The sequence below is a fragment of the Moschus berezovskii genome, chromosome 19 (genome assembly GCF_049115385.1).
Source record: "Moschus berezovskii isolate FMDL1 chromosome 19, NW_MosBer_1.0, whole genome shotgun sequence".
Classification (NCBI taxonomy): Eukaryota; Metazoa; Chordata; class Mammalia; order Artiodactyla; family Moschidae; genus Moschus; species Moschus berezovskii.
Genome location: NC_142478.1, coordinates 10325168 through 10613525, shown reverse-complemented (window position 1 = coordinate 10613525; position 288358 = coordinate 10325168). Strand labels below are relative to the sequence as shown.

The window sequence follows — 288358 nt, the reverse complement described above, 5'->3', positions numbered from 1 at the left end:
CCAGCCTGCCTGACATCAGACTGTGCTCTTTCTACCAGACACAATTCCTCTAGCTCTGGTTCATGTCTGGTAGCCATGGAGGAACTGCCCTCCAGGACTTTTTGAACCCTTAATGAAATGAGATCCAAAAGGAACTACATGGATGGAATAGAATGGAACAGTTTGAGGCAGACCGAAGCTCCTGCCAGGGACTTATCTTTTTTTAAAGGATACAAGAGCTTCAGAAATAAGAGGACCTCAAAGACTGATATTCTTTAGAAGTTAGAGCTTCTCAAAGGTGAGCTGAAGGTCTGAGCTGTTTTGTTTTTTTTTCCCCTGAGGACATTTACTAATTCTGGATGCAATTTGGGGTTTGGACTATGTGAAGGCACTGCCATGGGCAGAGAAAATGGCAAACTGTAGGCAGTGCTCAAGGGTTGGAATGACAAAAATTGGAGAATTCCAGAGCCTCAGATATACAGAGTTTAACCATCCAAGACTTAACTAAATTCTGAAGTTTCATGAGGCAATAACTTAAAAACCTCTATCTAAAATCTCCTATAAGCAGAGCTGATTTTCCTGGTGTCTCTTGGTGTTGAGAAAACAAAAACTTGCCCAACTCTGAGTTAAAGCCCTGGAGGGCCATTTCCCAGGAAAGGGGGCAATCAGAGGGGGACGGAATCTTACTATCTTCATAAGCTGGGGCTGCCATAACAGAACACCATAGACGGGGTGAGTTAAACAAAAGAAATTTATGTCTCACAGTTCAAGAGATGGGGAAATTCAAGATCAAAGGTGACGACCGAATCATTTTTAGGTGAGGGCTCTCTCAGCTGCCTTTTAGCATGTTCTCACATGAAGGACAAAGAGAAAGATCTCTCTCTTCCTCTTCTTATAAGCCCACAGTCCTCTGGGATTAGGGTCCCACCCTCAAGACCTTGCATGCATGCTAATTGCTTCAGTCATGTCCGATTCCGTGAGACCTCAGGGATTGTAGTCCACCAAGCTCCTCTGTCCATGGGATTCTCCAGACAAAGATACGGGAGTAGGTTGCCATTTCCCACTCCGGTGAATCTTCCCCACCCAGGGATCAAACCCACATCTCTAATGTCTCCTGCTTTGGCAGGTGGGTTCTTTACCACTAGCGCCACCTGGGAAGCACCAAAGTGGAAGTGTTAGTCACTCCGTTATTTAACATTAATTACTTCTTAAAGACCCTATCTCCAACTATTGTCACGTTGGGGGTTAAGGCTTCAACATATGAATATTGGGATGACAATTCAGCCTATCAGTTCAGTTCAGTTCAGTCGTTCAGTTGTGTCCGACTCGTTGCGACCCCATGGATCACAGCACGCCAGGCCTCCCTGTCCATCACCAACTCCCAGAGTTCAGTCAAACTCACCTCCATCAAGTCGGTGATACCATCCAGCCATCTCATTCTCTGTCGTCCCCTTCTCCTTCCGCCCCTGATCCTTCCCAGCATTAGACTCTTTTCCAATGAGTCAACTCGTCGCATGAGGTGGCCAAAGTATTGGAGTTTCAGCTTTAGCATCAGTCCTTCCAATGAACACCCAGAACTGATCTCCTTTAGAATGAACTGGTTGGATCTCCTTGCAGTCCAAGGGACTCTAAGAGTCTTCTCCAGCACCACAGTTCAAAAGCATCAATTCTTCGGCAATCAGCTTTCTTCACAGTCCAACTCTCACATCCATACATGACCACGGGAAAAACCATAGCCTTGACTAGATGGACCTTTGTTGGCAAAGTAAGGTCTCTGCTTTTTAATATACTATCTAGGTTGGTCATAACTTTCCTTCCAAGGAGTAAGCATCTTTTAATTTCATGGCTGTAATCAGCATCTGCAGTGATTTTGGAGCCCCAAATGATAAAGTCTGACACTGTTTCCACTATTTCCCCATCTATTTCCCATGAAGTGATGGGACCAGATGCCATGATCTTTGCTTTCTGAATGTTGAGCCAACCTTTTCACTCTCCTCTTTCACTTTCATCAAGAGGCTTTTGAGTTCCTCTTCACTTTCTGCCATAAGGGTGGTGTCATCTGCATATCTGAGGTTATTGATATTTCTCCTGGTAATCTTGATTCCAGCTTGTTCTTCTTCCAGCCCAACGTTTCTCATGATGTACTCTGCATAGAAGTTAAATAAGCAGGGTGACAATATACAGCCTTGACGTACTCCTTTTCCTATTTGGAACCAGTCTGTTGGTCCATGTCCAGTTCTAGCTGTTGCTTCCTGACCTACATACAGGTTTCTCAAGAGGCAGGTCAGGTGGTCTGGTATTCCCATCTCTTTCAGAATGTTCCACAGTTTATTGTGATCCATACAGTCAAAGGCTTTGGCATAGTCAATGAAGCAGAAATAGATGTTTTTCTGGAACTCTCTTGCTTTCTCCATGATCCAGCAGATGTTGGCAATTTGATCTATCAAAAAGGAATCTGGCCTCAACATACCTAAATGTGGTAAAGTAAATTAAACAGAATCTCCTAACAGTATTATGCTAAAGGTTGCAGCCTACAGTTTATGTAAATATAGACTCTGTGTGGAATATCTACAAAACAGTATTGAATGCATTTTTTTCCTCTTTGTTGAACCTGTTACCTCAAACTATAGCTGTCTGAAAATAAAACCTAAGCAGTGAGAAGTGAGTAATAAACTTTCATAACAACTGATTCTATATTATCACATTCTTTTCAATGCTGACACATTATACAGGGTGGTTAATTAGCTCTTCCTGCAGAATAGGTGTTGGCTCAATGTGAGATTTCTGGGATGATCATTTGTGATATAATTTACTGATTTATTGAAAATAGTTTATTCAGAGTATGAGTCCTTTTCATCAGACAACTCTTTGAGGTTTTATTCCTTCATTTGTTCTTAGAAAAATGCGTCAATGCCTTAATATTGTAAGCAAAAGCATAAAGCAAAAGCAAGGACTCTTAGCTGATTCTCAAGTAGTGCTGGAGTCAAGGGTGTTTCTTCCTAATTTGGAGTCAGCCAAGTTCAGACTCCAGACACAGGGAAAATGCAGAACAGGACTATCAGTCTTCTTTGTTCAAAACAGATGACTCTGTAAGTATTTGCCTAGTTAAAAATAACAGCATTCTTTCCCCAAGTCATCAGCTGAACAGTCTAGCCTGCTCATATTTTTTTAACCCAGTCAGGGGAATTAAGGTCAAAAGGCTATGTACTCAGAATTAAGTTTTTTTCATCACAGATTATACTTAAAAATTTGTCTACCATTGATATTTTTTCCTACTTCTCATTGTGAAAAATGTAATGAATTTACCTTTGGTTGCCATTGAACTGCTTCTCTTTCACCAGTTTTTCGTGTTAACAGAAAAGTCAATTAGTTTTTACCAAAGTGTTATTTAATTTTCTTTAGGAAGTTTCTGGTACTTCCAATAACAACAGTCTTGCTTGAATAATTCCACCTCTTGATGGCTATTTGCTGTGCTGTATATCAGTTGAATAGCGCTGATGTTTTCTATTGTTTCATTTGTATAATTTCATCCCCAAATAGATATATCCTTGTATTTGATTCAGAAAGAAACTTGTCATATTCTCTCTTACTTTTCTTTTTTTTTTCCACTTTCTCATACCTACTCATTATTTCATCTTGAGAATTTAATGCAAGAGTTGGTGTTCGGTCGCTAAGTTGTGTCCGACACTTTGCAACCCCATGGACTGCAGCACACCAGGCTTTCTTGTCCTTCACTATCTCCCAGAGTTTGCTGAAATTCATGTCCTTTGAGTCAGTGATACTATCTAACAATATATTTTGAATTTTAGGATAACATTTCAGTGGAATGTCCCAGACTGTTCTATCTCCTCCCCATTAATCTATGCTCTGCCCTGCCCCCAGCACAAAGAAAGAAACCATCCAGAGGAAAATAAAGTTGTATGAACTTGTAAAGTAAATGTCAAAGCTCTCTCTTTTAAAATGCAAGTATAATTTATTGCTATTATAAAGAAGTGACAGTGAAAGAGTAGTTGATAACATGAATTTGGCTATTAGCATACAGTGAGCATTGAGGAATAGTTATATTCCAGCTGAGACTATTTCAGAGCCTTCAGGAAGCCTGCATGTGTTTTTTATTTTAATAATTCATTAGCTACTCTGGGTTAATCAAATGTTGAGCTATCCAGTGCTGCTTTTCAGATCTTCTGGAAAGAAAATGCTATGTTGCTGTACAATCCGTGTCCTCTGTGGGGTTCCTATCACTTCTCATCTTAATGCCCAGGAGAAGGGGTACAAAACCCAGCACCGGATGATATATATCAATGTGGCTCCTGGTCCCATTGATAAAGATCACGCAGTTGGCACAGCGTATTGCTGATTGTGACCTCAGCAGTTTTGCTCAGTATGGGTCTTGGCTACCTGAGATCATCTTTCTCCTCTGAGGGTTTCACAGTAACCAGCAAAAAAGCAATGGAAGGCTATAAACTTGGTCAAAGGCACATGGAGCCACGGGGTGCTCTGAGGGTCACTGAAGGGCAAGTATGCTCTGTGCCCCCTCTGTCCCCCCTCCCCTGTGATCACTGACGGTGAACTGAGGCATGCTTCCTCTAATGATTCCCCATAGGAGGATTTTTTTCATCGAGTTCATGCCCTTGACCTTCAGATCAGGCAATGAAATTAAAATGTTCAAGAGCAGAAAAGCTAGAAAAGTTTATGCTTCTCTAAATAGCCACGACATGGCATCCAGGGTGTGATTTCTAAGCTAATATTGCTAACATAGAATTTTTTAATATCTTATTCACTACACGAATTTTTAATTAGGACATAGAGGTGTGATGACCCTCCATCCAGGCAAGAACACAGTCAGCCTTTTCAACTTTCAGTAGAATGTGAAGCTTGCCTTGTGTATCTTCCTTCAAACAATAACATGTGGTATTTGCACTCTGGGATTTTTGCCAGAATTTAACTTGAACAGGCTGCTCTGCAGCTTCTGTCAAAAAGCAACAGAGAGAAGCAATATTTAAGGAAGATAGTTTATCCAGCCATCTCGTTAGGTATTCTAAACTATCTTCTTTATCCAAATAATCTCCAGAAAGCTGTTTACTTCAACTGCATAGACTTTGACCCTTGAAGAACTATCTTCACTGAATTTTCAATTTATTGTTATACACTTGGTAATTGTTAAAGGTTGACTTAAGAAATACCCACCTGAAAAACATTTTCAGCAACCTGATATGAAGAAAAGAAGAACTAGATGGTATTAGAAGTTAAGAGTTAGGGGACATTGCTTTGAGGCTTGCTTGTACCTCCATGTTAGTTGGGTGATATCTCAAAAGCTCAGTTTTCTTGTATTAATAAGGGACATACATTAATGATTAAAGTACCTCTATGGTAATGTAAAGGTACTTCCCTGGTGGCTCAGAGGTTAAAGCGTCTGCCTGCAATGCAGGAGACCCGGGGTCAATTCCTGGGTTGGGAAGATCCCCTGGAGAAGGAAATGGCAACCCACTCCAGTATTCTTGCCTGGAGAATCTCATGGACGGAGGAGCCTGGTGGGCTACAGTCCACGGGGTCACAAAGAGTCGGACACGACTGAGTGACTTCACTTTATGATAACACAGAGGTCTGACACAAGAGTAGATGTTTAAAGATGAATCTGTATCTTGTATGAAAAGTGTTGCTATTATCCAAATAAGAAACTACCACTAAGAAAATATTCATTCTTTTAGGAAATCATCCCAGTGGCTATAGTGGTAAAGAACCCACCTGCCAGTGCAAGAAACATGATGAGAGGGGATTCAGTCCCTGGGTTGGGAAGATCCCTTGCAGGAGGGTACAGTAACCAACTCTAGTATTCTTGCCTAGAGAATTCCAAGGACAGAGAAGCCTGGTGGGCTGCAGCCCATGAGGTCACAAGGAGTCAGACACAACTAAAGTGACTCAGCACAAGTGCTGATACTTTTTAAGTTGACCTGTCTTTATACTTAGAAGTGTCTCTTAATAGTAGGCTTCCCTGTGGCTCAGATCGGAGAAGGCAATGGCAAGCCACTCCAGTACTCTTGCCTAGAAAATCCCATGAATGAAGGAGCCTGGTAGGCTGCAGTCCGTGGGGTTGCTAAGGGTCGGACTCGACTGAGCGACTTCACTTTCACTTTTCACACATTGGAGAAGGAAATGGCAACCCACTCCAGTGTTCTTGCCTGGAGAATCCCAGGGACAGGGGAGCCTGGTGGGCTTCCGTCTCTGGGGTCACACAGGGTCGGACACGACTGAAGTGACTTAGCAGCAGCAGCAGCAGCTGTGGCTCAGATGGTAAAGACTCTCCTGCAATGCAGGAACCCTGGGTCGGGAAGATCCCCTGGAGAAGGAAATGGCAACCCACTCCAGTAATCTTGCCTGGAGAATTCCATGAACAGAGGATCCTGGAGGGCTACAGCCCATGTTGTGGCAAAGAGCTGAGCATGACTGAGCAACTGTCACTCACTCATACTTCATTTTAAAAGATAAAGCAAAGAATCCAGTCCATGGCTCTTTAGACTTGGCCAACAGAAAGGGTATAGCCAAATTTAATGCCTAAAAGTGATGTTTATCTAACTGTTTTTCATTGTTCCACGTGGTCATCTTCATTTTCTGTTTCCTAATCACCCTGTCAAAGCTTTGAAGGCTCAGGAAATACTCAGCTAGATTTTCACTTGATTTTGTCAGTTCCCTGTGTTTTTCCTCACGGTGATTCTTCTATACCTGCAAACACTAATCCCCCACCAGTCTCAAAAAATGATCTGAAGTCTGTACTGGATTCTTGAGGCCAGAACAAGGGTCCATAACTAGGTGGTCTAAAACAACATAAATGGGATCTTCCCTGGTTAAGATTCCTGGGCTTTCTCTCCTGAAGGCCTAAGTTAGAGGCCTACAGCACCCCCCTCAGCCCCCCGCCCCAGGGAACTACGATCCCACAAGCCGCTTTGCATAGCCAAAGAAAAACAAAAAACAATCATAATGAAACAAGAGAAATGTATTCTCTCGCAGTCTGGAAGGGGACATCCACGATCAAGGGGCCAGCAAGGCCTTGCTCCTCTGGGAAGAGTCCCTCCCCGCCTTCTCCCAGCACCTGATGGTGCCTGGCAATCCTTGGCATCCTACAGCTGGCAGCTGCATCACTCCCCACTCTGCCTCTGCCATCACATGGTGTTTCTACTCACCTTGTAAGGCCACTAGCTGTCAGGGATTAGGGCCACCTTATTGACCTCATCTTAACCTGATGACATCTACAAAGACCCTATTTCCAAACTAGGTCACTCTAACAGGTATCAAGAGTTCAGATTTCAATAAATCTTTTGGTGAGGACACAGTCCAACTCAGAGCAACTTCCTGCTTCTCAAAAAAAAAAAAAAAAAAAACCCTGATACACTGTTTCTAAAATATGTGCACAATTATCCATCGTGACTCTAAGTCTTCTCTACTTCCCCGCAGTATCCAAAGTCCTCTCCTCCTTTTCACCTGCTCTCTGGGTCCCCTCTCCTCCCCTGCTTCACCAATTAGCCCCTCTCTCAATCACTGTCTCAGAAATTCACTTCTCCTCTAGAATTTCTTTGCTTTATTCTGCAAATATATCCAAGCTTTCCCATCTATTAAAACATCTTTATTTTGAATCTGTTTGCCATGTTGAATCTGCTTTCGCCATAACTGTTACACTCCTTCCCTTTGGGATCCGAGTTTATGGAAAACTTATCAAACCTATAAAACACCCTCTCTGCATGCCTACCACATGTGCTCATTTCACAGGGAATTGCTGAATGAAAAGGCACAGTCTATCCCTGGCACTGGGGTTGCAGCTGTGAGCCAGATAAATGTAGCCCCTGATTTCATGAAGAGAAAACAGACACCAAATAATACCTACTCTTCTCATGAAGGAGAGGATCCAGGGCTGTGAGAGCATGGTGAGGGAGGCCAGATGAGACTGAGGATGTGGGGTATTCCCTGAAGAAGGAGCATAACTTAATACAGAAAGAATTCCCTACACAACGGGGGAAGAGGCAGGCTGGGGCAGCGGTGGGGTGCAGGTGGGGAGGGGAGAGTCCAGCCTCAGGGATGAGTGGATGTGAAGATGGTAAGAGAGAGAGAAATGTGCATCTTTCAAGAAACTAGAAGAGGGCCAGTGTGACTTTAGAGACTCAGGCGAAAATGGTACAAACCTGTGTTGATGGGACACACAATGGATGAATCATGAGGGTCTTTGGGCCTATTGAGAATTTGAAACTTACTCTTAGGAAAGTGAGGTGGGGGGAGGCTTTAGATAGGGATGTGATCTGACAGGTTTTCTTTTAAAAGGATCAGTCTGGCTGTGGGTGCAGCATAAATTGGAGGAAACAGGACAGATAGGAAAGAACAGTTCAGATATCATTATAAGAGTTCAGCTGAGAGACTCTTCACTCTGCGGTGACAAATCAAGACACATCCTGGCTGAACCCAGGTCTCCAGGTAAACAGTTGGAGAGATGGTTGTGTCATCACTGAAAGAGAAAACATTTATTTCATCAAGAAAACAATGAGTTCCTGGTGGCTTAGAGGGTAAAACGTCTGCCCACAACGCGGGAGATCCGGGTTCGATCCCTGGGTCAGGAAGATCCCCTGGAGAAGGAAATGGCAACCCACTCTGGTACTCTTGCCTGGAGAATCCCATGGATGGAGGAGCCTGGTAGACTACAGTCCAGGTGTCACAAAGAGTCAGACACGACTGAGCAATTTCACTTTCCAATTAGAATATGTTGACTTTGAGGTACCCATGAGACTTCCAAGTCAAAATAATAAGTAGACAATCCTCAACGTTAGTCCAATGGCCAATAACAAACCCATTGCTGAGTCCATTTCACTGGTCAGCTCATTGGACTTCTCTGAAGCATTTGAAGCTGTAGGTCATTCCTTCCTTGAAGCAAGAGATCTTCATCTTTGATTTCTACTAGAACACTGTCCTGTTTTTTTTTTTCCTTCTCCGGCTTATCTCCCTCTGTCTAACTTTAAAATATTTGAGATTTTCAGAGCTATTGCCTCCCCCTTATCTCTTCTGGTTTACATTCTCTCTATGCCAACTATCTCTCCATTCTGCCATTGCAAGAGTTTCAAAGAGGATCTTGAATTAATAAATTCCAAATCTGTTTCACCAGCCCCAACTTCCCTCAAGATGTATGTCTGAGCTTCTTCTACCTATATTTTCCACAAATAGTTCAGTGTCAATAAGCTCAACTCCAATTATTGTCTACCCTCGATTTCACTAGGTCATTTCTTCCCCCAAATATTCTTCCTCATTGAATAGTATTGAGAGATGTGTGAGAAGAATGAGGAGTTGTCAGCAAAGTTCAATCCATTTCTTCTCAGTCCTTACAATTCCACCCAGGGAGCTCTTCTCCCATTCCTCCACAGACATACCTGTCACATGGACTATGGCAACCATGGTCTAACTTGAGGACCAGCAAACATTTTCTTTTTATTTTTGCCAAAGTATAGTTGATTTACAATGTTTTAGATGTAGAGCAAAGTGATTCAGTTATATATATATATATACGTATATGTATACACACACACACACATTCTTTTTCAGATTCTTTTCCATTATAGGTTATTCTTGTTGTTCAGTCTCCCAGTTGTGTCTGACTCTTTGCGACCCCATGGACACACCAGGCCTCCCTGTCCTTCACCATCTCCTGCAGTTTGCCCAAGTTCATGTCCGTTGCATCGGTGATGCCATCCAGCCATCTCATCCCATGACGCCCTCTTCTCCTGCCCTCAATCTTTCCCAGCATCAGGGGCTTTTCCAATGAGTTGTCTGTTTACATCAGATGACTAAGATACTGGAGCTTCAGTTTCAGTGTCAGTCCTTCTAGTGAACATTCAGGGATGATTTCCCTTAAGATTGACTCGTTTAATCTCCTTGCTGTCCAAGGGACTCTCAGGAGTCTTCTCCAGCACCATGGTTCAAAGTCATCAGTTCTTTGATGTCCTGCCTTCTTTACGGTCCAGCTCTCACAACCGTCCGTGACCACTGGGAAGCCTTGACTATACGAACCTTTGTTGGCGTGGTAATGTCTCTGCTTTTCAATACACTGTCTAGGTTTGTCATCGCTTTCCTGACAAGAAGCTATCATCTTCTGATTTCATGGCTGCAGTCACCATCTGCAGTGATTTTGGAGCCCAAGAAGAGGAAATGTCACCACTTCCACCTTTGCCCCTTCTATTTGCCATGAAATAATGAGACCAGTTGCCATGATCTTAGTTTTTTTTAATATTTAGCCTTAAGTCGGCTCTTTCACTCTCCTCCTTCACCCTCATCAAGAGGCTCTTTGGTTCCTCTTCGCTTTCTGCCATTAGAGTGGTATCACCTGCATATCTGAGGTTGTTTGATGTTTCTCTGCATATCTTGATTCCAGCTTGTAACTCATCCAGCCCAGCATTTCTCATAATGCACTCAACATATAGATTAAACATACAGGGTGACAGCAGACAGCCCTGTCATATTCCTTTCTTGATCCTGAACCAATCAGATGTTCCAAACAGGGTTCTGAGTGTTGCTTCTTGACCTGAATACAGGTTTCTCAGGAGAGAGGTAAGATAGTCTGGTATTCCCATCTTTCTCAGAGCTTTCCACAGTTTGTCATGATCCACGCAGTCAAAGGTTTTAGTATAGTTGATGAAACAGACATTGATCCTTTTCTGAAATTCCCTTGCTTTCTCTATAATCCAGTGAATGTTGGCAGTTTGATCTCTAGTTCCTCTTCCTTTTCTAAACCCAGCTTGGCCACCTGGAAGTTCTTGGTTCACGTAATCTTGAAGCCTAGCATGCAAGATTTTAAGCATGACCTCACTAGCATGGGAGATGAGTGCAATTGTCCAGCTGTTAGCACAATCTTTGGTATTACCCTTCTTGGGAATTGGGATGAGGACTGATCTTTTCCAGTCCTGTGGCCACTGCTGAGTCTTCCAGATTTGCTGATACAGTGAATGCAAAACCTTGATGGTGTCCTCCTTTAGGTACTTGAATGGTTCTGCTGGAATTCCATTGCGTCCTCTAGCTTTCCTAGTAGCAGTGCTGCCTAAGGCCCACTTGACTTCACACTCCAGAACATCTGGCTGTGGGTGACTGACCACACCATCGCAGTAATCTGGTTCATTAAGATCGTTTTTAAATACAGTTCCACCAGGTCTTCTTTCCATCCCTTCTTGATCTCTTCAGCATCTACTCGGTCTCTACCATTTTTATCCGTTGTTCTGCCCATCTTTGGGCAGAATGCTCCCTTGATGTTTCCAATTTTCCTGGAGAGCTTTCTAGTCTTTACCCTTTTGTTGTTTCCTTCTATTATTAAGCACTGTTCAATGAAGAAGGCCTTCTTGTCTCTCTGTGCTATTCTTAGTGAAAGTGAAAGTAAAGATGCTCAGTTGTGTCTAACTGTGGAATTTTCCAGACAAGAGTACTGGAGTGGGTTGCCATTTTCTTCTCCAAGGGGATCTTTCTGACCCAGGGATCAAACCTGGGTCTCCAGCATTGTGGGCAGATACTTTTACTGTCTGAGCCTCCAGGGAAGGCCCTGGTGGGCTTTGAAACTCTGCGTTTAATTGGATGTTCATTTCCCTCTCTTCCTTGCTTTTCACTTCTCTTCATTCATCCACTATTTGTAAAGTCTCCTCAGATAACCACTTTGCCTTCATGCTTTTCTTTTTCTTTGGGATGGCTTGTTCATCCCCTCTTGTCCCATATTACCACCTCAGTCCATAGTTCTTCAGACACAATGTTAACTAGATCTAGTTCCTTGAATCTATTCATTACCTCTACTGTGAATTCATATGGGATTTGATTTAAATCATACCTGGCTAACCTAGTGTTTTTCCTGGTTTTCTTTAGTTTAAGACTGAATTTTGCTATGAGAAGCTGATGATCTGAGCCACAGTCAGCTCCAGGTCTTGCTTTTGCTGACCATCTACAGCTTCTCCGTCTTCGGCTTGAAGAATGTAATCAGTTTGATTTCAGTATTGACCATCTGGTGATATCCATGTGTAAAGTCTTCTCTGTGTTGTTGAAAAGGGTGTTTACTATGACTAGCACGTTCTCTTGGCAGAACTAAGTTAGCCTTTGTCCTGCTTTATTTTGTTCTCCAAGGTTTGCCTGTTACTCCAGGTAGATTTTTACTTCCTACTTTTCCATCCCAATCCCCAATGATGAATAGAACTCCTTTTTTAGGTTCTAGTCTAAGAGATCTTCATAGAACTGATCAGTTTCTTCAGCAACAGTGGTAGGGGCATAGACTCGGATTACTGTGATGATGAATAACTTGCCTTGGAATCGAGATCATTCTGTCATTTTTGAGGTTGCACCCGGGTACTGTATTTTGGACTCTTCTGTTGATTATGAGGGCTACTCTGTTTCTTCCATGGGATTCTTGCCCACAATAGTAGATATAGTGGTCATCTGAATTAATTTCACTCATTCCCGTCCATTTCAGTTTGCTGATTCCTAGGATGTCAGTGTGTACTCTCATCATCTCCTGCTTGACCACATCCAATTTTCCTTAATTCATGGACCTAACGTTCCATGTTAGGCCCTGTCTTATGTTATTACGAGGTATTCGTGATGCCTCCCTGTGCTCTACAGCAGATCCTGTTTGTTCGTCTATTTCATATATAGGGTCTATCCCTCCCGCCTTTCTTCTGTGGCAACCATTAGTTTGTTTTCTCTGTCTGAGTCTATTTCTGTTTTGTAAATAAGTTTATTTGCATCTTTTTTTTTAGATTCTACGTATAAATGATACCATATAATATTTTTCTTTCTCTGACTTACTTCACTTCATATGATAATCTCCAGGTCCATCCATGTCACTGCGAATGGCATTATGTCATCTTTTATGGTTGAATAATAATATATATAGTATATTCATATTATATTATATTCATGTATATATATATATACACACACACACACAACATCTTCTTTATCCACTCTTTTCTGATGAACATTTAGGTTGCTTCCACTTCCGGGCTACTGTAAATACTGTTGCTATGAACATTGGGTGCGTGTATCTTTTCACATTATAAGTTTTCATCTTTTCTGGATGTGTGCCCAAGAGTGGGATTTCCGAATCATATGGTAACTCTATCTTTAGTTTTTTAAGGAGCCCAGCAGATATTTTCTGTAGGGGGTGAGAGAGCAAGCATTTTAGGCTTCGCAGGCTATGTGGCTCCTGCGGCTGCCTGTCCACCCCACTGCTACAGTCCAGAGGCAGCCGCGGACAGTGTGCAAATGAAGGGACCTGGCTGTGAGCCAGTAAGACTTAGGAATTTGAATTTATTTTTTTCCGGAGGAAAAAAAGACGCCTTCAGAATCACACCGACTGATAATATCACAAATGGCCCCTGTCGCTGTCCCTACAAATTTATTTTAAAAATAGAATGTGTATGCTAGTCATCAGGGAAATGCAAACAGAAGCCACGTGGGATATCACCTGATTCCTGTCAGAGTGGCTCTCACCAGAAAGACAGGAAATAGCGAGTGTTGGAGAGGACGTGGTGACAAAGGAACCACCCTGCGCTGATGACGGAAATGTGAATGTGCAGCCGCTCTGGAAAACGGTGTGAAGGTTCCTCAAGAACGAAAAACAGAATTACCACACAAACCAGCAACGGCACCCTTGGGCACCTGTCCAGAGAAAACCCAAATACTGATTAGAGAAGATACATTCACCTTATGTTCATTGCCGAGTTATTTACACTAGCCAAGATATGGGAGCAACCGAAGTCTGTCAGACAATGAACGGATAAAGATGTGGCATACGGACGCAGATATGTGTGCACATAACTGAATACTACTCAGCCAAAACAAGGACTGAAATCTTACCCTGTGCAACAGTGCAGAGGCACCTAGAGGGTACTGTGCTAAGTCAGACAGAGAGAGACGAATTGTGCATGATTTCACTTATATGTGGAATCTAAAAAGGCCAAAGCCATGAATAGACATAGTCAAAATACAGAGAATTAAAAGGTGGTTACCAGAGGGAAAGTGGCCTGGGAGGGAAGAGAGAAATAAGTGAGGGAGATTAAAAGGTACAAACTTCTAGCTGCAAAATAAATGAGTCACAGGTATGAAACATACAGTGTGAGGAATATAGTCAGTAATTACGCTGTGGCGACAGATGGTAACTAGACTTATCATGACGATCATTTGGAAGTGCATAGAAATACCGGATCACTATGTTATGCAACCAGAACTAACATAGTGTTGCAGGTCAATTATACTTCAAAAACAGACTCATAAAAAGAGAGACCAGATTTGCGGTTACCAGAGGTGGGGTGGAGGGAAGGTTGGATGAAGGCAGTCAGTAAGTATGAACTTCCAGTTACAAGATAAATAAGTACTGAAGATACAACGTACAGCATGATAAATATAATTAACCCTGCCATATGTTTTGAAGTGTGGTGCTGGAGAAGACTCTTAAGAGTCCCTTGGACAGCAAGGAAATCAGACCAGTCAATCCTAAAGGAAATCAACCCTAAATATTCGTTGAAAGGACTGATGCTGAAGCTGAAGGTCCCATATGTTGGCTACCTGGTGTGAAAAGCCGACTCATCAGAAAAGACCCTGATGCTGAGAAAGATTGAGGCCAGGGATGAGAAGGGGTTGACAGAGGATGAGATGGTTAATAGCATCACTGACTCAGTGGACATGAATTTGAGCAAATTCCAGTAGGTAGAGAAAGACAGAGGAGCCTGGCATGCTGCCGTCCATGAGGTTGCAAAGAGGCGGACACGACTTAGTGACTGAATGACAACAAATGTTTTATATATACGCATTTGTATATATTGTATATATTGATGCTAAAGCTGAAACTGCAATACTTTGGCCACCTCATGCGACGAGTTGACTCACTGGAAAAGACTCCGATGCTGGGAGGGATTGGGGGTGGGAGGAGACAGGGACGACAGAGAATGAGATGGCTGGATGGCATCACCAACTCTGTGGACGAGTTTGAGTGAACTCCGGGAGTTGGTGATGGACAGGGAGGCCTGGCGTGCTGTGATTCATGGGGTCGCGGAGAGCTGGACACGACTGAGCGACTGAACTGAACTGAACTGAACTGAATTTGTATATATATATGTATATATGCACATATATATGAGTAAAATCCTGAATTCTTATCACAAGAAAAAAATTTAATTCGTCACAAGAAATTTTTTAATTCTGTACCAATATAATATGAATGTTCCCTAAACTTATTGTTATAATCATGTCATCGTGTATAAGTTGAATTATTATGCTGTACATTTTAACCATTAGACCCAGGGCCAATTGGAGATCAGAGCTGGGATGCAATTCTTAAGAGTAAAAAAGATCTGGCTAAATTTCTATATCCCATTAAATTATAGTTCAATAAAACTGGATGAAAAAAAATAGAATGTGTGGAAAAGGAAAAGATCCAGGGTTATTATTTTCAATTTTCAATTATTTGTAGTAAAAAGCTTTAATTTTTTTCATAAGAAAAGCTTTCTCTTGATGCACATATGAAGTTCCTACTGGCCTTTTATAGGAGACATGTGCCTGCGCTGACATGTGATTTTTTCCATATTAGTTCACATATCATGAAGTACTCTTCTTTTCCCCACATAATAATATAAAAGCCATTCTTAGCTCTCAGGCAGTACCAAAACAGGTGGCAGGCAGGTCTGGCCCATAAGTCTTGGGTCTCTCTGCCTCCACATGGCAGCCAGAGACGACTCTAAACACAAGTCTGAACACATGTAAGTCCACTTTCTCAACATTTTCTCATGTCGCCTTTGCACTAACTAGACTGAAATGCAAGGCTCTTCCACCAGGTGGCCCCAAACTTATTTTCTAAGCTCACTTCTTACAACCATTCTCCCCCACACAATGTTCCCCGGCTCCAGACAGACTAAAGCCCTGGCTCTTCCCAAGCCTCGGATGCTCTCGCGCCTCTTGCCCTGGCATCGTAACCTGAGGCAGCTTGACCATGCTCAGCTCAGGTGCTCCTGGTGGACAGTGTCCGCCCCAGAAAAGATTCCAAGTAGGTCCACTGCTCTCCCACAACTCAGCTACCTGGTTACAATGAAAGCGAGTCTCTGACCATGTTCTTCCACAGCTCTTACTAGGAAGCAGGCATAAAACAGAGAAATCGTGTGTTTAACCTGAGCTGCACTGAAGTGTGAGATCTTCGTCTACATTCAGTTCAGTTCAGTTCAGTTCAGTCGCTCAGTCGTGTCCGACTCTTTGCGACCCCATGAATCACAGCACGCCAGGCCTCCCTGTCCATCACCAACTCCCGGAGTTCACTCAAACTCACGTCCATCAAGTCGGTGATGCCATCCAGCCATCTCATCCTCTGTCGTCCCCTTCTCCTCCTGCCCCCAATCCCTCCCAGCATCAGAATCTTTTCCAGTGAGTCAACTCGTCGCATGAGGTGGCCAAAATATGGGAGTTTCAGTTTTAGCATCAGTCCCTCCAATGAACATCCAGGATTGATCTCCTTTAGAATGGACTGGTTGGATCTCCTTGCAGTCCAAGGGACTCTCAAGAGTCTTCTCCAGCACCACAGTTCAAAAGCATCAATTCTTCAGTGATCATCTTAATCCTGGTAGCCAGATTCAACTATCCACTCAGATTCTGGCAACCAAGGATCAGGGAATAAACCATTAAACCCAGGAACAACTGGCGATCAGAGCTGGGGTACAATTCTTAAGAGTAAAAAAGATCTTGCTAAATTTCTATATTCTATTCATGCAAAGTAGGAATGTCTCCAAAGTATACTCTCAGGCCACATACACTGAATGCCAGTAATCTGACCACTGAAGGAACATTTCTAATATCCTTTATGTTAAATAAGTAGCCACTAATTTTATATATAGTAACTGAATAACTCTATTTATGTATATAGTTATATATATAGTTACAAATGTAAACTGTATGCATAGTATATGTATACATATATACAAACACGTATGTATAGTGTATATGTAACTATATAATATGTATTATAATAAATATATAACATAATATATATAATCCCATATATATGGGATTATTGAGTTACTATATATGAAATTAGTGGCTACTTATTTAGCATAAAGGATATTATATGTCTCCTGTAGTGATGATCAGGGATAAAAATATTGAAGCCTTGCAGTAGCTTCCTCTCAAGAACAGTCTCATGATTAAATGGCAGTGTACGCACCCTGGGTGTGTACGTAATCCAAACTACATCGACTGAGGACTCCTCAAAGTGTAGCTTTAACTAATAAATATTACACACATAATAACAAATGACATTTCCTCTTCCTGGAATAGTCTTTTTTCTTTGCCTAGAGAAAGCCTATTTATCCTTTAAAACTCAGTTAAAAGATTGCCTGTTGTAATTCCCACCAACATACAGGTATCCCCTATGGCGGTGTTAGCTTAATCGTTTGGTAGATGAGGAAACTGAGGTTCAGGTAGCTAAGCGGTCAGCCCAGGTTAGGATTCAAGCCCAGGACAGTCATGCTGAATCCTGTGAGTAAACTGGTGGGGACATGGTGGGAAGAAAGACCTGACGACAGAGAATGAGATGGCTGGATGGCATCACTGACTTGATGGACATGAGTTTGAGTGAACTCTGGGAGTTGGTGATGGACAGGGAGGCCTGGCATGCTGTGATTCATGGGGTCCAAAAGAATTGGTCATGACTGAGCAACTGAACTGAAGTTAAATTCAACCCTACCTTAAGAATCTGTGCTATCTTTTGTGTAAACATGTGCTTGAAGATGATAGGTGGTTTCGTTGCTAAGTCATGTCTGATCTTTGTGACCCCATGGACTGTGACCCCATGCCAGGCTCCTTTGTCCATAGGATTTTCCAGGCAAGCATACTGGAGTGGGTTGCTGTTTCCTTCTCCAGGGTATCTTTCTGACCCAGGGACTGAACCCAGGTCTCCTGCACTGCAGGCAGATTCTTTACTGACTGAGCTACCAGGGAAGCCCTGAAGATGACTGAACTGGGATTAAAGAAACTAGAGAATTCCAAGAAACAAAAGTATTGAAATACCTGCCTCAGAGATGTGATTTTATTGCACAGGTTTGAGATGAACTAGCACTGTTTTATGTGGGGTTTTTTTTGGTCAGGTATATACCAAAGCCCAATAAAGTCCTTTCTCTGCAATAATCAAGATGCCTGGGTCTCTCACCACCTAAAATAAATGCATTTATGATGTATACCAAGTAGACTAGCATGTAATGTATGTGTGTCCAGTCGCTCAGTCGCGTCTGACTCTTTGCAACCCCGTGGACTGTAGCCCGCCAGGCTCCTCTTCCCATGGAATTTCCAAGGCAAGAATACTGGACTGAGTTGTCATTTCCTTCTCCAGGGTAGGATATAATGGGTGTCTGATATATATGGAATAATGAGCTACATGACTTAGCATTCATTTCACGGTCTAACTTAATTCCAGGCTCCCCAGACATAGGTTCTATCTAACACTCTCACAGAAACAATTTCTTTGATATACCTCTTCTCATATGGCTAAGGTAATGTGAAGATCTCCTTTTAGAATTCACTTTGTTTATTATTGAGCCCTCAAAGGCACTGAGGAACAATGTAATTTTCCCACACAAGGCATCTTTTAGGAGCAGATAACTCATACACATGGTTATTTAAATTCCTCAGACACACCCAGTGTAAGACAGAGACAGTATGAGAAACTCACAAAAGTCTATTTAGTCATCTGGGAAAGATGACTCAAGGCAGCTATAAACTGTCAATCTTTCCAGCCGGGATAGTAGCATAATCCAGCTTCCCCTATGGCAGAAGATGCAGGGCACTGGTATTTAAAGTCAGTCTTTCCAGCTCACAGACACGTCCAGGGACATGTGAACTCATCAAAAGACAGCAGAGCTCCTTACACAGTGGCTCCTTTAAGGATTTGGTATTATCCTTGTAAGAGGCTCACCATAGAGGCATTTGATCAATACCACATAAGAGACATGATACAGAGGAGGTTGTAGACCTTCTTGACGCTGCTGATAGCAGCAGTGATTTCCTTGTTGGCCTTATGGTCTACAGATGACCCAGGTTTTAATCTGTAAGCACTTGAGAATTCAATGTCCTCTCACACGTTGTGTCAGCACTGCTCTAACTCATCAGGAGGGCAGAGTAATAAGAAACAGCCTACTTTCATCATTATGCATCATCTTTGACTCACTCAGAAACCAGCAGTAACTTGATGATGGATGATGCCCTCCTACCAGAAATTTAATAACATAGAGGGTCTTTGTTGAGTACGTGACAAAGGGCCACCTTTTGGAGGGGAAGGGGGTAAATGTTAGAAACTAAATAATTTTGGGTATTTGAAAGATTTTATTATTGTTTCTTTTGAGAAAGAGTCTTATGGGTTTTTCATGTCCTTTCTTGAGTAGGAAGAAGGCATTTTTACTGTTGCCTGAGAAGCACATTCCCTTTCATCTCTTTACCGAAAGGAAAACTTTCTGAGTTCATCTTCAGATGATATTCATCCTTGTTTATTTCACAAACAAAATTAGAACTAATTATTAGAATTCTTGAATCTGAAATCTGATTTTAAAACACACACATGGAATATCCCAGGTACAACAGAAATCTCTGGGATTTGACTCCAAAATCACTTTGTTGAATAATTTGTTTAGCTTCGGTGGCCTTGTTGATAAGCTCTAAAGGTTAAGTTTGCAAAGGCCTCTACCTCAGGGAGTACAGAGGACAAAATTTGTTGAGAGCAGCCTCTACTTAGGGGCACTTCTTAAGTGCCTTACAGCTCTCCAGGCTTGTGAAACTGGATGGGAGACATGCCCGTATGTGGAGGATCTTATCTTGACCTGACACTGAACTGTTCTGTACTTCGGTTTCTCCCTATATGAAAATGGAGGTAATAATACCATGCCTGTAAAATGCTTAGAACAATTCCTGGCACATACTAAGTGCTCAATAAACAATGGTTGCTAAATTTTTTTTCTTACCTTCAAGTGAGGTGAGGGAATAGTTCACCAAAAGTGATCTTACTGGATCCCTCTACTTCTTTTTTTAAATTTCCCATTTCTGTGCAGTATACTGACATCTTCCTGTCATTTAAGAAATTCTCAAAACTAGGAGGCACTGGAAGATAACACAGTTTACAAAATGAAACAATGATATCCTAACCAGTTCAATCATCAGAATGACTGATGGTATTGAAAAGCCATGTCTCCAGTTATCTCAGGGGGTTATTTTGACAGCTCTGTTCTATAATTTAAGTGAAACAGGAGTAGGGATGGACTGTGGTGTACCTTGAAATTCACACATGCAGATTGCCAAGGGCAGAGTATATTTCTCTTATTGGTTCTCTATTTGGTTTACTTCTGGGGAAAAATGGAAATTTCTAGGTTATCAAACACAGAAAATAAGCCAATTAACATCAAAATCTTCAATATGCTCCCTAGATAGTCTTTCACATTTTTCAAAAGTAATGCATATTTAGTGTGGAATTTAAAATTTTTTTCTATATCAAAAGGAAAATAAAATTCTCTTGATTCAATCACACAGAGATAAATCACTATTAATATATTTATATATATAATTCCAGTCTTCATACCCCACCCTGTGTATGTGCAAATATAAGTAAAATTTGGATTACTCATGACATCCCATTTGAAAATATACTCTTTTTACTTAATGCGTCATGAGTCTTTTCCCATTCAAAGAGAGTGTCATAAATAGAAAAATCTTCTGGGAAAGAAATAAGCGGAGATCCTGGCAAACAGGCCATAGGTGTGGGGATCTTCTCACAGGACTGGAAGGAATGGTCAGATGAAGGCAGGACACTGTCCAAGATGAACAGAGATATGGACTAGGATTGCAAGATATACAAGGTCAGATATCAGGAAATATTACAAGGACCAATAGCTGAAACTGGAATACAAGGTAGAGATTGGCAAATTGGAATAAAGAAAAAACACACAGAGTACAGTTATTAGACTTGGGACTCGTGACTTGATTGCCCTGGTGCTTAGACATCACTGAGGTGGGCAAGCAGGTCAGACTGACAGATTCCACACTGCAGTACCGGGTCGACTTTGGGATGGAGGCACTTAGGAGAAGAATGCGCTACTTCTTCCTACAGAGGAAAAAGTAACAATTCCGATATATGCTTAGAGATCTCTATTATCCTTAACAAAGTCAGGCCATGACAACAGCAGCTTGCTGACCTCTAGATTACAGTTACAGTGGCAAGAACTTGAAACCAAAAGTTCGAAGGCAGCCCTCAACTTCAGTCACTCAGCCTTTCCTAAGATACTATGTGCTTCTAATCCCTTGTGTTAAATCCTTTCTGTTGACTTCTGGTCTCCACTTTGACGTGTAAAGAGCTTGAATGCTGTCACTCTGTGCTCACAGGAAGAATAAACTGAAAACCAGCAACCCTTCTTAGATCCACCAGGGAATAAAATCGTGGGGCAAACTGTTGCCTCCAAAACTAGAAAAGCAGGCAATACAGAGAATTAGAGCTTACTAGGACCAGAAGCCCACACAGGGGTCACTATGAAGCCCGCCATGAGCTGGAGCTCATGTTAGTCAGAACACTGAGGCTGTTATTGAGGATCTGCTGGAGGCTCAGCATAGACTAGTTTGAGAGTTAGAAAGTCCAAGGAGGCCCGGTCTTGAGGAAAGTGACTCCCACACTTTCCTAAGCTTTACCTCCAGGTGCCCCACAAGGTTTCTACTGTGAAAATCAGAGAAGAGTCTGCTAGTTCTTCCCACAGAGGGAGAAGTAATCATTTTGAAATATGCCTAGAGATCTCCATCACCCTTAACAAAGTCTTCCCTCAAAAGAAATTGTGTCAGGGACTTCCCTGGAAGTCCAGTGGTTAAGACACCACAGTTCCATGACAGGAGGCACAGGTTCAACCCCTGTTCAGGGAACTAAGATCCCACCTGCTGCACAGCCAAATAATAATAATAATTAAAAAATTACAACTTGTTTTATGAAACAGTAATGGACTGGGGTTTTCCCAAACCCTAACCTGGGGAAGGGGGATACCCATCCTGTCTCACTTAAGGCAAGGGAGAAAACACTGAGAAGCACACTTGAAGGTCATAGGCCAAGGACACAGGTTCACTCAAAGGCAGACTAATCACAGGACGGTAGAAGGTTTCCCTCCCTCGGCACCTCACCAACACCCACGAGATGCCGGTGAAAAATGCAGGAAATGATAACTGAAAGAACTGTAAGCCTCAGACCCTATTTAAGGAATCTGTAGGAAAACCTAAAGACAGTAGGACAGACAAAAACAAGGACTAGGGGACATTTCAGCCTCTGACAGTGTAATAACTCCAGCAAATAGTAAATCCAGCTTCACTTTTAGTCTAAGTAACATAAAAGCTCACACCAAAGGCCTATAATGTATATGTATATTGAAGCACCATGATGTACATTTTAAATATGTTTAATTTTATTTTTCCATTGTACCTCAATAAAGCTCAAAATTATTTTGAGGTTCTATTTAACTCATTTCCTTTTACCCAATGCATCACCATGTTCATGTTCAGCTTTAAAAAAAAAAATTTACAAGCCATGACAAAGTGAATAAAACACAGCCTAAAGAGACAAAACAAACATTAGAACCAAACTCAGATATGGCAGAGATTTTGGAATTATCAGACCAGTAATTTTAAATAGTCGTGATTAATATGCTAAGGATTTTAATTTTAAAAGTAGACAAATACAAAAGCAGATGGGTAATATAAAACAGAGATGGAGACTCTAGGAAAGAATTTAAAGAAAATTCTAGAAATAAAATAATATCAATACAGAAATAAAAAATGCCTTAATGGGTTCATAAATAGATGGGACATGGCCAAGGAAAAATTAGCAAACTTTAAGAAATGTCAATAGAAACTTCTAAAACTGAATCCAAAAATAAAAAATAATGAAAAAGACAAAACAGAATATCTAAGAATCATGGAACATCTGCAAAAGATATGCATAATAGGAATAACAAAAGGAGAAGAAAGAGAGAAAGATAGAGAAGAAATTGTTGAAGTTAATGGCTCAGACGTTTCCACACTTAATGACAGACACACAACCGCAGATCCAGAAACCTCATTAAAAATGAGCAGGATAAATATCAAAAAATCTTCACCTTATATCTCATAGTTAAAATGCATAAAAATCAAAACCCTTTCTATTTGAAACCACCAAAGTCATTTGTTTCCTTTACTGAACACTGGCTGTGTGATGTTCTTACTAAACCTCCTAAGCCTCTGTCTCTTATATAAAATGAGGTAATAATATCTAAGAGCTGTTATGAGAATTAAATTTGATATTGCAGCTAAAGTACTTACCAAAGTGATAGATCTATTTATCTATCCTAAGTATGTGATAGTTATAATCATCATTATTACAGATGATAAGGCACTAGCTCAGGAAGTCTTCATTTTTCTGTTGGCAAAAACCTGGTTCTGGCCTGAGCCAAGCCTCACGAGGAGCTACATGACCCCAGGTGTGAGGTGAACAGTTTCCTGGGCAGAAAGCCAGACAGAGCATTCTATTAACCTCCTTAATTCTCAGGAACATGCTCTCTGCTTACCTCTCCAGGGTGCTTGCCACTTCTTTGCCAACTTCCTGCACCATATGGCCCAATCCTGTGCCACATGGCTTCCATTCTTCCTAATTCATAATATCACAAGTTCCTTTAACTATATTGAAGGATCTTTCTGAAATGGTCCTTGCACTCTTGGAATCTTTCCTATTTACTAACTCCATATTTTCATCTTTCATTTTTGCTATTCTTAACTTTTCAACTCATCAAAGTTTATACAGTAATAACATCAACATTTCCCCACGTAGGTAGAATAGTATTTGGAACATAGGACATTTTATCCACCACAGAGACGTTCTCATGCCTATAATTAAGATATTCAGATCTGATATTTCACACTGGAAGGGCACAGTGATACCCTGAATCATTCCTGGAGCCCAACATAGCTCATGTTGCTGGAAGTTGTATACAAAGATATAATCTAATTGCCAAGAGAACGGAAAGAGGATTCTAGTCTTCATTTGTGCTCTTGAACAGCATTTGAAGAAACTGGGACTCAGAATGCATCCCAACATTCCCACATCTTCTTTGCTCCCCAGTTTTTGCATATGCCACAGTTATTCCCGAGCTTTTTGCTCAGATATATGACCCAGCAATCCCACTCCTGGGCATACACACTGAGATAACCAGAATTGAAAGAGACACGTGTACCCCAATGTTCAATAGCTAGGACATGGAAGCAACCTAGAAGTCCATCAGCAGATGAATGGATAAGGATGTTGTGGTACATATATAAAATGGAATATTATTCAGCTATAAAAAGGAATGCATTTGAGTCAGTTCTAATGAGGTGGATGAACTTGGAGCCTATTACACAGAGTGAAGTAAGTCATAAAGATAAAGACTGAATATTAATGCATATAAATGGAATTTAGAAAGATGGTACTGACAAGCCTACATGCAGGCAGCAAAGGAGACACAGACATAAAGAACAGACTTTTGGAGTCTGTGGGAGAAGGTGAGCGTGGGATGATTTGAGAGAATAGCATTGAAACATGTATATTCACATATGTTAAATAGATCACCAGTGCAAGGTTGATGCATGAAGCAGGGCACCCAAAGCCTGTGCTCAGGGACAACCCAGAGGAATAGGTTGGGGAGGAAGGTGGAAGGGAGATTCAGGATGGGGGGGAACAAATGTATACCTGTGGCTGATTCATGTTGATGTATGGCAAAAACCATCACAATATTGTAATTATGGAGAATGGCATTGAAACATGTATATTATCATATGTGAAATGAATCGCCAGTTCAGGGTCGATGAATGTTACAGGATGCTCGGGGCTGGTGTGCGGGAATGACCCAGAGGGAGGATAGGGGAGGAGGGAGGTGGGAGGGGGGTTCGGGAGGGGGAACTCATGTACACCCGGGGTGGATTCATGTCAATGTATGGCAAAACCAACCAATATAATATTGTAAAATAATTAGCCTCCAATAAAAATAAAAATTAAAAAAAAATGCACTTCAGAAAACTTCTCCCAGGCTATCCAGTTTCAGTTATGCATCTTTTTTTTTCTGTTTCCTATTGCCCCTTTATTATGTGGGTTGAACTAACCTCTGACTTAAACAAGCTTCCCCATCCCCAACTCATTTCTCCTGATCCTACTTTACAAAACATTCTAAGACCCAGTTGAAAATAAAGCCATGAAACATCTGAATTGTTCTTGGATTGCAAAAAAAGAAAGAAACTAAATAGTCAGAGACAAAGCACACTCACATGCAGCCCAGTCTCAGCCCCACCACGGACTGTTGGCATTCCTTCTTGCGGCTGCAGATTGAGCGCCCTCTCATCCGTCTCCTACGTTCGCTGTGGAGCGGCTTCTGCTCTGGGTCTCTGCCAACTTGTAACACAGCGCAGCAAGAGATCTTCCTCCAACCCTGGCCACTTTCTCCGCCCGCCACAGCCCAGGGCCCATCCAGCTCTATCCCCTCCTCCTGCTCTCCTCTCGAGCCTGCCCTGACATTTAGTGGCTTTAGAAAAATAAAACTACTTTCCGAACAGGAAAAATGAGGCCCCTGAAGTACCTTTCCAGAGTCCCTAAAAATGAAGAGGTTATTAATGACCCCTTCCTCTACTCCTCCACCACCAGAAATGTTATGCAACTCTTTTGGGGAACGGAAAAGGAAGAAGTTAGATGACTTGGATATCATTCTGCATCCAACCGTCCTTATCTCTACTTCTAGAGTCTGCCTTTGATGAAACAGCCAAGCGCTACTTCCCTGAAAAGAGTGGGTGATCATCTATCTCCCCAATGAACAGATGATTTTGTACAAAACTCATTTGTTAATATGGCATTGATGCTGTGAGTCCATGGAAGGTGGCAGTAGGGAACAAGAAAGGGACTTTTAATTTCATTAATTATTTCAAGCATATAAAAGATATAGAATAAATATGAGGGCTTCCCAGGTAGCTTAGCAGTAAAGAATCCACCTGCAATGCAGGAGATACAGGAGATTTAGGTTTGATCCCTGGGTGGAGAAGATACCCTGAAGTAGGAAATGGCACCCCACTCCAGTACTCTTGCCTGGAAAATTCCATGGACAGAGGAACCTGGAAGGATGCAAATAGACACAATTTAGAGACTGAGCAAGCTCACAGAGTAAATATAAAGAGCAACCTTACATCAACTATCCAGGTTTCACAAATCTGAACATTTTGCTCTATTTGCTTCAAAGCTCTTTTTCTATTCACACTTACAGGTACAGTTAAAGCCTCCCCATGGTTCTGTTCCCCTTGTTATTACCCAGAGGTGAACATGATCCTGAATTACCCGAGGGCACTTTTATTTGTCTCCTACATTAGACTATAAATTCATCAAGGGCAAAATCCATACCTTGTTTGAAGTGAAAACAACTGTCTGTTGGCTTTATAGCCAGCTAGGGAAAAGCAGGAGGTCATTCCCTCATCAAAGTCCTACCTCTCCCCAATAATTCTGGACATATCCAAAGGGGTGATTCACAGGTACTCACAAAGCAGTTTGTCAGGTGCAGTAAGCATTACAATAATAACAATGGCTGCTGCTGCTGCTAAGTCACTTCAGTCATGTCCGACTCTGTGTGACCCCATAGACGGCAGCCCACCAGGCTCCCCTGTCCCTGGGATTCTCCAGGCAAGAACATTGGAGTGGGTTGCCATTTCCTTCTCCAATGTGTGAAAGTGAAAAGTGAAAGTGAAGTCGCTCAGTCATGTCTGACTCGTAGCAACCCCATGGACTGCAGCCTACCAGGCTCCTCCGTCCATGGGATTTTCTAGGCAAGAGTACTGGAGTGGCTTGCCATTGCCTTCTCCGAATAACAATGGCAACATTTATTAAATGCTGCTGAGTGCTTACTCTGCTGAACATTTTGATAACCACTTTACATGTAAGATTTTTCACCCTAACAATTGCCTATGAAAACAGTTGTTCTTGTTTTATTTTTTTAATTTATTTTAATTGAAGGTTAATTACTTTACAATATTGTGGTGGTTTTTTGCCATACAACGATATGAATCAGCCACAGGTGCACATGTGTACCCCTGTCCCGAAACCCTCTCCCACCTCTCTCCCCATCCCATCCCTCTGGGTTGTCCCAGTGCACTGGCTTTGAGGGCCCTGCTTCATGCATCAAACTTGGACTGGTCATCTGTTTCACTTATGGTAATATACATGTTTCAGTGCTATTCTTCCAAATCATCCCACCCTCACCTTCTCCCTCAGAGAGTTACAAAGACTTTTCTTAGTAAAGAAAAGTCTGTTCTTTACATCTGTCTCTCTTTTGCTGTCTTACATATAGGGTTGTCATAACCATCTTTCTAAATTCCATATGTATGCATTAATATACTGTTTTGGTGTTTTTCTTTCTGACTAACTTCACTCTGTATAATAGGCTCCAGTTTCATCCACCTCATTAGAACTGACTCAAATGTGTTCTTTTTTTATAGCAGAGTGATATTCCATTGTGTATATGTACTACAACTTTCTTATCCATTCATCTGCCAATGGACATCTAGGTTGCTTCCCTGTCCTGGCTACTATAAACAGTGCTGCAATGAACATTGGAGTACATGTGTCTCTTTCAATTCTGGTTTCCTCGGTGTGTATGCCCAATAGTGGAATTGCTGGGTCGTATGGCAGTTCTATTTCCAGTTTTTTAAGGAATCTCCACACTGTTCTCCATAGTGGTTTATGGAGTTTGCATTCCCACTGACAGTGTAAGAGGGTTCCCTTTCCTCCACACCCTCCCCAGCATGTACTGTTTGTAGACTTTTTGATGTAGACATTCTGACTGGCATGAGATGGTACCTCATTGTGGTTTTGATTTGCATTTCTCTGATAATGAGTGATGTTGAGCATCTTTTCATGTGTTTGTTAGCCATCTGTATGTCTTATTTGGAGAAATGTCTGTTTAGTTCTTTGACCCATTTTTTGATTGGGTTGTTTGTTTTTCTGGTATTGAGCTGCTTATATATTTTGGAGATTAATTCTTTGTCAGTTGCTTTGTTTTCTATTATTTTCTCCCATTCTGAAGGCTGACTTTTCACCTTGCTTATAGTTTCCTTTGTTGTGCAGAAGCTTTTAAGTTTAATTAGGTCCCTTTTGTTTATTTTTGCTTTTACTTCCATTATTCTGGGAGGTGGGTCATAGAGGATCTTGCTGTGAATTATGTCAGAGAGTGTTCTGCCTATGTTTTCCTCTAGGAGTTTTATAGTTTCTGGTCTTACCTTTAGATCTTTAATCCATTTTGAGTTTATTTTTGTGTATGGTGTTAGTAGTTTCATTCTTTTACAGGTGGTCGACCAGTTTTCCTAGCACCACTCATTAAAGAAATTGTCTTTTCTCTGTTGTATATTTTTGCCTCCTTTGTCAAAGATAAGGTATCCATAGGTGTGTGGATTCATCTCTGAGCTTTCTATTTTGTTCCACTGATCTATGTTTCTGTCTTTGTGCCAGTACCATACTGTCTTGATGACTGTAGCTTTGTAGTAGAGTCTGAAGTCAGGTAGGTTGATTCTTCCAGGTCCATTCTTCTTTCTCAAGATTTCTTTGCCTATTCGAGGTTTTATTGTGTTTCCATACAAATTGTGAAATTATTTGTTCTAATTCTGTAAAAAATACTGTTGATAGCTTGATACAGATTGCATTGAATCTATAAATTACTTTGGGTCATATACTCATTTTCACTAGATCGATTCTTCTGATCCATGAACATGATATATTTCTCCATATATTTGTGTCATATTTTATTTCTTTCATCAGTGTTTTATAGTTTTCTATAATAGGTCTTTTGTTTCTTTAGGTAAAATTATTCCTAAGTATTTTATTCTTTTCATTGCAATGGTGAATGGGATTGTTTCCTTGATTTCTCTTTCTGTTTTCTCATTGTTTGTGTATAGGAATACAAGGGATTTCTGTGTATTAATTTTATATCCTGAAACTTTACTATTTATTGATTGGCTCTAGTAATTTTCTGGTGGTGTCTTTAGGGTTTTCTGTGTAGAGGATCATGTCATCTGCAAACAGTGAGAGTTTTACTTCTTCTTTTCCAATCTCAATTCCTTTTATTTCTTTTTCTTCTCTGATTGCTGTGGCTAAGACTTCCAAAACAATGGTGAATAGTAGTGGTGAGAATGGGCACCCTTGTCTTGTTCCTGACTTTAGAGGAAATGCTTTCAATTTTTCACTATTGAGGATAATGTTTGCTGTGGGTTTATTGTAGATGGCTTTTATTATGTTGAGTAATGTCCTTCTATGCCTGCTTTCTGGAGAGTTTTTATTATAAATGGGTGTTGAATTTTGTCAAAGGCTTTCTCTGCATCTATTGAGATAATCATATGTCTTTTATCTTTCAATTTGTTAGTACAGTATATCACATTGATTTGTGAATATTGAAGAATCATTGCATCCCTGGGATAAAGCTCACTTGGTCACAATATATGATCTTTTTGGTATGCTGTTGGATTCTGTTTACTAGAATTTTGTTGAGGATTTTTGCATCTATATTCATCAGTGATATTTTTTGTGGCATCTTTGTCTGGTTTTGGTATTAGGATTATGGTGGCCTCACAGAATGAGTTTGGGAGTTTACCTTCCTCTGCAATTTTCGGAAAGAGTTTGAGTAGGATAGGTGTTGCTGCTGCTAAGTCGCTTCAGTCATGTCTGCTCTGTGCGACTCCATAGACAGAAGCCCACCAGGCTCCCCCATCCCTGAGATTCTCCAGTCAAGAACACCGGAGTGGGTTGCCATTTCCCAGGTGTTAGCTGTTCCCTAAATTTTTGGTAGAATTCACCTGTGAAACCATCTGGTCCTGGGCTTTTGTTTGTTGGAAGATTTTTGATAACAGTTTCTATTTCTGATGGGTCTGTTAAGATTTTTCTATTTCTTCCTGGTTCAGTTTTGGAAGGTTATACATTTCTAAGAATTCATCCATTTCTTCCAAGTTGTTCATTTTATTGGCATATAGTTGCTGATAGTAGTCTCTTATGATCCTTTGTATTTCTGTGTTTTCTGTTGTGATTTCTCCATTTTCATTTCTAATTTTATTGATTTGATTTTTCTCCCTTTTTTTCTTGATGAATCTAGCTAATGGTTTGTCTATTTTATTTATCTTCTCAAAGAACCAGCTTTTAGTTTTGTTCATTTTTACTATAGTCTCATTTGTTTCTTTTTCATTTATTTCTGTCCTGATTTTTATTTCTTTCCTTCTACTAACTTTGGGGTTCTTCAATTTTTCTTTTTCTAGTAGCTTTAGCTGTAAAGTTAGGTTATTTATTTGCTGTTTCTCTTGTTTCTTGAGGTAAGCTTGTATTGCTATGAACCTTCCTCTTAGCACTGCTTTGACTGAATCCCATAGGTTTTGGGTTGTTGCGTTTTCATTTTCATTTGTTTCTATGCATATTTTGATTTCCTTTTTGATTTCTTCCATGATCTGTTGGTTATTCAGAAGCATGTTTTTAGCCTCCATATGTTTGTATTTTTAATAGTTTTTTTCCTGTAGTTGACATCTAATCTTACTGCATTGTGGTCAGAAAAGATGCTTGAAATGATTTCAATTTTTTTGAATTTACCAAGGCTAGATGTATGGCCCAGGATGTGACCTATCCTGGAGAAGGTCCCACACGCACTTGAGAAAAAGGTGAAATCCATTCTTTTGGGGTGAAATGTCCTATAGAGATCTATTAGGTCTAACGGGTCCATTGTATCATGTAAAGCTTGTGTTTCCTTGCTAATTTTCTGTTCGGTTGATTTATCCATAGGTGTGAGTAGGGTATTAAAGTCTCCCACTATTATTGTGTTACTGTTAATTTTCCCTTTCATACTTGTTAGCATCTGCCTTACATATTGAGGTGCTCCTATGATGGTGCATATGTATTTATAATTGTTATATCTTCTTCTTGGATTGATCTTTTTGATCATTATGTAGTGTCCTTCTTAGTCTCTTTTCAGTCTTTATATCAAAGTCTATTTTATCTGATATGAGTATTGCTACTTCTGCTTTCTTTTGGTCTCCATTTGCATGAAATATCTTTTTCCAGTCCTTCACTTTCAGTCTGTATGTGTCCCTTGTTTTGAGGTGGCTCTCTTGTAGACAGCATATATCGGGGTCTTGATTTTGTATCCACTCAGCCAGTTGTTCTTATTTTAGAGACAAGAAAATGGCTTCTAGAGATGAAACACATCGCAGTTTCCAGTGAGAATGCTTGAACCCAAATAGCTGACTCCTGGATCCTTCCTCATACTTCTTCCTTCAGCTCTGTTCTTCCACCAGCTCCAATTCCCAACCCACTTGTCTGAGTTCACTTGTAAAGCCATGTGGAGATAGCTCAGCAGTTCCCTGGTCTCTCATGAGACCATCACCACCCCTGTCGCCAGTGTTTGTCAGATGTTCACAAGCAGAGCAGAAGGGCATCAGGGTGGGATTCTTCCTGTATCAGGCTGATCATCTTGAGAGATTGGTGCCCAAAGAGAAAATCTCCAATTAGATTTAAAATTAAATGGCCATGAAAAACTGCCCTATGATTTTTGGAGTCTTAAGTCAGAACTATTTCAAAAGCAGGAAGGGTGTGATTTTGACCAAGATAAGGTAAACCCATGTGTCTTTCCCACTGATTAAACGTAAAGCTCTGGACAGGATGTAAAAAGAAACTACTTAAATACTTTTAAAAGTCAATAACAGCAGAACCAATTATTAGATTGGAAAAGAACTAATCCCAGTGAACAACAAAACAATAAGAGCAAATTTTTCAAGGCATTCTACATCCATCTCAAGTTGACTTTCTCTAACCCAGTGTTAGATTCTAAAGTGTTTTTGAAATGGACTTGAGACCCATAAGTGAGGCAACGAATCAGTTTAGTCAATCAAATGAATGTTGATCAGCATCACTTAAATAGAATAGAATATATCAGCAAATTTTGCAAAATTTTGGTTTGGAAAGCCACTGCACTGACTGGTAGAGCAGAAAAGGGATGGTCAACTATGCATGCATGATAGGACATCTGTCACATCGGGGGTTCCACAGAAGAGTCCCACAGGAAGAAGGCAGCTTTCTCGCTCACCTAATGAATGATGGCTCCAGAGAAACACAGAGATTACAAAAAAAAAAACTAAGAGTCAGGTTTGGAATTTGAAATTTTCTTGTGGATGGAAAAGATATTTTCCTCAAATCCATTGATGTCTCATCTAAACATGTAAAACTTCCTGGAGTTTTTCTTAGAAATCACAAATATAACAGCAATAGTTTTCAAGTCTCCCTACTTTCACTAATAAGTAGTTCCACTCTTCAACCAACTCTTGATTGTATAAACTGCCCAACTCCATTCTGAAAGAGAGAGATGTTATCTTTTCAAAGTTAGAAACCAAAATCAAGACAAGCCATTTTGGAACTTTCTCCATGTATAGTGCATGCATGCTAAGTCACTTCAGTTGTGTCCAGCTCTTTGCAACCCTATGGACTGTAGCCCAGCAGGCTCCTCTGTCCATGGGATTTTCTAGGCAAGAATATTGAAGTGGGTTGCCATTTCCTCCTCCAGGGGATCTTCCCAACCCAGGGATCAAACCCATGTCTCTTGCATATCCTGCATTGGCAGGTGGATTCTTTACCATTAGCACCACCTGGGAAGCCTCCTCCATGTATAGAGTTGTGTGCAGTTTAACAAACATTTATTGAGGGCCAACTCTACAAGTTACCATGGAGGACAAAGATAAAATTAATATGATAAATTTTCTATTAGAAAGCATGTAGCTAAATTTTTTTGGGGAAAAAGGGGGGGTTATGCATGGTTTCAATTCAAGTCAATTAAGAAAGATTTACTTTGACTTTAAATTTTTTTATGTTTATATGTAGGTGAAGCTCAATGCAAAATTTAAGTGGGGAAAACTCCTAGAACTAAGTAGAATAATCCTACTGAATAAACATGTATACAAACCAAAACACTTACTCAGTGTTACATTTAGAGTTTTATTCATCAAAACATGCAGTGTTTTCACCTGGTGACATACAGGGTGCATTCACTTTTGCTCACTTCAAATAGCCCAGGGTTTCAAATAGGCTTCCCTGGTGGCTCAGATGGTAAAGAATTTCCCACAGTGCAGGAGAACTGGGTTAGATCCCTGGGTAGGGATGTCCCCTACAGGAGGAAATGGCAACCCACTCCAGTATTCTTGCCTGGAGAATCCCCATGGACAGAGCCTGATGGGCGACAGACAGTACATGAGGTCACAGTCAGACATGATTGAGCAGCTAACACGTTCACTTTCAAGTAGAAAAGCACTTGGAGATTCGACTATCTCTGGCATTTCACTTTCTCATAAAGTATAGTAGCCCATGGAGGCCACACTGGCTTGCACCCTCAGAAGTTCCACGTGAAAGGCTTGAACTGCCATCTTTTGGTTTAATGAAAAAATTACCCTGAATGACCAAAACAATATAAGATAAACTTGTGTCATTTAATATCCCTGAGTAGTGACTAAGCTAAAAGTGAAAGAAGAAACACTCAACTCACTGCTTTAAGGGCGATAAGCATTAATTAATTACAGGAATATGATGATATTTCTACCTCAGGCTACCTGAAATTAATTCCAACCTCCTTGGTTCAGTTCAGTTCAGTTCAGTCGCTCAGTCGTGTCTGACTCTTTGCGACCCCATGAATCACAGGATGCCACGCCTCCCTGTCCATCACCAACTCCCAGAGTTCACTCAAACTCATATTTGAGGTTATTGATATTTCTCCCAGCAATCTTGATTCCAGCTTGTGCTTCTTCCAGCCCAGCGTTCCTCATGATGTACTCTGCATAGAAGTTAAATAAGCAGGGTGACAATATACAACCTTGACGTACTCCTTTTCCTATTTGGAACCAGTCTCTTGCTCCATGTCCAATTCTAACTGTTGCTTCCTGACCTGCATACAGGTTTCTCAAGAGGCAGTTCAGGTGGTCTGGTTTCCCATCTCTTTCAGAATGTTCCACAGTTTATTGTGATCCACACAGTCAAAGGCTTTGGCATAGTCAATGAAGCAGAAATAGATGTCTTTCTGGAACTCTCTTGCTTTCTCCATGATCCAGCGGATGTTGGCAATTTGATCTCTGGTGCCTCTGCGTTTTCTAAAACCTGCTTGAACATCTGGAAGTCCACGGTTCACATACTGCTGAAGCCTGGCTTGGAGAATTTTGGGCATGACTTTACTAGCGTGTGAGGTGAGTGCAATTGTGCGGTAGTTTGAACCTTCTTTGGCATTGCCTTTCTTTGGGATTGGAATGAAGACTGACCTTTTCCAGTCCTGTGGCCACTGCTGGGTTTTCCAAATTTGCTGGCATATTGAGTGCAGCACTTTCACAGCATCATCTTTCAGGATTTGAAATAGCTCAACTGGAATTCCATCACCTCCACTAGCTTTGTTCATAGTGATGCTTTCTAAGGCCCACTTGACTTCACATTCCAAGATGTCTGGCTCTAGGTGAGTGATCAGCAGTACTTAACTCCTTTATGTCTTAATTCCAAATTCACAAGATCTTGTTATGAAGAGTAGCTAAGATAACCCATGTAAAGCTCTTAGCACTGGGCTTAACACACCTTAAGAGTTTATGAAGGTTACCCTTCAGTATAATTATTGGTAATACTATTCTGTTTCCTGAAAGTTCTTGCTAGCTAGATACTATCTGGTTTCCTGAGGTAATACCATGCTTTTAAAATATCTATATATATAATGTGGGGGAGGGGAAAACAGCCTACGTCTTAAACTTTTTTTTAATGATGGTTTTGTCATTTCTTTTGCTGAAACCCAGTGTTCAGGATGGCCTAATTTTGGAAGCAAATGAACTTAACATTTATTTTCATCACAATTAGAATGATTTGTTCTGCCCTTTCTGTAGGCAGAAACTTAAATCCAAATGAGATTCTGAAGTGGAAAATAACATTCACAACTAAGTGCTGTCACAGCTTGTGCCAGATGCCACTCTTAGTTTTTAGTGCATTAATTTCAGCATCAGTGTATCCTAATACTAGTTGACACCACAAAGATTAAAGTGTATTGAATCTTGTTTCTTCTCACTTCTAGTCCCTCCCTGCACAATTTGTTCGGTTCCAGGACCTGTTCCCTGTTACCAGCAGGTTTATGAATTTATCTGCCTGCCTATCTACACCCAAGACTAAATTCTCTTTTTAGACAGAAAGTGTTTAGGTAGCCTCCTGTTCAGTATCAGATTTCAATTTCCTTACCAGAAAAGTGGACACGGTAATAGTGTCTTCTTAGCAATGAGTCTTTAAGAATTTTCCACAGTTTGTTGTGATCCACACAGTCAAAGGCTTTGGCACAGTCAAAGGCTCCGGGAGTTGGTGATGGACAGGGAAGCCTGGCGTGCTGCAGTCCATGGGGTCGCAAAGAGTCAGACATGACTGAGGGACTGAACTGAACTGAGAACAGAGTCTAGGGCTTCCCAGGTAGCTCTAGTGGTAAAGAACTCGCCTGCCAATGCAGGAGAGATAAGAGTCGTGGGTTCAATCCCTGCTTTGGGAAGATCCCTGGAGGAGGGCATGGCAACCCATTCCAGTACTCCTGACTGGAGCATCCCAAGGACAAAGCAGCCTAGTGGGCTTACAGTCCATAGGGTCACACAGAGTCAGACATGGCCGAAGCAACTTAGCATGCAGGCACAGCACAGAGTCTAGCCCACAGAAAGAGTTTAATAGTAATTTGTTGTTGTTCACTCACTAAGTTGTATCTGACTCTGTGGTCCTGTGGACCATATAGCCTGCCAGGTTCCTCTGTCCATGGGATTTCCCAGGCTAGAATATTGGAGTGGGTTGCCAGTTCCTTCTTCATTAATAGGAATTATTATTAGCTCTCATGAGTTTTGTTATTATTATTTTTAACAAGCTCTATCTTCATATTTTATGTTTTTTCTAAAAGACTGTAATTAGACTCTGGCTTCTTATTTTCCCTTCTGCGGTTTCCGAAATCACCCAACTAGGCAGCTGCCCACTAAGCCTAAGCTTACAGCTTGGCCCAAATTAGTCCTTAGAGGACTGAGACAAAGTCTTCTTTTCTTTTTTGCTCACTGCAGAAGCTAGTGCAGATGTTAACGAAGATTTTAAAATCTTCATCCAAAGTCACAGAATAATTTTTAAGAAGTTGCTTTTTTCTTTTCTTATATATATTTTTAAAAATCGTGATAAAATAATGTAGATTCTCCATTGGGAAAATGAAAGAGAGAGAAAGCATGAAAATCAGAGTCAATTAAAGAGGAAATGTAAAAGCTTTTGGCCCTAGATTAAGGATGTAAGTAAGGAGAAAAAAAAAAACCTTAAACCGAGAAGGTTCCCAGGGTAATAATTTCCTTGTGCTCAGTGACTCTGAAAGCACTGTAATTGTTACTTGAGAACAATTCACGACTTTAAGGTTTGTTTTGGAAATGTGTAACAAATACAAACCAACAATTGATGCTTCCAAGTTCAAATGAAAGAAATTTTTGAATCCTTACCAATATTTGCTCAAAATCTATGATATTGAGAAAATATTTGCTTTAATAATGCAGCTGCCCACTTAGAGTGTATAAGGAAGCCAAAATGTTTTTAAGTTAAGAGGTTCTTCTGCCAAAACCATTTAGGATCACAAACCTAGACTAATAGATTCTGAGGCCAGATCCTACTGTTCTATGGCCACAAACACTTGGAACCCGTGTCACACAAGGGAAAAACAGTAGACCGTCCACAGTAAAGTTCAGCTCTTTGTTTCCCACCATAGCTTCCTGCTGGCAGCCACTATGTTATTCTGCCACTGTAGGGAGACCCAGCAGATTTGCAAAGTCACTCAAATCAACCATTTCCTTGCCAAGCATAGTGGTTAAGACATTAGGCCTCAGTGTATATCCTGGCTCAGGTATTTACTAGACCTGTGGCTTTACACGAATCACCTCTCAGCATAGTTCATTCATTCAGTAAAAGTTTTTGAACACCTATGATGTGCCAGGCACTATATTAACATGGAGGGTGCAATCAATGGGGTGTACAAGCAAGCATTATATTTGAGGCAGACTCCATAGGTGGGCTAACCAGTACCCACTGTCAACTCTCTCCACTGCTTCTGCTCCACCTTGAGCTGCATGGCCACACTTAACTTCCTTGAGCCATTTCTCTCATCAGTAAAATAGCTGGGTTGGTCTGTATTTCCCCTATGATCTGATCTAGTTCCATGATTATATCTGCCTGAACTCTGGGTGTTACTAGTCAAGTTTCTACCTTGTGCAAGTGCTAAACACAGCTGGGCTAGAGAGGGAAGATAAAACATGCTAGCAGGTGAGGGCCACAAAACCTGTAAGAGACATCAGCTGTTGCCTTCATAGCATGTCCATGGCACAACCACAAGTGGTCTTGACCCCAAATATCCCCCCTACCAAGGCATCCATGAGTGGTGGGGCCCAGAACCTGGGATATCACAGCATGTTCTTCCCAACACCCAGCAATCATATACCAGTTAAAAAAAAAAGGTTAAAACAAATATTAAGGGCCAAAAGAGATCACAACAAAGTGAGATGTCATCTGTCCTAAGGAAGGAAGCAGGGCTGCTGCTGCTGCTAAGTCACTTCAGTCGTGTCCGACTCTGTGTGATCCCATAGACGGAAGCCCACCAGGCTCCCCTTTCCCTGGGATTCTCCAGGCAAGAACACTGGAGTGGGTTGCCATTTCCTTCTCCAATGTGTGAAAGTGAAAGTGAAGTCGGTCAGTCGTGTCCGACCCTTAGCGACCCCATGGACTGCAGCCTACCAGACTCCTCCATCCATGGGATTTTCTAGGCAAGAGTACTGGAGTGGCTTGCCATTGCCTTCTCCAAGGAAGAAGGGCAGGTTGCTATAATTTCCTAGTAATGAACTGCACGTAATACTTACAGCATGTCTGTGGTAAAGAAAATTTGCTACTCAAGGAGTAGATTTTGCTCTGTGACTGTGGTTGTTTTGTATAGTTTTGGTTATCCTGTTGTATTCTCTAAGCCTAGGTTACACCTGGGTGGTGGATCAGTTCTCTCTTTAAAAAAAAAAAAAATTATGTATTTATTTGACTGTGCCACATTTCAGTCACAGCATGTGAGGTGTTTAGTTGCAGACTCTTAGTTGCAGCATGTGGGATCTATTTTCCAGACCAGGGGTCGAATCCAGGCCTCCTGCACTGGGAATGCAAAGTCTTAGTCTCTGGCCCGCCAGGGAAGTCCATGTCCAGTTCCCTCTTGAAGGGTGCTGGAACTCCTGCTGTCATACAGGGTAGAAGACAGACCCTGAAGAGGACTCAGCAACTGGAGAGCAGGCCTTAAGAGGCAAGAAGCATTTGCTCTCTTGTTTTCCTTTTCTTGACCTATACTTTGATGAGTAAACATAGGTAAAAACAGTCCTCCCAGTAGTGGGAATTAAGAAAGTCTTTGAAATGGGATTTAGGAAGGAGGTTGTGTAGGCAGAATTGGAGCTAGGGGAAAAGGATCCATAATTTGCTCACATTATCCAGATTCGTATTGCTCTGGTTTTAGTTTCCTTTTTATTATTCCCTAGCTTTGGGGTAAATTTATACTTAAGTTTAGCCTCTTTTCTACTAAAGGGTACGATAAGAAGATGAAGATGTGAAGAGACGGCTTATTTCTCATTTAGGATTTTATCAGAAGAACAAAACAACTAGAAGGTATATAATCGTAAGGGATTTGTTATAGGGATTTGACCGTAGGTAATTATAGGATCTGCTTAAGCAGTCTGGGTGAAGCTGTTGGCCCTGCATCTGGTGCTGGGTCCTAAAGTAGCCAGGGCAGGAAGTTAGGGAAAGAAGATGGATGTGAATCAGAGAGAACAAAGACAAACCAGAATACCAGAGACAAACCAGAGCCCATATTTCTCTTCCTGCCTCTAAACCTGCCATGTTGATGATGCAGTGTCCTGCAGGAGAAGCTGGTGCCCTTCATCGCAGATCTAAATACATACATGGTCCAAGAGTCAGAGAAGCTGCGGGAAGACCTGAAGGGAACTGAAGGGGCTGTAGGCTGGGTTGCACACCCAACCAGCAAAAATGAGCTGAAAGATAAACAGTCACATACACAAGCAACAATACCTGGTGCCTCTCAATTGACTTTCCAGACATAAAAAGAATATGGCTGCTTCCTCACCTTCCAAATCTCATGAAAATTGTTTTTTGTGGCCTCATAACTCAAACATGTGCAAGGAAGGGGTACCTGGGAAATGTAATTCTAGCTTAGGTAGCCTGACAAAATACAAATCCACCAAAATTCTTGTTTCCACACTTGTACCTGATTATTAAATAAGGGGGAAGTTCTAAAGCCCTCATGGTGGAAAGAGTAATCACCTAGTGGTTCAAAGAGTACAGTCCAAGAGCTAAGGCAGCATGATCTAGCTGTCCCTACTGTACTAGAAATTCCACCTACAGTGCCAACTCACTAACTTGTAGTGTGGAAGGGAGTCTATTCTTGTACAAGTGCATGAATCACAGATATTCTTCAGTGTGAACTAATAGAACCATCTCCTTAAATTTTCTTCTTTCTCCTACATCCCCGCTTCATTGTCCGTATGCCTGTGAACTTCTGGGTCTGGGACTTCCTTCCTGGTTCACTACACCCGAAGGAAGACTCTTACTCCACCAACCTAACCATGTACACATTTAACATTCCTACCAGTTTTGAAACTATATCTCATGTTTATGATAAAAAATATATTTTCAATAAATAAGAATACGAAAATTAACGATTAAAGGACTTTTGCTTCTGGTTAGAATGTAGAAAGTTTCAAATCACTGCTGCTGCTGCTGCTAAGTCGCTTCAGTCGTGTCCAACTCTGTGCGACCCCACAGACGGAAGCCCGCCAGGCTCCCCCGTCCCTGGGATTCTCCAGGCAAGAACAGTGGACCCTCCACCAAATAAGAACAAGCTAAAAAAATGAAAGTAAATGATAGTAAAAACTATTAAAAGGTAGTACATTATCTGACATAAGATCGAAGTATCAAATCATAGCTGAAACAATAAAAAAGCTGAATAATGAACCTAAATGAACTAAAGGAAACTTAAATTATAAATTCCAACATGGAACTCTTTTTAAGAGAGGAAAGACACATGCCTGCTTTTATCCCTGGCAGAACAATGGCCTGTGGAATAAATCTGCTATTGACAAAGGTAAGGAAAAACCAGCCCAACTTTGAACACATGTGGGATGATTTGTGTGGCTGGGCCATATAGCAGAGAAAGATCACAAGATGCTCACTGATTTGCACATCCCAAGACATACCAATAAGAAAATACTGATCATTTGCTCTAAACATTTGAACCAAAACTAAATTGAACTACTGAAAGCTCCTGCAAGTCTAGAAATGCGTCAATTACAGGTTAGCGTGGCTTTCTCTTTCTGTACTTCCTTCCTCAACCCAGCAGCTCAAGGAAAGAACAGACACATCTCTATGGATTAAGTATTACTTACTTCCACCTCTACTATTTTTTACACATGTTGGTCATGAGAAAAATATTTCAAAGCTATGCAGAGGAGTAATGTGTAACCTAAATTCAACAGTAGAAACTCACCCAGAGATAATATGATTTTGAAATTAACACAAAGTACTTTAAAATAACTGTGATAAGTTTGTTAAGAATATATGAAAAAGGTTACAAAGAACAAAATGAAAAGTCTACAAATGAAAACTACAAAATAAAAAATGAATTCATTCCATGAGATTCACAGAAGACTAGACAACTCATAAGAAAGTAAAACTGAAGATAAATGGCTAGAAATTATTCAAACTGAAACAAAACACAGGGACAATGACCAAAAATGAGCAGAGCATGTGAAACCTATAGAACAACATTGAATATTCTAACATATAAAGGAAAAGAGCCCTGAATATTCATTGGAAGGACTGATACTGAAGCTGAAGCTCCAATACCTTGGCCACCTGATGCAAAGAGAAGACTCATTGGAAAAGACCCCGATGCTGGGAAAGATTGAAGGCAGGAGGAAAGATTGAAGACAGAGGATGAGGTGGTTGGACGGCATCACTGACTCAATGGACATGAGGTTGAGCAAACTCTGGGAGATGGTGAAGGACAGGGAAGCCTGGCGTGCTGCAGTCCACGGGGTAGCGAAGAGTCGGACACAACTGAGCAACTGAACAGCTGCTGCTGCTGCTGCTGCTAAGTCACTTCAGTCGTGTCCGACTCTGTGTGAACTGAACAGCAACCAATATGAAATTAAAGTTACACGAGAGGAGGAAATGAGAAAATGGGGTAAAAGAAAGACACGAGGAGAAAATATTTGATAAATTTCTAAAGTTGATGAGAGACTTTAAACCCCCTACTCAAGAAATTCAGCAAACTCCAAGCAGAGTAAACACAAAGAAAAAAATCTAGATGCATCATAAAGTGCTGAACACCAAAGATGAAGAATCATACAAGCAAACAAATACATTGAGGGGAATAATATTGAAAATGAATCTGATGTCTTATTAGAAAGGCTGAAAGCTAAAAGACAGTAAAAGAGCATGTCAACCTAGAATTCCATTCCCACTAAAAAGATCTTTCACACTAAAGATAAACATATTAATATATTTGGACAGACAAAGCTGAGATAATTTCTTTCCAAGAGATGTGTGCTATAAAAACTATGAAAATAAGTTCTTTAAGCTGACAGGAGATGATGCCAGATGAAAGCCCAGAACTACAGAAAGGAGAGATGAGCACTAGAAAAAAGATAAATATGTGAGAAAAATAATTTTAATTTTTTTGAGAAGATGATTGTTTAAAGCAAAAATATTGGCAATGTATTATATGTGTATGGAGAAAAAAACAAGGCAATAAGGTCATAAGTGTGGAAGAAGGGTGACTAGAATTGTACTATTAAATTGTGTCTGTGAAACTCAGTGGAAAAGGAACATCCTCACAAAGAACTGGAACAATCCAGATATACATATGGGGGAAAAAATTGAACCTAGACCCCTACTTTTTTCTATGTTTAAAAAATTAACCTAAGGTGAATTATAGATTTAAATACAAAACTCAGAACCATAATGATTCTGGGAAAAAAATAGGAAAATAATGTCATTCCTAAGATTTCCTAGGATACCAGGAATATTAACCATAAAAGAAAAAATGATAACTTGGACTTCATAAAAATTAAAAGTTGCTGCTCATCAGAAGACACTATTAAGCAAATGAACAGGACAGATACAATCTGTGAGGTTGTATCCACAATGTGACAAAGGACTTGTATTCAGAATTATAGAGAATTCCTACAAATCAATAAGAAAATACAAATAGCTCAAAAATAACAAAGCATTTGAATAACACTTCAAAAGGAAGAGTCATGACAAGCAAGCAAATGCAGTTACTCAGTATCATTAGTCATCAGGGAAATGCAAATTAAAACCACAGTTTCATACCTACTAAATGGTTGATATCAGAATGACCAGTGTTGCATTACTATTAAGGATGTGACAACCATTTTGGAAAACTGACAGTTCCTTCTACCTATACATAAACCTATCCTATAACCAAATAATTCCACTTGTAGGTGTTTACCCAAGAGAATCTATAACTATGTCCACAGGGGGAAAGATATACTTATTACTAGAGAATTAATAGGAGCCCTATTCTTAGTAGTTGAAAACGTGAAATAGGGGCTTCCCTGGTGGTCTAGTGGTTAAGAATCTGCCTTGCAATGCAGAAGATGTGGGTTTGATCCCTGGTCAGGGAACTAAGATCCCACATGCCACAGAGCAATTAAACCTACACACCATAATTACTGAGCCTGAATGCTCCAGAGCCCATAGGTCACAGCTAGAGAGAGTCCATATGCCTCAACAAAAGATCCCACAAGATGCAACTAAGATTCAATGCAGCCAAATTAATTAATTATTTTTTTAAAAGAACTGTTGGTCACCAAATTAAATCTTTTTCACAAAATAACTTGAAATAATTAAAATGTCCATCAACAGGGGATGGAATACTATACAGGAATAAAAAGGAACAAACTACTGATAAATCAACAACACAGATGCGTTTGATAAACATAAAGTTAAGTGAATGAAGCCAGACACAAAAGAATATCTATGACTCCATGATTTCAGTTATAAGGAGTGCAAGCCCGTGGTAACTAACCCATCTGTGGTAATAGACATCAGATATGGTTGCCTGGAGCAGAAAGGATTGACTGGAAAGGACAAGAGACCATATTCTGGGGTGATGGAAATATATTCTAGGTCTTAAGTTGGGTTGTGTTACATGGGTGTATACAGTTTTCAAAACTCATCAAACTATACACTTAGTATCTGTGCATTTTGTTTTATTTTTAAAGAACAGATTTTTCCCCCTTTTGAAAAACACCCTGGCTTGGCTGGTCATTGCTGAGGTGCACAGTCTCCTCATTTGGCACATGGGCTTTTCCTAGTTGCAGCACAGGCTCCAGTCGCCCTGTGGCGTGTGTGATCTGAGTTTCCAGACCAGGGACTGAGCCCACATCCCCTGCATTGAAGAATCCCCTGCAGATTCTTAAGCACTGGACCACCAGGAAAGTCCTTATCTGTGCATTTTATTGTGTAAGCTATCTCAACAAAAAATGTAAAAATTAAAATATATATATTGAAACTATAAGAAGTAACCTTACCACTGATCATTCTAACCCACCTGTACAATAGTAAGCAAGTATTCAGTTCTGAGCTTCCCCAAAACTAACAAAAGGTCTGTATTTTACCTGAGAGAATAAGTTTTTGACATATAAAGGCTTGTTGGCTTCTCCTGTGGTTCAGTGGTAAAGAATCCGCCTGCACTTCAGGAGATACACAGGAGACATGGGTTCAATCCCTGGGTTGGGAAGATCTCCTGGAGAAGAAAATGGCAACCCACTGCAGTATTCTTGCCTGGAGAATCCCATGGACAGAGGAGACTTCCTCCAATCTATTCCTGTAACTTACAATAGGAGATATTAAAAAACAAATATGACAGTGACTTCCTACTGTATGTGTGCATGTTTAGTCACTCAGTCGTGTCCAACTCTTTGCGACCCCATGGACTGTAGCCCACCAGGCTCCTCTGTCCATGGGATTTTCCAGGCAAGTATACAGGAGTGGGTAGCCATTCCCTTCTCCAGGGGGTCTTCCCAACCCAGGGATCAAACCCTAGTCTCCTGCACTGCAGGCAATTCTATTGATTACAAATCAAATATAAACTCTGTTTTAGTGTGGCATTTAAGATATTGTATAGCTTCACTCTACTTACCTCTCTAGTCTCATTTGCTGCTACTCCTTGCTTCGTACCTTAAAGGCTGCTAATACCCAACTGTTAAAGTAGCCTTGCACACTCTGTGTTGTGTAAAATCCCCATGTCTGGCTCCTACTCTTCCCTGTGCTCAAAATTGCCTTTTTAACCTGTCTTATCTTCAGTATCTTACTCATCCTTTTCAGACTTAGCTCAGGTGTCATCTTTTTAGCATATGTTCCTTGAACCATCACTTTCCCACTGTACCCAGTATACACTTAGCCTTAGGCTATTTTAAGTGCTTCAACAAATATGTCTTGAGTGTCTATGCACCAAGCACTGTCTTAACCCTTGGAATACATCAGTTAACTTATCGAACCACCTTAACATCAGGTAAATTTGTTAATTTGTTTCGTCCAGCTAAATTCCAGAAAGCCAAGCCATGCTTTTCCAAGTTTGTGCCCACCAGCCACTATGCTGGGCACATGGTAACTGTTCACCAAATGATGGAACAGGACACAAGATGGCTATGTGCTGATTAGTAGGAAGGGGAAAGACTGAGTCTCGAGAACTGTCTGTGAAGCCCCAGCCTCAGGGGAAGCCCTCAGCCGTGGGTAGCGGCAGTGTAGCTGAGGGCCACAGGGAGGACCAGACTTCACTGACTACACAGTGTTCCCTAGATCTGCCCCTGTGGGAAGCAGCCAGGAATAATTTCAAGACCACATACACGCTGAGCTTTGAGTGGTGCCAGATCCCCGCTGACATCCCACCGAGGGTGTTTGATTGCTGCCCTGCATCCCACACCAGATGTCTTTGGATGGCAGTCTACTTTCTCTCACCCTGGGGTGGCCAGAGGGGAAGTTGGATTAGAGGTAGGTGGGCAATAAGGTGAAGGTTTAAAAAATTATATGCTATGACTGATTCCCTAAGATGATATATGAGGTGTGATTATAAAGTAATGAGAGATATTTTCATGTGTGACTTGTCTTATGTTTTCATCACACCTCATATATGGAATGTGTGTCATTTTATACAATGTTTGAAAATTACCACAACCTAGGGGATTTGGCAGGAAATGTTGAATTGTTATTGAGGGCTCTTTTGCTAGGAAACTGTACCCTGGTTTCTCCTCAGAGAATGCATGCAATTACAAGACTATGAAGACTCTTTTCCTTTGAGAATATGTAGTTCTAGGCACGTCACTTAAGAGAGAAGCGCTGTATTTATAAAGTTGTGATCGTTTAAACACTTTTCAGCCCTGTAACGACTGGTATAAACTACCTAGCAATGATGATAAAAATGAAACTTTTGTGAATATATAATAGACACATACGTGGAGTTAAAGAGAAAGGCTATTAATTAAAATTATGAAAGTGACAATAGTAAAGGATTTCTATACTAAACAACTGTCATACTTCTTTCAAGCACTTGCCTTTATTATCTAAAGGTCTTTTAATGGAATTCAGGTGTGTATTTGACAGACATAAAAACACTAACATTGAAACATATAGATAGCATTTTAAAAAGCAGAGACATGACTTTGCCAACAAAGGTCCGTCTGCTCAAAGTTATGAGTTTTCCAGTAGTCGTGTATGGATGTGAGAGTTGGACTCTAAATAAAGCTCAGTGCTGAAGAATTGATGCTTTTGAACTGTGGTGTTGGAGAGTCCCTTGGACTGCAAGGAGATCCAAGCAGTACATCCTAAAAGAAATCAATCCTGAATATTCATTGGAAGGACTGATGCTGAAGCTGAAACTTTAATACTTTGGCCACCTGATTTGACAATTGACTCATTTGAAAAGACCCTGATGCTGGGAAAGATTGAAGGCAGGAGGAGAAAGGAAAAACAGAGGATGAGATGGTTGGATGGCATCACTGACTCAATGGACGTGAGTTTGAGTAAGCTCTGGGAGTTGGTGATGGACAGGAAGACCTGGTGAGCTGCAGTACATGGGGTTGCAAATAGTTGGACACGACTGAGTGACTGAACTGAATAGTTGATTCACAACGTTGTGTTAATTTTGAGTGTACAGAAGACTTAGTTATATGTATTCAGACTTTATATATATACATTATATATTCTTTTTCATTATAGGCTATTATTAGATATTGAATATGGACTTTTAAAAACAGTTCTTGTTGTAGCTAAAAGAATACTTATAACTGACTTCACAAGAGAATAACCATATTTTAAGAACCTAAGATTTGAAGTTTAAGATGTCAAATGCAAAAAAATAAAAGGAAATAAGAAGAAAAGTAGCCAATTATGAGATTGGTAGTAATTGGATTCTGTCTTTGGTCACATGGAAATAAATCCGTGATTATCAATATTAGATCTTGAGGGACAAATATGGCCAATCCAACATAAGAAGTAAAAACGTCAGCAGAAGCCAGAGTTGCACACAGCAGATTATAAAAAGGGAAATTTAAAGAGCCATTTTATCTGGAGTGTGTAATTTTCAAAATGACTTAGAGCAGTAGTTCTCAAACTTTATGGCTCATAGAAATCACCAGGAATGCAAATTTCTCATTAGTGGTAGAACAGGAATCTGCATTTTATTCTGATGTAGGGGGGTCTTCTGATCATGTTTTTAAAGTAGCATATAGAAAGTAGGAATTCTTATATAATTGAGAAGTTTTCATTATGACTTTCCTACATAATTTAATATGGCTTCCAGGTGGCACAGTAGTAAAGAATCTGCCTGCTAAGCAGGAGATGCAAGAGAGACAGATTTGATCCCGGGGTCAGGATGATCCCCTGGAGAAGGAAGTGGCAACCACTCCAGTATTCTTGCCCAGAAAATCCCATGGACAGAGGACCCTGGCGGGCTACAGCTCACAAGGTCTCAGAGTCAGATATGACTGAGCTGGGTTGCAAAGAGTCACATACAACTGAGCAACTGGGCACATAATTTAATAGTGATAAGACTCAGATTTTAAAAATTTAGCAAAACTTACACTTGGGAAATAAATTCATTTAAAAATATTTCCCCTAGGTTTAATTATTCGAGGGGTCTGTATCCTTAGGGTATCTAAGAGAATGCAATGAGAAGTTGATTTTCTCTAGACTATCACTGGAGAGGGCAATGGCAACCCACTCCAGTGTTCTTGCCTGGAGAATCCCAGGGACGACGGAGCCTGGTGGGCTGCCGTCTATGGGGTCGCACAGAGTCGGACACGACTGAAGCGAGTTAGCAGCAGCAGCAGCAGCAGACTATGATTAATGACTTGAAAATCAAAAAGAAATAGGAGAAATAACAGAATATAAAATTTACGGTTTAATTTTCAAAGTTACGGGTTTAATTTTCAAGATAGATCAGTGTTGCCAGAGGGTGATGATGTGATGTGGAAACCAGGTTGGAGGCATTCATATTCGCATGCGTCTAATTTGAGTATGCAAATACAGACTTCTCACTGAGAAGCCCTTTTGCAAATTTTGCCCAGAATTGCAAATGAGAGCTCAGAATGTACTACTCCCACAGCCTCCAAAGGGTCCCAAGCTGAGCAGATCCCATCTGCCCGGGGATTCTACCACTTGTAAAAGCAGCAGCTGCTGCTTCTCTGGTGTATGTTGGTGTGAAACTCCCAAGCGAAATAAAAGATTGACATCTGGGCTTAATTTCACTTCAATAGAAACTTTATCATGCTATGTTTGTCATGATTCCAAGAGGGATTTTTAAAATAATTAATGAGAAAGATACATTTCTCAAAACTCCCAGTTGAGTTCTCACACATGTTTTATTACAAAGATGTCTGTCACAGAAAAACAGGATCGTATTACTTACACTATTATAAAAGGAAGTTGATAAATAAGGTACCAAGCAATTGTGTCTTATTTGCTTCAGCAAATATAGAGAAAAGAGCTAAATTTTATTCCAGTTTATCTGTGATATTTCCACATAGTAGGAGCTGTGCAAGCAAGGTTTTAAAATCATTGGAAATTAAAAAAAATAAAATAAAATAAAATCATTGGAAATATATTTATGAAAATTATACAAGGGAGATGGCTTCCTTTCCAGTGCCATTAAGAGAGAGGGGAAGGGAGGAACGCAAGTCAGATTATATTGTTGCTATGACACAGGACATACAGATCAGAGAAGGGGCAAAGAGGAGAGTGGACCCTCTTACCTGGAGAAGATGGAAAATTCTCCCTAGAAAGGTGAGCTGAGACATCTAAAAAAATGTTTAGACCAGGAGGATAAGTGTACCATGGAGGACGTCCTGGGAACCTCATGGGAATCTGAGGAGTGCCAGCAATTTGATGGGGTACAAGGGGGAGCAGATAAATGTCAAAACTGGAGAGGCAGACAGGAACAGGGCTGGCGGTTCAGGAGCTCTGTCTCCATGGGAGTTACATCAGAACCGCGAGGCTAGGTCTCCTGCATCAGGGCCTTTTAACAGATCCATAAATGATGATTATATGTGTTGCCAAGATTGATAACTACAGCTCCAATGCGTTAACATACATGTGGCATGTGAATATTCCACATTTTCACGTGGGGCTTAGTGTCATATATGTAAAATACTAAAACTTGAACATTTCTTTAACTTACTGCTGCAAATAAATAATACATTATTTTCATTGTAGTTAGGATAACCTATGTGGGAGGGATTTGAGAAAGGAGATGGAGGTCCAGGCAGGAAGCTATTCCAGTAGTTCTGGTGATAAGCGTGAAGCCAGGCAATATCCGAGGGGATAAACAGGAGGAATGGAAATAAGACTAGGAAGGAGACCTGAGGGACAAGACTTGATCACAGATGCAGGTGTGAAGCGGAGAATTCAAGGGTGACTCTAAGGTCTCTGGTCTGGATGGCCTATGGACAAATTTAGCATGAATATCCCCACTTGAAATATTCAGATTTTACCAATTCCATCCAAACCAGCAGGAATACCACGTTTTCCATGTGTTCCCTGCTATTCCTGATAACAGTCTTTCTTCTTCTGCCCCTCCTTTGAAACTTACCGTATTTCTCTGTGGTGCTTATCTTTTCTAACCATTTGCTGACATGATGCGGACATGAGTCTGCGCAGTGAGTGTGCTACTCAGTCCTTTCTAACCACGTGCAAGACCTTACAGCTCTGTACGGTGAGTAAGTGATATTATGCCTACTGTGCCTCCTAGAAGTTTCTGCCTTGAGATGCAGCTCCAAAGCCAGTGTTTTGCTTTGTTAAATTATTTATTAGAATCCTGTGGACTCTACTTAGGAACAAGTTCAGGGAAACTTAATGGTCCAAGATCGTGGGCCTGGACAAGGAGTCCCATTTTTTCTTTCAGAAATTATCAAGCCATAGACAACAGGAACTTAAATAAGCTGCCCTGAGCAGCTTGTGGGATCTTAGTTCCCTGACCAGGAATTGAACCTGGGCCCTCAGCAGTGAACGTGCTGAGTCCTAATCACTGGACTTCCAGGAAATTCCCCAAAGCTAGTATTCTTAACCCTATTGTGGGCCCTGTTGGCACTCTAGAGGCAAACTGATCAAGCTAGGGATCTCTTTCAGAATGATATTTTTTAATGCAAAGAGATAAAATACACAGATTTACAAGAGAAACCAATCACACTGAGATGTGGCTGTCAAAACAACTTTGAAAAACAAATATGTAATATACTACTATGTGCTTTTTATTAGTGTATTAAGTTCAAAAATACATCAAAATATAAACAAATTAAAAATAAATTTATCTGTAAAGACGTATCAGTGGGAAGTCTGTTGTTGCTAGATTGAATAAGGACATTAATCTCTGAAGAGGGCTTTGAAAAGGCTATAGGCATGTCTTGTTGGATAAACAGCTTATGTCAATTTTTTCTTATTGTTACAGACATTGAGACTGCTGATTTGTAAATGTAAATCCTTGTAAATAGTTTAAAGCTTTTAGAGCTACTTTACAAGACAAGAATAGTTTCTGTCGAGGAACACCTCAACTCTCCAGGGTTTTTTGAATTAAACTCCAACTGAAGTCTTTTTTTTTTTTTTTAAGCTAAGACTAATAAATTCCCCTTTGGCTAGCTCATCATCTTAATATACTTTATAGCAAAAAGAAAAAAGAGTAAGAGTTCATGTTTCAATTTTGATGTCATCAATGTAAAATAACTGGTAGAACTTTCTGAACTATTTCCAGATGTTTGCAAATTTGTCTTTTCACAGAAACTGACAGAGACTTTTGCATCTCATCTTCCTGAGGTAAAGCATCCACTCCAGCAGTGACAGCAAGATTTCCAAGAGTATCCATTTAGGCGACAGTAGAATTTGTGCACTCTGTTCAAAAGGCCTTGCCGCCTTACAGAGAGTGAAGAATTCTTATTTAAACTGTCTAGTTTCGCAAACATTTAAGAACTAATTCCTCATATTGATCAACAAAAAATTATAGGTGGCTAATAGGCAACCCACTCCAGTATTCTTGCCTGGAGAATCCCATGGACAGAGGAACCTTGCTTGCGGGCTAAAGTCCATGGGGTTGAAAGAGTCGGACGCGACTGAGTGACTTTCACTACTTCACTACATCACTAATCTTGTAAAGCAGCAAAACTGTCTGGGCTGGAGGTCTAGGACTACATTATTTGTTTGATGAAAGTATAGAGCTGACCAATAGCTGGCCAGCAATACTGCACACTATCTTTAAACATGAAGACTGTGGTCCGTGTGATCTAATTCAGAAATAACAATGAATAGTGATATTTTGCAAATCTGCAATAGCTATAGATATGAAAATATCTGTAGATTTTCTTGATAATGAACTCACAAGAGAAATAACACCACTGTGGTTTGTCATCTATATTCATAATTGAAGGGTAATTAGAATTAGATATATTAAGGGCGTATTATTTTCCTCTCCAAGTTCATAGACTCCCTCACATTCTGATTTCAATCCATAGAACTCCTGTTCTAAAGGTAAACCTGAGATTTCTGGTTTACTTCTGAAATTACAAAGGAAAAATAGCAAATGTAAACCTCCAAGGTTCAGTTCAGTTCAGTTGCTCAGTCATATCCGACTCTTTGTGACCCCATGAACTGCAGAGCGCCAGGCCTCCCTGTCCATCATCAGCTTCCAGACCTTACTCAAACTCATGTCCATTGAATTGGTGATGCCATCCAACCATCTCATCCTCTGTTGTCCCCGTCTCCTCCCACCTTCAATCGTTCCCAACACCAGGGTCTTTTCTGAGGAGTCAGTTATTTTCATCAGGTGGCCAAAGTATTGGAGTTTCAACTTCAGCATCAGTCCTTTCAATGAACATTCAGGACTAATTTCCTTTAGGATGGACTGGTTGGATCTCCTTACAGTCCAAGGGACTCAAGGGTCTTCTTCAACACCACAGTTCAAAAGTATCAGTTCTTTGGTGCTCAGCTTTCTTTATAGTCCAACTCTCACATCCATACATGACTACTGGAAAAACCGTAGCCTTGACTAGACAGACCTTTGTTGACAAAGTAATGTCTCTGCTTTTTAATATGCTGTCTAGGTTGGTCACAGCTTTTCTTCTAAGGAGCAAGCATCTTTTAATTTCATGACTGCAGTCACCATCTGCAGTGACTTTTGGAGCCCCAAAATAAAGTCTCTCACTGTTTCCATTGCTTCCCCATCTATTTGCCATGAAGTGATGGGACCAGATGCCATGATCTTAGTTTTCTGAATGTTGAGTTTTAAGTCAACTTTTTCACTCTCCTCATAAAATCTCACTGTTCAAAACACCTTTTGTGGGGGAGCTGGGGGAAGTATATTAATAATTACACCAGAACAAAAGTCTCCAAACAAGATTCTCCTGTTGTTCAGTTGCTGCTGCTGCTGCTGCTGCTGCTAAGTCACTTCAGTCGTGTCCGACTCTGTGTGACCCCATAGACGGAAGCCCACCAGGCTCCCCTTTCCCTGGGATTCTCCAGGCAAGAACACTGGAGTGGGTTGCCATTTCCTTCTCCAATGTGTGAAAGTGAAAAGTGAAAGTGAAGTCGCTTAGTCGTGTCCGACCCTTAGCGACCCCATGGACTACAGCCTACCAGGCTCCTCCATCCATGGGATTTTCTAGGCAATAGTACTGGAGTGGCTTGCCATTGCCTTCTCCGTGTTCAGTTGCTAGGTTGTGTCAACTCTTTGCAACCCCATGGACCACAGCCCATCAGGCTTCCCTGTCCTTCAGTATCTCCCAGAATTTGCTCAAATTCATGTGCATTGAATCAGTGATGCCATCCAGCCATCTAATGCTCTGTCACCCCCCTATTCTTCCTGCCCTCAATCTTTCCCAGTATCAATTCTTTTCCAATGAGTCAAATCTTCACATCAAGTGGTCAAAGTATTGGAGCATCAGGCAAACCAAAATATTTGGCTATGCTGTAGAAAGGAGATTAGCATGGAAAATATAAATTGCAGAAATCAAAAGTGGCTTTATTTTTACAGAGGTTCAATTCTCCCCTTTTACAAAGAATCACAGAATCTGAGGGAATTAGTGATTTCAGTCCATTAACAGGTTAAGCTTTTTGCTTCTATCTTACCACATATAATAAGCCATAGCCATCAATAATATAATTTACTTGTATATGTGAAGATGATCTAAACAAAGGTTTTTGACACGATGCAAAATTTGCTTTGGTCTAACACCCACTTTCTACTAAAAATTTATCCTAGCTTGGGAAAATTATCTTAACATGCAAGTCTAAATTATTATTTAAAGTATTTAAAAGATGATCTTTTTAGTCAATTATTGTGTCATTGCCTGTTGTAATCCATGAGCTTATGATACTTCATAGGTTTCCCTGGTGGCTCAGATGATAAAGAATCTGCCTGTAATGCAGCAGACCTGGGTTTGATCCCTGGGTTGGAAAAAGCCCCTGGAGAAGGGAATGGCAACCCCGACCAGTATTCTTGCCTGGAGAATTCCAAGGACAGAGGAGCCTGGTGAGATATAGTCCATGGGGTCACAAAGAGTCTGACACGACTTAGTGACTAACACTTTCTCTTTCACTATGGTACTTTATGAGCTCCTTGTATAATACAAGAAAAGGAGAATAGGCACCAACATGGTTGACCATTTGCCTGTCACTCAGTACTCAAGGGCTTGAGTGAGCAAGGTTATTGGAGATTCTGAACTTGACGTTTTCCCTGCAAGCTCACCAGGCTGTAGAGTCCTAGTGCCCTAGAGACACAGATGCAGGGGAGAGTTTGCAATCTCTGCAAGTCTTCCTAAGAGTCAAAGGAAGATATTTTTTCAGAGAAAAATCTCAAAAGTGGAAGTCACAGGTTTTTCTTTGCAGAGGCACAAAATTGAATGAAGGAGAGAAACTGGGAATGAAAATGAGAAAGCACTCCTTTAGAGGTCTACATGCACCAGTATTTAAGGTATCACCTCATTTAGTAGTAAGCCTGTAAAAGTGCCATTGTTCCTGTTTTAAGGTTGAGGGATTTATTAACAGAAGAATGAATTAACTTTTTGGAGGTCACAACGTTAGGAAGTGCCAAAGTTAAGTTTTGAACCTTAAACTTGATCTTTCAGTCCAGAGCACTCTCTGCTCCTCACTGAAACCTCAGCTCAGTTGGAGAGATCAAGGACAGCACCATAACTGTGATCCCTTCTTGCCCCTGGAATGTTAAGTCCATCTTCTCCTGAATCCAAGATCTAAGGATGGTAGGGAGAGAGGTAGGAAGGCCTGAGTCCCTGGGAGAAGAAATTCAGGTCCTTTGGGGGTATGGGTCAGGAAGGTGTTTCTTAGAAGAATAAAGTTGATATTAAGGTTAAGTCTCTTCTGTTACAAATGTTGTTGGTCTATAAAAGCAAGAAGTTTTTTTCAAATCTCAAGGAAGATTTTTCACAGCCCAGTGCAATTGTCACTATCACACAACACACTCATTGGGCTTTCAACCAAGTCAATTATGACTTGCATTCATCATAATGCCAATACAGATTCATTGCAACATGTGTGGAAAACATGGCTTGAAATATTGTTTCATCAATCTTTTTCCCTGTCTACTGTCCATCCCATAATTTTAGGCCTGAGCTACGTAACTGGAGCTGTTTCTGATTAGCAAAATTAGCCTCCACTCCCCTTCGTGTTAACATGTAACACGCTTGAAGATAAGACTGATTGCCCTCTTTGAGTAAAGAGCTTTCAACAGAAATCACGGTTAATTGAAGAAGTTTCCCTTGAAATACAAAATACAAGGGGGGGAAACAATAATGAAAAATTATCAGAAATTTAAAATTTTATCTTGAAGGCAGCTTAAATTTAAGAGCAGTTGTATTCATCTACTATATTTTTCTGTCAAAATACTCCACAAATGTAAATAAGATTATGAAATTTTAAAAAATGAAGATGAGATTTCATTCATCCTTTCATTCATTCAATGATTTTTTTTTTAGCACCAACAATTTTTCACCCATCAACAATGTGTTAGGCATTGAAAATACACAAGTGAGCAAAACAGACACGGTACCTGCCCTCATGGAGATCACAGACTAGTAAGAAACACAAAACTTTTAAAAAAGTACTCAGAGGATTAAGGAATCCTCAGTTCTCTGGCAGTCGAAGACTATGCAGACAGACTCAGGGTATGCAAAAGAGCGAGAGATTTTAAGTCAAAAGACTCAAGTTTTTGCCTCAATTCTACCACTATCTCCAAAAACACATTACTTAAAACTCTTTGATAGAAATAATAGAAACCAGCTCATATCATTTTAGGCAAAACCCAGTTTATTATAAACATATGTAGCGTGAGTAATATTTCTGAACATGTAAATATTACCAGTTTTTCTCAAAACTTCTATTTCCTCTCTACCCACTCCCGAGTTTCCAAGTTTTTGTGATGAGTAATAAAGATTAGGAGAGGAAAGGACAGGAGGGGGAGGAAGGGAGTGAGAACAATGAGGCATAAATCCACACATGCTGAAATGTTACAGAGCTTTTTGTTTGTTATGTGAGTAGTTTCAAAATAGGCCTGAGGAGCCAGGAATCAGGCGAAAGTGGTTTTTTAAAAAGATGTTCTTATAAAAAACATTGTGAATTGTCCACAAGAGACCCAAGACAAGATTGGAATTCAAGTTATTTTTTTGCATTCTGTTTCATGATTCTTGCCGACACTGGATCAAGCAAGAGTCCTCCTTTCACCAGAGTTCTGTTCCAAGGGCTCTCTACTTCACTCAAGCATCACATCCCAATAAAAATGACAAGTGTCTTCTGTCGTCTGTTCAGCTTCTGCTCCAAGCTCTATGTCAGATACAAGCTATCCTGGGGACCCGAGGCAGATGAACAGCCTGAATCAGAGCCCACAAATGTCCTCCCGCCTCCCTTCACCCCTCTCCCCTTACTTTAACCCTCCTCTTCCTGCTTCACTATTTATGATAGAAGAACCACACCGCAGATCCCCGAGGGACAGACAACTTCATTTTTGGTCACCCTTCCAAACCGTCTTAGAAGGATGTCTGACTGAGCCGGTTTGAGTCAGATGGCCACTCCTGATCCAAACACTATGGGAAGGGCTTTTACTTCTGTGAGTCTTCAGGTCTCTAGAACAAGCTGTTGGTTTTGTCCCCTCTGTGTTTTTATTTGCTTGGCTATAAGACGAAAATAATTTTAATTCTCCAGTTTTAGCCCAGATTGCTGTATTTTTTTTTTTAATTTAAAACTCTTATTTATTTTAAAAGACTCTTTTAAAAATGTGGACCATTTTTAAAGTCTTATTGACTCTGTTACAATATTGCTTCTGCTGTTTTATGATCTGGTTTTTGGCCATGAGGCATGTGGAATCTTAGCTCCCCAACCAGGGATTGAGCCTGCATCCCCTGCATTGGAAGGCAAGTTTTAAACACTGGACTGCCAGGGAAGTCCCACTGATTACTGTGATTTTTAAATGAGCAAATGTAGATTAAAGTGACCTAGTAACTGTAGAGTTCTCTTTAAATAGAACTTTAAAGTTATTATTTATATTAAAATATTTGAAAGCAATGTGTATAATCACAAGTAATACTGTACTGATGCCTGCTCTGCACCTATTCTCAAGCAATCCTTTTGGCTTAAGAGTAAATGTGTCTGCTTCCATGTTCAGATGACAGGATCCCCATTCAATGTGTGTACATGCATATTCAGTCCCTCAGTCGTGTCTGATTCTTTGCAATCCCATGTACTCTAGCCCGCCAGGCTCCTCTGTCCATGGAATTCTCCAGGCAAGAATATTGGAGTGGGTTGCCATTTCCTTCTCCAGGGGATCTTCCCCACCCAGGAATCAAACCAGCAGTCCTGATTATTCTTTTGGGATCACAGCCCCTCAGAGGCAGTGGTAGGAGCTAGGAAACCTCTTCCACAAAAACACTCCTGCATTCCTAAATGCAACATTTTGTGTATGATTTCCAGGGCTCCATAAACCTGCTGAAGCCCTATCTCTAGCTAAAGATGCAGGGAGCACCCTCAGAGGCTTAGTAATCTGCTTCTCCCCTCTCCACTGACACGAAAGGGAAGTCACCTTCAATAGACTTCACTATCAGAGCTGAGTAAGAGCAGGATTTCATCAGAGGGAGAGAGGGGAAAAAAAACTATATCCTCTCAAAAGGTTACAAACTCCACTTTTATCTCTCCAAAAACTATTTCCTTTTCAATTTATCAAACAGTAAGCATTCCCCCTTGTGTCATTATGGAATGAGAATTAATGTATTACTATTTCTGTCCTGTTGATTTTCTTTAGTAGAAATTTTTAATTCTTAAGGTTATCATGAATTAAATAAAATATTATCAGGTTCTACTATAAGACAACAAAATTCTGAAAATATATTTTATATAACATCAGCTATATATAGACAAATGAGAGGTTAACATGTCCACTCAATTTGCATTTAAATATGAATTTCTAGTCACTTTTGGCCTCACTATGTCTGAACAGTATTCTAATTAAACTCAAAACTTGATTATTTATTCTACTAATTGTTTGACCCACTAATAAGGTAAGTGGGTAAATCTGATGAGCATAAACATGCAACCTAGATAATCCACTTTTTATAGGTAGATATTCAGCTTGAGGTATGTGGAAATTATCACATCTACCAACAGAGAGCTGAAGTTGTTTCAATAGATAAGGACAAACTATCAAGTCATATTTGCTATTGATCATCATGCGCCATCTAATATACTAAATCAGGTGGACATCTACCTAAGTCATGTGGAACTCTCGCCAGCATCTAGAGTCTCCCAAAGAAGATATAAATCGGGATGACTCCTGGAGTGAATTAACCTGGATAAGGCTTTTGAGCCCCTTCAGTGCCCTGTTGCACTCCTTTGCTAAATCATACCTGAGTTTGCTTTCATTAAACCTGAATTAAAAACCTAGTTATGGCATTCACCAGCTGCCTGACCTTGAGCAAGTGACTTGGCTTCTCTGCACCAAAAATTTCACAGCCATAGAGTGGGGATGACTCGAAGGGTTATTGTGAGGACAAGATAAGAAAATGTGTGTACCCCACGCAATGCATGGCACATAGTAACTATGAAATAAATGATAGATTGTCAGTGCTAGCAAGTTTACAAAAATAGTGGCTGAATTTGGCAATTGTCCTTCCATGCTGTAGACATTACCCACATTCCAAAGACATGCATGGTTAAACTCTAGTCTTATAAAATTACAAAATTAATATTCCAATTAAAAAGCGGGAACAATGCTGAAAAAAAGTTATTTTTTATTTGACATTCACATTGTCCCAGCTTATCTTAGCAATGGGTCTTATGACCCAGAAGCTGATTTTATCATTCAAATGTATCTTTGTGATTTTTTCTATATATTTTACTGATTTATTATAGTTTTAAGTAATTTATCTTTCTGTACATAATCCATATAGACTTAAAAATCCATATTCAAATTACCATGGTATGTGTCACTTGCCTGTAAACTTTTTAAATGAACACTAAATACTTATTTATTACAATACTTAAGAAACTAAACATACTAGATATTTGCTGGCATTTTTAACTCTTACTTTGGTCTACCTGGCATCTGAACCCCCATGTGACTTTTTGTGGGAAGCACCACTCACTCCAGAAGTCTAAAAAGGCCAGATTGCTTCTTTCCCAGCCTCCCTTGCAGCTAGGAGATGAGCCCATAAGGTAGGTCAACCCACTACTCCATCACAGATTTTGAATAGGCATGCGTGACATCAGGAGGGAGGGCAGGGGAGCAGAGAATCTTTTTGGCTAAATCTACTCAGCCTCCAAGAGTGGCGAGCGCAGGGGGGACATCCAGCACTTGCCAGCAAGGGCTACAGTGCCCCTGGCAGACTGATTCCATGGCACGGCGGTATCTGTGGTCCTATGTGCTGCCCTTCACTCTGCCTATCGTCCAAGCCTGACTTCCCACCCATCCACAGCACACTTAGACACTGATTGCCTTCCTGCATCTCCTTTTCTGTGTCCTACTCTGGGGGATCTTCCTGACCCAGGGGTTGAACCCGTGTCTCCTGCCTTGCAGGTGGATTCTTTACCACTGAGCCATCTGGGAAGCCCCTGAATCTCCTTTTCTGCTTAAATCATCCATTTATCTTGCTCAAACCCAAGAACACGGACTAATACACTAAATCTAAATCCAGAAACAAAAATTCAAATGGCATTTCATAAGAGGTATCTTAAATAACTCTGGAACTTTTTCCAAAGAATACATCAGAGTATCTAGTAACTACTCAGTGAATCATCTGACTTAAAAACAAGCAAACAAAACAGCTATTGACCTCATGTCTATCTCCAACCCACCACCATTTCTCTTCAATTCTGTGTTAATTAGGAATAGATTTGGTTAACCCAAGAGGGGGAAAGATAATGGTTTAGACATGCAAATATTTCTTCTTTCACATTAAAGATGTGCAGAAGTAGACAATCCACGGAGTCATCAGAGACCAGACTCTATCACCTTTCCCACTACACTGGATTTGGATATCACACTGTCAATTACTTGGAGAAGGCGATGGCACCCCACTCCAGTACTCTTGCCTGGAAAATCCCATGGACTGAGGAGCCTGGTAGGCTGCAGTCCATGGGGTCGCTAAGAGTCGGATACGACTGAGCGACTTCACTTTCACTTTTGACTTTCCTGCACTGGAGAAGGAAATGGCAACCCACTCCAGTGTTCTTGCCTGGAGAATCCCAGGGTCAGGGGAGCCTGGTGGGCTGCTGTCTATGGGGTCACACAGAGTCGGACACGACTGAAGCGACTTAGCAGCAGCAGCAGCAGCTCTCAATTACTTCATGGCTCAGGACGGCTGCTCTTGAGGTATAAGTCATCAGATCCCACATTCCAGGCAGCAGGAAAAAGGCAAAGTGGTGCTCCTCCCAGGTGAATTGCTTCCTTTTTAATTATAATTTTTAAATTTTATTTTTAATTGGAAGATGACTGCTTTACAATGTTGTGTTGGTTTCTGCTATGCCACAATATGAATCAGCTGAATTTCTTCCTTTTAAGAAGCTTGCCTAGAAATACTATGTCAAGAACCTAGTCCTGGGACTGTACTTCCATCCACAGCTACCGGGGAGGCTGGAAAATGAAGTCTTTATTCCAGGTAGCAAAGATGAGGTAAAGAGATGCTGCTTCTAAAGCAGAAGGGGAAGATGAGTGTGAAGAAGGCAGATAGTGTCTCGGCCACACCTTGACAGCAAAACTTGTCCCCCAAGTAAAAGTAGTTTACAGTCATGCTCCTGCCACTGTCTGTCCCTCAGGATGCTCCCTCCTCCACCACCCTGCAACTGCTCTTGTCAAAGTCACCAGCTTCCAGTTGCCACAGCTCATGAGATGTTCCCATCTTTTCAGCTTTTAACTTCTGAACAGCATGCGGCACCATGTCCCGCTTTCTCCTCTTGCTCTCCACCACCCGTTCACTTTTCCTGGTGTCCCTGCTCCTTCAGCGGCTAGTTCTTCTCAGCCTTCTTTGCTGGCTCCTCCCCCCTGCCCTCCTCTTTGACCGCACACCGCCTCCAGGACAGTGTGTACAATCCCAAGCTTTAAATACTGTCTCTATTCTGATGACCCCTAAAACTGTATCCCTGCCCTGATCTCCTCTCTAAGTTCCATAATTATTTCGAGCGGTATCTACTCCACATCCACAAGATGCATAGCATTTTTGGCATGTCCAGCGTGGCATTCCTATTTCTAAAAACAAATAGTGACTGCTCCTCAGATTCTGTAAATGAATGATCATCTGCATGCTGTGCTGTGCTTAGTCACTCAGGCGTGTCTGACTCATTGTGACCCCATGGACTGTAGCCCACTACTCCTCTGTCCATGGGATTCTCCAGGCAAGAATACTGGAGTGGGTTGCCCTGCCCTCCTCCAGGGGATCGTCCCAACCCAGGGATCAAACCCAGGTCTCCTGCATTGCAGGTGGGTTCTTTACCTGCTGAGCTACCAGGGAAGCCCAATCATCTACATGGAATTGCTCAAACCGAAATACCACTCACTAGTCCCTGATTCTGGGCCTTCTTTTACACCCACACATTCAGTTCATAAATAGAGGGTTGCTGACTAGCACCACTTCTAAGACATGTTCTAAACCTGCCCACTTCTCTCCAGCTCCCTTGCTGCCCCCACAGTGCAAAGTTCAGAACCAGTGTCATTTCTCATGAGGACTGCAGAACTAGCTACCTAACTGACTTACCTGCTGTCATACTCCCTCATCCCACTGTTTAAAATATGACAACTGAAAAACCATTTAATAGCTTCCACTGTTACTAAGAATCAAGTCGAACGGCCCACGAGGCTCTTGGCGGTGTGGACCCCGCCTGCCTGTGTGTCTGCAGCTCATCCTTCCCTCTCCCTCTCCAGCAACACTGCCCACACTGGGCCTCCTTCTCTCCCTTCCACACATCAGGCTCATTTTCATTTCAGACCTCCTGCATTTGCCGTTGCCTCTATCTGTAGTGTTATTCCTGCTGAGATCATCTGGTCGGGCCCATTGCCCATTCAGGTATGCCAACGCCACCTGCTCAGACATCCCTCACCCCCCATCTAACACTCTGCTACCCTCACCCAGAGGGTCTGCTTTCACGCGGGTGCTTTTCTTAGAAGTGGGGTATGGTTGCTTTACACTCCTGTTAGTTTCTGCTGAACAATGAAGGAAATCAGCTGTATATATACATATATGCCTTCCCCCTGAGCCTCCCTCCCACCCTCACCCCCATCTCCCCTGTTTAGGTCATCTCAGAGCACTGAGCTGGGCTCCCTGTGCTTTATCCTGCAGCTCCCCACTAGCTAGCTTACACGTGGTAGTGTATATGGGTCAATTCCACTCTCCCACTTCGAGGAGGTATCTTTTAGAAAGTGACTTTTAAGCTGATATTGCAAATAAGTAGTTTGTCCAAAGAAGAGGGTAGAGAAGAGCATCCCAAGCAGGAGGAAGAGCACAGGCAAAGGCCCTGTGGGAGGACCAAGTTTAGCCAAGGACAGGGCAGTGCAGTGCGGAGGGACAGAAGCATGTGGGGCTAGGTCTGAGTGTCAAGGCTGGAGCCACATGGTGTAGGGTTTTATAGACTACAGTAAGGGCTCTGATCTTTCTAAGAGTAACGAGAAGCCATTACTGAATCTTAAGATAGTTCAGGGAGTAGATGAAATGAAAATTAGGAAGCAAGGCAGCTTCACTGGATTCTGGGTTAGAATTAACTGCCACATGGAAAGTGAAACCATCCAATCCCTTTTTCTTTCACTTGACGTCATACTTCAAGCTAATTGCCATAACATAGACAATGATCCAAAGGTCTCAGTACCATCAGATCTGCAATCTAAGGGAAATAATATCATTGGACTGCTTTAATTTGACCTCCCTCTATTGAGTTCTGGTTGGAACCTGGTCTTCTGAGATTCGGATATAATGATTTCAAGTTACCCAACCCACATGGTCCAGTCCCCTTCCAAGGTGACCGCAGATTCTGAGGGACTTCAGTTTGCCTGGTTACTGTGGCCCAGGGAGTTATTCCAGACACATCCTGTACTTTTCCTGCTGGATCCTAGACTCGGGCTCACCTAGCTTCCTCCCTTCCTCTCTCTCTCCTTCCCACACCCTGTTCTCCTCTGCCTCCCCTTCTTCTTTCTAAAAGCTTTTTATTGACATATAGTTGATTTCCAATGTTAATTCTTCCATAATTCAATGTTAATTTCTTCTATACAGCAAAATATACACATTCTTTTTAATATTCTTTTCCATATGGTTTATCACAGGATATTGGATGTCATTCTCTGTACCTACAGCAGGGCCTTGTTGTTTATGCATTTTATGTGTAATATCTCTCCCCTCCCCCTTTTCTGCTCATTTTCTTCTTCTTCTCTCTCTCTCGCATTCTCGCTCTTACTCTCCTGAAAGCCATGAGTTCATCCTGACACCTCCAATTAATTTCAACCCAACACTGCAGGGCTCCTTCTTGTTTCTCTCTTTCCCTGTTGGTTACCCCCTCTTCTTACCATGAAAACCTTGATCCCCGTCCTCCTCAATATACTGACCTATTTGCTCATGCCAAGAATACGCTGACAGTTGTTTCAGAGCTGCTAAACCATACCACTGAGAAAACACGTATTCTGTATTGTGTTGAATAAAGACACTGTGGTTCAGAACGCTTAAGTGATTTCCTTGAGAGACTAGAAAGCAGCAGAGCTGACATTGTCCTTCTATTCTTCTGATGTCTTCTTCCATGTCCTTCCCACCATTTCTGTTTTTTTAAGACATGAAACAAAATAATGACTCTAAATATTTTTTCTCTACTTATAATTCAGCAGCCACACACTTTTCAAACAGTACTCAAGGTATCAGAAACATCAGGAAGTATAGATGTTGCCAGTTTTGACTAGAGAATTTTCCATTTTTTCTATACTTTTCATGAGGCAAACATTGAAACACAGAAGCAACTTAAGAAATATAATTTTTAATGCGTATTTTTTGAAAAATTAGCACATGAGATCAGTGAGTTAATTCTAATTAGATGGAAACAGATTTTTGTGAGTTTATTTTGATTCCTGTGAGTTTTTTCTACACCCTCCACCCACTCACACCACAGAGAAGTGAGCTAAGCAGAAAGATGAAAATTACCCCCTTCCTTAGATGGGTGGGGTGTTTCTTTGCTAGAGAATCACAGGGTTAAGATTTTAACATTTGATGAAATAATGCTACTTTCAGCAATGTGGATGTACCTAGAGATGATCAGTCTAAGTGAAGTAAGTCAGAGAAACACAAATATCATATGATATCATTATATATGGAATCTAGAAAATGATGCAAATGGACTTATTTACCAAACAGAAATAGACTCACAGATGAAGAAAACAAACCTATGGAGGACTTACCTGGTGGCCCAGAGGTGAAGAACCCACCTTGCAGTGCAGCAGATGCAAGCTGAATCCCTGGTGGGGGATCCCACAAGCTGTGGAGCAACTGAGCCCTTGAGATGCAACTCCTGAGCCCACACATTCTGGAGCCTGCATCACAACCAGAGAGTCCATGCATCGTAAGGAAAGATCCTGCATGATGCAAAGGAGATCTGCACGCTGCAACCAGGACCCAAGGCAGCCAAATCAATAAGTGAATGTTCTTTAAAAAAGAAAATAAACTTATGGTTACCAAAGGGGAGGGGGAGGAGGGGTAAATTACTAGTAGGAGCTTGGGATTAGCAGATGCAGACTACTGTATAAAAAATAGTAGTCCTAATAAGGACCTGCTGTGGCTTCCCTGCGGCTCATCTGGTAAAGAATCTGCTTGCAGTGCGGGAGACCTGGGTTCAATCCCTGGGTTGGGAAGATCCCCTGGAGAAGGGACAGGCTACTCACTCCAGTACTCTTGGGCTTCCCTTGTGGCTCAGCTGGTAAAGAACACACCTGCAGTGTGGGAGACCTGGGTTTGATCCCTGGGTTGGGAAGATCCCCTGGAGAAAGGAAAGGCTACCCACTCCAGTATTCTGGCCTGGAGAATTCCATGGACTGTATAGTCCATGGGATCACAAAGAACAGACACGACTGAGCGACTTTCACTTCACTTCATGTATTCACAGCACAGGGAACTATATTCAACATCAAAGACCCTGATGCTGAGAAAGATTGAGGGCAAGAGGAGAAGGGGGTTGACAGAGGATGAGATGGTTGGATGGCGTCACTGACTCAATGGACATAAGTTTGAGCAAACTCCAGGAGATAGTGAAGGACAGGAAGGCCTGGCATGCTGCAGTCCATGGGTTGCAAACAGTTGGACACAATTTAGTGACTGAACTGAACTGAATAACCTATAATGAAAAAGAATATGAAAAAGAAAAAAATATATATATGTATAAATGAATCACTTTGTAATGCAGCATATTCTAACACAACATTGTAAATCAATTGTATGTGCATTAAAAAAAAGATTTGAGGTTGTACATAATTTTTTTTAATATAATTTCAGGTTGCAATCACTGAAGTCACCTTTGTGGGGCTCCTAGAAAGGATATTGATGGCAGAGTCCACATATCACTAGTCAGGCTTAGGTCTCAGAGTATAAATAGACTAACTGAAAATAGCAGGAGTTTTTGTTTTCCCTTGAACAATAATACCTAGGTAAGAAGCATTGTAATTAGAACGTATACAATAATTACAGATGTGCTGAAAAGGCATGGGTGTTATGCTCCTCAAAATCTATTATTTCATGGTCTTTGAAGCAACCATTATGATACCATGATGTTGAAGCTGTAATTAGAAGATAAGTCATACCAACACATTTTTTGCAAAACAAAGTGAAAAATCTTACCCTTTTCTTCTTTGGGGGAAGAAATAAGAAGTTTTTACCCAAAGTGTTAAACATTAAGAAGTATTGAGAATAAATAGGAAAAGCAACTCTATCTATCTCATGCTGTGGGTCCCTGGAGGGCAGTTCTGCTGACTTTCTCTTCCTAGGACAGCCTGAAGCCACTCGGGAAAAGATGCAACAGAGTATGAGATTAAACAGGGGAAGTTAATGTGCCACCACTGATTACTGCTTTGAAACAAAGCCATTGTCCTTGAGGCCTTATTGTAAAAGGGGTTTTTAAGTGGATTCTCAAGGAATGTAGTTTTTGTCCCCGAAACCTGTAGAAAAAACCCAGAATACTGTGGTCTGCCATGGGTGGTGAGATGTAGTGATGCGGTGGAACGTTATTGCGTCCAGGGACACTGGGATGTGCTTTGGGGCCCGAGTGTCAGCCCCTCACTGGCCCCATCCTGTCTTTGTGTGCCACGTGGCTGCTGTGCTCAATGGATAATGCACAGATCTGTCACATGAATCCCATACTCCACAGAGCAATGAGATTAGGTTCAGGGAGTGATTTGAGAGTCGGGGTGGAGCTAGAGAGAAAGCACGAATTACTGGGTCCATTTTTAAGTTGAAGAAGTCAGGGGGCACCTGTGTTTTGCGTACATAAATGTAATCTTGACAACTGCCTGGTGACCATCAATTTCCCCACTTGGCACATAAGGAAATAAAACTTGCTGACATGGCTTGGCAAGTGTCATGCTTCTGATGCTAGAAAGGAACCCATTTACTTGTTATACTCCAAATCCTTACTCCACATCATACTGGGAATAAAATTTGTTTCTGGCCAATGGCAATCAGGGCCTCCCTGATAGTTCAGTTCATAAAGAATCTGCCTGCAATGAGGAGACCCCGGTTCGACTCCTGGGTCGGGAAGATCCACTGGAGAAGGAATAGGCTACCCACTCCAGTATTCTTGGGTATCTGCCTGCAATGTGGGAGACCTGGGTTGGATCCCTGGGTTGGGAAGATCCCCAGGAGAAGGGAAAGGCTACCCACTCCGGTATTCTGGTCTGCAGAATTCCATGAACTATATAGTCCATGGAGTCCCCAAGAGTCGGACACAAACTGAGCAACTTTCACTTTCAATGGCAATCAGGTGGTCATCAACAAATACAGAAACACTCCTCTCACCAAGGAATGAAAACACTGCATTTTTCCCAGGCTAGACTGACAGAAGAACTGCATATCTGACTGACTGTGCTCCACATGTGAGTACAAACGAGTGTGTTCGGCCCAGGCTACGCATACCCCCAATTCCCTCCCCTCCTTGCTCCATGAGGAGCCCCAACCACTGCCTCTTGTGTCCCGTCTCCCAGAGCTCTTCCAGAGTACGCTTGAGGGAGAGTCGGGCTGGGACACAGCCTACATTGAGCCTGTGATGGCAGACCTACCGCAGCCCTGGTACCCAGGCCTCGTCTGCCAGGATGCACAGAAGTTCTGCCTCTGGCAAAGTATCCCAGCTATGTAATCTGCCTTCCCAGCGGGGTCGTGTAATTCTGCCAGTATGTGTTAGAAGAGAAAGTCAAACTGATTCATTCAAAGGAAACTTATGATAAGGGTCTGCTTTTCTCTTCTAGGCATTGTTTTAGAACCTGGGGCATCTATGGTGAAGCAGTTCTCAAGAAGCTCTTCTTCTCTGGGGGACATCGGGTGATCTGACTTGGACCCGTGCTTTTTGTCTCTGCGGCACATTGCCAATTCCAATAACCCACCTAATATTACATGTATTTCTTTTCACGAATTTTTAATTTTATATTCGATTATAGTTAATTTGCAACACTGTGTTAGTTTCAAGTGAACGGCAAAGTGATTCACCAAGAATACTGGAGCGGGTTGCCATGCCTTCCTCCAGGGGATCTTCCTGACAAGGATCGAACCTGCGTCTCTTATCTCCTGCATTGGCAGGTGGGTTCTTCACCACTAGCGCCACCTGGGAAACTAGCTTTATACATATACATACACATATATAAGTTCTTTTTCAAATTCTTTTCCCCTTTAGGTTATTACGAACACTGAGCACGGTTCCTGGTGCTATACAGTAGCTCCTTGTGTGCCCGAGCGTGCTCAGTCACTCGTGTCCGACTCTCTGCGAACCTATGAACTGTAGCCCACTTGGCTCTGCTGTCCATGCAATTCTCCAGGCAAGCATACTGGAGTGGGTTGCCCTTTCCTTCTCCAGGGGATTTTCCCGAGCCAGGGATCGAACCCACGTCTCCAGCATCTAATGCACTAGCAGGTGGATTCTTGACCACTGTGCCACCCGGGAAACTAGCTTTATACATACACGTATATAAGTTCTTTCTCCAGTTCTTTTCCGCTTTGGGTTATTTCAGATCACTGATCACGGTTCCTTGTGCCATACAGTAGCTCCTTGTGTGCGCGTGCATGCGCAGTCACTAAGTTGTGTCTGACTCTTTGAGATCCTATGAACTGGCTCTGCCATCCATGGAATTCTCAAGGCAGGAAAACTGGAGTGGGTTGCCATTTCCTTCTCCAGAGGATCTTCCCGACCCAGGGATTGAAACCACATCTCCTGCATCTTAATGCACTGGCAGGTGGATTCTTTACCACTCTGCCACCTGGGAAGCCCACAATAGGTCCTTGATGGTTATCTATTTTAAATACAGTAGTGTGTATATTTCAATCCTAGACTCCCAATTTATCCCTCCCAGTCACCTTTCCCCTTTGGTAACCATACATTTGTTTCCTGTGAGTCTGTTTCTGTTTTGTAAGTAAGTTCATTTGTGTCTTTTTTTTTTTTTTAAGATTCTGTATATAAGCAATCTCATATATCTGTCTTTCTGTCTTTGACTTACTTCCATATCTTCTAATTCTCATTGCAATGTTTTGTAAGAAAGGAGAAAGGAAATACATAGATTCAGTATATTAATAACAAAAACATCCCCAAATGCTGAAACTCCAAGTTCTACTATTATCCCTAAATAATATAGGAGGGTGTATTGGGTGTGATTCAGTGCAGGAAACAGAGACCACTTTTCATACTTCAAACAAAAAAGGATCTAACACATGAAATTAGGGGCTGATGAAATGCTTGGAAGAGTTTGGTCTCTAGAAATCAATCACAGAACCATTCCTTAGAACTGACTCACTGGAAGCTATTTCTCTGAGACTAGCATTTGAACAACTGAGTTCAAGAACATACAGTCATAACTGTAGTGACGAAATTAGGAAGTGGAAATGAAGAAGCTGAACGTGACATACAGCTTCCTGTCCACAACAACTCCTCTGAATACACAGAAAGCTAGATAATGAAATTGGTAACATCACTAGCAGAAAACGTCATATCCCATGACCTTGTTTGCCAATGGAATAAGGCAAAAGTCAAGAAAATGGCCTGTTCTTCACTTCTGCAAGCTGGAGGAAACCACCATAGGAAATGAAATTTTCAGCATTCCAAACCCTACAATAGAGAAAAACATACTAGAAGAATGATCAAATAAAAATCGAATTAGCCAGTCCACCATGCCCACCACACAGAAGGAAAGACTGAGCTTAGCACGTTGAATGATCGCTATGGGATTACCAGGTGAGTCGCATCTCCAACCCAGTGCCTAGTACAGCATCCTACACCTATTAGACGCTCACCAAAAATTTAATAAGTGAAAGAATGAGTCCATGAATGAATGCACTGTGGATGTCACAAAAATGAACTGTAATGGTGGCTTTTTTCTTTTAGTCTCGTTTTAAAAAATTATTGCTAAATGATGTAGTGATAGTTGTTTGTTCACTTATTTCAAATTCAAATTAAAATATTCTTAACTGTCTCATTTCCCTTTTGTGTCTGTCTAAGCAGCTTTTAGAAAGCTCAGGAAGTAAAGTTTTAAAAATAGAAGAAATCTAGATTTTTTTTTCTCCTTTCTTTTGTTGGACAATGAGTTTCCCTTTCAAACTTTTGTGGTTATTATTGCTAAATGTTTCCTCCAAGAAGAAGTCTTCCTATTTGGTTTATTTTTAGAAAGTCAAAAGAGAACTTCTAAGCAATGGCTTTTTATTTAGGCCAGGATAGCAGCAACGTTGAGTAGATTATAAGAATACAGCCCTGCAGTTGGTCAACCTCTGATTCTCTTTGTTCCACATTAAACAGCATTTTTCAAGACTGCTTTTTATTCTCTTTCCCTATAGCGTATAGACAATCAAATCCATTTACCCCTAACACAAATTCATCCAGACATCTCCTTGTTTAAATCGGAACTAATCAAGACTGGCACTAAGTTGTACAAACTCTTATCACAGAATGTTGGGCCCAAAAGAAGTTTTAAGAGTCACACCGTGCTACTCTCTACCTTGTAGGTGAACCTCTGGTTTGTAGCTGAGCAAACTGACATACAGTGAGGTTGAAGATTCCCCTGTATCTCCAGCCTCTTCTCCTTGCTTTGGTAACATTCTCTCCATACATTTGTCCATCTAGTAAATAGTCAATGAACTTGACACACAAAGCACTGTGGGAGGACTTGAATGGAGATGCTGGGATGTTTCCAGCCACACACCTCAAGATTACATCTAATGAGCCACACACAAATCCAACCACATGGGACAGTGATCCACCTGCCAAAGTGACATGCATTTTCATGATTGCTCATCCCTTACCTGCAATTTCCCCCACAAGACCCAACCCCCCCTCTCTTCATGTCAAAATCTGACATATTCTTCAAAGCCCCAGTTAGTTAGTTTCTACCATGGTCTGAGTGTCTGTGTCCCCTCAAAATTCATCTGTTGAAATCTTGGTGCCCAAAGTGAGAGTATCAGCAGCTGGGACATTTGGAAGGTGGTTAGATCATGAGGATGGAGCCCTTATGATATGATGAAAAAGTGACCCTACAAAACTCCCTAGCTCCTTCTGGGAGGATCCAAAGACAAGTCTGCAGCCTGCAAGAGTGGCCTCACTGACCATGCCGGCATGCTGATCTCAGACTTCCAGCCTCCAGAACTGTGAGCAACACATCTCTGTTGTTTCATAAGTGACCCAGTCCGTGGGGTTTTGATACAACCGCCAGAAGAGACTAAGACAATTACCAAACCAAGACCTTCTCAAATCCTGCAGTCATAATTGATTACTATGTTTTATGAATTGCCAAGAAGTTTCTTTTGCTCTTCTGTTATGTCTCGGCTGCTTTCTGGCGGGTAGATGTTATATCAATGGACACATACCATTTTGTCATGGTTCCAGCACTATGTTGAACTAAGACAACATGGAAGCCCACTAGCTGTAAGCCCTTAGCACACTGGATTAGAAAATAACATGACAGAAAAAGTTTTTAAAGTTAATTTTTAACTGAAGGAAAGGGAACACTCCAGTTGCCGGGAACTGAAAGCCAGAGTAAGAAATGCCAGAACTGGGGGTGCAGCAACTTTGAGAAGCTGATGGAGACAGTGGTATTGATTTGGGAAGTCCAGGGTTTCCGTGGGGCTTCCCTGGTGGCTCAGATGGTTAAGAATCCTCCTGCAATGCAAGAGACCCAGGTTCAATCCCTGGGTTGGGAAGATCCCCTGGAGCAGGAAATGGCAGACCACTCCAATACTTTTGCCTGGAGAATCCCATGGACAGAGAAGACTGGTGGGCTACAGTCCATGGGGTTGCAGAGAGTTGGATGTGATTGAGCATACATACACACACACACACAGTGATATTGCAGGGAACCTCAAGCTTAGAAATTGTCACGGTCCTGGGCCTGTGTTGCCTCCAGGACACCAGGAGGATGTTACTATTAAACTCTGCTACCCTCGCAGCATGGGACAGGCACAGACAGAAATGAGCCTCACTGCAGCGCATTTGCAATAAAAATCGACGTGTAGTGTATCGGAAATAACCAGAGATATAATAAACAGGAGGTTTTTTACTCTCAAAATTTAGTATACAGATAAACAAAGAAACCAAAGTCCACTTGTTTAAAATTTTGAAAATCTGAAAGGCGTTGAAAAAAATAAACAAATGGTATGTGTGCATGCTAAGTCACTTGTTGTGTCTGACTCTGTGTGACTCTATGGACTGTAGCCCACCAGGCTCCTCTGTCCATGGAATTCTCCAGGAAAGACTACTAGAGTGGGCTGCCATGCCCTCCGCCAGGGGATCTTCCCAACCCAGGGATCGAACCCACGTCTCATTCTCCTGCATTGGCAGGTAGGTTCTTTACCACTAGTGCCCTCTATTAAGCCCCAAACAAATAAATGGCAATTCACTACAAAAGAAAAGGCAAAAATTTAAAACAACAAATAGAACATCTGGAACTAAATCCCCATAAAACTGAGATCCCTTACAGAGTTAATGATTTATCTCTCTCTCTCCAAATCTTTATTTTCTTTCTGTCACCTCTGAGCTCAGTCCTGTGCTAACTGAACACCAGAATCAGATGACTGAGATTGGTGTTATTGATAACACTGTTAATGTTCTAAAATTGTGAGGTATCACCATCAAACGTACAAGCTCAGGTTGTTTCTCCCGGGCAAGATGAGATAACAGATCTCCGAGTGACAGATCACCTGGACAAAAAATCGTAAACCAGAGACAGCCTAACTCCCAAAACTATGATTAAGATATGTCACAAGATGATGATTAGCCCTAGTTTCTTTGTTCTTCCCCTTTAAAAATACCCCCTAACTCAAAGACCAAGTTGGAGTGGATCTGAGGCTTGTCTCCCCCTCCCTTGCTTGGCATCCTGCAATAAATCCTTTGTTGCAAACTCCCACTGTCAGAGTTTGGCTTTCTGATCCGCAGACACAGAATCCTTGCTTGGTTACACACCTAGATGAATGGTCATTTAAATTTACCACTGGACAAATGGTCTGAGCAGCAGATTAGAGTCAGCTGAAGAAGGGATTAGTAAACTTGAAGGTAGATTTGAACACATTTTCCTCACTGTAGGACAGATTAAGAAATAGAAAATATGAAAAGGCACAGAGAAAAAAATGTAAAGGTACAACTTAACATCTAATAGGAATTCCAGAATGAGAGAACAGACAGGATATGGGAGATAAAATATTTGGAGAGATAATGGCTAGTTGACTATATCAATAACCTCAGATATGAAGATGACACCACTTACGGCAGAAAGTAAAGAAGAACTAAAGAGCCTCTTGATGAAAGTAAAAGAGGAGAGTGAAACAGTTGGCTTAAAGCTCAACTTCAGAAAACTAAGATCATGGCATCCAGTCCCACCATTTCATGGCAAATAGATGGGGAAGCAGTGGAAACAGTGACAGACTTTATTTTTTGGCCTCCAAAATCCCTGCAGATGGTGACTGCAGCCATGAAATTAAAAGACGCTTACTCCTTGGAAGGAAAGTTATGACCAACCTCGACAGCATATTAAAAAGCAGAGACATTACTTTGCCAACAAAGGTCCATCTAGTCAAGGCTATGGTTTTTCCAGTAGTCAGGTATGGATATGAGAGTTGGACTATAAAGAAAGTTGAGCACTGAAGAACTGATGCTTTTGAACTGTGGTGTTGGAGAAGACTCTTGAGAGTCCCTTGGACTGCAAGGAGATCCAACCAGTCCATCCTAAAGGAGATCAGTCCTGAATGTTCATTGGAAGGACTGATGTTGAAGCTCCAATACTTTGGCCACCTGATGCAAAGAATTGACTCATTTGAAAAGACCCTGATGCTGGGAAAGATTGAAGGTGGGAGGAGAAGGGGATGACAGAGGATGAGATGGTTGGATGGCATCAGCAACTCAATGGACATGAGTTTGAGTAAACTCCAGGAGTTGGTGATGGACAGGGAGGCCTGGCGTGCTTCAGTCCATGGGGTTGCAAACAGTCGGACATGACTAAGTGACTGAACTGAACTGAATGGCTAGTTGATAAAATCAGTTGATAAAAGATATATTTCTTCTTTTACTGGATAACTGCTTTGGGGCACAAACTAATTATTCATATTTATATTCTTCAGTTCAGTTCAGTTCAGTCGCTCAGTCATGTCTGACTCTTTGCAACCCCATGAATCACAGCATGCCAGGCCTCCCTGTCCTTAGAGCATTGTAAAAAAAGTGTTAGCTGCTCAGTCGTGTCTGACTCTTTGCAACTCCATGGACTGTAGCCTGCCAGGCTCCTCTAGTCCATAGAATTCTCAGAGAGCATTGTAAGAACTCTTAAAATATAGATTTAATTAGTATAATGTAAGTTACAGATATAAATAAAGGAAAAATATTAAAATAAGATGTGAGAGAAATACAAAGGAAGTGCTACTGATGAATTTATAGCAAGAAATTGCTTACATCTGGGATTATTAAAGAAGAATTCAGGGAAGAAGGAAAGGAGAACACTTTGACAGGTAGGAAGGAGGGGTTGGTCATTCCCAACAAAGAGGATGATCTAACAAAGGCACAGAGGTATTGATTTCATAAGGCGCAGAGTGGGAAAAGGCAAAAGGCATTCAATAAAAGGCAAGTAGTCCATTCTGGTTAAATCAAGGACTAGTCGTGGGAGAGCAAGAAAATAGAGCCAGATGATATAGGCCTTGAATGTCAGGTTAAATATTTCGGACTAGTGGAGGAAGAAAAACTACTTCAAGTAACTGGCTGATGGAGGTGTTTCAACAATGGGGTGACAAGCTCAGAACCGTTGTTTAGGATGATTGATCCAACCACTAATTACACACAGTATGAACTAGAGGGAAGATATAGGAGCCAGGAAAGTCAATTGATTTATGTGTCACAAAGGACGCTGGCTAGTGACAGAAAATGCAACTCTACCTGACTGGAGCAAATAAGTTTTACTAGATCATGTAACCAAAATGTGCAGGGTAGATCTGGTCAGTTGTGTCTTTACTCATTGTTCCATAATAAAGAGTTGAGGGGCTTCCCTGGTAATCCAGTGGTTAAGACTCTGGGCTTCTACTGCACAGGCTGTGTGTTTGCTCCCTGGTTGGAGAACTAAGATCCCACATTCTACACAGCATAGCCAAGAAATTTTTTTAAAAAATTAATAAAAAAAGAATGTGGCCTCTGTCCTTGGATACTGGGAAGTAACCTATAATTCACTGGAACTTCCTAAGTAATAGGAATATTTTTGTCACTCATAATGGACACTGATAGTTTATGCTAATGCTGTGACTCACTCTGGGTCCCTAATTTATACTAAGGTGATGACTCATGAGGGTTGGGGAGCTGAGCCAGGTGATATCAGCCTGATCTCCACAGAGGGGAGAGGGCCTGGAGATGGAGTTTAAATGTATGACTAATGGTTCCATCAATCATACCTACAGTGAAATTCTAGTAAAACACAAGACAACGAAGCTTGAGAAAGCATCCCTAGCTAACAACATTCTGCACATATTGTTATGCATAGATGTGTCCCAACTCTGCAGAGAGTGGACGTGGAAGCTTTGCACTTGAGAGCCTCCTAGACCTCCCCCTCCCTTCTTATGGCTGGACCCAATCTGCATTCTTTTGGCTACAACAAGACTATCACTGTAAGTCTAGTGCTTTCCCGAGTTCTATGGCTCATTCCAGTGAATTATGAAAACTGAGGAGGTATTGTGTCCTCTGTAGCCAGTTAATCAGAAAAGTGGGTGGCCTGGGAGCACCTGAGCTCACTGCTGCTGATGGAAGTGAAGGCAGCTTTATGCAGGACTATGCTCTCAACTTGTGAAGGCTGGCTGAATTCTGGGCCACTAGTGTCAGAAGTCATTGCATCCAGCAGTGCAAAGACCCTGAAGTGGGATCACGCTTGGCACACTTGAGAAACAGCAGAGGGGCCCAGGCGGCTAAGGTGAGTGGTGGTTCAAGTGATATATAGATGAGTCGGATTGGTAGCCAGTCAGCTCACAAAAGCACTGGAGAGCTTTTAAAAGAAACCAGTGTCAGGGATCTATCCAAGGTGGATCCAATCAGTTTCTCTTGGGGGTGGGTACAGGCATCTGTAGCTTTATAACTTCTTCAAGAGATATAGGCCTGATGTAGGCCCTTGCTGGCCATAATGTCAGGACATTAGCTATTGTTCTGAGCGTAAGGGGAAGTTGATGATGCCTACTGAGCAGAGTGACACAATCCGTCTTATGGTTTTAAAGGACTCACTCTGGTTGCTGTATGAAGAATACTCTGAAGTGGGACAAACTGGAGGCAGGAGGTCAGGTGAGAGATGAAGCTGGCTTAGAATAGGATATTTCTGTAACTGGCAGAGAGAAATGGTTCTATCCAGATGAATTTTGAAGGAAGGCAATTTGCTTATGAGTTAGATGTGCGGTTTGAGAGAAAGGACTCATAGATGAGCACATGATTTTTTGTTTTTGTCTTCTTTGGGGCCTAAGCAACAGAATAAAAGGTAGTGCTAATCACTGGGGCCAAGAGAATGTGGTCAGCTGGCCAGGACTGACTCTCACGCGCATCCCTAAAGCAAGAGTAAAGTCAGTCTTGCCTGAAACACATATACTGAGACCATAAGAGAGTATTCCACCAGAGCAAAAATCAGGGCATGCCATCAGAGGCAGGGGGAAGAGATGCTGGGTGAGCCAAGAACAACAGCTCATTAGAGGCCTGTTGATTAGTTTCTGGAGGACACAGTGAGTAAAATACGCTACAAGGAAAAAAAAAAAAAATAGCTCCTCCCTTTCCCTTCCCAAACGATTCAGTCCTAAAGCAGTTGGGTGACCAAGAGGGTAGTCATGGTGGACCAGAACAGGGTGTCTGACCCCAAGCAGGGCGAGGAACGAATTCTGATCAGGAGGCGCCAGTGGCAGCCCGGCATGGTTGCTGGAATCTGGGAGGGGTGAGAAAGTCAGCACACAGGAAGACTGACCTGCAGGGAGTGTCAGAGCCTAATCAGGATGAGGAGACTCTGCACAGGAGGACGACCCAGTGGGGAGCATCCAAGTAGGATAAGGAAAGTGCCCGTGTGTGACGTGGCCCAACACAGGGTCCTGGGGTCTGTCGGGTGAGGAGGACTTCTGTGTGGAGAAGGGGCTTCAGCGTGAACTGACAGTTTTCAAGATACTGTGTGTATACATGTATTTCCTAGTTCTGTCCACTAAAAAGCCCAAGAGCAGATGAAACCCAGTGACAGTAAACACACCTATTACCTCAATCTTGGCTCCTAATTAGCATTATTTATCAAGTTCAGTTCAGTCGCTCAATTGTGTCTGACTCTTTTTGACCCCATGGACTGCAGCACACCAGGCCTCCCTGTCCATCACCAGCTCCTGGAGTTTACTCAAACTCATGTCCATTGAGTCGGTGATGCCAGCCTCTGTTGTCCCCTTTTCCTCCTGCCTTCAATCTTTCCCAGCATCAGAGTCTTTTCAAAAGAGTCAGTTCTTCGCATCAGGTGGGCAAAGTATTGGAGTTTCAGCTTCAGCATCAGTAAAGGAAGAAAAATAACTGATTCATGGCTAGGACAGAGAAAGCACAACACAAGTCCAAAACTTACAACCAAAAGTAAGTACTAGAAAATGATGGGGACTGCAAAAGGGCATAGACGTCAGCTTGAATGCATTGACCAAACTGGGGATGACTTAAGCATTAACATAAATAATGATAGTAATTGACTAAAATAGGATACCGTGAGTCAAAAGTGATAAATGAATAGATTGAAAGCTTGAGGAATATAATGATAGTCACATAACTTACAAAATGTCTTCTGACAGTACTGGCTAATTACAGGAAATACAATGAAACACTTACTAATTACAAGGGGAAAAAAAGAGTAAACTTACATTGAAGAAGCCTGATAAGTATCACTTAATTAGATGATCAAAGGGAACTCATTGGTAATGAGACAAATTGAAATTGACCTCCCCCGCCCCAGTATGATACAAAAGTGCACAGCATCACTACTCTGATATTCCTGCCAAAGATACATAACTTTAATCCTGAAGAAGAATCAGACAAACCCAACTGAGGGACTCCTCAAAATCACTGGCTGATAATCTTCAAAAGGGCTTCCCTCCTGGTTCAGTGTTAAAAATCCTCCTGCCAATGCAGTGGATGCGGGTTTGATCCCTGGGTTAGGAAGATCCTCCAGAGAAGGAAATGGCAACCAGTATTCTTGCCTGGGAAATCCGATGGACAGAGGAGCCTGGCAGACTATAGTCCATGGGGTCACAAAGAGTCAGACATGACTTAGCGATTAAACAGCATGCTCAGTTACCAGGTCATGTCTGATCCCTCCACCAGGCTTCTCTGCCATTTCCTTTTCTGGGGGATCTTCCTGACCCAGAGATGGAACCTGCACCTCCTGTGTTGGCAGAAAGATTCTTTACCACTGAACCACCTGGGAAGCTCCTCTAAACAACATAATCTTCAAAAGTGTCACTCAAGGTCATGGAGGTCTAGGAAAGACTCAGGAACCATTCTAGTTGAAACAGACTAAAGAAACAAGACAGAGAAGCACATAGGGATTCTGAATTGGATTCTTTCACTTAAAGTGACATTATTAGGGCATCTGGAAAATTTGAATGGGTTCTGAGGATTAGGTGGTAGAAATGTATCAGTGTTAAATTCCTGACTTTGATAGTTGTATCATTGGCTGTGTAGGAGAATGTTTCTAGTTTCAAAAAAATACACAGTAAATTATCTAGGGATGATGAGACATCATGTTGGCAACTTAATCTCAAATGATTCAGGAAAAAACTGCTTTGTACTGAATTTGCACTTTTTTCTGTCAGTCTGAGGTTCATAATTTAAAAAAACAACAACAGACAAATCAAAAAAAGAAAAACAGAAAACTTGAGGTACAGACTGTTCTGGTATGTCAAGAGTCTTTCCAGCCCTATGGACTGTAGCCCGTCAGGCTACAGTCCATGGTATTCTCCAGGTAAGAATACTGGAGTGGGTAGCCATCCCCTTCTCAAGAGGATCTTCCCAACCCAGGGGTTGAACCCTGGCCTCCCACATTGCAGGCAGATTCTTTACCATATGACCCACCACGGAAGCCCCATAACTAATAGTTCAGTTGCCCAGTCATGTCTGATTCTTTGCGACCCCATGGACTGCAGCATGCCATGCACCCCTGTCCATCACCAACTCCCGGAGTTTACTCAAACTCATGAACATTGAGTCGCTGATGCCATCCAACCATCTCATCCTCTGTCGGCCCCTTCTCCTCCCACCTTCAATCTTTCCCAGCATCAGGGTCTTTTCAAATGAGTCAATTCTTTGCATCAGGAGGCGAAAGTATTGGAGTTTCAACTTCAACATCAGTCCTTCCAATGAACACCCAGGACTGATCTCCTTTAGGATGCACTGGTTGGATCCTTGCAGCCCAAGGAACTCTCAAAAGTCTTCTCCAACACCACAGTTCAAAAGCATCAATTCTTCAGCGCTCAGCTTTCTTTATAGTCCAACTCTCAGATCCATGAAAAACCATAGCCTTGACTAGACAGACCTTTGTTGGCAAAATAATGTCTCTGCTTTTTAATATGCATTACTGCAAGGAGATCCAACCAGTCCATTCTAAAGGAGATCAATCCTGGATGTTCATTGGAGGGACTGATGCTAAAGCTGAAACTGCAATACTTTGGCCACCTCATGCGACGAGTTGACTCACTGGAAAAGACTCTGATGCTGGGAAAGGTTGGGGGCGCGAGGAGAAGGGGACGACGGAGAATGAGATGGCTGGATGGCATCACCGACTCTGTGGACATGAGTTTGAGTGTACTCCGGGAGTTGGTGATGGACAGGGAGGCCTGGCGTGCTGTATTTCATGGGGTCGCGGAGAGTCGGACATGACTGAGCGACTGAACTGAACTGAACTGATAGGTTGGTCATAACTTTTCCTCCAAGAAGTAAGCGTCTTCTAATTTCATGGCTCCAGTCACCATCTGAAGTAATTTTAGAATGCCCAAAAATAAAGTCAGTCACTGTATCCCCTCTTTCCCCATCTATTTGCCATGAATAACTAATAGAGGAAAACATAATTTTAGAGCTGACTGATACCATTTAGTCTGTGACCCAATCCAGAATTTTTAAATCATTCATTTGCTTTATAAATAATTATTAGTAATTCTTTAAGGCTTTCTTAAATTATTATAATAGATTTTTCTGATATTGAATGTGGATGCATTTCTTTAAAAGTATTTTTAATATGAACACCCAGGAGATCAGTCCTGGGTGTTCATTGGAAGGACTGATGTTAAAGTTGAAACTCCAATACTTTGGCCTCCTGATGCAAATATGTACATTTTTTAGACATAATGCTGGTTGCATACATAACAGACTATAGTATAGTGTAAACATAACTTTTGTGTGCACTGGGAAAAGAAATTTGTATGACTCACTGTGATATTTGCTTTATTCCAGTGGTCTGGAATCAAACTATAAATATCTCTGAGGCATGTCTGTACTATTGTAGTAATAATAATAAACAGTAACTATAATTAATCATAATACTGAAAGAAATGTAATTTTACATTGCTACCAAACTATTAAAAATGAATATATCAGTTACATTAAAATATATATTATTGGGCAATCATATGCATGTACCTCTTCACCTTAATGTTTTATATATACATATATAAAACATACACACACACACCTACACATACAAACAAGTGAACAAACACAGATACATGTGCATATATAACAAATAATTTGTATGACCAGTGAATCATGATCAAGAGCAGTTACTTCAGATAGGACTCTGGAAAGTATCAAGGAAAAGCTATTTTTTAAAACTAAATGCACAGCCAAGTGAGTATAGATTTACTAACAGGGACTGATCAAGTCTGAATAGTATCATTATTTCTGTATATAAGATAAATATATTGTTTTAATATTCAAATACTTCAAATATGTATATGTGGTATAAAACATTTGACCTAAAATAACCAGCTAATTTCCATTACAAACCTACCATAGGCATAAAGATCATTAATGTTTAACCATAAACTCCTAAAGAGACCTGCTTGTGATTAATGAATTTTGAAAGCCTAAAATGAACATCTTCTACAGTTAGCATACCCTGGAGTCAATTTCTATTTCTGCAGCTTAATCTTTCCTATTTCGTTGTCTGTAATCTGTTTCTTTAACTAGGTCATAACTGCTTATCAGTCATTATGAAAGCTTTATTATCCTTTAAGTACTCGTGGCCATCATTATTTTAATCTCATATATAGAATGACGGAACACAGTTTGTCATATTCAGTATTAATATAAACATGAAAGGTGCTATCAAGAGGAGGAAACCACTATCATGATTGATTTTAAGACAAACAATAATTCTTCTGAATTTTAAATGAATCAAAAAGCCTACATTCAAAGAGCAAATTTTATATTGGGTTGGAGAAGTTTGATTCTTCAGAAACGAACTGAGAATACTATAGTCCTTCCCCATGGTCTTCCACTTTTGATATTCAGTTCAGTTCAGTTCAGTCGCTCAGTCGTGTCCGACTCTCCGCGACCCCATGAAGCACGCCAGGCCTCCCTGTCCATCACTAACTCCCAGAGTTCACTCAAACTCATGTCCACAGAGTCGGTGATGCGATATTACTAAATACCAAATATTTAAATAATTGTTGAAAATCACTGACTGGATCTCCATCCCTTTATCTGAAAGCAGGGATACTAGTTAAGTGCCTAGACTGTCTTCCTAGGGGGATTTAAGACAAAAAAGTTCAAATTTCTAAAAAGAGTTACTTTATAATTTTAATGTTTCCATTATTTTCACTTTAACAGTTATTGTGGATGGTATTGGTTTAGTTCCTAAATTGTGTCTGACTCTTTGGTGACCCCATGAGCTGTAGCCCTCTGAGGACCAGGCTCCTCTGTCCATGGGATTCTTCAAGCAAGAATACTGGACTGGGTTACCATTTCCTTCTCCAAGGAAGCTTCCCCATCCAGGGATAGAACCTGGGTCTCCTGCACTGCAAGAAGATTCTTTACTGACTGAAAAATGACAAAATAACTGAGTATAATTTGAATACAGAGAATTTACTTGAAAAATGGGAGTCTTTGACTAGACACTGTGGAAATGAAATGGACCAGTAGAACTATTAGAAGAACTATTAAACCACAGTTTTCTTATAAAGAAACAAACCTCCCACACATTTGTGTTCTATAAGCATTTCAAACATGCATATCTGAATTTTTCTTTCATTCATCTGATATTTTCATTAAAAAGTTAAACTGGACATTTTTGAAAGACTTAACCAATTTTCTAAACCTGAAAGTGTAGTTTTAATCATTCTCTCATCTATATTTGCAAAGTCATTTATTTGTGAATTGCTACAAGCATCATGGCTGCAAAGGACAGTAAAGCTCTCAAGGGGAAACAAAAATGAGAGAACAGTTTGAGTCTTTTTTCCAGTCATGGTGCAGGTTATACAGTGGGGTACGGAGTCTCTGAACCTCTGGGCTTTATACACTTTCTCATTAAAGTGTGACAAAAAACACTAAGTTTATCATCATTAACGATTATTAAATAAAAAATAATGCTCTTTCAAAAATTCAAGTTCAGAGTCACCCGGCCTTTTCACTGAAAATAGTTGCTTCATCACTTTTGCTTCTGGAAGAAATGCTTGGCACACAGGGAACAGAAATGAAAACATGAGACAGCAGAAAGTCTTGGCACAGTGTGGTCTAAAAGGCTCGCAAGCACCTTTATGTAATAAATAATGGAGTGGCTGGAAAACTGCCTCTGAAAGCACAAGGTTCTGGCCAAAAGTGAGGAGTAGCCAATGCATTTGAGAAGTGAAGCAGCGTGGAGCAAACCCAGGAGATGTTCAGGGTGAGTTTCTCAGGTAAAGCTTCACACGGAAGTATGGAATAAATAAATCTCATTTAAACAAATCATGCCACATAAAAATTAGTATTGTATTTCTTAATCAATGTGGAAATGGGGGCAGGGGGCAGGAGTTACCACTTGGCTAAAGACAGCTCTAAAATTCTATTGCTCTTATGTGAAATCTGAAGAGAAGTGTCGAGAACAATCACCTTTCCTTCCAGCCTGGTTGAATTTTTCTGCCCCAAGTGGTTTTTCAGATGATCCATTTTGGATAGCATCAGGAAAAGTTTCACGTGCCCTGGGTACTTTGTGATTTAAAAATATTATATACCAAGAACAGAAAGGAGTTCTTTCTAACCCTGCAAAAAATAAATGCAGAAGAGATATTGGATTGAAATTCTTGGATCCTCTGTAGCTTAGAGATGAATTTTTCTTTCTTTCTTTTTTTTTTTTAGGCGTAAAACAACAAGAATTTATCCTCTCTTCTCTCATGGTCCTAGGGGCCAGAAGTCCAGGAACAAAGTGTCATAGGACCACTTCCCCCTGAGGTTCTATGAGGGGCCCTTCCTGCCTCTTCAGTTCTGATGGGCTGACACTGCTTGGCTGGGGCCGCATGCCCCTGCCGTCTCCTGGCGGGCATCCGTCTTCACATGAGCTTCTCCTTGCGTGTCTGTGTCTCTTCTTATAAGGCATCTCACGTGAGATTCAAGGCCCACCCTACTCCAGTATGACCTCATCTTAACTACTTACACCTGCAAAGGCATTATTTCTAAATAAGGTCGCCTTCTTTTTCATTTGTTTTTGTTTTGTCTTCCACTGGGATATAGTTGCTTTACAATGTTGTGTTTGTTTCTGCTGTACAACAAAGTGACTCAGCTATACGTGTATGTATATACCCTCCCTGAGGAACCATTTTTAAGTACTCTGCACAACAATTTTTATTCAGATAAATGTTTGACTAAGAGGGGTTCCCTGAAAGCTGTTGGTAAAGAATCTGGCTGCAATGCAGGAGACCCCAGTTCAATTCCTGGATGGGGAAGATCCGCTGGCGAAGGGATAGGCTACCCATGCCAGTATTCTTGGACTTCCTTGTGGCTCAGCTAGAAGGAATCTGCCTGCAATGCAGGAGGCCTGGGTTCGATCCCTGGGTTGGGAAGATCCCCTGGAGAAAGGAAAGGCTACCCACTCCAGTATTCTGTCCTGGAGAATTCCACGGACTGTAAAGTCAATGGGGTTGCAAAGAGTAGGACACGACTGAGTGATTCACTTTCACTTGGAAGGATGAATGATTAGCAAATCAGATAGTGTTTCTTAGTTAGAAAAAAGGAGGGGTTTCGTAGTAAAGAAAGGGTATATCTTACTCTGCAAATTCTGCAGCCCCTTGAAAGAGGAGTATTTGCTTTATAAATTTTAAATCACAAAGTAATCAAATTAATAGTTGCCTATCTAGTACCCCTACATTTTGTTTTCATTAGAATTATAATGCTGAAACTAATTTTTCGCACCCCAAAAAATCTTTAAATTTGGGCCAGCTGGGTCTTGATATAAGCCATATTCACTAAGCAAATATCTTACGAAAAGTGATCACATCTTAATTCTTCTATGAAGATCAGGGATAAAATTCTTCAAACAGATTAATGTAAAAAGCAGGCACAAAATGAATTTTTACATTAGGAATCAGCTTCAGAAATATTAATACTTCTCTTCTCACCTCAACCCTCTTGAAAAGCCATCATCTTTGTCAACTTAGGGATAGAGCCTTAGGGAATAATGTTAAAATACTGGCATATTACATCATTGTACTCACTGTTTAAGAAGGGTGAAGTCTTTCATTAGGAATACTTGAGTGGGAACATGTGTTTGTGTCCTAAAGCTTGACTGACTGAACCTGTGCTGCCAGCCTGCATGATGACTCCAGTGAGTTCCTGGTAGTCATAGCCCTATATAGTCTTCTCCCACATTAAATGGGGCTGACCTTTATAACATCATTTCATTTGCAGAATGACCATGTATACCTCCAGCCTACATCATGAAACACATCTGGCTTTCACCAAAATGCAGTTCTTGGGTGCAGTTTCAAAAACGACAGAATGATCTCTGTTTGTTTCCAAGGTAAACCATTCAATATCACAGTAATCCAAGTCTATGCCCCAACCAGTAATGCTGAAGAAGCTGAAGTTGAATGGTTCTATGAAGACCTACAAGACCTTCTAGAACTAACACTCCAAAAAGATACCCTTTCATTATAGGGGACTGGAATGCAAAAGTAGGAAATCAAGAGATACAGGCAAATTTGGTCTTGGAGCACAGAATGAAGCAGGGCAAAGGCTAATAGAGTTTTGCCAAGAGAACATACTGGTCACAGCAAATACCCTCTTCCAACAACGCAAGAGAAGACTCTACACATGGACGTCACCAGATGGTCAACACCGAAATCAGATTGATTATATTCTTTGCAGCCAAAGATGGAGAAGCTCTATACAGTCAGCAAAAACAAGACTGGGAGCTGAGTGTGGCTCAGATCATGAACTCCTTGTTGCAAAAGGAGAAAGAAGAAAGTACGGAAACCCATTAAACCATCCAAGTATGACCTAAATCAAATCCCCTACAATTATGCAGTGGAAGTGACAAATAGATTCAAGGGATTAGATCTGATAAGAGTGCCTGAAGAATTATGGATGGAGGTTCATGACACTGTACAGGAGGCAGTGATCAAGAACATCCCCAAGAAAAAGAAATGCAAAAAGGCAAAATGGTTGTCTGAGGAGGCCTTACAAATAGCTGAGAAAAGAAGAGAAGATAAAGGTAAAGAAGAGAAGGTAATATATACCCATCTGAATGCAGAGTTTCAAAGAATAGCAAGGAGAGAAAGCCTTCCTCAGTGATCAGTGCAAAGAAATAGAGGAAAACAATAGAATGGGAAAGACTAGAGATCTCTTCAAGAAAATGAGAAATACCAAGGGAACATTTCATGCAAAGATGAGCTCAATAAAGGACAGAAATGGTATGGACCCAACAGAAGCAGAAGATATTAAGAGGTGGCAAGAATACACAGAAGAATTATACAGAAAAGGGTCTTCATGACCCAGATAACTACAATGGTGTGATTACTCACTTGGAGCCAGATATCCTGGAATGTGAAGTCAAGTAGGCCTTAGGAAGCATCACTATGAACATAGCTAGTGGAGGTGATGGAATTCCAGTTGAGCTATTTCAAATCTTAAAAGATGATGCTGTGAAAGTGCTGCACTCAATATACCAGCAAATTTCGAAAACTCAGCAGTGGCCACAGAACTGAAAAAGGTCAGTTTTCATTCCAGTTCCAAAGAAGGGCAATGTGAAAGACTGTTCAAACTACCTCACAATTGCACTCATCTCACACGCTAGCAAAGTAATGCTCAAAATTCTCAAAGCCAGGTTTCAACAGTATGTGAACCATGAACTTTCAGATGTTCAAGCAGGATTTAGAAAAGGCAGAAGAACCAGAGATCAAATCGCCAACATCTGTTGGATTATCGAAAAAGCAAGAGAGTTCCAGAAGAATGTCTATTTCTGCTTTATTGACTATGCCAAAGCCTTTGACTGTGTGGATCACAACAAATTGTGGAAAATTCTTAAAGAGATGGACATGCCAGACTACCTTACCTACCTCCTGAGAAATCTGTATACAGGTCAAGAAGCAACAGATAAAACTGAACAAGGAATAACAGACTGGTTCCAAATCGGGAAAGGAGTACGTCAAGGCTGTATATTGTCACCCAGCTTATTTAACTTACATGCAAATGCTGGGCTGGAAGAAGCACAAACTGGAATCAAGATTGCTGGGAGAAATATCAGTAACCTCAGATATGCAGATGACACCACCCTTATGGCAGAAAGCGAAGAAGAACTAAAGAGCCTCTTGATGAAAGTGAAAGAGGAAAGTGGAAAAAGTTGGCTTAAAACTCAACATTCAGAAAACTACGATCATGGCATCTGGTCCCATCACTTCATGGCAAATACATGGGGAAACAGTGGAAACAGTGACAAACTTTATTGCCTTGGATTCCAAAATTAATACAGATGGTGACTGCAGCCATGGAATTAAAAGATGCTTGCTCCTTGAAAGAAAAGCTATAACCAAACTTCTGCTGCTGTTGCTGCTGCTAAGTTGCTTCAGTCTTATCAGACTCTGTGCGACCCCATAGACAGCAGCCGACCAGGCTCCGCCATCCCTGGGATTCTCCAGGCAAGAACACTGGAGTAGGTTGCCATTTCCTTCTCCAATGTGTGAAAGTGAAAAGTGAAAGTGAAGTCGCTCAGTCGTGTCGGACTAGTAGGGACCCCATGAACTGCAGCCCACCAGGCTCCTCTGTCCATGCGATTTTCTAGGCAAGAGTACTGGAGTTGCTTGCCATTGCCTTTTCTGAAAAAAAGCTGAGTGCTGAAGAATTTATTGCTTTTGAACTGTGGTGTTGGAGAAGACTCTTGAGAGTCCCTTGGACTGCAAGGAGATCCAAACAGTCCATCCTAAAGGAGATCAGTCCTGGGTGTTCATTGGAAGGACTGATGTTGAAGCTGAAACTCCGATACTTTGGCCACCTGATGTGAAGAATTGACTCCTTAGAAAAGACCCTGATGCTGGGAAAGATTGAAGGCAGGAGAAGGGGACAACAGAGTATGAGATGGTTGGATGGCATCACTGATTTGATGGACTTGAGTTTGAGCAAGCTCTGAGCTTTGGTGATGGACAGGGAAGCCTGGAGAACTGCAGTCCATGGGGTCACAATGAGTTGGACACAAATGAGTGACTGAACTAAACTGAATAACAAAACAAATGAACCACCCATTTAAAACCATTTACATAGTTGAAAGGCTCTGCAGTTGTTATTGCTTAAGGAGGACTTATCTCAAGAAATTTGGCATTTAGGTTCTTGTTTCTCACAGTGTTGTACCAAGACTAGCAGTGCTGGCATTATTGGGGCTTCCCAGGTGGCTCAGTGGTAAAGACTCCTCCTGCCAATGCAGGAGATGCAGGTTCAATCCCTGGGTCAGGAAGATCCTCTGGAGTAGGAAGTGGCAACCCACTCTAGTATTCTTGCCTGGAGAATTCCATGGACAGAAAAGCCTTGTGAGCTACAGTTTGTGGGGCTGCAAGGAGTGGGCTACAGTCCGTGGGGCTGCAAGGAGTCCGACAGAACTGGACAACTGAGCATGCAGGAGCAGACATGTATGAAAACTTATCAGAAATACAGAATCTCAACTTTCACCAAAGATCTACTGACTCAGAATCGACCTTTTATGAGATTTCCCCCACTAGGTGTAAGTACATCAAAGTTTGAGAATCAACACTGATCTGTTTGAATCTTAATGTTACAGCCTATCTTTGGAAACCCTGGCTGTCCCTTATACGTAGTTCTAAAAACTACTGTTTGGGAAGCCCACCTCCAGAAATTCTGATTTAATTGGCTTGGGTTGAAGTCTGTTATGGCCATGGACCTAATTTCACATGCCCACATGTGTCCTGAGCTTGTCTTGGGGGAACTATGGGGCTCTGAGCAAGAAAGAAGCTTCTGGGGCACTGCATGCCAGTTCAACTTCACAGCTATTGAGAAACTCCATCATATTTTCTGCCTTTTCTTATTCATGCTCCTTCAGGACTTAATTCATTCCAAGAAAAGCTTCCATGTTCTAACCTTACAGGTGGTTTGGATTTGCTATCTAGGGCCACTCAGAGAACCAGGTGCCGAACAACCTAAGGCCTCAGGGTAATTTACCCACCTGTCAGATTAGCACCAAATTTCGTTTCATCTTTTCCTAATGGTGAAATGGAAGTAACGAATATTTCTCTCAAGCCTTTGGAAAATATGCTTTTACTGTTGACCAGGCACTACTAAATTAAGATTTCCAGTATGACAGGTGCTTACAAATAATAGACTTATTACTTAACAAGAAGCTCAAATTGATAATAAGTATCATTTAGATGCAGGTGGTGGGGGTCGGGGATTGTCTGTTTATTAATGCATCCCTAGTGACAGAGACAATGCCTGGAACGTTGCATGCTTTAATACATGTTTGTTAATTAAATTCCTCAAGAAACAATAACGTCTGACCTTTCATTCATTCAAAGTTACCGAACGTACCGTGTTAGCGAACCTGCAACAGAAAGTGTTTTATCAAAGGATTTTTAAATAAAGCTCCAGATTTCCTCTGAAAAATAAATTGTGTGCCCCAATCCAATGCCATGTTTCAGGTGCCCTAGTTTGACCTCGGCTCCTCATTTGGAGGCTGGCTAAGGGATGTGATCCCTGCCCTTGAATCTCCTTCCTTTGTAGTTTTTTTGACCTGCGCGGTTCCGTTTCCCAGGCGGAGGAGCGCGCGCCGCGGCTGCGCCCATCAGCGCGCGGCGCCGGGTTGCGGCTGTCAGGCGGGCGGGGCCGCCTGGGACGCGGGAGGATCGCTTCCCCGGCGCCGCGGAGCCTCGGCGCCCCCACGTGCGGCCCCTCCTCCCGGCCCCCCGCCCTCCCCCTGGGGTTCGGCACTCCCTGGGGAGCAGGGAGCCCCCTCCGGCGCTGCAGCGGGCGGGCCAGGCGGAGTGGTGGGGCCCGGGGGCGGATGCCGATGGGTGGGCCGGGCCAGCCGGCCGCGGGGGCTGCGGGCTGCGCTGTTTCGCGCTAGGGCCGGGCTCTGCGCGGGACGAGCCTCCGCGCGGTGCTCGCGGGCGGGGCCGGGGCGAGCGAGGCGGCGGCGGCGGCGCTGCTCCCCGGGCCTCGGGCTCCCACGCTCGCGGCCCCTCCCTCCCTGCGTTCCCCCGGGCTCCCGGCAGCGGCGGGCGGAGGAGCTTTGTGTGCGCCCGCTGGCCGGGGGCGAGCCTCGGGCGGCCCGGCTTGGCGGCGGCCGGCGGGCTCCGGGGCGGGAGCGGTGAGGCGTGACCGGGCGGAGGGGGGCGTGGGGCTCCCGGCGGCGGGAGGGGCCGAGCGAAGCGCGCCGGCCAGTGGGCCGGGCGGCTCGGCGCTGCGGCCGCTTTCAGGGGGCGCGGGCCTGCGCGGCTCCACCTGCGCGGAGCGGGCGGGATGCCCGGGCCAGGTGCCCCGGCGCGCTGAGGCTCTCCCGCCGCCCGACGCTCTCGAGCCAGTTCTCGCCTGGACCTCGGGCTGCCTGGAGCCTCCGGCCGGGACGCGCTGGGCCGGGCGCCCCCCGGAGCCGCCGCGATGGCCGGCACCAGGAGTATCGAGCTGGAGCACTTCGAGGAACGGGACAAAAGGCCGCGGCCGGGGTCGCGGCGAGGAGCGCCCAGCTCCTCCGCCGGCAGCAGCAGCTCGGGCCCCAGAGGGAACGGGCTCATCCCCAGCCCGGCGCACAGCGCCCACTGCAGCTTCTACCGCACGCGGACGCTGCAGGCCCTGAGCTCGGAGAAGAAGGCCAAGAAGGCGCGCTTCTACCGGAATGGGGACCGCTACTTCAAGGGCCTGGTGTTTGCCATCTCCAGCGACCGCTTCCGGTCCTTCGACGCGCTGCTCATGGAGCTCACCCGCTCCCTGTCGGACAACGTGAACCTGCCCCAGGGCGTCCGCACCATCTACACCATCGACGGCAGCCGGAAGGTCACCAGCCTGGACGAGCTGCTGGAAGGTAGGCGGGGAGGGCCGGGCGCGGCAGGTGCGGCCCCGGGCGGCAGGTGCACCCGCTGGGGAGCCTGCGGCGGGGCGCAGGGGCTGTGATTCTCGGCGGCCGCGGGGACTGTATGGTTCTCTCTGCTGTTCCACAGGCTCTGTGTGTGGGGCGTGCTTTCACAGACACTCGGGCCTTCCTAAGAGACAAGTGTTTAAAAAAAAAAAAGTAAGAAATGCTAACGGGCTTTGTGACATCTCTCAAGATGGGTGAACTTATTTTTGCTATTTGCTCTTTTGAAGTGCTCCATCATTGACTCTCCCGTGAGGATCTGGGTAACCCTCTAGCTCATAAGCTGTCTGTCCATCCCCCTGTGTGGAGCTCAGTACGGGCACCTGTGGTGTTTCGGCTTTCAGGACTGGGTTTGCTCAGAAGCTGTGTTTGTGAAACACTGTAGGTTGCCTTTCCTGGTGTGCCTTGCAGCAGAAGTTCCATGAGGTCAGAAGAGGTGATGGGAGACTGTGGTTCTCAACCTTGGTTGCATCTTGGATCACTGGGAACTTTAAGAAGTAAGGGTGCCTGGGCCCTCTTCCCAGGTATTTGGATGTAAATTGGTTTGGGGTGTGGTCTGACCGTCTGGAGTTTTAAAAGCTCTCCTCAGGTGATTTGAATGTGCTACTGAGGTTGAGAAGGGCTGTGATAAGGGTTTTCCACGATTGGTTGGTAATGAGGTGCTTCAAGGTTAATCTCGCCTAGTTAGGGAGGTAGAGGCCACAGAATCAGCAATTGAAGCCTGTTACAAATTAGGACTAGAGTGTCAACCATGTTGGACCCAAGACTGTTTGGCCTTATGTTGGGTCATCCTTGAATTCCTGTGGTATTTAGGCTTCTTTCGCTTCAGGGAGAGAAATTGTCACTAGTAGTTAAGAACCTATATCCAGAATGAAACACGACCCATAAACTTCAGAACCCAAGTATGTGCTGACTGTGTTTATATACAGCCTGCTCTCATGCATCTTTTTTATAATTTAATTTTTAAACTTTTGGCTGCGCTCTGCAGCATGTGGGATCTAGTCCCCAGACCAGGATTCGAACCCACACCCCCTGCAAGAAGTGAAAAATCTTAAGCAGATCTCCAGGGAAAGCCCCTCATGCATCTTAGTGCAAATAGCGTGCACTGCTCTCGTAGTCATCCATATATTGGCTTGGTAGGAGAAGGGAACTGAACTTGAAGCCAACTATTTTTCTTATAGTAACTCATCATATTGTTGTGCTCTGAAGGAATTATGTCCATTTTATGCATGGGGAAACTTAAGCAACATGCCTTGTCATACAGGACATGCGGTATATGTCTGTTCACCTGCAATTCACTTTGTAAAATTTATATTGAAGGATAATTGCTTTACAATATTGTGGTGGTTTCTGCCATACATCAACATCAGTCAACCACAAGTATACATGTGCCCCCTCCCTTTTGAACCTCCCTCCTATCTCCCACCCCTCTAGGTTGTCAGAGAGCACTGAGTTGAGTTTAATAAACACGTGTAGCCACACTGTGGGGTCCTTCAAGTGGTTGGGTTTCTGTTTACTCACTATGTTAGGGAAGGTTTTCCCTGCCCTGGGCTAGATGAGGACTCAGCCAAAACGTGTGTGTGTGTGTGTGTGTGTGTGTGTGTGTTCACAAATTCTCCTGCACATTTGAGTGTTTTGGTTTTAAAGGCTACCTGAGATGATGACAACCAGCAGAGTATTAGAATGAAGATACATTGTTAAAAAGGGTTTTATTGTTTTATCCTGTTGCAAACTTAAAAGTAACATTTGCCTAGATACTTCAAAACTGAGTAACAAATTTTCTGATTGACCCAAGGCTAGGCTAGTGGCCCCATGGAAGGGTGGAGGCAATGCCTTTTGCTTCAATATTCATTACTCACATGCCCTTGGGAAACTGTGCCTAGTGTGGTCTGAGAAGGGACAGTAGTTTTACTATCCTTCTCTGAAATAATTGTAACAGTGTTGGCTGCATGAAATGAATGTGATCCGAAGATGACTATCGTCTAGGGGAGATGGTCAGCGTTTCCATTATGCGTATTAATTGAGAGCACATATTGTGTACTGAGTTTGTCATTGCTCTAGTGGTCCATGGTCCACTGAGTCTAATCTCAAACTGTAAACTGAAGATTGATAAAGATCCTTCTAATCGTTTGTTCACTGATTTCTAACCATAAGTATACGGAGTCCAAATTACACCACAATATGAAAAGTGATAGAACACAAATATTTGCAACAGAAGTGTTGCCCTAGGATAGCCAATTGCCCACTTGTTTCAAATGTAATAAAATTATATATTTTTAAATGTAGTAAAATCACTGCAAATGAAATTTTAAGCACTTCTTTTGTCATAGTGGCATTCTCTTTGACAATAGATCTCTGAGTCTTGAATTTCCCACAGAATGAGTGGAATACCCTGTTTCAAGGCAGTTTTTAAGAAAGACCCATCGATGCTTAATACCAGCCATTCAGTAATTAAAATAGTTTCAGCATTTAGTTAAAATTGTGTACTCAAATGTTCAGTTTTATCATGCAGAAGGACTAATCAGCTGTGAAGTTACTTGCATCAGTATCACCCATGTCGTTAAAATTGACTATTAGTTCATCATTTTTAATAAAGATTTTCTGATAGTATATTTTTACATCATTATGTTTAGCTGTTCTCTCCTCTGCCTCTTCCATTCCATGAAATTTGTAGTTTAGGAGATACTGTTTTTCCTAAAATGTTTTTTCAAAAATATTTGCAGTGAAGAATAGAAAATGATAACTCAAGATGGCTGGGCATGAATGCTCATTCAGAGCCTCAAGCTCACTGAACTCAGATGACAAAAGAAATTTGCATGTCCCAGATTTTTTCTTCTGCCCTTGAGAGCCTCTGGAGACTAAAACATGTTCAGGTGTAGGCTGGTCCTCACTGCACCAACCAGCAGGCACCTTGAAAGTGAAAGTCACTCAGTCGTGTCCAAGTCTTTGCGACCTCCATGGCCATGGACTATATAGTACATGGAATTATCTAGGCCAGAATACTGGAGTGGGTAGCCTTTCCCTTCTCCAGGGTATCTTCCCAACCCAGGGATCAAACCCAGGTCTTCCGCATTGTGGGTGGATTCTTTACTGGCTGAGCGACAAGGGAAACCCAAGAATACTGAAGTGGGTAGCCTATCCCTTCTTCAGAGGATCTTCCCAACCCAGGAATCGAACTGGGGTCTCCTGCATTGCAGGCAGATTCTTTACCAACTGAACTATCAGGGAAGCCCAGCCTAATGGTTTAACTCCCCCTTGCTGCATTAATTTCAACGAGTTGGTGCTATGCATCCCTATAATCCTATTTAGTCCATATAACTGGATAGGGATCTTCTCTCAAAGGACTGTGAGTCATAGCAGTCAGTGTTGGGAAACACAGCTTGAACTATCTGAAGCCATGAGCTCGCCACCTGTGTCACAGCTCTGATAAGTAACTGAGGATGTCTGGCCTACGCGTTCCTAGGTTCTCAGGACTCTTGGTCTCAGTGTTGCTTCTTGGGTGTTCTCTTTTTCAGAGCTTGAGCTGTAATTATTTTGATGTTCCAAGGACAGATGCCCAAGGACAGTGGAAAGAATGCATGACCAAGTTGATGTCCCTAGGTTCTGCTGACTGTGGATTTTAAAAAAATTCACCTCCATTCATGGCCTCAATGTCCCGTAGAATGAAAGGTTGGCAGATGCCCTAAGTTAGATCCCGTCTGATCTGAAATATATACCCTTTCCCTGCCTAAGTGGTTATTTATTGTGTGATGGTCTGGGGTGCCTTCCCTTACCCATAAACAATCTTCTAGAGAATTGACAAGGCAGAAAATGCCTACACTACAAGGAGTGGGTATGTGGCTCTGATAAATTGTTTGCAAGGAGCCTAAATAGTTGCTGCCTATGTCTGCCTCTTTCATTACAAAGTAATGTGTCACTTTATATCATTTATACCTTTTCCCCTCAGTCAACAGTGAATAAGCTGCTTCCATTAAGCTGTCTTAAATTAGCTTGAATTTGAGAAAAATTAAATTCTAAAAGAAACCAAGCATTTGAAACTTCTGAGGTTTTCCTGCTGCACCTAGTTTATTGAACCTCTGGTTATTCAGTCTATTTGGTTATTCAATCTCTTTGAAGGTGTTGGATCAAAATATAGTGACAGTTACTTTTGAGTAAAAATGAGTCTCCCATAAGATCTCACATTATAGGTTTTATCCCCCTTGAAAGGTAGACTTTCCTGCTAATAATAGAACCTGAGCTCTTGGAACTTGTTATGGTGAAAGCAGCATAAACCCATGAGTTACAGGATATTTGTGTGCGTGCGTACTCAGTCCTGTCCCACTCCTGTGGCTCATGGACTGTAGCCCTCCGGGGTCCTCTGACCATGGGGTTCCCCAGGCGAGAATACTGGACTGTTTTCAGAGGATAATCTCAACCCAGAGAGCAGACCTGCATCTCTTGCGTCTCCTGCATCTGCAGGGACATTCTTTACTCCTGAGCTACCTGTGAGTCCCCGGTAAGATACTTGCACATGGTGAAAAGCAGGGCACGTTTATATTCAGCAAGTATGACGACTGGACATAATAGTTAACATCGGATCTTTACTCTGCAAAACCTTGTCTACCTGGGAGACTCCTGTCTCCTTCAAGACCCTCTTGAAATATCATCTTTCTGTGAACTCATCCCACGTCTCAGGGTCATTGGTCTCAAAGTGTTGTTGATTGAGAGGATAGTTGTTTTCCAGGGTGTTGGGGGTGCAGTTTTTCCCTCACGGTGCTCACGTTCTAGAGGGGGTTTCACCAGTGGCTCCATGGTAAAGAATCCACCTGCCAGTTCGGGAGACACGGGTTCCATCCCTGGTCCAGGAAGATCCCACATGCTGTGCCGGACCAACTGAGCCCGTGTTCCAAGAGAAGCCACTGCAATAAATAGCCCAGAAAATGACTTTCCCTCTAAGTCTCTTGATTGTCAAGAGAGAATTCAAACTATGAATTAAGTTTGAATAAGGTTCTGTATATTTGTGAAAATGTGTGTTTTGGAAAATTGGATTGTATTTCCGATGAATCAGAGATGCCCTGCTGACTCATAATGGTGAAGACAGTGTACTCTTCTGCAGTACTTGCTTCTATAAATCTGATTTTTTTTTCTTCATCTCATTTCCTCAAAACAGGGGAACTCAGGTCTGCTATAATGCAGCTGCATAGGAAGCTCTTTCCAGGGGCAAAGGGAAGAGAAATTTTCATTTGAAGTATAAAGAATTCTAGAATGAATTCTAAGATGAAAGGAAATACTTGGCAGAACATTTGTGAGATGAGGTTCTGACACAGTGATACGCTGCTACTTAAGAGAAGATCATTATTTCTTGTGGTTTTAAACTGTGGAAATTGATGTTTTTATGGCTCTGTGTACAAAGTAAAGGGAACTAGAATCCTTGAGCAGCGATTGTCACACTGCCTTCTTCATCATAGAGAGGCCAGGGAGTTTCTGAGCATCTGTACTGCCTGGCTGGGTCTCTGCTTCTCATCCCCACCAGCCTCTGCTCCTACCACTGCTGTTTTTTCTCTTTTCTATTGATGAAGTAAACCGTTGCCCTGAGGATGAGGGATCCTTTTCTTAAGATGACTGCGATTTTTTGGATGTTTTGCATGCGGTCGTTGTGTGAGATGCAGGGATTGTGTGAGATACTCTGTGTGTTTTTATTTCACCCTTGTAATCCTAGTGGCATATGGCTGCATTGTCTTACCCATTTTGCAGCTAGGGAGGTTGAAGTCAGAGGACAGAGAAATTCTCCCCTGGCACCGGTCAGAGGACGTGGGCTGGACCCTGGGTTCTTCCTCCTCAGCCTTTGAGCATCTGAATTCTTTACCTGCTGTGTTCTACCAGCTGTGAGATGGGGTCCCTCCTGCCCCCTGACGTTTGCATAGGCGAGGCATCAGCATCTAGAGCTGTGTCGCTGCTGCAGCCAGACCCTCTAGTCATTTGTATTTGGAAAAAAAAAAAAAGAGTGCAGTAATTCATCAGTCACTGTAGATGTAAAGACAGTTTTAGGATCTCCTGTGTATAGTTCCTAAAATGAACCATATATTGACCTGTACACCTGCACAGTAAAGTCTGTATATTCAAATTCTGCAGGGTACCTTCCTTGGCTTCAGCTTCCTCGTCTGCAAAATGAGGAAGGTTAGTCATTGCTAAGAAGTCTTCTTGCTTAAAGTTCAGTGATCTTGAGAAATGCTTCTGGAAGTGGGAAAGAGAAATGATCTGTCTGCCTCCATGTCTCTCTTTAAAAATTGGCCAGGTTTTGTGTTTGAATGTGGTTACCCAGGTTCAGATGGAGTTCTTAGACTCTCCAGTAACCTCTAGGAGGTTCTTCTCCATAGAATGTTTTCTGGAAAGAGGAAATTACAAACCCATTGGGGGTTGGGACCATGGTCATCTTGTTCATTCCTTTGTCCTATCAATAAATACTTCTGGCACATGATGTTTTATTTATTTTACCTTTGTGCCATATAGAAGATCATTTTGATAGATGATAATAAGTGGGTATTGGTGTTTAAAAAATCTTTCTTAGTTAAGACAACCAGCTGAACATTTGGCTAGATTTGCAGAGGTGGACTTAGTTCATGTCACCGGCAAATATTCCTTGTCTCTTGTCTCAGTTTTGAAATAAGATTTTACTCAAGGCAAAAGGATGCAGTATATTTATATGTTAACAACTTGTCAATTTCACTAGTGTCTGAGATGCCCGACGTGACTTTTCTCTCTGAAAATCTTTCATAATCAAATTCTTATACCTTTATTTTGAATGTGTGTGTTAAATCCCAGAACTATTCTAAGCCCCCTACTATTTTCAGCATCTGCTTTGAGTTAGTTCTCTAACATAGCAAAGACTTAGTTTTGTTCATCTTTTCATATTCTCATTTTAAGCATTGTATTTAGAGAATTTATTTCATATATAGTTTAGATATGATGTGCATTGTACTATAGTTTTAAAATTCTATGTGTTGGGACTTCCGTGGTGGCTCAGATGGTAAAGAATCTGCCTGCAATGCAGGAGACCTGGGTTCAATCCCTGGGTCAGGAAGATCCCCTGGAGAAGGAAATGACAAATCTACTCCAGTATTCTTGCTTGGAGAATTCCGTGGGCAGAGGAGCCTAGTGGGTTACAGTCCATGGGGTTGCAAAGAGTTGGACATGACTGAGCAACTAATGCTTTTCATTCTTTTATCCATTAGAAGATGCAATGATTTCCATTCTAATTCAGGCTCTTTGATCCTGTTTGCCATATCTCCTGCAGCCTAAACCACTAGACTGGCCATATTGTAATCTGTCAGAAGCTACTACTTTGAGACAAAGGAATGGGAAAATATTGATTTGAGAGATCAACTTTGGTACTTTGGATTATAACATTTACTAACATCTCAACATAAATGGTCTACAGTTGTGACCTACTATGTTTTTTGTTTATCCATTGGTTAAATTACGATCACTGGCAGCCAAAATATATCACAGTAGAAGTTTTAAAATTCTCACTGATTTGTTTCCTCCTTCACTGTATATGTTTTACAAGTTTCAGATTACTTTGTGAATTTTTTGTTGTTGTTTAGTCACTGAGTTGCTCTTTACAGCATCGGGCTTTGCTTCTATGATCAGTCGCATCCACTGTTGCATAGAAACCTGAAATGTTAGATCCATGAATCAAGGCAAATTGGAAGTAGTCAAACAGGAGATGGCAAGAGTGAACATCGACATTTTAGGAATCAGAAAACTAAAATGGACTGGAATGGGAGAATTTCACTCAGATGACCATTATATCTACTACTGTGGGCAGGAATCCCTGAAAAGAAATGGAGTAGCCATCACGGTCAACAAAAGGTCCAAAATGCAGTACTTGGATGCAGTCTCAAAAACGACAGAATGATCTCTGTTTCCAAGGCAAACCATTAAATATTACAGTAATCCAAGCCTATGCCTAACCAGTAACGTGGAAGAAGCTGAAGTTGAACACTTCTATGAAGACCTACAAGACCTTCTAGAACTGAAACCCAAAAAAGATGTCCTTTTGGTTATAGGGGACTGGAATGCAAAAGGAGGAAGTCAAGACACACATGGAGTAACAGGCAAATTTCACCTTAGAATACAGAATGAAGCTGGGCAAAGGCAAATAGAGTTTTGCCAAGAGAACGCACTGGTCATAGCAAACACCCTCTTCCAAAAACACAAGAGAAGACTCTACACATGGACATCACCAGATGGTCAACACCGAAACCACATTGATAATGTTCTTTGTAGTCAAAGATGGAGAAGCTCTATACAGTCAACAAAAACAAGACCAGGAACTGACTGTGGCTCAGATTATTGCAAAATTCAGACTTAAATTGAAGAAAGTAGGGAAAACCACTAGACCATTCAGGTATGACCTAAATTGAATCCCTTATGATTATACAGTGGAAGTGAGAAATAGATTCAAGGGATTTAGATCTGATAGATAGAGTGCCTACTGAACTATGGATGGAGATTCATGACATTGTACAGGAGACAGGGATCAAGACCATCCCTAAGGGAAAAAAATGCAAAAAAGCAAAATGGCTGTCTGAGGAGGCCTTACAAATAGCTGTGAAAAGAAAAGTGAAAAGCAAAGGAGAAAAGGAAAGATATACCTGTTTGAATGCAGAGTTCCAAAGAATAGCAAGGAGAGATAAGAAGGCCTTCGTCAGTGATCAGTGCAAAGAAATAGAGGAAAACAATAGAATGGGAAAGACTAGAGATCTCTTCAAATTAGAGATACTAAGGGCACAATAAAGGACAGAAATGATATGAACCTAACAGAAGAAGATATTAAGAAGAGGTGGCAAGAATACACAGAAGAACTATACAAAAACGATCTTCACAAGTCAGATCAGATAGTCACAATGGTGTGATCACTTACCTAGAGCCAGATATCCTGGAATGCAAAGTCAAGTGGGCCTTAGGAAGCATCACTACGAACAAAGTTAGGCAGAGATGGAATTCCAGTTGAGCTATTTCAAATCCTAAAAAATGATGCTGTGAAAGTGCTGCACTCAATATGCCAACAAATTTGGAAAACTCAGCAGTGGCCACAGGACTGGAAAAGGTCAGTTTTCATTCCAGTCCCAAAGAAAGGCAGTGCCAAAGAATGCCCAAACTGCCACACAATTGCACTCATCTCACATGCTAGTAAAGTAATGCTCAAAATTCTCCAAGTCAGGCTTCAACAATAAATGAACTGTGAATTTCCAGATGTTCAAGCTGGTTTTAGAAAAGGCAGAGGCACCAGAGATCAGATTGCCAACATCCATTGGATTATCAAAAAAGCAAGAGAGTTCCAGAAAGATATCTATTTCTGCTTTATTGACTATGCCAAAGCCTTTGACTGTGTGGATCTCCACAAACTGTGGAAAATCCTGAAAGAGATGGGAATACCAGACCACCTGACCTGCCTCGAGAAATCTGTATGTGGGTCAGGAAGCAGCACTTAGAACTGGACATGGAACAACAGACTGGTTCCAAATTAGGAAAGGAGTACGTCAAAGCTGTATACTGTCACCCTGCTTATTTAACTTATATGCAGAGTACATCATGAGAAACGCTGGGCTGGATGAAGCACAAGCTGGAATCAAGATTGCTGGGAGAAATATCAGTAACCTCAGATATGAAGATGATACCACCCTTATGGCAGAAAGTGAAGAAGAACTAAAGAGCCTCTTGATGAAAGTGAAAGAGGAGAGTGAAAAAGTTGGCTTAAAGCTCAACATTCAGAAAACTAAGGTTGTGACATCTTGTCCCATCACTTCATGGCAAATAGATGGGGAAGCAGTGGAAACAGTGACAGACTTTATTAATTTGGGCTCCAACATCACTGCAGATGGTGACTGCAGCCATGAAATTAAAAGATGCTTACTCCCTGGAAGGAAAGTTATGACCAACCTAGACAGCATATTAAAAAGCAGAGACATTACTTTGCCAACAAAGGTCCATGTAGTCAAGGCTATGGTTTTTCCAACAGTCATGTATGGATGTGAGAGTTGGACTATAAAGAAAGCAGAGCACCAAAGAATTGATGCTTTTGAACTGTGGTGTTGGAGAAGACTCTTGAGAGTCCCTTGGACCACAAGGAGATCCAACCAGTGCATCTTAAAGGAGATCAGTCCTGGGTGTTCATTGGAAGGACTGATGTTGAAGTGAAACTCCAATACTTGGACCACCTCATGCAAAGAGTTGACTCACTGGAAAAGACCCTGATGCTGGGAAAGATTGAAGTCAGGAGGTGAAGGGACGACAGGATGAGATGATTGGATGGCATCTCGACTCAGTGGACGTGAGTTTGAGTGAACTCCGGAAGGTGGTGATGGACAGGGAGGCCTGGCGTGCTGCAGTCCGTGGGGTCGCGGAGTCGGACACGGCTGAGCAGCTGAGCTGACTGGGTCAGTGAGCGGTGTCCATCTCTCTTGTGGTTGTGTGGACTGCAGCCGCCAGGCCCCTCTGCCCATGGGATCCCAGCAAGAGTACTGGAGTGGTTTGCCATTTCCTTCTCCAGGGGATCTTTTTGTCGCAGGGATGGAGCTGGTGTCCAGCATTGCAGGCAGGTTCTTTACCGCTGAGCCCCGGGGATGCCCTTGCTAATTTTGGTTTAATAGCTATAATTATTTCTGAAAGACAGTGATGGGTTTTCTCTTCCCCAGTATCCTTGCTCATTATCTCTGTTTCTTTACTTTACAGCATTTTTATCTCATCTGTTAAGGAATCAGGAAAAGAAAAAGGGAGTTACAGAAACTTGATGAAGGCTGTCTTCATCAAGTCTTGGAGAAAGACTCTTCTTAGTTTAGTGATTAAGGCCAATAGCTAGAAAGTTTCACTTGAACCTTGTCTGTGAAATACTTCGCAGAGTTCTAGCATGCTGTGGCTCTTTGATTATGGGAGTGCTCCTCAGCATCTCAAACAAAAATGTGTGTCCTTGTAACTTCCCCCTATAACTCTCGAGCTACCATTTGGAGCCGTAAGACTTCATATGGGACTAAATGGCAGCCCTTTACACATCTTATGAGAGTGGTCATGCTTTCCTTTGCTGCACATCCCCAAAATGTAAGCACTTTTTTATTTTTTGACAAACATCTGGTTTCTTTATCTTTTAACCACTTGACTGAATTTCTTTTGAGCTGTCTTCGCTATCAATCTCTTGCTTAAACCTGGAGCCAAGTCTTCCTCTAAGATCAGTAGTGAAATTTAAAGGTGGACTGGGGAAACTCTGTTGAGGATAGTTTACCTCTACTCAAATGATGAGCCAATTGAAGGACTGGCCCTGTGTCCATTATGCCCCAGTTCACTTACAGATATTGTTAGATGGGCAGAAATTTTTCACATTTATGTTGTGACTGCATGGGTCTCAGTTGTGGCGTGCAGACTCCTCTTTAGTTCTGACACCTGGACTCAGCAGTTGCGGTCCATGAGCTTAGCTATCCCACGGCATGTGGGATCTTAATTTCCTAACCAGGGATTGAACCCATGTCCCCTGCATTGGAAGGTGGATTTTTAACCACTGGGACTCCAGGGAGGTCCCCTAGATGGGCACATTTTGGTTTGAAGATCTCTTTCTCAGTATCCTTAAAATGGCAGCATTTCTCAAACTGCTTGCAGTGTTGGGATAATTAAAATTGAAAAACAATGTAAAAACCTAGCAGCCAAGTTGCAGAAACCCAGCACTGCCTTAGTTATTTTAAACACACTGTCACTTAAATATTTATTAAGGTAGATGTACCTGTGCATACAGGTCTTAGACACCAGTACAACTAGACAAACAAATTGATAACCTAAAAATCCACAAAACTATATAATAAAAATGCAAAATAGCGACGTAAAGCTCCAGATACTATTTGCTCAAACTAAATTGTTATTCCCAGTGTGATCGTGGTGCTGAACACGGATCAGGCTTAGAGTGCTGACTTTCAGAATGCCGTGTGATGAGTCTGTTTTGCACCACTAAAGAACCTTCATTCTCACAGGGTAAAACTGTGTCCTCTGGCCTTAACTCTCTGTGCATATGTCTTGTACGTAGAGTAAGTCCTCTTCCTCCTCTTTACCTCCCAGCGGAATTGCACGACATGATGCCAGAAGTGTGGAGGCTGTGGGCACAGAGTGGCCTGGCAGCGCTTGCTTTAGAAGTAAACATTCAGTGGAGGGTATCACAGGCTGTACCCCTGGATGTCACTTTAGAAGGTTGTCTTCAGCCATTTGCCTTCAGATGTGCTGAAGGAGCGCTGGTCTTGGAGGTGAAAGATCTCCTTTTGTGTCCTCAGCCCTGTCCTGCAGGAAAGACTATTATATTCATTTTGTGAAGGTGGCAGCAATGGTCCAGCATCCAGGTGACAGCAGTGAGTTTTGTGTCACTCTTCCAGTTCACCTAAGTTTAAATTCTGGATGTTGTATGGTTCGGATAGAAAACCCAATTAAGCTGTTTGCTGTGACAGGGTAGCAAGTCAGTCTTACTGTTCTTACTCTGTATTTTTCTTAACCAGCTTTGGTGTGGTTTAGATGGAGATACTCACGTTATTTCTGAGGAGGGCATGGCAACCCACTCCAGTATTCTTGCCTGGAGAATCCCCACGGACAGAGGAGCCTGTGGGGCCACGGTCCGTGACTGAGTGACTAAACACAGCACAGCACGCACTTTATTACCCACCCAGTAGGACAGTCGCTCAAATGTTGTACTTGATTAAGGGCGTTAACTCATCTTATAGATGCAACATACCCAAGTTTATTTTTCTTGGTTACATTCCTTTAGATGTAATTTTTTCCCTCAAGTTTGGAAGTTGGGAAAGAATTTAGGTTTTTAAGATTTTTTGGTGATATTGGACCTAAAGTGTCAGCCAGAGTTGTTTTTCTTTCCTCCTCTTTGTTATCGTATTTAAATCTGTGTGTGGGGAGGAGGGGGGAGGTTTTCTTTAAGCTTGATGAGTCCTTGCACTTTAGACTTGTAAACAAGGTTTCTTTTTCATCATGAAGTTCATTGCTTGCTTCTACTCCCAGAGTTAAGTATAGTCTTAGTGTCCAAGTTTTGTGTATCTGAGTTTCTGCCATGAACATCAAATAGTTTGTAAATATAGCTAATTAATGCTGTTAGACAGTTAATGTAAATATTTTAACAGAGGTGGATAGGTGACTTTCATAGTAACCGGTAGGGCTAAAACACAGTGTTGTGGAACCTCCAGCTGTGAATTTGCATTTAGCTATTTACAGTTTCTAACAGTAAGTGGCTCAGTGGTAAAGAATCTTCTTGCCAATGCAGGAGACATGGGTTTGATCCCTGGGTCAGGAAGATCCCCTGGAGAAGGAACTGGCAACCCACTCCAGTATTCTTACCTGGGAAATCCTTTGGACAGGGGAGCCTGGTGGACCACACAGTCCATAGGGTCGCAAAGGAGTCAGACCCGACTTAGCAACTAAACAACAGACTACAATAAGTTGACGTTTTAAATGTTGAGTTACTATAATTTAGCTATTAAAATATATGTCATGTATAATTCACACAAAAACACATATGCACACGTTTCATTGATTGGAAGACACATTTATTGGGGGCCTCCCTGATGGTTCAAACGGTGAAGAATCTGCCTGCAATGCAGGAGACACAGGTTCGATCCCTGTGTTGGGAAGATCCCCTGGAGAAGGAAATGGCAACCCCTGCAGTATTCTTGCCTGGAGAATTCCATGGACAGAGGAGCCTGGTGGGCTATAGTCCATAGGGTCTCAAAGAGTCAGACATTTCTGAGCAACTAACACTTTCACTTACGTTTATTGGACTAAAAACATGTCATGGTCTGAAATGAAAAAATTTCGGTAGATGCTAGGCAGCCCTCCCTGCCTGCTTGATTTCCTCTGTGCCCTAGGTTGCCCTCTGAGGGGCTTTCGTGACCTGAGAGTGTCTTGGACCACACATGACATCCTTCAGGAGCCTGGCCCAAGCCTTTCATGGTCATTATGTCGACACCTACACTGTGCAAATGTTTAACCTAGAAGCAATGCAAATCCAAACCGTGAGCTGTGCAGGTTTGCTCTGGAAATACGCATCTTCGTCATGACTTTGACAAATGTGTTTTGGGTGCCTCCTATGTACCAGGTTGGGGGCGGGAGGAGAAGGGGATGACGGAGAATGAGATGGCTGGATGGCATCACCGACTCTGTGGACATGAGTTTGAGTGAACTCCAGGAGTTGGTGATGGACAGGGAGGCCTGGCGTGCTGTGATTCATGGGGTTGCAAAGAGTCGGACACGACTGAGCGACTGAACTGAACTGAACTGATGTACCAGGTGCTGGGCTAGGAGTGGGGAACATGAAGAAGGGAGTGTCAGTGTTTTCAGGGAGCTTTCAGTCCGGCAGTGGCTTCTAACCAGATTGTGTTCAAAGTCAGCTGTGAAATGAGGAAGCCTTTCTCACATACTCCGGTCACACGCTCCAGTGTTTCCGGTTCAGATGGACTGTGGTGAGGCCTGGGTATCTGGGTTCTACAATAAAACCATCACACACACAAGAAATTCTCCCCTGAGGACCAGCAGAAGAGACAGATAAAGAATAAATGATTATGAGAGGTTAGCACAGTGTAGACTCCAGATACAGTAAGTACACCGAAGAGCGACATAATTTAAAAAATTTTGAAACTTATCTATAGAAAATTCATAAAATGTACATGTATAGCCCAGTGAGTTATTACGAAGTGAACACCTTTGTGACTCCTGTCAAGAAATAGAGTACTGGGAGTTCCCTGGCTGTCTAGTGATTAGGACTCTGTGCTTTCACTGCCAGGGCCCTGGTTCAGCCCCTCGTTGGGAAACTAAGACCCTGCAAGATGCATGGAGTGAAAAGAAAACTCAGGAGGATGTTGCCAGCATCTGAGAAGGGCTCCCTGTGCCCCTTCCTAGTTGCTGCGCTTCCCAAGTTTCAGTAGTCCGACGCCTGCTTTTCTCTGTGCTTTTACCTCTAATGAGGGCACCTCTTCTCAGTATAGTTCAGTTTTATTTGTTTTGAGTTTAAAGAAATTAAATCCTACTGCAGTCTATTCTTTTTTCATCTTTTGCTCACTGTTTGTAAAATTCATCCAAACTGTATGTAGTTTGTTTGTTCATTTCGTCACTGCATAGTAGTACATTATATGATCACACCAATGTCTATTCTCTTGCTGGACATGTGGGCTCATTGTCATCTTTGACTACTGAGCAACACTTCTGTAAACACATATGTGTGTGTGTAAACTCTGGTGCCCATATACACCAGTTTCTTTTTTAATTTATTTTAATTGGAGGCTAATTACTTTACAATATTGTAGTGTTTTTTTGCCATACATTGACATGAATCAGCCATGGGTGTGCATGTGTCCCCCATCCTGAATCCCCCTCCCACCTCCCTCCCCATCCCATCCCTCTGGGTCATCCCAGTGCACCAGCCCCGAGCATCCTGTATCATGCATCAAACCTGGACTGGAGATCCGTTCCACATATGATAATATACATGTTTCAATGCCATTCTCAGAAATCATCTCACCCTCTCCCTCTCCCACAGAGTCCAAAAGACTGTTCTATACACCTGTCTCTTTTGCTGTCTCGCATACGGGGTTACCGTTACCATCTTTCTAAATTCCATATATATGCATCAGTATACTGTATTGGTGTTCTTCTTTCTTACCTACTTCACTCTGTATAACAGGCTCCAGTTTCATCCACCTCATCAGAACTGATTCTTTCTAGTGGCTGCCATATACTCTGGTTTCTTCAGGGAATCTTCCTGGGGTGGAAACCTGTATGATGTGTACATTGTCAGCTTACCTATCACTAGGTAATGCCCACCTGTTTTTCCTCAGTGATTGAACCAGTTTAAAGTACATGGAAGTTCCAACAATATGTCAAAATTCCTATTGCTTTGCCTCCTTGCCAGGGGTGATGAATCTTGACTGGTCAGTAAAAAAAAAAAAAAAAAAGGTAAGGAGAGAGGAAGAGGAAGGCTGTTTCAGGTGTATGAGTGAGAATGAGAAAGAGGGTGCGGTGAGTTTGGGAGGAAAGTGCGTGCACCCTGGTGTGACAGCACCTTGGGAGCCTGGGTGGGAGTGGCGGGAGGTGAACGGAAGCGTGTGACATGCTGGGGAGTTGGGCCTTTGTTCTAATGCAGCAGTATAGGTGAAAGATATCAGATCTACATTTTAAAAGCTTGCTGTGGCAGCTCTGTGGAGGGTGAGCTGGTGAGGCCTGCCACTAACCCCTCTAATCCAGGGAGACCTGAGAGAGGGCAGGGTTGGAGGGGTGGGCTTCCGGGATACTTAGGCCACTGTCAACAGTTTGGCTGATTCTGCTGAATGTGGGCAAAGAGGGAAGAGAGGCAGGAGTCTGGCTTTTTGCCTGGGTGACTGTGTAAGTGGTGTTGCATTAGGTTGGTGGATTCCAGAAGTGAAGCGTTTGAAGTCGAGTGGCGGTGCTGAGGAGTGAAGTTAGCTTCAGACATGGCATTCGGGATAACCACACTTACCTGGTAGAGATGCTTTGTAAGTGGCCTGAACTCGAGGGGGCTGGACTGGAGATGTCCACAGCGTCCAGGTGGTTGTTGAAGCCATTTGCGGTAGATGCAGCTGCTCGCAGCGTCTGAGGAGGATGGGGTAGATGGAGGGTGGGAAGGGAATCTGACAAACAGACCGAGGAGGAGCACCAAAGAAGTGGGGTAGGCTGGAAGAAATTAGGTCGTGGAAGCCGAGGAAGAAAAGGGTTTGCAGGAGACAACTCGAGACTGGTGTCCAGCGCCCTCAGAAGACATCAAGTGACATTACAATATGTGCTTTGCTTGTGGCAGGAGAGAAGTGCTTGGGGTTAGGGTGTGTCAGCCGGCGAGGGGGGGTGGTGCGCAGGAAGCAGAGGTGATGCTGCAGGGGCGTAGGAGCAAAATGTGGGAGGAAGTGGGGAAGGCAGCTGAGTACTGTCCAGCTGGGCGCTGTGTGTGTTAGTTGCTCAGTCGTGTCCAACTCTTTGCAACCCCATGGACTGTAGCCCACCAGGCTCCTCTGTCCATGGGATTCTCCAGGCCAGAATACTGGAGTGGGTTGCCATTCCCTTCTCCAGGGGATCTTTCCAACCCGGGGATCGAACCCAGGTCTTCTGCACTGCAGACAGATCCTTTACCGTCTGAGCCGCCAGGGAGTGAATGGAACCATCAGGTGGAGTGGGACGGGGAATCAAGACGGGGAGGATTTGTGTGTGGTAAGGTCAGAGACCCTTGAGTGTAATCCTGTGTGAACAAAGGAGAATGTGCTGATCTGAAACCTCAGCATGAGGGGCGGACAGGATCCAGATGTTGGGCGAGGGGCTTAGCATTGAATGGGGGAGAGTGCCCTCATCACTGAGAATGGCAAGGAGGTGAGAGAACTGGCCAGATTGAAGCGTGCCTGTAAGAGATGGAGGTGTTCAGAGAAGCAGGGTTCGGGAAGGTCCTAGCTTCTTGCCTCTTAAAGAGGAGGCAGCTCATTTGGTTAAGTAGGGATGAAAGTTAATGGTTACAGGTATGCAGGTTACATTACACAGCTGTTGACGGTCGGTCTGTCAGCCTGCTCGGTGTGAAGTTATCGGGAGCATCTCTGAACAGATGCCAGTGGTAGGAAGCCACAGCCATGCCTCTGGAGAGAGTCAGAAGGCAGAAATCTTTCTATTCCGCACGGTGCTTGAAGACAGGGTGATGTGTAACCACCTCCTGCTTCTATCCATCCTTCTACACAGAAAACGAATCCTTTAAAAAAAAAAAAGGTTCATTGAGGTACGGTCGACTAACAATGTTCGTTTTAGGCATGAAACGTAGTGATTGAGCACTTTCACAGATTACACACCGTACAATATTATTGTAAAATGTCGGTTACATGCCTTGTGGTGTATCTCACAGTCCTGTGACTGACTGACTTTCTAACTGGTGGTTTGTAACTGTTAATCCTCTTCACCTGTCTTGTCACTTTCCCAACTCCTCTCCCCTCTGATGACCGCTGGTTTGCTCCTGTATACGAATCCTCTTCTATATAGTATTCTTGTGATGATAATTTATAACATGATTTCCCACCAGTGTGTTATGGTCAAAGAACTGTTTTTAGAGATGGAATATGTCTGAGTGTGTTTGCGTGTGTCTCTTCAGCTAAAGACCACCAAGAGCGTACCCAGAGTTGAGCTGAGTTTCCCACTTGTGGCAGCAAGCCGGAGTGGACCCCACAGGACACCTCAGGGCAGCTCAGGAGGAGGCGTGACAGCCGTCAGAGAAAGTGGGCTTTGGGAGGATAATTTCAGGGAGGTTCTAAGGAAGCAGGGACTCATTCTGTATTGGGTGTTGTCAGAAGGACAGTTCTGTGACTCAGTGTCTTACTAGGTGTTATAGTGAGGGCAGACTAGACTGAGGAGCAAGCTGGAGTTGGTGAAGAAGTGGCAGTCACTGAGCCTTGCTTTGTGTCACTGTCACCTCAGTGGCTTCATCTGATACAGATATTCTGTGAAGTGATACCCACAGAGGAGCACAGGTTGGACCCTCTCAGACCAGACCCTGAGATCTCGCTGTGACTGTCAGATCAATTCTGACCATCCTCAGGGATGGCTTTACCTTTGATATATCCATGTATGATATTTAGGTGTATACATAACACATTTATAACTTTCATTTTAAATGAGATGTTTATTCCTTGTTTTGGTGAGTGTGTAATATTTCTTGGTACAAGTTTAAAAGATTCTCTGATGAGTTAGGGGAACAAGGTCGTGAGGAAAGAAGCGCCCGGTTTGCAGCCACCGTTTCTTCTGCCTTCAGTCGCTGCATCTTTCGCAGAGCTTCCACCAGCGCTGTGCTGGGACAGAGCATCCAGAGATTCACATCCTCTGGGGTCCATAGGAGCCACTGTAAGGACGGTGCAGGGAAGAGTATACTTTCAGTGGAAAGTATAGTGGAGATTTCTAGCTGTGATGACTTGGTTCTTTGGGTTTGGATTTGCTATACCTTTCTTAATAGTAAGACATCAACCACTTAAAAAATAATCAATGAGACAGATAGGAAGAGGAGCATATTAAGAGGTGGAATCTCTTAAAAGCATCAAACTCTTGAACTCAGCATCCTAGATATGTTTGTGAATAAACTTATGGCATAAATCCTTAATGCCTCTTCTCTGGAATATGAAAGTGAAACTAAAGTTGCTCAGTTGTGTCCAACTGTTTGCAACCCTGTGGTATGCAGCCTGCCAGGCTCCTCTGTCCATGGGATTCTCCAGGCAAGAATACTGGAGTGGGTTGCCATTTCCTTCTCCAGGGGATCTTCCCAACCCAGGGATTGAACCTCTGTCTCCCGCACTGTGGGCAGAATCTATACTGTCAGAGCTACCAGGATGATAATTGAGCTTATTGTGTGCTCAATAAATGTGCTTATTACATTTTATTTGGCTAATATTGCATTATTACTTTCTTTATTAAATATGTGATTTAAAAGAAAACAAATTCTCTCACAATGTAGCATTTTATCCATATACCAGGGTTCATTACTTGAGGATATACTTTTTCAGCTGTGTCATTAGCATAAAATGCACTGCCACTTGGAAAACTTGTTTTCTCTCTGGAGAATGTGTAGGAAACAGAAGATTCTTTCACTGACCCGGGGGCAAGTAGGTGGTGATGCGGGCAGAGAGGAGGGATATTTTTAGGAATATTTAGAAGGTTAATAGGACATTGTACAACAGTGATGCTCCAATAAACTCCTTTTCTTGGTGTTTGTTTATTTCGGTTGTAAGGAGTCTTGGTTGCTGTGCACAGGCTTCCTCTAGTTGCGAGCAGCGGGGGCTACTCTCTAGCTGTGATGAGCGGCTTCTCATTGTGGTGGCTCCCCTGTTGCAGAGCATAGGCTCTAAGGCAGCGGGCTCAGCAGTTGCGGCCCTTGGGCTCCAGAGTGCTGGCTCAGTAGCTGTGGTGCATGGACTTAGCTGCCGTGTGGCGTTTGGGATCTTCCCGGACTAGGGATAGAACCGGTGTCCCTTGCATTGCAGGGCAGATTCTTAACCACTGGAGCACCAGGGAAGTCCAAAATCTTTTTTTAAGAGAGAAATATTTAGAAGATAAAGCAGATGGAACTTGATATCAGAATATAGTTTGTAGGGAAAACCGTAAGGGTGAGGATGATGCCTAGGTCTCTGGCTGAGGAGTTGCATAGGAAGTGATGTTCCTCACCAGGATGGGGAAAAAGGGAGAAGTGACACATTGGCAGGGGGTAACATATTTTAAACAGAAATCCCCACAGAAGCATAAATCTGGTTGTTGGAAGACTGATTGCTTCTATTCAATCTTGTAGTTGCCTGGTGTCTAAAGAAGCATAAAATTTTATTGTTTAATAGCAGGAACTGTAACTGCCTTAGGAACCAAAGTTTGTAAGTGCTTTTGTCCATATATTCTGTCCCTGTAGGCAGATCTGTGTAAATGACAGAATTGTAGTCAGGAGATTGATGGAGGGGAACCAGGGGAGGTAGCTGAGGCATCTCAGTGGCTACTTTGTCAAGGTGTGACATCTGTATATAGGGATTTCTGTGTCCAGAATACAGAAACTCAGGGCCGACCTCAAAATCACGTCTTGAAACTTTGTGCTGAAACATTGAGTGCCGAGGATGCCGAGGTGTGTTTGCTGTCACAGGGGCACCTGTCATGTGAGCAGGCCCTCCATGTTAATGGTGCGGGGAAAGTCTGGGCTGAACAGAAGGGTGCTCTGTGAACGGTTGTGTCTGCCGTGGGTGCAGAGCAGGATGAGGCTCTGTTCAGCAGGCATTAGTCAGGCCAGGTTCAGAACTTTACATATTTATTATAGAACCGATCCACAATTTTTTCATAGAAACATTATGAAGAAGGGAACAGAGAGGAAGGAAGTAAAAATTTATCTGTAACCACACACAAAATTGAGAGACGGGCTTTCCTTACCTGTTTTCATTCTGGCATTCTGAACTCGTGTAAAGAGGCAAAAGGAAAATTTTAAAGGCAGCTTTCCTGATTGACATTTCAGCTTTGCAGGGGCTAGTTTGATCAGGGTAATCTGACATGTTAAATTAGCACTTGTTTTGCCATTGTCATTTCTCTTTATGTTTGGAAAGACTCTCCCCTAGCTGATTTAAAGAACAATCGCTTTTTCTTGCTGAGATTCCTTCTTTTATCTTCCAACTTAATATTGTGGATCAAACATGCAATTAAGCTTTATCATAGGTAAAAATAGTAAGTTTTTCAATGTGAGAATGATTTTCTCTATAAAATTAAAGCAGGATTGTAATGCTTTATTTTAGCTCGTGAATACATGTATCTGATGTATAGTTTCATTTTACTAAATTTACACTTACTTTTGGATTACATGCCATTTTCCCACATTGTGAAAAATGATAAACCTACAGAGAAGGAAAATCTCCGAATGGTAATGGTTGGGCTGGATTTCAGAGTATGGGTGAAGAAGCAGCGGTGAAACCCGAGACTGGCTCCCTGCCTTGTTGGGGGTGGTGGCCCAGCTGAACCTTGAAACAGAAGACGCTGCTCCTCACTTCAGACACTTTTGTGTCCCTTCTGTCACTGAATTGTTCACATACCTTTGGGAATCTTTGCGTTCTCCATTAATTAAGACTTCAAAGCATTCTGATAATAGTTAAAAATATTTGCATTAATAGGTTCTCCTCAAGAATTCCCCGCTACTATTTTGGTTATTTTGTTTTTAGCATTTAAGGCTTGTATCATCTATTTAGAATGAGTCCATTATATTACATATGTGAAAAAAAGTGAATTCTTTTTGAGTTAGAAGATACTTGAGAGAAAATCTTAGCGTGTAATCCTTCTATCTTTTATACCAGGAAGTTGAGACTAAAAGAATTGGGTGACTTCTGTGTTTCCTGAGAGAAAAATTGTGATTTTTTTTTTCAATATATAATTTTGGAACTTAATGAACATTTGGATCAGTTTAACCAATTGAAAAATAATACAGTTGTTATGTTTTACTTGGTAAAAATTAAGCCGAAGACTACATGAGTAATGAACACATCATTTTAACTAATAATCCTTCCTTATTTAAGTAAACATTGAAAAGTTTATCTATTTAAACTAATTATTTTAAACTCATTCTGCCATTAAGAAAAAAAATTCTTGTGGTTTATTTCATTGAGCTGACAAAACTCTTGCTTCATTTTTGTAGTTTCGTTAATTGAGTAAATGGTCATATAACTGAATATAATTTAGTCAGCTCTGCAAATTTTGTGGAAATTTTTCTTTGAGGGCTGAAATACATAATTGGAAAGAGGAGGAAAACAGTTTTACTTCTTTATGTGACTATATTATCTTGTGATACAGTTATTTCTTCCAGAATGAGACATTAAAAATTAGTTAATGGACTTTTGTAAGCAAGAAGTACCTTAGAATTCACCTGGTTCAACAACTTCCCTTTAGAGGCAATGATGCTGAGAAGCAAAGTGCAGGAAATTCCCCAGTGGTCCAGTAGTTAGGACTCTGTACTTTCACTGCTGAGGGTATGGGTTTGATCCCTGATCAGGGAACTAAGGTCTCACAAGCCGCTCTGTGCAGGGTGGCGTGTGACCAGAAAGAAACTCAGATCTTTAGTTTCTTTGCCCAGTGCGTTTCACTCACGCACACATTATGAATCGCATCACACAGGATGGTATTATAAAGAAAGGGGTGTGGGGAGAGTGCTGAGTCTGTTAAGTCAAAGAGTCACTCAATGGACTTAGAGCATTTGTGCTTCATAGAAAACGCTTCTACGGTGGGAATAATTACATTGATAAACCTGATTTCTTTTTAGGTGAGAGTTACGTCTGCGCGTCAAATGAACCGTTTCGTAAAGTGGACTACACCAAAAACGTTAATCCGAACTGGTCTGTGAACATCAAGGGTGGGACCACCCGCTCAGCTCCTCCCTCCTCAGTGAAGAGTGAAGTAAAAGAAAGTAAAGATTTCATCAAGCCCAAATTAGTGACTGTGATTCGAAGTGGAGTGAAGCCTAGAAAAGCTGTGCGGATCCTCCTGAATAAGAAGACGGCTCACTCCTTCGAACAGGTCTTAACAGACATCACCGAAGCCATTAAGCTGGACTCAGGAGTGGTGAAGAGGCTCTGCACGCTGGACGGGAAGCAGGTAGGGTGTTTCTAGCCCCGCACGCCCTGGCTTGCTTTTAAACCCTCTCTGTGCCACAGGAGTTACGTAGTTAACAATATGAACGTCATAGTTCACTAGAAATGATTCTCCTGGTTGTGCCTGTGAGGAGTGTGTGCGTGTTGGTCTTTATCATGAAAAATGTAAGCAAGCAGCTTCCTTGTCTCTTTTAGTATCTCAAAAGAGATGTAGAGAAATCTATCATAAACTTTTTGAAATATAGTGTTACTGTTGTTTAGCAAAGTGATTCAGTTATACATATATATGTGTACACATTCTTTTTTAAATATTCTTTTCTGTTATGGTTTAATCGTAGGATATTGAATATAGTTCTCTGTGCTGTGCAGTAGGGCCTTTCTGTTTATGCATTCTGTATATAAAAGCTTCCGTCCGCTAACCTCAACCTCCCACTCTATGCGTCCCCCAGCCCCCTCCCCTTGGCAACCATGAGTCTGTTCTCTTGGGGAAGGCAATGGCACGCCACTCCACTCCAGTACTCTCGCCTGGAGAATCCCAGGGACGGGGGAGCCTGGTAGGCTGCAGTCCATGGGGTCGCTAAGAGTCAGACACGACTGAGAGACTTCACTTTCACTTTTCACTTTCATGCATTGGAGAAGGAAATGGCAACCCACTCCAGTGTTCTTGCCTGGAGAATCCCAGGGACAGGGGAGCCTGGTGGGCTGCCATCTATGGGGTCACACAGACTCAGACACGTCTGAAGTGACTTAGCAGCAGCAGCACTCTGTTCTCTGTGTCCATGTTTCTGTTTCATAGGTAGGTTCATTTGTGTCATATTTTAGATTCCAAACAAAAGTGATATCATCTGGTATTTACCTTTATTCTGACTTCACTTTAGTACAATGATCTCTAATTGCGTCCGTGTGGCTGCAAATGGCATTGCTTCCTCCTTTTCATGGCTGAGTAATATTCTGTTGTGTATATGTAGCACGTCTTTATCCACTCATCTGTTGATGGACCTTTAGGTTGTTTCCATGTCTTGGCTATTGTGAATAGTGCTGCTGTGAACACAGGGGTGCATGTATCTTTTTGAATCATAGTTTTCTCTGGATGTTTGCCCAGGAGTGGGATTGCTGGATCATATGATAATTCTGCTTTTAGTTTTCTGAGGAACATCCATACTGTTTTCCATGGTAGTTGTACCAGCCTAGAGGGAAATGTGAACTTCTGATGGAAGAATGTAAGTTGAAAAGGCTGCTACATGAAATGAAATATTCTTTATTTAAGAATAAAACATCTATTGACCAGTAGAGTCATTATGAGTTTGGGTAAATCACAGAAGTGAAAGTTAAAGTTATTTAATGCTTTTAGGAAAGTCTTTCCTGCCTACTTATTATAATATAGAAAATATGTTTCAAAAATGTACTTTATTAGGAATGTCCATGTGAGCTTCATAGGGAACAGTGGAGGTAATTAAGCAGCATTTCTGAAAAATCTACCCAAATTACACAGGAATATGCAGGCCAAATGTAGCAATATACCAGGGAACCTAATATGCTAAAAAAAAGTTGAGTCGATTGCAAGAATGCATAAATAGCAGATATACAAATACTGAGCTTCACCACAATCAGATTATCATTTCTAAAAAGAAACATGAGACTTCCAAAATGTATTTTTTCCTAACTTCAGTAGTTATTTAGATTTACATTGTATTAAGCATTTTAGTTTCCAGCATTCAGTTTGTTACTTCATTCCATTTTATTTCTTCCCTCAAACATACTTAATTTATTTTGAAGTGTTTGGCTTGTGTAGCGCTGAGAATGAATAATAAAAAACACTGGAACAATGTCTTCTGTAAAAACATAATTAGTTTCTAATTTTCTAAGACCAGATCTAGTTACTGGGTTGTTATCTTAAACAAAATTTTATACAGTAGATTCTGAAAGTTCTAGTACATGATAGTAAGTTTACAATGACTTTATTGATTAAAATTAATAGTGAGAAGGCATAACATTTCATAGAAGCCTGTCCCAAAATAAGTTCACAATATGAATGGAAATAGACACTTTGCATTTTAAGTTAGTAGCACAGCAGAACACAAAACACCTTAAGATTCATTTTGCAAGTAAGTGAAAAAAAATTAGACCACAGGACAGAAGGGAGATTTGGTAAATCTAATTGTTGGTGGACACGTAGAAGACAAGGAGTGGGGAGACAGATGTTTAAGATACCTAACAAAAGGAAAAATGAAAATCAAAGGTGCTGCAAATTAGAAAACATAAATAGAGTATAAACTGGAATTCCGTAAAGCTTTTATAAGCAGAAACCGATTTGGAAATCTCCAGATGAATGTTGTTCAGGGAAAATGTAAATAAACTATAGAAGTTGAACATCTAATTGAAATAGAAATCACTGAAATTTTAGCATTCAGAAAATTGTCTTTGAAAAGACTCCAGGTAGAAATATTTATATGTAAAAATGTTAAGTATGCGCATGCAACACAAATCACCAACATATTAAAGACTATTGTTATAAGTAGACTTGTGACAGAAATTAAAGGATGGCTTACTATTAAGAAACCTTTTCATACATGAGGTCTAGAGGAAAAAGCATAGTAGTACACACAGTCCCAAAAAAATGTCACAAAGGCATTGACAAAATACAAATCTATATTCTGTTGAAGATTTAGTAGTAAAATGGGGGATGAGTTCTTTAACACACTAAGAAAAATTCTTACCTGAAACAAAAGCCCACGTCAGTTCAGTTCAGTTGCTCACGTGTCTGACTCTTTGGACCCCATGAACTGCAGCACGCCAGGCCTCCCTGTCCATCACCAACTCCCGGAGTTCACTCAAACTCATGTCCGTTGAGTCGGTGATGCCATCCAGCCATCTCATCCTTTCTCATCCCCTTCTCCTCCCGCCTTATATCTTTCCCAGCATCAGAGTCTTTTCAGATGAGTCAGCTCTCCGCATCAGATGGCCAGAGTATTGGAGTTTCAACTTCAACATCAGTCTTTCCAATGAACATTCAGGACTGATTTCCTTTGGGATTGACTGGTTGGATCTCCTTGCAGTCCAAGGGACTCTCAAGAGTCTTCTCCAACACCACAGTTCAAAAGCATCAATTCTTCGGCACTCAGCTTTCTTTGTAGTCCAACTCTCACATCCATACATGACTACTGGAAAAACCATAGCCTTGACTAGACTGACCTTTGTTGACTAAATAATGTCTCTGCTTTTTAATATGCTGTCTAGGTTGGAAAAAAAGTTATAACTTTTCTTCCAAGGAGTAAGCTTTTTACTGACCACATTTTGTCAGAACTCTCCACCATGACCCGTCCATCTTGGGTGGCCCTACATGGCATGGCTCATAGTTTCATTGAGTTAGACAAGGCTGTGGTCCATGTGATCAGATTGGTTAGTTTTCTGTGATTGTGGTTTTCAGTCTGTCTGCCTTCTGATGGAGAAGGATAAGAGGCTTATGGAAGCTTCCTGATGGAAGAGACTGACTGAGGGGGATACTGGGTCTTGTTCTGATGGGCAGGGCCATGCTCAGTAAATCTTTAATTCAATTTTCTGTTATGGGTGGATCTGTGTTCCCTCCCTGCTATTTACCTGGGGCTAAACTATGGTTGATGCTAAAGCTGAAACTGCAATACTTTGGCCACCTCATGCGACGAGTTGACTCACTTGAAAAGACTCTGATGCTAGGAAAGGTTGGGGGCGGAGGAGAAGGGGACGACAGAGAATGAGATGGCTGGATGGCATCACTGACTCTGTGGACATGAGTTTGAGTGAATTCCGGGAGTTGGTGATGGACAGGGAGGCCTGGCGTGCTGTGATTGATGGGGTCGCGGAGAGTCGGACATGACTGAGCGACTGAACTGAACTGAAACTATGGTAGAGCCCCCAAAAATAAAGTCTACCACTGGTTCCACTGTTTCTCCGTCTATTTGCCATGAAGTGATGGGGCCAGATGCCATGATCTTTGTTTTCTGAATGTTCAGCTTTAAGTCAACTTTTTCACTTTCATCAAGAGACTCTTTAGTTCTTCTTCACTTTCTGCCTTAAGGATGGTGTCATCTGCGTATCTGAGGTTATTGATATTTCTCCCGACAATCTTGATTCCAACTTGTGCTTCTTTCAGCCCAGCTTTCCTCATGATATACTCTGCATAGAAGTTAAATAAGCATTGTGACAATATACAACGTTGACGTACTCCTTTTCCTATGTGGAACCAGTCTGTTGTTCCATGTCCAGTTCTAACTGTTGCTTCCTGACCTGCATACAGGTTTCTCAAGAAGCAGATCAGGTGGTCCTAGTATTCCCATCTCTTTCAGAATTTTTCAGAGTTTATTGTGATCCACACGGTCAAAGGCTTTGGCATAGTCAATAAAGCTGTAGATGTTTTTCTGGAACTCTTTTACTTTTTCGATGATCCAGCAGATGTTGACAATTTGATCTCTGGTTCCTCTGCCATTTCTAAAACCAGCTTGAATATCTGGAAGTTCACAGTTAACCTATTGTTGAAGCCTGGCTTGGAGAATTTTGAGTGTTACTTTACTAGTGTGTGAGATGAGTGCAATTGTGCTGTAGTTTGAGCATTCTTTGGCATTGCCTTTCTTTGGGATTGGAATGAAACTGACCTTTTCCAGTCCTGTGGCCACTGCTGAGTTTTCCAAATTTGCTGGCATATTGAGTGCAGCACTTTCACAGCATCGTCTTTTAGGATTTGAAATAGCTCAACTGTAGATGGTGACTGCAGCCACGAAATAAAAAGGTACTTACTCCTTGGAAGAAAAGTTATGCCAATTAGACAGTATTTTAAAAAACTGAGACATTGCCAACAAAGGTCCATTGAATTAAGGCTATGGTTTTTCCAGTAGTCATGTATGGATGTGAGAGTTGGACTACAAAGAAAGCTGAGCAACGAAGAATTGATGCTTTTGAACTGTGGTGTTGGAGAAGACTCTTGAGAGCCCCTTGGACTGCAAGGAGATCCAACCAATCCATCCCAAAGGAAATCAGTCCTGAATGTTCATTGGAAGGACTGATGTTGAAGCTGAAACTGCAATTCTCTGGCCACCTGATGCGAAGAACGGATTCATTTGAAAAGACCCTGATTCTGGGAAAGATTGAGGGTGAGAGGAGAAGGGGACGACAGAGGACGAGATGGTTGGATAGCATCACCAACTCAATGGACATGAATCTGAGTGAACTCCAGGAGTTGGTGATGGACAGGGAGGCCTGGCGTGCTGCAGTCCTTAGGGTCGCAAAGAGTTGGACACGACTGAGCCACTGAACTGAACTGAAACTGGTGGAGGTAATGAAGATAATCATGACCTCCCTCAAAAGATCCCATGCATGCTCTGCTACAGTCTGTGCCCCCAACCCTGCAGCAGGCCACCACCGATCCATGCCTTCGCCGGAGGCTCCCAGACACCCACAGGCAAGTCTCCTGTGGGGTCACTGTCCTTTCTCCTGGGTCCTGGAGCACAAGGTTCTGTTGTCCCTCCAAGAGTGTGTTTTCCAGTCCTGTGGAAGTTCTGGCAGCTCTGTGGTCGGGTTAATGGCAACCTCCTCCAAGAGGAGCTATGCCATCCCCACACCCAGGGCCCCGTCCCTGCGGCAGACCACTGCCGGACCTCCACAGGAGACGCTCACGGTTCGGTCTCAGCTCTGTGGGGCCCCTGGGTCCTGGTGCGCACAAGGTTTGTTTGAGCCCTCTGAGCATCTCTGGTGGGAATGGGGTTTGATTCTGAACGTGAATTCGCCCCTCCTACCATCTTGTTGGGGCTTCTCCTTTGCCCTTGGACGTGGGGTATCTTCTCACAGCTGTTCCAGTGCCTACCGTCTTACTGGGGTTTCTGTGATCTTGGATGTGCAGTATCTCCACATGGCTGGTCCAGTGAAGCTCAGCAGTCGCTCCAGACCTTAGACGTGGGGTATCTATTCATGCTGCTCCAGTGAAGCGCAGCCGCTGCTCCTGCCTTGGATGTGGGAGATCTCAAAAGCCCATGCATTGGTAAACAGATGAGTTACAGGAAGTGTTTCTATGACAATCAGGTACAAGATAAGGATGCCTGCTAGCACCTGGTACTGTCAGTTTGATTTTTGTTCTTGTTCCATCATTCAGTCATGTCCAACTGTGACCCTATGGACTGGAGCACGCCAGGCCTCCCTGTCCATCACCAACTCCTGGAGTTTACTCAGACTCATGTACATCGAGTCAGTGATGCCATCCTACCATCTCATCCTCTGTCATCGCCTTCTCGTCCTGCCTTCAATCTTTCCCAGCATCAGGGTCTTTTCTAATGAGTCGGTTCTTCGCATCAGGTGGCCAAAGTATTGGAGCTTCCACATCAGTCCTTCCAAAGAATATTCAGGATTGATTTCCTTTAGGATTGACTGGTTTGATCTCCTTGCAGTCCAAGGGATTCTCAAGAGTCTTATCCAGCACTGCAGTTTAAAAGCATCAGTTCTTTGGTGTTCAGCCTTCTTCATGGTTCAACTCTCATCAACTCTCCTGATTTTTATGTATTGTTTAATTGCAGTTTTCTAAGAATGTAAATGAGATTGTTTTGGAGTGAGGAGAGCAATACCTGACAAAGTGGTTTTAAAAGTTAATCTGGAAAAATAAGCAGGAAAATTTTGGAAATAATGATTCATTGGCTGTCATGCTGCCATATATCAAATCCACATCCTCATAACCGTACAAAAAATAAGCTCCATGTGTCTTAAACATATAGATGTCAAAATGAGCCGAAAGAACAAAAGGATGATATGTCAGTAGTTGGAATGGGAAAGGATTTTCTAAGTATGAAAGTAGTGGAAAAATTAATTATGAAGGGAAGGTTGATTGGTTAGGCATAACAATTTTAAATTTCTAGATGTCACGGAAGGATTATGTACATTTGCATTGAGTCATAGTAGTTTAATATGAAAAAACTACCAATGAAAAAGTGGATCAAAGGCCAGACAATTTGAGAAGATAGGATTATGACTTGTAAGCATAAAAAAGTTCGGTGTCACTAACAAAAATGTAAATTAAGACAAGGAGATATTAATATTTAAAGTTGATCATTTTTTAAAAAAAGAAAATATTATTGTTTAATGTGCAGTGAGTTGGCATTTCCAAAGAGTGGAGGTGTACTCCACCTCATTATCTTTATGGGAAGCAGTTTTTTTGTGTAACTTCAAAATATTTTTACTATTTGAACTAGTAAATTACCTTCTAGGAATTTATCCTAAATAACAGAAGAACAAACATAACTGTGCATAAAAATTTTCATGCTAGCAGTCAGATCAAATGGAAATAATTTAAAATCTCTAAAGTAAAAGGCAGTTAAATGGTATTACCATAAGATTTATGTGTAGCAGGTATTGAAAATTGTGGTGGGGGAATATTTAAAGACAAAAGAAAATGTTAAGTGGAAAAAGCAAGGAATAAGCACTAATATGTTTTCAATTTTGTGTTAAGCAAGAAAAGTAGAGGAAGAATTTTTTTTTAATGAATTCAGAAGGCAACAAAATTTATAGTTACTATCAGAAATCCAGCATTTGCTGTTTTGATTTCCACTGCTGCTTTTTCATTTTGGAAGGACTGGTGCTAAAGCTGAAACTCCAATACTTTGGCCACCTCATGCAAAGAGTTGACTCACTGGAAAAGACTCTGATGCTGGGAAGGATTGGGGGCAGGACGAGAAGGGGACGACAGAGAATGAGATGGCTGGATGGTATCACTGACTCAATGGACATGAGTTTGAGTGAACTCCGGGAGTTGGTGATGGACAAGGAGGCCTGGCATGCTGTGATTCATCGGGTCGCAAAGAGTCGGTCACAACTGAGTGACTGAACTGAACTGAACTGAACTTCTTTTTCGTGTCTGCTTAGAAGCAGAAACTCAAGCACTGAGAAAGAAAATAAGACTGATTTCAATCAGATCATAGAAATTAAAACATTTGAGTTAATCACTGAGATTTTGGCATGTGGTTACTGAATGTTACATGTATCATTTTTGTCACCATTCATGTCTTAAAAGATTAAAACACTATTTCCCATGTGCAAAGAAAAGAGATTTTTAAACTTTGAAATAAGATGTTGATTTGGAAAAATTATAGATTTCAGTTTTGATACACCCAGCTTTGGATATTATATTTTCAGATTGCCAGGTACCCTTAAAAACTGTAGTTTTCTGGGCATGGATTCAACATTTGTACTGTAGGTGGACTTATTATTTAAAATATCAAGTCTGTCTTTTTGTTGGTTTTATAAGTGTGAAGAGATTAAATCTTGCTTTGAAATAGCCTGAGATTTGTCTTGTGCTTAAGATTAATGCAAACCTTTAAGTGGTCAGTGTTCATTTTGATTTTTTTTCCCCCAGAAAATGAATTTTTCAAAACTATCTGCTCTCTAAAAACTCTCAAAAAAAGAACAGCTTTGCTTAGGTGATAAGAAAGGATCTAAAATGTGTTCATGAATTGTCTCTGCACAAAATTTTAGACTATCTCCCTTGACTTTAATGTTCTTTTTCCTGGTTACTTCCTACTCATATTTTGTTCTGGCTTTAATTAGTCTGGTCTTTGACACAAGGATAGAGGCTAAACAATTTGTAGGCAATTAATCATTTCATCACGAACAGTCTAGTGATCCCATTCTGACACCTGTGCTAGAGTTTTAAAGGGCCCTGGTTATCTTTTATGGCTTGAAAGCTTTCTTGATTGAAGAGGTACTGGTGTGTCATGTGCCTGTAAGCATTTATGTTGTGAAAACCGCCGTATCTGTGAAGTCTTTCCTCTAAACCGGTGATCCCATCTTCCTAGTAGTATTATCTCCATTAACAAGGTCTGACTTGGTTAGTCTGATGTATTTTATGTCTCTTTACAAAATCACTTAAGATAAAATCACATATTAGGATTTTCTCCATGAGAATTCTTGGGTTTTCTTTAGCATTAAGCTGTAGTGCTCAGCCGGGTACACTTTTGCCTTTAGAGGACTTTGCAATGACTGTGAGTTGTGCTTTGATGATCTTGACTGGTGTTTAATGGGTCGGTGCCAGAGGAAACTGCTGACCCTTCTGCAATGCACAGGACGGCCACAGAATAATTCTTTGGGGTCCAAAATGTCAATATTGCTGAGATTTAGAAATCTTTGTGTAAAGTAAGTGAAATGCTTCAAAGGGAAATGATACTAACTAAAATATCAACTTTGTTATCAATTAGGCCACATGCTCTAAGCTGTTTATTTCAGAACTTATAGATGTTCTCATAACCTTTCTGTCCACTTTTTGTCTAACTGAGGCAGGTGGGTTTGAATGTCATGGTCTGTAGTCTTTATTCTCCTGGATTTCAGACTGTTGGTCTTCATTGTGCGAGGCTGATATACTGTTGGGTAGTATAGTTTCACACGTAATTAAATAAAGATGGCCCAAGTCAATTTACCTGTATTTAAAGAGAAGCCTAAGACATCAGGATTTAATTTTGTAAAATCTCAAGTATTTAATACTTAAAAGTGATGTTGTAATTATCCATTTTTTAAAAATATGTAACTTAGGTGTTTGTAGATGGGGTGACTAGAAAAAAGCATTTGTATAAATAGAAATCATCACTCTTTCCCTAAGTAGTTTTTTATTAAACTTGAAATTAATTTAGATTAAATGCTTGAATTTTATTTTTGTTCTTGAAAACAAAATCTTCTTGAACTTTTAAGTTGTTTAGGAAGAGAAGGTTTACTTTTTAAATTTTCTGAAAATCAGAGTGCCTTTCTTAGAATAAACTGGAACAGGGGAGAGTTCTCTTTTAAAAATGTCTTTATTCTGTTAAGGGACTGGAAGGTCCAAATATAGCTTTTGCCCACATGTGTAAAAAATTCTAGCTTTTAGCTTTCATAGAAACAGCAGAGTTTTAACCTAAAAGAAACATACTTAGTGGAACTTTGGAACAAGTTGATTCTTGTCATGGACAAAGGCAAAACAGACTCAGAAATTGCTTGCAGTTGACGCTGTGTGGGTAAAATGCTTCCAGACTTTGGGACCAGTGCCAGCCTCAGGATGCCCATGTGCCATGGGGCCTCCGTGGGGAACAATGGCAACCCTTGGAGGGCATCCATCTTATCAGCCATCTTAGAGTTTATGAAGGTTTCCATCCTCACTTTTTAAAAAGTTTATTTCATGGGTACTATACTATGAATAATACTTCTTTTGTATCTTTTCTTTTTCCAGCATCACATTTTTCTAGTGAAGATTCATTTCTTTGTAATGACCCAACCATATTTATTTAAAGCAGTCTCTTCTCCAAAATTGCTGCAGAAAAATCAAATGGTTGAATATAAATGTTTTCTGTAATTCATTTAATACTGTAGTTTTTTCCCTTGAGGTTGATGAGGACAGTTCGGTTTTAATTCTCACACTGCTCCCAGTGCTTGCATTTCCTTTTATAGATACTAGAAATCCAGACAACAGTGTTTTGTCCTTCTAGATAAATTCACTCTGAAGTATGAATAGCTAATCTATCTCAAGTCATGGAAAATTTATCCCAATCGGGAATCAATAGACTGTGAGTAACTAGTGGGTTTTTTCAGTACAGCTGGGGTCCAGGTATAGAGAGGGAGAGAATGTTTGTTTGTTTTTCTATCCTTCATCTAAGCAGAATTATCTCTTACTCTAAGAAGGAGGGGAAAGCTTAATCTTTGTTTTTTATTTAACAAACCCCGTTTTTCAAAGAGTGATCTGAAAGGTGGGAAGAAAGAGGGAGCATTTAGATATCACTCTTCAAAGTTTGTGTTTTGCTATTCTGATATCCACGGTATAGGCAATTTCCCCGACCTTAAATAATAGTTTCTCTCTTTTATGGGAAACTGTAGGAAAACACTGAAATTCGGTTAGTAATGACTGCAGTTGCAAATTAGGAGACAAGATACTTAAAAATAATTTTAGTTCTCAGTGAATTATGCAATGTAAAGTGTAGGTGAAATAAAAATGACATCACTGAAAAATCTTGTTTCCTTATTTATTCCTTTGATGTCCAAGTTAGAGTAATGCCTGGAACATAAAGATTGTGTTAAATTAGTTTCACTTTTGTTATAAATGTATTTTTCAGTGATTATAATAATTATTAAAATATATACTTAGTCACACATGTGTTGTGCAGTGCTTAGAGTAGTAGCTTAATTAGCTAATAGATACAGCTAGCTGCTTGCGATGTCAGGCATTAACGTTATTCTTTGCATTAGTCTTCTCCACTAGTCTGCCCAGCAGCCTTGAGAGTTAGGTATTGCAGTTTTTACTTGGCACTGGGCAAGATGAAGTAAAGATAAATCAAAAAACTTGCCCTGAATTATGCTGTAGGCCACAGAACTGGGGTGCATACCCAGAGAGTGTGGTCCTGGATTCCATACTTTTCACAGCTGCACTGTACGCCCTCTGTGGTCAGGCTTCGGGAAAGGCTTCAGTGATATTATTAATAATAATGAGGGACAGGACAAATAACTAATAAGCAACTTATGTCAAAAGAGTTTTTTTAGGTTTTAGCATGATGCAATTTTACCTGGGGTTTCTCCAAAATCTGTATAATATTAGGTGGTGTGGTTAAATTATATTTTGAGTCAGTTCACTTGCTCAGTCATGTCCATGATCTGCAGCACACCAGGCCTCCCTGTCCATCACCAACTCCTGGAGCTTGCTCAAACTCATATCCATTGAATTGGTGATGCCATCCTGTCATCTCATCCTCTGTTGTCCCCTTCTCCTGCCTTCAATCTTTCCCAGCATCAGGGTCTTTCTGAGTCAGTTCTTTGCATCAGGTGGCCAAAGTATGGAGCTTTAGCATCAGTCCTTCCAAAGAATATTCAGGACTGGTTTCCTTTAGAATTGACTGGTTGGATCTCCTTGCAGTCCAAGGGACTCTCAAGAGTCTTCTCCAGCACCACAGTTCAAAAGCATCTATTTTTATTTCAAAAGCATCTATTTGGTGCTCAGCTTTCTTTATAGTGCAACTCTCACATCCATACATGACTACTGGAAAAACCATAGCTTTGACTAGATGGACCTTTGTTGGCAAAGTAATGTCTCTGCTTTTTAATATCTTGTCTAGGCTGGTCATAGCTTTTCTTTCAAGGAGCAAGAATCTTTAATTTCATGGCTGCAGTCACCATCTGCAGTGATTTTGGAGCTTAAGAAAATAAAGGCTGTCACTATTTCCATTGTTAAATTTTGAGTAGGATCTGAAAAGTGAAAAAAATAGGTGGAGTGATTATACACTTGACAAAAAGATGCCTCAGAGTTATTTTGTAGATTAAAAAAATAAATGTGACATTGCAGAAATTTAGAAAATACAGGGAAAGCTAAATGTACAATTTTTCCACTTTAGCACTTTGTTTTCATAATCAAGTGTTTCTATCAATATTTTCATTTACACACGTTTCATTTAAGAGAAAACTATTCAGGTAAAATCAGTATATTTCTACTGGAAAATGCAAAAACTTCAGGGAAATGCAAAGAATGAAAGGTTTTTTTCCATGTCTGCCCTGCTTCCCCAGTCTCACTGTACTTCTTAAAAGGAACCATCTAATAACAGTTTTGTTGATGTGATTTATTTTTATTTTTACTTTTCGTGGTACAGAAAGGCCTTAATATAAATTTACACATAGTATATTGCATCTAGTGGTTAGGAACACTGATAATTTTCAGACATAAAAGCAATAATGGTGAATATTTATTGAGTACTTACTGTACTACACTTGATACATGTGTTATCTCACTTAATCCTCACAAAAATCATTGAGGTGGATACTATTTTATTACTTTTCTATCCCTGTAAAGCAGAGACATTACTTTGCCGACAAAGGTACATATAATCAAAGTTATGGTTTTTCCAGTGGTCATGTATGGATGTGAGAGTTGGACTACAAAGAAAGCTGAGTGCCGAAGAATTGATGCTTTTGAACTGTGGTGCTGGAGAAGACTCTTGAGAGTCCCTTGGACTGCAAGGAGATCCAACCAGTCAATTCTAAGGGAAATCAGTCCTGAGTACACATTAAACTGATGCTGAAGCTGAAACTCCAACACTTTGGGCCCCTGATGCGAAGAGCTGAGTCATTGGAAAAGACCCTGATGCTGGGAAAGATTGAAGGTGGGAGGAGATGGGGACAATAGAGGATGAGATGATTGGATGGCACCACTGACTCGATGGACATGAGTTTTAGAAGCTCTGGGAGTTGGTGATGGACAGGGAGGCCTAGCATTCTGCAGTCCATGGTGTTGCCAAGAGTTGGGCACGATTGAGCAACAGAACTAAACTGAATGGATGAGAGCTGTCTCAAAGAGGTGATGTAACTTAACCAGGGTTGCAAAGCTCATTTAAATGCATATGTACACACAGTGTTTACATAACATGGATTTTACATGTAATCATGTATCCGGCTTTTCTCATTTGTTAATCATACTCTTCCATGTTGTATAATCGGCATGTTGCATACTTAACGACTGAACCTAATGGTCAGTTGTCTCAATAGACTGTCATTTCTCTAACCTATTGTTGGACATTTGGGTTTCCAGCTTCTCATTTTATTTTAATCCTGTGATCCTGTTACTACATATAGATTTTAACATTACTAGGTCAGTTGATCGATTAGATCAATTCCTTTCTTTAGGATGCCTTCCCTGAGGCATATTCCAAGAAGAGATTTTTAAATATTTGGGGATACAAGAGATACAGTCAAAGCTGTCGACACAAAGTTGTCTAGCTGGCAACACTTCTGGTATGTGCCCCAGTGTTTCTGTAGCCTGGAGAGACTTAAGAGTGGATTAGATAGGACAGCAGGCAAAGTGGTCATACTTGATTTCTTGCATGGAAAAATGTACTTTATGCAAAATACCTGTTGTATAAATCGAAGCCCATATACATTCCTCTTACCACCTTTGCTGCTTGCTGTTCTAGAGAGTAGTTTAAGGAGAAAAACCAGTTGGCCAGTGTTTATCAGTTGCATATTCAAGGCAATGCCAACCAACCAGTGTTGAAGGTGTTAAGCTTATTAGTAGGGAGAAACTATTTTTTTAAGCAAGTAGCCCACATTATAGTACCATGACACCTTAATCTTGAACTAAAAACCTATTGTTTCATTCAGGTTTTTTTTTTAAATAACCTTTGCCTAGATGCCAAAAGTCCCATGAATATATTTCTGGTATTTAGTGAAGTCAGGTGGCTTTTAGCTTTATGATACTTTGACTCAGAATTGAGTCAAGGATATTGGAATAGTTACTTTGTAAAGTTTATTGCTTTTAGTCATAGCTAACTCTTGGATTTGTTTTGTTGTTTTTGTATGCTATCATGAGTGTCTGCTGATCACAATTTCTACCAATATATATAATATATAATAATACTTTACAAGGTTTACTAGATTTTGTGAAAAGGTCATTTATTCATCATGCCTATGGTAATAGCAAGGACAGGTGCAAAGTCAGCATGGGGTTTTAGAATTTGCAATTGAGATAGGAAATTATTTAGTGTAGCTTTCTAATTTTATAGATGAGAAATCTTTCAGGGCTCATAATAGCTTTTGAGGACATGATGAAATCTGTGGTTTTTCTCTTCCAAGTAAAGCCTGACTCAAAATTTTATGTATGATCAACTTGTTGGCAGTTTAAGAAACTCTTTGGCCTGTTTTCCTGTGATCCCTTTAGTTGGAGGAACTGTTTACTTTCAGTCTTAAAATCATTGATTTTCCTTGAGAGCAAAAGTTAAGCTTGACCATGGTCATCCACATTCTTAAGAGTGCTGTCTCATAGAAGAGGAATTAATTGGATCTAAACTAAAAATTACTTTATGAAGAAAAATAGTGCCAAAGTCTGTATTTGCTTTTTTAGTAACGCTGTGCAATCTCCTGTATTTAAAAAATTAACCTCTTGCATTTTCCCTAAGTAAGGAGGAGCACCGCACTTAAACAGTAAGACTAACTTTCATGAATATTCGGCGTGTGTGTATTTTTAGAACTTTTAGTTGTAGCCTGATGCAGCTACCAGACTCCCAGCAACGTGTTGGAAAGCCTGTAGTCGTTAGAGGTTCGCCTCCACAGAAGTTTAATTCTCTGGGCCTGAGGATTGTTAGAAATGAAGTAACACATGCCCAGAAGGAGCATTCTGCTTTGCCATATGCATTTCAGGCTATAAGACTTGAAATAGTAAAGTTTTATTTTAAAATTTCTTTTTTTGTTTTGTAATGGTTTATGGCAAGCTCCTCTAAATGTGAGCATAAAGACGCTTTATTATATTTTTAAATATTGCTCTTTGTTTGCCCACATGGTAAGTCATTAAATGCCATTTTAAGTGAGTTGTGGAAGATATCTAAATATTATATCTGTGTATTGGTACTTATTAAAAGTGACATCAGTTACGCTATTGTGTTTCTGAAGGATTAAGTTTATTAACCATCTAGTGTTTAGTATCATTTACATGTTTTCAGTGGTAAAATATTATGGTTACACATACCATTGTGAAAATGCAAATTAAAAAGACAGTATTTTTAATGAAATGCAAAAGTTGTGTAAATGGAAACTTGTGAAAGCCTAGTTATGTAATCCACATTTTGTTTTATGTGTCTTTTCACTTAATACAGTCCAGATTTTTACATGCAGATAAAATGTATAACTCTTCTAGAAGGTTTTAAAGTGATTTTCACTTCTAGAGTATTCCTGCCTAGGCAGCATTAGTTCATCAAGGTCTTAGTCACTTTTTTAATTTCTAGGAGTTAAGAGAGTTGACATCAGTGTGATTTATGCCCTTAAGTAGCTGATTATATGCACTGGAATCAGAAAATACAAATTGAAATTTGATTTAAATATATTCCTTTCCTATGATGGGCTTCCTTGGCGGCTCAAATGGTAAAGAATCTGCCTGCAATGCAGGAAACCTGGGTTCAATCCCTGGGTCAGGAAGATCCCCTGGAGAAGGGAATGGCAACCCGCTCCAGTATTCTTGTCTGGAGAATCCCATGGACAGAGGAGCCTCGCAGGCCACAGTCCATGAGGTCGCAAAGAGTCAGACATGGCTGAGTGCCCACATGCATACAGGGACTCAGCGACTTTCTGATTCAATGGTCTTGACTGGGGGGTAATTTTGCCCCAGAGGGGACAAGTGGAAATTTCTGCAGACATTTTTGGGTGTTGTAGCTGGAGTGGGAGCAGTGGGGTGGGGGGGGGGTGTGCTCCTCGCACGTAATGGGCAGAGGCCAGCAATGCTGGTGTGTGCCTCCCAGCACACAGGACATCCCTTCACCACAAAGAATTATCTGGCTGAAAACATCAGTAGTGCTGAGACTGAGGAACCATGGCCTACTTTAATGGATGTAAAGAGGAAAGAGGTGGAGTATCGAGGGAAATGCGATGGTTTTGGAATGGCCCACATGAGGGATGTAAGTAGATACATGTGGTTGAGTGTAGGTTTTGAAACTAAAAAGTTAGTCAAGGGAAGGCTATGCCCAGGATACACTGCATTTCCAGAGATGTGAACCTCATCCGTGACAGATTGTCACTGAAGAATGGTAAGAGCATTGGGCTTTCATTTTATATACAATGCTTACTCTGGAGAGTGTAAAATGAGTTCACAAAGATGACCAGTCCTAAAGGATTGCATGTCCCCAGAAGCTGTCTCAGATAATATTATTTCAAAGGTGTAATATACTTTATAGTTTCCAAAATGCTTATGGGAGTTAGTTCCTAAACTCTATTCCATATAGGAAGCAGACATTCCTAGAGAAATTTAAGTAGTTTCAGAGGGTGAAGATTTGGTTTTAGCTGGAAATGAGAAAGAATGGGTCATGGAGTCTCTTTAAGTCAATGGACAGAAAGCATCATTTGGCTGGAGATTTTCCAAAATCCTCATAGTGACTGGAAGTAAGCAACATTTTATCAATGTTAGTGTTCAAAAAAGAGCATTGATTTTCCCTGTGCTTTTTATCTTGTCACATTATTTGAGATGTTTGTGGCAGGATGGATATAGGGATTGTTAACTTGGAAGTAGTTCTGGAATATGGGTAAACACTGCCTTTCCACCTGATGTGAAGAATTGACTCTTTGGAAAAGACCCTGATGCTGGGAAAGATTGAAGGCAGGAGGAGAAGGGGAGACAGAGCATGAGATGGTTGGATGGCATCACCGACTCAGTGGACGTGCGTTTGAGCAAGCTCCAGGAGATAGTGAAGGGCAGGGAAGCCAGATGTGCTGCAGTCCACGGGGTCGCAAAGAGTCGGACACGACCGAGTGACTGAACAACAGCTGCCTTTCCTCATGTGCTGCTGGCCCTGTGGATGCTTTTTCTCCTCCTTTCACAGCGCACACCTGACAAGATCAGGTGATGTATGACCAGGAGGCAAAATTATTTTTGGGAGAACCTGTTACTGCAGTACGGAAAGTACTGCAATATTCTGTCCCCAGTAGCACATTTGTGAATGACTTAAAAGATAATCACTATGACAACTAGGACACATGAATACAAAAGCGCTTCTTGGTAGCAAAAGAAAAGATACTTTCCCTTAAAATTATTAGCATGGCATAGAAGGTAAATGGTTCAGTCTTCATGAGCCAGGTCATGATAGATCTATTCAGTTCGGTTTAGTCGCTCAGTCGTGTCCGACTCTCCGCGACCCCATGAATCATCACAGCACGCCAGGCCTCCCTGTCCATCACCAACTCCCGGAGTTCACTCAAACTCAGGTCCATCGAGTCGGTGATGCCATCCAGCCATCTCATTCTCTGTTGTCCCCTTCTCCTCCCACCCCCAATCCCTCTCAGCATCAGAGTCTTTTACTTCAAAACCTTTGATAGCTTTAAAAAAGTGAACACTCCTATACTTTGGCTAATAAGATGTGTCTTCAGAAATGTATTGATGAAAGTCAGTTGTTGAACTATTTCTGCTTTATCTTCCTAAAATCAAAGATAGTTTTCTTTCTTCCTAAAATCAAAATTTTCTTCTTTACTTGGGGACATAGAAACTGCTTTGAAGAGGAGCCTGATCTCCATTAAATGATTTGACTTTTCATGCAGTTGAACTTGCAGTTTTCATGCTGATATATTTAGGCTAATTTGATGACATGCAGTGTTGTGTTGTTTATGCTGAACAGTGATTCTTGGTTGATGGTTTCCTCAAATGATGTTTAGAGCAATTTAGGCAGCTACATGGAGAAATGAAAGAGCGGGATTAAGTTCCTGGACTTTTCTCCTGGAAGGTTTTTTTTCTTACAAATACATAGGTATCTTGGAGAAGGTGATGGCACCCCACTCCAGTACTCTTGCCTGGAGAATCCCAGGGATGGAGGAGCCTGATGAGCTGCCGTCTATGGGGTCTCACAGAGGCGGACATGACTGAAGTGACTTAGCAGCAGCAGCAGTTAGCAAACATCCAGTCTGCCTAATGAACCTGGAATCCTGAGGCTCAAAAGTACTCAATATGTATTCACTTCGAACTTCTGAATGCTCACCTGCTCTACCCATTCAGATGAGGTGAGGTCTCTGTTCTTGAGGGGCTTATACTCTAAGTCATGAGGAAATATAAAACACAAAATGTAATTAGACATTGACAAAGGCCTAATAGATAGGGGTCTTCAGCTAAAGAATGGATGTGTGAACTGGAGGAGTTGGGAAGAGTTCATGAAGAAATAAGGATTCCCTGTTAGCTCAGCTGGTAAAGAATCCGCCTTCTATGCAGGAGACCCCAGTATGATTCCTTGGTTGGGAAGATCTGCTGGAGAAGGGATAGGCTACCCACTCCAGGATTCTTGGGCTTTCCTGCTGGCTCAGCTGGTAAAGAATCTGCCTGCCATGCGGGAGACCTGGGTTCAATCCCTTGGTTGGAAAGACCCCCTGGAGAAGGAAAGGCCACCCACTCCAGTATTCTGGCCTGGAGAATTCCATGGACTGTATAGTCCATGAGGTTGCAAAGAGTTGGACATGACTGAAAGAAATAGGATGTAAATTGTATTATGGATGGGGAGGTGGATCTAGAAGGACTGTTCCCACCTAACCCCCCAACCCCGCCAGATACACACATACATAGCAGCAGTAAGGGAAAAGAAAGCATACGAATAAATGGCAGGACCAAGGGAAATGAGAGTAATGTCAGGTCATAGTAGGAAAGGAGTCTGAGAAACTGGAGGGAGGAGTGGACTGAAGTTCGAAGAAAGCAGTGTGGAGAGGCACTAGCAGCTTTTGATGAAACAGCGGTGTATTAAAAATCTGCTTTGGAGGGACTTCCCAGGTGGTCCAGTGGTTAGGACTTCGCCTTCCATTGCAGAGGGTACAGGCTTGATCCCTGGTCGGGGAGCAAAGATCCCACAAACCTCAAGGCCAAAAAAGACGAAAGAAAAAACAACAACTATAAAACAGAAGCATATTGTAACAAATTCAATAAAGACTTTTAAAAAATTTATAAAAAAGAAAAATCTCCTTTGGGGTCAGTCTGCCTCTGGACTGATTTTGGAATGGAAGGAGAAGGACTGCACAGCCCATCAGAAGAGCTTTTCCGCAAACTGGGTTTGGTCCAAAGTGGCATGGCAGAAATGGGACAGAGGAAGCGATGGGAAGCAGAGAATCCAGGCTGAATGGTTGTGAATAGGGTATGCCGGTGTCCTTCATATGATCACTGAGCCGCAGAGCTGGCTACAGGCCTGTCACAGAAACCCTTCAAAGTCCTGGCTTCCTAAGGGGCCACCGAAGTTGGGACAAACAGAAATATCAGGGACCCAAAGTATAGCTTCTGCAGTAAGTTGATCATCTTATTAAAGGGACATGGAAGCTCGTTATTATGTTGAGGTAGAAAAAAGCCTAGTACATTTCCATCCAGGAATAAATCAAACCAATTAATTTTTTTAAATACCCACTTCATTTTATGTTAGCCACTTCCCTGGTGGCTCAGACAGTAAAGCATTTTTTTGCAATGCGGGAGACCCGGGTTCTATTCCTGGGTGGGGAAGATACCCTGGTGCAGGAAATAGCAGCCCACTCGAGTCCTCTTGCCTGGAGAATCCCTTGGACAGAGGGTGGTGGGTCCATGGGGTCACAAAGAGTCAGACACAGCTGAGCGACTTCACTTTCTCTTTCAGTGAGATAGCAATAACATTTTTGTTTCATTCCATATCACAAATGGCTTATGTGGGAGCTTTGTGTTTTTTTCCAGTAGCTGTTCTTTGTGTGAAGAAAACAAACTGTTGTTTTTTACCTAAGTAAAATTTAAGCCTAGTTTATGTAGCAAATATCCTTATTTTGCTTTTAACCTGAAAACGTGAGAAAGAGCTGCTTTGTGCTCAGAGCAGACTTTTCAGATGTGTAAGAGCCCGTGAGACTGTCCTGTGAGAAGATAGCTGAGGTCCGCATACCTGGGTCTCTTAGCAGACCCTGCAGCCATCCTCGGTTACCAGAGGGACGGGGTGCTCTAGTCGCTGTTGTTAGAAACCTTTTTACTAGAGGCAGAAATGCTGTAAGAATCCTGGGGAGCCATCCTCAGACCGTGCCACCATGAACTTGGTAACCATTCATTTGTTTCCTGGGTCTGTGACTCTGTTCTGTAAACAGATTTGTAAATGAATGTTTTGTATCATGCTTTATATTGCACATGTAAGTAGTGTCTTAGGATGTGTGTCTTTTGCTATCTCACTGACTTGACTTAGTATGATGATCTCTGGATCCATCCATTTTACTGCAAGTGGCATTATTTCATTCTTTTTTTATACATTTATTTTTAATTGATTGCTTTACAATTTTGGTTTGATATCTGTCACACATCAACATGAATTAGCCATCCATTGTGTGTATGTGTGTATATCACATCTTCTTTATCCATTCATCTGCTAATGAACACTTGCTGCTGCTAAATCACTTCAGTCGTGTCCGACTCTGTGCGACCCCATAGATGGCAGCCCACCAGGCTCCCCCGTCCCTGGGATTCTCCGGTTGTTTTTCTGTCTTGCCTATTGTAAATAGTCCTGCCATGGACATTGAGGTGTGTATGTCTTTTTGAATTACAGTTTTCACCTTTTCCAGATATATCCCCAGGAATGGGATTGCTAGATCTTATGCTGACTGTATTTTTATTCTTAGTTTTGTAAGGAGCCTCCATACTGTCTTCCACAGTGGCTTTACCAATTTGCATTTCCACAAGCAGTGTATGAGGGTTCCTTTTTCTCCACACCCTCTCCACCGTTTGTTATTTGTAGACTTTTTAATGATGGCCATTCTGACTGATGTCAGATGTTACCTCCTTGTAGTTTTGATTCACATTTCTCTAACAACAGTGATAATGAACATATTTTCATATGCCTGTTGACTGTCTGCATTTCTTCCTTGAAGAAAAATATGTTAGGTCTTCTGTCCATTTTTAACCTGTTTTTCATATTAAGCTGTATGAGCTGTTAATATATTTTGTAAATTAAGCCCTTATTGTTTGCATCATCTGCAAATATTTTCTCCCATTCCAAAGTCCGACTATTAATTTTGTTATGATTTCCTTTGCTGCTCAAAAGCTTTTAAGTTTTATTAGGTCTCATTTGCTTACTTTTGTTTTTACTTCCATTACTCTAGGAGGTGGATTCAAAAAAGTACTGCTGTGATTCATGTCGAAAAGTAGTCTATGTTTTCCTCTAAGAGTTTTATAGTATTTGGTCTTAAATTTAGGCTTTTAATCCATTTTTAAGCTTATTTTTATTTGTGGTATTAGAGAATTTTAATTTCATTCTTTTACATGAAGCCATCCAGTTTTCACAGCACACCTTACTGAAGAGATTGCCTTTTCTCAGTCATATATTCTTGCCTCCTTGGTCGTAGATTAATTGACCATAAATGCGTGGGTTTATATCTGGGCTTTCTATGCTGTTCCACTGATGTTTATATCTGTTTTTGTGCCAGTACCATACTGTTTTGATTACTGTTGCTTTGTAGTACAGTGTGAAGTCAGAGAGCCTGATTCCTCCAGCTCTGTTCTTCTTTCTAAGCATCATTTTGGCTGTGCATGGTCTTTTTTATTCCATATACATGAAAATATTTTTTATTCTAATTCTGTGAAAAATGCCGTTGGTAGCCTGATAGGGATTGCATTGAAACTGTAGCTTGGTTGGGTAGTGTGGTCATACTAGCAATATTAATTTTTTCCAATTCAACAGCACAGTTTGATTTCTTTCATCAGCATCCTGTTGTTCTCAGAGTACTGGTCTTTTGCCTCCTTAGGTAGGCTTGTCCTAAATATTTTTTATTTTTGATACAGTGTTAAATGGGTTTGTTTCCTTAATTTCTCTTTCTGGTACTTAACTGTTAGTATATGAGAAATGCAGCAGATTTCTGTATGTTAATTTTGTATCCAGCAATGTTATAGAATTAATCGATAAGCTCTAGTAATGTTCTGGAAGTGACTTTAGGATTTTCTATGATGCTTTTGAACTGTGGTGTTGGAGGAGACTCTTGAGAGTCCATTCTAAAGGAGATCAGTCCTGGGTGTTCAATGGAAGGACTGATGCTGAAGCTGAAACTGCAATACTTTGGCCACCTCTTGTGAAGAGTTGACTCACTGGAAAAGACTCTGATGCTGGGAAAGGTTGGGGGCGGGAGGAGAAGGGGACGACTGAGAATGAGATGGCTGGATGGCATCACCGACTCTGTGGACATGGGTTTGAGTGAACTCTGGGAGACCTGGCGTGCTGTGATTCATGGGGTCGCAAAGAGTCGGACACGACTGAGTGACTGAACTGAACTGATGTATAACATCATGTCTTCTTACTTTACAATTTAGATTCATTTCTCTTTCAGATTTCTGTGACTTCAAAATTGTGTTGAATAAAAGTGGTGAGAGTGGGCATCCTTGTCTTGTTCCTGATCTTCAAAGAAATGCTTTTAGCTTTTTACTATTGAGTCTGTTAGCTGTGGGTTTGTCATATATGGTCTTGACTGTGTTGAAGTATTCAGTAAAGTCAATTAGTCACATCTGACTCTTTCTACCCCATGAACCACAGCACTCCAGGCCTGCCTATCCATCACCAACCCCAAGAGTCCACCCAAACCCATGTCAATCGAGATTGTGATGCCATCCAAGCATCTCATTCTCTGTTCCCTTCTCCTCCAGCCTTCAATCTTTCCCAGCATCAGGGTCTTTTCCAATGAGTCAGCTCTTCTCATGAGGTGGCCAAAGTATTGGAGTTTCAGCTTCAGCATCAGTCCTTCCAATGAACACCCAGGATTGATCTCCTTTAGAATGGACTGGTTGGGTCTCCTTGCAGTCCAGGGGACTCTCAAGAGTCTTCTCCAACACCACAGTTCATCTTCGGTGCTCAGCTTTCTTCACAGTCCAACTCTCACATCCATACATGACCACTGGAAAAACCATAGCCTTGATTAGACGGACCTTTGTTGGCAAAGTAATGTCTCTGCTTTTTAATATGCTGTCTAGGTTGGTCATAACTTTCCTTCCAAGGAGGAAGCGTCTTTTAATTTCATGGTTGCAGTCACCATCTGCAGTGATTTTGGAGCTCAGAAAAATAAAGTCTGACACTGTTTCCACTGTTTCCCCATCTATTTCCCATGAAGTGATGGGACCAGATGCCATGGTCTTAGTTTTCTGAATGTTGAGCTTTAAGCCAACTTTTTCACTCTCCTCTTTCACTTTCATCAAGAGGCTTTTGAGTTCCTCTTCACTTTCTGCCATAAGGGTGGTGTCATCTGCATATCTGAGGTTATTGATATTTCTCCCAACAGTCTTGATTCCAGCCTGTGCTTCTTCCAGCCCAGCGTTCCTCATGATGTACTCTGCATATAAGTTAAATAAGCAGGGTGACAATATACAGCCTTGACGTACTCCTTTTCCTATTTGGAACCAGTCCGTTGTTCCATGTCCAGTTCTAACTGTTGCTTCCTGACCTGCATACAGGCTTCTCAAGAGGCAGGTCAGGTGGTCTGGTGTTCCAATCTCTTTCAGAATTTTCCACAGTTTTGATCCACACAGTCAAAGTCTTTGGCATAGTCAGTGAAGCAGAAATTGAAGTTTAGTAGCTAGTATTTTGTTGAGTATTTTTGCATTTGTGTTCATCTGTGATATTGACCTATAATTTAATTTTTTTGTCTTGTGATATCTTTGTCTTGTTTTGATATCAGGGTGATGATGGCCTCAGAATGAGATTGGAAATGTTCCTTTGTCTGCAATTTTGGAATAGTTTCAGAAGGATAGGTGTTAATTCTTCTTTAAATGTTTGGTAGAATTCACCTGTGAAGCCATCTGGTCCTTGACTTTCGCTTGGTGGAAATTTCTCAATGAATCAGTTTCAGTACTGGTAACTGGTCTGTTCCTATTTTCTATTTCTTGGTTCAGTCTTGGAAGATTATAGCTCTCTAAGAATTTATTCATTTCTTGTAGATTGTCCTTTTTGTTGACATATCAATTCAGTTCAGTTCTGTTGCTCAGTCACGTCCAACTCTTTGCGACCCCATCAACTGCAGCATGCCAGGCTTCCCTGTCCATCACCAACTCCCAGAGCTTGCTCAAACTGAATGTCTATCAAGTCTGTAATGCTGTCCAACCAGCTCATCCTCTGTTGTCCCCTTCTCCTCCTGCTTTCAATCTTTCCCAGCATCAGGTCTTTTCGAGTGAGTCAGTTCTTTGTATCAGCTGGCCAAAGTATTGGAGTTTCAGCTTCAACATCAGTCCTTCCAATGAATATTCAGGACTGATTTCCTTTACAATTGACTGGTTTGATCTCCTTGTTGTCCAAGGGACTCTCAAGAGTCTTCTCCAACACCACAATTCAAAAGCATCAATTCTTCGGTGCTAGTCCAACTCTCACATCCATACATGACTACTGGAAAAACCATAGCTTTGACTAGACAGACCTTTGTTGGCAAAGAAATGTCTCTGCTTTTTAATATGCTGTCTAGGTTGGTCATTGCTTTTCTTTCAAGTAGCCAGCGTCTTTTAATTTCATGGCTGCAGTCACCATCTGCAGTAATTTTGGAGCCCAAGAAAATAAAGTCGGTCAGGTTTTCATTGTTTCTTTATCTATTTGCCATGAAATGAAGATCATACGATGAGTTGACTCACTGGAAAAGACTCTGATGCTGGGAAGGATTGGGGGCGGGAGGAGAAGGGGACAACAGAGAATGAGATGGCTGGATGGCATCACTGACTCTGTGGACATGAGTTTGAGTGAACTCCGGGAGTTGGTGATAGACAGGGAGGCCTGGCGTGCTGTGATTCATGGGGTCACAAAGAGTCAGAACACGACTGAGTGACTGAACTGAACTGAACTGAACTGAACTGATGGAACTGAATGCCATGAATTTAGTTTTTTGAATTGAAATTTAAGCCAACTTTTTCACTCTCCTGTTTCACTTTTATCAAGAGGCTCTTTATGTCACATATAGTCGCTTGGAATAGTCTCTTACGATCCTTTGTATTTCTGTGGTGTCTGTTGAAACTCCTCCTTTTTCATTTTTGATTTTGTTGATTTGGACCCTCTCCCTTTTTTCTTAATGAATGTGGCTAATGGCTTATTAATTTTATCTTTTCAGAGAACCAGATTTTAGTTTCATTGATCTTTTCTATTGTGTATAGTCTGTATTTCATTTGTTTTTGTTCATTTTTCTTTCCTTCTAATAACTTTGGGCTTCCCAGGTGGTACTAGTGGTAAATAACTCACCTGCCAATGCAGGAGACAAAAGAGGCATGGGTTCAGTCCCTGGGTTGGGAAGATCCCCTGGGGGAAGGCATGGCAGACCACTCCATTATTCTTGCCTGGAGAGTCCCATGGACAGAGGAGCCTGGTGGGCTACAGTCCTTAGGGTTGCAAAGAGTTGCTTCTGACTGAAGCCACTTAGCACACTAACTTTGGGTTTTGTTTATTATTTCTCTAATTGCTTTAGACATAAGATTAGGTTGCTTATGTGAGAATTTTCTTGTTTCCTGAGGTTAGGTTATATCGCCAAAAACTTGTCTCTCAGAAATGCTGTTACTGCATCCCATATGTTTTAGATCTGCATATTTTCATTTTTCTCTAGGTATTTTTTTAATTTCCTCTTTGAGTTCTTTAGTGATTCATTGCTTGTTTAGTAGCATATTGTTTATGGTCTCCATGTGTTTCTGTTTTGTGCAGTTTTTTTCTTGTAGTTGATTTCTAGCCTCATAGTGTTATGGTTTGAAAAGATGCTTGATACGATTTCAGTTTTCTTAAATTTACCAAGCTTTGTTTAGTGGCCTAGCATGTGGTCTGTCTTGGAGAATGTTCTGTATGCACTTGAAAAGAATATGTATTTTGCTGCTTTCAGATGGAATGCTCTATAAATATCAATCAAGACCATCTGGTTTAATGTGTCACTTAAGAACTGTGTTTTCCTTATTGATTTTCTGTTGGGATAATCTGCTATTTTGTTAAAGTGATTTCTCCTTTTATGTCCATTAACATTTACCTTAAATATGGAGATTCTCCTGTGTTGGGTACATATATATTTACAGTTGTTACATCTTTTTCTTGGATTGATTCTTTTTTCATTATAGTGTGTCCCTTGTCTCTTGTAACAGTCTTTATTTTAAAGCTGATTTTGTCTTAGGTAAGTTTCACTACTCTGCCTTCCTTTGATTTATATTTGCATGGAATAGCTTTTTTCATCCCCTCCCTTTCAGTTTGCATGTTTCTCTAGTTCTGATGGTAGTCTCTTGTAGGCAACATAAAGACAGGTTCTGCTTTTGTATCCAATAGCCAATCTATATCTTTTGATTGGAGCAATTAATCTGTTTACATTTAAAGTAATTATCAATATGTATGTTCCTGTTGCCATTTTATTAATTATTTTGGATTTGTTTTTGTAGGTCTTTTCCCCCCTTCTTTTGTTTTCTTGTGATTTGACAACTATGTTTAGTGTTAGGTTTAGATTTCTTTTTCTTGTGTCTATATCTATTATAGATTTTTAGTTTGCAGTTGCCATGAAGCTTTTGTATAGCAGTCGGTTTATGTATGTGCTTGTTTTAAATTGCTTATCTCTTAATTCCAAATGTATTTTAGATACCTTGCATTTGTACTCTTTCCCTCATGATTACTGGTTTTGATATTATATTGTACATGTAATTGTTTTGTGTATCTAACTGCTTATTGTGGATACAGATGAATTTACTACTTTTGTCATTTAACCAACCTACAAGCTTTGTGTGTGGAGATTTTTTACCTTTATTGTATGTTTGCTTTACCAGTGAGCTTTTCCATTTCATAATTTTATTGTTTCTAATTGTGGCCTTTTCTGCCTAGAGAAATTCCGCTAGCATTTGTTGTAAAGTTGGTTTGATTGTGCTGAGTTCCTTTAGCTTTTGCTTGTCTGTAAAGCTTTTTATTTCTTCATCAAATAGAATGAGAGCCTTGTTGTATACAATATTCTTGATTGTAGTTTCTTTTTCTCTTTTATCACTTTAAGTATATTATGCCATCCACTTCTGGCCTGCAGAGTTGCTGCTGAAAAATCAGCTGATAGCCTTATGGGAGTTTTGTTGCATGTTATTTGTTGCTTTTCCCTTGTTGCTTTTAATATTCTCTTTTTATCTTAAACTTGTATCACTTTGATTAGTGTTTCTTGGTGTGCTCCTCTGTGGGTAATCTGTTGTGGGACGCTATGCTTCCTGGACTTGGGTCACTGTTTCCTTTCCCAGGTTAGGGGAGTTTTCAGCTCTTCTCTTCAAACATTTTCTCAGCCCCCTGCCCTTCTCCTTCTGGGATTCCTGTAATCCCTCAGCATGCTTGATGTTGTTTCAGAGGTCTCTTAAACTGTCCTCATTTCTTTTCATTCTTGTCTCCGTTCAGCAGCCGTGATGTCCACACCACCGTATCTCCCAGCTCACCGAAATGATGTTCTGCCTCATTTCATCTACTGTTGATTCCTTCTAGTGTATTTTTCATTTCCATTATTGTGTTCTTCAATTCTCTTTGGCCGTTCTTTATATTTTCTTATTCTGTGTTCAAAACTTCTAATTTCCTGCTCTGTGCTTTCATTCTCCTGAATTCTTTGATCATCTTTATGATCATTACTCTGAAATTTTTCTCAGGTAGATTTTCCATCTCCATGTCACTTAAAACCCCATCTTCTGGGATTTTATTTTGTTCCTTCAGCTGAAACATATCCCCCCGTTTCCTCATTGTGTCTAAATTGCTGTTTGTACTTTTGTGTATGTGGTAGGTTGGTTATCTTTCTCAACCTTGGAGAAGTAGACCTCTGTAGAAGGTATCTTATGCATCCCAGCACTGCACTTCCCTATTGTCACCCAGGGCCTAGGGTAGTCTCTGGCCTGCATTTGTGAAGTTGGTCTGCAGGCTGTGGAACTGGACTTTCTTGCTTCTGGTGTCTACCCCCTGGTGGGTGAGGCTGCCGTGGAGGTTTGGGCAGGTTTTGTAATTTGAGGGACCAGTGCCTTCCCACTGGTGGGTGAGACTGGGTCTTGGTCCCCTGGTGGGCAGGGGCGTGTCTAGAGGCAACTGTGGGCTCAGGGAATCTTTTGGCAGCCTATCAGTTGATGGGTGTCCCTGCCTAGTTTGTTGTTTGGCCTGAGGTGTCCCAGCAGGGCAGCCTGCAGGCTCTTGGGTGGGAGCAGGTCTTGGTGCCAAGATGTCAGCCTCTAGGAGAGCTCACAGATGACTGTTTCCTGATGCTTATCACCAGTGTCCATATCCCCAGGGAGAGCCAGCGTCTACTCCCTCCCCCCACCTCTCCCCCAGGAGAGCTCCAAGACTAACAAGCTCCTATCAAATTACTACTTTGCCTTTGGTCCCTGTGCGTGTGAGATTTTGCGTGGACCCTTTAAGAGTGAAGTCTCTCTGTTTCCCAATCCTGTGGAGCTCCTATCATCAAGCCCCACTGACCTTCAAAACCAAATGCTCTGGGGGCTCCTCATCCTAGTGCCGGGCCACTGGGCTGCAGGGCCTGATGTGGTGCTCAGAACTCTCATTCCTGTGGGAGAATCTTGGTAATATAATTATTCTCCAGTGTGTGGGTTGCCCACGCAGGGAGTATGGGATTTGATTATATTGTGTATCCATCCCTCCTGGATTTCTCTTGTGGCTCAAACATTGGAGAATCTGCCTGCAATGCAGGAGACCTGGGTTCAATCCCTGGGTTGGGAAGAGCCTCTGGAGAAGGGAGTGGCAACCCACTCCAATATTCTTGCCTGGAAAACCCCATGGACAGAGGAGCCTGGTGGGTGGAGTTGCAGAGTCAGACATGACTGACTGACTAGCACTTTTGTCCCTCCTTCCCATCTTGTTATGGTTCCTTCTTTGTTTGTTGTAGACCTTTGCTGGTAGGCTCCAGTCTTGTTCATCAATGATTGTTCTGTGCTTAGCTGTGATTTTGGTGTGCTCTTGAGGAAAGCTGATCGCCGAAGAATTGATGCTTTTGAACTGTGGTGTTGGAGAAGACTCCTGAGAGTCCCTTGGACTGCAAGGAGATCCAACCAGTCCATTCTAAAGGAGATCAGTCCTGGGTGTTCATTGGAAGGACTGAGGCTAAAGCTGAAACTGCAATACTTTGGCCACTTCATGCGACGAGTTGACTCACTGGAAAAGACTCTGATGCTGGGAAAGGTTAGGGGCAGGAGGAGAAGGGGACGACAGAGAATGAGATGGCTGGATGGCATCACCGACTGGATGGACATGAGTTTGAGTGAATTCCGGGAGTTGGTGATGGACAGGGAGGCCTGGCGTGCTGTGATTCATGGGGTCGTGGAGAGTCAGACATGACTGAGCAACTGAACTGAACTAAGAGGAGGTGAGCTTGTTGTTGTTCAGTCACCCAGTCGTGTCCAACTCTTTGTGACCCCATGGATTGCAGCACGCCAGGCTTTCCTGTCCTTCATCATCTCCTGAAATTTGCCCCAAGTTCATGTCCATTGCATGGATGATGCCATCCAGCCATCTCATCCTCTGATGCCCTCTTCTCCTTCTGCCCTCAATCTTTCCCAGCATCAGGGACTTTTCCAGTAAGTCGTATATTTACATCAGATGACCGAGATACTGGCGCTTCAGCTTCAGCATCAGTCCTTCCATGAGTATTCAGGGTTGATTTCCCTTAAGATTGACTCGTTTGATCTCCTTGCTGTCCAGGGCACTTTCAGGAGTCTTCTCCAGCACCACAGTTTGAAGGCATCAATTCTTTGGCAGTCTGCCTTCTTTATTGTCCAGCTCTCACAATTATTCATGACCACTGAGAAGACCATAGCCTTCACTATACAGACCTTTGTTGGGATGGTAATGTCTCTGCTTTTCAACACACTGTGTAGGTTTGTAATAGCTTTCCTGCCAAGAAATAGTCATCTGATTTCATGACAGCAGTCACCATCCACAGTGATTTTAGAGCCCAAGAAGAGGAAATCTGTCTCTGCTTCCATCTTTGCCCCTTCTATTTGCCATGAAGTAATGGGGCTGAATGCCATGATCTTAGTTTTTTAATATTTAGTTTTAAGCCAGCTCTTTCACCCTCATCAAGAAGCTCTTTAGTTTCTTTACATTTTCTGCCATTAGACTGGTATCATCTGCACATCTGAGTTGTTGATATTTCTCTCACCTGTCTTGTTTCTATCTTGTAACTCATCCAGCCTGGAATTTCTCATGATGTGCTTAGCACATAGGTTGAACAAACAGGGTGAAAGCACACAACCAAGGTGGGCTTAGCATCCTTCTATTCTGCCATCTAACAGAAGCAGAAGATATTAGGAAGAGGTGGCAAGAATACCCAGAAGAACTTTACAAAAAAAGATTTTCATGACCCAGATAACCACGATGGTGTGATCACTCACCCAGAGCCAGAGATCCTGGAGTCCAAAGTCAAGTGGGCCTTCGGAAGCATCACTATGAAAAAGCTAGTGGAGGCGATGGAATTCCAGTTGAGCTATTTCAAATACTAAAAAATGATACTGTTAAAAGTGTTGCACTCAATATGCCAGAAAATTTGGAAAACTCAGCAATGGCCACAGGACTGGAAAATGTCAGTTTTCATTCCAGTCCCAAAGAAAGGCATGCCAAAGAATGCTCAAACCATGGCACAATTGCACTCATCTCACACGCTAGCAAAGTGGTGCTCAAAATTCTCCAAGTGAGGCTTCAACAGTACACAAACTGAGAACTTCAGGATGTTCAGGCTGGATTTAGAAATGTCAGAGGAACCATACATCAAATTGCCCACATCCATTGGATCATCAAAAAAGCAAGAGAGTTCCAGAAAAACATCTATTTCTACTTTATTGACTATGCCAAAGCCTTTGACTGTGTGGATCACAATAAACTGTGGAAAATTTTGAAAGAGATGGGAATACCAGACCACCTGACCTGCCTCTTGAGAAACCTGTATGCAGGTCAGGAAGCAACAGTTGGAACTGGACATGGAACAACAGACTGGTTCCAAATAGGAAAAGGAGTACGTCAAGGCTGTATATTGTCACCGTGCTTATTTAACTTATATGCAGAGTACATCATGAGAAACGCTGGGCTGGATGAAGCACAAGCTGGAATCAAGATTGCTGGGAGAAGTATCAGTAACCTCAGATATGCAGATGACACCACCCTAATGGCAGAAAGCAAAGAAGATCTAAAGAGCCTCTTGAAAGTGAAAGAAGAGAGTGAAAAAGCTGGCTTAAAACTCAACATTGAGAAAACTAAGATCATGGCATCCTGTCACATCCCTTTATGGCAAATAGATGGGGAAACAATGGAAACAGTGACAAACTTAATTTTCTTGGGCTCCAAAATCTCTGCAGATGGTGACTGCAGCCATGGAATTAAAAGATGCTTGCTCCTTGGGAAAAAAGCTATGACCAACCTAGACAGCATATTAAATAGAAGAGATATTACTTTGCCAACAAAGGTCCATTGTCAAAGCTATGGTTTTTCCAGTAGTCATGTATAGATGTGAGAGTCAGACCATAAAGAAAGCTGATGCACCAAAGAATTGATGCTTTTGAACTGTGGTGTTGGAGAAGACTCTTGAGAGTCCCTTGGACTGCAAGGAGATCCAACCAGTCCATTCTAAAGGAAATTAGTCCTGAATATTCACTGGAATGACTAATGCTTAAGCTCCATTGCTTTGGCCACCTGATGGGAAGAACTAACTCCTTAGAAAAGGGGAAAAAGACCCTGATGCTGGGAAAGATTGAAGGCAGGAGGAGAAGGGGACGACAGAGGATGAAATGGTTGGACGGCATCACTGACTCAATGGACATGGGTTTGGGTGGACTCTGGGAGTTGATGATGGACAGGGATGCCTGGTGTGCAGCAGTCCATGGGGTCACAAAGAATCAGACACGACTGAGCAACTGAACTGATTCTGCCATCTCGGCATCTCTCACCATCCTTGTTGCCTCCTGACTGTTCTATTCCTTCTCTGGGTGACATGTGCTATCCCTCCTATTGAGTAGGAAGCCTGGGAGCAAGACCAGCTACATCATTGTTAGGGCCCAGTGCAAAATGAAAATGCAGGATCCTTGTGGAGATAAATGTGGAGATAAGCTGTGGCATCCTTACTTTCTCTCAGGATCTTGTGAGATGTGGAAGGACTCTTTGCCTTCCACCAAATTGGAGAACTCAGGACTGGCTGCTGCTCGCACACCCTCACATGCCCCGCCTGTGCTTCAGTGTCAGGGAGAACGGAGCTCCTTCCAGCCCTCCTCATTCAGCTCAATTTGGTTAACAGTAATGTTGTTCTGAGAGGAGTGGTTGACTTCTTAGACACTCAGTGCTAGGTGGTAGGTTCCAAAACAGAAGAGAGCCTCATTGTTTATGGTAGTTATGTTCTATAAAGTTGCCAGACACTGAATTAGTGAATATTGATATATTTCTCTTGGGTAACAGAGTTAGGTTCCTGTGAACCCATGGTCACAACTTTCATCAACCAGTCAATACACAATCTTGCTTTAAGTGTGTTTCGGTTGAATGATGCTTTATTTAGTATATATTTAATATATAGCGTTCATCCATTTAGGGTGATGCACTCAGGACCAACAATGCTATAACTCATGGCCACACGAATTGTGTCTAACACGTGGATTTTTCTCCAAGAGGCACATCACAACCTTCTTAAACCTAGGAACATTAGGTAGCACTTCAGCTCTACATTTGGGGACCATTTTGAGAGAGGAACGATAGCAAGCCCCCAAATACAAAAACAGTGGCACTAAATAGATCATGAGAAGTACGTGAGCAGGAACCTGACAACAGAGTGTCACTTTGTTCAAACTCAGCTGGGAATTGTTGGGTGGCTCAAATTTTTTTGTCACTGTGCTCATGTCAGCAAATGACTGCAGAAGTGCCATGAGTGTTGATTTAGGGCCAGAAATACATTTTAGAAAGTAGGCAAATTTGCAATTGTAGGATCTGCAGCAGAGGATCAAGTGCACTTTGAATGTCAGCTGTTTTATCATAGTGAGCTGACTTGTAATGCAAAACTGTGTATCAGCATATCAAAATGTGGTTACCGTTTGTTTGGTGTTTTTGTTTTTTGAAGGCTGGTATAAGATGTGGTGCTGGAGAAGACTCTTGAGAGTCCCTTGGACTGCAAGAAGATCCAACCAGTCCATTCTAACAGAGATCAATCCTGGGTGTTCATTGGAAGGACTGATGCTAAAGCTGAAACTGTAATACTTTGGCCACCTCATGCGACGAGCTGACTCACTGGAAAAGAGTCTGATGCTAGGAGGGATTGGGGGTGGGAGGAGATGGGGATGACAGAGAATGAGATGGCTGGATGGCATCACTGACTCGATGGACATGAGCTTGAGTGAACTCTGGGAGTTGGTGATGGACAGGGAGGCCTGGCGTGCTGTGATTCATGGGGTCACAAAGAGTCGGACACGACTGAGCGACTGAACTGAACTGATAAGATGTAATCGGGACTTCCCTGGTGGCACAGAGGTTAAAGCATCTGCCTGCAATGTGGGAGACCTCTGTTCGATCCCTGGATTGGGAAGATCCCCTGGAGAAGGAAATGGCAACCCACTCCAGTATTCCTGCCTGGAGAATCCTGTGGACAGAAGAGCCTTGTGGGCTGCAGTCCATGGGGTAGCAAAGAGTCAGACAAGACTGAGTGACTTCACTTCACTTCACATAAGATGTAATACATTCATATGACGAACCAACGCAGTGTTTTTTAAAATTTGAGAGAGCTGATATAGAAGATAGAAAAAGTTGTTCTGTGTCAGACATTTTCAAATTAAACCTGAAATACATTTACTTCTCTCTGATAAAAGAATGTGAAGGTGTTGTGGGTTTGATAACCCCCTGGTGCTAATAACCATCATTGAGTGTCAACTAATTACAATGTGTAAAAATAAAGTATCCAGCTAATGGTAGGTTACATAGTTTCAGTTCATGAGTCATCTTGTGTAAACAAAGTTTGTAACAAAATAAGGAGATGAAAAAAGTTGAGACGTACAGAGTATATGAGGGCTGTTATTACTTCCTTAAAGACACTGGCAGGCTCCAGAATATTCTCCAGTCTCTTTAATGATTGCACGATTAAAGGAATTCCTTTTGAAAGCAGACTTCAGTGTTTGTGATACAATACTAAAATTCAGGAAATGAGATTGCACGTTTTGAAAGCATTCTCCTCTGAATGACACTTTTGTGTTCAAAATATTGTGAGACGTTCCTGTGGTAGGGACTGTTTCGTGAAATAAACAGATAAAGCAGTACTTGATATGCTGACAGGATAACTGGAAACATCTTGGAAGATTTCAGTCACTCATAGATGCAGTGTGTGTCTATTTGTGTTTATGTGTATGTAGCAAGGGCTCATGGTATGTGTCAATGTTTTCTTGGGTTTGTTTTTGCATGTTTTTTGGCTTTGTGTTTTGATCTCCAGGGAAGTCTGGCGGGTTACAGTTTGTAGGGTCACAAAGAGTCAGACACGACTGAGCGACTATAAGTTGTCTTATCGCCTGTAAACCAATCATGTACAGTGATGATTTAATATTTAAGTGCCTGGGTAGCATCAGTAATCGCTTTCTTGTTGCAAAGGTCTTGAAATATTCAAAAGTGTTTTGTTTGTTTGTCTTCTCAAAATCCAACTGTTTTCTGAAGCCTGGTGTGTTGTGGGGGTACAGTTTGAGTTTGTGGCTGTTCTTCACAGTAGTTCCCTGAATCATGTGCCCTCTCTCCTGGCTGCCTTCCATTTCACTCAGGAGGCCAGACTAGCAATGGCCTCACTCTCTCTTTTGATACTATTTTGGTCTTTAAATGAGTTCATCTTCTAAATAATTGTTTACTGACTTGCCTTAGCCAGATGATAATGTTAGACCATTGACAAAACCCCAATTTCATTCATTATATAATTAAATGGTTACTTAGAATGCTTTTAAACAATTTATAAACCAAATTTTAGAAGACTGGTTTTCTAAATTATTTTTTTCCCCTATTTTCTGGGTATTGGTTTCAAAAACATCAAAATCCACTGTGCCTCACCCCCCTTCACAAACATACACATACCATACATGTATATATATATATACACACACACATGCATATTATATATATATATATATATGCATGTGTGTGTATATCTGTATTCCAGAGTTCTAGGTTGTATTTGGGAAAGGCATCATTCTTAGAGACTCAAAGTGCATGTTAGCATATCAGAAGCTTTGAAAAATCCTACAATGACAAAACCTGTTAGTACAGGAATCCCCAACTCTGGGGCCACGGCCTGGTAACGGTCCATGGCCTGTTACAAGCCAGGCTGTACAGCAGGAGGTGAGTGGCAGAGAGCAAGTGAAGCTTCGTCTGTATTTACAGCTGCTCCTCGTCACTCGCGTTACCAGCTGAGCTCCCCCTCCTGTCAGATCAGCAGCGGCATAATAAATCTAATGCACTTGAATCATCCTGAAATCTTCCCCCGCTCCCTCAAACCTCCTGGTCTGTGGGAAAATTGCCTTCTGTGAAACTGGGCCCTGGGGTTGTGTTAGAACATTCCCCAAAGTATTTGGTCATAGACCCCTTCATTGCGGAAGACCCTATTAGTATCCCCTTGAGCTCATGTTCCGTAAAATGCTGCCCTGAAGAGAAACAGGCATTTAAATGTTATTACTCACTCAAATATAGCAAGTGTCTACTATGGGCCAACCACCAAGGTAAGTGGAAGGCATGTAATTGGTGACTGATGGTTTTTACCGCCTTCACGGGGAGAGCGGTGAAGGAGACAGAACACAGTGTGATAGATGACAGGTGCCTGATGGTCAGTACAGGTGCTGCGGTGAAAGACTGCGAAGGGTGGGGGCTAACCTGTACTCAACAGGGAGTGTTCTTTCATTCACTTTGCAAAAACGAACGTCTGAATGGGTTGAATGGGGGCTGCAGCTGTGAATAAGAAAGGCCTCTGCTGGCATGAAGGTTAAATTCCATCATGGAAAGGCGGAAAATAAGTCATTTAGCATTTTTGATAGTAAAAAGTTCCATGAAGAAGGTTTGAGATAACTGCGTGTGAATGCAAGAGAGCTGGAAGCGGGGAAGCAGCTTTGAGGGTTCTGGTGAGGTGGGAACCATAGACTTCATCACTACATCATGAATGTACAGAGCCTTGTGGGTTTTATTTAGCTGCATCCATTGCCCAGGTGAGAAACAGAGTATTTAAAAGCTGGGTTGACAGGAACTGGCGATTTCTCAGTCTTGGGCAGTGAGAGGACGATCAAGTCATGGGAGTAGATCATGGAAGCTGAGCTGAATGGGGAAGGAAACGTGTATCAGGAACAAGGAGGGTAGTAAGCAGTTCAGATCCCAGAGATCAGTCAGTTCAGTTCAGTTGCTCAGTCGTGTCCAACTCTTTGCAACCCCATGGACTGCACATGCCAGGTTTCCCTGTCCATCACCAACTCCCAGAGCTTACTCAAACTCATGTCCATCGTGTCAGTGATGCCATTCAACCATCTCGTCCTCTGTCATTCTCTTCTCCTCCTGCCTTCAATATTTCCCAGCATCAGGGTCTTTTCTAATGAATCAGTTCTTCATATCAGGTGGCCAAAGTATTGGAGCTTTAGCATCAGTCCCTCCAATAAATATTCAGGACTGATTTCCTTTAGGATTGACTGGTTGGATCTCCTTTCAGTCCAAGGGACACACAAGAGTCTTCTCTAACACCACGGTTCAAAAGCAGAGATCAATATATGGGTGTATTAGGACTGAAAGAGCTAGAAAAACAGGAAGTTTGTGGTCAGGGGGCTGTTTTAAAGATTCAGAAGTGGGGGGTCCCCAGAATGATGAGGTTCGGCTTGCAGCAGTGACACACTGAGGACCTGTGGTGGCACTGGCCCTGCTGGAGCTGAGAGGTTGTCCTGACCATTAGCATGGGCTGCGATAGCACTCAGGCTAATAGAAGGGATACTCGGTGTGGAGAGACCATGAACCGAGGTCTCAAGCCTTTAGGGAAAGAGGGAGGCTGTCAGAACTGGAGAATACGAAGTGATAAACTAGATGGCATGAGACTCTGAGGAAGTGGGGACTTCTTTATATTCAGGGTGGAGAAGTGGTTGGAAGCGTCGCTGTGAAGATGTAAGCAGGTTCTCCTTACCCTGCAATGTGGGAGAGCCTCCAGGTGCCTGGAGTGTGGCTTCACCATACCCAGGTTCTGAAGAGGCTGTGACTTCTCAGTGCAGTTGGTAACTGGCCGGCAGTAAAGTTCAAACCGTGTCTTCTGGCTCTCTCTGCAGGATCTTTCTTCCTAGTTGCAGAGATGTAGAGGCTACAAAATAAAAGATAATGATAAATTCATAAGCAGCCAAATAAATACTTTTTTTGATGAATGCTATTGGTAGTCTATCTACTGTGTAAAGTTGTATGCATAATGGACCAAGCTTCTGGATTTTCGTTTTTGAAAATCAAATTTGAAAATTTCTGGAAACCGTTTTTGAGCTGTGGACATCCAATATTCGAAAAATTATGTGATTCACAAAATGACTACTCCCAGATCTCCATCTGTGACCTGCTTTTCCTCCCCACCCCGGGTCCCATATCCGTGCCACATCCCTTCTTTCCCTGCCATCCTGCCTTGTCCCTGACAGTGGCTCAAGTATTCATGGGAAACCTCAGCTAGCCTGCATCTCATCTCTAGAGACCTTTGAGAGGTCATTGCTTCAAGTGCGTTTCCCTTGGAGCCTTAGCGAGAGGTCCTGGTGCTGGAACAGTTTGCTTTAGAGATAAAGATCGGGAGATCTGGGGGCTCCCCTGGCAGTCCAGTGGTTGGGACTCTGCGGTTTCACTGCCAGGGGTGAAGTTTCAGTCCCTAGCCGGGATCTGACAAGCTGTGTGGCTTGGCCAAATAATAATAACAATAGTAAGAGCTTTTCATTTGCACAGAAATGGATTCCTGGGTCCACCTTTTTTATTAATGGGATAACCTTCATCAAGTAACCTCATTGCTCTTTAAAAAAGTGCGAGTCAAGTAAGATTTATGCTAAAGCACTTAGCACAGGGCTGGCACATGGTACTTAGCAAATGAAATGTCCTGGTTCTTATCGGCATCCCCAGAGGTCCTTGCAGGAAGTAGTAATGTTAGGGGCTGCTGGGGAGGAGGCTCTGGAATCCATTGTCTCTACAGGGACATCCTTACTTTTGATGTGCTTCTCTGTGAACGTGACCTGAGTCGCTGTCTGCCATGGACTGTGAAGCCCTGCCTGAAAGTGAAAGGCCAAATCTGGCCTGTAAGTAAGGGGGCCCTTCATCTTTGGGGACTGTCAGTCAGGGGTCCTGTATCATGACCGTCCATCAGAATCACCTGTGGAGCTTTGAAAAAAAAATAGACCCCATGCCCCAGGAAGATTCTTGTTAATAGACCTGGGGTAAGGCCTGCACAAATGCATTTTAAATGTGCATAGACAGGTATATGAACTGATAGAAGGCAGGACTAATCATCAAAACTTCCCAGAGCTGTCAGGATGAAGCTTGCCTCGTCCATAACAACAGTTCATAGAATTATGTCAGTGATCTCTTGTTGCATAATCAGTTCAGTTCAGTCGCTCAGTCGTGTCCGACTCTTTGCGACCCCATGAATCACAGCACGCCAGGCCTCCCTGTCCATCACCAACTCCTGGAGTTCACTCAAACTCATGTCCATCGAGTCAGTGATGCCATCCAGCCATCTCATTCTCTGTCGTCCCCGTCTCCTCCCACCCCCAATCCCTCCCAGCATCAGACTGTTTTCCAGTGAGTCAACTCGTCGCATGAGGTGGCTAAAGTATTGGAGTTTCAGCTTTAGCATCAGTCCTTCCAATGAACACCCAGGACTGATCTCCTTTAGAATGGACTGGTTGGATCTCCTTGCAGTCCAAGGGACTCTCAAGAGTCTTCTCCAGCACCACAGTTCAAAAGCATCAATTCTTCGGTGATCAGCTTTCTTCACAGTCCAACTCTCACATCCATACATGACCACTGGAAAAACCATAGCCTTGACTAGACGGACCTTGGTTGGCAAAGTAATGTCTCTGCTTTTTAATATGCTATCTAGGTTGGTCATAACTTTCCTTCCAAGGAGAAGGCATCTTTTAATTTCCTGGCTGCAATCAGCATCTGCAGTGATTTTGGAGCCCCAAAAAATAAAGTGTGACACTGTTTCCACTGTTTTTCCATCTATTTCCCATGAAGTGATGGGACCAGATGCCATGATCTTTGTTTTCTGAATGTTGAGCTTCAAGCCAAACTTTTCCATCACCCTAAATTCAGTTGCATTCAGAAATCAGCACAATAAGCATTGCTCCGTCGCCCTTTCAGTGCTGGCTGCATAGCTCTGTGGGTGCCCGCTGAGCTGTGAGGTAGAGTGGGGGTGGACCTGGCAGGGGCCGCTTTTTCCCACAGCTTTCTCATGCTCCTGCCAGGGGCAGATCTGCCCGGGCCTTCCCAGCGTCTGTCGGAAGTGCAGGGGAGCGAGTGGGAATGCACGTGCCTCTCGAAGCCTACACTCAGAACATTTCTTCTGGCTCACTCTGTTTTGCAGCAAGCGCTTGTGTCAAGGGGGGTGGTGAAGTGTATGCAGAGGACTTGGGCACAGGGAGGGGTCAGGATTGGGGGACAGTAGTGAGGTCTGTCACAGAGGCCAGAGACATGCCTTTACTAGTGAAAGTGAAATGACTGAAGATGGAAAAAAAAAATGTTGATGAAGCATCTACTCTGTCAGGCTTAGTGGTAAAATGCCAAGAAAATGTGACCAGAAACTGCCTGTAATAAAGGATTAGTAATATACATTATTCATTCCTCTAGGAGGGAACTAGAGGGTATGTAGGATTTTGGGAACTTCACTCGCTTTATAACTTTTTCCTCCCCGTAGGAAAAATCACACAGGATTTAAATGAGTTTGGGAAAATTACTCATAAAATGTAACCCACCTGTATTTTCCTTATTTCCATTCCATAACAAAATGTGTTGTGAAAACATTATTGAACCCCCAAACCACATCCTTTTTCAGCTACCGTCTAATTATAATCTTGCATATGGAAGGGAGCTTTGTGGGAAGCATTAGGTACTGGATTTTTTTTTTTTTTTTTGGTTGTGTGTTCAGACTTCTTTAGTTGCGGTGCTTGGGCTCAGTTGCCCCACGGCATGTGGAATCTTGGTTCCCCGACTAAGGATCGAACCCTCATCTTCTGCATTGCAAGGAATGGAGTACCAGGGAGGTCCCTACACATTGGATTTTAAGATAAATTTGCTACTTTATCTGATGCTTTCATTACAGATGTATGCATGAAATTTTTATCTCTGCCTGTTCTTCACTTGTAATGATAGAAGTTACTTCACAAGTTACTTATTGAGATTAGATGTAATAAAATACGAGAGTAGCTTCAAATTGAATATCATAAACCAGTAATAAATGGAAGACACTTCTCCCAAGAGCAGAGAGGGTAAACTGTTGGGCTTTATGGCCAAATTACCTGGGTATGATTTCTGGCTTTGTCACACTGGCTGTGAAATGTTGCCTCAGTTCCTCCTTGTGTAAAAGGGAGTGAGCATCCCGTCTGGGCTTCCCTGGTGGCTCAGCTGGTAAAGAATCCACCTGCCAATGCAGGAGACCTGGGTTCCATCCCTGGGTGGGGAAGATTCCTGGAGATGGGAATGGCACCCTGCTTCAGTATTCTTGCCTAGAAAATTCCATGGACAGAGGAGCCTGGCAGGCCACAGTCCATGGGGTTGCAAAGAATTGGACACGACTAAGCAGCTGAGCGTGCACACACACAGCGGTCCTGTGTACTTTCTACGGTGGCGTGCGGACTCAGCGAGGTGTCTTCTTGCAACCTTTGTCCTGGGCGCAGCGCCTGGCCTACTGTAACTATCGGTAAAGGTTACTTTTTTCCATCATAAATGAAATATAAACCAAGTTACTATTTGGCAAATTATGCTCAGCGATAGTGAGAATGAGTTTAAGACTTGTGAACTTAGAAATCTGAGTAGGAAAGTCTGAAAGGTTGTATCTGCTTTGGAATTTTTCAGGTCTCAGTTATTTAAAGGTGAGAATTATTTTTGCAAAAAGAAACATGTACTGGGGACCTGCCACCTGTACAGTAATGTGTCATCCCTAGTAAAGAACTTCGAGAAGCTCGCAAGCTGTTGGGAAAAGCACAATTATAAATCTGAAGTGATGCCAGCGTGAAGTGATGCAGTTCAGACTAGGTGCATGAAGGAGTGTGCATCCAGGCTGCTGGGTGGGTGCCAGGGAAACTCTGTCTGTGGTTTCAGATGACATTCGGTGGTTAGCCACAGTGTAGGGTGGTTATGTACTTATACAGGGGCACAGGGTTAAATTGTGGTCTCCCAGGTGTTTGCAGCTGAAATGAGAATCCACAGAAGGAGAAGGGGAGTTTTGTAGTTGATGCTGAGTTTCTAAGTCTCTGAAAGGGTGCCTTCTTTCCAAGAGATTGCAGAAAAGAGCTCAGTCATCTCATGCAGAGGCTCTCACAGAGCGAATGGGTCATGTGTCATTCACAATGAAGTGTGGTGTTGGCCCTTGCTGGGAGAAGCAGAAACCAGCTTGTTCAGGCTCCGGTGGCTCTGCAGTGCCAAACCTAATGCCATTTTTGAGCCAAGAATACAGTTCAGGATGTTGGAGCATTACTGTCTTTGCAGTCTGTCTTTTTAAAAAGGATGATTTCAACGTTTATATGAAGTTAATCTTGTTTGTCTGTTTCTCATCCAGCTGATGTGGTTTGTTGTACATTTTGGCAAATGTAACAAGCAAAATATACCTCTGGAATGTCACTGGTTAGTTCCCACTTAGCCTTATATAGTCTATAAAGGTGGCTTTGTCTTTATATCAGTATGGCATAAAAGTGAAACTTTAATAAACCATTGTATGTAATAGAATCAAAGACTCTTAGTAAGTCAAGGAGGGGATTATAGAATATAATTTTCCCTTTGCGAAAACAAGAAACAGAACAGATTTCTTTCATAAAGTACATTAAAATGACTCACATTCTAAAATGAAATTGGTGATGATTTGTTAGTTTACCTTCTCTATTTGTTGTTAATATTTTGCAGTGCTTATGTCTTAGAATTTAAGCTCTAATAGAAGAAATTAGATACCTTTGTTCTCTTTGGGTGAGTGGGGCTGTGGAGGAAATATAGAATAGGCTTCCCCAAGCAAGAGTGTAGGCCCTTCTAGACCCCACAGGTCTCCAGAACCTGAGGGGGCTGTGGCAGTGACAGCAGAGGAGTCTGTATGGTGAGGTCACTAGTGGTGCTGCTGTGTGGCCGGCAGGAGAAAGTGCCAGAGTCACTCGTGAAGACAGTTCTTGGGAGAAAGGACTTTTTCACAAAAGACGTCACAGTATGCATGAAGTAACTACTGCCCTATGCTCAGATGTTGCAGATAAGTCAATGCACTGATAAGAATTTTACTGTATTGTGCTTATTCTTCCTATTCTCACTCAGTTTGCTTTTCACAGAAATGAATTTTGTGATGGTGCTGTTTTGTTTTTATTTTCTTAAATGTTTCTTGTGAGAGTCCATGTGTACTTTTAGATCTTAAGATGATGAGTGCTGTTGTTGCCATTGTTTAGTCACTAAGTCATGTACAACTCTTGTGGCCCCATGGACTGTAGCTACCAGGCCCCTGTGTCCATGGTATTCTCCAGGCAAGAATACTGGAGTGGGTTACCATTCCCTTCTCCAGGAGATCTTCCCAACCCAGGGATAGAACTCACACCTCCTGCATTGTCAACTCCGTTGTTTACCACTGTGCAACCAGGGAAGCCCAGTGAGTACTGTAAGGAGGTTATGTTGATAATAACAGTGAAGTGATTAGAACCAGGGAAATAAGAGAAGCAGATTATAGCTAGCATTATCATATTTGTGCATCTAATGCTTTTGGTGGCTTAGATGGTAAAGCGTCTGCCTGCAATGTGGGAGACCCTGGTTTGATCCCTGGGTTGGGAAGATCTCCTGGAGAAGGAAATGGCAACCCACTGCAGTACTCTTGCCTGGAGAATCCCACGGACAGAGGAGCCTGGTAGGCTACAGTCCATGGGGTTGCAAAGAGTCAGACACGACGGAGCAACTTCATTTTCAATGCTTTTCAAAGCTTTTGTTGAATGTGTAGAAAAGGTGGATGAGAAACTTCTTTATTGTTCAGATTTTTTTTTTTTAATGTTTACTGACAAAACTCTCTACCTAGTTAGGGGAATGAATGGCACTTCATTTTAACTCATTCTCTTCCTTCAAACATACATACTCAGCTAGGCAGGTATTACATTTATGATTTTGAAGCCATACTACCAACTGTGTGTGGCTTTGAATGTTCTCTTCTTTGGGTGGCAGAAGTCTGCATGGCATTTTCTTAGCCTATGAGTTTTAATTCCATAATATTTCTTAGTTCTTAACACTAGGCCATATTTCATTAATTTCTCAGAAAATTAATCTTATAAAGGTTGTAGGATGATTCATGCTAGCCTTCCTTTCCCAGATCATGACTCAGAGTTGTGTTTGAAAAGCTATGTAAGGTAAGGTGAAATATTTAGAGTTTGGCACTTGGCTATTTCCCCGACTACTCACGTGGTCTCTGCCAGCAGTGAGTGTGATGACAGGGTTAGGTTTTATTTCTCAGGTGTTCCTGTTGGTGTTTCATTTTGAGGATCTAAGCAGGGGGTTAGAAGGGAGTGCTGAAACCGAGGAATAAGCCCTTAAGATTTTGGTTCCTGCGAGATGGAAACCATTCAGGGACATCTGGCACATGGAGCTTTGTTAGCCTCTCAGTATTTGGCTCTTACCAGTTTATCAGCGTCTTTACTATAAGACCAGTCTTCCAGGATTCCTTTTCTATCTTCACAGAGTTCTCATTGGAAATATACAAACAGGTCATGGCAAAAAGTAGAAGTTGAAACATATTAGGGATTAGTGAGTGATAAACTTGAGGTACACATTCATTTCTTGGCAGAAAGATGTGAAGGAAAATGTGTCTTCAGAGCAAATGAGAACTACTCTACAAAGTTTTGAAAGATGCCTTTGAAATTTCTTTGTTTGTGTGGTTTGTTAACTCTTTTCCTCTGGAGAGTAGCGTGATTTCATGCTCTGAAGTTAGGGTCATTGAGGTGAACCGTACAACTGTAATTAGAACACAATTGGCCTGAACCCTAGTTTGAAGTTTGATGCTTGACATGTTAAATGCATCAGTTCTCTTTTAGGAAAGATTTCTGTAACAATGAAATCAGACTGTGTTATGTTAAATTATGTTAGTATCTTTCTTTTAGACAGAGGATTGTGAAATGTCTGATTTTTTCCCCATTACTCAGGAAAAAGGTTTATAATCCTGTCATGAATCAAATAATTATTTAGTGTAGCTTCCACTTAATTCCCTGCATTGCCAAATATTCTTCTGTGAATCTTTCTTTCATCACTCCCTGCTGACTTCCTCTTTAGATTTGCAGTCAGTTTTTAGAAGCACATCTGTCATCATCTTGTATATAATTAGCACAGTGTCTTAGGTGATATCATCTGAATTACCCAGCAGGGGTATTGATTGAGCAATTTGAGATGTCATCATTGACCCAGATCTTCCTTCTCTGAATGGTAATAGCAGATAATGGTTTCTAAGCCATTGCACCCTTTCTGTTTAATAGAATGTAGGGTTAAAAAAAGGAGGGAGAAGAGAAGGAAAGAGTCTTTCTGGCTGTTTTTAGTTTCTTTTGTTTCCTATATATATTATTTAACATGCTAACCTGCAGCATTTGTTTCCCTCACTTATGGTTCAAATTAGAGTCAGTTACCTCTAGTATTTGTTGACATCAGAATCGACTTCAAGCATTTTATTTATGGAAGCTGTACTGGAGTTAACAATGAGCCAAGCTCCAGGAGAAATCACATGTTAAATCAAATATTTGAGTTCAAGAATTTATGCCTAACAGACACAAAAGTGCCCAAGATGCAGCTCATCACTTTAGTGAACTTGTGGTTGAATAGTCAAAGTATAAAGAAGCAGATTCAGTGAGAAAAACAAAAGCCCTCAATTCTGTGTAAGGTTTTTCATAAGAGCCTTGAAAAGAATGTTCCAGACAATGAGATAAGATGTTTTAAAGGGGTGCTGGCTCAGGTGCTCCCTCTTTCCTTGGGGTCACTTTTGACTGTCTCTGCATCACCAAGTACTACCCCCAACCCTGGGAAAGTAAGTTGTCAGTGGTTATGGGAGCAAACCGTGGAGTCTCAGTGCCAGTTGGGATCTTGAATTGCTTACTTGGTCTTTCTGAACCTGTGTCCTCACTTGTAAAAGGGGACGATAATACAGGCTTCCTTGGAGAAATCCTTTAATAGATGTTGAAGAAGTGTTAGCTCTTCCTACTTTTACACTTTTTCGTTTAAAGTCCCGAACTGAAGAAGTGAAAGTCGCTCAGTCGTGTCTGACTCTTTGCAACCCCATGGACTAAGTCCATGGAAATCTCCAGACCAGAATACTGTAGTGGGTAGCCTTTTCCTTCTCCAGGGGATCTTCTCAACCCAGGGATTAAACCCAGGTCTCCAGCATTGCAGGCGGATTCTTCACCAGTTGAGCCACAAGGGAAGCCCTTTAAAGCCCAAGTGTTGGCAAAAATACTTTGTTGTCATTCACTTTTGCCAACTGAGACTGACTGGCATTGTAGGAAGTAATTTTTCTTGATAAAATACTTATTGAATACCTACCATGTGGCAGAAACTACACTGGTTGGTTTAGATACATTATTTTACGTAATTATCATGACAGATGTAAAGAGGTAGGTAGCCTTAGCTCAGTTTTATTGATAGCAAAGTAACAATCCCTTTGAACATCAGTTTCCCTAAAGTCACTCCACTTTGGTATGTCGTTGGAGCTGAAATGCCAACTCCTGATCTTTTTGACTCTAAAAACTCATGCTCCTTCTCCAGTATCTCACAGAAATAGATATGAAATGACTCTCAAAAATGCAGAGTATCAAAACTTCCTATCAAAAGGGGCTTTTCTGTTGAAAACGCATAAGGTATCAAAGTTTCTCAGGCCCTGATCCTAAAGAGCTTGTATGACTTCACAGACAACATCATTCAAATAATGATTGGAAATAAAATTTTGAGCAAAGCAGATTCCTACTTCTTAGTCTCCCGTTCATCTTCAAATGGTGGATGTCACTAATGTCAAGGACCCAAGACACATTTTGAGATTAAAAATGGTGAAATACCTAACCAGTGAAGTCATTTGCTCATGATGAGACTTACAGGAAAGAAGCGGGTTGTGTTTTAGTCTTACCTCCTCCCCACCAGATACAGTCCAAGGACTAGCATCAGCGTCCCTCAGAAGTTTTCACAGATGCAGACTCAGGTTCAATGTTATCTCTCTTGCATCTAACTCTGCATTTTCCCAGCCTCCAACTGATTTGTATGCCCAGAAAGCATACAAATTGTTGTTTAAGAAAGCAATGCAGAAGAAAACTCTCTACGTTTTACCTGGACAATTGTACTAATTATTAATATTGGAAGAGAATACAAAAGCATAGTTTATTTCCTAAGGTGAATTTATGAACTAGTTGGCCAGTACATTCTAAAGGAGATCAATCCTGGATGTTCATTGGAGGGACTGATGCTGAAGCTGAAACTGCAATACTTTGGCCACCTCATGTGGCGAGTTGACTCACTGGAAAAGACTCTGATGCTGGGAAAGGTTGGGGGCGGGAGCAGAAGGGGACGACTGAGAATGAGATGGCTGGATGGCATCACCGACTCTGTGGACATGAGTTTGAGTGTACTCCGGGAGTTGGTGATGGACAGGGAGGCCTGGCGTGCTGTGATTCATGGGGTCGCGGAGAGTCAGACACGACTGAGCGACTGAACTGGCCAGTACTATGGTACTGTACTAATTGGCCAGTACAGTTGTAGAAAGCTAGTTCGTTCTGCTAAGACCTGGGTTTCTGGAGTCAGACTGCCTGCGTCGGGTCCTAGCTGTCTCACTGAGCCACTGTGAGCTAGGGTGACTACAGCCCAGAGGCTGTAATGTGTTCAGATACCTTCTCACAGAGTCAGTGACCGGTGTAATGCCTGCTGCATAGTGAGCCTTCCATCATGAACTGGTTATTTACTATTGAAGAATCCTTAGATAGGTGTGAGAGTTCTTTACATTGACTAAAGTTCAGGTAGTTAGAATGTGGCTTGATTTGATGTGTTTGGGAAGAAAGATGAGTTATATAGTGAAAATCAGGTTTAGAAGGCTTGCATTCTGGATCTAGCTGTAGCCAGTTGCATGGCTTTGGGCAAATTACTTCAGGCTCAGCTACCATGTCTGTAACATGGCTTACCTCCCTGGTGTAGTTTTCTAAGGACCAGTTGAAACAATAAATGTAAAAGTGCATTGTACACCATAAAACAGCAAGGGAGAACTGATATTTTGAAGGCTCTTTTTGAATAGAGATCTTGAGCTGTTACCTACTTAAAGCTGTCAAAGACCAGACCCAAAGCAATTGCTTTCATATTACTGCTGTGATAAATTGGGATAAAATGGTAAGAAACATACTCATCAAAAATAAATTGTACAACTGCTTCGTCCCCTGTATTTGGTGCCTGTTGGCTCCTGACTCTGACCTGGTCGTAATGCAGATTATACCCTTGTTATTCAACCCCATTATGTACGGTTGTGTTGTGAAAACTGGGCTTCAGAGGAAATGCCTGTACTTCGTAGAAAGTTGCCTGGCTCTGGAGCTGATGCTGGCCAAGCACGGGGTCAGATGCACAATCCACTGAACATGCAGTCGCTGTCCAGTGTGTGGAGAGCATTGCTGGTGGCTTATCCTTCTTTCTAGCCGTGATATTTTCATTTCGTGAGTTACAGTAAATAGGTTAAGTGAAATACCAGTCTGGGCAATATTTATCGGTAGAGTGTTGAAAAAATGCTGTGTTGAATAATGAACAGAGTAGAAGTTGAAATAAGGGTTGCCCTGGAAAGTGAACCATAATCATGTCCAACAGTTGCTCACAATAGGAACTGCAGTAGAAATCCTCTTGTTTTAATGTAATTGATCTAGTAGTATTTGGTAGATCAAAAGTCTTAGATCATAAAAATTACACATTCTTTTTATAGTAGAGTTTAACTTAGTAGTACACTCTGATTCACCAGATACTCGGTGTCAAGGCCTTTGCTTGGATGGTAATCAGCTAAAGAAATGTCTGCCTTCTCTCTCTCTTGTGTAAGCCACAGCTAGTGTTGAGTCTGTAATTGCTAGTCTCAGTTCTGAAAGATGGAGTGAGACATTGGATACCTGTGAGTCAATCTGAGGGAAGAATCCATTTAAATTTTTATCATATTTCATGCCCCAAATTTAAGATGTCTTGAAAACATTTAATTCGGTAGTAGTTTATTTGAATAACCTATCTTTATGGAGCATTTCCAAATTATTCAAATTAATTTCCATTGAGAAACTTGATTTTCATATTCGTATTTATACAACGTATGTGATGATTAAATTGCAGTTTTAGCCAGCTCAAGTAGCATAAACAGTTTTGGTAAGAAGCAGAACTGACTTTTAGTAAGTTTCAGTTCAGTTGCTCAGTCTGTCGGACTCTTTGCGACCCCATGAATCACAGTTAGAAGCCCGTAAGTTTCAGGTACCTGGAGGTAGCCTTAGTGTGTCATTCAGCCACAATGTTTCACAGAGGAAATGGAGAGCTTGTGGGAGAGACAGTCTGTTATTATGGTAATATTCATTTTGACCACGGGCTCTAAGACGCCTGGCATGAAGTGAAGTGTTTTATTTTTTGGAATTTTTTTTTTTTTTCTTCTTCCTACCGTTTTGTGAGGACTAACTTAAGGTCACTTGGCACATATGTGCTGTTTCACAGCACATTATTAATAGCTTCTTTTCTCATGGGACAAGAAGCAAGAATGTGTTTTTCTTTGCTACTGTGAATGTCTCTCACCCCAGTCTTTGGAATTGTGTTTAATACAGAAAATCTGCACTGATTCTGGACTTGAGGGGAAGAAATCTTGGCACGTTGATTGGGGATAGAAATGAGGTAGTCCTGTGACTTTTAAAATACTACAGAAATGTGCATCCAGTTCATGTAAAACCAAGAAGACCCAGTCCTAATCTAAGCAAAACTTCACATGTTTAACTAGCTTGTGTTTTTAAATGAATGTTTTTGCTTTTTTGTTCAAAGGATATTTTGACAAAGAGCATAGTTGAAGTACATGAGGGTTAGTCATATTATGCTGACTTCTCAGAAATGAAGGGAGGGGTTTTTTTTGTTTTTGCTTCTGTGACTTCATTTAATGGGAGGTTTAACTGAATGTGTTTGAGATAAAGTTTTTTAAAAAGTGAGAACAGTCTATATTGTGTAAGTCATGCATAGTCTGTTTCTCATTTCAGAAAGATCAGTGCTCTTCCATGATCTTTATGATGAAAAGGGTGTGCTGTCCCTTGTCTGACAGAGTACTGAGACTGGAGACAGAAGCCTAGATTTCACACCCTCACCTGGTGATGTCTGGTGAAAGTGTTGGTCACTCAGTCCTGTCCAACTCTGCGACCCTGTGGACCGTAGCCCGCCAGACTCCTCTGTCCATGGGATTCCCCAGCCCGGAGTACTGGAGTGGTAGCCATTCCCTTCTCCAGGGGATCTTCCCAACCCAGGGATCAAACCCCAGTCTCTGAAGTCTCCTGCATTGACAGGTGGGTTCTTTACCACTAGCACCACCTGGGAAGCCCATTTCTGGGAAGGGCACCCAACGTAAAGAATTTGCAGAGGACTGAATGATTTGGGGGTCTGGGAGGCACTCTGGCCAGCATATCTTAGCCCATGGAAGATTTGAGGTCTTCAGGCCGGATATTGGGATGGGCACGTGTAACTGCAGGATCCGGAAAGGAATAAGCTAGAGAGAATTCATGCCAGCTCCTTGCCAGAGGCTACTGCTTGCCCTCTGCCCTGGCATGTTTCTGCAGATAAGGACCCCTGAATCCATTACTTTGGAAGTTTGGGAATATAGCATTTTGGATGTTTTATTCCTCAAGAAGCTTGAAATGGAAAATGTGTCTCTAGGTAAAACCTGAGAAGGTCCAGTGAAGGTTTCTCTGTAATTATTGATGAGCTATTTTAAAATGTGGCTCTGGGTAAAATATTAGATCATCAAATGAGGTGCTTTGTATAATATTACTGTTGTTACTGTAATACCAGCTCACTCAACTGACATATTTTAGGTCCATTTGAATCATGTACCAAATTCAATGAAGTGTAGAAATCATTATATATATATATATATATATATACACACACACACACACACGTGTATGTATATGTGTATACATACACACACATTTAACATGTACATCAATTACATGTATATATATATATATTCATTTATAATATATATATAACATATATCAGTCAGTTCAGTCACTCAGTCGTGTCCAACTCCACGACCCCATGAATCACAGCACGCCAGGCCTCCCTGTCCATCACCAACTCCCGGAGTTCAAACTCATGTCCATCGAGTCAGTGATGCCATCCAGCCATCTCATCCTCTGTCGTCCCCTTCTCCTCCTGCCCTCAGTCTTTCCCAGCATTAGGGTCTTTTCAAATGAGTCAGCTCTTCACATCAAGTGGCCAGAGTATATATAAAAGGAGAGGAAAACCTGAGAAAACTGTGACCATGGCAACAAGATTTGGATCCTCTGAGTCTTCTTCAGGATCTCAGATTTTGGTAAATAACAACTGAGTGGGAAATGCACATATAACTTGAAAGCACCTGAGTGACATAACTGATTTTTGGTTTTATTTGGTTTTTAACTCCATATACACATCAGAAAAAGTGAAAGGCCGGTAACTGGTTCAAAGCAATGAATTCTCTGTACACTGCCCCTAGAGTAGCTGCTTGGTGACTTAATATTTAAAAATGATCATAACTAATAGTCATGGTCTAACTAATATTATTATCCATAACAAATGGATCATAATGTAAGGCCGAAAATATGCTTCACCAATGCTCGAAGTAAATTAATTTACAAAATAAAACCCAGCTCTTCTATTTAAAAAGAAAGACTCTTGTTTATATATTTTAAACAGTGCTTTCAACGATACATTTCCTGGTAGCTCAGACAATAAAGAGTCTGCCTGCAATGCAGGAGACCTAGGTTCGATCCCTGGGTCAGGAAGATTCCCTGGAGAAGGAAATGGCAACCCACGCCAGTATCCTTGCCTGCGAAATCCCATGGACAGAGGAGCCTGGCGGGCTACAGTTCAGGGGTGTGGCAGAGTCGGACAGGACTGAGGGACTAACACTTTCCCATACTTTCAATGGATCAGACTTACAGAGCGGCTTTGAGGTCAGTATTATCCACTTGTCAGTGAGAGGAACCCTGTAAAAGCTTGGTAAATGTTTTTAAGATATTAAACAAGGTGCTGTGAGAACAAAGGAATGACTCATTCTGACTGAGAGGCTCTTCCCTCCTCGCAAAGGTTGGAACGTTTAAATAGGGCTTCTGATGAATGTCAGTGGCAAACCACTCCAGTACTCTTGCTGGAAAATCCCATGGACGGAGGAGCCCAGTAGGCTGCAGTCCATGGGGTCGCTAAGAGTCGGACTCGACTGAGCGACTTCACTTTCGCTTTCACGTCTGATGAACGAGTGAAGGAGTGAGTGTGAGCAGAGGCACGGAGGTGTGAAAGCCCGTGGGCCCCTTGGCAACCGTGGAAGAGCCCGTCATCGCTCTGTGTGTGCTTCTCTTTTTCAGGTGGCCCCTGACGGCTTCGGGGCTCGTCTGACACAGTCCAGGTTCCCCTCCGTCCCTCCAGCAAGCATCTCTGAAGGAACTCTTGACACCACAGCCTGATTTCAGAGTCAGACTCTCTTTGGAGACTCAGTGCTGTCTGTTGCTCTGGTCAGAGGCCATCCTGGGTTGAGTGGGGAGAGATGGTTCTGTGAGGGAAAAGTGTTCTGTTATAGAAGAGTAGGGGTGTGGGTGCTAGGCTTAGTTTGCAGCACAGGCTTGGTTCAGAGCTCTCCCTGTCTTCAGTATGCCCAGTCATTCACTGCAACTCTTTCTCTCCCATTGCTACTGGACACTTACCAGAGTCCTTTACATTTCCCCCCTAGTAGAGTGGAATCTCCTTGAAATCAAGGATTCACTTACTCATGTCAGTAGTATTAACACCCATTTTTGTACCAAGAATCTTGCTCTGCATTAGGGATGCAAAGACAAGTAAGTTTGGACCCTGTTCTCTTAGGGTGCTTACCATGGAGTAGGGCCTTAGGTCAGAAAGGCCATTTAAATACTCAGGCTTTACATCAGGACCCTTCATTTCTGTTAAAAATATTTAAATTTCAGATTCAGCTTCAATTTTTAGGTGGAAAGATGGTGTGCATTTATTTTCTTGCTTTTTTTAGAAACAGGCCTTCCATGTTATTACTAAGTACATTTTAAACACATAAAGGGAGCTAATCAGCTAACTATAGAAGCCTCTGCTAGATAAGTTTGCAGAAACAGAAGTGGGGTGATGGGTTTTTATTTTTTGAGTTCTGTCTTTGTCATGTTAGAAAGCTTATTTTTATAAGCAGTAAACAACACATGTGAATGCACATTCTCATTTAAGTTATAGCTCTGTTACCAAACCATACTTGGACTTGCGTGCCCTTGAGCAGTAAAGCCAAACTACCACCTCCAGCTGGTGGTGAAGGGAAAGTGCAGCATTTATTGTAGGAACCAAGCAAGGAGTCCAGGGCAGCTAGTGCTTAAAAGATGCAAAGTTCCCCAAAGCTTGCAGAGAAAGGTTTTTAAAGACAGGGTGAACGAGGAGGGTTGTGAGGTGTGCAGTCAGCTCACGGACATTCATCTGATTTGTTGGTGGTGAGATAATCAGGAGTCAGCATCATCAACCTTCTGGTTCCAGCCAGTCTGGGGTCTGTGTGCTTACGGGCAGCATATAGTTACCTTCTCCCAGCTGGTGGGGGGTTTCAGTATCTGTAGGACAGCTCAAAGGACGTGGCTCAGAATACTGTCTATAGCTTCTTAGGAGGAACCGAAGGTCCTTGACTTTGTTTAATGGCAACATATGTGTTCAGTCATGTCCGGCTCTTTGCACCCTGCTGACTAGCCTTGCCTTTCCATGGAATTTTCCAGCCAAGAATACTGGAGTGGGTTGCCATTTCCACCTCCAGCAGATGTTCCTGACCCAGGGATCGAACCCGTGTCTCTTGTGTCTCCTGCGTTGGCAGGCAGATTCTTTACTATTAGTGCTACCTGGGAAGCCCCTGTTTAAGGGATAAACTATTATTGTCTTACTCAGCTGTTTTCCTTTCCTCTGCATTTTCTCACCTCTCTGATTAAATTTACTCTTTGGAAGGTCTAAGAGGCTAAAGTTTTACTATAGATAAGAGGTAGGTGGAGAATATGGCAGAAGGGGGAACACAGTCTGTTCTGGGAAGGTGCCATAAGGCCCTCCTCTGTTACAGCTCATGAAGATGACTCAAGAGAAAGTTAATCCTGAAGGTTGAACTCACCTCCATTGTGAGTATACAGTATACATTATGCACAACTTTTCTATGGATCAAGACCTTTATTTTCAGGCTCTATACCAGCTGAAGTATATAATTCATATTAACTGTGTGTGCATGCCAAGTTGCTTCAGTTGTGTCCTAGTCTTTGCAACCCTGTGGACCGTAGCCCTCCAGGCTCCTCTGTCCATGGGATTCTCCAGGCAATAGTACTAGAGTGGGTTGCCATGTTCTCCTCCAGGGGATCTTCCTGACCCAGGGATCGAACCCCTGTGTCTTCTGTCTCCTGCCTTGGCAGGCAGGTTCTTTACTGCTAGTGCCACCTGGGAAGTAATCATATTAACTTGAGGGTTGGGGATATATTTTTCAAGAGACTCAGTCTTTATGTACAGCAAAGCATTACTTTATAAGAAAAAGACAATGGCTGTACTGAATTTGAGAAGTGAATAACAGCATGTCTGAAGATATGTTGGATGGTGACATGATGACATGGGCCATGGGGATGTCCCTCTGGATGTCAGGAAGGGCAGGGCACTGAGTGTTTCCTGACAGGAAGCACTGAGGAAGGCTTCCAGGCCCCAGGGGAAGAGTCTTGAGAACTCCGTGGCCGTAAGTAGGGCTGAGCATTGACCGTTAGGTTTGGTTGAGTGTTTAGCCTAGAGAAAGAAGATGGGGTAAAGATTGCACATGGGTGGGTCAAGATGCATTTGGGGGACATGGCAGCCCTGAAGAAAATCGTCTGTACAGAGGGCAGGGCAGGAAGAAAGGAGCGGGCCTAGGACTGAGCCTTGCAGCATTTCCGCCGTAACAGCGAGGAGGGCAGATGGAGCAAGGGCCTGGGAGATTCAGGAATGACGGATGGGTGTGGGTAAGCAGGCCTTTCAGGAAGGAGGTAAACTGACTGGAGCTGCAAGAGGTCTTTTCTGGGGTGAGGACTGGAGGTTTGGCTGCATGGAGGTTGCTGGTGATCTGGAGGCGTCTGTGAGGCGAGGGTGCAGAACCCACACTCGAGTGCCTTCAGGTGTGGGGACGTGAAGATGGTCTGCCAAGAATGTTGGCTGGGAAGGAAAGGGAAAAATGCAGAAGAGTAAGTGGGGTTTGCAGAAACTTTGCTTTTGAGCTGGGAGAGGTTTGAGAAACAAGTAAATGCTCTTGCAGATTGTCCTGTAAAGAAGTGAAAAAGGATACGGCCCTGAGAAGACTGGAGGAGGTAGGTCTTAGATCACCATGTCGGGGAACACGGCCCTGTTGTAACTGGAAGGAAGGTGTAAAGAAATAGGTGTGTATAGATTCTGGGGAGTTGGTGTTTTCCAGTCTTGAAAACTGCAACGGTAGATACATTTCTGTATTAGCCACTGCAGTGTTTCTTGACTTTTCTTTTTTGTTATTACCCTCTAGGGAAAAATTCTTAAGTAATTAAATATATGAATTTATTAATTCATTCAAGATCTTTTAATTTAATTGTAATGAGATAATTAGTAAGGAATGCAGTTTTGTCAGGTTGGGTTGAATTTTGGAGGGCCACAAGCCAAAGTCGTGTAACTAGGTTTGAGACTTGAATCCACAGATTGGGAGAAGTACCCATGGTCTTTTAACTGAGATTACACCTGGTTTTAGGACTAAATTAAGCTCAAATTCTTTGTGTCTCATTGCAGAAAGAATTCGGTGAGAGAGAAGGTGATAGTGAGGAGTGGATTTATTTGAGAGAAATGTACTGTGCAGGCTTCCCGGATGCACAGGGTAAAGCACCTTCCTGCCATTGTGGGAGATGCGGGTCCAGGCGCTGGGTGGGGAAGGTCCCCAGAGGAGGAAATGGCAGCCTGCTGCAGTGTTCTTGCTTGGGAAATTCATGCCCAGAGGAGCCTGGTGGGCTATCGTCCGTGGGGTTGCCAAGGGTCAGACAGCACTGAAGGAACGACTGGGCACGCACACGTGCGCACACCCCACAGACGGAGTGCGGGCTGTCGCGGAAGACCAGAGCGGTACCGGGGTGGGGGGTTGTCAGTGTTTTCAGGAGTGAGTCGTTTCATAGGCTGATGAGCGGGAGGGGTGTTCCAGCTACTTTGGGGAAGGGGTGGGGTTTTCAGGAACTGGGCTACAGCCCGCTTTTTGCCTCTTGTGGTCAGCCTTGGAACCGTCATGGCACCTGTGGTTGTGTGTTTTGGCTTGCTGACATGTTACAAAGAGCATGTGTTGAGGCTCGATGTCTAGTGGAAGTCGGCTCGTCCACCATCTTGGACCTGTTTGGTTCTAAATCAGTTTAGTCTTGTCCTCAAGCTGAGTCATTCTTTTAAAGGTTGTGCCCTGTCCTGTTTGCTTCTATTTCAGCACCACGTCAGAAGAGGTACCATTCTCATCAAAACTGAACAGGGCTCTGCGGGGCCCTCCCAGGGACAAAAGCCCTTCTCTTTCTCCATGTTTTTATTTGTAGCCCTTCCCTGAGCTCCAAAGGGCAGATTCAAACAAATTTTAATTGGGAAAGTGAGGCAATGCAGGTAGAAAGGAAATGCAGTCAAACAGTGGTGTAGCCATAGTGTTCTAGCTCCTTCTCAGTGAATACATGTAACAGTATATCTTTGCGTTCTTCGTAAGAAACTAAGGACCCCACCCGGGTGGAGGATGGTAACTTCAGGCTGACGACATACAATTCCCGGAGCACAGCCCGGTTAACCTCACTGCTAACTAATCATAAGAAAGGCACGCACCCTGCAGCCCTCCCCAACAAATCTGACTTTAAAAACTCTTCCCTGAAAACCATCTGGGAGCCGGGGCTTTGAGTTTGAGCTGCCTGTTCTCCTTGTTCGGCCCCTGCGATAAACACTTCTCTGCTCCTGACTCCGACATTTTGTCTTGTTTGGCCCCCCGTGTACGTCCGGCTTGTGTGCCTGGGGGCGCCAGCGCGTCCTTGATAGGGATAGTGCGAGGGTGGGTGGGGTGGCGATTCTGGGCTGCTCCGGGGAGCGCCGGGCTGTGCAGGAGAGGCCCCCATCGGCTCGCCTGTCTGTGAACACGCACGGTCGACACATCAACTTGATGGCGTTTCGTCTGCCTCTAGGTGTCCGTGAAGGTGGCTTCTCTGCCTGTCTGCCACTCTTAAGGATTTAACACTCACCTTTCGTCACCTTGGAACCTGGCAATGTCATCCGGAAGGCCTGGGCCAGCGGGCTGTGTGCTCCTCGGGGCTGTATGCCCTGCCTGGCATTTGCGAGAGGGGTGTTGTGACTCGGGGTGTTGGGTGTCTGCATGTGCAGACAAACCATGCCACCTGCTAGTCCCCCTGAACAGGGCTTTCACAGTGTACTGTTGTGGGGGACCACGATTCATCCACAAAATGTGTTTCTTTGTCCTGTGACTGTTTGAAACTGGCTATTTTCTAAGAAACAGCAGACTGGAAAAACTCTTGAGGACCAAGCAGGAATTACGCTTTAGAAGAAGCATCTGTTTGTAAGGGAAAATCCATTTGTAAGGGTGTCTCCTTCACTGTACCAGGAAGAGGTTGTTGTTTAGTTGCTAAGTCCCTTCTGACCCTTTGTGACCCCACAAATTGTAGCCCACCAGGCTTCCCTGTCCATGGGATTTCCCAGGCAACAATACTGGAGTGGGTTGCCATTTCCTTCTCCAGGGGATCTTTTCAACCCAGCAACTGAACCCTTGTCTCCTGCATTGGCAGGCGGATTCCTTACCACTGAACCACCAGGGAAATCCAGCCAGGACGAGGAGGATGACCAAATCCCCAGAAACTTAACAGCAGAGAAGGTGATGACCTCAGTCTGCACACCAGATTTGTTTACTGTTCTTTTCCTGGTAACCTTCCATAACTGGCTCTCTCCTCCCTCAACATCCTTTTTTTTGGTCTATAGTTGAGGATGCTATTTAAGGTGAGGGCTTCAGCAGATTTCTGTGAGTTACTCAGTTTTACTGGGTCTTTCCCATGTATCAGTTCAGTTCAGTCACTCAGTCATGTCTGACTCTTTGTGACCCCATGAATCACAGCACGGCAGGCCTCCCTGTCCATCACCAACTCCCGGAGTTCACTCAAACTCATGTCCATCTAGTCGGTGATGCCATCCAGCCATCTCATTCTCTGTCATCCCCTTCTCCTCCTGCCCCCAATCCCTCCCAGCATCAGAGTCTTTTCCAGTGAGTCAACTCTTCACATGAGGTGGCCAAAGTATTGGAGTTTCAGCTTTAGCATCAGTCCTTCCAATGAACACCCAGGACTGACCTCCTTTATAATGGACTGGTTGGATCTCCTTGCAGTCCAAGGGACTCTCAAGAGTCTTCTCCAGCACCACAGTTCAAAAGCATCAATTCTTCAGCGATCGGCTTTCTTCACAGTCCAACTCTCACATCCATACATGACCACTGGAGAAACCATAGCCTTGACTAGATGGACCTTTGTTGGCAAAGTAATGTCTCTGCTTTTTAATATGCTGTCTAGGTTGGTCATAACTTTCCTTCCAAGGAATAAGTGTCTTTTAATTTCATGGCTGCAATCAGCGTCTGCAGTGATTGTGGAGCCCAAAAAAATAAAGTCTGACACTGTTTCTCCATGTATTTCCCATGAAGTGATGGGACCAGATGCCATGTATATATGTTATTAAACGTTTGTTGGACTTTCTCCTGTTCATCTGTTTCATATTGAGTTAATTCTTATACCAGCCAGAAGAACTTAGAAGAGTAGAGGAAAAAGTTTCTCCCCCTTGACACAGTAGTATACGAAATTGAAATCTTTATTGAAGAAAGGGAACCTTTTTCTACTTTTCACAAAGGTAAATTGATAGTGACAATGAAAGTGGTAAAATTAGGAAAGTAGAAGGATAATCTTGGAGGCAAGAAGACATTTGGATTCAGTAAGGATTAGGAGATGAGGGCGGGAGGTGGCTGAGAGAGAGGAGCATCTTTGTTTCCTCGTTAGAAAGAGCAGGAATCCCTGTGCATGGGATAGTGGTCCAGCATATGAAAGTTTTCATTTTTCTTTTATCCTTTGGTTTGCAAATCTTCCCTGATTGCCCTTCAGTGTAGCAGAAGGGGTGCTTTGAGAGTAGTATTTTCTTTCTCTGATAATCATATGCTAATTATTTTGCAGCTTTTGAAACTATTTACATTCAATATTCTGGCACTGTGTTGATGTGGAGGTCCTGAGGATGACTTGAATTTTATCCACACATCTAAGGATTCTTGATGACCCTGGGCAGTTAAAAACCCGAAACTCAGAGAGGTCAAATAGCTTACCCCACCTTCTATAGGGGTATTGTTAACGCTGAGGAAATGGCAGTATTAAAAAGCTAATGGACTTGTTTTGTTTCACAGTGGATTTGGAATAGAGCCGAATACTGGTGTTCCTTAATGTGTTCAAGACTCCAGAGGGTGCTGATTAGGCAGACTATCCCATCCAACCAGAACGTTTGCTCCCTCTGGACTCCCTTCTGTGAGCAGGAAAGGGAAGAGAAACATTTGTGTTATTTGGTCATAGGTAGATGGCACCCCACTCCAGTACTCTTGCCTGGAAAATCCCATGGACGGAGGAGCCTAGTAGCGCCTTCACTTTCATTTTTCACTTTCATGCATTGTAGAAGGAAATGGCAACCCACTCCAGTGTTGTTGCCTGGAGAATCCCAGGGACGGGGGAGCCTGGTGGGCTTCCGTCTATGGGGTCGCACAGTTGGGACACGACTGAAGCGACTTAGCAGCAGCATCAGAAGGACACTTATAAATCCTCTACTGCAGGCTCTCCATTTTATTGGTGAGATGATTAAGCTCCAAAAAGGCTGAGACTTGACTGAATAACAAAGCTGTTTGGTGGCAAGATTCCTGTCTCCAAATTCATTGATTTTTTTCAATCACATCCACTCTTTGAAGTTTAAAAAAACTCACTGAGCTAGTTAAAACTATTTGCATTAAAAGGAAATGAGAAAGAGAGGGAAGTGATATTTAGGTAAAACATTTGATTGCTTTATAGAAACTTTAAATTATATAGATTGTGAACAGGAGCTATAAAAATCAGAGGCTGAAGATGTCAAGAACTTAGTTTAAGGGTAGTTGGGGAAGCTTCCCTTTTGTGATGTAAATCAGTACAAAACTGCCTGGATGCTGGCTATCTTAACTCATGCGGGTCTTGTAAAACAATAATAAATGTGCTTTCTATTTGCAGTTTCAGCTAACCTCTATAAATTAGAAAAATTAATGGATACTGGTGAATCTGAAGCCTGGAAAGCCACTTGATAGGTCTTCCCTCAAGAGCCAGAGATCAGTCTGCTTGTGGGTTCACAGGGTAATAGATCTAGGATGTGCATTACAAAGAAGCAAAATACAAATTTTTCAGTTCCCAAAGGTCTAAGAGCTTTTCCACTTCTTTAGATTCTATCAGATAATTTATAAGATGTGCAGCTGATAAAAGACAGTATAACACCCCATCATTCAGGACAGTAACTCACTAAAGCTCTCTGGAATCAGTTTGGTTTTCTAATATATTAACAGTTTGTGAGGAAAGGAAGGAAACCACATCACATCCATTTAAAAGTATGCACAGATGCACCCCAAATCCACAGACAGGGGTTGCCATTTGTAAGTATTTTATGCCGTGGACAGGTTATGAAGTGCTGGGAAAATGGGAGATGAGAGGTCACAATTTGTGAAATTGTGACATTAGAACTGAATTGTCCAGGGAACTTAAAAAGAAAATAGTAAGATATGTGTCTGCTGCCTTACCTGTATGTGGAGAGTCCCTTTAGTTCGGGTCCTGTGAATTACAGGGGCTGATGGGGTGATTCTTCTAGGGAGAGTCGTAAACTTGTTTCCTACTGTGGCTTTCTTCATGTCCTCACTTTCTGTTTATTGATTTTGATTTACTTTTTTTAAAGACACTGAAGGTAGAATTATTAGGAACAGAGGAGCAAATCTAGATGGGATTTTTTTTAGAAAGTGGATTTTAGGACTAATATAAATCTATTAAATAGTATTATCCTCTATGTACATTTGTATGGCCTCCCTCCTAAAAGTTTCAGACTTATATTAGAAAAGATCAGAATGTTAATTTTAATTAACATAAATAGCTAGATATTTTAAGGTATTTTAGTGAATTTAATTTCAAATCAAATGTACAGATAACTTTTAATAATGTTCTCTCAACTTTTTTCCCCTAAGGCTATTATTTCACAGGCTTTCCAGCAGGATACTCTCAATCCTACTGGAAGTAGTTGCAATGTTGTTTCATTGCTCAGTTCAGTTCAGTCCAGTCGCTCAGTCGTGTCTGACTCTTTGTGATGGACATGAGTTTGAGTGAACTCTGGGAGTTGGTGATGGACAGGGAAGCCTGGCGTGCTGTGATTCATGGGGTCGCAAAGAGTTTCATCGCTCAGTTGTGGCCAACTCTTTTGTGACCCATGGACTGTAGCCCACCAGGCTCCTCTGTCCATAGGATTTCCCAGGCAAAAGTACTGGAGTGAGTTGCCATTTCCTTCCCCAGGGATCTTCCCAACCCCGGGATCGAACTTGTGTATCCTGCGTTGGCAGGTGGATTCTTTACCACTGGGCCACCAGGGAAGCCCAGTTACAACATAGAAGGCAGTAACTCAGACTCAGGTTCAGAAAAATCTTTTGACCCCTTTATTCTATATCCTGATCTCATCATTCAGCTGAATATTTATTATGACCATAGAATTGTCTATTCGGTAGTAATACTGAGAATGAGCTACATCTGTGACACATCTCCCTTTCTTCCAAATTTGGCAAAATAACAATTCTTTAATCATTCTCCAGGACAGTCACCTCATCAGAGGGAGGCGATGAACCAGACATTTAAATTATTGTTCTTTCGCTCTTTCATTCAATAACAGATCATATGTTAGTTCAGAGCCCAGGACCCTAAGCCACCTCCTACCCGCTTGTTGTATAACTTAGTTTCTGAGCCCCTTTCCTTACTTACACAATGAGGGTAATTACAGTGTTTGCCCTGCGAGGATTAAATAAGAGACCATTCAGGAAGTGTTCTCTCTGGCTTCAGAGAGTGAAGTGAAGTGAAGTGAAAGTCAGTTCAAAGTAAGAACTAAGCAACTGTTAGTTATTGTTGAGTACTTACTATGTGAAAGAAAAAAGTTGCATAGACAAGCTCAAGAAGATTATGTTTGAGGTACTCTCTGATACAACTTATTTAATTTGAATGCAATTTTTCTGTTTTGAAAATACCCTGGCTTGCATTCCCATTTGAACCTCATAATAATGATTTTTTAAATGCCCATGATTAAGATGAATGGCCATAATTAAGTTCTTGTCAGTCTTAGGAAGCTGGCTATTTTATTTTTAATTCTTTTCTGCTTTCTGAGGTTAAGGACAGTACTACACCATTAAGTCACCTTTCCAGTTCTCTGTCATATCCATTTTATTTCTGATATTATTGTACAGTTTTTATGCAAACAGTGAAAAGGTAAACTTTGGTTTTACCTCAGAAATTAGGATATAATGTCTACTTCCTAAAATAATGGCTCTTAACTCCACATGCATATTAGGATTACCTCGTGGAGAATTTGAATGCTACTGATGAAATACAGATGCCTGACCCCTCATCCTAGAGGGTCTGATTAAATGGTCTGGGGCTGGAACCCACAACATCAACATGTGAAAAATATACAGCTCCAGAGGAAACCACTGCTCTAAGGAAAATGTTCCTACTTTAGTGCACACACCTTCCCCACCCGCCTCTCCTCCCCTAAATTAAAAATGTATAATTCATTAGCAAATAGCAACAATTCTAGATATTCTGTAGATTTGCAGCTATTAAAGACACATTAGAAACAGTGAGAGACTATTTTGGGGGGCTCCAAAATCACTGCAGATGGTGACTGGAGCCATGATATTAAAAGAAGCTCCTTGGAAGAAAAACTGTGACCAACCTAGACAGCATATTAAAAAGTAGAGACATTACTTTGTCAACAAAGGTCCATCTAGTCAAAGCTATGGTTTTTCCAGTGGTCATGTATGGATGTGAAAGCTGGACTATACAGAAAGCTGAGCACCGAAGAATTGATGCTTTTAAACTGTGGTGTTGTAGAAGACTCTTGAGAGTCCCTTGGACTGCAAGGAGATTGAACCAGTCAATCCTAAAGGAGATCAGTCCTGAATATTCATTGGAAGGACTGATGCTGAAGCTGAAACTCCAATACTCTAGCCACCTGATGTGAAGAACTGACTCATTGGAAAAGACCCTGATGCTGGGAAAGATTGAAGGCAGAAAGAGAAGGGGACAACAGAGGATGAGGTGGTTGGATGGCATCACTGACTCAATGGACATGAGTTTGAGCAAGCTCTGGGAGTTGGGTGATGGACTGGGAGACCTGGTGTGCTGCGGTCCATGGGGTCACAAAGGGTCAGACATGGCTGAGCAATTGAAGTAAACTGAAAGACATGTTAATAAGTGTGTATACTATTTTAAAGTATTTGAAATCTAACTATATGTGTCTCTTCAGGTAATAAAGATTTACTTTTGTTTTTTAGTAATGATTTGAGCTGCAATAACATTATATAGAGGAAACAAAACTCCCCTTGGTTCTTGTCTTCTGACCCTACTGTTCTTTTGACCACACTGATTTATGAAAACACTTGTTCTGGTTTGCAGGAGTAATTTCTGATTTTGTAGACATGAAATGGGTTCAGTCATCCAAGACTAGTTTATTCATAACCTTTAGTGAAGGTCCCTTGAAGACATGAATATTCCTTCTGTCGTTAATGGTGGAACATACCATTAGGGAAGGAACTTCCTTTCTTAAAGACCCTTAACAACTGTGGACTCTGGAGTTTTATAATTAAGTGACAGTGGTCATTGGACTGTGAGTGTTCAGGTCTGTGGTTTCTTCTGATCTTTGTCTGCCTTTGGGTGTATTAGCGCTATTTCTATTTCTATAGGTCTAGCAGGTGTTAAAAGTACCTCAGATGTCTGCTGAAATTAGGTGGTAATTTTATATACAATGCTGCTGATTAGATTGCTCAGGGTGGAGGTTTGCTTTTTCTGTTTGTCTTCCAACATGAAGTTGGTTAGATTGGGGAATTGCTCTGATTTCTGAAAATTGGTTTTTAAATGTGCAGCATGTTACCGCAGTTATTGCCATAAACAGCTGCAAACTGTGTATTAGCTTGAACACATGGTAAACATTTTCTGGCTGGAATCATGAATGTTGCTTGGAGGAGAGAATTTATTTCAGAGAGAACATAAATTGACCTGTAAAAAAATCAGTGGGAACCTGGATCCTTGAGAAGCTGCAGTCCTGAGTGTCTTGTTAGAATTGATATAGTGCTAACCTGAATCCTTCAGTTACATTCCAGTCTTATCTCCATGCATTTTGGTTGACTTGCTTGATGTCCGAGTCTGGATTCTAGTCACTGTGGAGAGTTTGTTTATCTGTCTTTGTTGCAGTGCTCGGGATCTCCAATCTTCACTGTGGCCTGTGGATTCTTTAGGTGGGTGGGGTGTGTGGTATATAGCTCCCCGACCAGGGATGGAACCCAGGTCCCCTGCATTGAGAGCACAGAGTCTGAGTCTTGGCCACCAGGGAATCCCTGCAGAGAGTTCAGAGGCTAATGCCAACACAGAATTTGTTTTAAAATCTCACCAAAGTTCCACTTGTTCCTAGTGTTGACTGCTGATGAAAAATTAAAGAAGGAATAAAATTTTATTTGAGTCAAATTTGAGGTTTATAACCCAGGAATAGCATCTCAGAAAGCTCTGAGAACTGTTTTGTCTCAGACAAAGCAGTCAAGGCACAGTTCAGTTTTTTGAGACAAAGGGCTATACTTTAAATGATTTATTATTGTCAGGTGAGTGTATGCTCCTTGGTTCTGTCTCCTCACACCAAAGATTTGAAGCGACGGACATTAAAGCCCTTGGCACATCACAGCTCTCTGGTCTTGGACAAACCGTGTTATAGCTCTTAGACAAATCAGTGTTACAGCTCTATTTTACTTAGAAGACAGCAGGAGAATCCGTCCTTGAGCGTGCTGCTGCTAAGTCACTTCAGTCGTGTCCGATTCTGTGTGACCCCATAGATGGAAGCCCACCAGGGTCCCCCGTCCCTGGGATTCTCCAGGCAACAAAACTGGAGTGGGTTGCCATTTCCTTCTCCAGTGTGTAAAAGTGAAAAGTGAAAGTGAAGTTGCTCAGTCGTGTCCGACTCTGAGCGACCCCACGGACAGCAGCCTACCAGGCTCCTCCATCCATGGGATTTTCTAGGCAAGAGTACTGGAGTGGCTTGCCATTGCCTTCTCCGCTTGAAGCGTGAGGGCGTGCCAACCCAAAGAGAGAATGAGAAGAGAATGGAGGAGTGCACCAGCGCGCGGGAGAGGTGGGGAGAGGGAGAGAGAAAGAGAAACAACGCATGCACGCGCGCCAGAGAGCCCTTTGGCTCCTCCTTTTATATGTTTTTCCCGCCCCTGGGCCTGCCCTATGCAAATTGGGCTAGCCAGGCGTGCTGTTTGTTCTACCTGAACTCTTCACTCCAGTCCTTGGACCTTCCTTTGACCTTCCTTTGTTCTATTTTCGCGGACTTTTCCCTTCCTTGTCTTTTAGCCGCCACCATTTTGTACTCTTTTTCCCTATTCTAACTACCTAATGTTATCATTGACAGTTTACAGAAACCAGAGCTAAGCATCATTGTGGTGGTCCTGTGACCCCTTACAAGACCATGATGGAACGCAGTCATTTAGCAAGTTCTTTAGTTAGTTTGGCTGCATTGGCTCTTTGTTGCGGTGGGTGGGGACCACTCTTGAGCTGCTGTGCACAGGCTTCTTGGCCAGAACGTGGAGGCAGTGGCTCCTCCTGTTGCAGAGCATGGGCTCTAGGCCGTGGGCTCAGGGGTTGTGGCACATGGGCTTAGTGGCTCCCTGTCCTGTGGAATCTTCCTGGACCAAGGATGGAGGCTGTGTTGGCAAGTGGACTCTTAACCCCCAGACCACCAGGGAAGCCTGGGATGTTGTCTTTAAAGGGGTCCTCTTGTTGCTCTTTATGGTTAAGCAAGTATTTCCACTTACTGGGCAAGTTTGGTCAAGGCGTGATGCACGGTGAGGGGAGATGGGGAGGCCAAGGAGTAGAGAAGAGTTTTTTGTTTGATGGCAAAAGCTCAGCTTTCAGGTTGACTATGGGTGTTGAATTGAATCTCAAAGACAGAGTTTTGGGTGAAGTAGAAAAGAAAGGCTTTATTGCTTTGTCAGGCAGAGGGACCGCTGGGTGCTAATGCCCTCAAAACTATGTGTCCCAACTTGAAGAAGACAGTAAGAAGTTTATAGTAATTGTTCAGAGGGGACAGGATCAGCTCCTGGACATCCTTTTGATGGGTTGGTGGTGAGGTAAGTAGGAGTCAGTGTCATCAACTTCAGGTCACACTGGTCTGGGGTTCCCTGAGCTTGTGGGCAGCATACTGTCGTTAACGAACTTCTCCCACCTGGAGGGGGTTTCAGTATCTGCAGACTAGTTCAAAGCTGATGTTATGTGTTTCCCTTATGGGGAAACAGGACTTTGCCCCAAGGCTGCTGTTGACTGTCTGTTTCTCCCTAGTTCCACATCCCCTCCCTTCCCGAATTAACAACTGGTTGAATCTGCAGTTAAATCAACAAGTTCTTGAATTGGAACTCAGGGAAGATCATGGAGGATGAATGAAGCCTACCAGACCACCTGACCTGCCTCCTGAGAAATCTGTATGCAGGTCAAGAAGCAACAGTTAGAACTGGACATGGAACAACAGACTGGTTCCCAATCGGGAAAGGAGTACATCAAGGCTGTATATTATCACCCTGCTTATTTAACTTCTATGCAGAGTACATCATGAAAAATGCCAGGCTGGATGAAGCACAAACTGGAATCAAGATTGCTAGGAGAAATATCAATAACCTCAGATATGCAGTGGAGAAGGAAATGGCAACCCACTCCAGTACTCTTGCCTGGAGAATCTTGTGGATGGAGGAGCCTGGTGGGCTGCTGTCCATGGGGTCACACAGAGTTGGACATGACTGAAGTCCATGGGACTTTCCAGGCAAGAGTACTGGAGTGGTTTGCCATTGCCTTCTCTGTATGGCAGAAAGCGAAGAACAACTAAAGAGCCTCTTGATGAAAGTGAAAGAGGAGAGTGAAAAAGTTGGCTTGAAGCTCAACATTCAGAAAACTAAGATCATGGCATCTGGTCCCATCACTTCATGGCAAATAGATGGAGAAACAGTGGAAACAGTGGCTGACTATTATTTTGGGCTCCAAAATCACTGCAGATGGTGATTGCAGCCATGAAATTAAAAGACGCTTGCTCCTTGGAAGAAAAGCTATGAGCAACTAGACAGCATGTTAAAAAGCAGAGACATTACTTTGCCAACCAAGGTCCTTCTAGTCAAGGCTATGGTTTTTCCAGTGGTCATGTGTAGATGTGAGAGTTAGACTATACAGAAAGCTGAGCACCGAAGAATTGGGAAATCAGTCCTGAATATTCATTGGAAGGAGTGATGCTGAAGCTCCCATACTTTGGCCACTTGATGCGAAGAGCTGACTCATTGGAAAAGACCCTGATGCTGGGAAAGATTGAAGGCAGGAGGAGAAGGGGATGACAGAGGATGAGATGGTTGGATGGCATCACCGACTTAATGGACATGAGTTTGAGCAAACTTCGGGAGTTGGTGATGGACAGGGAAGCCTGGTATGCTGCAATCCATGGGGTCACAAAGAGTTGGACATGACTGAGCGACTGAACCAAATGAAGCCTATTTCCTTTAATCCATGAAATAGGGAACACAGAAAAGCTTTGTGCCCAGGGACCCCACAGTACCCTGCTCCATTAAAGGTTACTGCTAGTCACGAGGGTCGGATTGCTCAGTTAATGATTTTAGTGCTTTTCCTTGCAGGATGCAAGAATCTGGGTTCATTAAGTTTTTGTTTTCTTGTGCTATCTCCAGCTATCTAAGGGGCCTGGTTTTCCAAAGTACAGAGTTTCTTATCGCATTTTTCATCCTGGATTCTTTACATGGTATACTGTCAGTCAGTGACTGCAGGGGTTAAGGACTTGATCCTTGTTCAGCTGAATGGTGGGCGACATTCTTTGTTTTACCCAAACCTTTTCAGTTGCTTGTGTAATGGAGAAGAGTATTTTCCCTGGTGTCTTATCTCTGAACGGGTGAAGTTCTGGGTGCCGACTTCTGTGATGAGTAAACATTTTCCTATTTTCTTTGTGTGACAAATGATTAAAATGCAAATGTTAGTGCATATTTTATCTGAGTTTTTAATTAGAGCACAGCTCCAGGCAGTGATTAAAAGTCCTCTCTGCTCCTGCAGTCTTTTTGCACTGTTAGGGAGAGCTGGGCTCTCACTGGGCTGATTGCCGGTCCTTTTCTGATTAGGAGACAACCTTCAAAAAAACAGTGCTTCTGGCTTTTTTCAGATCCCTCTGAGTGGCAGGGAGCCTTGCCTCCTTTTCAGGATTCTTCCTTGTTGCAGGGATAAATGGTGGGCGTGACGCTGCCTAATGATGACTGTGATCATGTAAAATAGGCTCTGATTAAAGAGCAGCTCAGGGGGCCTGCCTGGGTGCATTATTCTCTTGGGAGACACATTACCAGGGTGGGGTTGAGGGAATTCTCTTCCATATTCAGGAGATAAATTGCTCTCATCAGAGGACCATCAGTTAGTTAAACGCAATTTAAAATGTGCTTTTCTCATTTCAGGGAAAAATGTCAAAAAATTTTCTATTTCAGCTGGAAAGAGGAAAGAGAAAGGAGCATCCCAAAAGCCTGGCTTCAGACCTACAGACTAGTAGCTCTTTGGGCCTTTGCACTAGTTACATCCTCAGCTTAGGAAGGGCAGGTGTTCTTTGTGGCTACAGGAGTGGCTCTGAAAGGCTCTTGTCATGTTTTGAATATTCATGGACAGTTGCCCATAAAGTTGCAGAAGAAAACAGTCTGTATCTGCTTGTGAACTTGGACCAATCTGCTAGTGATTTGTCAGCCAAATTATACTACAGACTTCAAGTTAAGACCCAACAGAATTTGTTTTGAGACCTAGATCTAATAATTGATTGGAAGAGTGAAACTGTGCACCCCTGAGTGGACTTGAACCAACCTGCTAGGTCTCTAACCTGGCCAAAGCCCCGACTGGGACTTGAACCCATGGTCTGTTAATTAGAATCACTCACCTGGTGTCTAGACTTATTGAGGCTTAGGTTCTTTCTGTCTCAGCACAGAAAGAATTCAGTGAGAGAGAAAGTGACAGGTAAGAAGTGGATTTATTTAGAGAGAAACACTCTCCACAGACACGGTATGGCCCATCTTATAAGGTTGGAGGCCCTGAAATGTGGTGTGGTTAAGTTTTTAATGGGCTGAGTTAATTTCATAGGCTAATGACTGAGGGGATCATTCCAACTATTCTGGGGATTTCCAGGAATTGGGCCACCACCCACTTTTTGACCTTTATGGTGGCCTTTGGAACTGCCATGGTGCCTATAGTTGTGTCATTTAGCTTGCTGATATGTTAAGAGGAACATTCACTGAAGCTCAAGGGCTGATAGAAGTCTGCTTATCTGCCATCTTGGACCTTTTGGTTCTAATGAGTTTGTGGTGTCCTCAAGCTATGTCATTGTTTTCCAGTTTGTGCCCTGTCCCCACCCCTCGTATTTCAAACACTGGAAAGGCATTGTATCTTGCAGTGTGTGGAACTATCAGTAGATTATTAGTTGACCATGACAGGAACCCAGTTCTCTGCTTCTGTTTGTGTTGCAGCTGATGCAGTCTGAATGCGGCATTAGCCTTCTACTGACACTCCTAGGTGGATATGTTGCAGTGAGTTGGCAGTGACACTTGCTGCAGTATATGCTCTTCACATAATCAGTCAATGCTCTTGAAATGACTGACCTACATTTCTGACTGATGAACTCTAGATTTTAGCTTGTTCTGACTGTTAAGCTGTTTACCAGTTTCTCAGTGATGTTGGTTTTGAAGGTCAAAGATAGGTGACTCGTGTGATATGGAGGCGTGATGTTTAATGGAGCAGGAAGGTTCCATGACCATCCCAAGGCTCAGAAGAGCCTCTTCTGCCATCACTCCGCATTAAGAAGCGAGAGGGCCCACCTGAGAGAATCACTGTTTGTGCTGGTCAGATTTCACACATCTTCTTTGTTCTTAGCTTCTTGGCTTAGGCAGGCAGACTGGTGTTCCCTGTAGCCCTCTTACCCAGACTCCTCCCCCAGTTGTTCTAAGTAAAGAGTTGTCATTCACATCCAGGAGTGCTATCAGATTGGAGAAACTTCTTATCTGACACAAAGGAGAACCTCACCTCTGGAAATTTACTAAAATATTTCCAACATAAAAATGAATTTCTAAACATCCTCACACTGGACTGAACTGGTAAAGCTGTCAGATTCAGAAAGGAAAAGAAAATATTCAGGAGACATTTATACTAAGAAATGATTTATTGCTTATCTGAAATTTACTTATTTTTTTCAATTAAAAAATTCTATTGGAACATAAAGTTGATTTACAATGTTCTGTTTTAGGTGTACAGTCAAGTGAATCAGTTATATGTATACATAAAGTGAAAGTGTCAGTTGCTCAGTCATGTTCGACTCTTTATGACCCCATGGACTGTCCTGTCCATGGAATTTTCCAGGTGAGAATACTGGAGTGAGTAGCCATTCCATCCTCTAGGGGATCTTCCCAACCGAGGGATTGAACCTGGGTCTCCTGCAGGTTCTTTACCGTCTGAACCACCAGGGAAGCCCATTTATAAATATATCCACTCTTTTCAAGATTATTTTCTCATGTAGGTCATTACAGAGTATTTAATAGAGTTCCCTGTGCTATACAATAGGTACTTATTAGTTATCTGTTTTACATATAGTGGTGTGTATATGTCAATCCCAGTCTCCCAGTTTATCTCTACCCCACCCCTATCTGAAATTTAAATTTAACTTGATGTCCTGAATTTTATCAGGCAATCATAGGTGCAGGTTCAGTTCAGTTCAGTTCAGTCACTCAGTCGTGTCTGACTCTCCGCGCCCCCATGAATCACAGCACACCAGGCCTCCCTGTCCATCACCAACTCCCGGAGTTCACTCAAACTCATGTCCACAGAGTCGGTGATGCCATCCAGCCATCTCATTCTCTGTCATCCCCTTCCCCTCTCGCCCCCAACCTTTCCCAGCATCAGAGTCTTTTCCAGTGAGTCAACTTGTCGCATAGGTGCAGGTAGTGTTAAAAGAAATAGAAAAAAGAACTTAAAGGAATTTCCTTGAGTGGGGAAAGGGAGAAATCAGAAAAACATTGGTACTATGAGAAAAGTTGACCTCAGTCCAGTTTACAAGAAACTAGAATTTTTCAAAGTTAGGCTAGAGACAATGAGAAGAGGGAAATGGATGGAAGTACACAGACAATGAGAAGAGGGAAATGGATGGAAATAGGAGTAGTGGGCATCATAGAAGACAAAGGTGTCCCTGTGACATTGGGATGTGAACCATAATCTGTTACAGGGGAAAGGTTCTTTATAGATTGCCTAGTCTGATTTCTTCATTTCTCCTAGAAGGAAATTGGAAGTGAAATACTTAGAGGCTAAGTTACCTAACCACGTGTTCAGCATCAATTGGAGGCAGAACTAACAGAACCTTGGTCTCTGACCCTTCCTTTCTGAAGACCTGTACATTGAGACTTTGACACACTGTAAATTTAGAGTCAGTCCACAGAAAATCAAGTACTTTTGATGATGGAGACATCTGAAGAGAGCGTTCTTGTGTAAAAAGATTTATTATCAAAATTGAAGCAGCACTTATCAAAATCCATTTTATTTCAGTAACTGCCCTCTCCCTCCTACAGTGGCCAGATTCACAATGTCCTCAGTACATATTCCTGACTTTTTTGGACTCCTAAAGGGAGCATCCCAGTTGATTAACCTATAAACTAAGGGAGTTTGTGTTACATGATCTTAGTGGGAGCGTCTAAGTCTGGGGCTCAATAATCTGTATTGTCTTTATCTCTCTTTAGAAGTTTAGAGTCCTGGTGATAGAAGACATACTCATACAGTGTGCTCAGTCTTGTCTGACTCTTTGCGGCCCCATGGACTGTAGCCCACCAGGCTCCTCTGCCCACGGAACTTTTCAGGCAAGAATACTGGAGTGGGGTTCCATTACCTACTCCAGGGGATCTTCCCAACCCAGGGATCGAATACGAGTCTCTTGCATTTCCTTCATTGCCAGGTGGTCTCTTTATTACCAGTGCCACCTGGGAAGCCCACTCTAAGTCATTATAAAATTGGTCAAAAAATAATATTAGTTAATTAAGGTAAATTAACTAAAATTCAGTATGTTTCTGCCTAAGGAAGGAGATAGCAATATTAACTGGAGTGAATTCTCCAGAAGAATAGGAGTTAAACTTAACCTTGAAAGGGCAGAGAGTGTGCAGACTAGGTTCAAGGGTGAGGTATCGGTTCAGTTCAGTCTCTCAATCAGGTCCGACTCTTTGCTACCCCATGAATTGCAGCATGCCAGGCCTCCCTGTCCATCACCAACTCTCAGAGTTTACCCAGACTCATGTCCATCGAGTTGGTGATGCCATTCAACCATCTCATCCTCTGTTGTCTCCTTCTCCTGCTGCCCCCAATCCCTCCCAGCATCAGGGTCTTCCCCAGTAAGTCAACTCTTCTCATGAGGTGGCCAAAGTATTGGAGTTTCAGCTTTAGCATCAATCCTTTCAATGAACACCCAGGACTGATCTCCTTTAGAATGGACTGGTTGGATCTCCTTTCAGTCCAAGGAACTCTCAAGGGTCTTCTCCAACACCACAGTTCAAAAGCATCAATTCTTCGGCGATCAGCTTTCTTCACAGTCCAACTCTCACATCCATACATGACCACGGGAAAAACCATAGCCTTGACTAGATGGACCTTTATTGGCAAAGTAATGTCTCTGCTTTTTAATATGCTGTCTAGGTTGATCATAACTTTCCTTCCAAGGAGTAAGCGTCTTTTAATTTCATGGCTGCAAACACCATCTGCAGTGATTTTGGAGCCCCAAAAAATAAAGTCTGACACTGTTTCCACTGTTTCTCCATCTGTTTCCCATGAAGTGATGGACCAGATGCCATGATCTTAGTTTTCTGAATGTTGAGCTTCAAGTCAACCTTTTCACTCTCCACTTTCACTTTCATTAAGAGGCTTTTGAGTTCCTCTTCACTTTCTGCCATAAGGGTGGTGTCATCTGCATATCTGAGGTTATTGATATTTCTCCCGGCAATCTTGATTCCAGCTTGTGCTTCTTCCAGCCCAGCGTTCCTCATGATATACTCTGCATATAAGTTAAATAAGCAGGGTGACAATATGCAGCCTTGACGTACTCCTTTTCCTATTTGGAATCAGTCTGCTGTTCCATGTCCAGTTCTAACTGTTTCTTCCGGACCTGCATACAGGTTTCTCAAGAGGCAGGTCAGGTGGTCTGTGATTCCCATCTCTTTCAGAATTTTCTACAGTTTATTGTGATCCACACAGTCAAAGGCTTTGACATAGTAATAAAGCAGAAATAGATGTTTTTCTGGACCTCTCTTGCTTTTTCCATGATCCAGCGGATGTTGGCAATTTGATCTCTGGTTCCTCTGCCTTTTCTAAAGCCAGCTTGAACATCTGGAAGTTCATGGTTCATGTATTGCTGATGCCTAGTGTGGAGAATTTTGAGCATTACTTTACTAGAATGTGAGATGAGTGCAATTGTGTGGTAGTTTGAGCATTCTTTGGCATTGCCCTTCTTTGGGACTGGAATGAAGACTGACCTTTTCCAGTCCTGTGGCTACTGCTGAGTTTTCCAAATTTGCTGGCATAATGAGTTCAGCACTTTCACAGCATCATCTTTCAGGATTTGAAATAGTTCAACTGGAATTCCATAAACAAGACATAAGGAAAAGCATAAACAAGATACAGAAATAAAAAATGATTATAGAATGTTCTAGAAATTTAAACATTGGTTGTAGCATTAAATGTGTGTTTGGAAATTGTGTCAAATTGTAATGCCTCAATTTCTGCTGTCCTCTCCTGTCTCACCCCTTTTACAACGTAACTGAGCCACCCTGGCTCGTCAGGTCTGTTTATTCTGACTGGTCTGGTCTGTTCACCTTCTTTCTAAGGAGGCTTTTCCAGAGTCCTCCAGACTACTCCCTCATCTGACAGGACAGAAGATAAGTCAGCACATGAGTCCCTCTTATGCCATGTCCAGAATGTGGCTCAATAATGTTGTCAAAAGGGCTGGACGTGACTGGGCAGCTGAACGGCAGTCTTCTTTCCTGCTTACAGAAATCGCGTGCATCCATTGCCCTTAGTTGCTGCTCCTGCAGGATCAGGCATTGCGCCTTATGTGCAGGTAGTGTCCAATAACGTCATCTGTTCCAAGCTGTTTGCTCTTCTACATGCTTGACTTAGCAGATGATAGGAAAGAAGCGTAAATGTTCTTTGATGAAAGAGACCTTCCTTCCCTTTGTGCTTAATGCAGTGCCAGGAACACATAACTCATCTCAGTGGACATGTGCGTGTGCGATGAAAGGAATCTACAGCTCCTATCCTCCAAACCCCCAGCTTTATGGGCTGAAAACTGAGAACTGGAACGGCTAGTAACTTTCTCAAGATTACCAAACAAAATTTTAGGCATTATTATCCAGGTCTCCTCACTCCAGGGGATGCTTTTTTTTTTTCCTTTTAAGAGATGCCTTGCTCTTTCTCATTTTTGCCTCGCAGTATATCGGAGCAATTAGCTGGATTCCAGGCTGGATTGTGCATCTTTCTATGGCATGTCCATCTCTCACTGTCCATCTCTCCTTCTCCCGTTATTAGGACTAAAGTGCGAAGAACCCCTAGGAGCCAGGGCCCTGGTTTCTTTCTAACCCTGCCACTGCATTTGTGCCTTTGAGGATTCACTTATTTTCTCTAAGTTTCTGTCTCCATGTCTGTAACATGTCATGGGCATGGAGTTTAGCGCCACATAAACACTCAGGGCCCTCTATTTACACTCAGTCCATTCTAGAGATCAGTCCTGGGTGTTCATTGGAAGGACTGACGCTAAAGCTGAAACTCCAATACTTTGGCCACCTCATGCGACGAGTTGACTCACTGGAAAAGACTCTGATGCTGGGAGGGATTGGGGGTGGGAGGAGAAGGGGACGACAGAGAATGAGATGGCTGGATGGCATCACCGACTTGATGGACATGAGTTTGAGTGAACTCTGGGAGTTGGTGATGGACAGGGAGGCCTGGCGTGCTGTGATTCATGGGGTCACAAAGAGTCGGACACAACTGAGCGACTGAACTGAATTCAGCCATAGTTCTGAATTTTGTTGACTTTTGGGGGGTTCAAGAATGTTCCATTCTTCTTTTACTTCCCTCTTATAAAGTGTTTCCACAGCATTTGCCAGAAGTAATGGCTCAGAGGGTAAAGAATCGGCCTGAAATGCAGCAGACCCAGGTTTGATCCCTGGGTTGGGAAGATCCCTCGGAGAAGGGAATGGCAACCCACTCCAGCATTTGTGCCTGGGAAATCCCATGGTCAGAGGAACCTAGCGGGCTGGCCCGTGGGGCTGCAGAGTCAGATGACTGAACAACTAAGCAGAGAGAGCGAGCAGAAAGGTGTAAGCGTGTGAGGGAGTGCGGAGAGGGGAGAGGAGGGTCAGGGATGGAGCCGAGCTCTGCGGTGAGACTGGCTGGTGGTCCCTGCCCTGCTGCCACCCTTCCCCAGGTGGCTCAGGGTGCAAACATCAGCCAACTCAGCAGGATGACTGTGGGCTTCAGGGTGTTACGAACTTCTCATTGTGAGTGCCCCAGCTTTAGTTCTTATGTGGACAGTGTATTTGGTATCCATGTCCATGAAGCAGAAAAACAAAATAGCAAAAAGACAGGCTCTTCCAGGGCGTCACTGGTGGTGGAACAGCGAGGCGCCTTCCTGAGGCACTGTGTGAGGAAACCACGGTGCCCTTGGGGAGGGAGAGAAGCGTGTGTACCCTCTTCACCTCTTTTTAAGTGCTGAGCCTCCCCCGAAGGATGTGTGTTTTTTCTAGAAGGAAAAGCCTGTGCTTTTGACAGCAGAACCCAAGTAGAGAAATTGAGCTTGACCTACTTCCTCAGCAGTGCAAGCCTTGCATTGTCCTCTCAGGCGCTATGAAAATCCTTGCACTGGGAAACTGACAGCTGCAATCAGACACTTGCACTGAGGGAAACATCATGAATTTTAATGCGAGTGCTGCTCCCGCATGAGGTTGGGAGAGCAGAGAGCGTCTAGCCAATTCAAACAAAGGGAGTAGGAGGGGGGTTATTATACCCACAGCTCACAGCAGTGATGAGAGCAAAATTCAAATTATTTATCTCACACGATGTTGATGATTTACCAGGGAAGGACTGCGAAACTCTTGTGAAGTGGAAAGGGTTGTGAATCTTCCATGATTATTAATCCCACTGTACTGAAGGCAGAGAAGGCGGGGACAACAAAACCTGACTTGTTAGCAGGAGCGGTCCTCCACAGGGCACATCAGCAGTGCCCGGTAAGTGAGCTGGGGAATCCACCGGATGACAGCGCTTTCCTCCCGAGCACACCGCAGGCGGGCAGGGCACACGTGCACGTCCGCAGAGTGGGCTTCAGCGCGTCCTTCCTGCAGCCCGCTTTGCTGTGCAGAGCACTTCCCCTCCTGAGTCACCACCAGCATCCTGTTTGTCCTGGGACGGAATCCGGTCCCATTGTCAGGTCCTTTTGTCGCACGGTTGCTTCTTGCTATGAAAGTTCCCAAAGTGGTCTCCTAAGGGGTGACCAATGCGGCGGTTGTTGCTCACTCGCTCAGCCGTGTCCGACTCTGTGCGACCCGCGGGCTGCAGCGCGCCAGGCCTCCCTGTCCATCACCAACTCCTGGAGCTTGCTCAAACTCCTGTCCATTGAGTCGGTGATGCCATCCAACCATCTCATCCTCTGTCGTCCCCTTCTCCTCCTGCCCTCAATCTTTCCCAGCATCAGGGTTCTTTCCAATGAGTCAGCTCTTCATATCAGGTGGAGCTTCAGCTTCAGCATCAGTCCTTCCAATGACTATTCAGGGTTGATTTCCTTTAGGATTGACCAATAAAGAGAACATGTAAAAAGAATGCTTCTCGCTTTAGAACACGGTCCTGTCTGTCTCTTTATGGCTGCGCCTGCCGAGCCACACCCAGACCAGCTGCATTTGTCACAGCTCAGCTGCTTTAGAGTGAATGCACTGTGAGCCTCTTTGCTCCTGTTACATGACTCTGCTTCATTTTAGAAGGGAGACCTGAGTCTCCATCAGAAAAAGAATGTGATCATTTCAGAACCCCATTTTTCTGTGTAGATCTTGAAATAGTTTTTATAGTGAAGATGGCACTTAAAAAATACATGACAAGCTTTGTCCATCAGGTTCCTCTGTTGGTGAGATTATTTAACCTGGGAATAGTTCAGCCAAAGATGGTCCCCTGAGAGGGTGCTGGCTGCCACTCTATTTACTGGGGAAGGACTGAAGAAGACCTCCACACTGCACAGAAGCAGCAACTGCCAACCCAATATGGAATATTAAAGATGGAGCTGATTTCTTGGTCTGTGAGCTGGTTCTCCTCCTGTAGTAGATAGGGAATGAGATGAGTAAGGGCATGCCTTAGAATCCTCGCTGGGTAAATGGGTTCCAGGACCTGCTCTGGATTTCCAAACGCACTGGTGTTCAGTCCCCATAAGGGGCCTCCGCATCCTAGGATTCGACCATGTAACAGTTCTATAGTATTTAATGAAAAAAAAAATCCACCTACGCATAGATCTGCGCAGTTCACACCACTGTTCTTCAGACGTTCGCTGTGTTACTACGATGTAGAATTGGAACTCAAGTCAGAACAAGGCTGGACACCTGAGAAATGGGGATGAGGAACGGAGCTACCCTTTACTAACCAGACTGTGAAGGGCGACTCATCCTCAGTCCCTGCCAGGACTCGGCGCTTGCCTCGAGGTGCTGGGGCTGACTTTGTGGGCTATTTGGCCCAGACCTCACATGAAGGTCTCATATTGAGTCTTTAAAAATATCACTGAATGAATTTATATAGTTGTGCAAATTTGTGCAAAGTCTCTTTAGTCATATCCGACTCTTTGGAACCCTATGGACTGTAGCCCACCAGGCTGCTCTTTCCATGGGATTCTCCAGGCAAGAATACTGGAGTGGGTTGCCATTGCCTTCTCCAGGAATGTGTAGTTGTAGTTTTGTGTGTATTTAAATCATTAGCTGTTGCATGTAGAATCTGTCATGATTGCCTTAACCCGTTTCTGCACTTGTGCTTTAGTGAGTGGGAGTGTCCCTCCCTCCTCACCCCCTTCCCTGGTCTCTGAGCTCACTCTTCCTGCCCACAGCACTCCAAATACTGGGGTGTCCTAGGGGTCCATTTGATACAGGGGTCTCCTCAGGGTCCCATTTGTTTTTGTCCTGACTGTAAGCTGGGAGTGTTCCCATCGAGTCATTTAAGTTGCTAGATCCTAACCAGCTATGGTGGAAGAGGATAGATAGGTGGGTGGGGTTTATTGTGATAACATTACTTACATTTGGGACCCTGCTGGTGGTCAGATCCTTGCTACTGTGCAGTCATGCCACCGTTCCGCTCACACCTGTTTCCTAAGCCCTCGGTGGTCATGGCCATCCCTGCCATGTAGTAGTAAAACCTGCCCCCCTGTGAGTCTAAGGCTGCTGAATCTGGAGTGCCTGCCTCTGCACCACGCATCCACCCACTCACACGACAAGTAGTCCCTGTGTGTCTCTACGCAGGCACAGGGCTGGTGCTCTGGGCACAGTGTGTAGAGACACAGACACAGGCTCCAGCTGCCACATGTTTCCCCATCCCCCTCGCTGCTCCAAGCTCACGCCGACCTACCTAAGTCCCCATCTGGACGTTCCATCTGTCCTCAGCCACCTGCTTAGGTTTCCAAGGTACCTTGCCACACCACAAGAAAGTAGGGGTAACTTCTGTTCACATGGAGGAGAAACAAGGTACCGAGACCAAGGCATCTTCCTGGAGAGAGGCTGAGAGGCCTTAACGCTATGGTGAGGCAAGGTATTCTTTAAGTCATTCAGGTGCCACGACGGATTGGAAGATGGCCATGAAGGAAGGAGGCTCTTCTTTTCAGGCTAAATAACCTCCTCCTTGTTGGGAAGGGAATAATCAATCCCAGCTGGAGCAGAGCCCACGTTCCCTTTGCTTTTCCATTCAAATCTAATCTCATGACATGAGTTTCTGACATGAGTAGCATTCTTGCCCAGACTTGTGGCCCCAGGGGAGGGGATGGTTATTTAAGACAGCTGGCTCCTCATGCGAGGCATATAACTTGATGATAAATGCTTACAGACAACTTCCCTTACTCGCTGCTCCCAGTCCCAGTTTAATTGACAGCCCTAGAGACTTGGGGGGAAAAAAACCAAACAAACATAGATGTTTCTTTGAAAGAATATCATGTCTCTGGATGCAAGAAAAAGATAAGAAATTCTACAGGCATACAGCTCATCGGTATTTCCCAGCTTACGGAATTCTTCAGGGAGGAGTTCCTTTTATGCATTCTCTGTGAAACAGAAGTTTCCTGTGCCTTTAAAACCTATCTGGTGTTATAGTGTACAATAAATCCAACCTATGATTTTGCTTTTTTCTTCCTTTGCTCTGTCTTTCAAAAAGAACTGTTCCTATGAATTAGTAATGTTAAGTCATTTTGCAGGTATTTTTCTCTGAAAGCTTAGATATAGCTCTGTCATGAATAATTTTAAGTTTTAGTAATTAAACAATTCTTTTTTTTTCAGTTTATTCTCCTTTGGGTCAAAAAACCCCGTTCTTGGAATAATAGTTTCGCCCAAATCTCTGGACCTAAATGTCAAACATTTCCTGCACATTCCTTTCTCATAATTGGAGATGAAGTCTGTGGGCACAAAAGGAATTGATTGACACATCTTTTCTTCCATCTGAGAACTTGCTTGATCACCCTAATGGTTATAATGTACAAACTAAAATGATTAGTCTGAGAAAATAGTCATTTATCTGAGAGATTCTGTGTTTTGAGACTATGTAGAATTTATCTTTGCAATCAAAAGTAATGTTAAGTGGTACATGATGATCAAGGTTTTAAAACCAAAAACTTTAGGAATGGATCAATGAGCTAAAAAAAAAAAAAAAAGAATTAATACAAAAAACTAAGACCTGGCTGGATTTTAAGATCAATACCAACTGAAAAAAGCAAATTCAGGATGATGTATGTAGTATGCTATAACTTACATAAAATTTTTACAACATATTAAATTCCTGGTTGGTTGTAATATTGCTACAGATCTGAAAACGTGGCTTGAAAGGACCTAGGCTGAATATATCATGGTGTTTTGCGGGGTGCTGGAGAAGAAAGGCAGGCAAGAGGGAGGGGAAATGGAGCTTGGGACCAGGAACAAAAGGGATTTTAACTTAGGTTTTAATTCCAAATATTAAAGGAATCTGAGGCCAACATGACCAAATAACATTTGCTAACTCTGGATGGGGGACTGGGCATTATTTGCAGTACTCTTTGGTCCTAAAATAAATTACCTTAAAATGAAACAACAGCAAAAATGTCTTTCTGCCTTTATTCTAAAGTTTCAAACCAATGGGAATAGACTTGCATAGTCAACAGATACATGTCTCCAATGTATTTTTGTATTTTTTGTATTTTTGATAAACTGATGGATCTGACTGCTGGGTATCTTTACTGCTTTAATTCCTCCACAACTAAGGACTCTGTCTAACAACAGTGCAAATCCGTTATGTATATATTAGTGTAACAAGTTCTGGCTGTGTTTCAGGAACAGGTGCCTTTTAAATAGGAAAATCTAATTGTGGTCGTTGCCTCCGCCAGTATCACTTTCATTTTAAAAGTGTTGCCATAAATAATTCAAACGGATGGCATGCTTTCCACATCTAAATAGCCACAGGCATGTAACTTACTCGGAGGATTTCTTTGGCTGTAAAAGTGAGACCTGCGTCTGGTAAGAAGACTCTGTTGGAAAAAATATTCTCATTGCTTTTCATGTAGGATTGATGTTGCTTTAAAAATGGAAATTTTGATTCCTTGTCGTGGTGAAAATAAATGCAGCCATAGAAACCAAAATCTTAAGGTTTCTGTGGCACAGAACCGCCCACTTATTTTGGATTCAAATCTGGCCTACTCACCAGGCTGGACTACAGCTTAAAACGGGAACTATATGAAGGGAACTTTGTCATTAGACAGTGTAAAATTTGGGCTCTAAAGCTTCTTCCAGTGAAAGTTTACTGTTTTTTTACTCTTGTTTCCAAAACCTGAATTATCTCTCCTGAATGTGAAATGCAACAAATTAGAAGTGAGCAGTGCTGAAAGAGTAGGTGGGATGGTCCTCTTGGTACAAGAAACGGAGATGCAGAGCATGATGGTGTTGTCTAGAAAAAAGATGCATAGCTTGAGAGTTGTGAGTTAAGTTTTATTTGGGGCAAAATGAGGACAGCAGCCTGGGAGGCAGTACCTCAGATAGCTCTGAGAGACTGCTTCAAAGAGGCAGTGGGAGGAAGGTCATTACATAAAGTTTTGGTGAAGGCAGAGTTCAATACTATTAAGTGCTCATTTTACAAAAGGTTTTCTGCTAGTTAGGAGGATCTGTCGCCATGAAGGAACTTAGTGCTTTTTTAGATATGAGGAGATGGAAGGATTGAGATCATAAAATCTGTTCCTAAAAACATCCAACTATCTAAAGACCTGTCCCACCAGATTCCCTGGAGCTCAGAGTGCCTTACTCCACCTGAACTTGCTCAGGGGGTGTTGAAGGTCAACAGCTGCAGCAGCACAGGTTTCAGTCTCTGCAGAGACAGATGGCAAAGGCATCTGTTGTTCAGTCATTGTCAATGCAACTGGTAAGTGCCAACTTGTAGTTGACAATGGCAAGAGAGGAGAAGAATAATCAAGATGAAAGAAGCATAAACAACAGACATGATTCTTTTTTAAAGATAGGGATGGTTTTCCTACAAACCTAAATAGCCCTGCTGCCTGAGAACATGCAGTGGTGTTTGTTCTGGTAGTGCTGAGTGGTTGGTGTTTTACAGAATAAGTATAGAATTAACTGATCAAGTTTTTCCATACCGTGTTCTCTAATGGTTCTCTTAGTCTTGATTCCCAGGGTCTTTACTACCTGGATGTGCTTCAGTTCAGTTCAGTCGATCAGTCATGTCCAACTCTTTGCGACCCCATGAATCACAGCACGCCAGGCCTCCCTGTCCATCACCAACTCCCGGAGTTCACTCAAACTCATGTCCACAGAGTCAGTGATGCCATCCAGCCATCTCATTCTCTGTCGTCCCCGTCTCCTCCTGCCCACAATCCCTCCCAGCATCAGAGTCTTTTCCAGTGAGTCAACTCATTGCATGAGGTGACCAAAGTATTGGAGTTTCAGCTTCAGCATCAGTCCTTCCATTGAATACCCAGGATCAATCTCCTCTAGAATGGACTGGTTGGATCACCCTGCAGTCCAAGGGACTCTCAAGAGTCTTCTCCAGCACTACAGTTCAAAAGCATCAATTCTTCGGCAGTCAGCTTTCTTCACAGTCCAACTCTCACATCCATACATGACCATGGGAAAAACCATAGCCTTGACTAGATAGACCTTGGTTGGCAAAGTAATGTCTTTGCTTTTTAATATGCTATCTAGGTTGGTCATAACTTTCCTTCCAAGGAGTAAGCGTCTTTTAATTTCCTGGCTGCAATCAGCATCCACAGTGATTTTGGAGCCCAAAAAAAAAAGTCTGACACTGTTTCCCCATCTATTTCCCATGAAGTGATGGGACCAGATGCCATGATCTTAGTTTTCTGAACGTTGAGCTTTAAGCCAACCTTTTCACTCACCTCTTTCACTTTCCTCAAGAGGCTTTTTATTTCCTCTTCACTTTCTGTCATAAGGGTGGTGTCATCTGCATATCTGAGGTTATTGATATTTCTCTCAGTATATTTAGTATTCCCAGAAGTATAGGTGGTTGGCCTGAACTTGTCCTGACCTTATGGCATTACTTAGAAGTTGATCCTTGGGCGGGGGGAAATCCTAGATATACGCTTGCCTTTCATTTTCTTCATAAATGTATGACATAGACAGCTGGTCTGATTATTTGAGTTTTAGACAAGTATATAAAAACCTTTATACTCAATAAGTATAAAATCTTATATTTTAAGATTTTATCTCAATAAGGTCTTTTATGTTGTTTTCATAGATTATAAATCACACTGTTGGCTTCCCTGGTAGCTCAGTTGGTAAAGAATCTGCCTGCAATGCAGGAGACCCCAGTTCAATTCCTGGGTCAGGAAGATTCCCTGGAGAAAGGATAGGCTACCCACTCCAGTATTCTCGGCATCCCTGGTGGCTCAGCTGTTAAAGAATCCACCTGCAATGCAGGAGATCTGGGTTCGATCCCTGGGTTGGGAAGATCATTCTGGCCTGGAGAATTCCATAACCTGCATAGTCCACCATGGGGTCACCAAGAGTCTGACACAACTGAGCAACTTTCACTTTCTGCTTTATGGAAACAGTGTGTGGTCAGGTACAAAGGATGCATTCCAAGTCAAATAGGCAGAGTTCACATCCTGTAACAGGAGTCAGTTTTGACTCTTCCACACTAGATCTGTTTCTTTGACTTTAACCCTTGTTTTTTTTTTTTTTTTCCTTTTTTGCCACTTTTGTTACTGTGCTAAGTCACTTCAGTCGTGTCCGACTCTGTGCAACCCCAGAGATGGCAGCCCACCAGGCTCCCCTGTCCCTGGGATTATCCAGGCAAGGGTACTGGAGTGGGTTGCCATTTTAATCATACATAATGGCCTGCCTCAGAGAATCCTGCCCCTGTGCCTGACTGTTAAGCTAAAGTGCGTTTGTCCAAAACCCCGTCTACCTGTAGATGGCAGGAAGAAATTGAAATCGACACATCCACCTGCCTGAGGCTTGCCATTCTCAGAGATATTTGCAAGATTAATGGCCTTTTTCACTTTGTTTCTTCGCCCCCACCCCAGTCTCTGATCCGTAAAAGAACTTGGCATCCAGACCCCAATAAGATGGTTATTTTGAGACATTAGTCTGCCATCTTCTTGGTCAGCTGGCTTTCCAAACAGTCGTATCCCTTGCCTCAACACCTGGTCTCTCAGATTCACGAGCTTCTCATATAGCGAGCAGAGTGAGCTTGGATTCAGTAACGATGTCAGCTCCTCCCTCACTGGCCGTGTGACCTTGATCAATTTACTTAACCTTTTTGAGGCTTTCTTTCTGTGCAAAATAGGAAAAATCGTGCCCACTTGACACGGTTGTTCTGGGAATTCAGTGAAATTTATGTGTAAATGAGATTTGGGGTGTACAGTGTGTAGGTATGTATGCTCAGCTTGTTTTCTTTCTGTTGGAAACAAAATTTTGTATTAGAAAATTGTTACCTTAATTTTGATTCTCAGTTGCCTCTTCTGTAACACTGACGATACCTTTTTTTTGTTTGTTTGTTTATGGTTGATGCCTAAGTCCTAGGGAACATTGACTCAAAATTCTAGTCAATTCTGCCTGAAAACATTTAGGTCCCACTTCAGAATTAGAGGAAAACTCATGATGGTTGGCGTAATAGATTTCCTCTGACTGCTGCTGCTGCTGCTAAGTCACTTCAGTTGTGTCCGACTCTGTGTGACCCCATAGACAGAAGCCCACCAGGTTCCCCCGTCCCAGGGATTCTCCAGGCAAGAACACTGGAGTGGGTTGCCATTTCCTTCTCCAATGTGTGAAAGTGAAAAGGGAAAGTGAAGTCGCTCAGTCATGTCTGACTCGTAGCGACCCCATGGACTGCAGCCTACCAGGCTCCTCCATCCATGGGATTTTCTAGGCAAGAGTACTGGAGTGGCTTGCCATTGCCTTCTCCGTTCCTCTGACTACTTCACCTGAATTCTAAAATTTTGTACCAGCCTCTCTCCCTTGATTAAAAACTCTGAAACTTTTTGTCTTGTAGGATTTAAGACCGAGTCCCTTAGTAGAGGCAGTCAGAGGGTCAGCTTAGAAATCACCTCCTTTATGGAAAGAGTGATCGCCCAGAATCAGTAGCTAAATAATATCTGTGAATTTTTCAAGGTCTTTTCGTCCTATTGATAGAAGTATACTTTCTGAAACCAAATCTTAGGCCTCAAGATTCTCTAATTAGTCTCAATGGGTGAATCATCATTATTATGGGGAGGCCTCAGTGGGAAAAGGAAGGTTAGTCCAGTATTTTTAAGTGAAAGTAAAGTACATGTAGGGAGCTCTCTGCAGATGAAGCTGAGAAGCCCTTTACTGTAAGTACTGTCATCTTTTAGCTTCAGTTCTGTTTCCATGGCAACCACAGGGTTGGTGCGTGCCTGGCTGAATGGTTTTACCGGAAGCTGAAAAACATTGCTATTCTCAGTAGCTTTCTTTTTTGCTGTAGAAAGGAGTCTCTCCCTGACTGTAGGCCAGCCAGCATTTACTGGGAACAAAGCCGGCTATTTATGCTGACTGTATTCTGGGTAGGGAGGAAACAAATAGGGAGAATCCCAGCCCCTGGCTACTGACCTGTGAGTTTATTTTCCTGGTTGTTGTTGCTAGCATTTTGGAAGAACCAGATGCCTTAATTCAGATATGATTTTCCTGTTCATTTTAAGCAGAACTTATATTTCAGAGGTAGAATTGGGTTTACAAAAAAAAGAGTGGTGGTGGTGGTGTGTGTCTGAGATAATGTGATGAAGATATAATGAAGTCAGTCTGCTGAATTTATAGCTTTGAAGTATCTATGAGCACAGTTTATTAAAAAAAGAAGTGTCCCCTGCTAGCAATAGAAACAGGAAGATATTGGTTCAGTCCGTTATTAGGCTTATCCTTTATTATATATTAAAATAGTCATTTGGGTTTCTTTACATCTTAAAGTTAACATTTTTATTTGTTTACATAATGGAAAAATTACATGTAGTAGAATATGCCTTGAGAGTTCACCATGCAGTTCTCTTTGGCAATTTATTACCATTTCCTAGGAAAAAACAAAAGCAAGGGTATTGATACAATTCCATTAAAAGCCTGTATAATAATTTTAGTTTTAAATATAAGCCACTTACTGGGCTTTCTTTCTGGAGCTCCTTCAAGCCCTCTTTATAAGTAAAGAGGGAACAAAAAAAAGTTTCTGCCTAACTACTCTTCAACAGAGCGCACCTTTCAAAGCCGAACCCTGACAGTGAAAGCGTTTGACCTCAACAGGAGCTGTGGACTTTTGCTCTCTCTTTCTTTTTTTCAGATATACCCACACACAGTTAAAATGAAAGAAAATCCATAAACTCCATCTTGTAGTTTTTTACTTCTGATATCCATCATGCCCTTATTTCTTTGATAAAGTATGATTCTTGTTCCAAAAAGTAGACATTTCAGAGGTAGAAATTTCAGAAGTTCTAAGATTTGACCCTGACTCTGTTTAGGTAAGTTGATGTTTGTTAGTTTTAACTAGGCTGTTACTGAGATCCAGGATGATTCTTTTGCATTTCTATCAGGTCTTGGAGATTTTCAGTAAAATAGGCTTGGAAAATAGCTCAAGAGAACTTGTTTAATAGAACCCCAAGTCTTTGAAGTAAAATAGGCTTGGAAAATAGCCCAAGAGAACTTGTTTAATAGAACCCCAAGTCTTTGAATGGCACCAAATGGCAGGTTTAATTGCAAACTGCTTGCCTTTGGATCTCCTCTACCAAATGGTTGCAATAGGAGAGTTCATGAGCAGTTTTTGATGAGATTTAATTCCTAAAAGAGTTATGTGATCTAAGATGAGTATTCTAAGGTGTCCAGAGCCAAAATTTGATTACTAGGTATTTGCTGAATACCTCCTATAAGGAGCTAAGGGTTTGGTGGGTGTGGCCAAAGAGTTTATAGATTATCTCGATATGACCCATGGACTGTATACCACCAGGCTCCTCTGTCCATGAAATTCTCCAGACAAGAATACTGGAGTGGGTTACCATTTCCTTCTCCAGGGGATCTTCCTGACCCAGGGCTCTAACCCAGGTCTCCCTGGGTTGAGAAGACGCTTTACCGACTGAGCCTCCAGGGAAGCCGCCAGAGAAAACTACCATAAATCTGGGAACAAATACTACATTGCATGATAACGAGTTGATAGGAACTCATAGAAAGAGATGGAGCCTCTAGGAATGGCTTCCTGGAAGAAAAAGGAGTGAGGGCATTTCATTAATTCAGCAGAAATTCATTGAACACATGCTCCATGCTAGGTGCTATGTGCTAAGCTAGAAATCTATTAACAGTAGTGACTAAGACAGTGAGCCTTCATGCGTGGAACTCGCACTCTGGTGAGAGGTTCAGACACAAAACCAGGCTAATGCCTCACCTAACGTCTATATTGAGAAAGTTAGAGAGTATTAAGGCAACACCCAGATTTGGAGGGCATGAGGATTTCATTGACGTTCCCTTTGAGGATATGTGAAGCTGAAACTCACATATGGACATAGCTATTTACCCACTTATAATAGTGCTCCTTTTTTTTCTTCTCTCAGAGAAATGCACTCAGCTTTTCTAAAAGCACTGTCCTAAAATATGAATAAGCTTTTCTTTGAAACTAAAATATTTAGACTATACTACTTTGTAGTAGGAAGTGATCTTAGAGAAATTCAGCCTATTTTACCATCAGCTCCTTGGTAACTCTGGAAAAGGTAGGAAATACAAGATTTCCAGAGTGCTAGGGGGTCAGGAATCAGAGACCTTGAGTTCAGAACTTGAGTGTCCCAGGACAGTGACATCTCTATGTCTTCCACCTGTTTTCTTTGGAGGAATGGTTTGTTGTGCTCCTAATACATGCAGAGTATCTTTATCAGATCTCATGCCTTTGTGCCTCTTTCTGCTTCCTCTAACAGAGTCCAAAGAGGGAAAGAAGAGAGAAACAAAAGTGGTTGTTGTAACTTATTAAGTACTAGCTCTGAAATTATGGCTGCCACCTCTTTACCCTGACCTCATTAATCTGTCTGCTGAAGTATAGAAAAAGTACTGTTTTTAAAGGCCTGCACTCATTTGGAAGACTCAGATATGCTCCTGCAGATACATTATTTCTCAGTTGGATGTTTCCCCATTAGATCCTGGTCATGGCTTTAATTTTGTACATTAGCAGAAATACTGCTTTACCTTCATCTGTGTAGCTCGCTTTCGTAAGCCACAGAGTATCCATTATTCGTGAGGAGCTTTTTGAATGGAAAAAAGAATTTAGAAGCAAACTGTCTTTCAAACGGATATGCGTTTCCTCATCCTTGTTAAGAATGACTTTGAGACGTTATTCAAGGTATTGATAGGTTTTTCTTCTGAGTCAGATTTAGTGACGTGGCCCATAACCAAAGGTTAAATGCGAGTTTTAAAAATATATGATAAAAGGAACAAATAGGCCACTGGAGTTAAAGAACAAGACATATGTTTAAAAAACCATAAGAGAATTATCTAAGTGTCTAAACAAAAGAAATACTCTGGAGGTATTGACTCTTTTACAGAGTGCGGTTTTTCATCAGGCTATTGCTTCTTTGTGCTGCTTTATTCCGGTTGTAGCCAGGCTGTTCTGTTGCCGCCTTCTCTTATTGCCATGCTTTGAGTGATTCTTGCTCCTTCTCTTGTTCGGCTCCACCACTAGACTGTGTGCTTCTTGTCTCTTGCTTATGCCTGGCATCCAGTAGGCCTATGATTCACGTTAGAATGGATGTGCAGTAGTAAACTAACGTGAGGGTTGTTTTGACTTACAACATTACCCTGGGCATTTTGTCTGATGTTTTATTTTGAAAAGTATCGACTGACTTTGGGGTACTACAGAGAACAATTAAATATGTGGCCTGACGTGCTTGTGAAATTTAAGCATGGCCAAGTAATGACTGTGTTACATGGGGACCTACTATTTACAAATATAATTTTGGCATACTATTAGACTGATATGCTTGGAGTTCTATCTTTATATATATTATCTAAAAACATTGACATTTATAGGTATAACTTGCGTACATAAGCCAATGCTTATTACATTTCAGTAAAATCTTTCTTTTCTTGTTTGTAGTTATTCTAGGTAGAAACATTTTTTAATATATGCATATAAACATTTATGCATATCTTACATATGAATGCTCAAACTACCGCACAGTTGCACTCATCTCACATGCTAGTAAAGTCATGCTCAAAATTCTCCAAGCCAGGCTTCAGCAGTATGTAAACCGTGAACTCCCAGATGTTCAAGCAGGTTTTAGAAAAGGCAGAGGCACCAGAGATCAAATTGCCAACATCCACTGGATCATGGAGAAAGCAAGAGAGTTCCAGAAAAACATCTATTTCTGCTTCATTGACTATGCCAAAGCCTTTGACTCTTTCGATCACAATAAACTGTGGAACATTCTGAAAGAGATGGGAATCCCAGACCACCTGACCTGCCTCTTGAGAAACCTGTATGCAGGTCAGGAAGCAACAGTTAGAACTGGACATGGAACAACAGACTGGTTCCAAATAGGAAAAGGAGTGCATCAAAGTTGTATATTGTCACCGTGCTTATTTAACTTCTATGCAGAGTACATCATGAGGAACGCTGGGCTGGAAGAAGCACAAGCTGGAATCAAGATTGCTGGGAGAAATATCATTAACCTCAGATATGCAGATGACACTACCCTTATGGCAGAAAGTGAAGAGGAACTGAAAAGCCTCTTGATGAAAGTGAAAGAGGAGAGTGAAAAGGTTGGCTTGAAGCTCAACATTCAGAAAACGAAGATCATGGCATCTGGTCCCATCACTTCATGGGAAATAGATGGAAAAACAGTGGAAACAGTGTCAGACTTTATTTTTTTGGGCTCCAAAATCACTGCAGATGCTGATTGCAGCCATGAAATTAAAAGACGCTTGCTCCTTGGAAGGAAAGTTATGACCAACCTTGATAGTATATTAAAAAGCAGAGACATTACTTTGCCAACCAAGGTCTGTTTAGTCAAGGCAGTGGTTTTTCCCGTGGTCATGTATGGATGTGAGAGTTGGACTGTGAAGAAAGCTGATCGCCGAAGAATCGATGCTTTTGAACTGTGGTGCTGGAGAAGACTCTTGAGAGTCCCTTATACTGCAAGGAGATCCAACCAGTCCATTCTAAGGAGATCAATCCTGGATGTTCATTGGAGGGATTGATGCTAAAGCTGAAACTGCAATACTTTGGCCACCTCATGCGACGAGTTGACTCACTGGAAAAGACTCTGATGCTGGGAAAGGTTGGGGGCGGGAGGAGAAGGGGACGACGGAGAGTGAGATGGCTGGATGGCATCACCGACTCTGTGGACATGAATTTGAGTGAACTCCAGGAGTTGGTGATGGACAGGGAGGCCTGGCGTGCTGTGATTCATGGGGTCGCAGAAAGTCGGACACGACTGAGCGACTGAACTGAACTGAACATATGCATACTATATATGGTTTTATATGACATGAATCACATTTTTGTATGCAATTTCTGGGAGCTTAAAGGATCTTAAGTTTGGGGGGCACTGCTTTGTCACAAGTGAAGGATATCAGTGGAAAGTTTCCAAGGCGTCAGTGATTTTTTTCCTGGGAATATATCTATTTTATTGAACTTGTAGGAAAGAAAGTGTTTTTTTGTTTTATTTATACTTAAGGAAAAGATTATCTATTAAGTTAAATTTTAAAAAATATTGGAGGCCATGGATTAATGAACATGAAGAAATAACATGTACTAGTTTCTTTCACATACTATCACATTTTGTCCTTAAAGATGAAACTGGTTTCTTGCCCATTATATAGACAGAGAAACTGAGCCTCCGAAGTATCTTTTCACCCTGTATAAGAGGGATGAGGCCGTCATACTCAGCCAAGTGGCCCTCTGCTTCCAGCGAAAGCTTACACTAAGCCTGGGCTGGGCGGACACCTGTATTTTGACTAATGCTGTACGTGTGTTATCCTGTTCCGGGAAAGTACAGACGGAGCTGCAGTCTGCTGCTTCCCCTCCTGCTCGTGTCAGCTTCAGTCCCGCTTTAACCATGCTTGTCAGCTCGCGTCTGTCTGCCGCTGTCTGTCTGCTCTGCTCTAAGTTTGCAGTTCAGTTAAACGCAGTAATGACAGCGCATAACAGTCCATGTCCATGTCGTGAACAGCATGAACAGAGATTTGCATTTTATCTGTATTTTACACCAGCAGCAGAGGGAGAGAAGTTCCCATTCATTCCTTATGTACTCGCTATCTGTGGGGTCTAGGTTTTTGGGTCATCTGTGTTCCTAGCAGTTCAGTTCTCTTCTAGTGACTGATCATAGCAACTCCATGGTAACCATTCCAGCTTAAAAAGACTCTGGTTTTTCTAAAACACTATATAGGTTGGACAGCTGCTTTCTGGTTTTAGAACCAAGCATGTCTGTCATGCAGGCTGTGGGACGCTGAGTGGATCCCTAGTTCTGTCTGCAGGCATGTCGTATTTCCCTCCCCATTCATCCTCCCCAGAATCACAGACTGTAATTTCACGCCTTTTTTTCCTCCTCAGATCTGCTGTACTTCCTCCCTCCTCCTGCCCCCCGCCTCACTTGGAGCTGATGACTTTGCTTCAGTTTTCTCAGTGAAGCAGGAAGCACACTCACCCCTGCCCCAGCACTGCAAGTCCCCACCTAGCAGGTTCCGTCTGGTCCTTCCCTTTACTGTGGAAGGCTGACAGTGGTTGCGTGCAGGCAAGCCCTTCCACCTGCCCACTGACTCCCTCCCCTCCCACAGAGGGAGGCAGCTCTGGCAGTTCCCTTCCTCGCACCCCCATTTCTGTCCCACTGGATCAGTTCAGTAGCATAGGAACTTGCATTATTTCTCTCACCTTGAAAATGAGTTCTCTTAACCACGGACGCATTTCTTCCTTCTGCCACCTGCCCATACCCTCTGCTCCACTTTTTCAGTTGAAACTCCTTGAAAAAGTTTCATTCTCTGTCTCCAGTTCTTTTCCTGTCCTCTGCTAGTGGTCGTTCAGCCGTGTCTGACTCTTTGCGACCCCATGGACTATAGATAGCCTGCCAGGCTCCTCCGTCCATGGGTTTTCCCAGGCAAGAATACTGCAGTGGGTTGCCATTTCCTTCTGCAGGGGATCTTCCAGGCTCAGGGGTCAAACCCAGGTCTACTGCATTGGCAGGCGATTCTTTACTGTCTGATCCATCCTCTGTTAAAGGTGTTGAATTAGACCTGCTCTTCAACCACTGCGCCAAAGCTAATTCTGATATTGAGGGTCCCGGTGATCTCCGTGTTGCTGAATTCCACGGTCACCTCTCAGTCTTCATCTAACGTGGCGCACCAGTCACGCTGACCTGGCTGATTGCCTCTCCCCTTGAAACAGTTTGTTTGGTGTCCAGCAGACTGCAGACACTTGCTTCTCCTCCTCCCTTATTGACTGTTGCCTCTCTGTCTTCTTCACCCTGGCCTTGTAAAGTTGCTGTGTTTCAGAGCTCAGGCTTTAGACCGCTTCCCCGTGTTCACTGCTGTAGCTGATCTCAGGATTTTAAATACCATTCAAGTGCTGGTGAGTCCCAAATATGTATCTGCAGGCCAGATCTCTCCCATGAAATTCAGATAGATATGTCTGACTTTCCACCCAACAACCTCCACTGTTTAATAGGCATTTCCCAGTTCATGTTCCCAATCTGGATTTGTGAGAATCCTTTCTGCCACTAACCTTACCCTGTACTCTTCCATTAGAGTTAATGGCAAGCCTATCCTTTTAGAGACTCCAGTCCCAGACAGCTTTCATAGTCTTCTCTCAGGTCCCAGTATGCAAGGTTAGACCCTTTCTCATTCCACGCACTCCTGCCACAGGCCCCTCTCATTGCCTGACTAGCAATAGCCTCCGCTGCTGTCTGTCCTTGCGCGTTGACGGTTTAGTCTGAACACAGTGTGATCCTGTTTGAAGGCTTGTCAGTGCAGTGCTCTGCTCGGGAGCTTCCGGTGGTTTTGCATCTCACCCAGAGCAAAGCCAGTCCTGACCAGCCCCACCCTGCGGGCTGCCTCCCTCACCCTGCCGACCTGGTCTCCTGCAGCGTCTCCCTCTGCACGTGCCCTGTGAGGGCTCCCTGTGAACATGCCAAGGCTTGTGCATGTTCTTTTCTCTCTCCTGGAACACTCCCCCTCCGCACCTCATTCCTGGACATTCATGTGGCTTTTCTGTGACCTCTCTTTATATTGTGTTCAAGTGTCGCCTTTGCAGGGAAGCTGTTTATTGCAGCACCCGCGCCCCATGTTCGTCATTCCCCTTCCTTGCTGTCGTTCTCTGTAGCATTAACGTCTTTTGACATTGTATACGTTACTTTCTTATTGGAGTATGATTTCCTTCCAGTATTGTGTTTCTGCTGTACAACAAGGTGAATCAGCTGTGTGTATACAGTGTATCCCCTCCCCCTCGGACCCCCCTCCCTGCTGACCCCACCCCAGATCATCGCACAGTGCCCAGCTGAGCTCCCTGTGCCATACAGCAGCTTCCCACTAGCTGTCTGTTTTATACACGATAGTGTGTATGTGTGGAACCTAGAAAAGGTGTGCAGATGGACTTCTGCATCCTTATCGTGCATCTGCTCACACTGCTTCCTGAGGGCAAGGCTTGCTCTGCCGGCACCCCCTCCCCTGATGTTTCTGTAGCACTTAGTCTGGTGCCTGGCACATAAGTTCTCAACACAGTTTTATTGAATGAATGGGAACTGGAGTTATTTAACATTTTATGAGGTATGTCAGCATCCTGAGTATACCTTAATGAAATAGAGTTAGTCCAAATACATGCTGGTTCATATCAGTTTTATCATTTATGAGACACCTATCATTTTTTGAGGGTAGTGGTAACTTACTTTAGGTAAATCTGAACCTAATTGCTAACTTATATGGTTTGCTTAACTGTTTGACCAAACGTGTATTTAATGGCTAGAACCTGAATTAAAAGAGTGCAAACATCTTATGCAAACCATGTTTGGAAATCCAAACAAATATTGACAGGCGAAATCATTAAACAGTTGATTAGGAAGAATTAAATAGGACTGCTCAGGGAGGGGGAATAAACTACATTTTTGATGTATTTTATTCCCTAGACTTATTAAATACCTTTATTCCGCATAATAGGCAACTTAATTATTTGGTGTTTATTCTACTCAAATGCCAGCTAATTTAGTATCAGATGAAATGTTTCCTTGTAAAATTAATTTACTTTTCAAACAGATATTCACATAGGTATATTTTAGAAAATTCAGTAGTCATATTTTGTAAATTGATTACAAAAACTAGTGAAATGTTCTTTAAAAAAAAAAAAACGGATTAAACTTTGGTAGATGTTTATTTCGGAGAAGGCAATGGCAAGCCACTCCAGTACTCTTGCCTAGAAAATCCCATGGATGGAGGAGCCTGGTAGGCTGCAGTCTGTGGGGTTGCTCAGGGTCGGACACGACTGAGCGACTTCACTTTCTCTTTTCACTTTCACGCATTGGAGAAGGAAATGGCAACCCACTCCAGTGTTCTTGCCTGGAGAATCCCAGGGACGGCGGAGCCTGGTTGGCTGCTGTCTATGGGGTCGCACAGAGTCGGACACGACTGAAGTGACTTAGCAGCAGCAGCAGCAGCAGATGTTTATTTGGCCAAGAAAGTAAAACTCAATTCAGTTCCATTTAAGAACCATTTATTAATTATATGTGTGTAAAAAACAAAATAGTGGGAGATGTGAGAGGTGTTGCTGTTGTTCAGTCGCTGAGTTGCGTCTGCGTGCATCTGACTCTTGGGAACCCCCTGGACTTCAGCACGCCGGGATCCTCTTTCCACTGTCTCCCAGAGTTTGCTCATTTCATGTCCATGGAGTCAGCAATGCTACCTAACCATCTCATCCTCTGCCACACCCTTCTTTTTTCGCCTTAAGTCTTTCCAGCCACAGGGTCTTTTCCAATGAGTCAACTCTTCACATCAGGTGCCCAAAGTATTGGCGCCTCAGCATCAGTCCTTCCAGTGAATATTCAGGGCTGATTTCCTTTCAGTTCAGTTCAGTTCAGTCGCTCAGTCGTGTCCGACTCTTTGCAACCCCATGAATCACAGCACACCAGGCCTCCCTGTCCATCACCAACTCCCGGAGTTCACTCAAACTCATATCCATCGAGTTGGTGATGCCATCCAGCCATCTCATTCTCTGTAATCCCCATCTCCTCCTACCCCCAATCCCTCCCAGCATCAGACTCTTTTCCAGTGAGTCAACTCGTTGCATGAGGTGGCCAAAGTATTGGAGTTTCAGCTTTAGCATCAGTCCTTCCAATGAACACCCAGGATTGATCTCCTTTAAAATGGACTGGTTGGATCTCCTTGCAGTCCAAGGGACTCTCAAGAGTCTTCCCCATCACCACAGTTCAAAAGCATCAATTCTTCGGCGATAAGCTTTCTTCACAGTCCAACTCTCACATCCATACATGACTACAGGAAAAACTTATATGCAGAGTACATCATGAGGAATGCTGGGCTGGAAGAAGCACAAGCTGGAATCAAGATTGCCGGGAGAAATATCAATAACCTCATATATGCCGATGACACCACCCTTATGGCAGAAAGTGAAGAGGAACTCAAAAGCCTCTTGATGCAAGTGAAAGAGGAGAGTGAAAAGTTTGGCTTGAAGCTCAACATTCAGAAAACAAAGATCATGGCATCTGGTCCCATCACTTCATGGAAATAGATGGGGAAACAGTGGAAACAGTGTCAGACTTTATTTTTTTGGGCTCCAAAATCACTGCAGATGCTGATTGCAACCATGGAATTAAAAGACGCTTACTCCTTGATTTCCTTTAGGAGACATAAATAGCTATAAAGCAAGGTAGAATGTGATAAGAACTATAAAAGTATATACACGAACTCTGGGATTCCAGGTGAGGGGCTGCACCATAGAGTCAAGTTTAAATCAGAGATGTAGACGTGGAGGACCTGTGTCAAATCCCTGTGCTTCTGTTCATTACCTGTGTGTGAGCAAGTTGCTCTCTGTAGAATGCTTTTTTTTTTTATTTGTAAATGAGGAGAGATGATGGTATCAGTTCAGTTCAGTCACTCAGTCGTGTCCGACTCTTTGCGACCCCATGAATCACAGCACGCCAGGTCTCCCTGTCCATCACCAATTCCCAGAGTTCACTCAAACTCATGTCCATTGAGTCAGTGATGCCATCCAGCCATCTCATTCTCTGTCGTCCCCTTCTCCTCCTGCCCCCAATCCCTCCCCAACATCAGCGTCTTTTCCAATGAGTCAACTCTTTGCATGAGGTGGCCAAAGTATTGGAATTTCAGCTTTAGCATCAGTCCTTCCAATGAACACCCAGGACTGATCTCCTTTAGGATGGACTGGTTGGATCTCCTTGCAGTCCAAGGGACTCTCAAGAGTCTTCTCCAACACCACAGTTCAAAAGCATCAATTCTTCAGCGCTCAGCTTTCTTCACAGTCCAACTCTCACATCCATACATGACTACTGGAAAAACCATAGCCTTGACTAGACAGACCTTTGTTGGCGAAGTAATGTCTCTGCTTTTTAATATACTATCTAGATTGGTCATAATTTTCCTTCCAAGGAGTAAGCGTCTTTTAATTTCATGGCTGCAGTCACCATCTGTAGTGATTTTGGAGCCTGATGGTTATTGTAGGGGTTAATGAGATAACACATTATGATACAGAGAGACAATTCTGAGAGGTTAAGCGATGCCAAAGCTCTGTAAGCCCTAAACATAAGTGATGGTGCTGGAGGTAGCAGTGGAGATGGCGCCTGTGACACCACTCACCCCAGAGAAGTTATTCTGTGCCTGAGAACTCAGTGCCGATAGGAACAGGCCACACAGTTCATTTAACAGACATGTGTGAAGCATCCACCAAAGCCAGAACTCTCCTAGACCCTAGGGAACAATGAATAGGAAATATCATTGCCTCCCTGGAGGTCATGGCACCAAAGAGTGGTCAGAAAGGTCACTTCAGGCAGAGAAACAACATGGGGGAAAATAACTGAAAAGAGCCAGCACTGAAGTAGAAATTACCCAAATGTCCATTAACTGTTGAATGGATAAACAAAATGTGGTATATCCATACAACCAAATATTACTCACCTGTAGAAAGGAATGAAGTAATAATATGTACTGCAACATGATGAACCTTAAAAATGTGCTCAGTGACAGAAGATACTTGCAAAATGCTACATATCGTATGACTTGATTTAGATAAAATGTCCAGAATAGGCACATCCATACAGACCGAAAGCAGAGTATAGGTTCTTGGGAGTGAGGAGCTGCAGACCTACCTGGGGCGTTGATGACAGTGGGCCCTGGGGGAGGAGTCTTTTCAGATCACGAGAGTGTTTTCACGTTGTGGTGACGGTTGCGGAACTCTGAATACAGTAAAAAAAATTGTTGGACTGTGTGCTTTAAATGAGTGAATTGTGTGGTTTGTGAATTATGCTTCAATAAAGCTGTTTAACAAAAATGAATCACTGGACTGTCCGGGTAGTGACCCTTAAGTCATCTTGGTGTGGCTAAGGAGCGCGTGTGCAGAGTCAAGGGTTGAAGGCCCAGGCAGGGCCCGTCTTGTGTGCCCTGTTAAGGGTCATCATCTTGTCAAGGAAGGAGGTCAATGAGCCCTGTAAGTAGTGTGGGTATTGCAGGAAAGAGAGTGGGTTGCTAGAGAATCGTCACATCCCAGGTCACATCTGAGTCCCTGGGCTGGTCGCCAAGTGTGGGTTCCTGGCTTCACAAAGGAAAGAATTCAATAGCAAGCCATAGTAAAGTGAAAGAAGGTTTATTCAGGAAAGAAACATACTCCACGGAGTATGGGTCATCTCATAACGCAGGGTAGTCCCCAGGGGTTGTCAGTTTTTATAGGCGTAGGTAATTTCGTAGGCGAATGAGTAGGAGGAGTTTTCCAGCTCTTTTAGGAGAAGAGGTGGGGTTTTCCAGGAATTGGGCCACTGAGGGGAAGAGAAGCAGGTTTTCCAGGAATTGGGCCACTGAAGAGAAGAGAAGCAGGTTTTACATCAAAGGTGAAGAATGTTATTCTTTTATTATGAATGACATGTTTGTGTCTCTCCACAATTCATGTATTGGAACCCTAATCCGCACTGTTGATGCTAAAACCTTGGTGAAGTTGATGCCGAAAGCTGAGCCTCTGTGCGCCAGTGCCAAATTGAATCTCAGAGACAGAGTTTTAGGTAAAGTAAAAAAGAAGAGCTTTACTGCTTTGCCAGGCAAAGGGGGGCCACAGCAGGCTTCTGCCCTGAAAAACTATGAATCCTCACCCAGGATGATTTGATGGGGAGTTTTATAGCAAGGGTGGGATGGCTGATTAGGGTGTGTGCAGGGCCTCAGTTCAGTTCAGTCGCTCAGGCCTGTCCAGATCTTTCTGAACCCGTGGACTGCAGTATGCCATGCTTCCCTGTCCATCACCAACTCCTAGAGCTTGTTCAAACTCATCCAACCATCTCATCCTCTGTCATCGCCTTCTCCTTTACCTAAAATCTTTCCCAGCATCAGGGTCTTTTCTAAGGAGTCAGTTCTTCGCATCAGGTGGCCAAAGTACTGGAGCTTCAGCATCAGTCCTTCCGATGAATATTCCAGTTCTGATTTCCTTTAGGATGGACTGGTTTGATCTCCCTGCTGCACAAGGGGCTCTCAAGAGTCTTCTCCAGCACCACAGTTTGAAAGCATCAATTCTTCAGCACTCAGCCTTCTTTATGGTCCAACTCTCACATCCATACATGACCACTGGAAAAACCATAGTATCGGGGACCTGCCTCGATATGGACCCAGGGTATCCTTGGGATGAACGGCGTCGGCATCAGTGAGAGAGAGAGAGAGACGGGGGCTGATGATTCCTTGGTTTACGCAGGAAACAAATAAAACTCCAGCACGGGGCTTGCTCTGTTTACGTAGGCTGCAGGCGCCCTCTCGAATTACTGGAGGCACCCCACCAGGGCACCCCCTCGAGTGGGTCTTAGAAGCCCAGGCAGATAAGTAAACGCAGAGGGCCCAGCGCTTCAAGATCTCAACCAGAAAAAGGAGAATAGAGAAAAGGAGAGAGAATGACACGGGGAGACCAAGCTTCAGTGAGCAAGGCCCAAAACTTTATTTTCCAGTGCTGCTTTTATACCCTAAGTTGTACACATAAAAAATAGAGATAGGGAGGTATAGAGTCACGCCAAAATCACGCGGGGTCAGCAGTCTTGACCCTTATCAGGATCAGGGCTTATTTTTGTATGTCTCATGATACACAAAAGTTTTAGATGGTTTACATCATCTTCTGGCCAGGAGGCCTGCTAACAGTTTATGGCCCTCTCTCCTAACAAAGGTTAGTCAGCTAGAAAAAGGCTTATATTCTTTCAAGGTGATTTTCCTAGAGTCAGGCGTTATTCTCCAAAGACACATGACAAGGTTACATTCCTATAAGGCAAGGGTGTAGTGAGCTACAAGAAAAGAATTTATTATCTTAAGATCTGATGTGGTTAAATCAAAGGCTACTGCTTATTTTCTCTATATGTGATTAATATATTTCCAAGGATACAATAGATAGAAAATATGGAAACTTTGCAGCAAGCATTGATTCAACAATGAAATCTTTTTTAGTACTATTCTAATGATTTTAGCTTCTTCAACAAATTCCTGTATTTTAGAATATTAGGCTTTCTGTCCTTGCATGGCTGGGAGGCTGTAAACAGTCACGTTTGTAGTTGTAAGAGCCCGGACAAACTTGTCAGGCAAGTTAGAAAGCTATCAGAGGGGCTTGGATTGGAACACTCCTATTAAGCCTAGGAGAACTTTTTAACTACAGCTCTGAATTAATGTTTTCAGAGAAAGGTGGTTGGGGGGAAGCCCCCGTAAGTATTAGAGGACTTGGTAAGAGGCATAAGATAGTAAGGCAGTCAGACTCCAGTTTTCTTTGGGGTAGATGCCCGGGTAAGTCCAGGGGGTTCCTCGAGTCCTGATTAGCCTTTGCCCGTCAGGCCACTTCCCCAGTTGACCTTTGCCACGGGTAGGATTTCCCTTGCTGGCTCCCGGCACCATAGCCTTGACTAGACGGACCTTGGTTGGCAAAGTAATGTCTCTGCTTTTTAACATGCAGTCTAGTTGGTCATAGCTTTTCCTCCAAGGAGCAAGTGTCTTTTAATTTCATGGCTGCAGTCACCATCTGCAGTGATTTTGGAGCCCAAGAGAATAAAGTTTGTCACTGTTTCCACTTTTTCCTCCGTTTGCCATAAAGTGATGGGACTGGATACCGTGATCTTAGTTTTCTCAATGTTGAGTTTTAAGACACCCTTTTCACTCTCCTCTCTCACTTTCATCAAGAGGCTCTTTAGTTCCTCTTCACTTTCTGCCATTAGAGTGGTATCATTGCATACCTCAGGTTGTTGATATTTCTCCTGGCAGTTCTGAATCCAGCTTGTGCTTCATCCAGCCTGGCATTTCACATGATGTACTCTGCATATAAGTTAAATAAGCAGGGTGACAATTAACAGCCTTGTTGGTCTCATTTCCCAATTTGGAACCAGTCTGTTGTTCCATGTCCAGTTCTAACTGTTGCTTCTTGACCTGCATACAGATTTCTCAGGAGGCAGGTAAGGTGGTCTGGTATTCCTATCTGTTTAAGAATTTTCCACAATTTGTAATGATCCACACAGTCAAAGGCTTGGGCATAGTCAATAAAGCAGATGTTTTTCTGGAATTTCTTTTGATTTTTCTATGATCCAGTGGATATTCTCAATTTGATCTCTGCTTCCTCTGCCTTTTCTAAATCCAGCTTGAACACCTGAAAGTTCTTGATTTACATACTGTTGAAGCCTGGCTTGGAGAATTTTGAGCATTACTTTGCTAATGTGTGAGATGAGTGCAACTGTGTGGTAGTTTGAGTATTCTCAAGCAGCATCACTTCTCAGGATTTGAAATAGCTCAGCTGGAATTCCATCACCTCCACTAGCTTTGTTCGTAGTGATGCTTCCTAAGGCCCACTTGACTTTGCACTTCAGGATGTCTGGCTGTCAGTGAGTGATCACACCATCGTGGTCATCTGGGTCATTAAGACCTTTTTTGTATAGTTCTTCTGTGTATTCTTGCCACCTCTTTTTAGTATCTTCTGCTTCTGTTAGATCCATACCGTTTCTGTCCTTTATTGTGCCCATCTTTGCATGAAAGATTCTCTTGGTATCTCTAATTTTCTTGAAGAGATCTCTAGTCTTTCCTGTTCTGTTGTCTTCCTCTATTTCTTGGCTATTTCTGTTTCTTTCCTTTATTTTAGATAGTGTATTAAGAAGTAAGATATCACTTTGCTGATAAAGGTCCAGGTAGTCAAACCTGTGGTGTTTCCTGTAGTCATGTATGGGTGTGAGAGTTGGATTGTGAAGAAGGCTGAGCGCTGAAGAATTGATGCTTTCAAACTGTGGTGCTGAAGAAGCCTCTTGAGAGTCCCTTGCACAGCAGGGAGATGAAACCAGTCAGTCCTAAAGGAAATCAACCCTGAATATTTTTGGAAGGACTGATGGTGAAGCTGAAGCTCCAATACTTTGGCCACCTGATGTGAAGAACTGACTTATTTGAAAAGACCGTGATGCTGGGAAAGATTAATGGCAGATGGAGAAGGGGACGACAGAGGATGAGATGGTTGGATGGCATCACTGACCCGATGGACATGAATTTGAGCAAGTTCCGGGAGATAGTGAAGGATAAGGAAGCATGGCGTGCTGCAGTCTATGGGGTCGCAAAGTGTCGGACACGACTGAGTGACTGAACAACGGCAGTCGCCCTGATGAGCCTCTCTGGTCACGTTCACTTGGCCTCAGGTGGCTTCTTGGCAGCTCCTTCCTTGATTAGCAACTGTTCAAATCTGCCCTTTGAAACTCAGGGGGAGGTCATGGAGGCTGCATTCTGTTCCCTACAAACAAGAGAATGGGAGACAGAAAGTCTTCTGTGTCCTGGACCCCCCGGGATTCTGCTTGGCTTCAGTGTGATGGTGTTAGGAGGTGGGGCCCCTTGTGAGATCAGTAGCATTGGGTGAAGTCATTAGGGAGGAGTCCCCGTGGAAGGATCCGCACCCTTATGAGGAAAGACAGGAGACAGCTGCTCCCTCCTAGGTCTTCCCTGCACCCCCCCATGTGAGGGAACCAGCAAGAGTGTACTCACCAGAACCCCACCACGCCAGCACCCTGATCTCAGCCTGCCAGCCTCCAGAGCTGTGCGAGTAAGTTTCCGTCACTGAAGCTGCCTTGTCTGTGGAAATTTCATACCAAACTGACTAAAGCAGTGCTGCCTGGGGAGATTTCAGCGAGGTGCAGAAGACACATCTTGCTTGATGAGAATTGGACTGACTGGGGCAGTGTCCTTGTCTGTTGCACTTACTGGGTCTACTTCACTGTCTTCCCTCTGGAGCAATTTTTTTTTTTAAACTCTGTAATGAAAAAAATTTTTTTCACATAAAAAGCTAAGTAGTGATCAGAAAGACAAGGAATTCTTGAGATTGCACAACTTTTCCAAGTACTAGAAACTTTATTAAGCTTTATTAATTTTAAAAAACTTTATATTATCATTGGGAGAGGAGTACTTTTTTGAAAAAGAAATCATATACATCCCATTAGAAAACAGGTGAGAGTGGAGCCTGTCTGCATCCAAAGTCCTAGAAGGTGGGTTCTTCTTGTCACCACTTGGATGAATGGATAAATGTGCTCCCTGGGGTGGGTCAAGTTCTGTGGAATCTGAAACTTATACCGTGTGGGGGAGGGGTGAAGAAAAGAATGTGAAGTTAAGACTGGTTAAGTACAGGGCCTTGGAAGGGCCCTCATTAGCTTTATGACAAATCTTCCTCTGATTCCTGTGATGGTGGCAGAGATGAGTATTAACACATTGTCCTTACATGCCTGGCACTCATTCCAAGAGGTTTTCGTACATCAATCCTCATGACAGCCTAAGGCACACTGTACCAGAGATACAGAGGGGCCACGCCCGAGATGACCTGGCTGGGATGTGGAGCTGCTGGGAGAGGGGAAGTGTAGACGAGCAGAGGGAACAGAGAGCTCCACCTGCCCCAGCCTTGCCACCTGTTAAGGGAAACCTGGAATACATCACTGAGTCTCCTGTGGATGCCTTTGCTTTGCCTGTGAAGCAGGAATATTGATGCCAGCTACGAGCCCCTCATTTTGTTTTCTGAGGCCGGGAGACAGTGTGTGAAAGTGCTTTGTGAAGAGTGAAATGCTTGGAAAAAGTTTTTCATTCCAACTCACTGTTATAGGTGAGGCTTGACCATATAAATTTTGTTGACTTTTATTGCACTTCTAATGTTTCTAATTTACTTCTTGGATGTGATTTTTTTGTTTGTTTTTTAGGTTACTTGTCTGCAAGACTTTTTTGGTGACGATGATGTTTTTATTGCATGTGGACCTGAGAAATTCCGTTACGCCCAAGATGACTTTGTCCTGGATCACAGTGGTAAGGCAATTCAGTGACCATCTTTGTAACCCTGAGGTGGAGGTTTAGGTTTGTCATTTGGTGAATGTTAAGTGGTCTGGTTGTCGAAGAAAGAAGTAATGAAAGTAGAGTTAATTTCTTTGAATTAATAAAAGTAGAAAATACAATGAGGTAGTTGCTGCTGCTGCTGCTGCTAAGTCACTTCTGTCGTGTCCGACTCTGTGTGACCCCTTGACAGAAGCCCACCAGGCTCCCCCGTCCCTGGGATTCTCCAGGCAAGAACACTGGAGTGGGTTGCCATTTCCTTCTCCAATGTGTGAAAGTGAAAAGTGAAAGTGGAGTCGCTCAGTCATGTCCGACCCTTAGTGACCCCACGGACTGCAGCCTACCAGGCTCCTCCATCCATGGGATTTTCTAGGCAATAGTACTGGAGTGGCTTGCCATTGCCTTCTCCAATGAGGTAGTTACCTAGTTGCAAAAACCAAAATTCCCTAATTCCAAGTAGTTAAATATTTTTGGGTTTTTTTGCAAGTTGGTGTCTTCTCTTTTTTACTGCATTGTTACACTTTCGAAATTGATTCCTACCTTCTTCCAGAATGGTTCCTTGGCTCAGCCACCTTAAAATATGGATAGTACTGAACCTGGAAATAGTTCATTATACATTTCTCATGTCCATAAAGAGATATGTAAAAGAATAATAATTTGTTAATAGTGATTATCTCAGATTTCTTTGCTCTGTTTCCATCTTTTAAAAAAAATAACATGGATTGTTATATATGCAGAAAAAATAAAGCTGTTTTCATTGATAGGATAAGAAAATCCCTTTCTCTTAATTTTAGCCAAAAAATGGAGTTTTCAGCTGTTCAGCAGTAACCTCAGTGATTTCAGGGCTGTTCAGCAGTAACCTCAGTGATTTCAGGGCTGTTCAGCAGTAACCTCAGTGATTTCAGGTGCTATTGATTCTGGGAATATTGCTCTGCTCTGTTATCTGAAATTTAAACTGATTAGTGTTAGTGATTATTAGCTGATAGTGACGTCAACTTCATCTTTAAATGAGATAGAATCATATAGTCATAACGTTTCACAGAGAAGAGAGATGTTAGAGGTTTCAATCCCACTCTTTAATTTCATGAATGAGGAAAGCTGGCTTTTCAAAAATTAGACTAGTGATAAACCCCTTCCAGTTATAGTGACTCGATAGTCCAGAATTGGAGAAACATATTACCAAATACGGTGACCCATAAACTTCTAAAAATTCAAGGTGATACATGCTCTGGTGTCCGGCGTCCTTGTGTGATTCTTTCCTGTTATACTATGTCAGTTTTCTAGGGGTGACGTATCTACTGAGTGCTTGGGGCTCATTTATCCACTCTTCTTGGTTTTCCACTTTGTTTTTTTTCCCACAGGTGCCAAATTGCTTGCGGGTTTCTGTAGCATCTTATATATAGCCCTGCTTTAGGTTAGTAATGCCACCAGAAAGACGTTAAAGAATTAGCAGTATTATCTATGTTAATACTCTCACCTGTTCTTGTGGGTTTACTGAAAAATGTGAATTTACATATCATGTCTATTTTACATCTTTTTTTGACTGTAGCTTAATTTCATTTCATTATGTTTCTTTGTCAGTGTTTATCATTTTGAAAGTTGAGACACTGAAACTAGGTCTATTTCAGGTTGTAAAGCTAATTTGGGTGGCAGCATGGCAATTAAACATTTATTGAGCAATTAAGCATTTATTGAGCACTATGTGTATACTAGGCATTGTACTCAGTGCTTTATATGTATGTTGTTAATTTACCTACAGTATTTGAATCATTCATAGTTTTTTGTTGTTTTGGCTGCCAATGAACTCCCATAATTAGAGGTAGGTGAAAGTTACTGATTTCTTCCCTCTTGATCTCTAATTACTTAACCTTCTGCAAACTGGGGATAATAATAGGAGCTTTTTCATAAGATTTTGTGAGGGTTCAATGAGTTAATATGTGTAAAGCAGTTGGAAGGGTGCCCATTGTATAGTATGTGCTGTTGCTGTTGTTAATGTTATTATTATATCATTGCAATTAGGTCATAAAATTTTAGTATGAAAACAAATCTCAGACCTAATTCTGCCACAAGTGCCTTTGTTAGGAGTGATGTCAGAAACTCAGCCTCTGTGCACTGGTGCTGAATCAATCCTCAGAGACATAGATTTGGGTGAAATAGAAAAGAATAGTTTTATTGCTTTGCCAGGCGAAAGGGGACACAGTGGGCTCCTGCCTCTCAAAACTGCATGTCCCAACCCTGGAGAATTTGGTGAGGGGTTTTGCAGCAGTTGTTCAAGGGTGAGGTGTGTGCAGAGCCTGCACGCCTTTGACCTGTTCTCAGGTGGTCTTCTGATGAGTTTTTCTGGTTCCTAAAGGTGGTCTTCTCTGGAGTGAGGATTGCTGATATCTTCCGTTTATTGGGGGTTTGTTCTGTAAAGAGCTCAGAGACACTGTTATGTGTATCCCCTGAGGCAGAACCAGGGCCCTGCACCGAATCTGCGCTGTTGTTTCTGGCTGCCCCTCCCTTGTCTCTTCATTGCCTCCCTTCCCTGACTAGCAACTGCTGGAACCTGCCCTTTGGAGCTCAGGGAAGGTCATGGAGGCTGGAGTCTGTTCCCTGCAAGAAAGGGGGGACAGGGAAAGGCTTCCATGCCCAGGAGCTTCCACAGGGTCCTGGTTGGGTTCAGGAGGCAAAGATTAAAAAAGCAAATAAATAAAATCTGTTTAACTTGTAATCTTAATGAGTCCCGACTCTGTCCTTTTATACTTCTGACAACATCTTGCATTAAAAAATCATTCAAAATTCATAGAATTTAGCTAACCTAGTCTTAGGGCAAAATCCTGTGTTAATGAACTGGGTGTAGGGCTTGCTCAGATTCCTAAACCTTGGGTTGGTTCTGGTTATTAGCTCTCTAGGATTACACATCCTGCTCATGAAAGAGTGGCAGTGCCTTTAGGAAAGTTCTAACTAATCCACACAGCACTCCTTTCAACACTGGAATACTTTCTAACATCTATAATGCTCATTAACTAAACTGCTGTTGCTACAGCCCCCTTGGAGTAAGGTTTTGATTAGAGTCTTTCAGATGCTAACTAGCCTCCCCTGGTGTGTATTTTGCTGATTAGTATACTTCACTTGTTAATTTATTGTCCCTGGGGGTATAGATTAAAACCAACCCATATTTTAATCTTTCTGCATAAACTGAAGTATTTTAATGTGAATTTGACAATATGTTATATAATTTAATCCTTATAACAAGCCTGTTAAGCAGATTTAGTGTCATCCCAATTTCATAGGGAGAGAAAACTGACTTAGACCTAAGCTAAGTGCACCAGTTAGCAAAGTCACACCCATGATTCATCCCAAATTTGCATGACTCCAAAACCCAGATTCTTAATTATTTGAATTGGAAGCGATTATTTTAGCTGTGTAATTAGTTCTGGTACTCTGCGTGCTGATTTGTGCTTCCCTGGTAGCTCAGGTGGTAAAGAATCCGCCTGCAATGCAGCAGGGAAACCTGAGTTCAATCCCTGGGTTGGTAAGATCCCCTGGAGAAGGGAAAGGCTACCCACTCCAGTATTCTGCCCTGGAGAATCCCATGAACTGTATAGTCCATGGGGTCGCAAAGAGTCAGAGATGACTGAGCCACCTTCACTTTCACATGCTGATTGGTTCATTGGAGGGACTGATGCTGAAGCTGAAACTGCAATACTTTGGCCACCTCATGCGACGAGTTGACTCACTGGAAAAGACTCTGATGCTGGGAAAGGTTGGGGGCGGGAAGAGAAGGGGACGACAGAGAATGAGATGGCTGGATGGCATCACCGACTCTGTGGACATGAGTTTGAGTGTACTCCGGGAGTTGGTGATGGACAGGGAGGCCTGGCGTGCTGTGATTCATGGGGTCGCGGAGAGTCGGACACGACTGAGCGACTGAACTGAACTGAACTTATGGAAAGAACAAAACTATTGTTTAAAGCTAGTTCCCTCATTTTCTGCTGCTTTGTACTTTGGGCAGATGGAAAATAAGACAGTAAGGGGTTCATAAATTAGAATCCTGTATCCTTTCGAATTAAGTTGGAAAGAACTCTTTATTATAGCCTTTGCCTATCAGTGCTGCTGATCAGAAATAATAAGTTGCACATGTGGACGTTAGGCTGTGTGTGAATCACACTTTCCTGATTGAGCACTTACTGTATATGGGCTTCTGTATGAAGGACTCCATCTGGAACAATGAGGTGAGAGACAGTCTGAAGCCTCATTTATGGAAATGTCAGGTGCGCTTTGGGATGGATGCTTTGTATATAAAAGTCATTGAACAGTAATAAGATGATCAGGTAATGGTTCTAGGCACCAGACTACTGGAATGTGGTCTTTCTTTGGTTAGAAGTAAAACTAGATCTCTGTAAAGCGCTTTCCTTTCTTTCTAGAGTGCCGTGTCTTGAAGTCTTCTTATTCTCGCTCCTCGGCTGTTAAGTATTCCGGATCCAAGAGCCCTGGGCCTTCTCGACGCAGCAAATCACCGGCTTCAGGTAGTTCTGGGGAAGAAGCGGGCTGTCATGAATGGAGCGCATTCTTTGGTTTTCTGTAGTATGAGCTGATACTCTTGCCCATCCTTGTATGCAGCAAGGTTCCAACATAAACATATAGATGGCATGATTTTTAGATCTAAAGTTTTGAGTTTGTTTCTCCAAGTTATAACAAGTGTCCTAAGATACTTGTTTGGTTCTGACACATTTTCTAAAAAGCAATCTTATCTAGATTCTTTTCCTTATTTACTTAGAAGTGTTTCACGTTTTGACCACTGTGTCTGCACTTTAAATTTTTGCTGTATGATTGTGGATATTTTCTTCCCTTATTGGTTTAAAGCATAAGCCAACACACCCACCTAGCAAAACTGTTTCCTTGATAAGGTTCCACAGGCTTTTCCTTCGTTAAGCAATTTAATCATAGTAACAATTATTGTTGGAAGTAATACTGCTTATTTCAGAGTCAGACTTACCTCTACATTTCTTTCAGATCCTAAACCTATAGATTTATCATAATTTTGACAGCTTTTGACATTTTTTAAAAATTAAAATGTCCCCCGAATCTTGATATTTTGATGCTATAAGGCTTGCTTATAGTATGCTAATATTGTTTCCCATTAAGGAAAGGATTGTGAAAAAACATGATTTTACATGTGAGGAATATAGAACATGTGAAAGTAATATGAATAAAAACTGTCTGAAGCTTCAACCTATCTATAAAATACTGAGTTTGGGGGGTTTCTGCTGCTTCGTCTTCCACACCAACCCCGCTTTCTTTAGGTGGGTTAGTTTGCCCTTCTTGCTGTGTACACGTTTAGACCTGCTGAGTAACTGCTCTCCTTACTTCTCCTCCTTTGTTGATACTGAATGTGTACAGTAAAGAGGGGTGGCCACTACGCCAGTGCCTACTCTACAGCCAGATCCCCAGGTGAGCCAGGAGAATTACGGCTTTGTCGCTCTGCTGGGTTTTTTGTTTTTGTCTTTTGCCGCCTTTTCTGTTTCCTTTTGCTCCATTTCCATGACTGTATCTGGCTTGTACCAGTGGACATGTGTGCTGTAGCAAGTGCTTCCTGCTTCAGCTCCCTTGCTTGTTAGAGAGCCAAGCACCTGCAGGAGAGAGCCCCACGTGTAGTCTGTGGGCAGTCACAGTACACGGTGATGGAGGAGGTGCAGTGCTTCACGGGGTCTGTCTTCTAGTTAATTTTGGAAAAAAATCTGTTACTGAAAAAGGCTAAGGGTTATCCGTAATATGAAAATGGCCATAGAAGCAATTCTGCTCTCCCTCCCTTCTTCCTCACTCTGGAGTCAACAGGCCCAGTGTTCTCTCTCTAAAAATATTGGCAATATGAATATTTTTAACTGAAAGCATCTCTCTGATGTTAAGCTTATTTCAGATCGTATTTTGCTTTCTGTAAAGTATTGCGTTGGCCCCAAAATTTGTTTTTTAAGATCAAATGGAAAAATCCAAATGAACTTTGGGGCCAATCCAATATTTCAAATGCTGGGAAAGCTAACATAACGTGAAATTTGCATGAATACACTTCACTGGGTTTACTATATGGTAGATGTAGACTTTTGTCAGGTTCTTAGCTTTTGTTTTAGTGATAGGTTTACAGATGCTTATCATATAACTTAAATAACTAAATAAAAGTGGAGAGAGTGGTTCACAGATCACATATTATGATTACTCTAATTTTGGCTACCTGAGGTTTAAAGAGAGAAATTAATTAAAAACATGTTTCATAGCCATACTTGTCTTGTGGACTAACTGCTTCACAGAATAGTCTAATAAATGTATAAATCTTCTTAACTAGAATTTGAGATGCTTAAATAAAGTGATTCAAGAAAATCTTAACATTTCACTACCTCAGATTTTCAACTGAGTCCATGTTTGGATTTGGGTTAATAAAGTTTATCTTAAACTTACAAGTAAAAGTTGTGAGATGTAAACCACATCTCAGTGGTTAAATGACTTCTCTAAAAGAGATTAATTCAAAAGCATGTTCAATACATACTGTATAGTTAATGAAAAACAGAGAGTTTTGTGTTACTAAAAGCCATAGAACCCAGATGGATAACTTGCTTTTACAGGTACTTTTGCTGTAGTGTACCCCTTACCACTTAGAACATTCCATGGGACTCCCTGGAATTTCAAACAGAGCAATAACTTTGTAAACATAATCTTGTGCTTTTTCATTCTTGGGACAGAAGCGCTCCCATCATTGAAGTCTTCTGATTGACTAAATCCCTCCATAAAACTCAAATTTATCAAAATAGCTAAATAGTATGTAATAAGTACATAGACATTAATCCAGGTAACACACTGGGTAAAGGGAAAGTCTCTCAGTTGTGTCTGACTCTTTGCAACCCCATGGACTGTACAGTCCATGGAATTCTCCAGACTAGAATACTGGAGTGGGTAGGCTGTCCGTTCTCCAGGGGATCTTCCCAACCCCGGGGTTGAACCCAGGTCTCCTGCATTGCAGGCCGATTCTTTACCAATGGAGTCACAAGGGAGGCCCCAAGAATCCTGAAGTGGGTAGCCTGTCCATTCTCCAGCGGATTTTCCTGACCCAGGAATCAAACTGGGGTCTCCATTGCAGGTGGATTCTTTACCAACTGAGCTATAATAGTCACCATAATTTGAATATTAAAAATTCTCACTTAAAGTTTCTAGCTTGTGACTCTTTGTCCACCCAGATAAAAAGTGTTCAGAGCAAGTGAACAAGAAAGCCCCAAGTCAGTTTCTTACCTTACAGTTGAGGGAAGGGTGGATAAAAGCCTTATTTGGGGGAAATAAAATCCAGGGTATACTGAAGGAGAGGGAGCCACAGAGATGCTGGGCGTTGTCCACCTAACTGTTGGGGCTGCAGTGTCAGGGGAGAGAGCCCAAGGTGACTCTGTCCCAGCTTCCAGTTACCTTCCCGGAAATGGAGAAATGTGCCAATAAAAATGACATTAAGAGCTTCTCACTAGACAGCATTTTTTTTTTTTTTTGAGCCTTTCAAATACTGTCAGAAACTTAGAAAGCTGTCTATGGCTTAGTGTCTATAGGATGGGAGTTATTTAAGGGTAATATGAACATGTATATGCAGATACCAGTTCAATCCCTGCCAGTGAGTTTTGTTAAGAAGTTATGTTTAGGCAGGAAGTGTGTTTTTAGGGACATTGGTTGGCCATAGGGATTACCATTTGCAGGAGCTAATTTTTCTTCTTTAGTCCCTTTTCCATCACTGCTCCAAGGAAATCTTTGATTGCAAAGTGGTTTCTGAAGATCAGTGAAAGGTAACAGCACTTGGGGAGGTGGACCTGAACAGGTGGTTGTGTTGCATGAAGAGGAAAAGGAGCCAGACTCAGTATCAGCTCCTAGCAAGTTCACTGCTCATAAATATCTCTTTTCTATGAGAACTCCTACCACCAGTTCCCTTTAAAGAGAATGTTTAAGAGAAGCAGCATTAACTGGAGTGTAACTTTATTGGAAAATAAGCGGGACTGTTGAATACTCTGAGAAGTCTCTAGTCGATTGCACAGCTACTTGTGTTGTACTTTCACTATAAATACCCACATATGTTTGTTCAGAAAATCTAGATAACTATAATGATTTATGAATGAGTAGTTTTAAACTAGGAAAGTTAAAGTTTGGAAATTGAAAAATAACTGTAAAATTTTTGCATCTTTGCTGAATTTTTACTGTGAGCCATACAATAAGCAAACATGAATGATTCATCTCATCACAGATATCATGTTTATTGATCCAGAATTCTGCCTCCTTTCAAGGACTGCTGCTCAGTTTTTTGAGGTCACCTTTTGAGGAGTTTTGCATTTTGCTTTTTATACTTAATAGCATCATTTAAAATAATAGTTGTCTGCTCCCTTGTATTAAAAAGATTTTTTAAAAAGGAAATTGCTTGTCTTTCCATCGAGATGAATGGCAGTTTTCATCTACTTGGGATAAAAGCATTGAAAATTATTAATTATTGAAATTATTAATCATAAAATTAATGATAAAATAACTCCCTAGAAAAGGAAAAAAAAATAACCAGTACCAGATGTTAACTAATAGCTTTGTGAAATTGCAACAGAAGTGGTATAATTAGGAATATGCCTGAGTCATAGTGAGATGTGTGACTGGCACTGTATAGTTAGTGTAAAATCTGCAAGCTCACCCTCTCTTGGAAGCTGCCACGGCCATACTTTTCGTCACCTGGTCTCTAAACTGGGCTTTCAACCTAGGAAGTGTATGGAAGTTTAGAGGAGGGTGTCAGAAGAACCCACCAAGATTTACTAAATAATGGGAAAATTAAGCTAAGAAGACAAGAAAATGGAAGGAATTAGAAATAACTAGTCCAGATAAAAAGAAATTGGAAGAGTGCCTTTGATGACCTTTAAACCAATAAGTGGGTATTACAGGGGGAAATGACCAATACTTTTCTTTTTCCATTAAGAATACCCTTAGGAAATGTGTTAGAATTATTGTGGAGTTGATCTGGAAGAGACAGAGAAATGCCTCAGTGATTCAGGTCGTGTGGACAGGTTACAGGACAGCCTTCGGAGTGAACAGTTACAAATATGACAGCCATGCATTTCTCTACCCTCGCTGGCATGCAGGATTTATGGACAAGTTCCCGTTCACATCTCTAACTCCATTTTAATGTTTTATATATTTGTTTATGTCGCCGGCTGGAAAACTATTATGGAAAATCTGGTTTCACTGCTTATTTGTCTGATACTCTGTCTGAAATGCAGTAAGATGCGTTATTTTTGCTTTTTGCTGATTTGCCGTCTGCTTTGAGCTTGCAGTGGCTTGAAGCTCCACTGGAGCTGTGTGGGGCATGTACTCAGTGTTTTTGCCCAGTCTGGGGGCTCTGGGTTCTGATAACCTCTGTCCCCTTTGTTGTCTCACGGCCAGTTAATGGAACTCCCAGCAGCCAGCTTTCCACTCCTAAATCGACGAAATCCTCCAGCTCCTCTCCAACCAGCCCAGGAAGTTTCAGAGGATTAAAGGTATGAAATAGGATATGAGCCATATTCGTGTGATTCTGTTCTGTTGCATAATTTAGTGGTTAGTTTGTTCAGGGACTTGGGTGCAGTAACAAGTCAAAAAGGAAAGAGGTTAGGATTTGCAGCCAGGAAGACTTGACTTGGATCCTGTACCCTTTTTTTAACCTCGTAATTTGGGTCAATTTACCTAACTCTTCTGAGCTAAAGTGTTCCCATCTCTTAAATAGGAATATAAAATTATGGTTAGGATTGAACATGATGTGGTTTTATGTCAGTGAATAGTAGTTTTCCTATTATAATCAGAATAATTTGCAATGGCAAAACTTTGGAGATTGATTGTTTTTAGAAATCTTATTTAGAAACCATGATTCTTTTTAGAAATGTCATTTAGAAGCCATGATTCTTTTTAGAAATCTCATTTAAAATTCATGATTTTAATATTGTTACCATAATTTGACTATGTAAAAGTCTAAAATAGAGTGAAATTCTAGTATAATACTTATATACATTAGTTAGTAACACAAGAAAAATATGTTCATTTTGGTGAAGAACTTAGAAATAAGTCTTAGGTTTTGACTGTGATCTCCTGAAAATATGAACAGTAATTTAACATGATTAAGCAATTGGTTTAATATGCATTTTATCTAGTAGAGAAGAAGAATGATGAGTGAAACCAAATTTGTAGAATTTTAGTAAGATTAATTTGACTTATTTAGTAGCTCTCAGTAGTTTAAACTTTTGAGTAAATTTGCCTGATAAAATAGCGGTACATTTTTTTTAAAATTGAAGGATAATTGCTTTACAGAATTTTGTTGTTTTCTGCAAACCTCAACATGAACCAGCCATAGGTATACATATATCCCCTCTCTTTTGAACCTCCGTCCCACCTCCCTCCCCATCCTACCCCTCTAGATTGATACAGAGCCCCGTTTGAGTTCCCTGAGTCATACAGCAAATTCCCCTTGACCATCTATTTTACATATGGTAATGTAAGTTTCATGTTACTCTCTCCATACATCCCACCCTCTCCTTCCCCCACTCCCCGACCCTGTGTTCCTAAATCTGTTCTCTATATCTTTTTCTCCATTGATGACCTGCAAATAAATTAATCAGTACTATCTTTCTGGATTCCTTATATGTGCATTAGTATATGATATTTATCTCTCTGACTTACTCTTGGAGTGTTTAGTTGACTTTGGAAGTATCTTCATGACAAATACATTCTCTAAAATTGGTAACCCAAACGTTTCAGGTATCATCCAAGTGGGAAATTTTCTTTCCCTTAAGGATGTTGAAAAACACTTTCACTGGTCAAGTGAAAGATAAAAGGCCCAGGATGCCTTGTGAATTCAGGGCGGGAAGCTGCTCGGCTGGCAGGGCAGTCGGTCTGCGGGTTCTCCTTGCCTGCAGGGCTGTGTTCTCCATCTGACATTCAGATGTGCTCGTCGGGTCCTGAGAACGTTGTGTCTGCCTCCAGAGTGAACTTGCTATATTCTTGTCTAAGTGCCTGACATCAATAACAGAAATTTCCACTGGAAAAGGACAGATCATCTGGTTTTGTGCCTGCTTGCTTATGTATGTTGGCAGAATTTGGAGGGACCAATAGTCAGTTTGGGATTTGGAGCACAGAGCTCTAGGTAACCTCTAAGTGCTGGAAGTTAAAGATCTTCTTATCTTTATCAAAAGAACTAGCCATTTTCTGAAGTGCTAAATTGGCTTAGGTCAGTGCTTAATATGATTTCAATGGAATTCTTAAATGTCAACTCCAAAAGAAAAGCTGTATCAATTAAAAATCACTAATGTAATTATTTTCAGCTTTTCTTTCCCAACTTCTTTTCCCCAGAATAGATTGGAGGTGCTCTGTGTTTTAATCCAGGTAACTTTCAAGAACGGAGAAGGCAATGGCAAGCCACTCCAGTACTCTTGCCTAGAAAATCCCATGGATGGAGGAGCCTGGTAGGCTGCAGTCCGTGGGGTCGCTAACGGTCGGATATGACTGAGCGACTTCACTTTCACTTTTCACTTTCACACATTGGAGAAGGAAATGGCAACCCACTCCAGTGTTGTTGCCTGGAGAATCCCAGGGAAGGGGGAGCCTGGTGGGCTTCCGTCTATGGGGTTGCACAGAGTCGGACACGACTGAAGTGACTTAGCAGCAGCAACTTTCAAGAAAATTGAAATAAAAATCAAGTCGATTTACCTTGTTTCCAGTTTCAATTGTTTTATCCTTTATTAAAGCAGAAGCAAGCGATTCCTAGTGCTGGTGATGGTCAGGCTAGGCAGACCCAGCGGAAGCTTTCCGGTGGTCCACCCGCAGGGCTCACTTGCATTTCTCGCCCGGCTGATGCTGGAGGCAGGACTGCTGCGATGCTTGGCCTCTGGTTGTCTGTGGCCATCCAGAAGGTACCTTAGACCGTGCCCTCCTGGGTCGTGGTTGCTTCCCCCGTTTTGCTGTCCACTGGTGATGTGGGCTCTCGTCTGGCTTCAGCTCTTGGCCCGCGATCGCTCTTTCCTGTGGGTGCCGCCGGGTCACTGGTGCTGCTGTGCTCCGACACAGGCCCGTTCTGTTACGCATGCGCACATGCTTGGAGGGCATCACTCACAGTTGCGGAAAGCTGAAGCGAAGAGTTGGGTTTCCTTTTTAATAGTACAGTTGAACTTTAAAGACATATTTATTTTTGGCTGTATCAGGTTTTAGTTGCAGCACTTAGGAGCTTCACTGTGGCACGTGTGTGCCTGCTAAGTCGCTTCAGTCGTGTCTGACTCTGCAACCCTGTGGACTCTAGCCCCCTAGGCTCCTCTATCCCTGCAATTTTCCAGGCAAGAATACTGGAGTGGGTTGCCATGACTTCCTCCCGGGATCTTCCTGTTCCAGGGATCAGACTAGAATCTCTTGTGTTTCCTGCATTGGCAGGCAAGTTCTTCATCACCAGTGCCACCTGGGAAGCCTCTCTGTGGCACACAGGCTCTCTAACTGTGACATACAGGTGGGCTTAGCTGCCCTGCGGCAAGTGGGGTCTTAGTTTTCTGACTGGGGATCAAACCCATGTGCCCTGCATTGCAAGGTGGATTCTCAACCACTGGACCACCAGGCAAGTCCTCCAGTGGGATTTTTAAGACATGCTGCTGCTGCTAAGTCGCTTTGGTCATGTCCGACTCTGTGTGACCCCATAGACGGAAGCCCACCAGGCTCCGCTGTCCCTGGGATTCTCCAGGCAACAACACTGGAGTGGGTTGCTATTTCCTTCTCCAACGCATGAAAGTGAAAAGTGAAAGTGAAGGCGCTCAGTCATGTCTGACTCTTCACGACCCTATGGACTGTAGCCTACCAGGCTCCTCCATCCATGGGATTTTCCAGGCAAGAGTACTGGAGTGGGGTGTCATTGCCTTCTCCTTAAGACATGCTAACAAGGTTTAATAAGATTACAGAGACATTAGATAAAATCATTCCCAACTACAATAGATATATCTTAGTATTTAGAGTAACCTCAGAATTTAGCACACACAGTTCCATGGTAAATGCTGACGGATTATTTATTGATGCAAAAAGAGATGAAGAAAGTTATAGGAAATGCTGATTTCTGGTCAAGATTGAAGTTGAATCACCAGTAAGATAAAGGGTAACAGTCCTTTCATGACCTCCCACTCCTTCCTTTCTCCTCCAGCACACCTGAGGCTTGGCTGACAGCTGTGAGACCTCCTCTGGGTTTTCTTTTGATCATCTGTAAAATAAGAACATTTGACTTTAGATGACTCCTACAGTGCTAAGATTGTAGTTCTTTTAAGTTGTCCAAAAACCTGTCTAGGAAGCTGGGGAATCCATTCTTCTTCCTCTCACTCAAGCTGATATAGACTCACTGAATCTTACATTAAATATTCAAAGCTAAACAAGTCTCTGCTACACCCATCAGCTGTTCAAACATAAAGCTAAATGTCTGTAGCCCCTGCCTGTTCCCAGGGGTCATCCTTTGTGGGCATTCATTTCATCGCAGATTCCCCACAGTCATGGCGTGTATTGTCCTTGGGATGAAAACTTGCCTTTGAAATACTGCAGCTTAGTCGTGCTCCTTACTGTACAAAATACCCTCATTTTGATGTCACTGTAAGGCTCTAGTCAGCATCTGTCCACGTTTGCATTATTTTCCTCTATTAAATGACATTACACATGGAGAATTACAGATAATTATCATGTGTTAGTGCTAGGCTTTTTCCTTCCCCTTCATTTAAAACAGCTCATTAAGATCCATTAAGAGGGGATGTCTGACAGTGGAGCACCATTCTTATGGGCAGCAGCTCTTTACCCCTATTTATCCTACTTAGATGCTTTTATGGCTTTGTGGGTAGTCTTTTTCCGGAGAACTGACAAAAGCAGGCAAACCAGGCCAGGACAGCATAGGCAGGAGTCTACGCTCCTGTCATTTTCCCAGGATGCAGCTTTTGGCACATGGCCTCCTCCCCGCCCCTCCCCCATCTTGGTTTTACTTAATAGGGGCTTTGGCAAAAGTAAGGCAAGGGTGAGCAGCATTTAATATTCTCTCACAATTCCTCACCCCCCACCTTGTGGCAGTTTCTGGGAACCATTCTGGTGTTTGAGTGGAGACACTAAAATAATTGAAAATGAAAAATAGTGACATTGTGATGTTTAATTTCTGACTCCAGGGCAGCAGTGGTGTTTTTAATTGCTCCTTGAAAAACATGGGAATTCAGAAGCATCTCCCCTCCCCCACAAAATGCCCTCATTGCTTTCCGGGTAATACTCTTGTGAGGAAGACAGCTCCACTCCATTCAGATGTGCTCACAGAAAGTCAGGCTCTCTAAGGGGCTGGACCAAAGGCAGGAGAGGAAGCAAAGCTTTCCTCAAATTGTGTTTTTTGCAAGGTGGGGATGTTGAGAAATAGGGTGGCGACCAAGTCATTAAGGTTCTTTAAACCTAAAACTGAAAGATGTTAGGATAACTGATAGTTACTTGTTCCTCAGTTGTAACTTGCTGGTTTTGCTAGATAGTTTCCTAAAATCATAGAGTGTGGAAACCGGAAGTGACCCCAGATATTTTAGTTCGTCTTCATCTTACAGATGGAGAATCCGACAGAGAAATGAAGTGAGTTGCTCAAGTCCCAGTGGCCAGTTGGGATCTCTGGCCATCTCAAGCGTTTCATCTCTAACCTTTGACCTTCCCCCACCCGCCGTGGGTCTGCTTCCATGACCCCAACACAGGCGCCCCTTGGAAAGCTGTGCTGCATAGGTCTTTTAGGAGGGGGAGTGCCTGGGTTTAGATGCTCTGAATAAAACTGGGTTGTGAGACTGGGGAAGGAACAGGGAGAGGGGAGGGTTGAATAAAAGGATCCTGGGCTGGGGGAGAGGCAGGGTGAAGGGAAGGGGAAGGTAGAGGAGAACACCTGTTGACTGGTCTTTCTGGGAGACTTTGGCGTAAGAGATTGTTCATCGTATCTAATGATGATTCTTTTCAGGTGAAATGGTTACACCGTGTGACCAGCAGTTCTGCCTGACCCCCTAAGACTTAGTGGAATGACAGAGTCTGCAGTAGGTTAGGGTTACTGGTTTCCTTTGGAAGTCAGTAGTGGAGCTGAGTGTGGTCAGGATCGGCACAGGTTGGAAATGGATGTTGTGGTCCTGGCCCAGCAAGCACGGGGTCCTGGATGTGGGGTGATGTTCCCCGGTGGTCCTGTGACCACAGGTCGTGAGCACTGTGGCATGACGGGTACTTGAAAGTAGACCACGCACATGGCCACTCCTGGCCCCCGAGGACACAGTGAGAAAGCAAGGCTGGTCTGCTGGATGCTTGGAACTTTGTCCTCAGACCAGAAATTCTTAAAGGAGGCTGCTAGGGCTACTGGGCGGGTCCCCATGGGCCATGTTCCCTAGAACCTAGACCCTAGGGCTGAGAGGTTGGCCTTGATTTTTGTATCGGTTTGGGGAATCTGGCTTTTCTAAACACAGGGCCCCTCTTGTCATGCGGGGAGGAGACGTTTTTGCAGCCAGAAACAGGCCACCTCCACCCCCACAGCACCAGGCTGCCCACTCAGTCAGGCATCTGGGGAGTCAGGCTGTCCTAGGCCTGTGTCAGGAGGGCCCATGTCTCCTCAGGACTCTTGTTTATTTTCCTGTTATTCTCCTGGTTGTTCGGTTGCAAACTTGTGTTCTGCTTACTTAGTAAAATTTTCTGTGAAAGTCCAATCTGTCCCAGTTGAGAGAGGCCCACGTAAGCCAGAGGGTGAGGGCAGAGACAGCGCCCCCTAGCGTGAAGTCACATAGGGTGAGACAACCTGAGAAGGAGCCCCCAGGCCCTGGTCTGAGACAGACACAAGATGCTGACGTGGTTCCGTGCGGGAGCTCAGAAACTGGGCTGTCCGGCTTCCATCTTGGCTTGACCACTCACTAGCTGTGTGGCCTTGCGCAAGTCACATGACCCTTATCTGTGAAAAATGGGACTTCTGGGACCTGCTGGCTCGAGCTTAACTGATTAAATGTAAAGAAAGCACTTAGAATAACTTTGTTATTCTGTTATGCTATTGTTATTCTTTTATATCGTTGTTCCATTTGTATTACCAGAAGCACTGGGGTGTCCAGGTTCAGTTTTCACATGAGAGGAGTTTCACTTAGGAAAAAAAAAAAACTGATATGCAATGAGGTTCGAAGAAGGAAAGAGAAAACGAGAAGTCGGACTTCTCTGCGGATTAGTGCCTCCTCTGCTTCCCTGTTGTGACTTGCCCTCCCGGCTCTGCCTTTGTCTCTGTTCCCCTGCCCTCCCTTACAACGTTTGGAATTCATTTACTTGGGGCTGCATTGTGGCTTCTGTCTAGCTGTGGCACGCACCCGTAGTTGCCCCTAGGCCTGTGGGATCTCAGTTCCCCAACCAGGGATCAAACCCACGTCCCTTGCACTGGAAGATGGATTCTTAACCCCTGTCCCTTCCTGCTCTCTCGACATAGTTCAACCCTATTAGTAATCTGTAGGTAATATTGTTAGTAACAAGCTATCCCCAAATTTAGCAGCTTAAAACAACAATAAAACATTTTATTTTCTCCCACAGTTCTTGTGGGTCAGGAATTCACGGACAGCTTAACTGGGTTAAGATCTTAGTCGGGGTTGTAGCTGTGTACCAGGGCTGCAATTGCCTGAAGCTTGACTGGGAACAGAGGATCCCCTCCCAAGGTGACCTGCTCACTTGGAGGCAAATTGTGCCAGCTCTTGGCAGGAGGCCTCAGTTCCTCACTGGGTGGATTCCTCCGTAGGTTGACTTCAGTATCCTCAGAATGTTGCAGCTCTGTTTCCTGAGAGTGAGTGATCTGAAAGAGAGTGCTGGGCAGAAGTTCCCCTGTCTGTGACCTAGCCTCGGATGTCAGGGACAGCATTGTTTCCATCAGAGCTTCAGTTCAGTTCAGTTCAATTCAGTCGCTCAGTCGTGTCCGACTCTTTGCGACCCCGTGAATCACAGCACGCCAGGCCTCCCTGTCCATCACCGACTCCCAGAGTTCACTCAAACTCATGTCCATCGAGTCGGTGATCCCATCCAGCCATCTCATGCTCTGTCGTCCCCTTCTCCTCCTGCCCCCAATCCCTCCCAGCATCAGAGTCTTTTCCAGTGAGTCAACTCTTTGCATGAGATGGCCAAAGTATTGGAGTTTCAGCTTTAGCATCAGTCCTTCCAATGAACACCCAGGATCGATCTCCCTTAGAATGGACTGGTTGGATCTCCTTGCGGTACAAGGGATTCTCAAGAGTCTTCTCCAGCACCACAGTTCAAAAGCATCAACTCTTCGGCGATCAGCTTTCTTCACTGAGCTTAGGAACTGCAAATGTCAGTCCAGTTGAGTGTGGAAAGGGACTCCACACGGTCATGAACACCAGAGCTTGGGGACTGTCCTGGAGACTGGCTCCCACACCCCTTCTCTCTGCTTTCAGCTCACCCAAAATTTCTCTCCTAGGCTGCCTTTGCTCCCTTGGTAGCTTTCTGTCCACTTTCCCTTTTGAGGACCACAAGTCTCTCTCCCCATAAATCTCACTGCTCTGTTCTCCCTGCAGTCCTTTTATTCTGTAGACCCATCACCCCCTGCCCATTTTTTTCTCTCCCCTTCAAATCCTAGAGCCCCACCACCACTGACATTTTCTTCTCTTAATCCCCGTCTTCCGGATCCTCCATTTTCTCCTTGACCTCAGCCTGTGATCTCCTGTTTCCTCTGCCCAAGTTCCTCGGAGTCCCTTCGATCTAGCCGATAACCTTTCCTTCAGGAATATTTACTGTGTTTAAATCACAGTGTTTTCTTCAGGACAGATAGGCAATAAAGAGTCCTAAATGTGTCATCAGCTGCCAGATGGATGAAGAAAGCATTTCCCTGAAATTTAATTCATCATCCACGTCCCAGTTTAAGACTTTCAAGGCTGTAGTAATTCAAGGCTTCAGAGTCAGGGGCACATCTGTGGATACCGGGGGCTGAAACGTCTCACGTTTTGATGCTGACGTGTATGCCCAGGGGCTGTCTACTGCGAGCATTCTTGTTGGTTGAAAGAAGAAAGGGGAAAAAGGACGTTGGAACATTATCCAACATCTTGAGATTATAAACTGTCTGATGTGCTGATATTTTATCTGATGATGTCTCCTGGGTCTACTGGCGGTGAAAGATTTTCCAGATTTGTGAAGTGTGATGAAAGGGCTGGTAGTATCTCATACTGATTGGCAGAGCTAAAATGTAACTCTTTGACCTTCTGAACTCAAAACTTCTTTGCGAAGCTGTGAAATGTAAATCCACGGTAGCTTCTGACCTTGGAGAGGTTTTTGGCTTTTCCCTGGAGCTTAGGCTTTCTTTAGTATTTAAAAACTAATTAATGGTCTTTAATATGAAGAGACTGACACCCTTTATTACCTGAGAAATGGTGAGTAGTCACTTAATCTCTGCATGTAATGATTTTGTTGACAGAAAAGCAAAAGAGGGACTAAGCAGTTTTGAAGATTTTGGTGCCCTAAAGAAATCTATCATCATGATGACTCGCAGATTCTGTTTGAGGACATTGATTTGTACATTGTAGTTGATCAGCAGAAAAGAGGCATTTGCTCAGCTGGGTGGAAGCCCACTTTTATGGGGGTGGAGAGTTTGCCAGGCAAACCAGTGTGTAAGGTAGGATCAATTGTATAAACTTTATTTGAATATAAGCAGCATATGTGTTTATCTCAAACACCCTCTTATTCATAAAAGTGGGTCATTAGACATTCTTCTCGGTCATGCATCAGATAACTGGGTGGTGTTACTACTCAGAGGTTGCAGCATTGAGCTGTCCCATGCCAGTGAGAAACAGGAGTGGCCTATGCTGTTGACACTGAAAGTAACTGTCACCTCTCCCAGCACCCAGGCACCCTGCACAGCGGTGGCGCATCACACTGGGAGTATGCTGACATGTTTAGCAGGTAGGCGTGGCCACACCACATGTTGCTCAAAATCCGGTAAGCCAACACTGCCTGAAAGGCTCACTCAGTATGGATGTGATGACATTCTTTGCTGGTTTTGGCAAACCGTGGCATCAGCTGAGGTGGCAGTGATAGAAGGCCAAAGTCGGCAGGTTCCACACAAGCCCTTTTGTTACCAGGTCCAAGTTCATACTGCTCACCACAGGACAGGCCAGTCGGTTGAGAGAGGAGTTGTTCAGGCAAAGTAGTGACTATTCATGAAGCCAGAAGACTGAGAAGATGGTGGACTAGTGTCCCAAAGAGCCACCTCTCCCAAGTTAGGATTCAGGCTTCTTTTATACTAAAAGGGGAGGCGCATGGTTGGCAATTGCAGACCTCCTGGTGCCTGAATCCTTTGTTCTTGCAGCTATCTGTGTAGGTCAGGTCACAATGTTCCTTTAAACCTTCAAGTCAACTGTTATTCTCTGTTGTGCAACTTTTTATCTCTATATGAATGGAGAAGACTCTTGAGAGTCCCTTGGACTGCAAGGAGATCCAACCAGTCCATTCTAAAGGAGATCAGTCCTGGGTGTTCATTGGAAGGACTGATGCTAAAGCTGAAACTCCAATACTTTGGCCACCTCATGCGTTGAGTTGACTCACTGGAAAAGACTCTGATGCTGGGAGGGATTGGGGGCAGGAGGAGAAGGGGACGACAGAGAATGAGATGGCTGGATGGCATCACCGACTCGATGGACATGAGTTTGAGTGAACTCCGGGAGTTGGTGATGGACGGGGAGGCCTGGCGTGCTGTGATTCACGGGGTTGCAAAGAGTCGGACACGACTGAGCGACTGAACTGAACTGAGTGAATGGAGAAATGTTACACCTTTAAAGATCAGAGCCTTGATGATGGGCTGTCCTTTATATTTCAGCTATAGGCAACATTCTTTTAGTTATTAACTTGTAGCAAAAGCAATAGATACAAAGGTTAAAGCAAAAGAAACAGCCAGTATGGAGTCAGGTTTGTTCTTCCCTAATTACACTTTCATAGACTTGAGCTGGCCACTGTCTCAAACCATGTACATGCACAGACAGCGGGGTTCTGTATACTGCTGTTCTCCACTATTAACCAGTCACAAGTCTCAAGTACCACTGATTGTACCAAATGAAACCAAGTCTAAGGTATGGCTATAGGTAAGAATATTTTGTATGCTATGAATCCCTAGGTGTTGATTCAGATTAATTGTTCTCATATCTCATTGCTAATACTGAAGTATTTCAGTATTAAAAATTATTAAAAATCCAGTATAAAAGTGATAAAGCTTCTCTTTTTATTTTTTTAATGATTTTATTTATTTATTTTTGACTATGCTGGGTCTTCGTTGATGCATGGACTTTTCTCTAGTTGCATTGCAGCGAGAGGGAGCTACTGTCTAGTTGCAGTGCTTGGGCTTCTCATTGCAGAGAACGGGCTCCCGGGTACAAGGGCTTCAGTAACTGCGGTTCCTGGGCTCTAGAGCACAGGCTCAATAGTTGTGGTACACAGCCTTAGTTGCTCTGAGGCACATGGGATCCCACCAGACCAGGGATCGCACCCATGTCTCCTGCATTGGCAGGCAGATTCTTTGCCACTGAGCCACCAGGGAAGCCCCAAGCTTCTGTTTTTAAATGGACGCCTGATTTACACTGGTTTTCCTTCTAATTAATGGAACTGATGTTTCTGTTTTTAAAAACACCACAAAAAATGATAATGGAAACAAATCTATTTATCAGTACAAGTAATAATGTAGCATACTGATTTTTTAAAAAAAAATCTTCCAATGCATTTCAGAGGTCATCATTTTAAAGAAAAAGTTTTTTCTGAAGACCTCTTTATATGAGGAAAGGCTGTGTATTTATTTATCAACTTAGATATTATTTGACTAAATTATCAGAAGGTGATTATAGTTATGTAACCTGAAAGCGTGTTCTAAATATACCGCAGTGAATATTTTGATCAGTGAATTGTATTGGGTGCAAGACTTCCTGAGCAATTCGAGGTGGTAACTTGAGACTAGCCAAAGAGCTCCTGGGCTCAGCAGCCAGACCTGAGTTTGGATCCTGAATTTACATTTGCTGTGCCATTTGGGCAAGTTATATAACCTCTCTGAGCTTTGGCTTCTTCACAGGTCAATGGAGATGAAATAATACCTAATTCATAAGATATGAAAGTATTCATTTTAGGACTTGGCTCAGAGTAGGCATTCAATAAATTGTAATGAGTTTCTTTCCTTTACTTACAAAGAGAAAATTCTCCTTGGGCTATGGATGACTCACAGTGGTTAGGTTACTGGATAGGTGACAGAGAGAAGTTAAGGTAGCTGAACGATCAGTTATAATTACTTCAAGAAACTTCCTCCGTGGAGGTTCTCAACCTTAGCTACACATTAAATCTTCTGTGGAGCTTAAAAGTATCTTGATACCTGGGCCCTACATGCAAGGATTCTTTAATCTGTGGTGCAGCCTGGCAACAGAATTTTCCAGATCTTCTCTGGGAATTCTCATACACAGCCAAGGACAGAGAACTGCTGCTTTATAACATCATACCCTGGGGTTTATTCTTTTCTAGAGTTTAGAAGTATAAGAATTATGTTGGAGCAGAAGCTTTCCTAAGAAAGTTCTTGTGGACCAGGGATTTATTTGCCTGTGGCCAAATTTGGCCCATCGCCTGTTTTGCTCAATAAAGTTTTATTGGAATGCAGCCATGCTCATTCATTTCTGTTTGGTCTCTGGCTGCTTTCACACTACAACAGCAGAGTTAAGTAGTTGTGACAAAGTCCACGTGACCCACAAAGGCTAAAATATTACTCTCTGACCCTTTACAGATGTTTCAGACCCCTGCAGCCGGTCACTTAAAATCACAGTGCCATCTTCCAAGAGGCATTCAAGAAAGTCAACTCTCTACACAAGTATATCTGCTCGATTCTGTTCAAATGCTTCTTTTTATGAAAACCACAATGAAGTAGGGACCAGCATTAATAGGACTATTTTTGCTGCTTTTTTCCCCCCTGAGAATTGCGTGTTTATGAACAAAATTTCACAATTTTAAAATAGCATTTAACATTTCTCTTTAAATTTCATAGAAATAGTAATAATCTACTTGTCAAAGAAATTTAATGTAGGACACTGACTTCTTTGCTAAAAATGTGGAAAGCTGGCATGTCATTGGATGTATTCAGTCTGCCAGGAATGCTCTTTTAAATGGTGCTAGCAATTGAGAGCACTTTATAGATTTTTTTTGCTCTGTTTTCAAGTCTTTTTTAAAAGTTCTTAGCAGAAGAGGATTCTGGTGCAGTTTCCTTCCTTCCTTACTCATAAAACCGGGGCTGCTGCTGCCAGAGAGAAGGCCAGTGGTGGTGGAGGGCACAGAGAATGCACTCGCGGAGTCTTCAGTGTTTCCATCACTTCGCTTCTTCACCCTCGATGACCTCATCAGGAAACAAGTCCCCTCTTCTCCCCACCTCTAACATCAGTGCATCTTTTAAAAATATATATTTATTTATTGGCTGTGCTGGGTCTTTGCTGCTGTGCACAGGCCTTCTATAATTGGAGCGAGCAGGGGCTGCTCTCTAATTGTGGTGGGCAGGCTTCACATTGTGGTGGCTTCTCTTGCAGATTGCTGGCTCAATAGCTTGTGGTGCACAGGCTTAGTTGCCCCAAGGCATGTGGGATCTTCCTGGACCAGGGTTTGAACCAGTGTCGCCTGCACTCACAGACAGATTCTTAACCACTGGACCACCAGAGATGTGTATTGCATCTTTTTGTACCAGTTAGTAATTACAGAAAATATCTTGAAAGAGTCCAGACGCTCCCCACCATACGTTTACACTTTATTGAAGAGCGTCTCGATTACACGCAGCATCCAGGCACCGTCTTCATGCTGAATCAGCGTCCTGGCTGCTGATGGAAGCATGAAGCGCGTTAGCATTTTAAGAGATTTTAATAAAAACATTTAGTTGGACAATAGAAATGGGACAGGTTTAATCAGGAATGCCATATTTTATTCTCTCCTTGCTTCAATAAGAGAACAGTTCTCTTGCCAGGGACAGGAAAATCCCTACACTCTGCCTGGTGAATGGAGGGGATTTTGCTGTCCTTGTGTTTGCCTTCCTCTTGGTCTGCATGTCTCTCAGGGCACCAGGAGTGTCTTATGTGTAACAATAGACACTTCATGTTTGCCAGGGATCTGTCCAGAGATCTTGGTGAATACTCAGCTTTTCCTGGATTCTTTGATCACAAGAAACTTAGAGGGTAGAGGTGTGATTCAGGTGTGCCAAGTGCAGACTCACACTGTAGAGAAATAGCTCCCGCGCATGGGTTACAAACCATCAGAAAGAACCATGTTCTGGAACAGTGAGGTCTCCAGGAAGGGTTTTGCATGTACACATATGCCTCTTCATCAGACTGTAAACTTCCAGGCTCTAAAGACCGTAGCCCTAATCTTTGCATCCTCTAAAATTCCGGCACAGGTTGTTACTGATGGAGGGAAGGAAAACCGTCCCTACATCTAATCACTTCCTGTCTGTTGAGCTGTGTTATAATGTAATAATTCCCTCATTTTTTGTATGTATTTTCATTTTTTTCATGAAAGCCTTTTTTTTTTTTTCCAAATAAAGGAACATGTTTGGACAGGTAATCAGATATGTCACTTCTGTTAGCTCTCTTATGTTTTAAATGCTGGAGGTTTAGCACTTTGAAAGAAAGTATCATTCTGTTAGAGCGTTTTGAACAGTGCTCTTCTTGCCATCAGCCTTTGCTGAGAGAGCTGCATTTCCCGGCGGTTTAGTGAAACCTTTGTCAGATACACGGGGGAACAGCCCTTGTGGTGTCCTGCGCCTCCCGCTGTCCCCATGCCGCCTCTCAGGCCAGCTTCACCCTAGCTCTCTTTTTGGTCACTACACCATCAGCTTCCACCCACTGCTCTGTCTCCTGCTGTCTTTTCTGGCCCCTTGCAACCTCTGAATCCCGACACCAACCGAGTTTGTAAGCGCTGGGAATCAGGATAGGTGTGAATGAGAATTTAATCAAAAGAAACGTTGAGAAAGTGACTGAGGTTGACGGGAATTCAGTCAGTACTCCGGGGAGTCACCCATCTGTGCAAACATGTATGGAGAGGTAAAGATGCCTGCGTTTTTCACCTCTTTCTGGGCTTCTTTCTTAGGGCGCCCTTGAGTCGCACAGAGCACATCAGTTTGTGATGAACTAACTTACTCAGGTAGCTCAGGGAAGAGACCTGTGAGAAGAGGGTCACCACTTCAGGAGAGCTAAGCAGGCAGGCCTAGAGGAGAGTGGGACAAAGGCATGCGGTGGTGGCGGTGGGGTCTGCACCCCGCACACGCCCCTGGCTCTGAGTGCTAGGAAGGGAGGTGCTTCCCGCCAGTTCCCAGGCCAGACCCAGCCTGCTGTGCCCGAGGGTGCGGAGCGGCCCCTTCTTGGGTTGTGAAGTATCTATAGGCAGGTCAGCCAGCCACTGTCCACCGCTGCTCCCCTGGGCATCGACCGTCCACGCCCCCATCCCTGGAACCTGGCGGTGAGCTGAGATCAAAAGGCATCTTTCTGTTTACCTCTTGAGCTATGAAACTTCCCCCCAAATGACTTTCTTCTTATCTTTATTAAGAATCTGTTGTTGTTCAGTTGCTCAGTCATGTCCGACTCTTTGCTGTCTCTTGGACTGCAGCATGCCAGGTTTCCCTGTCCTTCACCGTCTCCTGGAGCTTGCTCAAACTCACGTCCATTGAGTCGGTGATGCCATACAACCATCTCATCCTCTGTCTTCAATCTTTCCTCCTGCCTTCAATCTTTCCCAGCATCGTCTTTTCCAGTGAGCCAGTTCTTGGCATCAAGTGGCAAAAGTATTGGATCTTTAGCTTCAGGACTTCAGCATCAGTCCTTCCAATGAATAGTCAGGGTTGCCTGGCCCTAGGTGAGTGATCATACCATCATGGTTATCTGGGTATTGAAGATCTTTTTTGTACAGTTCTTCTGTATATTCTTGCCACCTCTTCTTGATATCTTCTGCTTCTGTTAGGTCCATACCATTTCTGTCCTTTATTGAGCCCATCTTTACGTGAAATGTTCCCTTAGTATCTCTAATTTTCTTGAAGAGATCTCTAGTCTTTCCCATTCTATTGTTTTCCTCTGTTTCTTTGTGCTGATCACATAGGAAGGCTTTCATATCTCTCCTTGATGTTCTTTGGAACTCTGCATTCAGATGGGTATATCTTTCCTTTCCTCCTTTACCTTTAGCTTCTCTTCTTTTCTCAGCTATTTGTAAGGTCTCCTCAGACAACCATTTTGTGTTTTTGCATTTCATTTTCTTGGGGATGGTCTTGATCACTGCCTCCTGTACAATGTCATGAACCTCTGTCCATAGTTCTTCAGGCACTCTGTCTGTCAGATCTAATCCCTTGAATTTATTCATCATTTCCACTGTATAATCATTAAGGATTTGATTTAGGTCATACCTGAATGGTCTAGTGGTTTTCCCTACTTTTTTCAATTTATGTCAGAATTTTTGATTCTGATCTTGATCTGAGCCACAGTCAGCTCCTGGTCTTGTTTTTGCTGACTGTATAGAACTTCTCCATCTTCAGCCTCAAAGAATATAATCAATCTGATTTCGGTATTGACTATCTTGTGATGTCTGTGTGTAGAGTCTTATCTTGTGTTGTAGGAAGAGGGTGTTTGCTGTGACCAGTGTGCTCTCTTAGCAAAGCTCTGTTGGCCTTTGCCCTGCTTCATTCTGTGCTCCAAGGCCAAACTTGCCTGTTACTCCAGGTATCTCTAGACTTCCTACTTTTACATTCCAGTCTCCTGTGATGAAAAGGACATCCTTCTTTTGGTGTCAGTTCTAGAAGTTCTTGTAGGTCATCATAGAATCGTTCAACTTCACCTTCTTTGGCATTAGTGGTTGGGCATAGGCTTTGATTACTGTGATACTGAATGGTTTGCCTTGGAAACAAACAGAGACCATTCTGTCATTTTTGAGATTGCACTCAAGTACTGCATTTCGGACTCTCTTTTGTTGACTATGAGGGCTACTCCATTTCTTCTAAGGGATTCTTGCCCACAGTAGAAGATGTAATGGTCATCTGAATTAAATTTGCCCATTCCGGTCCACTTTAGTTCACTGATTTATGAAATGTTGTTGTTCATTCTTCCCATCTCCTGTTTGACCACTTCCCATTTACTGGACCTGACATTCCAGGTTCCAATGCAATATTGTTCTTTACAGCATCGAACCTTACTTTCACTACCAGACACATCCACAAATGGGCATTGTTTCCACTTTGGCTCAGTCTCTTCATCCCTCTTGGAGTTTTTCTCTTCTCTTCTCCAGGAGCATACTGGGCACCTACCAACCTGAGGAGTTCATCTCTCAGTGTCATATCTTTTTTGCATTTTCATACTGTTCATTAAGGATCCAGTTGATATGAATTTAATTTGGATTTCTTATTTCCTTGAGTGACAGTTTTCAATCTGGGAAGTGTTGGATTAAAAGAGAAAACTGACTTGGAGTGAATTATATAGAAACATCTCTTGGAGCCATTGTACGCTCAACAATTCAAAAGCATTTCTCATACACTCATTTCAAGGCCCTATGTTATGTGTTTTGAGGAAAAATACTGATAACTAATGTTGAGTTAGTGCTACATGTCATTGACTGTGCTAAATGATTTATATTGCTGCTGTTGTTACTTAGTCACTCCGTCATGTCTGACTCTCTGTGACCCTAAGGCTCTGCAGCTCTCCAGGCTCCTCTGTCCATTGGATTCTCCAGGCAAGAATACTGGAGTGGGTTGCCATCCCTCCTCCAGGGAATCTTCCCGACCCAGGGATCAAACTCAGGTTTCTTATGTCTCCAGCATCGTCAGGTGGGCTGAAGACTTGAGGATTGTTCTGTTGGTTATGAAGACCCAGTGAGGTTCTGGGATCCTAGGGTCAGAATCGGAAGTCTCCTCTGGAAAGCTGCTCTGGCAGTAATCGTGGTGTGGGGAGACTGGCGGTGATGGAGGCAGCCTCTGGTGGAGCTGTCCAGAAGCTGAGAACCACCGGGACTGGAGTGGTTGCTGTATTAAGGAATGCTGCAGAGAATGTTGTGCTTTTCTTTTCAGCTTCCCTTCATGCTGCCTTCTGGGGCTTGGGTTTTAAATTCTAACTTTTAAACATTCTAGCATGAATTCCTGCTGATGTGGAATTGCTTTCAGTTTTAGCAGGGAAATAAAAACAGGAAACAAGCAAAAAAGCTAAAATTTGAAAACCTTTGTCTGCCAGTGACCTGTGTTATGAGGAAAGAGGGAATGAGTTCTGAGGAGCCAGCTGTTCAGCCACCTGCAGTTCTCGTCAGGTGAAGGGTGGCCAGAGAGGGACACGCACACCCACGTTTCTGCAGAACTACTCACCTGTCAGGGTATAGGACACACACGTAGGAGAGGTGCACTCATTCCTCAGGGCAGGGCTAGTTTGGTGTATCTCAGCGCTGGTTGTCAGTGGCCTTGGGTTTCCTAACAAGACACACCGCTCCTGGTTTTATCATCCACACAGGTATGCTTATGTGAAATCTGAGGAAACAGCCCAGTTTTTATATGTCTGTCATTCCTGAGGCTTGTATTTTATCCCCAAAGAACTTCTGGATGATCCTGTTTGAAGGAATGTTATAAGTATTGGGTTTTCCTGGATTGAACGAAACTCAGAATCTGTGAGGTTTCCTGCTTTACCTGGAGTGGATTTCTGGTCTCCAGATTGCGGGCCGTGGGTGGCTGGGTCCCTGCCCCGGACCTGTGCCAGCTGTGCTTTCGTTTAGCAAGTGTGGATTGAGTGGTGTGTTCACCCGGCCCTGTGGTGCACAGAGGGAACGCAGGGATGAAGAAGGCACACGCGTGACAGGACAGAGGCTCCCAGGATGGTTTGGGCAGAGAAACTAGCATGTAAACGTGTCAGCACCAAAAAACTCCAGAGTTGGTTCTTAGTGTTTGGTAAGTCCTTTGACCATGTAAACTCCTAAAAGGAATACTTTTTTTTTTTAAGAGAATAAAGAGAAAAGATTGAGTTGGAAAGTATAATAGCTCTTGGAAATTATGAAAAAAAATTTCCATAAGCCTACAGAATAATAATACATAAAATAAAATAGTAGTAAATAATGATATATATTTTATCATTTGATGCATTTGAACTGTGGTGTTGGAGAAAACTCTTGAGAGCCCCTTGGTCTGCAAGGAGATCAAACCAGTCACTTTTAATAGAGAAGGAAATCAATCCTGAATATTCGTTAGAAGAACTGAGGCTGAAGCTGAGGTTCCAATACTTTGGCCACTTGATGCGAAGAGCTGACTCATTAATAAAAGACCCTGATGCTGGGAAAGATTGAAGGCAGGAGGAGAAAAGGATGACAGAGGACTAGATGGTTAGATGGCATCACTGACTTAATGGACATGAGTTTGAGCAAGCTCCAGGAGATGGTGAAGGACAGAGAAGCCTGGCGGTGCGACGGTTCATGGGGTGGAAAAGAGTTGGACGTGACTGAGTGATTGAACAGTAGCAACAGTGACAAACGTGTGTATCACGGGCATAGTCAGTTTACCCAAGTGTGCTCATCGCCGCAGTTTTGTCTGACTCTTGTGACGCTATGGGCTGTAGACTGTCAGGCTCCTCTTCATGAGATTCTTCAGGCAAGAATACTGGAATGGGTTGTCATTTTCGACTCCAGGGGATTTTCCCCACCCATGTCTGCTGGCATTTCTTGCATTGCAGATGTAGTCTTTACCTACTGAGCCATCTGGGAGACCCTTTTCAGTTTCAGTTCAGTCGTTTCCAACTCTTTGCAACCCCATGGACTGCAGCACGCCAGGCCTCCCTGTCCATCACCAACTCCCGAAGTTTGCTCAAACTCATGTCCATTAAGTCAGTGATGCCATCCAACCATCTCATCCTCTGTCTTCCCCTTCTCCTCCTGCCTTCAATCTTTCCCAGCATCAGGGTCTTTTCAAAAGAGTCAGTTCTTCTCAGCAAGTGGCCAAAGTATTGCAGTTTCAGCTTCAACATCAGTCCTTCCAATGAATATTCAGGACTGATCTCCTTTAGGATAGACTGGTTGAATCTCCTTGCAGTCCAAGGGACTCTCAAGAGTCATCTTCAACACCACAGTTCAAAATCATCAATTCTTCGGCGATCAGCTTTCATTATAGTCCAACTCTTACATCCATACATGACTGCTGGAAAAACCATAGCCTTTATTGGCAAAGTAATGTCTCTGCTTTTTAATATGCTGTCGAGGTTGGTCCTAACTTTCCTTCCAAGGAGTAAGCGTCTTTTAATTTCATGGCTGCAATCACCATCTTCAATGATTTAGGAGCCCCCCAAAATAAAGTCTGTCAGTGTTTCCACTGTTTTCCCATCTATTTGCCATGAAGTGATGGGACCAGATGCCCTGATCTTAGTTTTCTGAATGTTGAGCTTTAAGCCAACTTTTTCACTCTCCTCTTTCACTTTTTTTTTTTCTTTTTTTTATTTAGGTAATTAATTTATTTTTTATTGGAGGCAAATTATTTTACAATATTATATTGGTTGGTTTTGCCATACATTGATATGAATTTGCCCCAGGTTTACATAAGTTCCCCCTCCTCTTTCACTTTTATCAAGAGGTTCTTTAGTTCTTCACTTTCTGCCATAAAGGTGGTGTCATCTGCATATTTGAGGTTATTGATATTTCTCCCGGCAATCTTGATTCCAGCTTGTGCTTCATCCAGTCCAGCGTTTCTCATGATGTACTCTGCAAATAAGGTAAATAAGCAGGATGACAATATACAGCCCTGATGTACTCCTTTCCCAGTTGGGAACCAGTCTGTTGTTCCATGTCCAGTTCTAACTGTTGCTTTTTGACCTGCATACAGATGTCTCAGGAGGTAGGCAGGTGGTCTGGTATTCCCATCTCTTGAAGAATTTTCCTCAGTTTGTTGTGATCCACACAGTAAAATGCTTTGACATAGTCAATAACACAGAAGTAGCTGTTTTTCTGGAACTCTCTTGCTTTTTTGATGATCCAGTGGGTGTTGGCAATTTGATCTCTGGTTCTTCTGCCTTTTCAGTTTACTGAAAAATTTAGAGATATTTGTGTGTTAGACTGGGGACTTCAACTTTTTGTTAGGTGGGAACCTATCATTTAGTTCTGTCTTTTATTTCCCTCTGGTTCCTAGTTTAAAAAAAAATCCTTATGATGCTGCAGAGGAATTCCTATTGCCTTAGGATGGTAAAGGAGGTGGTATTGAACCCTTGGAGGGTGTTGTGCTGTGGGTGACTACCTTGTTCACTGGTGATGCCATGAAAGTCTCCTTTTCTTTACTTCATTGAGATCAAAAGTAACAGTGTCAAAGAAGAGGAGCACAGTGTCAGTTTTCATGATACTAATGGAAAGCACTGTTTCTAAGGGATTGTATTAACGGGACTGTGTATAGGAAGAAGGGTGAGAGGAGAAGCAAGGGTTGCTTCCTCTATTTCTGTATGATTCTATATGGAAACTTACCCACATAGTCGATAAGCTGAATAAATAACGAGCACTGTCCTTTTGCAGCAGGTTTCTGCTCAAGGCCGATCTTCTTCCAGTGTCAACGGCGGGCCTGAGATTGATCGTTGCATGAGTCCTGAAGGTAGTTCTCAGTATGTTTGCTGTTTGTAAAGGAAGCCATCTGTGTGAACTCGGTGGACCCGCACAGCCGCTTGTGCTCTATGGTGGTCTCTCTAAACAGCAGTGAGGTCATGACCCCAGTTAACCTTTTCAGCCTTAGCTGTCAGGGGTCACATCAGTGTTAATGAAGCAATCCGAATTTCAAATTTTAGTTCTGTGTTTCCATTATTTTTCCTCAGTGACAATCTGCTGGGAAAGATTGAGGGCAGGATGAGATGGCTGGATGGCATCACCAACTCAATGGACATGAGTTTGGGTAACGCCGGGAGTTGGTGATGGACAGGGAGGCCTGGCGTGCTGCGGTTTATCAGGTCGCAAAGAGTCAGATGTGACTGAGCAACTGAACTGAACTGAATCTGCCTACAACTCCTAATATAGACTTTTGTTTTTCTTAGATAATGTAAGTAGGCTTCTTTCTTTGATGTCTGCTGTGTACAGTCCACTTGGGGATGCATTGTGAAAAGTGGTCAGTCTTAACCACTTCCCCCTCCTATCCCTCCCCCTACCTTCTTATTGAGATAACTTTGATCCAGAAATTTGCATTAATATAACTTAGCTTAATTCATGACTGGCCAGAGTTTTCTTTACTAGAAAATTTTGAGGAAAAAAATGTCTAAGATTAAATCCCCAGCATCCCCCCCTTCCCCTTTCCCCAGAATTGACAAAAAATTTAGAGTTTTAATTAGACTTCCCTATTACCCAAAGTTAATCACTTATTTTCAGCTGGTATTTCAGGAATTTGTTCAGTTCAGTCACTCAGTCGTATCCAACTCTGCGACCTCATGGACTGCAATATGCCAGGCTTCCCTGTCCATCATGAACTCCCGGAGCTTACTCAAACTCATATCCGTTGAGTTGGTGATGCCATCCAACCATCTCATCCTCTGTCATCCCCTTCTCCTCTCGCCTTCAATCATTCCCAGCATCAGGGTCTTTTCAAATGAGTCAGATCTTTTCATCAGGTGGCCAAAATATTGGAGTTTCAGCTTCAGCATCAGTCCTTCCAGTGAATATTCAGGACTGATTTCCTTTAGGATAGACTGGTTGGATCTCCTTGCAGTCTAGGAGACTCACAAGAGTCTTCTTGATTTTGTTGGTTTCTTATTCCAGCCAACAAGGCTAAAAGGAAGTTGGTGATTCAGGTGTTTTATTAAGAAAATATGCTCAGAGGATTTTCTTTAGTTTTACCATAGATATAGAAGTGCATTTAGATTTGTTATTTTACAGATATGTAAAAACCAAGGTGAAATGTGATGTGTTCGTTAGAGTATGCATTTATCCTTTCTTGCAGGTGTGGATGGACACAGGTGCTCTGAATCATCGACTCTTCTTGAGAAATACAAAATTGGGAAAGTTATTGGAGACGGCAATTTTGCAGTCGTCAAAGAGTGCATGGACAGGTGAGGGAAGATAATCGTTTGTTTACTGATGCATGCATTTCTGCCTTGGAATTTATTCTTACCTGAATGAACAGAGGCCTCCTCAAGGACTCTGCCCTAGGGACAAGTGGTTTTGCATGCTCACAGGCAGCTTGACTGCAGCCCGTCAGGCTGCTCTGTCCCTGGGATCTCCAGGCAAGAATACTGGATTTGGGTTCATGCCCTTCTCTAGGGGATCTTCCTGACCCAGTGATCAACCCGCATCTCCCTCATTGCAGGCAGATTCTTTACTGTCTGAGCCACCAGAGAAGTCCTTCCCCATAACATAAAGCAAATGTTGCCTCGGATTCCTAATGAGCCTTTAGAAGTCATATTTTAGATGCCTGTTGCTTGGGCAACAATCTGTGTAGCAGAGCTAAGTAATGGAGCTTAGAAGACAAGGAGCTGCTTTCTGCACCGTATCATGAGTAGCAAACCTTCACCAAAGATGCAGAAAACAGAAAAACTGCAGTTACCAGAATTTTCTGGAAAACTCACCTCCCACCCACCTTCCACAACAAAAATTACCACTTAGAACAGCTAGAAAAACAGCCTGTAAGTACAAAGACTCAAATCTGAATCTTTTCCAGTTTTAATATTGTTTACCATTTGAGAAATCAAGACCTTAAAATAAGGCTGGAAAAGCAGAAATATTATTTTAATATGTCCAAAAGTTGGCTGATTCTGATCTTGAATAAAGTCAGAACTCATGTATCCTGAACTACTGCTAATATGAAATTAAATATTAAATGAGGGAGTTACTGGCAGGGATTAAATGAATTAATACAACTATAGCATTGAGAACAAAGCCTGGCACAGGTAAGTGCTGTAGGAGATTTTATTTTTTTTAAGGAATCGTATTGTTTCCCATTTTTCTCTGGCTCATGGATGAGACCTGATACATCTCTCAAAAGTAGAAGCAGGTTTATACTCTATACGCATATATACGAACACGACTGAGTGATGAACACACTGTATGCACATGCAAATGTGCGTGCTAAGTTGCTTCAGTCGTGTCCAACTCTTTGCAGCCCTATGGACTGTAGCCCGCCAGGCTCCTCTGTCCCTGGATTCTCCAAGCTAGAATACTGGAGCGGGTTGCCATGCCCGCCTCTTCCCACCCAGGGATTGAACCCACATCTCTTAGGTCTCCTGCATTGGAAGATGGGTTCTCTACCACTGTATATACCATATACTAATTTAAATGAAAGTTATTCTTCCAAGGTAGGTCATCAGTGTATGCTGTGACCACCTGGCAAATGTAGCTTGTGATTGAGTGAACTAATGTATTCCAAGATACCACAGTGTTCTTTCTTGAGCTCTTCTCCTGAATTCTGAAAGATGTATTTTTGGCATGTTCAGCTTAAATGACATTAAAGGTTATTAAAGGTTAAATAACATCATCCAGATTCTTGTGTCCAAGGAAATGATGTCTCTAGTATCAGACTGAGGTGTTTAGAGGTGTGGGTGAAATGGCACCAGATCTTCACTGCAGTTTTGACTGAGAAATGGATAGTGAAAGTAAGGCAATGGCAACCCACTCCTGTGTTCTTGCCTGGAGAATCCCAGGGACGGGGGAGCCTGGTGGGCTTCTGTCTATGGGGTCACACAGAGTCGGACACGACTGACGTGACTTAGCAGCAGCAGCAGCAGCAGCAGCAGGGACTTTTCAGTTTTGAATTGTGGCCTGATGGACTAATGGATTCATGTAAAGACATTGATTAAAGAAAATTTTCTGTTACTTTGATTCATTTTTCTAAGTTTTATTCTGTCTCCTAAGAGAACAATTTTTGAGATTTAAGTGTGGAGAAATATCTTTCGTCCAGCTCTGATTCAACAGAATTTAACTATTTTAAATGTGTGAGTTACTTAATAATATTGTAATGATTGATATTTATGAAAGGAGATTGACAGTGTGGCTTTGTGGGTTTTTAAAGAAATCTTTTTTGGGGGTATTTTTCTCCCAGACCCCACTCAGCATCCTCTCTGGTGTATAGAGGAGAAAGCCAGTCTTTCTTCCCAGAGTCTGCTGTAGAGGAAATCAGGAAGGATGGTGTCTTTGATGTATGTCTTTAAATGGCCTTCCTCTGTTTATTCATAGGTCAACCGGAAAGGAGTTTGCCCTGAAGATTATAGACAAAGCCAAGTGTTGTGGAAAGGTACAGTATATGTAACTATTTTGTAAAAGAAACTGAAAACACTTACTGTGGTGAAGGAGTTTAAGTGGTGATTTGGTAAGCTCATAACGGGAATTAACTGCTGGTAGTATTCGGGGAAACCGTATCAAGCTTTTTTTTTCCTGCCATTTTTCTGAAACCTTAATCCTAAAACAGTAACTTGATTTGATCTTTGTCCTAACCATCAAAAATTGTAAGTTCTCTTCTCTGGAAGATGCCTATTTCAGAACCTAGCAACACAAAAAACTTGTGTCAAAAACAGTGAGGGGTCTGAGACTTGACCGTACTTTCAGACTAACGAATTAGCCTTCTAGCTTTATAGATGTGGCAGAAGACACAACATTCCTGGGTCAGAGACAAAAAAACACTTACTCTGGCATAGCAGGTAGCGTGAGCTCCGTGCTGGCGTTGGCTCCTCTTACCTCCCAAGGCCCATAGTGGGTTTCTGTCACAGGGGAGGATCCCCAAGCTTGGGAAGCCCCCAGTCTTAGGAGGGAGCCACTAGTATCCTCTGCCTCAGAGGAAGACATTATTACCGTGGTCAGGAAACAGATCCGCCCTCCCAGCCAGGGCAGACACTGTCTTTGTGTTCCAAGCATGTTTGCTGTACAGACATCCTTGGAAAGATAGTTGTAACGAGAGCTGATGCAAGATGCGCACACACAGCATGGATTGTCTCTCCAAGTGGATGAACTTTTTTCTCTGTCCCACTCTCAAGATCCAGCTGGGGGGGGGGGAAATCAAATGATGGGATGCTGCTAGATTACTGATATTTTAACTATGTTTGAAAAGAGAAATATTCTCTAATAAAGACAACAAAGACCTTTTTAGATTCCTTTCTGGTAGCTAGCCTAGCGGGAAAGAGAGCAGGCTCTGGTACTCATGGTCCAACTCTGAGCTCCTGGCACTGGAAACGTGGCCAGTTTGAACTGAAATGTCTGCTAAGTGTAAAACACACAACAGATTGTGAAGACTTAATACTCAAAGAAGAATGTACAATACTTAATATCTTTTGTATTTGATTATATGTTGAAATGGTAATATCTTGAATATTTGGGGTTAAATAAGTCATAAATTTTACCTGCTTTTTATATTTTTTAGCATGGCTGCTAGAAAATTTAGATTTACGTGTGTGGATCACATTGCCGTGGAACAGTACTGCTCTAGACAGATTGTATTAAGTTTAATCCTGTGTCTTCTTGCTGTGTGACCTTGGAAAAATTAGTTAGCCCCTCTGTGCCTCTATTAAAATGTAGTTATTAATAATATTTAAGATATAAGTTATTGTGAATTAATTAAGGCATGTAAGATATGTAGAAACGTTCCAGTATATAGTAAAAGTTTAACACATGTTAGCTGTTAACAGGCCAGAGGGGTTCAGAACTTATTACTAGGAGGACTTGATGTGACAGTAGTCTTCTTATATTTATGGAACTCGTAAAACTATTCTTCATCAGACATTTACAAAATTGTGTATTTTTAACAGAAAACTGAAAATAATTATGGTAAAATTTCTCAGAGCCCCCAGAATGTAAATCCAGCAGGCAAATTTGTCATACACTTTTTTTTTCTTTTTACTACATTGTGACAGCTACTGAAGCAGAGTCTGTGCAAAATGCTCCCTTTTCTTTGAATAAGGTTTTTCTAAATTTAATTTTCTTTAAATAATTCTGTGTGTTTTTACCTATCGTGCTGACAATCTGATTACATTTTCAACTGCTGAGACTTTCTCCATATGGAAGTGGGTGTTGCTGTTTGTATCTGATATTGTGTGATTTAAGCAGAATGTATTGCAATTTGGGGAGCCAGGTTCTAAACAATTGCATTGAAGTATTTCTTCATAAAAAGTTTAAAAATAATTATGGAAAGAATACTGTTTACCTGATTAAAATTTAAGCAGCAGTCTCAGTAGTAGAATAAAAGATCTTCATGCAAAAAAATACAGTCTGATACACCAAGTGTTAAGGCAAATGAATAGGTCACTTCAGACATTTGGGTGAAGAAAAAAAAAAAAATTGAGGTATTGTTTTTCCTTGTTATTGAATGTCATTGTATTTTTATAATTCATGCTCATATAGCTAGTTTTCATCCTTGTATTTTGCTTACTTAACAATTATTTCCACATTGTATAAAATTATAATTTCAAAACTTTTTAAAACAATGGATAGTTGATTACAATATTGTGTTGGTTTCAGGTGTACAGCAAAGTGACTCAGTTATTTCTTTTCAGATAATGTCAGTGTTTCGTTCTGGGTCATTATAGAATGTACAGTAAATCCTTGTTGCATGTCTATTTTATGTATAGTAGTTTGTATCTGTTCATCTCATACTTGTTTTCAATAAGTAGATTTTTCCACTGAATTTTATACTTTGGAAAAATGGTATAGAGAATTTTTTTTTTAAACACATTCTTAGGGCAAGTATTAAGACACTCTCTTGGGGCATTGTTCATTACCTCTGCCTTGTGAGATGTACACAGAAAAGTAATAATGCTGAAAACAATATCTGCCAATTATCAAAATGTATTATCTATCCAATATGTATTATCTATCCATTTATCAAAATGTGTTATCTTTCAAGGCTTGGACATTTAGGAATTTTGCACATTATCTTTAATGACTTGCAAACAGATGTATTGGTTTTACAGATAAAGAAACAGAAATACAGATTAGATAGCTTCCCAGAAGTCACACAGAGGCAGGGCAGTGATCGGATCTTTGGGTTAGTCCATCATGCTCCTGCTCCAAGTTCAATTTCTGCCTTTGTTTCTGTAATAAGAACCTGGGGAAAAATTCTTAACCTCTGACTTTCTATTTGCTTTTTCTGTAATGTGTATGAGTGTTGTTAGATTAATTCACTGTTTATCTAACATCTGATGTTTGTGTGAGATTCTGTGCTAGGAATAAGGTGATTTAACGTACAAATTAATACCAATTCTGTAAAGAGTGTTTTGGGAGTTCAGGGAAGCAGATGAGAGAGAAGCAGATGCTCAGTGGCGATGCCTTAGGGCAAGAAGCATTGGAGCTGAACTTGAGCAGTGGGGTAGTGGCAGACTGCAGTCCATGGAGTCACAAAGAGTCAGACGTGACTGAATGACTGAGCATGCACGCACGCGTGCACGCAGGGCTTGAATAGGCAGGAATGACGGAAGTGCCTTAGCCGTGGTCAGCACAGCCTGAGCAGGGGCTCAGGAGATGGAAAGTGTGTTGGGTTCTTCCAAGTAGATTTTCTTAAATTGAAGTATAGTTCATTTATAATGTTGTGTTTCTGGTTTACAGCAAAAAGATTAGTTGACTCACTGGAAAAGAGTCTGATGCTAGGAGGGATTGGGGGTGGGAGGAGACGGGGACGACAGAGAATGAGATGGCTGGATGGCATCACCGACTCAATGGACAGGAGTTTGAGTGAACTCCGGGAGTTGGTGATGGACAGGGAGGCCTGGCGTGCTGTGATTCATGGGGTCGCAGGGAGTCGGACACGACTGAGCGACTGAACTGAACTGAACTGATCCATATATATTTATTTTATTTTATTTTTTAATTTGAGGCTAATTACTTTACATTATTGTATTGGTTTTTCCATACATCTACATGAATCTGCCCCGGGTGTACACGTGTTCCCCATCTTGAACCCCCCACCCACTTCCCTCCCCACCCCATCCCTCTGGGTCATCCCAGTGCACCAGCCCTGAGCATCCTGTAATCATGAATCGAACCTGGACTGGTAATTCATTTCACATGTGATAATATACATGTTTTAGTGCCATTCTCCCAAATCATCCCACCCTCACCCTCTCCCACAGAGTCCAAAAGACTGTTCTATACATCTGTGTCTCTTTTGCTGTCTTGTATACAGGGTTATTGTTACCATCTTTCTAAATTCCATATATATGCGTTAGTATACTGTATTGGTATTTCTCTTTCTGGCTTACTTCACTCTGTATAATAGGCTCCAATTTCATCCACCTCATTAGAACTGATTCAAATGTATTCTTTTTAATTGCTGAGTAATACTCCATTGTGTATATGTACCACAGCTTTCTTATCCGTTCGTCTGCACGTGGACATCTAGGTTGCTTCCATGTCCTGGCTATTATAAACAGTGTATTTTTTAAATTATAGGTTATTGCGAGATGGTGATCATAGTTCCCTGTGCTATATAGGAGGACCTGGTTGTCGTAGGGGTATGCTAGTTTGCATCCGTTAGTACCAGACTCCTAAGTTTATCCCTTCCCCACCCCCTTTCCCTTTTGGTAACCATAGTTTGTTTCCTGTGCCTGTGAGTCTGTTTCTGTTTCGTAGATAAGTTCATTTGTGTCATATTTTAGATTTACATACAAGTGATTTGGGGCTTCCCTGGTGGCTCAAATGGTAAAGAATCTGCCTGCAATGCAGGAGGCCTGAGTTTGATCTCTGGGCCAGGAAGGTCCCACAGAGGAGGAAACGGCAGCCCACTCCAGTCTTTGATGTTGTATGGGATGACGTTTGTCTTTGTCTGACTTAGGCCACTTAGTATGATAATCTCTAGGTCCACCCATGTTGCCGCGTGTGGTGTGGTTCCATTCTTTTTACAGCTGAGTAATATTCCATTGTATATGTGTACCACGTTTCCTTCTGCTGATGGATGTTTACGCTGTCTTCGTGTCTTGACTATTGTAAATAGTGCTGCAGTGAACACTGGGGGCATGTATCTTTTTGAATTAGAGTTTTCTCTGCGCATATGTCCAGCAGTGGGGTTGCAGGATAATATGGTAACTCCACTTTTAGGTTTTTAAGGAACCTCCATACTCTTCTCCTTAGAGGTTGCACCAATTTTTATTCCCACCAACAGTGTCTGAAGGTTCCCTTTTCTCTACACCCTTCTCCAGAATGTGTTATTTATAGACTTTTTAATGATAGCCATTCTGACTGGTGTGAAGTGATATCTGACTGTAGTTTTGATTTACCTTTCTATGACAATTAGCAGTGTTGAGCATATTTTCATGTACCTATTGGCCATTTGTAAGTTTTCTTCAGAGAAATGTCTTTTTAGGTCTTCTGCCCATTTTTTTGATTTGGTTGTTTGTTATTTTGAATTGTATGAGTTGGTTTATATATTTTGGAAATTAAGCTCTTGTTTGCAAATATTTTCTCCCAGTCTGTAAGTTGTCTTTTTAGTTTGTTTATGGTTTTCTTTGCTGTATGAAAGCTTATAAGATTAATTAGTTTATTTTTGCTTTTATTTCTATTGCTTTGGGAGACTAACCTAGTGTCAGTATGTTTTGCCTGTGTTCTGTCCTCAGAGTTTTATGGTGTCCTATTTTGTATTTAAGTGTTTAAGCCATTTTGAGTTTTTTTGTGTGTGTATGGTGTGAGGGAGTGTTCTGACTTCATTGACTTACATACAAAGTAGGAGGTATTTTTCAAGATCTACCTTGGGGCCTTTTCATACTGTTCATGGGGCCAAAGAATGCTCAAACTACTGCACAATTACACTCATTTCACACACTATTAAAGTACTGCTCAAAATTCTCCAAGCCAGGCTTCAGTAATACGTGAACCGTTAACTTCCAAATGTTCAAGTTGGTTTTAGAGGAGGCAGAGGAACTAGAGATCAAATTGTCAACATCTGCTGGATCATGGAAAAAACAAGAGAGTTCCAGAAAAACATCTGTTTCTGCTTTATTGACTGTGCCAAAGCCTTTGACTGTGTGGATCACAATAAACTGTGGAAAATTCTGAAAGAGATGGGAATACCAGACCACCTGACCTGCCTCTTGAGAAACCTGTATGCAGGTCAGGAAGCAACAGTTAGAACTGGACATGGAACAACGGACTGGTTCCAAGGCTGTATATTGTCACCCTGCTTATTTAACTTCTATGCAGAGTACATCATGAGGAACGCTGGGCTGGAAGAAGCACAAGCTGGAATCAAGATTGCCGGGAGAAATATCAATAACCTCAGATATGCAGACAATACCACCCTTATGGCAGAAAGTGAAGAACTAAAAAGCCTCTTGATGAAAGTGATAAAGGAGAGTGAAAAGTTGGTTTAAAACTCAGCATTCAGAAAACTAAGATCATGGCATTTGGCCCCATCACTTCATGGGAAATAGATGGGGAAACAGTGGAAACAGTGTCAGACTTTATTTTTTTGGGCTCCAAAATCACTGCAGATGGTGATTGCAGCCATGAAATTAAAAGACGCTTACTCCTTGGAAGGAAAGTTATGACCAACCTAGATAGCATATTAAAAAGCAGAGACATTACTTTGCCAACCAAGGTCCGTCTAGTCAAGGCTATGTTTTTTCCAGTGGTCATGTATGGATGTGAGAGTTGGACTGTGAAGAAGGCTGATCGCCGAAGAATTGATGCTTCTGAACTGTGGTGTTGGAGAAGACTCTCGAGAGTCCCTTGTACTGCAAGGAGATCCAACCAGTCCATTCTAAAGGAGATCATTTCTGGGTGTACATTGGAAGGACTGATGCTGAAGCTGAAACTCCAATACTTTGGCCACCTCATGCGACGAGTTGACTCACTGGAAAAGACTCTGATGCTGGGAGGGATTGGGAGTGGGAGGAGACGGGGACGACCGAGAATGAGATGGCTGGATGGCATCAATGACTCGACGGACATGAGTTTGAGTGAACTCCGGGAGTTGGTGATGGATGGGGAGGCCTGACGTGCTGTGATTCATGGGTCGCAAAGAGTCGGACACGACTGAGTGACTGAACTGACTGACTGACAGTAGTATTTACAAGTTCAAGGCATTAAGACCTGGTAACTTTGTGTGGCCATTGTTCAACCAGCCACACTCATCACATGTAACTATTGAACATCTTGTCTCTCTCACTGTACCATCCTCAGCAGTGCTCCCCCCACAGTATAGATACCGGCTGTAAAACTTTTAACAGTGAGCGGTGTGATGTGTTTACTCAAGAACGAACCATCTGGTTGCTGGAGAGCAAGGTGAGCAAAGACCTCCAAGATAGCAGGGTGAGAGCTGAGTGGAGTGAGCGCAGGGGGCTATGAGGACAAGGTTTCCTAACCCAGCTGTGGTTGAGCAGGGGAGGCTACCTGGAGGAGGTGAGAGCCCCCATGGTTCTGAGGAATAAATAGGAGTTCACCGAGAAGTGGGGAAAGAAAGCTCCAGAGAAAATTGCCTTTGCGGATGCCTGGAGGCCTAGAAAAAAGATTGGCAAAAGGGATAAAGAGGGAATGAATGTATTCTGAGGCTCCTGAGAAGGCAGACCTGGTGAGGATAGGTGACCGATGAGCTGGGCAGGAGGATGCGGGAAGGAGGGTCAGGGTAGAATGCCCTTCTGCTCCGGGCACCCAGGTTCATTCAGTGAGACAAAGGACACAGGCGGGAAACACTGGACATAAGATGAATCCTTCGGTTTGGAAGCATTGTTTATTCCCCAAATCCGTTTGTCTCTGGCTCTATCTCTCTTTTAGATGTTACAAACCACCCTGGCCAAGGATAAGACTGTATCTTTTGCCCAGTTGGCAGTTTTCTTTGTCGTTTATTCTCGCACACAAAACCTTGGCATACTGCCAGGAAATGATTCATATGTAAATTATTTGGAGGATGAACCATGAATCACTTAGCATAAATGATGGTGGGTGGTTAAATAATGTAAGTTCAGCACAGTTCGAGACAAAAGTGATGTTCATCTTGTATTTAGAAATATTTTTCTGGAAACTGTAACCTAGAGAGCGTCTTTATATTTTAGAAACAATGATTACGTATGGGCTGTTTAAGAAGTAGGAAGATAGCATCTGTAAAGACTTTTGTGCACTGTAACGTTTTGCTTTTGAGGATGGTTTACTTTTAAAGTGGATTGTTCCTTCAAAGACATTTTTACAGGCATAGTCAGAGGTTGGGAAATAAATAGCTCCCACATCCCAACAAAATAGAATACTAGCCATTGTTGAGCAGCATATAGCAAGCCAAGATAATAAATAGTGGTGGAAAATGTTGTTGGAATATCCACTTAATATTTGAAATGTCACACGGCCAGAGGCCCAGGGCTAGTTGCACAATGCATCCCAGAAGAGGCTCTGCTGTGCCTTTGCATGAAGAAGATGACTTTGGAGAGGTGCAGGCTCCCTGTGTGCTGGACTCTTTATTTTACCTGCAGTCTGAGCGCATTCTTGGGGTACTGGTGATGCGAATTATTTTATATATGTCCCTGGAAATTAGCATCACATACAGAGCCCTGAATAGAGGTACATTTATAGACTCCCCCCAACCTTGGGCAACGGAGAGGCGGGAGGAGAGCTGACATGATAGATCCATTAAGCTTCAAAAACAAACGCCTGTTTTACTACCGTGTCGACTTGGCACACAGAGTGAAATAAAGTCATTCGGTTGCCTTTACCTGTTCATAGAGGTACAGCCACCTCTGCGGTTACTGTGATTAAGGACCCGGCTGGCACAGATGAGCCAAAGGCTTCTAAAGAAATGTATGAACATGGACGGTTTTTTGAGTCTTTGTCCCCGTGGCCACAAGGGCTCGGCTGCCCAGCCGCTTGCCTCGGGAGGGCCCAGGGCTCTGTGCCTGCCTGCTGCCGCTCTGTAAGTCAGCGCTGTGCGGCCAGAGCTGGGTCGGCAGCCCTGTGGCCTCTCTGCCGTGGTCGGTTAGGGTCTGAAAACTGCCACTCTTCCCCAGGTGCCGAGTCCAGAACCAGCTACATCTTCCCAGCCCTACTCATTAGTAGGCATAGATGCTTTGCTTTGTACGAAGTCTAGTGTGGTCCTGCCTCGAGCCTACCTCAGGGCGATGTTCCAACCTTTCAAGGAATCAGTTTCAGCTTGACAGCTGTCATTTTCATTTTGAAAGATTCCAAAACATGTGGGCTTGGATGTCAGGAATCTAGGTTTGCATGCCCCCCCTCAAAGAACTGTTCTAAGAATAAGTGTGGAGACGCTACTCAAGCACCCTGTACAGTGACAGAAAGGGACTCGTTTCCTGGGGAATGGTGGTTTTCTTTCCTGTGTGTGTGCTAAGTCATTCAGTCATGTCCAACTCTTTTCGACCCTATGGACTATAACCCGCCAGGCTCCTCTGTCTACCAGATTTCCTAGGCAAGAGTACTGGAGTAGGTTGCCATGCCCTCCTCCAAAGGATCTTCCTGACCCAGGGATTGAACACACATCTTCTGAGGCTCCTGCATTGCAGCAGATTCCTTACCACTAAGCCCCCAGGGAAGCCCTTTTCTTTCCCCTACTTCTGTTTAATGTTTATACTGTCATTTGCCAACATTTGGACAAACACAGTGCATTCAACACTCAAAAAACACCACTCACCATGTACAGGAGGCTGCAACAGACTTTTGTCTGGATATTATTTATTCGCTTGTTATAGTTTATGCTTTCATCTATTGTCCAGAAATATTTGAGATTGCTTTGAGTAAAAGTACACATATACTTGGAGGCATGGAGATAAGAGAGGAACCATAAATGGTGTACTGAACTAGAGATAAGATAATGATCTTGCTACTGCAGTGGGACATTCAGTTTAGTTCTGAGATTCATGAGAGTGGAGGAGGCAAAAAGGGTGATGAGAGGGACACATACACATTATGGATTTATATGCATGTATGTGTATTTGGGTAGCAAATGATAGCTCTTATAAGGTAAACTTATATAAAGAAAACTATATGAAAACCTAAAGTGTAAAATAGGGCAGTTAGCAGTCTTACAGAACATTCCCTAAACAATTCATTATTACAGTTAACGAGGATCAACAAATGTGACATTATTGAGAGATTTTTAACGTCTCAAAATAGAGCAGTCGTTGTTCATGATTCACGGGCTGGCACACTAAGAATAATTCCTTAATGCCGTGAGTAAACATTTTGGTGCGGTGCTGATCCCAACCACATTGCCCACCAGGACTGACAGTCAGGTGGTGTTTTCAGAGAAGTGATTAGAGTTGAAATGAGGATGCTGGTCCCTGTGGTACTATATGTTTCCTGACTTCTGAAATACAAGATAAGGAACATCTATCTGGTGAGTGGTTTCATACCCAAATACAGAGGAAGAAAGTTTCTTTTTCACAAATTTCAACATAAAATTCAAATTCATGTTGGTAAATAGTTTAAAAGCTAAAAATGTTTATATAAGGCTGGAAGTTGTATCCCATAAGTATGCCAAATTTCCTTACATGCTGTCTTCATTTCTGAGTATATACTGAGAGGGAAAAGTGATTCCAGCTGCATTACAAAGCACAGTGTGGCAAGCCCAAGCTCTCACCGCATCATGAGCTCTTAAAGTGTTGGGAATGAAGGAGAGAGGCAGGAGGGAGCGTGTCTTACAGTCCAGACAGCACGCTGAGCCCTTCGAGGGCTGTTTGAGGTCCCTCCGTTCTTTCTGTGAGTGGCCACGCTGGCTGTCTTATCCCCAGGGCATGGTTTGTCTCTGCTCCTGCAGGCCCACATCCACAGGCTGTGTTGTCCTCTGGCACGTGGGAACAAAGCCTGTTCCGTCGTGTCTGATCCACCCCTCTAAACCCTTTTCCCCCAGGAACATCTGATTGAGAACGAAGTGTCGATCCTGCGCAGAGTGAAGCATCCAAACATCATCATGCTGATTGAGGAGATGGAGACTGCCACCGAGCTCTTCCTGGTGATGGAACTGGTCAAGGTGAGAGGCGGAGAGGTCGCAGGAGGGTCCGTTCGCGCTGGATCCCGAGACTCAGCAGCATTCTCAGAGACCCTCGCTGGAAATGCACGGTGCTGCCTTGAAACTTCCATTATTTATGAAATGGATCTTTATTCATTTGCGCGGCACTTGTGTCTTTTTTTTTTCTCATCTCCTTCAGGCTGATGAGCTTTGTTTGTCCCCTTCATAGCCCTGCTACTGCTGATTTTTTTAAAAATTAAACTTGTTTTTATTTTGTATTGGAGTATACCCAATTAACAACGTTGTGGTAGTTTCAGGTGGACAGCAAAGGGACTCGGCTGTTCGTACACGTGTACCCATTCTCCTCCAAACCCCCGTCCCATCAAGGCTGCCACTTAGCATTGAGCAGAGCTCCCTGTGCTGTGCAGCAGGTCCCTGTCGCTTCTGCAGTTTAAACATGGCCGTGTGTACATGTCCATCCCAAGCTCCCTAAGTATCCCCTCCTCCCACCCTTCCACCTTGGTAACCGTAAATTCGTTCTCCAAGTCTGTGGGTCTGTTTCTGCCACTGTTGATGTTTTGATGTGTCCTTTTACACGTTCTCTAGGGTGGAGATCTCTTTGATGCAATTACCTCTTCAACCAAGTACACGGAGAGGGATGGGAGTGCCATGGTGTACAACCTGGCCAACGCCCTCAGGTACCTCCACGCCCTCAACATCGTGCACCGAGACATCAAGCCCGAGAACCTCTTGGTACGTCGTCTCTGCCTTTTCTGTTCCAACTCAGGCTGCTCTCCCTTTAAAGTGATGGAAACCACATGCAGACAATCTTGTGCAGACTGTGACATTTTAATATCTATACCAACCCTGCAGGTAAGGGGCCAAGAGAATTTAAATCTAGAAAATCAAGTCAGTGACCGTAAAGTGTTAATGGATTTCTTGAATTGATCTGCGCTTCTGCATTTACTGTTTACCAGACATGAGAAAGCGTATTTTCTTTCTTCTTTTCTTGAAAAGTTTTTGATTTGTTGATTTATTTGTGGCTGTGTTGGGTCTTTGCTGCTGTGCGGGCTTTTTCCAGTTGCGGTGCGGGGGCTTCTCATTGCAGTGGCTTCTCTGGCTGTGGAGCATGGACTCAAGGGCAGGCAGCCTCAGTAGCTGCAGAACATGGGCTCAGCAGGAGCACAGGTTCAGTAGTGGTGGCACAGCGGCTTAGCTGCTCCACGGCACATGGGGTCTTCCGAGACCAGGGATCGAACCTGTGTCTCCTGCATTGGCAGGCAGATTCTTTACCTGTGAGCCACAAGGGAAGCCCAGAAAACCCATTTTCATTTATGTTTTAATGGCTGGAACTAACCGGAGAAAGACAAACAGGAAATTACTTTATGAGGCAAAAAATTCTGCTGGATAAATTGGTGACAGAATTAGAGGCTCATAGTTGACAGAAGTGGAAGGGTTCACTTGTGTGCAGAACAGAACTTTGAACATCTACCATAGTCTGTTCAGCTCAGCTTTGCGGGTATGGAAACTGAGCCCAGGGATGCTGACTCTTCCTGTTTGGAAGTTGCCTTTGTCCTGCTGCTCTATAGAGGAGAGGCTTACCCTGCTACCATGCTCAGTGTCACAGTCTGGTCCCAGTTCACCCTTCCAATCTCTTGTCCTGGTCCTCCGTTCCCTATGCATCTGGCCAGCATGGCACTCGCCTTAAAGCCAGACGTAACTCACTGCATGGTGGCCTTAATCACTAAATGTAGCTTGCTGACTGGGGACAGTCCTTATGTCTACACTCTAGAGAAATTTAAGAGAAGGCAGTTTGGGAGTTCTCCCTACACAGGTGCACCAGTACACACAAGATACTTGGCTTCTCTGTCCCCACCCTTCAGGGCTGAGCATCACCATCATCATCCTTACTTTTTGGCAGGTGAGGTTATCTGTATCATGTTCATCTGTATCATGTCTCCTGTATCATGTTCATCCAAACACAGGTTTCCCTAGGCCCCAGAGTTGGTGAAGACCAGAGTTTTATCAGCAGTGTTAAACCTCATTGTTAATGTCTAAACTGGTCATCATAAAGTGATACTGTGTGCTCCATTGGTAAAGAATCCACTCTGCCAGTGCAGGAGACCTGGGTTCGATCCCTGAATTGAAAAGATCCCTGGAGAAGGAAATGGCCACCCACTCCAATATCTTGCCTGGAACATTCCATGGACAGAAGAGTCTGGTGGGCTGTATTCCTTGGAGTGGCAAGAGTTGGATACAACTTAACAACTAAAGCGCCACCATACTGGTCTTGTTTGCAGCATCCTGTCCCCCAGTAAAAAGGTTCAACTCTGAACATACTGAACAAGGCATGTCTTCTTGACTTCACCCCAGCCTCCCTGAGCACAGGCAGTCAGTCCTGGTCACCTCTGGTTTCTGCTGCACTACCATGGTTCTGTGATTTTATCATTTATTTATCTGTCATTTTCTCTAGGTCGGTTCAGTTCAGTTGCTCGGTCATGTCTGATTCTTTGCGACCCCATGAACAGCAGCACACTAGGCCTCCCCATCCGTCGCCAACTCCCAGAGTTCACTCAAACTCATGTCCATTGAGTCGGTGATGCCATCCAACCATCTCATCCTCTGTCATCCCCTTCTCATGCCCTCAATCTTTCCCAGCATCAGGGTCTTTTCAAATGAGTCAGTTCTTCGCATCAGGTAGCCAAAGTATTAGAGTTTCAGGATCAGCATCAGTCCTCCTGTGGTCTTCTTTACAGACCAGGGCCTGGTGGACCGGAGTCTATGAAAAGAGAGAGGGAAAAGGAGAGAGAGAGACCAGTATCTCTCGGGTTATGTGGAAAACCAACAAAGCCCATGCATGGGACTTGTACTGCTCACGAAGGCACAGGGCATCCCCTCAAGGAGGTCTTGAAAGCCCAGGTGAGAAAGTGAGCTTGGCAGGTTTCCATGCTCCGATGAGAATGAAGACAGAGAGAAGAACGCGGGGGACCCAAGTCTCTAGAAGAGCAAGGGTATTTTATTAGCAGAAATGCAGGCTTATATATCTTTAGAAAAATGATTACTCAGCCATTCCGTTCCGTTCCGTTCAGTCGCTCAGTCGTGTCAGACTCTTTGCGACCCCGTGGACTATAGCCTACCAGGCTTCTCCGTCCATGGGATTCTCCAGGCAAGAATACTGGAGTGGGTTACCATTTCCTACTCAGCCATTACAAAGAATGAAATTCCACCAGTTGCAGCAAAATGGATAGTCTAATAAATGCAAGGTCACTGATGTTGAGTCACTGAAGGGATTTACTGAAAGGAATCCAAGCATGTACCCTTTCCCATGATCTCAGTCCTGAGAACTGCATGCAGCTCTACTTGTTCCCGGAATAGAAACTGATAAGGAACAGAGAATTCTTGAGACACGGTACACAAAGGAAGAAAAGTGCAACATATTGCATTCCTTAAAGTTGAATGTCCCCTGACACCCTCCCAGTGAGCACCCAGGACTGATCTCCTTTAGGATGGACTGGTTGGATCTCCTTGCAGTCCAAGGGACTCTCAAGAGTCTTGTCCAGCACCACAGTTCAAAAGCATCAATTCTTCAGTGCTCAGCTTTCTTTATAGTCCAACTCACATCCATACATAATGAATGGAAAAACCATAGACTTGACTAGACGGACCTTTGTTGGCAAAGTAATGTCTCTGCTTTTTAATATGCTGTCTAGGTTGGTCATAACTTTCCCTCCAAGGAGTAAGCGTCTTTTAATTTCATGGCTGCAGTCACCATCTGCAGTGATTTTGGAGCCCCCCAAAATAAAGTCTGACACTGTTTCCACTTTCCCCATCTATTTCCCATGAAGTGATGGGACCAGATGCCATGATCTTAGTTTTCTGAATGTTGAGCTTCAAGCCAACTTTTTCACTCTCTTCTTTCACTTTCATCAAGAAGCTCTTTAGTTCTTTGCTTTCTGCCATAAGGGTGGTGTCATCTGCATATATGCAATCTTGATTCCAGCTTGTGTTTCGTCCAGCCCAGTGTTTCTCATGATGTACTCTGTATATAAGTTAAATAAGCAGGGTGACAATATACAACCTCGACGTACTCCTTTCCCGATTTGGAACCAGTCTGTTGTTCCATGTCCAGTTCTAACTGTTGCTTCCTGACCTACATACAGGTTTCTCAAGAGGCAGGTCACGTGGTCTGGTATTCCCATCTCTTTCAGAATTTTCCACAGTTTGTTTTGATCCACATAGTCAAAGACTTTGGCATAGTCAATAAAGCAGATGTTTTTCTGAAACTCTCTTGCTTTTTCAGTGATCCAGAGGATGTTGGCAATTTGATCTCTGGTTCCTCTGCCTTTTCTAAAACCAGATTGAACATCTGAAAGTTCTTTGTTCACATACTGTTGAAGCCTGGCTTGGAGAATTTTGAGCATTAGTTTGCTAGTGTGTGAGTTGAGTGCAATTGTGTGGTAATCTGAGCATTCTTTGGGATTGGAATGAAAACTGACCTTTTCCAGTCCTGTGGCCACTGCTGAGTTTTCCAAATTTGTTGGCATATTGAGTGCAGCACTTTCACAACATCAGCTTTTAGGATTTGAAATGGCTCAGCTGGAGTTCCATCACCTCCACTGGCTTTGTTCGTAGTGATGCTTCCTAAGGCCCACTTGACTTCACGTTCCAAGATGTCTGGCTCTAGGTCAGTGATCACACCATCGTGATTATCTGGGTCGTGAAGATCTTTTTTGTACAGTTCTTCTGTGTATTCTTGCCACCTCTTCTTAATATCTTCTGCTTCTGTTAGGTCCATACCATTTTTGTCCTTTATTGAGCCCATCTTTGCATGAAATGTTCCCTTGGCATCTCTAATATTCTTGAAGAGCTCTCTAGTCTTTCCCATTCTCTAGGTAGTAAGCACCCATAGAGCAGGTGTGTGTTCAGTCACCTTTACGTCCTGAACGAGCACACAGTGGGTGAGAAGTCAATGTCTGGTGACTGGCCATGATGGTCACTCAGCTCACCTGAAGCTGACACTCACACCCAGGTCTTCACACCCTGCGTCCTGCCTGCAGCACACCAATAATTGCTGAGCAGAGTGAGCTTTGACGGGTAGGCTGTGGTGCCATTCTTGGGCCCTCCTGATCCACAGTTCTGTTTCCTCTTTTGATAGTGCCCTTTGATCATTTTTCAGCGTCTACTTAAAAGCGTCATTTGTTTTCTTACAGTCTTCTGCCTTGAGGGACTGTGTTTTCTTTCTGTTAGGAAAATAAATACCCCTGGTGTGTAAAGCACGATGTGTCATTGGGCTTGGTGTTCTGAACTCTGAGGAGGAGTGGGGACAGTGGCGAAGCAGGCCCCAGGGGCACGTGAGGACCTGGTGTCCTGCTCCTGCACCGGGAGGCTGTGGGGCGTGTCTGCATCCCCCAAACCCCTCCACCGCCGGCCGAATTTGGCCACGGGATTCCCACGCAGAGGTGACAGGGCTCCCCGGGTGTCCCCAAGGACACGCTGCCCTCCACGCCCGTCTCAGCGCAGCAGCCGCGGGTGCTGAGGGGCACAGCGGTGACTGCGGCGGCCACCCCATGGGGGCTGCGCGGGCCAGCGGGCCCTTCCGTAGAGCCGAGGGTGCCTCCCCGGCCCCAGCCCTGCTCTGCTGCCCAAAGGCGGGGAGGAGGAGGGTAAACCTGGGTGAGGCCTGCATGAGGCTCCGTGCAGCACGCGAGGCCCATGGAGCGGGCAGTGGACACTCTGCATGGCGAGTGGCAGTGAGATGTGCGCCTGCCACGGCCACCCCAGGGCCCCCGCGCAGACCTGGAGGCCGCCAGCGCGCTGCTGTCAGCAGGGCTGAGAGAGGGCCGTCGCGGCGCCAGAAGCCAGTCCGCGGAGGGGCTGCCAGCCCCTCGCCACTCTGAGTCCCGTCTGTGAGCACCGGGCATCCAGACGTCTCATTTGCATCCCCTCGTCTGGCAGCCGTGTGGTAATTTAAACCCTTGCCAGCGGAGATGTATGGGTCGCCGTGTCAGGGAGCACAGGGGTGGCCATTAATGCCATGAGTTACAGCCGGTGGCGCCCGGTCAGAGTTAACTGTGAGAGAGCAGTGATAAATTCCGCCTTTCCAGGGGTTCTGGGGACAGGGGAGAGGAGAGGGCTGGTTTCGCATGTCTGAGGTCCTTCTAAATCACGGTGCTGACATTTTATTTAGAGAACTTGCAGCATGCAGTTTGTATGTGGGGTGTGCGTTCCTGCCATTTTTCAGTTTTGCGTTCTGAGAGCAGCTTGGACAGGGCCTCTCAGCTGGTGGCGGAGCATCTGAGCACAGCAGAGCCAGCGTTCCCACGGGGGTGCTGGGTTACGTCCCACCCGGAGTCTGTACACCCTGTAGCCTTCCAGACGCAGGAGAGTGCGGTGGATGGGATGGACTTCTTTGGTATCCCACTTGGCCACGCACTCGAAACTTATTTTGCTGGGCCTCGGTTTCTCGTCTATAACGTGGAATAACAGCTCCCTTCCTGGTTGCCCAGCAGGGTGACTGCAGAACTGCGATGAGACGGTGTTTGGGAGACTGTGGGAGTCTTCCAGGCCTTTACTGAGGAGAACTGAACTCTGCCAGAATGAGGCCTTGGAGTCTCTGCATTTATCACCTCTTCCTTAAGACTGGTCTCCTAAAGCAAAGCCATGTGTGTGCACACCAGTGTCAGTTTCTTAAAGGAGTGTCAGAAATGTGTGTGTACACGTAGATTTATAGGTGTGTATATATATTTTCCTGCTTTAAAGACAATCTCCAGCTAAGACTTGAAATTTGCTTACATTCTTTTTCACATATTTGCATCTGTGTCTAGCACTGAGGAGAGATAAATCGGATAAAATATTATTAGTTCAGGCTTGTCTCCCCTATTTGACACTTCCCTTTTGGCGTTTAGCCAGAGTACCACTTGCTCAAACATTGTTCAGTGATTATAAACTCTTCAGTCCCTTTCTATTTATGCTCCTGCATCCGACTCTGAATTCCTTGTAGGGGACATGAAAAATGGAACTTCTGGGACCTCTGAGTATCCAACAACAGCTCTTAAATACCCCTAGGCATCCCTAAATTGAACATCTAAAATAAACATGATTAAAAAAAAAATGTACCTAATGAGTATATTGTAAAGTTGTAAAAACAAAATTATATTAACAAAACTTTTTTTTACTTTCATGATACATTTAGAATTATAATGTTCTTATCACTGCAATTGCTTAGGGAATTTCTCAAGTCTGGGTTGCAATAAATGCATCATAAATTCTAACTATAATTCAGATTGTTCTCATTAATGTTTACATTAAACATAATGGGTGGAAAGTCATCCTAAGACTAAACATGGCAAAGAACCTGGTTTCTGCTGCTTTAGGCTGAATCCTTAGTAGCTTTGAATATGCTTCTGCTGAGCTGTGGGCTGATGCAGAGTGATAAATATCTGTGAGGGCCCCCAAATCCTCACCGTCAGTCTGGTGAAACTGGAAAGTCATAAAGATGCTTGCTGAGCGTGGTCTTTAGAATATCAACATGGAAGCAGTTATTAAAATACTGAGGTGAAAACTGTTCCTCATCAACTGCTGAGAAGCGTCACAAGTGAGAAAGGTATTTCAGTGTCATCCTTAAAAAATACCTATTAAGATGGGGGTCATTGGCATTAGGAAGGCCTGAGGTTCTTGACTTTTTTTTTATTGAGGAGTTTATAAACCATTCCCCATCATTACACATCAGACTAATGGACGATGTCATTATGTGCTTATCTTGAAAAAACGTCATTTGCTAAAATTTTCTCTTCCTTTATTAAGTAGTGATTTAGATGAAAATCTGGTTCAGTTCATAGTGGGATACAAGGAAACACAAGCATATATGTTTAAAATGTAAAAATAGAGGAAAGTCATGACGTAAGTACATGTTAGGTTTTTGCAGTTATTTCGAAATTCAGTGTTTTCAGAATGGACATCTAAGAGGCAAATGGCTTATTAAAACTCATATGGTCAGATCTCAAATTATGTTCTTATATATGCTTGTTTGCTTCTAAAACCATCCATTTATAATGACTTCTGGATTTTTATTCCATAAGGAAAGTCTGCTTATATATAAAATTAATTTTTCTGAATTATGGAACGATGTTCATTGTAAACATTCTGGAAACTTCTGAAGAGTATAAAGAAGAAAAGTACAGTAACCTGTAATGCACCTAGAGTAAACTTAACATTTTTAGGGTACTATAGTATGTATATATATATATAATTCTGAATATTCCTTTTTATTTAATACATTGAATATTTCCCATAGGATTAATATTTACTTGAATTGTGTGATTTGCTGTGATTTATTAAGTCATTAACCTGTTGGCCACTTATGTTGCTTCTAGTTTTTAAAAAACAGAAGATGAATTCTGAGGTTGGCATTCTTGAGTATAACCTTTGGATCCATCTCTGTTCCCTTAGAAGTAAATTTACAGATCACAGGTCATTAAGGATATTAAGAAATTTACATAGGACTGCCATACTTTCTAGAAAAGCTGCTTCGATGTCAGCAAACACATCACATCCTCACCAGCATTGTTAAACCTTTTTCAAGATGATGATCCACCTGATCTAATCAGCCATTCCTTCCAGGAAGGAAGGAACATTCACCCCGTCCTGATCTGAGCGTCATCTCATCTTGCCCTCACACCGGGACTGTGAACCAGGGACCAGCTGTTACCCCACTCCACAGATGACAAAACGTGCTCAGGGTGGGAGAGGGGCTATCGGGGCCAGGTCACCAGACAAATGGGCGGAGTATTTTGCCCTGCAGGCCTGGGCTGTCTCACCCGAAAGGTCATTTTCTCTCTAGATTTCCAAGGTTCTCCCGTAGGCTGGATCAACTGTTTATGCTCATCGTTGTCTGGAGAGCAGGTCCTAATTGGATCTTGTAAACTGAACATGTGAGTTGCAGAGCACCTAGTGCTTTAGTGGACAACCTCTAATAAACACCATTTCTGAGGCTGGCAGTACCCACCCCAACCCCACACGCACACAGCAGAGGTCAGCATCCTGCCTTGAGGCTCGGGGGCCTCTCAAGCGAACCGGGTAAGCCACCCACCTCCACCCCTCAGCATGCACGCATGTTCATTCTACTCCTAGGTAAGGGACTTTTTGCAAATGTAGGAAATATATTTTTCATATTTGACACAATCAAGATCACACGCAACATCTCTAAAAAGAAAAATTAGAGCTTTAAAAAGCAAGAGAGGAACTTCCCTGATGGTCCAGTGGTTGAGACTCCAGGCTTCTAATGCAGGGGCTGCAGGTTCAATCCCTGGTCAGGGAACTAAGATGCCACATGGCCAAAAAATCAAAACACAAAACTAAAAAACAGCAGAGATAAGCCATGGCCTTAATATCAGAAGGAGAGATTTCTTAGGATTTGTTGGTAAATGCATCTGTGTCGTTTCTGCCCAATTCCAGAGGCTCCCCCGTTGCGATCACTGAGGGAAAAACACTTCTGAGAATTCGCTGGTTTCTGTTCCAGGTGTGCGAATATCCTGATGGGACCAAGTCTCTGAAACTGGGAGACTTCGGGCTGGCCACTGTGGTGGAAGGCCCACTGTACACCGTCTGCGGCACCCCGACTTACGTGGCCCCTGAAATCATTGCTGAAACCGGGTATGCCTGTGGGGTTTGGGTTAGTGCTTGAACTCTGGGAACAGGTATATTTGCCACGACTGCTGCAGTGGATTCACACGCCTCCCGGGAACATGGGGGGCAGGATTGGCTGATCCCTGCCCCGTGACTTTGATCCCAGGAACTCCAGTTTGTGCTTGTACTTCCAAGAGCCCTGGGCCTGGACCTCTGTCCCAAGGCCAGTCTTGGAATCCAGATAGTGGCGAGGTTGGGAGAAGAGCAGACACCTTTGTCCAAAGGGTAGTTCATTCATCTGCATGAAACCAGTGGTTTGGTACTGAAAGGCCTTTTCCCCTAACAAACCAAGGCTCCTGTCCTGTGGCGGGTTCGTGGGAGTAGCGTCCAGCCTCTCTTCCCACCTGCTCTGTTTCCCCAGCTATGGCCTGAAGGTGGACGTCTGGGCGGCTGGCGTGATCACGTACATACTGCTCTGTGGATTCCCACCCTTCCGAAGGTCAGTGGCTCTTCAGGTGACCATATTTGAACTGTAAACTCTCTCCCTTTGATCGGGAAGCAGACATTCTACTCCTGGCAATCAGGACCGGAAACGGGTCAATAAAAATGTCAGTAAAAAAATTGTATAAACGTACCGTTCACTTTTTAATCTTAATTTACAACCTACTAATGTACATTCCACGTCCCCACTTTTGATGTGCAGCCCAGCCCTTTGCTCTGTGCCTGGTCCCTGGGTTTCCCACGGTCATTCTTCCATAACCCTCACCCCTCAGTCCAGTGTCTATGATTCCCATTCCCAGTCTTTTTCAAGGGGAGTGAGATTTAAAGGTGCTCACAAGCAATCTGATCCTCCCAGGTAAGACTTTCTCTAGTTCTTAAGGGTTGTCTCTTCTACCTAATCTGACAGCTGTTTTTTAACAACTCACTTTGCAGAGCATTTGACCTGGTTCTTGTAGACACAGGGAACTTGTTCTTTTTCAATTAATTTTGTCCATTTACATACTATTTGGTTAAGGAGCATTACAAATACTTTTGGCATTAACAGGCCTGGGAAAGCAGATTGACACTTGATGACCATACACTCACCTGCTGGGAGGACAGGTGACTGCACACGGGGTCAGGGTGTGTGGTGGGGACCCCCCACCCCGAGTGGTGTATGGACAGGGGCAGGTGGGGCTCTTTACCAGTGCCATCTCCCTCTGAAGCACATGAACACTTTGAAGCAGATGTTAATCTAATGATGGACGTTTGATTATTTTCCTCTGACTTTCCCTGAATGCTGTTTTCCTTTTCATCTTTTCTTATGGTCATTTTCCAACTGTTTGTAGAGTAGCTCCAATGGGCCAGGCATCGTTCTAAGTCCTAGGAATCAAGTGGGAAACAAAACTTATTCTGTAAGGCCATAGTGTTTATAGTGTGTAGTCAGTAAGTGAAAAAATAGATTTATTTCTTCCCTCTCTCCTCCCACATTTTATTATAAAAGCTTTTTATTGTAGAAGCTTTATTATAAAAGCTTTTTATTATAGAAGCTTTATTATAAAAGCTTTTTATTATAGAAGCTTTATTATTAAAGCCTTTTATTATAGAAGCTTTATTATAAAAAGCTTTCAAACATACAGAACAGTACAAAGATATCACATTTATCTTTTTTTAAAATGATCTATTTTTAAAATATACATTTTTAACACTGGGTCTTAGTTGTGGCATGTGGGATCTAGTTCCCTGACCAGAGATTAAACCTGGGCCCCCTGTATTGGGGGCGTGGAGTCTTAGTCACTGGACCACCAGGGAAGCCCCTAATGATCAATTTTAAGTTGAATTGAATAGTCGGTTTTGTTTTTGTTTTGTTTTTTTTTTGCTTACATTAAATACAGGAATAACACAGAAGTCATTCTCTACTTTTGAGAGGCTTATTGGCTTGAAAACACAGCATGAGAATATTGACCAAGCAGAATAACTGAGCATGAGTTCATGCCAAGTTGAGCGCAGGCTCAGTTGAGGACTGGAAATCACAAAAGGTTTAATAAGAGATATGACATTGGAGTGGGACCTTGTCCTTGTGGTGTGGCTTGGGTTTCCTTAGGTGGAAGGCTCTTTCCGTCTGGCCATCCATCAACATCTTGGTTTTCCATTGAGGTCATGCCAGGGTGGGTTATTCAGACTGTAGGATATATCTGTTAGTTTTTACTGAAGAATAAATTTGTTCTACAAGTAGGGGCATGAATCATTCTGAGCCATTCTCCTGCCCTGGGCTGGCTTAGCGGGAGCCTGAGGTCCAGTGTAGCTCACTCACATGCCTGGTGAGTCGCCTCCGTGTCAGCTGGGACCACAGATTTGACTTAGCCACGTGCCCTCCAGCATCAGAGAGCTAGCATGGGCTGCACATGATGGTGCTGACAGTTTCCTCAAAGCAGCCAGAGAGAGCAAGTTCCCTGCCCGAGTACCTTCCCGATCTCTGCTTGCGTCACATTTCTTGATTAATGTCCCATTGATCAAATGAAATCAGATAGCTAAGCCCGGGGTAAATGTGGGAGAAGTCTGTGTCCATAGAAGGAGGGAAGTAATTTGGGGCTGTTTTTACAGTCACGTGGTGCCCTAGCTGGTTTCATGATGACTTGGTTTGGGAACCAGTCAAATGCAGAGGTTAGTGGGGTTTGATAGCAGGTAACCCAAGGGCCAGGGGCGTCCCTGGTGACTCGGTAAAGAACTTGCCTGACAATGCAGGAGATGTGGGTTCTATCCCTGGGTCAGGAATAGCCACTGGGGAAGGAAATGGCAACCCACTCCAGTATTCTTGCCTGGAGAATCCTATGGACAGAGGAGCCTGCTGGGCTGCAGTCCATAGCATCACAAAGAGTCAGACACACCTGAGCAACCAACCAACAACAAATTGAAGGGCCATTTACAACAGAGTGTCCCTCCTTGGTTGACCCCAGTTGAGAGCAGTCAGAAAGGTATGGAGGAGCAGTCGTAGAGGAATGTGTGCTCACAACTCCCTCTAGTGTTTCCACTTGCCAGTGCAGCCTAGAAGTTTTTTTTCTTTGCTTTCCTTTTTACTGTTTAACAAAAGAAAGACTCGAATTAACAATTCGTATCTGTTGTGACTTGTTACCTTGTTCTCTCTGTGGGATCTTCAGGTCAGTCTGGCTAATCAAAAGCAGTAAAGTACATTCTGAAAGCTGTTGCCTTAGAGGTTATATTCAGAAGCTGGTCCTATAACTCTCGATAGCTTACCTTTGAAAATGTTTTTCCTCTCATGTGATGAAAGAGAATTTATTATGTTACATGTTAGTTCTGGAAGCATCGTCATAGCATACAGAGACATTCTGGACAGATTTTATAAACTACTATAATATAAAATATTTACATATTTTATATATCATATGTATCAAACTATGGAAATGGTCCTTTAAATAATGATAAATGACTATGGTTTAAGATTAAACAAATCTGCATAAATTTGCTTCTAAAATAAAAGTCTTTCAACAGATATGTCAAAATATTTTCATTGGTTTCTAAAAAAGATTAATTGAACCCAAAGCTTTTTAATTAAAATTGTTCCTTGGAATCGACAGTTTGAGCTTCTTTAACTCTAGCATCTCCCACTTTTTTTTCAGGATTTTCGGGCATTAGTCCTAGACTGACGTGTAATATTTCATTGTTACTGAGAAGAATGTTGCTTTTCCACTGTTTAGGTATTGCCTAAGGAAGTCTGTTCTTAGGGCCACTGATAACAAATAATACTTGCCTGACTCTCCTGAGATATTTGATGTTTCTCTTAAACACACACCCATCCCCCCTTTAAGTGAAATGTTTTGCACATTATTTGTGAAATAGCTTACAACATTTTTCAGCTTACCTTGTCTGACCTTTAACACCTCGGCACTGGATAGAGTATGTACACAGAGTCTTTTGCTATTTTCAGAGTTTTTCTTACTGGGTTCTTCCAGACTTACAGCACTATACTGTTTGAAAATTAAAAAGTGCTTGAAGCATCTCAGCCAGACTGTAGCATATACATGTGTTAATCCGTCCAGGGGAGGTTTAATCAGAGGGACTTTTATTCTGTGACGACTGAGAAGGGTGCATTCTCCGCAGGTCTGCTGTGGTGTGGGCCCCCCAAAACCCCAGGGCTCTTGCAGTTCACAGCACAGGTCCTCAGGGTGCCCCTCTAATTGCCCAAATCCTGGGGTTGTGTTGTTGACTCAGGCTATTTTGCCAAGAGCCTAAATCCTGCAGACACACACCCGTTTTACTGTTTGTTAACAAAGACCATGTGTATTAACAGAAGCGATTTGAGATTCCAGAGGAAGACCAGGAGGGAGCTGCATGCCACCTTAGAGAGGAATGGCTGGAAAGAGCGGTTCTGGAAGTGGGCAACTTGCTGTATCTTCTTCTAACATTGTCTCCTGGGGTCCTCTGATTTTCCGAAAGTTTCTATAAAACCCCGTTGTGTTTTGAGGCACATTCTTTATTCATTTTTAAAGAGAGATGAGCTGAAGCAAATCAGTAGACAGGTAACAGTGAAACAGAAAGAACATTAGACACCTAGAAAAGAACAGCCTGTGCTCACTCGAAGAACGTCAGTTTCTCGGGAAGCAGGGGTTGCGGGCATCACACCGAGTGCCGCATGACATCGTGAAGCAGCGTGGTGATTCCGCCGAGCTTGGTTTGACGTAGTGAACTTTCACAGAGCCCACAAACTCTGCTCTTTTTCCTAGAACAGGAATGAGGCAGCCCCCTCGTCACACAGCCCCAGAGGCTGTCTCTGGACACTTCCCTGAATCATCTGTTTCTAGGGATGCCACACGCAGCACTGCAGACCCTGGAGGACTGGTAGTGTGACCAGGCTCCTGTGCAGGAGGCTGGGCAGGCTCCCACGTGAGCACCCTGAGCAGTGCATGGGGCTGAAGGCAGTCTGGGGGGAACTCCAGGAGAAACGTTGCATCCTTACCAAGTGACCAGGGCTTGTCTGATAGCTCAGTTGGTAAAGAATCTGCCTGCAATGCAGGAGACCCCGGTTTGATTCCTGGGTTGGGAAGATCATAGGCTACCCACTCCAGTATTCTTGGGCTTCCCCTTGCAGCTTAGCTGGTAAAGAATCCACCTGCAATGCGGGAGACCAAGGTTTGATCCCTGGGTTGGGAAGATCCCCTGGAGAAGGGAAAGGCTACCCACTCTAGTATTGGGTTTCCCTAGTGCTCAGATGGTAAAGCATCTTCCTGTAATGCGGGAGACCTGTGTTCGATCCCTGGGTCTGGAAGATCCCCTGGAGAAGGAACTGGCAACCCACTCCACTATTCTTGCCTGGAAAATCCCATGGATGGAGGACCCTGGCAGGCTACAGTCAATGGGGTAGTAAAGAGTCGGACACAACCGAGTGACTAACACACCCTTATACTTATTTGCCAAGTGAGACTGAACTTCCGCTCCTGGATTTTGATCTTGAATCCAGCTGCCCATCCTGAGTTTTCTTCTCGGCTTTGCAGTGGCCTAGAGAGCCAGTGACTTGCTTCTCTCTCTGGTCACTGATGTGTCCACCAAGGGAAGGGGCCACGTGGCTGTGGAGATGCAGCTTTCTGGGAGGTGGGGGACGTCCAGTTTCCTGAATTTTTCCAGCAGTATTTCCGCATTTCTCTGGCACTGCCATCAAAAATCAAGTCATCTTTTACTCTTTAGACACCAGCTGTGTGCAGGTGCACCTCTCAGAGAAGGGATGCCCACCTTGGGGGCCTCCACCCCTGCAGTTCTAGTGGATGTCCTCAGATGATGGGCTTTTTCTCTCAAACTGAGCTTCAGAGAAAGTCAGGTTTCAATGGGGAGCACATTCCACTGCGAATGTTTATCCAGATTCTGACCTCCTTATAACTTTCCCATGTGTTGGCTGCTTCGCTGATCTTTGGCTGTTTTGTTGGGAAAGCAGAAGGGGGAAGGACAAGGAGATCTGACTCAGGTTTGCTGCTTTCCCCCACTTATTATTATACCATGAATGCTTGAGGGCGGATGCTGAGCTGCGTTTTTTCTGAAATGAGGACATATTTTTTGTGGATTCCATTTTTTCTTGAGTCTTTGTTTTTTGTGGAAAAATCCATGTAACATAAAATCTATCCCTTTAACCATTTGTAAGTGTACAGTTTCAAGTGTTAAGTGGTATTAAACACATTTAAACCGTTGTGTAACCATCAGGCCCACCCATCTCCAGAACATCTTTGTCTTCCCACACTGAAGCCTGGTACCCACTGAACAGAGTTCTTGCATCTCTGCTCGTCTCTCTGCCCTGCTCCTCCTCCTTTCTCCACCACCCACCCTCCTCCCCTTTCTCGCTGATTCCCAGGTCCATGGAAATGTTCTTTGGTTCATCACCTAGAAGGGAGCGTGCGGTTGAGATGCACAGCCCAGCTGTGAAATGCCCACACCAGAGACGCTGTCTCCCCTCCCGTGACCTTTTTATTACAAAGCTGATGGTGACGCTGACTCTTCTGTTTCTCTGTCGCTGACTCAGTGAGAACAACCTCCAGGAAGATCTCTTCGACCAGATCTTGGCCGGGAAGCTGGAGTTCCCAGCTCCCTACTGGGACAACATCACAGACTCGGCCAAGGTATCCATCCCGGCCTGGCTCTGGGGGAGGCGGCGTGTCGAGGGGCCCTTGCCTGTCCTGGGGGCTGCCGTCGTGTCAGGGGGCCCTCGCCTGTCCTGGGGGGCTCTCGTCGCCCTTGTTGAGCTCCGGGTCTGTCTGGGCATGTGGCTCACCCTGCAGCACGGTGCCTGAGCTACTTTGCTGGATTCTGGCTGTCTTCCCAGTGTGCCAAGGCCACCCCTTAGGGCTTACAGATGCTTCTCTAAGCCCATTTGTTTGGAGCTGAGTCATAGACCCCCGGGCCTGCGGGGTGGTCCCGTGCGGCCTGCGGCGTTGCCGGAAGGAGCAGCTCCGCAGCACCGTGCTGCGGGCGATGGCAGCGCCCAGAGCCCATAGGAGGGGACGCCGGGGTTTGTGTGGACTCGGGTGAGGCCTCTCGTCCCGGTGCTGCTGAGCGGCGGCCGTGGCTGCCTCGGAGGCCTGGGGAGGTGGGGTGTGATCGCTCTGTGTCCAGATGCTGAGCGGCCGTGCTGGCCGTGCTCTGGAGCGCTCGGTGCAGACTCACGTTTTCTGTGTTCGTTGTGGGTCACCCCACTTCTGTCCCCTCTGTCCTCTCCCTTCTTTCTTCCCAGGAGTTAATCAGTCAGATGCTTCAGGTCAATGTTGAAGCGAGGTGCACAGCAGGACAGATCCTGAGTCACCCCTGGGTGTCCGTAAGTACCCACGTCCCTAGGGAACCGGCGTCTCTGTGTCCTGTGGGCCCCAGCGGGCCTCCTCGCCTGGGCTGCGGTGCAGACCGAGTTCTGGGTCCACGTTCTGTGGTGGATTGGGTGTACCTCTCCGTCATGAGCAAGCAGCATGAGGCCTGCTCTCTGGGAGGACGCAGCTGGCACCAGGCTCCCTCTGAGTGACCGGGCTCATCACGGCCTCTGCAGGCTGCAGCGTCCTCACCTGTGAGGTGCGGGGATCGGCGAGGATGCTCTCCAAGGACCTCTTTCTGTCATCCTGGGGTTTGAGAGTCTTCAGAGCTTGCCCAGAGATGAGCCTGTGTCAGAGCCTGACCTCTGTCTTCCTGGCACGTGGTCACGGGAGCACTCCTGCTTCCGGTGGGGCAGGAGGGAGCTGGGTGGAGGATGTGTGACGTTCGGGGAGTGTTCTGAGTGTGGGCAGTGCCTCGGGGCCCAGGTGAAACAGTCCACACCAGAAGAGTCTGGGTCCCCCTCAGGCCTGGGAGCCTGGGGTCAGTGGCATTAATTCAGGGGCTCTAGCTGACTTCGGGGGCGCCCCGTGCACCTCTGCCACCCAGGTTCTGTCCCCACATTCTGACAACTCCACTCAGACCCTCTAGGTCCTGTTAAGTGACTTGGTTCTTGGACCAAGCAGTTGAGATGCCACATTTTTTTTACTGAGTGATAAAGACTAGACACTACCTGCATTCTTGACTAAAATGATAATTTTGATGTTTCCATGGGCAGGATCGGCACTAAATTAGGTGGCATTTGTGCTGTGGAGGAGGTCTGTGAGCCCTGCAGAAGGCCCTTCTGCCCTCAGCCCTCTCCAGACCTCAGGAGGGAGGTGCATGATAGAGGGTCTTTGCGGGGATAGGGGACCGCCCAGTAGCATTGTCATTTTCAGTTACTTGACTTACATGGCCCCCTGATCTCCGGCTCAGACGGCCCATTAGGAGGAGATGGTGGGAGTGACAGATGGTGTTTGACTGCTGAGGAAGAGACAGTGGACCCGAGACTCAAAATCGGTGTCTTTGATTCTTTTCTGTAGGATGACGCCTCCCAGGAGAATAACATGCAAGCTGAAGTAACAGGTAAACTCAAACAGCACTTTAATAACGCGCTCCCCAAACAGAACAGCACGACCACCGGGGTCTCCGTTATCATGGTGAGTAGAGCACGTGGTCCACCCTTGGGCAGCTGCAGGTCCACCTGACTGCTCAGCCGACAGTGAACCTTGCAGTGTCAGCGGCCCAGCACTCCCCTCTTGTAGCCCTGCTGCCTTCCGGGCTCCTCCCTCCATGGCAAGAATGGCCTGGCATGTGAAGGGCACCGTGTGGCCGGCTCCCCGTCCGCGGGTCCTGAGATCAGAGGGTGTGCAGGTTCCAGCCAGGCCAGACTGCAGGGCCCTGGGCCCGGGTCCCCTCCTCTTCTGGGCTCAGTGGGCCCTGGGCTGTGGCGTCTGTCCCAGCTCTGCTTTCTCCCACTAGAGAGGGCTCCCCAGCCAGGCAGGACTTGCAGCCAAAGGCAACAACTCCCTGACTACTCAGGGCTTCACAAATAGATTATTTGAGCCGTGAATGATTCTTTGGGACTGGGGATAAGAAACAGCTGCTGCTGCTGCTGAGTCACTTCAGTCATGTCCAACTCTGTGTAACCCCATAGACGGAAGCCCACCAGGCTCCCCCGTCCCTGGGATTCTCCAGGCAAGAACACTGGAGTGGGTTGCCATTTCCTTCTCCAATGTGTGAAAGTGAAAAGTGAAAGTGAAGTCACTCAGCTAGAGTTAAGCAAATTCCACTTTTTAAAAAAATCAGTATTTTGTGATTTTTAAAAATTTCAGAAGAAAGAAAAAAAATGGGTTTTTCAGGGTTGGTAAAATTTTATGAGAAGTTAGTAACACTGATCCCCATATTTTGTCAGATCTTCCTTCTAAAATGTTTTTGAGGCAGCTTACCTAAATCCATAAACACAGCAAATGGAAAATGGCATTAAAGTACGTGAAGTAACATGAAAGTAGGTCAGGGAGCGGGAGAAGATGGCAGAAAAGATAAAAGTGAGTCTGAAGTGTGGTCAGCAGCCCTCCTACCAGCTGTCCAGACCCGGGTCCTTGTTCCTGTGAGCCATGAAGCTGGCCCCCGTGGGCCCCCACTGCTCATAGGATCGGGGAGCAGCAGGGGCTGCCTTCCCGGGAAAGGCAGGCTTTCTCTGGAGGTGGGGACCCAGGAGCCAGACAGCGGATGACGGGCCATCCGCCTGCTCCATCACTCTGGCCTCAGGACGGACCCTCCCCCTCTGGAAAGGCTGGTTTCCTCCCTGACTGGGAAGAAAACAGTTACTCTCCCAGCACGTTGCAGCTCCGATCCTCCCCATGGAGGACTGGGTGCAGGTGGGAGCCAGAGGGAAGCCCGCCGCTCTGTCCCGGAGTGGGGGGCCCGCTCTCCGTCCTGGGGGCCCCTTTCCTCCTCCCCTGCCAGGCTGTAGGCCCCTGAGAGGAAGAAGCTTTATAGGATTCTCCCAGAGCTCATGAGAGCTTCCCCCTCATCCCCTGGGTCACCTGTTGACTCACGGCCCAGACATGGGGCCTGTGGCCCACCAAGATTCTGGAATGATCTTCCCTTTTGCCTCTAGGCCCCCAGTGCAGGCTCTGTTCTGGATGAGGATAATCCAGGCCCTCTCAGAACCTACATCGTGTGGTTCACAAATGGCTTTTTTCCATTTGCTGATGAAGTTCAAAAATTCAGTGTCAAACCCCTGACCTTTACCAGGATGTTTGTGTGAATGAACACTGCTTTATCATTTGTGAGTCTAGCAGTGATTGTGAGCCTTGTGTGTTCACGTGTGTATTAAGTGTCTTGTCGGGCATGTTGGTGGGGCTCTATCTCACCACCCCGTCCCGTTTCCTACATAACTCTGCAGCTCCTTAGCTCTGGGAGGTGCTGGCTGACCCATGAGGTCCAAACCCATGGGGGAGTCAAGAACACTTGTGTCTGGAGGGACCAGTTCTCCACGGCCAGAAAGCCAGCCTGGGAATCTGGCTTGTCCCACGCAGGCCTCCATGGGGAGGGCATCCATCCTTACCCAACAGAGGCCTGGCCCGGGCGTGGTTGTGTCCAGGCAGCTTGCAACGCTTCTGAGTCATCAGTCATCCCGCCCCCGCCCACCACCACCTTCACCACCATTACTGTGTGTCTGTGTGTCCTGCCCTTGGGAACAGTTTCAATGTTTTCTTAAAAATCCTGATTGACAAACAGCTCTTCCTGGTCTGTATATGTCCTTTCTGGGGCATGTAAGGCTCAGGTGGTTTCCTGCTGATTCAAATAGCAGTGGAAACAGTGTATCAGTGTCCTGAGGCGGGACCCTCTGGTTGGGTCTCTTAGAACCCCCAGAATTGGAGCCTGGGGCTCCTGTGAGGCAACGGTAGGACAGGAATGGTGAATAGAGGTGAGCAAGTAAAGTTGATGCTGTTGTCTGCATTTTGTTTGACAGTTTGACTTGACAGTTTGAGAGACACTTCAGAGTTTCACTGTGTGCCCCGCTGAGACTCTGGGGACCCCGGAGCAGCATTCTGGTATCCACCGTGCTCTGCGGCCTCTAATTCTCAGCCCCTCTTATCCGCATGCTTCTCAGACTGCCAGCAGCGTCCCAGCTCTCAGCTTCTCACGGGTGCAGCTCTCCTGTACCTACTGACACCCATTCTGGCCAAACACACCTGTGAAAACTTTACTCAGAACTCTGCAGCTTGCCACATCACCTTGCTTCCCAGATCAAAAGCTGGTGAGGGCACGGAGGAGGACCCCAGTCATTCTCCTGCTAAAGGTTATCTTTCACTGAGGTGCAAATGCATATCTTTCAGTGGATGACAGCGTTAAGATGGGAGCCTTTGTGAAGGCTTTGGTTCTTGCTGCGAGTACATTTGCAAGGAGGCACTGTCCTCGGTAAGACAGTGTGCAGTCAGTCAGGCTTTGGGATAGGATAGGGTTTTGGTTTAAGTTGGGCCTGTGGTTTCGGATTGCACTTGCATTTGCTCTGACTTGTCCTGAGAGGCTTAAGGAAAGGCCCTGCACCTGCAGAGTGGGCTCAGGGCCTCGCCCAGAAGAGGCCATCTCATGGTGGAAAAGGGAATTAGTGATAAGAAAGCCCTCATGGCTGCATTTTGTAGCCGACTCGAGAAAGGATGGCTTCAAAAAGGAGTGCTTCCTCACTTGGGGGACTGTGCTCCTTTCAGGGGGATGCTGGGAAGGATTGGGGCTTAATTTAAGTTAGACAAAACTGTTTCGACTGTGTTGCTTCTGTTGAAAGTAAGTCCAGTTTCTGTCCCCGCTTCTCTCCCACTCCTCGCGCCTCTCCCGCTGCCTGCATTGCTTCCCTCTGGCTAGGTCCAAGGCGATGGTATGTACTAACCGCACCGCTCTGCTTCCTCCCGCTGCACACGTTCATGTTCTCGTTGGGAAGAGAAGAGGAGAAATAACTGTGGGGATGTGGGTCTTCGGCCCAGGGGAGGCTTTTGGGTGGAAAACACTGGAAGAAGCCTCTCTGCGCGTTCCGTGTTTTCCCTGAGGGGGTGGCCTGGCCTCTGCTCACACTCGGTGCTCCGAAGCTTGTTAGGGTGCAGGGCAGAGTTTCTGATTTGGCTTTTCCCCAGTTACCTCTTCTCCAGGAAATGGAAAGTGCCCTTGGCAATCACTGAGAGCTCAGGAAGGGCCTGTGGACAACACCTGTCTTCCAGTCTGTACTAAGGGGCCCCGCAGGCAGCCACCCAAGGCCTAGGAAGTCCCGTTTGTGAAAAAGTTCCTCCAGGCACTTTTCCCCCCTCCTGGAGTCCTGGAAGAATCGATGGTTCCTTTCCCCGTCAAGGTGGTTAGATGACAAGTAAAGGACTTCTGGTCCACATGCCTTTCAGCTAAAGGTGCTAAGAACTGACAGAGCCCCGCATTTGGAAAACCCGATGAGAGGGCGCCTGGCCAGGCCTCCCTGGCTGAGCAGCAGTCTTCATACCGGTCAGAGGAGGAGGCAGGCAGGCCAGTTCCCAGCTCCAGGCTAGGGTCAGAGAGCAAGGGGACATCTGTGCCCCTGGAGCAGGGGAAAGTGAGCGTGTTTGTCGCTCAGTCATTTCCTACTCTTCGCGATCCCATGGACTGTCTCCCACTAGGCTCCTCCATCCATGGAATTCTCCAGGCAGTAACACTGGAGTGGGTTGCAATGACCTTCTCCTGAGGATCTTCCCTACCCAGGGATTGAACCCTGGTCTCCTGCATTACAGGCAGATTTTTTTTTAACCGTCTGAGCGAACAGGGGGAGCAGGTCACAACCCTTGGGGGCTGAAGACGCCCCACAGGAAGAGGTCAGGGAGGACATGCTTGGAGGGTGGACAGATGTGTGATGTCACACCCTGCATTCCCAGGCTTGTCCTGGATTACCAGCTGCCAGTGGGGCAGCGGTTTCGGGGCAGGGTGGGGGTTAGGTATTATGGATTGCATGACTTAACCTTTCCAGTCTCCTGGTGGGGAACCTTCTTTAGAGAAGTTAGCGGTCAGGTGCCTTGCAATCCCATGCGGTTTGCTTCTTGTCCAGGACGCTGCTGGGCTCAGATCCCAGCGGCTCCGGGGCCGTAGGAGCAGAGGCCGCGGTGAGGGATGCTGGGCCGGCCGGGGGCGCCGGGGGCCGCGGGCGTTACTTCTCCTCTGCTGCTCCCGCCCTGCATGCTTGGCGCCCCCGCTCGCTCGCGGTGCCGAGCGCCGGCGGCGGGCTCACGTGTCCTCTCTCCGCTCTCTCCGCAGAACACGGCTCTCGATAAGGAGGGCCAGATCTTCAGCAGCAAGCTTGGCGCCGATGGCGGCCGGCCCGGCCCGGCGCCCGCCGCGCCCCCGGAGCCGCCCGCGCAGCCCGGGCCCGCCGCCCCCGCCGGCGAGCGGGCGGGGACCTGGCGCCGCCGCCGCGACTGACCCGCTGCGCGGCCAGCTCCGCACTCGCCGGGCCGGCGGCTCTACGTGTTCCGTCTTTTCAGCTCGGCGGACGCTGGACGGCATCTCCAGGAGGCTGTGCGACTTCGATCCGGCCTCCCGCGCATTTCTGTAGAAACGCTTCGGATGAACCACGGTCTCTATTTCAGTAAACTCGGAGGGCTCCTTTTTTCTCTCTTTGAAACAGCTCAGAACTGTATGTGACCCTTCGTGGGCACCCTTCGTCTGCTGCCGGGGCTCGGGGGCTGGCTTCCAGTGGAAGTCCTGGGCCCCCGGTGGACCCCCTGGCCCCAGCGCTCAGCCCATTTCGGGGTCTCGCAGGTGCGGGGCGCGGGGCTCACGTAAGAGGACCCCGGGTCTGGACTTGGGCACAGGCCCCCGGAAAGGCCACTGCTTCCTCCACGACGTGCGTTTCCTCGGCTCTTCCCACCTCTGTATCGGGAGATGCCCGGGACGTTGTCCTTGGGGACTCTCGAGCAGAGGCGGGTGCATGTGCGTCGCCGGCGGGGCTTCCTTCTCCAGGTCCGACTGCGGGCACAGCAGGACCGACGTGAGCCCCTCGGAGCCCCCCAGTCTCCCTGCTCCATCCGCTTCTCATCGGAGCGCTGCACGGTCGGACTGGGCAGGAAGGTGCCTACAGACGTCCTCTGTTACTAACCTGGAAGGCTGCTGGCAGTTTTTCCTTTTTTCCACCACCCTGCTGTTTTTAATGATTGTACATAATCAGTGTATTTGTTTTCCCTGCTCATCTTCTAAAGGGGTGAGCCTGTAGTTCCTTCTCCCTGTTAGACTTTTGCCCCCTACAAGTGTATCCAATAAACTCTTCCTTCTTGAGAAGTAGTAGTCAGGGTGGGCAGAGGTTCCTGTGTGGCTGTTTGCATTGCAGAGTGTGTGGTCAAAGCGACACCCACGGGGCCAGGTTCTGGAAGGTACCAGTGTTTGCTTTTGTGTTGGGGACATGACTGGGAGGAGAGGTGCTTGGGAAGAACACATGGAGGTGCACCTGGATCCAGGTATATTTGATTACAGGTGCAAAAACACAAAGCAGAGGCTCCAAAGCCAACCGGGATTATTAGTGAACAGCACAGGACTCTGATGGAACCAGGGATCGGAAGGTCAGTCTTTCCAGGAATCGGGGAGTCAGGGCCGCCATTCTTGTTTCTGTGTCTGTCTCTTTCAGAGACTGTGCCATCTCTTGTCTCTGCTTTTTTCAGTGTATTTTGGCCCTTGATTTCTGTTCTCTGATGACAGCTACTTGCTTGGGCTTAGCCTGCAACTGCTCTGTCCCCAGCTTCTCAAGTCCGTACAGCTCCATGGCTTGAAGCCATCTCTTCGGCTCTGGATCTCTTCGTCCCCATTGCTGTGTGATGATTTCTCCCTGGGCTGAGCCAAACCAGAGGCGGGTGATAGAATGCAGACAGGTGTCAGGGGATGCAGGCTTCAAGAGGAGGGTGGTGATGGGTAGTCCAGAACATTCTGTCGCTTTCCTCACTAGCTAAAGAGCAAGACTTTTTTTTTTTTTTTTTACAGCTTCTAATAGAAAAATGTTAATGAAAGTGAAGAGGGACTTCCCAGGTGGTAAAGACTCTGCTTGTCAATGTGGGAGACACAGGTTTGATCCTTGGGTTGGGAAGATCGCCTGGAGTTGCAAATGGCAATCCACTCCAGTATTCTTGCCTGAAAAATCCCATGGATAGAAGAGCCTGGTGGGCCATAGTCCATGGGGCTGCAGAGAGTCAGACACGACTGGGTGAGCACGGGGTGAAAGCGAAGAGCTAATCTAACAGGAGAAAAATGAAAATGGAAGAATGATGGAGCAAGGCTGTTAGTGACAGAAACTCAACCCCATTGCTTGAACTGCAAGGGTCAGAGACATTTGCCAAAGACTTACAGAAAGTCAGTGGCTGGGGCAGTGCCCGTCGCAGGTGAGGGGACGGACCCTCTGTCAACGTGCTCCCGCTCTGTGTGCCACACTCGATGGCCTGGGGACGGGAGTTGCCCGAGCCCAGGGGGGGTGGCATGGCCTCGCAGTGATTGAGCATCTCCTCAGTAAATACCTTCGTCCCACAAACACCCAGAGTGGTGAGTGGTGGTAAAGGAACAAGCCTAGAAGTCGGGTGACACACCAGGGTCACAGACCTGGCAGGAGACAGAGCCACGATGTGGTAAGTGAAGGCCTGGGTGCCAGCGGGCAGGGAAGGGCTCCGCCAGCACAAGCAGGTTGTTCCTTTGCCCACACGTTCAGCAGACATTTACTGAGATCTTGTGCTGGTCTCAGGATCCAGACTAAATGCAGGTGCCCACCCACTGGGTTCTTCCGCTCCTGCACAGCGAGAGGCATGGGCTTGGGTTATAGTCATTCCCTTATTCCAGCAGGGAGATCTTGGCTACAGAAGGTAAAGCAAGGGAAGCGGTGACCTGCTGACGTCACTGGGGGGCGCCTGCTGGCCTCAGCCACGGGTAAGCCTGAGTCTGCCTCTCCTCCTGAGTCAGGAAGATCCCCTCGAGAAGGGAATGGCAACTGGCTCCAGTCTTCTTGCTTGGAGAATTCCATGAACAGAGGAGGTTGGCAGACTACAGTCCATGGGGTTGCAAAGAGGCCCAAGTGATTAACACTTTCACTTTGTTCAGAAAGGTTGCCATGAGATGAAAGGATATGGAATATATGGATTGGAAGCATTTAGCATCACTCCCCCCAGAATACCTGCATGAATAAGACTGTGAAATGTGAATCAAGGGACAGTGGGGACAGACCCAAACAGATAAACCGCACTGGGAGAGAGAGTGCTGGGTAGTGGCGCCGTCTCGGATGAGGGCCTCCAGAGCAGTTTGCCATCCAGCGGAAACACAATGTAAGCCACGCCATTTATCTGATACCACATTAAAAAAAAGTAAAGAGGACAGGTGAAATTTATAGCATAGTTTATCTAGCCAAATATATCTAAATATATCCAAAGTATTATTTCAACATGTAATCAACAGAAAATCATTGGGATGATTTCCCTTATTTCTTTGTACTAAGTCTTTGAAGCCTGGGGTGTGCTGACACGGACAGCACATCCTAGGCTGGACCCCACACATTTCAAACATTTAAAGCCTCGTGCCCCCTACCTGCCACACTGGACAGAGCGGCTCTAAAGAAAGGCCAGGGCACTCAATTTTCCTGTTTAGTTTTGTATACGATCGGAATAGCAATGAAGAAAGCCTCCTTATTAACTGTTTAAATTTTTTATTGGAGTATAGTTCCTTTACAGCGTTGTTAAGTTTCTGCTGTACCCTGAGATCAATCAGCTGTTGAGTAGACACACATCCCCTCCCTCCTGAGCCTCCCGCCCTGACCTAGCCCACCCTCTAGGCTGAGCTCCCTGTGCTGGACAGCAGCTTCCCACCAGCCAGCTGCTTTGCACAGGTGAGTGCATATGTCAGTGCTGCTCTCCCAAATTACCCCAGCCTCCCCTCCCTCCTGCCAGTGCCCACGTGTCTGTTCTCTGCATCTGTGTCTCTATTTCTGTCCTGCAGATAGGTTCAGTTCAGTCGCTCAGTCGTGTCCGACTCTTTGCGACTCCTTGAATCACAGCATGCCAGGCCTCCATGTCCATCACCAGCTCCTGGAGTTCACTCAAACTCATGTCCATCGAGTCGGTGATGCCATCCAGCCATCTCATTCTGTCGTCCCCGTCTCCTCCCGCCCCCAATCCCTCCCAGCATCAGACTCTTTTCCAGTGAGTCAACTCATTGCATGAGGTGGCCAAAGTATTGGAGTTTCAGCTTTAGCATCAGTCCTTCCAATGAACACCCAGGATTGACCTCCTTTAGAATGGACTGGTTGGATCTCCTTGCAGTCCAAGGGACTCTCAAGAGTCTTCTCCAGCACCACAGTTCAAAAGCATCAATTCTTCGGCGATCAGCTTTCTTCACAGTCCAACTCTCACATCCATACATGACCACGGGAAAAACCATAGCCTTGACTAGACGGACCTTGGTTGGCAAAGTAATGTCTCTGCTTTTTAATATACTATCAAGGTTGGTCATAACTTTCCTTCCAAGGAGTAAGCGTCTTTTAATTTCATGGCTGCAATCAGCATCTGCAGTGATTTTGGAGCCCCAAAAAATAAAGTCTGACACTGTTTCCCCATCTATTTCCCATGAAGTGATGGGACCAGATGCCATGATCTTTGTTTTCTGAATGTTGAGCTTCAAGCCAACCTTTTCAGTCTCCTCTTTCACTTTCATCAAGAGGCTTTTTAGTTCCTCTTCACTTTCTGCCATAAGGGTGGTGTCATCTGCATATCTGAGGTTATTGATATTTCTCCTGGCAATCTTGATTCCAGCTTGTGCTTCTTCCAGCCCAGCGTTCCTCATGATGTACTCTGCATATAAGTTAAATAAGCAAGGTGACAATATACAACCTTGACGTACTCCTTTTCCTATTTGGAACCAGTCTGTTGTTCCATGTCCAGTTCTAACTGTTGCTTCCTGACCTGCACACAGATAGGTTAGTTTGTATTATTTTTCTAGATTCCATATATACGCCTTAATATATATTTGCTTTCTCTTTCTGACTTAATTCACTGTCTATGGCTCTCCAGGTCCATCCCCGTCACTGCAGTTACTCAGCTGTATTACTTTTCATGGCTGAGCCATAATCCATTGTATGTACGTACCACGTCTTCTTCATCCATTTACCTGATCTAGGTTGCTTCCGTCCTCGCTGTGTGAACGGTGCTGCAGTGAATTTTGGGCGTACCCGCGTGTTTTTGAATTGT

At 43.1% G+C, this 288358-nt stretch overlaps 1 protein-coding gene across 7 annotated transcripts; it reads left to right on the top strand.

Annotated features, from left to right (window-relative positions):
* The first annotated feature begins 88745 nt into the window (after positions 1-88745).
* On the top strand, positions 88746-283730 carry DCLK2 (doublecortin like kinase 2). Of its 7 annotated transcripts, XR_008683062.2 has the most exons (18): positions 88746-89312; positions 112168-112499; positions 215740-215842; positions 220276-220377; positions 221252-221302; positions 225284-225378; positions 246383-246458; positions 247788-247896; positions 250016-250073; positions 260601-260720; positions 261306-261452; positions 270217-270350; positions 270745-270822; positions 276826-276922; positions 277534-277614; positions 278681-278797; positions 281119-281200; positions 283410-283536. XR_008683062.2 is itself a non-coding variant. In XM_055404801.2 (17 exons), the coding sequence occupies exons 1-17, from the start codon at positions 88892-88894 to the stop codon at positions 283572-283574; spliced, it is 2283 nt and encodes a 760-aa protein (XP_055260776.2). In that variant the 5' UTR covers positions 88746-88891; the 3' UTR covers positions 283575-283730. The 7 variants fall into 7 exon arrangements, 5 of the variants coding, with proteins under 5 accessions (XP_055260776.2, XP_055260775.2, XP_055260781.1 ...); XR_008683063.2 differs by lacking the exon at positions 221252-221302 and having other exon boundaries at positions 246386-246458; XM_055404801.2 differs by lacking the exon at positions 281119-281200 and having other exon boundaries at positions 246386-246458; positions 283410-283730.
* The last annotated feature ends 4628 nt before the right edge of the window (positions 283731-288358 follow it).

Bases quoted from the DNA above. Each gene is read 5' to 3' on its own strand.
- DCLK2 (XM_055404800.2), top strand. From the start codon at position 88,892: ATGGCCGGCACCAGGAGTATCGAGCTGGAGCACTTCGAGGAACGGGAC. The intron at 276,923-277,533 runs GTATCCATCCCG...CTTTCTTCCCAG, and splicing joins ACATCACAGACTCGGCCAAG to GAGTTAATCAGTCAGATGCT. The intron at 277,615-278,680 runs GTAAGTACCCAC...TCTTTTCTGTAG, and splicing joins TGAGTCACCCCTGGGTGTCC to GATGACGCCTCCCAGGAGAA.